The 278345-nt window shown below is 42.8% G+C and overlaps 7 protein-coding genes, 3 non-coding genes and 4 pseudogenes across 24 annotated transcripts; 7 read left to right on the top strand and 7 right to left on the bottom strand.

Annotated features, from left to right (window-relative positions):
* Nucleotides 1-604: 604 nt before the first annotated feature.
* LOC114501343 lies at nucleotides 605-2060 on the bottom strand (annotated as a pseudogene).
* An 8591-nt stretch (nucleotides 2061-10651) lies between these two features.
* On the top strand, nucleotides 10652-12650 carry LOC114501345 (annotated as a pseudogene).
* Nucleotides 12651-18665: 6015 nt separating this feature from the next.
* On the top strand, nucleotides 18666-62302 carry ABHD6 (abhydrolase domain containing 6, acylglycerol lipase). 5 transcript variants are annotated; one of them, XM_036030952.1, is made up of 10 exons: nucleotides 18666-18793; nucleotides 35635-35701; nucleotides 36809-36952; nucleotides 43854-44010; nucleotides 45860-45973; nucleotides 47219-47351; nucleotides 50075-50232; nucleotides 53097-53151; nucleotides 53353-53453; nucleotides 60849-62302. In XM_036030952.1, the coding sequence occupies exons 3-10, from the start codon at nucleotides 36834-36836 to the stop codon at nucleotides 61023-61025; spliced, it is 1014 nt and encodes a 337-aa protein (XP_035886845.1). In that variant the 5' UTR covers nucleotides 18666-18793; nucleotides 35635-35701; nucleotides 36809-36833; the 3' UTR covers nucleotides 61026-62302. The 5 variants fall into 5 exon arrangements, with proteins under 5 accessions (XP_035886845.1, XP_035886846.1, XP_035886848.1 ...); XM_036030953.1 differs by having other exon boundaries at nucleotides 18667-18793; nucleotides 35635-35697; nucleotides 36801-36952; XM_036030956.1 differs by lacking the exon at nucleotides 60849-62302 and adding an exon at nucleotides 57996-58224 and having other exon boundaries at nucleotides 18674-18793; nucleotides 35633-35701.
* Nucleotides 40703-42959, bottom strand: LOC118501653 (annotated as a pseudogene).
* Nucleotides 54135-54967, top strand: LOC114501780 (annotated as a pseudogene).
* On the bottom strand, nucleotides 56392-56499 carry LOC114502247. The gene has a single exon (XR_003685077.1). It is a non-coding gene; the product is annotated as a U6 spliceosomal RNA (small nuclear RNA).
* Nucleotides 62303-74137: 11835 nt separating the features above from the next.
* RPP14 (ribonuclease P/MRP subunit p14) lies at nucleotides 74138-84567 on the top strand. Of its 6 annotated transcripts, XM_036030957.1 has the most exons (7): nucleotides 74139-74583; nucleotides 75216-75223; nucleotides 78780-78879; nucleotides 78982-79066; nucleotides 82114-82190; nucleotides 82625-82703; nucleotides 83179-84302. In XM_036030957.1, exons 3-7 carry the CDS (start codon nucleotides 78803-78805, stop codon nucleotides 83233-83235), a joined length of 375 nt encoding a protein of 124 aa, XP_035886850.1. In that variant the 5' UTR covers nucleotides 74139-74583; nucleotides 75216-75223; nucleotides 78780-78802; the 3' UTR covers nucleotides 83236-84302. The 6 variants fall into 6 exon arrangements, with proteins under 6 accessions (XP_028374597.1, XP_035886851.1, XP_035886852.1 ...); XM_028518796.2 differs by lacking the exon at nucleotides 75216-75223 and having other exon boundaries at nucleotides 74138-74336; nucleotides 78782-78879; nucleotides 83179-84567; XM_036030958.1 differs by lacking the exon at nucleotides 75216-75223 and having other exon boundaries at nucleotides 74138-74589; nucleotides 78756-78879.
* On the top strand, nucleotides 83325-84567 carry HTD2 (hydroxyacyl-thioester dehydratase type 2). The gene is given in 2 exon segments (XM_028518795.2): nucleotides 83325-83575; nucleotides 83578-84567. Coding segments are annotated over 2 exon segments (504 nt in total). The 5' UTR covers nucleotides 83325-83355; the 3' UTR covers nucleotides 83862-84567.
* Nucleotides 84568-91352: 6785 nt separating this feature from the next.
* PXK (PX domain containing serine/threonine kinase like) lies at nucleotides 91353-164950 on the top strand. The gene is given in 19 exon segments (XM_028517960.2): nucleotides 91353-91558; nucleotides 117371-117421; nucleotides 119837-119884; nucleotides 128139-128325; nucleotides 134388-134465; nucleotides 135003-135076; nucleotides 135718-135792; nucleotides 138770-138874; nucleotides 139427-139528; nucleotides 140857-141018; nucleotides 141441-141558; nucleotides 142755-142833; nucleotides 145371-145419; nucleotides 150483-150560; nucleotides 151090-151153; nucleotides 151156-151175; nucleotides 151624-151693; nucleotides 154334-154393; nucleotides 163712-164950. Coding segments are annotated over 19 exon segments (1728 nt in total). The 5' UTR covers nucleotides 91353-91456; the 3' UTR covers nucleotides 163918-164950.
* LOC114502191 lies at nucleotides 136803-136933 on the bottom strand. Its single transcript, XR_003685042.1, has one exon. It is a non-coding gene; the product is annotated as a small nucleolar RNA SNORA51 (small nucleolar RNA).
* Nucleotides 164951-165420: 470 nt separating the features above from the next.
* Nucleotides 165421-174996, bottom strand: PDHB (pyruvate dehydrogenase E1 subunit beta). Its single transcript, XM_028517961.2, has 10 exons — nucleotides 174873-174996; nucleotides 174731-174784; nucleotides 173300-173407; nucleotides 173145-173207; nucleotides 173009-173044; nucleotides 172588-172873; nucleotides 171710-171820; nucleotides 167192-167283; nucleotides 166270-166411; nucleotides 165421-165931 (listed from the first exon to the last, which is right to left on the bottom strand). Exons 1-10 carry the CDS (start codon nucleotides 174912-174914, stop codon nucleotides 165786-165788), a joined length of 1080 nt encoding a protein of 359 aa, XP_028373762.1. The 5' UTR covers nucleotides 174915-174996; the 3' UTR covers nucleotides 165421-165785.
* A 35321-nt stretch (nucleotides 174997-210317) lies between these two features.
* On the top strand, nucleotides 210318-220065 carry KCTD6 (potassium channel tetramerization domain containing 6). 4 transcript variants are annotated; one of them, XM_028518259.2, is made up of 3 exons: nucleotides 210318-210531; nucleotides 217089-217157; nucleotides 218685-220065. In XM_028518259.2, exons 2-3 carry the CDS (start codon nucleotides 217131-217133, stop codon nucleotides 219369-219371), a joined length of 714 nt encoding a protein of 237 aa, XP_028374060.1. In that variant the 5' UTR covers nucleotides 210318-210531; nucleotides 217089-217130; the 3' UTR covers nucleotides 219372-220065. The 4 variants fall into 4 exon arrangements, with proteins under 4 accessions (XP_028374060.1, XP_035886859.1, XP_028374059.1 ...); XM_036030966.1 differs by lacking the exon at nucleotides 210318-210531 and adding an exon at nucleotides 210688-214522; XM_028518258.2 differs by lacking the exon at nucleotides 210318-210531 and adding an exon at nucleotides 214958-215880.
* LOC114502167 lies at nucleotides 212891-213001 on the bottom strand. Its single transcript, XR_003685020.1, has one exon. It is a non-coding gene; the product is annotated as a U6 spliceosomal RNA (small nuclear RNA).
* Nucleotides 220066-221669: 1604 nt separating the features above from the next.
* ACOX2 (acyl-CoA oxidase 2) lies at nucleotides 221670-255323 on the bottom strand. 3 transcript variants are annotated; one of them, XM_036030962.1, is made up of 15 exons: nucleotides 255236-255323; nucleotides 252213-252472; nucleotides 251683-251845; nucleotides 251321-251472; nucleotides 250832-250939; nucleotides 248564-248683; nucleotides 248115-248230; nucleotides 247263-247435; nucleotides 245085-245247; nucleotides 243778-243968; nucleotides 239949-240128; nucleotides 236213-236318; nucleotides 231781-231998; nucleotides 225163-225295; nucleotides 221670-221976 (listed from the first exon to the last, which is right to left on the bottom strand). In XM_036030962.1, the coding sequence occupies exons 2-15, from the start codon at nucleotides 252382-252384 to the stop codon at nucleotides 221914-221916; spliced, it is 2058 nt and encodes a 685-aa protein (XP_035886855.1). In that variant the 5' UTR covers nucleotides 252385-252472; nucleotides 255236-255323; the 3' UTR covers nucleotides 221670-221913. The 3 variants fall into 3 exon arrangements, with proteins under 3 accessions (XP_035886855.1, XP_028374264.1, XP_035886857.1); XM_028518463.2 differs by having other exon boundaries at nucleotides 252213-252395; nucleotides 255236-255322; XM_036030964.1 differs by lacking the exon at nucleotides 255236-255323 and adding an exon at nucleotides 254198-254318 and having other exon boundaries at nucleotides 252213-252395.
* Nucleotides 255324-278345: the final 23022 nt, after the last annotated feature.

The raw sequence follows: 278345 nt of genomic DNA on the forward strand, positions 1-278345 counted from the left end.
GCCCTTTCCCCCTGGCCCAGCATTGCACTCGGGCCATTGCCTTTCTGCCCTTTCCACTGTGAAAACATGCCCAAGGACTTGTCCTTGACTCTTTGGCAGATTCTAAAGCTTCCCATTAATATTAAGTAGGCCTTTTCAGGCTGACCATGAGAGGGCAGTGAGGAAACAGGACCAAGATGGGGAGGGCTTCTCACAGCTGCTGACCAGAGGGCCTGAGCAGGGAGCTGGTGGTGCCTCACTGCACAGTGTTTTATTTTTCTTTTAAAGCTCTGGTAGTTTCTCAGCTTCATTTTATTTATGCTTTATTTTCTGTTTTGCAATGATTTCAAATGCTCATAAAAGTTGCTAATATAGCCCCAAACTCTTGTCTACTCTTTACCCAGATTCATCAAAGAATATTTAGCCACATTGGCTTTCAGATTAGTTTTCTCTATATAAGGATTTATTTTCTGAAATGTTAAAGAGTTAGTCAAAGACATTCTGATCCTTTGTCCCTAAAGACTTAAGGGTGTTTTCTCAAGGACAAGTACATTTTCTTATGTAATGACAGGACTGTATCAAACGCAGAAGGTTTATACCAATCATAAGATATTTTTTTGGAGGAGGTACAATTTTTTTAATTGCAAAACAAATATACAACTTGTAATGGATTTGAGGCAAATTGTGCCATAAGCAGATTTTCTTTAAGTGGCTAAACAAAGTTTAAAAAGCAAGTAACAATAAAAGAAAATATTTCTGGTACAGGACCAGCAGTACAAAAAAATAGTGTATGAGTACCTGAATAATACACCTGTTTTGCAATACTGCAACTTTTAAGTGCATGTTGTTGACTGTCTTACACGCAGAGTTACAGCCCCACAATTCAGCAACAACATGCTAACAGTTCCTAAAGAAAACTGCTTTAAAAAGGCATGACCCAGATGCTCCCTCATTGGACCAACTCCACCTAAGTTCACATGTGCAGGAGGGCTTAGATATATCCAGAGTAAGCCACATGCAACATGTTACTTGATTTTCTAAAATAAGGTTTCAGGACAATGACAATAAGGGAAGAAAATATGGAGGAATGAAGGCCTAATTACTGTATATATGCATATTTTTTTGACAGCAGGGGAAACATTTTACAGATAAGTTACAAAGCAAAGGCAGATAAACAGTTTTGTACAAGAAATGTAACACACTCTGCACAATGTTATCTCTTTGCTGTCTTCATTTGCACAAACTCTTTGTAGTTTCCTTGACCACCACCATGAACATTTGCTTCCCGGATCATTTCATCAAGCTCTTCATCTGTTAACTTTTCTCTGAGGTCTGTCATCACATGGAGAACTCTGCCGCCCTGATGTGGCCATTGCCATCCTCACCAAACACACGAAGTGTTTCTCTAGTTTCTTCTGCACTGCCTGTGTCTTTCATTGTTCTTGCCATCAGTGTCAGAAATTCCAGGAAGTCAATTGCCCCATTACCATCAGCGTCTACTTCATTAATCATGTCCTGTAACTATGCTTCTGTGGGATTCTGCCCAAGAGACCTCACTACAGCTCCCAATTCCTTTGTTGTAATAGTCCTATCACTGTCCTTGTTAAACAGTGAAAATACTCCTTTGAATGCTGCAGTCTGCTGTTCAGTCAGCTGGTTGACCCTGCTGCAAGTGCTACCTGTCTCCGAGACTTGACTGCACAGCCACTCAGCTCTTGCTCCACTTGAACTCCTAATCATGAGATAATATTACCTAATTTACAGAACTTATAAATCTTACCAATTACACTAACAAAGTCCTTTACAGAAATTTTTTTTTCTTTCTGGTCCAGGGTCCAATCCAAGACAATGCACTGCACTCAGCAATCCTGTCTTCTTGTGTCCTCTAACCTGGGCAGTTCCTCAGCTTTTCTTTATTCTCCATGTCGTCGACATGTTTGACCTGTACAGGCCAGTTACTTTGTTGCCTCTCCCTCAGTCTGGGTTTGACTGAGCTTTCCTCATAATTAGATTCAGGTGATATATTTTGGGCAGGAATACCATTTATCTGTCTCACAAATTCACAGATTTTTTAAAAAAATTATTTATTTATGTTTCTACCCTCACCCATGAACATTTTAATTGCTTTTAGAGAGAGGGGTAGGGTGAGAGAGAGAAGCATCGATCAGTTGCCACCTGTAGGTGCCCAGACTGGGGATCGAACCCGCAACCTGGGTATGTACCGTGACCAGAAATCAAACCCACAACCCTTTGGTTCTGCAAGGATGCTCCAACCAACTGAGCCACACCAGCCAGGCCTCATGGAATTTCTTAAATAAGCTTCTCCCTGGTGTTCTCTGAGCTGGTGACTCTGAGACCCAGGAAGCAGAGTATGATTTAAAAGCTCTTCAACATAGCAACTAATATTTCATTAAGTGCTTGCTTTTTGAGACTGCATTTGTTAATTTGGTGTGGGAGGCCAGTCTGTGTGGCGTGGGCCCAGCTCCCACTGGGAGATGCACAGGACCCACACCTACGGATAGGTTTTCCTGTGGGGAATCAGGCCTGAAATGTACCTAGGCTGCTCTGAGTCTTGCTTTTTGCTAAAACTCCCTCATCCTGAATTGAGGACATTTAATGAAAAGCAACTTCCTTAAAACCATGCTAAACCTTCCAAGGATGAGTGTAACCGGTTCAACTACTTTTGTCTTATCATTTGCAAATATCCCTCTTCTATAATGTGATTACCAGCATCCTCTCCTTTGTTTTCTGTATAAGGTAACCACCTAAAGCAAGCCTGTGCATAGTTGATGAGGATCTTCTTGTAATGTGCCCAGTAAGACAATAAAAGCTCATTGGAGCAAGGGCCAAGGCTTTTGCTCCCCTCGAGAGAAAAGCCATGCTGTCCCTTTTCCTCCACAGGACCCAGTAGTCTGTGTGAATTTGTTTCGTATTTCATCTATAATGATGTGGACCCCACAAGCTGGGGTCCGCATCAATTTGGAGAGTATTCTCCCCTTGCAACATGTGTGAGGTGTTAATGTTGGGTCAGACAATAATAAAACAATAACAGTGACTACAGTCAATATAATAGTGACTACTGCAATACAATAGTGAATTGTATTGGGTTCCATATCGCACATGTAGTAGGCTCTTCTTTTCATGTAGTAGGCTTTTTTTTAAGATTTTATTTATTTATTTTTAGAGAGGGGAAGGGAGGGAGAAAGAGAGAGTGTGGTTGCCTCTCACGTGTCCCCTACTGGGGACTTGGCCCACAATCCAGGCATGTGCCCCAAATAGGAATTGACCCAGTGACCCTTTGGTTCCCCGGCTGGTACTCAGTCCACTGAGCCACACCAGCCAGTGCCCATGTACTAGGTCTTGAAATCTTACTACCACCTGAGTACGACTATTATCCTCATCTTATAGAAAAGGAAAAGTTCAGTCACTTGCCCCAGGTCTCACAGCTAGGAAGTGGCACAGCCAGGACACCAGAGTACAAGCACCTGGTCAGTCTTCTACACCAGGACTTCTCTGGCACTTACTAGTGACAAGGACCCACCATCCATCCCAGAACACCGAGATAATCCATGTCCCTATCCCCTTCCAGACTCCCAGAAATGGGAATGTTTTCTCCCCATATCCTGTGAAAGTCCCTGCTTACCCAACAGTTAAGGGGCATGAGAGCTTGGGAGACACCCCAGGCTGTGAGTAGACTTCAGCAGGTTGTATGATGTTCTTTAGGAGTAAACTATTGAGTCATCACACATTGGGCAAGTATTTACAAATCCATTAAAAACTATTTACGTCAATCCCAAAGACAGGGCGAGAAGAGCAACTACGAGCAGAAGATTTAATCCTTAACCAGTGATTCACGAATGAGTCTCAAGACAGGAACTCCACTCCAAACTCATTTTGGAACCAGACTCAGATGCAGGCCTGTGACATTTATAACACATGAACTTAAGAAATCAGTGCTGGAGACTTGACAAAGAGCTCCGTGCCTGGGACTGGGACTGGGGATCACTTGATACCGTGGTTGTTTTAGGGGATTTTAACATTCATTTGTTTAACAATTCACCTTACTGAGTGCAGAGGGGAGCATGAAGATAAGCACCAGCTCCTGCCTTGGGAACTCAACAGTAAATAGTTAATAGGACTTACCATTGGGTTTGTGAGTTTCTGTGTTCCTGAGCTGTCATTTCACATCCACTGGCCACAGAACTGTCATGATTTGGAATTACCAATATAAATCTTAAGCTCAAAACTTCTGGAGCCCCACTGGCTGCCATTTTATCTGGACTATTTTGACTTCTCTGTCTGCAGAGTCAGGGAGAGTGACCAACCATCTTATTTGCCCAAGACTGAGGGGGGTGCTTTCAGTGTAAAGACAAAGTCCTGAGCGAATCCGAATGAGTGTCTATCAATAGCACCGGGAACAGCAGTGCAACAGGGGAATAGGTAGGCGGGAGAGGACTACTAACAGCCAACACTTTTTTTGTTGTCGTTTACAAATTTAGTAGTACTTAGAACAAGTCTATGCAATCAGTACTATAGTATCTGTTTTATAGAGGTGTAAAAAGGGACCCGGAGAGAGTAAGCAACTTGTCACAGTGTACCTTTGGTACACGGCAGTCAGCCTCCCAGAATGCAAACCCTGTGTTCCCAACCACAACTCTGTGCTGCCTCAGAGATCACATGTGTACCTGTGGTGAGATGAAGTCTTCAAACTGTCTTTGAGATTAATTCTCAGAGACTGGAAGCAGATTCCTCTGGAAGCAGAAGTCAGTGGTAGTTATGTTTCCATGGAGACCAATCATATCAAACTAGGCTGTATTCACATGCAGCCACAAAGGAGAGGAGCTACCTTCACTAAAAAGAAGTGCATTTCTTCAGGAAAAAAACCATAGTAACAGTTTCCTGGACATCCCCCGATGCCCACTCCATTATGTGAGACTTTGGTAGAGTCTCCATAGCAGTCCGCAAAATGTCAGTCTTACATCAGCCCTAAAGGTGCTCTTAAAGCACCTTGGGGTACAGAGGTTAAGAGCACGGATTCAGGAGACAAATCTCGACTGCACCAGTTGCTCGCTGACCTGGGGCAAGTTACCTAGCCTCTAAGCCTAGCTTCCTCATCTGTTAAACTGTGAAAGTAATAAACACCCACATGCAGTGGGTGTTGTGAAGGTGAAAACAAATGGAATAATGCATGGAAAGAACAATGCCCAGTACAGAATAAGCAATGAAGAAATGTACACTAGCTACTAATTGCCATCTGCCTGTCCCATCTGTCCCTGCTCTGTCCCAGTGTCCATCCTGCTTCTGACCCTTTGGACTGTTCATGACCAAACTTGGTTCCCCCTGCTCCTGGCCCCACTGGGTAGCCCTACTCCCAGCTCCCAGAACCCCAACCTGGGCACCAGGACCATTGCCTGAAGGGAGACCAGCCTGTGACCCATCCATATCCATGTGTGCCCTGCCTCCCTGAAGGACCAAAGCAGGTCAGAGAAGAGACAGACTGGGAACAATGAGGATGCTTTATCCTTCTGATAAATTAGATCAGGGAGCATCATAATTTAGATGGCATAATGTGATGCACATCTTTGAAAGATTCATTATAATGTTCATGTTTAAGTGACTATGTATGGTGGGGTGCTTAAAGGCCCCAGGAGAGACACTAGGGACAGCTAAGAGGGAGAGGTCTTGGTACAGTGACATAGGTGATGTGGATGCTGATATGAAGTCTGTGAAGCATCCAACAAGAAGCCTTGGAGAAACGTGTTTTCTTAGTAAGAAGAATTCTGTCCTACGTTCACACACACACACATACACACACACACACCCCTGCTGGTAACCTTCACCCATTGGTTCTCAGCCTACATTTGGGATCTCCCTAATCTATTTTTCACAGCTGATGTTTGACTATTTGGAGTTTTCAGGCCCCTTTAAGGACCACTCGAGCCCAATAAATGCTTGGTGGATGAAGAGCAATGATGCTGGTAGCTAATATTCTGCATACTTCCTCTGTGCCAGATGCAGTGCTAACCTTGAAACGTGTTGTTCAGTTTGATGTTCTCTGGAGTTCTTTGAAGTTGGTACCATCATCAGTTCTTCATCTGTAACTCCTGTTCACACATGAAGAAACTCAATTTTAGATAGACAGATAGCTACTAAGTAGTAGAGCTGGACTTTATGAAACAGTCTTCACCTGAGACATGTTCAAGTAGTTCAGACACTTGGAGCTTGTGTTTCCTCATCTGTGCTGCCCTCTGTGGGTTTCTGCCAACCCAGCTGCCATTAGTCCCAGGCTGGTACCTGCATCCCAGTTTCCTTGGGGTGCTGTATCTCCCCTAATCTCAGTCCATGTGCTTCAGGTGAGGTAGGAAAGGATTTCATAAACATGACACAAAAAGCACTAAACATAAAGGATAATTTAACTAAATTAAAGTTAATGCTTGTTTATCCAAAAACTCTAAATACAGTGAAGAACCACAAACTGGGAGAAGGTATCTGCAACACATGTAACTGTAAACCATTAAGGCATGAACGATTAGAAAAATGGGGAAATGACATGAACAGGCATTTCACAGATGTGGACATATGAATGACAAATAAATAGATAAAAAATTACTCAAGCCCATTAGTCATCAACATGAAGATTAAGATTACAAAGAGATACCATTTCACACCCACAAGGTTAGAAAAAGTCGGATTGTGCCAACTATTGGCAAGATCCTGAAGATATTTTTCTACATTGTCTTCTAAGAGGTTAAAGTTTTTACTTAGAGGTTAAAGACTTTTATATTAAAGTTTTTAATATATCTTGAATGAATGGGGGGAGGGAGCAGTGAGAAACTTGTTCAATTCCCTATTTTTCTACATGAATAATAAATTGTCCTAGCACTTTTTACTGATTGTCTCTCCTTTCCCCACTGATCTGAAATGTCACTTGTACATACTTTACAACAGATCAAGTTTCCCTATGTGCATGGGTCCATTTCTGTGCTTCTATTCTGTATCATCAGTGTTTTTTCTTAAAGATTTTATTTATTTATTTTATAGAGAGAGGAAGAGAAGGACAAAAAGAGGGAGAGAAACATTAATGTGTGGTTGCCCCTCACCCACCCCCTATTGGGGACCTGGCCTGCAACCCAGGCATGCACCCTGACTGGGAATCGAACTGGTGACCCTTTGGTTCACAGTCCAGTGCTCAATCCACTAAGCCACACCAGTCAGGGACTCATCAGTGTTTTTATCTATCTGTACATGAATACATTGTCTGAATAACTATACTTTTATAATAAGTCTTGAGATCTACTTTTTCTTCTTCATTGGGAGTATTAGGTTTTTCTTGGAACTTTGCTTTTCCATATGAAGCTTCGAATCAGCTCATCTTTTTGAAAAACTATGTTGAGATTTTTATTAAAATTGTGTCTGATTTTTAAGGAAGCATTTCTAAACTTCATTATTTATGGTGAAATTTACTATAGATTTTGGGGGGATACTTTGTAACTGATTAAGGAAGTTCTTTTCTTAGTTTTCTATGAGTTATTACCATGAGGGACTGTCAAATGTTATTTTAAAATTCTGCAACTATTGACATGATCTTATAGTTCTCCTTTAATATGTTGATGTGGTAACTACAGGAATATAGAGGGTCCAGCAGAAGCAATGCCTGCTTGAGTGTGGTTGGTGTAATAATATGGGTGTAATAACTTAGAGTTTTAATTTGAACATTTCACCTAAAATGTCATATGGTGTGTTTGAATGTGATATTGTTACGTTACAGAATTGCATGCTTATGATTTTGTAGTAAAAAAGGGGCATTATTTTGTCAGACCCTATATTCCTTACTGTTAAAATATTATGGCATTCATGGCATAAACCTAACTTAATTATAATATATCATCTTTTTATATATTGCTGACTTTAATGTACTAATATTTCATTTAGGATTTTTTACTTCAATGTTCTTGAGGGATTTATGAGTAATGTTGGTCTGATCTTGTTTGATATGGAATTTAGAATGGCATCTCAGAGTGAGCTGGGTTGTGTTCTCTCTTTTCCTATTTTCTAGAAGACCTTATAATAGAATAGAATGATCTGTTCTTTGAAAGTTTAGAGTTGCTTCTAGGACCATCTGGGCTTAATGTTTTCCTTCAACTAAAGAGTTTATTAATTTTTTTAACAATTATAAGATTCATGTTTTTGGCCCTGGCCAGGTAGCTCAGTTGGTTACAGCATCATTCCAATACACCAAGGTTGTGGGTTCCATATCTGGTCAGGGCATGCTCAAGAATCAACCAATGAATGCATCAATAAATGAAACTAGTGATTCATGTTTCATTCTTTCTCCCTTCCTCTCTCTCTCCAAAATCAATTAAAAAAATAAGACTCATGTTTTCTATAGTTTAGAACTGACATTTTGCCTGTGAATTAAACTTTTTACCATTGTGTGGTAATCCTTTCCATCCTTAAAGCATGTTTTTGCCAGTCTATGTTATCTAACTCAGCATAGCTACCCTAATTTTCTTTTGGCCAGTGTTTGTCAGGTGTATCATTTTTCACACTTCTGTTTTCAACCTTCCCAAGTTTCTATGTTTTAGGAGTGCTTCTTGAAAAACTGCCTCTTATATTTTTAAACATCCAATTTCACAATTTCTGACTTTTAAGTGATGAGTTTAGTTGATTTACATTTGCTGAATTGTTATATCTGGACTTATTTTTATTATCTTTCTTGTAGGGGAGGGATCTCACTTTTTAAATACTTCTTTTGGGGTAATTGGTTTTGTTTGTTTTTTTATTGGTTTATGTAATTCCCTACCCCCTGACACTGGTTTGAAAGTTACAGTATATGTCTTATTTGTGTTATATTAGTGAATACCATTGACATTTTACCACACATATTTAACAAAGGCTAAAGTTAATATCTTAATTACCTTGCCACACAAATGCAAAGATACTAGAACACTTTAACTACAATTACCTCTTTCATAATTTATTTTTGTCCAGTATTTTAGTTCTGACTTGTTTAAATGTATAATTTTACATTATTATTGTTGTCATTATTATTGTTTTCTACTGAAAATTTTGTTTAGATCCACTGTATGTACCAATTTCTTCATTCATTATTCCTCCTTTCATTTCAATTCTAAATTGGATCACTTTTCTTCTTTCTGAAGTACATCTCAGAAGTTCATTTAGTCAAGTATTCCAGTTGTAAATTCATTTTGTTTTTATCAGTATTTTATTGCAATGCTGACTATCCAATTTTGAGTCTCTGAAGATATTTTCTACTATCTTTTAGCTTCCCATGTTGCCATTGAGTAACCTGCTCCCAATCTAATTCCTTCTTTTGAGAGTAATGTCTTTTTAAAAAAAAATCTCTAGCTACTTTAAGATCTTTGATTTTAGTGTTCTGCAGTCTCACTACAGTGTTTCTTGGTATTATTTATCCTGCTTTAGATATGTTATGCCTCCTATATCTGTGGATTCATGTCTTTTTTTTCTGCCCTATAAATTCTTAGGCACTACTACCTCAGATATGCTCTCTCTCTCTCTCTTTTTAATGCTGATTAAATGGATTATAATCTTAGTCTATCCTTCATATTCCATAACCTTTAAAAATATTTTTCATGTTGTACCACTTTGTAATCTTTTCAGCCATGTTTTCCAAATCTCCATGATTAATCATATCTATGAAAATCCTGGGTGCTTTCCTACAGAAAATATCCTTGTTTTGTTTATGCTTGGAGTAACTTGAAAGAATGCTACCCACCTGAGACCACTGTAGCTCATTAGAGGGTCCTAATAATTATGGGACTCTAGGTTCAACTACTCCAACTTACAGGTGACTAAGCTCTCCCAGTAATGTTTATGGGTTTAATATACACATTTGGTCTTGGGACAACCCTGCATTTCACATTTATTTGCTATTTAGTGTTTCCTGCTCTTATTTTGACACACATTCAATCCAGCAACACATGACAAAGTCTACTGTATCCATGATAGAGGTGTTTTGAGAAGAAGGGTGTTTTAGAATATCTGGTATATCATATGTTGAGATGCAATTTGAATTTTGAAAGGCAAAAAGCAGGACTGTTAAGTTTCACCATGTTTTTGGCATATTCCAAATTATTGAAACAATTTTGAACCCTAATTTTCTTCCCAGCTTTCTCTGATTTAAAATTTGATGGAAAGACTGAATTTTTGTTTATCTAAATTCTTTTCTTTAATGTTATGGACAGAGAATTAGAGTATCAGGAAACTACTTCCACATAGACACATAGTACAGACTGACATCGTCAGAGGGGATGGAGGTTGGTGGGGGTAGCAGGCTGGGTGAAAAAAGGTAAAAGGATTTATATGCATATACATATACCAGGGGTGTCAAACTCATTTTCACCGGGGGCCACATCAGCCTTCTGGTTGCCTTCAAAGGGCCAAAATAATTTTAGGACTGTATAAATGTAACTACTCCTTAACTGTTAAGGAGTTGAAATTACATTTAGCCTTTTGAAGGCAACCTCGAGGCTGATGTGGCCCCTGGTGAAAATGAGTTTGACACCCCTGACAATATACAGACAACAGTATGGCAAAAGCCAGAGGGAAAGAGGGTGGGGAGAGACAGAAGTGGGGAAAGAGGGGAGAAACAGGTATGGGAAGAGACTTGATTTTGGGTGGTGAGTGCACTATGCAGTAAGCAGATGATGTTTTATTGAGTTGTACACTTGAAACCTGTATGGTTTTATTAACCAATGTTGTCCCCGATAAATTCAATAAAAAAGAAAATTGCTTCCAGTCTAATACTGTCAGATTAAAGAAAGTTGAACCACTGTTTGACCTTCTCTGAATCTACCGGGCTGTGTGATGTTACATAGTCTAGATTGTTTCATTTTGCCCATAAAGAGATAATAAAATTTTTTTTTCCAAAGCCTACTGTAGTCAAGGTTTTATATGCAATTAGTACAACAGTTTCCAAATCTACTTAGGCTAGTAACTGAAAAATCGTTTCTTTGGTGTCATTATGCACAGTGAACCTATACAAGCTGTTGGTATATCCTTTGTTCTGGATTAACAATCATGTTCAGAACTTTACTAGAAATAGCACCATACAGCTTGGTCTCTAGATTTCTATATCAATCTTTTTTCCTTTTTAAAATGGGACCCTCACTCTAATTAGAGACTTCTGAAATGATTTCCTGAAGATTACTAAATGCGTTTCTGAGATCATTTCTAAATACCCTTGTGGTGCCCTCTTGATCTGATAAACTGAACTAATTTACACTGTTGGATGTTCTTTCCCTACCTTTACTTCCAGCACTGGACTTGGTTTCTCTCTTTGATTTTCTAACCTGACCAAATGGAAGTTCTTTCTTCATGATGAAGATGAAGTAAAATAGGAAACTAGTAGTTTTTATTTCCCTCTGCCATCTGTTATCATTACATATGCACATTTTATAAATACATCTTCTTGATTCAAATATAAATTTAATAAATTAACTCTTCTTGCCTTTAGCTTTTCACCCTCAACCATTCTGAGTATTAGTTTCCCTTTTGCCTCTTGTTGAAGGTCTAGGTTAATCTTTTGGAAATTTTCTATCACTTTCCAACTTATATACAGGTCCTTGGAAAATCTGGCCCACAGTGCTACTTATGCAGTCAGACTTGTCTCCCTAAGTCTTCCCTTTCCTTCCCATTCTCTCTGGCCCAGTGCTTTGCTCAGTCAGCATTTTCAATAAATTAATCACTATGGTAAGTACTGTAGTTTTAGAGCTTCCTTGTTACTGAATCCTTCTTTCACGATCATAGGCTGCATTTTGACACATGCTGACTTTTTTAATGATATACTTTTATTACTTACTTCTTGCATTGATTTTATTTTTAAAGATGTATACAGCTTATCCTGTAATTTAGCATATACTCCTTGAAGGAAGGATGTACCTTATGTATCTTCCATAGCTTGGATTCTATGCATAAGTGGATGCTTGATAAACATTTAGTTCAAAAATAAATAACTCTCTTTCTCTTTGGGGTGATAGTGAAGATCCTGGTGTTGCCTTGGGCATGCTACCCCAACCCAGTGTTATGGGTATTGTAAGAAAAAGCTGTACCCAAAGTCTCACTCTTGCCAAGATGTCCCTGATGCTAAGATCTGCATCTTTGACCTCGGGCAGAAGGCAAAAGTGGGCAGGTTCCCACTCTGTGGCCCCATGGTGTCAGATGAATATGAGCAGCTCTCCCCAGAAGCCCTGGAGGCTGCCCATATTTGTGCCAACAAGTGTACAATGAAAAGCTGTGGCAAAGATGGCTTTCACATCCAAGTGTGACTCCACTCCTTCCATGTCATCTACATCAAGATGTTGTCCTGTGCTGGGGATGACTGGGTACAGACAAGTATTTGGCATTCTTTTGGAAAGCTTTAGGACACAGTGGCCAGGGTCCATATTGGCCAAGTCATCATGTCCATCAACACCAAACTGCAGAACAAGCAGCATGTTATTGAGGCCCTATGTAGAGCCAAGTTCAAGTTCCCTAGCCACCAGAAGTTCCACATGTCTAAGAAGTGGGGCTTTACTAAATGTAATGTGGACAAGTTTGAAGACATGGTGGCTGAAAAGCAGCTCATCCTAGATGGCTTTGGAGTCAAACAAATCCCTATTTGTGGTCCCCAGGACAAAGGGCGGGCCTAGTACTAGTGAGAGTTTAGGGGCTACCCCTCCTCACACTTACCAATAAATCCTACTTCCTGTCCAAAGAAAGAAAGAAATGAAAAAGCAATATTTTAAGTTGCTTAGAAAATAGAGGCTTTTTCTGCCAAAAAATGTTAATATTTCATAGATTTCCAGATACAGGCTCTTTCAAGGTCATACTCTGCCATGTCTTTCATATTTAACTCCATTACTGGTTATAGCAGCAGGCATTTTAATGTTAGAACATAAAATTTGTGTTCAGACTATACAACTTGGTTTGGATTCTGACAGTATCACTTACTAGTCGTGTGACCTTGGGTAGGTTATTTAACCTCTCTGGGTTTCAATTTCCTCATCTATAAAATGGGGATAATAATAATACCCACCTCATAGAGTCATTGGAAGGATTCAATGAGATAATGCATGTAAAGCATTGAACACAAGGTGAGGCACACAGGAAAATATCAACACAATAATTACATTTGCTTGCTCTGTGCCACTTGTCATGCTGGTCCCTAAAGATGTGGAGGTGGAAAAGGAATTCACAACTAAGTGGGGTCAAGAGCCACCAAAACGAATGAATAAGTTATCACATACAAGGTGCTACAGAGTATGGACGATGGAACAATGACTTTTTCACAGGTAATCAGGAAGGTTGTGGCAAGGTGGTGCAGAGTGCACATTGGCCAAAGGGCTCAGTGGCTGGCTCACAGTTGCCATGCAGTGAATGCTTGGAGAATGAATCACGCAAGTGGCTCATAGGCTCCAGGACACTGCCAGCTGACATCTGAATACACATGGTAACTTGTGTTATTCATTTTTATCCTACACACATTTCCATGTGCTGACATGCCTTTGTAATTGTTACTCATGATTCTGTCATAACTTGTGTATGATCCCTGATGGAATAGTTTCTAGTATTTTCTTATTAATAGGCTAAAGTTTTAAAGATAATAAGTGTGTCTTTGTTCACCCAAAGAGTACCTGGCATATAGTGAGTTCTCAGAGATGTCAAATGAATGAATAAACTCCTTAGACGGCTAGCCCTACCCATGCACTGGCTATGGGATCTTAATTAAGTCAGTTAACTGAGCCACTTAACCTCTCTGTGCCTCAGTGCTCCCACCTGTAAAGTAGGTGAGCACATCTCACAGGGTGGGGGGTAGACTATGAGAACTAAGTGAGATGATGCATAGTGTCCACCAGGTAATAAGTGTACCTTAAACAGCAGTGGCCATTGGTACCACTCAGCTCTGACTGGTATGCTGCTGTCCTGGAGATGTTCACAGATGTGGCAGGGTGAAGGCTGGGGTGCTCTGCTGTACCTACTGGCATAGGAGAGGTTCCAGAACACCTTTCCAATGCTGGGATGGGACCTGTCAGATAATAAGGAGTCTATTTGGGATGACTGAAGGTGCCATTAGGAATGCGGATGGCCCCTGGGACTGCTCCCTGGCTGCCCACCTGTTGGGGTCTGCCCTGCCTGGTGTCAGGAAGTTGTAACTGCCCGTGGCTAAGGCTGAGTAAGAGGCCTCCAAACCAGGAGACACTAAGGAGACAAAACTTATTTCCCTGGCATGAACGCTGCCTGTTCTGTGCCGGCCCCCAATGCTTGATCAGTTAGCCAATGACGGGTAAGATTTCCCACAGGGGGAATCACCTAAGACAGGCATGATCACATGGAGGCCTCAGGGAAGGACTTGGGGGGCTGTGGAAATGAAGGGGTGACATGGACCCCTGCCCCCTCAGCTTTGTCAAAGCATGAGTCCTTGTTCTTAGTTATGAGAAACCAAGTCTCCTGGCTGCCTTTGTCTCCTCTGCCTGACTCAGGCCTTTGGAAATAACAGGGGCAGTACAGTCCAGAAGAGTTGGCGGACCCCAGGGTAATCAGGCCTGGGACATAGAATATGAAAGATCCTGTGAGATCTGCTTGCTGGAGGATGCTCTTTAATTAGAATATGAAGGCACAGGCAGGACACGAAACTAAGCTTTTAGGTCCTGTAGTCTTTTTAAATGATAAAACCCCCAAATCTCAGAATCCCAGTGGGAGATTTGCCACTCCCTTTCAAAGTTAACTACTTGTTTTATCTTCCCTATCAGACAGTAATTCACAAACTGATCAGTATGTTTAATAAAAGCCTGTTGGGTGGGAGAACAAGGTGTGCTCCACTAGAGAGAGTGGCCGAGGTGCTGTCCACTAGAGAGAGTGGCAGTTTCATACCTATTTCTCCACAGGAGTCGGTTGTCCATGTATATGTTTTGCTTGTGTTTCGACAAGCTTGTGCAGTGATGGATACTGCTGGCCAATATCTGTCTCATCCACCCACCCTGATTCTTTAGTGACATAGCTCAGGGCATTGCTAATTCAAGGAGGTACTGCAGATGAGTCCCCTCATTTCCTCCTGCCTCCTTGGCTTCACTGTGAAATGGGGGCTAATTAAGGCTTCTTTCCTGTCAGGCACCAGGTGAAAAAGAGTCACAGAGAATGTGACTCCCACCTGGGCTCAACTCAGTGCACCTATATATAACACTAACACTAGGGGAAAACGCTTTAGATTTTGGAACTCCAGTACCTTGGAGGACCCCAAGGCCACAGGCTTTTAGTTTTTAAAAAAATACAAAGAATTGCACATTTTTAAGGTCTTAAAGAGGAAAAGTTTTTTTAATTTAAAAATTGTTTTTAAGTTTCAGAAGGGGGGTTGGGGGGCTGGATGAAAGGTGAAGGGATTAAGCAAAAAACCATATATATCATACATAGATGCAGACAACAGTGTGGTGATAGCCAGAGAAAAGGGGAGCTTGGGGAGAGGTAGAGGTGGGCAAAAGCAGGGGTGGGGTGAAATGGGGATGGAAAGAGACTTTGCTTGGGGCAATGAGTACACCATGCAGTGTGCAGATGATGTTTTGTAGAGTTGTATGTACACTTGAGACCTATATAAATTCAATAAAAAATAAAATAAAATAAAAATTGTTTTCAAGTTTCTAATACACCAGGTAAAGTTTATTGATGGCTTCTGGGTAGACCTCCTGGGAAGTCATTCATGCATTTCATTCACTTATTTATTTACCCACTTAGCACCGGTTGGTTCAGTTCAGTGAGTGCCCTGAGCCTATGATTGTTAATGAGTGGACTATGGGGATTAGAGGCTGGTCAGTCCTGTTCCTGTGGCCTCTCTGGGCCTGCTCTGGGGGTGTTGGAAGATGACTGGCTTGGAAAGATTCAAGTTTGGCAGTGAGGGGAAATAAGGCCTGAGAGGTGGTGGAAGTGAGCAACATGCCTTTACATTTATTTTTCTATCCTCACCCGAGGACATTTTTTTTATTGCTTTTAGAGAGAGAGGAATGGAAAGAGGGAGAGAGAGAGAAACATGGATGCCAGAGAGAAGCATGTTATCAGTTGCCTCCTACACATGCCGGGACTGGGGACCAAACCCACAACTTTTTGGTTACAGGATGATGCTCAAACCAACTGAGCCACACCAGCCAGGTCTGAGCAACATGCCTTTTAATGAGTAAATTTAAATTCACTGAAACGCTGAGAACAATTCCATGAAGTGAGTCAAATGTAGCTCTTGAAGTCTGAGTGATGAGGTGGCCAACGTCTTAGAAGAAGATGCTCCAGCCCGAGCCAGGGAGGCTATTCCAAACTCTGGCTGGATTCTAGCAGCCCTGACAAAGGCATATTTTAGAGGGTGGTCATCAGTGGTCTCAGAGATGCCCCTTTGCCATATCACTGGGGCTTGTCCATGCCCAATTCTTAAAACCTAGAACCTGTCCAAGAGACCAGGCTCTGCCATCCTGGAGGACTTGTGAGTACAGGCAGGGAAGCTGCCCTTGTATTGGATTTAAATGGCCAAGAGTCCTCCACTCTAAGAAGACAAGCAACCCAACTAAAAAATGGGCAAAGGACTTGAACAGACACTTCTCCAAGGAGGACATAAAGAGGATTCAGAGACACATAGAGAGATGCAAATTAAAACCATAATGAGATACTGCTTCACACCGGTCAGAATGGCCATCATACACAAAGCAACAAACAACAAGTGTTGGAGAGGTTGTGGAGAAAAGGGAACCCTAGTGCACTCTTGGTGGGAATGCAGACTGGTGCAGCCACTGTGGAAAACAGTATGGAACTTCTTCAGAAAACTAAAAATGGATCTGCCTTTTGACCCAGCAATTCCACTGTTAGGATTATATCCTAAGAACCCTGAAACACCAATCCAAAAGAACCTATGCACCCCAATGTTCATAGCAGCACAACTTACAATAGCCAAGTACTGGAAGCCACCTAGGTGCCCATCAGCAAATGAATGGATCAAAAAACTATGGTATATTTACATAATGAAATTCTTTGCAGCAGAAAGAAAGAAGGAGCTCCTACCCTTTGCAACAGCATGGATGGAACTGGAAAGCATTATGCTAAGCAAAATAAGCCAAGCAGTGAAAGACAAATACCATATGATCTCACCTTTAACAGGAACCTAAACAACAAAACAAACAAACAAGCAAAATATAGCCAAAGACACTGAAATAGAGAACAGGCTGACAGTGACCAGAGGGGAGAGGAGAGATGAGAAGGAATTTCAGGGGAAAAGGGGAAGGGTCTACAGGAACAAGTATAAAGGACACATGGACAAAAACTAGGGAGTGGGATGGAAATGGGAGGGAAGTGGAGAGGGCTGGGGGTGTTGGGCTGGGATGGAAGTAAAAGACAGAAAACTGTACTTGAACAACAATAAAAATAAAAAATAAAACAAAACAAATAAACAGCCAAGAGTCCTGCTGGGCACTAGTCCCATCAAGGTTTGGAATGAGAGGTAGACAACAGCCACAGACTCAGCTCTCAGCACAGCAGGAAGATCCCCCTCACACACAGAACACAGTAAGTGCTCAGTAAATATGTATTAAATGAATGCATAAACACTTTGATGGAAGAAGTTCCCACTGCAGTATGGGCCCACAGGGGATTTAAGAAAACCTTTCTGGAGGAAGTGGCATTTAAATTAAGCATAGAAAAGAGGAAGGAGTAGCCAGGCCTAGCAGGAGAGGAAGAGAGTTCTTGGCAGAAGGAACAGCCCAGGCAAAAGCCCAAATGGTCTAGTTCAGCCTGGGTGCCCTTGGAATACTAGGAGAGGATGCTGAAATGGTAAACTGAGGTCAGATGCTCACAAACCCTGCTTTGAGGCAGATGAAGTAGTCAGAAAACACCACTGAATTTAATGGGTGATACATTTTATGCTCCCCTCCCTACTTTTTTTTTTTTTTTTTTTTTTTTTTGTGCCTAGTGGGGTTTAATTGGCCTAAAAAGGAAGAAGTGAGTTTAGCGGGGATTTAACTAGTGGTGGGTGAAAGGTCTTTCAAGATGGCCATTTTGCCCCTAGAGCTTTGGAATCAGAGGATCCCGGTTGGAATTCCCAGTTCTGTCCTTTTCAGGCTGAAGCACTGAAGCAAGGCTTCCTCGCCTTCTGAGAAAGTCAACCACAATGCCCACCTCTTGGATTAAATGAGACATATAAGGTAGCATTGCTTTGATTGCCTGTGGAACTACCTGTCCCTCGCCCTTTTTCTCTGAGACCTTACAGGGCAGTGTCACTGTGCAGCAGTGAGGCCGATAGTGCCCAACAGCACTAATCACACAGTAGGTGCTCAGTAAATGGAACAATGCCTCCACAAATTCTGGCGTCGCATCGTGGAACTGTGACGCCCCACGTGAGCTCTTTAGGGGCAGGGTCGGGTGACGGGGTTCTGCCCTCTGCAACTGGAGTCGCGCGAGGGAGCACAGTAAGGGCCGGTGCTCGGGCCTTGGCTTTTGGACACGGGTTGCTGAGTTTGGGGCGGGCGATACTTCCCCTTCGAATTTAACGCTCTGAGCCAGGGGCGTGGAAGAGCTGGAGGTTCTCGACCCAGAACCCCAACGGGAAGCGCGGAAGACTGGGAGCGGTGCTGGGGGCGGGCTTGGGCGGAGCCGGCGTCTCTGTCGGAGGACGCAGGACAGCGTGCCGCGCCTTTAAATTCCGGAGAACCGGGCGCCCGGAGCGACTAGTCACACCGGCGCGAGCGCCGCAGCCGAACCGAGCCGCCGACTGTGCAGAGGGTCAGCGTGGGATCGTAGGGCAGGAACCAGGCTACTGAGGTCCCGTTAGGTGAGCGCGGGTGGAGCGGGGCGAGGGGTGCGCGCTTGGGACGTGGGGGTGTCCGGGAGCTCCCCTAGCGATCCAGTGACCTACCCTGCACTTCCCGATTCCGGGCTTCCCGGCCTCCCCTCAGGCGGCACGCGGGGTGAAGACGGGTCGGGGACCTGCACCTCCTTTTCTACTCTGTTCCCCTACTCTGGCATCAGCCCCTGCGTGCTCCCTTCCGGTACGGGGTAGGTCTGACATTCACGAATCCTGGTCCCCGCACTTCCCGGGTCCAGGCTGCTTGTCTCCCGCAAAGCCCTGGGACAAGGGTGAGTACGGGTTGCGGACCTGCACCCTCTTTCTACCTCGCCTACCCCCTCGCGGAGCCGGCACCAGCTTCCATATGTTCCTCCCAGTGCCTGGATGGTTTGGAGGCTCCTGCACAGCCCACCCCCGTTCTTCCCACTTCCTGGGGAAGAGCTGCAGCTCGCCTTCCCAGATGAACTCACCTCCCGTCCTGTCCCAGACATCGGCAACCATCAAGACCTTTCTCTCCCAGCCAATACCTACCCCCCAGCAGCCTTTCATCTTCTCTTTTCTCAACCTGAACCTGTTCCCTCGCCCTTGCGCCCCCTCCTCCCTGCAGACCGCGAGTGTGGTTGCGGTTTCTACCACCCTGAGAGCTGGATGCTCACTCTGCTACCCCAGCATCCCTCGCCTACACTATGCCTACGCGGGCTTCCTGCCAGTCTTGGAAATGCGGATTGTGTAACATGGCTGCAAGTGGAGCACTTGGAGCATTCGCACCCCTAAACCCGCAGAAGAGTGGGGGAGGCCAAGTTGACAGTTAGGTAGAAATGGAGGAAGAAGATGCGGGGGGGGGGGGGGGGGGTGCCCGGCTGGAGAGTGTGCATCCACAGATATGTAGGGTGAGCGATTTTTGTGCCCCAAGAGCTAGATGATTAGGAAGAGGTGCCATCTCAGACCTGAGGCCAGCATTTGCCTGGCCTCTCATCTGCTCAGAAGTCCATCATGACTGACTCCACCTGGCTGGGAGTTTAAAAATAATGCATTGTTAATAATAGCTGACAGAATAAGCAAGTATGGCTCCAGGCCCTGTTCTAAGCACCCTTAATCTGTAACCTGCCTTACTCCTCCCATCAGCCCCATGAGGTAGGTACCACTGCTGTGCCCATTTCTCAGAGAAGGAATGTGAGACTTCCGGAGACGGTCCTTTCTCAGGACTCAACACCCCCATTCAGAATCACTAGACTTATTTTTATCCAATTTTAATTCATAAATTCTTATGAACATTGTTTTTATAGTATGAGAAGTTAGAAGTAAGAGAAATTAATAACTGGTGTTGCTAGAACCACTTTATTTTTCTAAATTAGGCTCTCAGATCAGCAAGGGGTCCTTGGTGCTTCACTCAAGGAGACTGATACCCAGAGAGGACAAGGGACTTGCTCGAGGTCACCCAGGTAGAAAGTACCAGGAATGGGACTTCCAGCCAAGATGAAGGTGTAGGTAGACACACTGTGCCTCCTCCCACAACCAAAATAAGGACAACAAGAATTTAAAAACAAAAAACAGCGAGTACTGACAGAAAATTGAACTGCATGGAAGTCTAACAACCAAGGAGTTAAAGAAGACACATTCATCCAGACTAGTAGGAGAGGTGGAGAGGGGTCACAGCACAGCATTGTCTGGCAGTCCACTGGCGGATCCAGCAAGGTGGCGGATTGTGGAGGGGTGTCGCACACAAGGCGGCTTACGGACCAGGTGGTCCCACATTCACAAGGAGATAAACCATGCAAAACTGGGGAGCGAGGCAGACCAGACAACCCAGGGTCCCAGCTTGGGGAAATAAAGCCTCAAAACACCAATTGAAAACACCTGTGAGAATTGAGGCCCAGGGAGAGACTCCCAGCCTCACAGGGCAGTTCATTAGAGAGACCCACAGTGTCCCAGAACATACACAAACCCACCCACATGGGAATCAGCACCGGAAGGGCCCAATTTGTTTGTGAGAAGCAGGGGAAGTGACTGAAATCCGGCAGAGAGGAGAGCAAGCGCCATTGTTCCCTCTCGGACCACTACCCCACATACAGTGTCACAACCCAGCCACTGGGTTGCCCTGCCCTAGTGAACACCTAAGGCTCCACCCCCCATTACATAACAGGCGTGTCAGACAAAAAAAAAAATGGTGCAAATAAAAGAACAGATCAAAGCTCCAGAACAAATACAACTAAGTGATGAAGAGATAGCCAACCTATCAGATGCACAGTTCAAAACACTGGTAATCAGGATGCCCACAGAATTGGTTGAATTTGGTTGCAAATTTGATGAAAAAATGAAGGCTACGCTAAGTGAAATAAAGGAAAATGTACAGGGAACCAAGAATGATGGGAAGGAAACTGGGACTCAAATCAGTGGAGTGGATCAGAAGGAAGAAAAAAACACCCAATCAGAAAAGAATGAAGACACAAGAATTCAAAAAAATGAGGAGAGGCTTAGGAACCTCCAGGACATCTTTAAACGTTCCAACATCCGAATCATAGGGGTACCAGAAGGAGAAGAGGAAGAGCAACAAGCGGAAAAGTTATTTGAACAAATAATAAAAGAGAACTTCCCTAATCTGGCAAAGGAAACAGACTTCCAGAAAGTCCAGGAAGCTCAGGGAGTCCCAAAGAAGTTGGGCCCAAAGAGGAACACACCAACGCACCTCATAATTACATTAGCCAAGATTAAAGATAAGGAGAGAATCCTAGAATCAGCAAGAGAAAAGGAGGCAGTTACCTACAAAGGAGTTCCCATCAGACTGTCAGCTGATGTCTCAAAAGAGACCTTACAGGCAAGAAGGGGCTGGAAAGAAGTATTCCACATCATGAAAGGCAAGGACCTACATTCAAGATTACTCTATCCAGCAAAGCTTTCATTTAGAATGGAAGGGCAGATAAAGTGCTTCTCAGATAAGGTCAAGTTAAAGGGGTTCATCAGCACCAAGCCCTTATTATATGAAACATTAAAGGGATTTATCTAAGAAAAAGAAAATAAAAAACATGTACAGTAAAATGACAGCAAATTCACAATTATTAACAACCACACCTAGAACAAAAACAAAAACAAACTAAGCAAACAGCTAGAACAGGAACAGAACCACAGAAATGGAGATCATATGGAGGGAAAGCAACTGGGGAACGGGAGGAGAAGAGAGGGGAAAAAGACAGGGGGAGGGTAAGAATAGTATGGGAAATGTAGAAGCCAAAGAACTTATTTGTATGACACATGGACATGAACTAAAGGTGGGGAATGTGGGGGGGTAGGGAGTGTGCAGGGCAAAGGGCGTGAAGGGTGGGGGGAATGGGACAGCTGTAATAGCATAATCAATTAAACATATTTAAAAAGAAAGTACCAGGAGTCAGATGTACAACAGGTCTTGGGATAGTTAATGGGTACCTTCTGGGTTCTGTGTGCTGCCCCAGCTCATTAGCCTAGGACCCTGGAGTCCCTGCCTCCCACACTCCCTGCTTTTTTTGCTCTAACACTGGCAAGTGAACACTGGCAAGTGAACACACATTCTTCCTTCTGCTGCTTTTGCTTAGTCTATTCCCAACTCTGCGAATGCCCTGTCTGGAATCTCTCATGTCTAAATCTTACCTATCTGTCCCCTCCACAAATATTCTCCTGATTTCTCCCCTGCCCCCAACTGAAATCTGTTCCTTTCTTCCTTGGGATCCCATAGCTGGGGTCCCTGACTACCTTCCACCCACATGATAGCATTTGGAAAATTCTACTGCATTTGTGTGCCTTGTCCTCCTAGGTGCAGTTGTGCTAGCAGGATCAGAAGTGCTCCCCAAGACCTCTCTTTTCACCTGCTGGGTGAAGCCTCAGGACAGAGAGTGGTCCATAGGGAGGGGAATAGTTTCTGAAGTAAAGATAGGCTCAGGATTTCTGAATCCTGCAACACCAAACACCCAGCACTGAGCTGCAGTCACATCACAGGGAGAATGGCTCAGCGTGGTACCTAACATTATAATTACATGTTTATCTTTGTTCTAAATCCAAAGGATTCCCACCAGAAAATCAGAGAGTTGAGTTCAAATCTCACCTCCACCACTTGCTAGCAGTGTGGCCATGCGCCAGTTACCTAGCCTCAGCTTCTGGCAATAGTACTTGCTTCAGAAGGCAGTGGTGCCTTGGCTGGGCTGCTCAGTGGTTGGAGCATCATCCCATAACTGAAAGGTGTCAGGTTCAATTCCTGGTCAGGTCCCATACCTAGGTTGCAAGTTTGATCCCTGGTTTGGGCATGTATTGGAGGCAGCCAATCGATGCTTCTCTCTTGCATCCATGTTTCTCTCTCCTTTCCTCTCTCTAAAAGCAATGAAAATGTGTCCTTGGGTAAGGATTAAAAAACAAAACAAAACAAAACAAGAAGTGAGAAGATTTGATAAAATAAGGCATAGGGAGCATGTGGTAAGCATTAATAAATACCAGCTATTATAAAGAGTGACTCACACTTTGAATACATGGAAAATTAGAAAATTATTACTAAAATGCTCATACTGACTCTGTTTAGAGGTGAACCCAGGGAGTTTGGGCCAAGAAGAGGTAAGCATTTTTTTGTGCTCAGAAAGGCCTATGAGGCTTTCTTCAACTCTAAACCATCCATTGCCTTGACAATAAAAACTAGAATTGCCTTTCTATTTTTTAAGGTTTAAAAATTGATAAGCTTTGAGTTCTGTGAGGATCCACACACTTAACAGTGAATACATGAATACAGTTTGTGCAATTGTGAGTAACTATGAAATTTAATGATATGAGAAAAAATTCTTGTTCTTAGAGGCAACGTTGGTTTGCAGTGTGTGTTGTTGTTTCAGGCCTAAATTCAGGAGGCAAGAGGTTTGAATCAAAGGTAATCTGTGAATTTAAAGGGAAGGAATGCAGGCATGAGTGTTATCTCCTGATAGGCTAGTACACAGCTTAGAAATCAGCTTCCTTGTCAAGGTATTTAGAATATGCTGGGAAACTAATTTGGCAGGTTGATAAAAAATTTATTTTAGAATTTCACTTAAATTGATTCTTTATTAGAATATGTTAGAATCCCACTTGACAATTTAAACACTGTTGAGTTCAGATATTTTAAGACATATATGCTGTAAATTTCACAGTTCTATGGCATTTAGCAGGCTGTGAGACTTTTCCTTATCTCTGTGACCCTGTAGGGACATGACACGTATTGTCCAATATGGTAGCCAGTAGCCACCATGTGGCTACTTAAATTAAAATTAATTTAAATAAAATTCAAAATTCTGTTCTTCAGTCACACTAGCCACACTTAAGGGCTCTGATAGCCACTTGGCCAGCGGCTACTGTATTAGGCAGAACAGATAGAGAACATTTCTACTTTCACATAAAGTTCTATGGGACTAGACTGTTTAGATCAATAAGGCCATGGGAAGCTGCTTGATTATGGGGTTAAGTTCTGTTCTTTCTGGCAATTCATCTGCAGGCCAAGAAATAGAGTGTACACAGGATGTGTCATCAAGAATGGAGATATCAATAAGTCCCCATAGCCTCATTTGGGCTCTCTGGCTCAGCACTTCAACGCTGCCAGGTTCAAAGGATGGGGGAGAGGGTAGAATCAGAGGAAATGTCTGGGAGCAGTACTTCTCCACCCCTGCTGCATGTTGAAATTGCCAAGTTAACTTTTTTCCCTGTTTAATATCTTTTTTATTTTTAATTATTTTATTGTTGTTCAGTTACAATTGTCTGCATTTTCCCCCCACCATTCCCCTCTACCCCAGCCAAACCCACGTCCCTCCCTTGCTTCCACCCTCCCCCTTGGTTTTGTCCATGTGTCCTTTATAGTAGTTCCTGAAAGCCCTTTCCCCCATTGTTCCCTCCCCCCTCCCCTCTGGCTATTGTTAGATTGATCTTAATTTCAGTGTCTCTAGTTATATTTTGCTTGCTTTTTTCTTTTGTTGATTATGTTCCAGTTAAAGGTGAGATCATATGGTATTTGTCCCTCACCACCTGGCTTATTTCACTTAGCATAATGCTCTCCAGTTCCATTCATGCTGTTGCAAAGGGTAGGAGCTCCTTCTTTCTCCCTGCTGCATAGTATTCCATTGTGTAAATGTACCAGTTTTTTGATCTAATCATTTACTGATGTGCACTTAGGTTGCTTCCAGAACTTGGCTATTGTAAGTTGTGCTGCTATGAACACTGGGGTGGACAGGTTCTTTTGGTTTGGTGTTTCAGGGCTCTTAGGATATAATCCCTGCAGTGGAATTGCCAGGTCAAAAGGCAGATCCATTTTTAGTTTTCTGAGGAAGTTCCATACTGTTTTCCACAGTGGCTGCACCAGTCTGCATTCCCACCAAGAGTGCACTAGGGTTCCCTTTTCTCCACAACCTCTCCAGCACTTGTTTGTTGATTTGTTTATGAAGGCCATTCTGACTGGTATGAAGTTGTATCTCACTGTGGTTTTAATTTGCATCTCTCTGATGGCTAGTGATGCTGAGCATCTTTTCATATGTCTCTGGGCCCTCTGTATGTCCTCCTTGGAGAATTGTCTGTTCAAATCTTTTGCCCATTTTTAAAAATATATTTTGTTGATTAAGCTATTACAGTTGTCCCATTCCCCCCACCCTTCACACCCTTTGCCCTGCACACTCCCTACCCCCCCACATTCCCCACCTTTAGTTCATGTCCATGTGTCATACAAATAAGTTCTTTGGCTTCTACATTTCCCATACTATTCTTACCCTCCCCCTGTCTCTTTTCCCCCTCTCTTCTCCTCCCGTTCCCCAGTTGCTTTCCCTCCATATGATCTCCATTTCTGTGGTTCTGTTCCTGTTCTAGCTGTTTGCTTAGTTTGTTTTTGTTTTTGTTCTAGGTGTGGTTGTTAATAATTGTGAATTTGCTGTCATTTTACTGTACATGTTTTTTATTTTCTTTTTCTTAGATAAATCCCTTTAATGTTTCATATAATAAGGGCTTGGTGCTGATGAACCCCTTTAACTTGACCTTATCTGAGAAGCACTTTATCTGCCCTTCCATTCTAAATGAAAGCTTTGCTGGATAGAGTAATCTTGAATGTAGGTCCTTGCCTTTCATGATGTGGAATACTTCTTTCCAGCCCCTTCTTGCCTGTAAGGTCTCTTTTGAGACATCAGCTGACAGTCTGATGGGAACTCCTTTGTAGGTAACTGCCTCCTTTTCTCTTGCTGATTCTAGGATTCTCTCCTTATCTTTAATCTTGGCTAATGTAATTATGAGGTGCGTTGGTGTGTTCCTCTTTGGGCCCAACTTCTTTGGGACTCCCTGAGCTTCCTGGACTTTCTGGAAGTCTGTTTCCTTTGCCAGATTAGGGAAGTTCTCTTTTATTATTTGTTCAAATAACTTTTCCGCTTGTTGCTCTTCCTCTTCTCCTTCTGGTACCCCTATGATTCGGATGTTGGAACGTTTAAGATGTCCTGGAGGTTCCTAAGCCTCTCCTCATTTTTTTGAATTCTTGTGTCTTCATTCTTTTCTGATTGGGTGTTTTTTTCTTCCTTCTGATCCACTCCACTGATTTGAGTCCCAGTTTCCTTCCCATCATTCTTGGTTCCCTGTACATTTTCCTTTATTTCACTTAGCGTAGCCTTCATTTTTTCATCAAATTTGCAACCAAATTCAACCAATTCTGTGGGCATCCTGATTACCAGTGTTTTGAACTGTGCATCTGATAGGTTGGCTATCTCTTCATCACTTAGTTGTATTTGTTCTGGAGCTTTGATCTGTTCTTTTATTTGCACCATTTTTTTTTTGTCTGACACGCCTGTTATGTAATGAGGGGTGGAGCCTTAGGTGTTCACTAGGGCAGGGCAACCCAGTGGCTGGGTTGTGACACTGTATGTGGGGTAGTGGTCCGAGAGGGAACAATGGCGCTTGCTCTCCTCTCTGCCGGATTTCAGTCACTTCCCCTGCTTCTCACAAACAAATTGGGCCCTTCCGGTGCTGATTCCCATGTGGGTGGGTTTGTGTATGTTCTGGGACACTGTGGGTCTCTCTAATGAACTGCCCTGTGAGGCTGGGAGTCTCTCCCTGGGCCTCAATTCTCACAGGTGTTTTCAATTGGTGTTTTGAGGCTTTATTTCCCCAAGCTGGGACCCTGGGTTGTCTGGTCTGCCTCGCTCCCCAGTTTTGCATGGTTTATCTCCTTGTGAATGTGGGACCACCTGGTCCGTAAGCCGCCTTGTGTGCGACACCCCTCCACAATCCGCCACCTTGCTGGATCCGCCAGTGGACTGCCAGACAACGCTGTGCTGTGACCCCTCTCCACCCCTCCTACTAGTCTGGATGAATGTGTCTTCTTTAACTCCTTGGTTGTTAGACTTCCATGCAGTTCAATTTTCTGTCAGTACTCGCTGTTTTTTGTTTTTAAATTCTTGTTGTCCTTATTTTGGTTGTGGGAGGAGGCACAGTGTGTCTACCTACACCTCCATTTGGCCGGAAGTCCCAACTTAACTTTTTAAAAGACTGCTCCTGCCTGGCCTTTGCCCCAGGCCAACTAGTCTGAATCTCCAGGTGGGGCCCAGGAATTTCTGTTTTTAAAAAGCTTCCTGGGGACCCTGGGCTGGTTGCTCAGTCAGTTAGTATGGTCCCTATGCTCCAGGGGTTTTGGTTTGATCCCCAGTCAGAGCATACATGAGAGTCAACCAATGAATATATTAATACGAACAACAAATTGATGTTTCTCTTTTTTCTCTCCTTTCCTCTGTCTTTCTAAAATAAATAAATAAATAAATTTTTTTAAAAAAGTAAATACTCCCTGGCAGGTTCTAATGTGTAGCCAGGGTTTAAAACAACTGCCTTTAAAACTGAACTTAAAAAAAAAAGCCCTGAGGATTGGAAGACAGCATTTGAAGGCAGATACAGGGAGTGGCTAAATAAGTGCCTTGTCAGTTTACTGCAGTAATAAATCTAGGGCTGCAATTGAGTAGACTCATTTCTGCCAGAAGGGCCCTCAGCTGAGGGTGACTTTGCCTCCCAGAGACATTTGGCAGCATCTGGAGACATTTTTGCTTGTCACAACTTGGGGATGGCATCCAGTGGGGAGGCCCCAGATGCTATTAAATATCCTACAATGAATAGGACAGCCCCCACAACAAAGAACTATTTTGCCCAAAATGTCAATTATGCCATGGTTGAGAAATTCTAATCTAGACATAATTTTTGCAAACCAAAGACCTCTCTGACCTTGGATGCTATTGTCTCTTCAAAGAAAGTGAAGGTATTCTCCTAAACCAGATCCTCAAAAACCCTTTCGATCATTTTCCAGGCTTCCTGATCCCAGAAGTCATGTAGGGTGTTGCTGCCTGTGGTTGAATACATTTGGGGCTACACCAGAAAACTGCTGATTTAGGGGAACCAGGCAGCCTTTGGAAGACGTGGGCAGAGGTTCTTACACTGCCACAGGTTGGGACCCTCTTCTTGTTAGATAATTACCTGAAGTAACAAGCTGTTACCCAAAATTAATTTTAGACTATAATAAAGAATAAAAGCCATTTATTTGAGCAAAAGGAGCTGCAGTTTGGGAGACACAGATTCAGATAGCAACCTAAGTTATGTTCCACCAAGAGAAAGGTGTTAGGTTGGAGTCGCTCAAGAAACCAGACGGACACTGAGCTAATGAGCAGGGTTTGTTAGCGGGGAATAAGAGGGAAATGTGGAGCAACCAAGGGAGGCTGGGGAGCCAACCAAGGGAGGTTAAGACTCTCTGGGTTGTTAGGTCAGGGTTTTTAAGTGCAAACACCTGTGAAGGGTAACTGGCTCGGGTGTCAGAGTCTGATGGGCTAGAGCTGGTTGCTGGGTGCCCTTTCTGCTGACCATGGTTCTTGATACATCTTGTCAGGCTCAAGTTAAAGCTGCATCCTGTCTTGCCAGATAGGCCAGCCCCAGACCCCAATCTTAGCCAGGCTCCTGTTTGTCCTGGGTAGGGGCGGCAGTTTCCCAGGCAGGCATTTTCCCAGGCTATGGTTTCCCACAGTACAGTTTTCCCGCCTGGTGATTTTCCATTCCTCCTAGGCCTACCTAGGTCTGTCAAAAGGGGGGGCTGACTTTTAGTGAGAAAGTTCTTGCCCAAGTTCCCAATTTTATTCAAATAAGGTTTCCAAATTGTGTGGCTTCTGATAGTACAGGGCAGGTCTCAGTCCTTTGGTAGAAGGAAGAAACCAGGGTTTTCCTATAGTTATTGACTCAGACGATGTAAATAACTGGGGTATAGAGCAGGAAGTCAGGAGTTCAGTGAGTTTCTTCCTGGTGTAAAGAGTAGGACAAGGAGCCCTTGGAGGCAAATGCTCTCTAGAATCCTGTTGTTTATAGAATTTGGACCCTTTGTTGACCATGGGGAGACCTTCTCAGTAGATAAATTCCTTCTTGGAGTTCACATCAAATGACTCTCTTCTCTAGGTCCACAGCTCTTCAGCAGTTTTCCAGAAGCTGTGGCTATTTGGCTGTTGGCATTGGGTATTTGCCTTGTTTATACCCAGAATAGGATTTAAGCTTTATACATGATGAAGTTTGGGAACTGAGCTATGGGCTAGACACTGGAAATATAAAGATAGCCACATGGACTCAAGTATCTGAATAGACCCAGGCACGTGGCACTGCAGGGTGGCAGAGGCACGGCAGGACTGCCTAATGCCCTCTGGGAGGAAGGCAAGACGAGCACTTGGTATCTGCCAATCACTGCTTTGAGCAGTCTCCACACATCATCTCATTTTGTCCGCACACTGAGGCTCTAAGAAGTTGGGTGACTTGCCAAGGTCACATAGCTGGTCAGTGGCAGAGCAGAGATTTGAAACCAGGTATGGAACTGCAAAACTGAACCCTCAGAATGAGACAGCACAGGAACCTGGGACACCAGATAGGAGAAACTGTGGAGCTGGAACCACCCTACTGCCTTTTGCCTGATTGAAACACTGATAAGCCAACCACAAGAATGTCACCACCCCTCCATTCCACGCTCAAAAAAATGCAAAGTTTTATCTCCCGTCTAACAGCTTGCTTCTCCACCCCCACTTTGTCCCCAGCTTATAAAAGCAGTCAAGCATAGTCAGCCTGAGACAGTTCAGAGGACCTTCCTTCCCTCTGTGTTGCCTCCCTTATTAAGCTTGCACAAGCATAAGCTTAATAAAATCTGTGTGGAAATTTCCATGGGGTTTCCTCCTGATTTCTCCAAGAACCCCAACATTAGTAAGAGGAGGAACACTTACTTACATACATGGGTAATGCTGTTGTTAACCTAAAAATAAATGACCAAAGTAAGAGGCAACAGCCTTTATTTGAGATCCAAAAGAATAGCTATTCAGGAAGCAATGGTCCAGGCAGAAACCCAGATAGTTCTGACTAGGAGGTGAAGACCAGGGGTGTTAGTGAGAGAAGGGGAACAAAGTCCAATTTTCAGTCCTGTAGTCATAAGAAACTGTTTGGAATGCAATGCTGTTTTAGTCCCAGCCCAAAGGTTATCTTTCCCTGTTTAACGTTCCAAAGTTCTGAGGAGTAACAAGCAAGGCAGCTCCTCTGGGGTTGCGGCTCCAATGCCTCTGTAATGTGGCTTCCTTTATATTATTCTTCACAGTTTCATGCCCAGGACTTGCGGGATGAGCTGGAGCTTACCACGCAAGAGAGAGAAAAACCTTGAACATCTCATGGATAATAGTCATTCAGGGAAAGGAGTGGAGGTGGGGTGTGATAGAGGAGAGTGAGACTTGAGAGACAGGCAGGCACCAAATCCTTTCTGGCCTTCCACATCATGCAGAGGGCCCTTGTGATCCCCTGGTGGAATCAGTGGGTTGGGCACAGAGGAAGAGAAGAGCTATGTGACACTGGACAGCTTGCTTAACCTCTCTGGGTCCCAGCTTTCCATTTGGACTGAAGGCTCCAAAGCTACACATCTCAGATGGGGAATGTTCATTTTGTTGGTGGCCATAATGAACAGAGTGAAGGAATGGCCTGCAGTGGTGCAGGCCAGGCAGCAGCCCTATTGATTCACAACATTCCAGTTTATCGTTTGGCCTTTACCAAGGGCCCACCCTGCATGGTGTGTGCTCAAGTGTTGTGGCCAATGCAGAGATATTTTAAGACTTGTCTTCCAGAAGCTTGCAGCCAAGGGGAGTACAGCCAGCATTCTCACAAGAACTATGACAAAGGGTACAAATCCTAAATGCCAAGAGAGAGAAAGAAGTGCTTCTACAAAATGCTGCAGGGCAGTGATTTTCAACCTTTTCAATCTCATGGCATGCGTAAGCTGCTAAAATCCTGCGGCACACCCAAGAACATATATTTTTGCCAATCTGACAAAAAAAGTTAGGTATAATTTTGAGTTACTCATACTGGATGGCTGTTGTGTTGGCTGTTGTTATTTTTGCATTTGACAATCTAAGTGAAAAGTGCCCCTAACTAAATAGTCAAGTAACACGTGTTGTAAAAATTTTTGCAGCACACTGGTTGGAAGTTGCTGTCCTAGAGCATGGAGGATGAGGTGGTGGTAACTAATTACTGGAGGGGAGGGGGTAAGGTTAATTGGAGGAGATACCTCCTAGCTCTTCTAGAAAGATTTGTAAAGGAGAAGATGGGGGTCGGTGGGGAGTATCTTCCAGGTAGACAGAGTGGGGGTAGATAGAGAAAATTAAAAGCCCATTCAGGTACAGTCACCAGAGGATCAGATTATCAGTGTATCATGTCTGATTCCCTGGAGTTTCCAGGTTGTAGAAGGGAAGCAGAAGTCATCATAACAGGAAAATATTTATTAATGGACTTGCCACTCCATCATCCTTCTCTTTTCAACCCTCTTGTCCAGCCAGGCTCCAGAAGCATCCACATCTTGGTCCTCTGTCACTTCCAGGTTGTAAGCCATACAACACAAACAGTGGAAGTGAAATTGTAGCTCTTGTGAGAGAGGAGGAACTTCATGAAATTAAAGCAAGGATGTTGGAAGAACTGTTTGAATGACATATCAAGGCAATGATAGATGAGGATCTGTTCATTGTTAAAGAGAAGAGGAAAGAGACTTGAAAATCAAAGAATTGAAAAACCTTTGAGAAATCAATAAGGTTTTTTTTAAGAAAAGATTTTATTTATTTACTTTTAGAGAGAGGGAAAGGGAGGAAGCAAGAGAGGGAGAAACATCAATGTGTGAGAATGCACTCCCCCAGTTGGCAACCCAGGGATGTACCTTGACTGGGGACTGAACTAGCAAAAAGACCTTTAGGCTCGCTGGTTGGCACTCAGCCCACCAAGCCACACCAGCCAGGGCATCAATAAGATATTTTTGCAAAAATGTCCTCTTTGTGATAGCACTATGATAACCAAATGTTAACAGGAAGGATTTAGCTTACTATAAGATAATCTACCTGTGATTTATTCTTTGTTCTCAAAATTAGCACAGGATTGCAGTTATAACCTAAAATTTTGTTCATATTTACTATTGCTTTAAAATAGACATTTTGCCCTGGCTGGTGTGGCTCAGTGGATTGAGTGCAGGCTGCGAACCAAAGGGTCTCCAATCCGATTACCAGTCAGAGCATATGCCTGGGTTGTGGGCCAGGTCCCCAGGGGATGCCACATGAGAGGCAACTGCACATTGATGTTTCTCTCCTTCTCTTTCTCCCTCCCTTCCCCTCTCTCTAAAAATAAATACAATCTTTAATGAAATAGACATTTTGATTTTTTGTTTATTAGGTAAAGTCCTAAACTAAACTGTGTTTTACTCTTAGCTATGATAGTTTGCATGTGGCTTGTTCTGATGCTAATTTTCCTGGGTTAGAGATGTCCTGAAAGGAGGTTCTTTCCCAAAAGAAGGTGGGGGCCAGCTCACCAAGGGCTCTAAAGAAATCTTGTCCTGAGAGAAACCTGCTGGTGGTTTATAACAGGGCTCCTTTCTGCCTAACACCAACTTTGTTCCTGCAATTAGAAACTACTGCAGGCCTACTTCACCTCCTTTAGAAATGACAAAACCCTTTTGATCCTTTACTTAGGAGTGCAGATTCGGGCATGGGGAGAAGCTTTTGGATGCCAAGCTTCTATTTTAGGCCCACTGCTGGTGCACACTCACATAGAGGACTATTTTAACTCCTTTCAGATGTGTGGAAAATTCTCACTCATGTGATGCTCTTTCTGGCACTTTACCTTTGAGGGGTGACCTCGGCTGATGAAGCACATGCATTTATTCACACTGATTCATATACTAAAAGCTTGTTCTAGGCTCCCCAGAAGCCTGAAGATGTTGGGGTCCCTGGAGGTAAAAGGTCAGGTGGCTTTTGGCTCCTTTTTTCTCCAGCAACAGACAGGCTGGTATTTCTGTAGGGTTTTCTTGGTTTTAAATGTAACTTTAAACAGGTGGTTATTTCAGATGACCACCACAGCCCACATCTTGAACCCAGAGACTGTTGTTTTGAAGGTGCTGGATTAGGTCAGGGCAGGGCCAGTGTTGCCAGTATGATTCTTTAAAAAAAATTATTGACTTTTTAGAGAGAGAGAAAGGGAAGAAAGGCTGGAGCTAGGGAAGGATAGAAAGAGGGAGAGAGATAGAAACATCAATTTGTTGTTCCACTTATTTATGCATTCATTGATTGATTCTTTTTTTAACATATTATTTATTTATTTTTAGAGAGAGGGGAAGGGAAGGAGAAAGCCAGGGAAAGAAACGTCAGTGTGTAGTTGCCTCTCATGCGCCCCCTACTGGGGACCTGGCCTGCAACCCAGGCATGTGCCATGACTGGGAATCGAACCAGCAGGCCCGCGTTCAATCCACTGAGCTACACCAGCCACAGCCCATTGGTTGATTCTTGTATGTGCCCTGACTGGGAACCAAACCTATAATCTTGGTGTATGGGGACAATGCTCTTACCAACTGAGCTACCAGGCCAGGGCCTTGGCCAGTATGATTCTTTTAGAAGATACATGGCAGGATAGTGAGCCACCTGCCTCCTGGCTGAGCACCTAATTGATCTTCCTGCCTTTCCAGAGGATTGAGTGGCAGGATTTCCTACAGGATTTGCCCACAGGACCTGCCTGGTTAGGCTATTGCCTTGCCCACAGTGCTGCCTCAGGTGGCGGCAGCAGGGGCAGGGGTTGTGGGCTTGGCTGGTTCTTGAGCAGGAATCCCCTGGGGAACCAGTTGCTGGCACTTTGGGACAAAGCAGATCAGAGTGAATCTGCTGATTAGCACCTCTCCCACCAGCAAGAAGATAAGAATTTCTGGTTTGTGGACTGATATTTTTATCTTCAATCTTGTGCTGGACTTTGACCCTTAAGTAGTAAACATCCTAAGAAGCTGACTTAATCTTTGGACAATTATACAGGCAGGAAGACAATGTACCTTGGAGGTTATGAACCATAGAGACAAGTAGAACTCTGTCATTATTTTAATAGCTTACATTTAACTTTTTTGTATTTAATGGTTATACATTATACTTTTTAATAAGTTATACTGTCATTTACTTAGCAAGTTCCCTATAGGTGGGCTCATGAGTTTATTTCCAATCTCTTGCTGTAATAAATGATACTGTAGCAAATAACCTTGCAAAAACATATTTTCACGTTTGTTCAGTTAGTTATAAACATAAATTCCTAGGAGTGGGGTTGTTAGGTCAAGGGTATGGGTACATCGCAGATGTACTGCAGACTTTGCCAAATTGCTATGTGTGGAGTTTGTTGATGGGAACGTAAATGCTACATTATACGTAGCCTCATTTTCCCATGGCCTCAACAGCACAGTCTGTTACTAAACTTTTTCTTTGTCAGCATGATAAATGAACTTTGCTATTTCCTTATAGATTTAATTTGCATATCTCTTATTATAAATGAAATTGAGCATCTTTTTTATATTTTTAAGAGTCATTGGTATTTACTTTCTGGTAAGTTATCCTGATCATTTGCTCATTTTTCTATTGGATTTTATTGATGTTTATATTGATTTGTAAGAACACTTTGTGCATTCAGGAAATTAGTCTGTTACCTCAGATATGTATTGATAAATTTTAGCCTTGTTTCTAGTTTCTTTTCCTCATGGACATTTGAAAACATTTTTATGCTGTCAACTTACTAATTATTTTTTGTTATGGCCTCTGGTTTTATATCTTACTTAGAAAGGCTTTGCCCATGAAGATATTTTAAGTTCTCATGTTTTCTTCTAGAACTTTAATAGTTTCATTTTTTTATGTTTAACTCTTTGATCCTCTGAAGTAATTCGGGGTTCATGCATTGACCCCCCCCCCTCGCCTGTCTCCACGTTCTCCTGCTGTGGGGCCCTGCCGACTTCTCCTCTCTGTCCTGCCCTCTGTTGGAGCTGTGTGGCCTCTCCCCACAGTCGTTCCAGGAGCAATGCTGTTCTCATTTGCACATTGGTTGACACCTTCGTCTCATTTCTTTCTGAGTACAACTCCTAGGTAGACCCTAATCCCAGATGGAGAAGGAGAGTTTCAGCCTATGTTTGAGAGTCTCAGTTAAGTCCATAGCCCCCAGAGACCACCCCTCCCACCCCAGCACCCCTGCTGTAAGGTTGCCCTTCTTACCTACACAGCCCTGGATTGTCTCAGTCCCAGGCTTTGTCCTCATACCACAGGTCTCTTCTTTGACCTCCTTCTTATCTCGTTATTACCTAGCAAGCTCTAACCTTTATGTAGGTTGCTCAACTTGCAGGGGTGGTGACTTGAACCAGAGGTGATTGTGCCACAGGATATTGTATTTTGCATGCACCATAAAGGAGAGCTCTGCACCTCCAGCAAAGCCAGCAATTTTCTGGCTGTTAACATTTAATTCATATTTCCAATTATGATTTAATGCTTTGTCATTTCTTTTTTGTGATTTCAGAGTCTCATTTTCATCTTCTGCCAGAGCCAGTAGCAGTTGAAAAAGAAGGCTGTGCTTTTTGAACAGTGAGTATGGATTTTTAAAACCATAGATTACAAAATGATGAAGCAGTTTGTAATGAGCCTGGGCTCTTCTGTGAGCTCCCTCGAAACCGCCATCTGTGGTGGGTGATTTCTCTGTTTCAGTAAGCCTGGTGAGAGGGGTTTGGGCCCTGAAGGTTTTCAAAGCTCAGATATGCACCCAAAAGCCCTCGATAAGCAGATCTCAATGACTTTGCCAGGAGCAGTGCTCTGACTTTGAAGGGAGTCAAGAAGACCTGGGCCTGTGGGACCAGGATGCTTTCCTGGGGAGTGTGACACTCAGATCAGCCACGGAGGCAGAGTGGACATGAGTGTGCTCCACAGGAAGGCACAGCATGAGGAAAGACAGAATGTGCATCTGTGTGAGGTTCCTCTAGGGGCAGGAGTTGGTTATGTGGGGTGCATGCAGAGGTGTGGTAGTTCGGAGGTTGAGTTGGGTTCCTGAGGGGTGGTCAGAGTTCCCCAGCGCAGCCCCCTGGAGGGAACTGTGAAGATTCCTCTGGCTGCTGGTGGTGAAGAACTGTGCCACAAAAGAGCAACCTTTACACTAAGGGGAGCAGGAAGTGAGCACCTGGACTTAGTGTGATGGCTGAAGGACCTGTGCCGTCCCTCTCCTTTCTCTCTCCTTTCCCCCACCAACACACACACACACGCACACACACACACACTATTTTTTTCTCTCCTCAACTTTTAAAAGTGAATAGTAAATGTCACTATACTTCACCCCTTAGTATTTCACCAGGCATCTCCTAAGAACAGGGACATTTTCCTATGTGCAAAGGTAACCACACTTTTGTTATCAGTCAAGAATTGTATCACCATTATAATAATATTATCTAATACACAGTCCTTACTAAGATTTTCCCAATTGTTCTAACAGTTTCCCTTATAGCTAAAAATAAAACGCGGGATCCTCTCTGGGATTCTTCATTACATGTAGTTGTTGTGCTTGTTCAGTATTTTTAAAACAATTGCCTACTTTTGTTCTTCCTTATCTTTGTACATCCTGGGTCCTTCACTTTTGTTTTTCCCTTTACTTCTTCACCTTTTCTCTGGAGACGGAGTTTCAATGCTGTCACTCTCTTCAGGCCTGCAGGTGCCAGCCAGCCTCGAAGAGCAGGATGGACCTTGACGTGGTGAACATGTTGGTGATCGCGGGTGGGACTCTGGCCGTCCCAATCCTGGCATTTGTAGCCTTGTTTCTCCTGTGGCCTTCAGCGCTGATAAAAATCTATTACTGGTAAGTTAACTTTATAATTGAAGTGTTCAAGGGTATTGTAATGTCATATTCTCTGCTTGTCCTTTTGGGCTTGTTTAGCATTTCATCATGAAACATCTTAAATATACCGAAAAGTTGAAAGACATCCTTTTTTGAATTTTGGGAGTGTTCCTTAAGAATTGGTGGTAGCTGCTCACCAGGTAACTTCTTTCAGGTTTCTGGCCTCCTTTGCCCAGGAGGCCACCCTCATTGCCAAAGCCACTGATTCTTTTAAGCAAGGATTGTGCGCATCTGTGGGAATTCCTTTGGTAGTTTCATGATCCTTGGGTTCTGCTCCGGTGGTGGTCTGACAGGTGCAGTGATGTGTGCTGATAAATGAATTAGAAAAAGCGGGCCCTGGAGAAGGCATATGGGTGGGACAGAATGGTTTCAGATTTATTCTGAAAGTGTTCACTAGTAAAGTGGCAGAAAGGAAAAGACGTTTTCAAACCACCTGTCATTCTTGTACCGCCTTTGTAATCCTTGCCCTATCTGCATACCACCTCTACTTTTACATTATCTCTAGAATAAGTCACTTTTTGCAGCTTAAATCAATTTATTTTAAGAGCAATATAAATATCATTACCTTAGTGAAAAGTTGGCCATAGTTGCCATAAATAGTAAATTAATGTAAGAAAGTAAAAATAAGCAGAATGCCAGTAAATAGTGTTCTTAAATTCTAGCTTAGATATTGCTACCTGCCAGAGACTCTGTCTCCTTTCTCTTTGGTACAAAGTCTAAGAGGGGTGTGAAAGATGTAGCAGCCCCAACAGAGCCTTTCTCCTTGAGGGAGCTTCTTTCTCCTTAATCAGAAGCTTAACAGTTGAAAAGGAAGGAGCTTTCTCCTGACATGCTTCTGGGACTTCTCATGCCACAGTGCACTCACCAAATAAAACCACCCTTCCTGCCCCCATTGTGTGCGTAACCCTGATGAAGGAAATACCAGAACAGACCTGGTTCGTCCTTGTGCCACAGGGAAGCACACTGAGGTTTCACCCAGACTTCTGGGAGTGAGAACTGCCTCCTGTGCACAGGGAGAAGAATGCAGGGAGTTTGGCATGTGCCCTCTATTTGCCCTCCTTTCTGGCTCCCTTTTGTTTCATTCGAGTGTGGAATTTTCCACCTGCCAGCCAGGCTCTGATCCTTGAAAAGAAGCTAATTGATCAGAAGGGAGCTTTTCACTACCTCACTCTCTCTTGGGAGGTGGTGACCCCTTCAAAGGCTCACTCAGGACCCACTTCTGCACAAACAAAGCTGAGACACAGCTGTGTTTAAATGCCATTGTCCTTGCTGCCCTAGCAGCAGGAGGCAGCTTTGGGGCCAGGGCTCCCCATGTAGCCTGACATGGAGAGGCCAGAGTTGTGTGCCCCACATGTCCCCACAGAGGCTCTGTGGAGCTCCACATGCAAATGCCATTTTTCTTAAATCAAACTGGAATGGAGAATGCAGTTAGGTGGTGTGGCCTTTTGTTGGAGATATGGCTGCATGTGCAGGTGTGATTACACAGAGCCTAATTCCATGCACCAGTACCAGAAGCAGCCTCTGAGCTACATAGTCCCCAGCCCACAGGTTCCTTAGACATCAGGAGAAGGCTTCCAGAATCAAAGCCGCCCCTCTGTGCAGTGACCAAGGCACCTCTGGTTGTGGCTCTGTTGAGTTACGGCAAAGCGTTTGGTACCATTTACAGGAGCAGAGTCCATGTCCCTGTGGAAGTGGGATGGCCATGCTCCAGGGACACTTGCAATGTGTGCATTTTCCTGTAATATGACTTATATTTCAATTTAATGTTTCTCTGAAAAAATAATGAAAGATGTGGAGAAATTGGACCCCTCATATATTCTTAGGAAGAATACAAAATGGTGCAGCCACTTTGGAAAAGTCTTGCAGTTCCTTAAAATATTTAAAAGAAAAAAGCTACTAAATGACCCAGAAGTTCCTCTCCTAGGTATTTACCCAAGAGAATTGAAAACACATGTGTATTTCCATGCAAAAACTCGTACATGGATTTTCACAGTGACATCATGCATAGTAGCCAAAAAGTAGAAACGATTGATGAATGGATAAGTATGGCATATCCACATAATGGAATATTATCTCACCTTAAAAAGGAATAAAGTACTGATGCATTCTATAATACACATCACTTGAAAACTTCCTGCTAGGTGACATAAGCCAGACACAAAATGACAAATGCTGTGTGATTCTACTTACATGAGGTACCAAGACTGGCTGAACTCAGAAACAGAAATTAGAATAGAGATTACCAAGAGACAGGAAGGAATGTGGAGTTTTTGTTTAATGGATACAGAATTTCTATTTGGGATGATGAAAAGTTCTGTAAATGGATAGTTGTGATGACTGATGTACAGTACTGTGGGTGTATTTAATGCCACTGAATTGTACCCTAAAATGGTTAAAATGGTAAATTTCACATTATCTATATTTTACTGGAGTAGCAACAGCAACAAAAAGAAGGGTGGAAGTACTTTTCTCTTGGGGTCTCCATAAACTGGAGAAGGCAACACTTGTGAAATAAAGGCTCTGGGTGCTGGGAGCCTTTCTCAAAGAGGAGCCCCGTGGAGGCTGCTTTTGGGGGGCTTCGGTGCTGTCTGTCCCTGAAACAGGAAAAGCTTGGCTTTTGTACCAAGATTGTTCATCTGTGAAAGATCTTGTTCCTGAGACATTCGTTTATCCCAGTTTAATTTTTCTCTTTGTTTCTGTTCTGTACACTCACAGCTATTTCTAATCTCTGCCTTTGTGATGTTTATGATTTAGAGGTAATTTATTCTCCATTATCTTTAAACCAAAGAAGTTGGGTTTGTTTGTTTGTTTGTTTTCCATCGGAGCCATTGATCTTTCATAATTTTTAACTGACCTTGTAGCTTAAGGAGTCTTCTTCCCACTCTTTCATTGAGAGGATCGGCTGAAAGTACTGAAAATATTGGTTCTTCAACTTCTGTTTCCAAAGCTTAGATAAAGTTTTCCAGTAGATGTACCAATGAAATGAAATACATGGATCAGTACCCCAGAGCCCCACCTGGTGATGAAGAAGGCCTCAGTTCCTGAGCCTAGCTCTCGGCTGCCTTTCCAACCCCTTCTCCCTTCACTCTTGGGTCAAGTCATACTTCCTTATTCCCACGCCCTTGCCTCCGCCTTCTGCGTTGTCTCCCACTGTTAGGTGTTGAGTATCCAGGTGCTTATGCAACATCACCGTCCCTCCAGGGTCCTTCCAGCTCTTCCTTGGTCTCATACTGCTCTTTGTGTTACAGTTGTAGAGAATTTGAAGATTATAAAAAGGTAGCACAGAGAAAATATAAATGATCTGTAATCCTCAAAGTCATTTTCTTCAATTCCTCTTTTGTTCTCACCACCTTTTCCCCGCCTCATCTATACATAGTTAAAGTTTTTTTAACAGAATTGGAATCAATAATATAAAAGATTGGGTCCTATGTTTTCATTTGATGTCATGCAATAAACATTGTCCTGTTACTAGATATTCTTTGAAGACCTTATTTTTTTAAAAAATCCTCACCCAAGGGTGTTTTTTTATTGATCTGAGAGAGAGAGGAAGGGGGAGAGGGGGAGAGAGAGAGAGAGAGAGGCATCAGTGTGAGAGAGAAACATCAATTTGTTGCCTCCTGTTCACACCTCAGCCAGGGATCAACCTGCAGCCTAGGTGTGTGCCCTGATGAGGGATCGAGCCCATGACCTTTTGGTATATGGGATGATGCTCCAACCAGCTGAGCCACCAGCCAGGGCTGAAGACCTCATTTTTAACAGCAAAATATTACATTGTCTAGATACATTGTAATTTCTGTAAGAAATTTTCTATTTATGGACATTAAGGTTAGTGCAGATTTTTTTCCTAATTTAAATAACACTGTCGGACATGTTTAGAAATACTCTTTCAAGATTTCTGCTTATGTTCTTGGAACAGATTATTCCTGGAGGTATAATTACTGGGTTAAAAGGCATGCAGCTTTTAAAGACCCCTGATGCTTAATTCCAAACTGCTTTCTAGAAAGGTTGAACATTATAATTGTTTTTTAAAAGACATTATTCTAATTTAGAAGCCCATTAAAATGCATTTCTTGTTGTAATATTCATTTATCTAATTGGTGTTGAACTTGAACATGTTTCCTATGTTTGTCAGTAATTCTCTTCTACTCTGAGTAACCTTTTCATTTATTTTGCTCTTTACTTGTGTTGAATTGGGGGTCTCAGCATGGTTCTTACCATTTTGTAAGCTTTTTATATATTAAGGATATCAATCTGTGACTGTCATATTTGTTGCATTTTTTCCCTTGAATTTTGGCAAGTGGTTTATTTACAAGGATAGAGTCTTCTTTATATAATACTAGTAACTACCATTTATCAAATACTTACATGTCCTGAGCACTGAACAAAACTTGTAAGTGGCTTGTCTCATTCAGTCTTTGCCATATCCCCAGTAAAGTGCAACGTTTCCCCTTATTATAGATTAGATTCAAGATCATATAGTCGATATATGAATGGTCTGGCATATGAGTGAATGGTCTGGCAATACAAATTTGTATTAAGTGCACAATTTAGAATTTCGAAATAAGCGTTCCTTGTCATAAGAAGAGCTTTAAGCTAGTCAATTTCATTATATTTTTAATGTTTCAAATAGGCAACACTTTCATTGCAAAAGTGATAAAAGTCTTCTTCCCGGCTCTGTTGCCTCTCCATCTACTTTTCACTGTTTTCCTTACCTCCATTCCAGATACTCATCTTAATAGTGCCCTGTATGTGCTCCCATGCTTTTTGTATGCAGATCCAAATAGATGTGAATTTACATTCTTATCTCCCCTCAGCTTGTTTTGCATAGAGGGTTAAAACCAGTCAGTTTAGGCTGTTTGCTTTTGCAAGACCTGGCTACCTCTTTGGTACAAAGTATACCAAAGAGTGAATCCTGGATTGAATTAATTGTCTTTCATCTTGGAGAGATTCTTCATGCAGAGAGTTCAATTTGCTTAGATGGGAATTTTGTATTGAGATCAATTTCAGGCCAGCCTCCAGCACTGCAAAGTCTTATGTAACCAACAGAAGCTGAGCCTTCAACCAGCTTCCATATGCTGTAGTGAATGAAATCAGAGGTCCACTGCAGATAGTTCTTTAAAAGACAAGTTCTCACTCTCAAAATCTCTAGGAAAAAAATACTTATTTTCTAGGGACAGATAGAATTTTGAACTTTATTGAGCTTTTCTACTGGAGTGAAAATAATGTCTGCACAAAACCATGTTTGTTACTATTAACTTCTGCACCACAATTAAAATCAAAAGAATTTTTTAAAAACTGTCAATTCCATCAAAATTCACTACTTCAGAATCCATATCTTCTTTAAAGCAATAGTAGCACTTCAATATGATTAAGACTCAAATGATGAAATTTGGTTGGTTGGAAACTTAATTAAACCTCCAGCTTTTTCTTCTCTTTTATTTTTAGTATAAAATTTTTATATCTAGAATTAGCCAGCTGGACTCAGTTTAGATGATCCTAATTTTGTTGGCAATGTCCAAAGCATCACAGTCTGGAGCCAGTCAAACATATGCCTTCTTCTCTCCATCAGGCCTCATCAGGGTGTTGACCTTGGCCATGTCAGTGGTGTAGAGCTTCTTCACAGCCTGTTTGATCTGGTGCTTGTTGGCCTTGACATCCACGATGAACACAGGTGTATTGTTGTCTTCTGTCTTCTTCATGGCTGACTCAGTAGTGAGGGGGAACTTGATGATGGCATAGTGGTCAAGCTTGTCTCTCCTAGGGGGCGCTCTTCTGAGGATATTGAAGCTGCCTTCAGGGCCAAGGGGTCTTAGGTCTCCAGAAGGTGGGTGACCTTTGGATCTTCTTTTCTTTGTGGCTGTGGATGTCTTTTAGCACTGCTTTCTTTGCCTTCAAAGCCTTTGCCTTTGGCTCTGAGAGGTACAGGGGCTTCCTTCTTCACTTTGGGCGCCATCTTCTTGAAAAGGCCCTCCACCTTTTTCGAGTAGATTTACAAACAAGAAAAGTTGTGTTTTTTAGCAGAGATCAGTCCACTGTAATCGCCAACACTGGACAGCTGTTTAGAGTATTAAGAATCTAGAGATCATAAGAAATGCAGGCTCCTTTAGACTATCTTCTGGTGTTCTTTCTTCCCAGAGATTTGTGGGTGTGTGGAGTGATATGAGCTACTGCAACCTTGGCGAGAGTCCAGTTCTTCATCGCCACCAGTAGAAAATTGCAAGCGACACTGCCATTAAGTCTTTTGATGCTTTTTCTGCCAATTAAAGTGTCTCTGCAGGGAAGTCTCACTCCAGGATGCCTGTGCTGTGCACAGCTGCAGTCCTGCAGCCCGCATGTCCCTGGCTGATCGCCCTAGGTTTCAGGTGTGGATGAAGATGGTCCACCAGACCGCAAACCAGCTCTCTGCGAGGGAAAACCATCTTTGTCTTGGCCTTCCTGGGGTCCTCCCCAGCCTTACTGACAGCCTTTCGATTCTGCAGAAGCTCAACCAATCCAAGCAGATAAGGGCTAGTCAGACACCCAGTGAGATCCCACCACTGACTCCTCCTTAGCACTGCCATCCTACTGCTAGAAATAAGTATTAACAAGAGGTATTATATGTCATGCTTCTTAAGAAAACACCCCTGTCCCCTTCCTAGTTTAGAGAGATTGTGTAGTGACATGTATACCACAGGATCCATGTGGCATGAATATTGGCATTCTTTACTTAGTGCTCCTTGAGGGTGAAGCTCTGGGGGCCTCCAGAGTCAAACATGGAGGACGAAAGCCAGGTCTCACCTTGAAGTGAATCTGTAGAGAGGATCTGTGCCCCCACTTCTCTAGAGCTTGCTGATTTGGTTTAGCATATATTTTTCCTTCCCAGGTACTGGCGGCGGACGTTGGGCATGCAGGTCCGCTATGTTCAACATGAAGACTACCAGTTCTGTTATTCCTTCCGCGGCAGGCCTGGGCACAAACCTTCCATCCTCATGCTCCATGGGTTCTCTGCACACAAGGACATGTGGCTCAGCTTGGTCAAGGTGCTGTAGAGAAAAGTGTTTCCACTTGGACATACAGTCATCAGCAATGGTAGAAAGCAAAGGAAAACCAGAACTGTGGCTCAGGTTATCTTAAAACTAATGTAATATTTATTTATTTTTATCAGACAGAATTTATTGAGTTGAATGTTATTTGTAAAATCTGTCCCTTAGAAGTCATTTCACCTTATAAGTATTTCTTAGGAAAGGTTTCTGACACTCAGCTTCATCTCAGAACTGTCATTATCAGGGTCAAGCTTTAAAAAAATCATTTGTTCTTTTATGCTCCAAGTTTCTCCTCTTCCTTCCCCTACTTCTCCCTTTTGCCACATCCTTATTTTTTATTTTTAGATTTTATTTATTTATTTTCAGAGAGAGGGGGAGAGAGGGAGAAATAGAGGGAAAGAAACATCAATGTGTGGTTGCCTCTCACATGCGCCCCACTGGGGGTCTGGCCTACCATCCAGGCATGTGACTGGGACCTTTTGGTGACCCTTTGGTTCGAGGACCAGTGCTCAGTCTACTGAGACATGCCAGCCAGGGCTCTTTTGGCTCCTTCTTCTCCTCTCCCTCATCCTCACTTCCGTGTTCTGTTTTTGTTTTGTTTTGTTTTTTTCTTCATTAGCCATTTAGAGAAGTGATCTTGGTTTGGCAGCTTTCTGGGATAGCTTTCTAAATCACTCACTTTCTGTCCTGGTTTACTGGGGTGTGGCAACTTCCTTTACTTGAGAAGAGTGACCAGATGGTGATGGTGGGAGCTGGGAGAGGCCTTGCAAGGGAAGCATCCGAGGCTCCCACCTCAAGCAGGACCATACCTGAATGATCTCAGGGATGATCTACACCAGAAGAAAAAAGCCCACACATCCTCTAGTTACTTGTGTTCTTATTTCCAAATTCCACTATGAGGATAGCCATCCTCGTGCCTTAATGAACCTTTTACTTCCTGTCCCCACTTCAGATAAGCAACTTTAAAAAAAATGTTTTATTGTAGTTCAATTACAGTTGTCCTGGTTTTTAAAATCTTTTTTAAAAAGATTTTATTTATTTCATTTTAGAGAGCGGGAAAGAGAGGGAGAAAGAAAAGGAAAGAAACAATGATCAGTTGCCTCTTCTTGTCCCCCAGCTGGGAACCTGGCCTGCAGCCCAGGCACGTGCCCTGACTAGGAATTGAACCGACAACCTTTCAGTTTGCAGGCTGGTGCTTAATTCACTGAGCTACACCAGCCAGGGCCAGATAAGCATCTTTCATATTAATTGGGTATTTATTTATTGATAACTGATGTTTCTGAGTTTCCTGGTTAAAAGTGGCACACATTTAAACCAAAGAAGGTGTTTTAGGATAATAATCGCCCCAGGAATTACACCTTAATGCAAAAAAAGTTGAAACCAGAATCAGGGTGATCAGACGTGGTTCTTAAAGAAAGACTTGCTCCTGTGGGCTCTGGAATGGCCAGGCCTCGAGGAGAACAGAACCAGCCCTTCTAGTTCCCAGTCCATGGCTGAATGGCTGGATAGGTGTGAAAGGGATGGGGCTAGTACCCACCAGCGGGTGTCAAAAGTGAGAGTCGTATACCTGCTGCCCAGACCTTTGTCCCCCTTTTTCAGTCATCCTCCTGGTCCCCTTCCATCTATGTATTTATTAATCTTTGGGAGCCTCTGCTTCCTATGAGGCTACTGGCAATGATCACTCCCATCAGAAGTTACTTAGGGTAAAATTCTGGGTGGCCCAGGACTATATATCCCCAGGGTTGGCTATCCAAGATACTTGGTAAGTAGGTGCAGCCTTCCCAGGAAAGTGGGCAGACATTGTCTGCACACCACATACTGACTCTCTGGGCCTGTGCGTTCTCAGTTTCTTCCGAAGAACCTACACTTGGTCTGCGTGGACATGCCAGGACATGAGGGTACCACCCGCTCTTCCCTGGATGACCTGTCCATAGATGGGCAAGTCAAGAGGATACACCAGGTAAGCAAGGCTCCACCAAAAATTGCCCAGATTGTGGGTGTTGTTTGCCATTGCATGCCCAAGCCTGGCGAGCAGGTAGAAGAGTTTCATACTGACTCATAATGAGTCTTCAATGCATTCTGTCAAATAATTGCAAAGTGGGACCCTAATGGTATCCTTGGTCCACTCTGGAGGGCCAGGGCTTACTGCAGCCTGTTCTCCTATACACCTGTTGCAGTTGTTTGCGACGATCTGAGCATTTTCTCAGCTCTTTGAAAATGGAGTTTAGTATCTCCCAAGACCATTTGCCTAGAGTCTGTTTTTCTGCTTACCAATTATATGGTGACAGCAATAGCTCTTCTACCTAGTTGTGGAAGATGGAGAAGGTGAACTTTATTTTGTTCTATTTCAGTATCAATCTTTAGCCCCTCTCTGGCTGGGCTTTCATGGTCATGGGGCTCATGGACCATTTCAGAATTTAGTAGTCCACAAGCTTCAAACTGACATTAGATGTTTTCCCCAGACAAGGATATGTTTAATGTGTCTCCCCTCTACCCCACTAAACTGTGTGTTTTAATGAGGTCAGGAAACTTGTCTCTTTGACTCTTTGTTGTATCTTCTGTGATTGACTGTAATTCCTTATACATAACAGGTATCCAGTTAATATTTTTTAGATAACTGATGTTTATCTGAAATGTCAGTGGATAGTTGGTTGGATGGATGATTGGATGGACAGATGGATGGGTAGATAGTTATATGAATAGATGGTTGGATGGATGAGAAGGACTTTAAATTAGGGCAGGAATCAGCAAACCATGGCCCGTGAGCTGTATCAGGTCTGCTGCCTATTTTTGTAAGTGAAGATTCATTGGAACATAGTCACACTCATTCCTTTATGTATTGTCTTTAGCTGCTTTTGTGCTACAGCAGCAGAGTTGGGTAATTGCAACTCATCATACAGCCCATGGAACAGAAAATACTTATACTCAGGGCATTTATAGAAAGCTTTGCTGACTCACAAATTAGGAGAATCTTTGTTGGGTTTGTGCTCATAAATTGACCCCTCAATCACTTGTGCCAGATAAAGATACGTGCACACCTGTCTTGGGTTCTTCTGGGTAATGGACCTAGTAGAGTGCCAGACCTCCTTTCATCAGTAGCCCTATTCACTGGTCTCCACAGGCAATAGAGGCTTTTTGCTCTGTAATCACTGTTGTCACTGTCTACGGCTCAATAACCAAGCCCCCTTCTCATTTTCCTTTCCAGTTTGTGGAATGCCTCAAGCTGAACAGAAAACCATTTCACCTGGTAGGTTCCTCCATGGGCGGCAGTGTGGCTGGGGTGTACGCTGCTTACTACCCATCAGATGTCTGCAGCCTGTCTCTCGTGTGCCCTGCTGGTGAGTTACCAGGCTACAATGTCCCCATGAGTGACTTGAGCACAACAGTCTGAATCTCTGAAGGAACAGGTGGCAGTGTCTGCTCTGACTGGTTCTTAGCATCATCTTTTGTTGTGACCTTTGGAGATAGGCAATGCTTTTGTGATAACTAACCAACCAACAGTTATCTGGCCATAATCACAACACACTAACTTTTAAACTATAGAGCCAGTCTTGTTCCACAAAGAATTTGGTGGTTAATTAAAATGGGTATAATGCTTTGTAGCAAAAAATGCTTTGAAATATAGTGGTAATATTAATATCTAACATTTATTGAGCTCTTCTGAGCTAAGCTCTTTATATAGAGGTAATTCTCACCATAGTCATACCTTATGAGGTAAAGGGACTATTATTATGCCTCTCCTCTTTTTGGCTGAAAAGTCAGAGGCCTTTATTCATTACAAGGTCTTTTTTAAAAAATCAGCAAACTTTAGTTTCTCTGTTTTCATTTGTATACATCTCAACTTGAACTATAACATGTCCCCAGAAATCATGATCTGAAGTTGGATTTTTAAAATTTATTTTTTCTTACGTAAGTCTTTAAACTTGGATGTATAATATATCAGAGAGAAAAATCTTAATTTTTTCTTTTTCCTTCTCTTGCTTTCTTTCTCTCTGGTACCTCATTGGAGTTTGACTTATGTAAATTTTAAATGTATAATCTCAGTGACTTTTTACATATGTAATTATATCCAGATCAACATATTATTAGTAGGGACATTGAGGTACAAAGAAATTACTTTAGTGCCTGAGCCAGGATAGGCACCGATCCTAGGCTGTCTGGCTCTAGAACCCAGGCTGTGACTTTTCTGGAAGTCCTTCTGTGTTTTCTACCTCCTTTGTAGGATTCATGTCCACTATCTGCTTTACCTACTAGAACCCAGCTTTAAGTTGAACATGTATACCTTCTACTAAAACCTCGCTAAACTGGTCTTTAAAGTCTTTTGGTTACTCTGAAAGTAAATAGTTTTCAGGTCTGTTAAGGACATTGAAATTGAAATCAAGCTCCCAGTGGATTTTCTCCTCTCTTCCCAAGCACCATGTCTAAAATCATTTGGTCTTTTATTAATAAAGTTTGAAAATTGGAGAAACATCCCCTATGGAAGGTTATTAGATTTTAAATCACTTATGAAGGTCAGACCTAACTGGCTTTTTTGAGTATATGCTCATTTGCTCAAAGAGTTTTACACCTGAGTTCCAGTTGGAAATTTTAAATTCTTTGTATGTGAAAATGGAAAGGTAAACTTTTTTTACTTTGAAATAATTTTACATTTGCAGAAATGTTACAAAGATAGTACAGAGCTCCACCTGCCCTTCATCCAGGTTCCCCCATTGTTAACAGCTCACATGACCACAGTAAACTTGTCACAACTAAGAAACCAACACTGGTACATCTCTATGAACTAAACTCCAGGCTTTCTCTGGATTTCATTAGCTATTCCACTAATGTCCTTTTTCTGTTCCAGGGTCCAGTGCAGGATACCACATGACATGTAATCGAGGATTATTTTTAAAATAGAAGGAAATAAATCATGTATCTGCCCATGTGGCATTGTGAAAGCCACATTATATGCTCATGTTAGATTTAAAGCAGTTACTGAATACAGGAGGTATATAATGCATGGATTTCTGCAGCCTAGAATTGAGACCATTGCCTTTCTAAAATCTAGTTCTTCAGCTAAGTTATACACCTAGAAATTTGCTCATTGTTGGAAGTGGAAATTAGTTTTGCCCTCCTGTATACACCAGCTTGTGTAAACTCTGGCACATCACACTCTAGGGTGCAGGAAATAATGGTCCATGTCAAAGCTTTTCAGTGTCAGCGATCGCCTGATGCTCTCCTGGAGGAAGGAACACTGTGCAGAGGGCAGCCACTGTCCCACTGCAGGGGGTGGCTCAGGATCGGGCTTGCTCTCACCATGTTTTGTATATTGACCTCAAATAAGAGATTACTGCCCTAATCAGTGTGGCTCAGTTGGTTGGGCTTCATTCTCTAAAGCAAAGGGTCGCCACTTCAATTCCAGGTCAAGGCATATGCCTGGGTCACAGGTTTGAGCCCCAGTCAGGCATGTACGAGATCAATGTTTCTCACATTGATATTTCTCTCCTTCTCTTTTTCCCTCCCTTCCGCTCTTTCTAAAAATAAATAAAATATTTGAAAAGAGAGAGAGGGAGAGATTACTAAGTAGGCCCTGGCCAAGGGGAGGAGTAGTCAGTCCCTTAAGTTCTATGTTTTCTACCATCATACATTTTGTGAGATCTGCCCTCAACAACACAGATGTGAGAGGGGCTCAGGCAAGTCATCTTCTATACTGATGCTTCTTAAACTTCCATACAGATAAGTCTCCTGACAGCTGTTAGAGTGCAGGGTCTGACTCAGGAGCTTAGGGGTGGGCCGAGAGTCTGTGTTTCCTATAGGCTCCCAGTGCTGCTGGTCCACGGACCACAGCTTGAGTCACCAGTCCCTAAAATAGCTTGAAGGATTTTTCTGTGTTTTACTTCAGGGTGTGGTTTTGAACTTTGAGCAAGGATGGCATTACCAATTAAAAGGGAATCTGGTATAAAAAAAACCCAAACACCTGAAATATATTAGCTCTTGGCTGATACTAGAAGTTCCCTCTACAAAATGGGGGTTGTTAAGAGGATGGATGAATTGCCAAACTGCGTATGTTTGAACCCCACAGGCCTGAAGTACTCGAGTGATAATCAGTTCACACAAGGGCTCAAAGAAATTCAGGACTTGGCCTCCGCAGAGAAGATTCCCCTGATCCCAACCACCCCGGAAGAGATGAGTGAATTGCTCCAGCTCTGCTCCTACGTCCGCTTCAAGGTGCCCCATCAGGTAATGTGATCTCAGCAGCAAAATGCCTGCTTTCTGCTGGAGGCTCAGGTGGCCAGCACCAGCTTCCTTCATGCACCCCTCGCCCTGTGCTCATCTCTTTATTCATTCACTCGTATCTATGCGGTGTCTGCGACACATCGGGTGCTGTGCGCCGAAGTGGTGAATAAATAACACAGAAGTGTTCCTGGGTGGACACGGGCTAGTGGGAGGCAGATAGTTAACAGGTAAACAAATGATTACAAATTATAATACATTTTCTAGGGGAAATGAAGCTGGTGCAGTGGATAAAAATGGGGAGGCAGAGGAAGAATTAATAATCCTCTTTGAGGGAATAGCATGTTCAGAAGTGAAAAAAACATAGGCAAGTTCAGACACCAGAAGGATCTCAGGGCAATTAGAGCCTAGAGTACGAAGGAGAGAATGGGATAGATGACGTTGAAAGGGAGGTATGGGCTAAATCAAAGAGTCTCATTTTTTTTTAATCTCAGGACTACTTTATACTCTCAAAAATTATTGAAAACCCCAAAGAGCTTTTGTTTGTGACAGTTATAACTATGGATACATTTATCATATTAGAAATTAAAACTTAGAAAAACTTAAAAGAGTCACATTATCCCTTGTTCTATAGGCTCTGAAAAACAATATGCTTCTGAGCAAATGAAAGCAAAAAAGGCCAGTAACATTTAGTATTATGAAAATAGTTTGACCTCACACTCCCAAGATCCACTTGGAGAACCTCTGGGCAAGATCATGGATAGCCTTACAGGTATGGGAAGGAGTCGGGGGTTTTCTAAGTACAATAGGAGAACCCCTGAAGGATTGTAGGGGCATACAGACAGAAACAGGGAAACCATTAGGGTGTCCATGGGGCTTAAAGACGATGGCTGCATGTGAAGATGATGGTCATAGGGTGGTAGAGTGGAGACAGGAGATCTGAAATGCTTTGGGAGGAAGAACGGAGAGGATTTACTGGCAAATTAGAAGTGGAGGATGAGGGAAGGTGAGGAATCACCAGTGACTTCTGGTATTTGGGTTGGATAAACATAGCATTTTCTGAATAGGAGAAGGAGAGGGAGTGTGAATTTGGGAGACAAGCTAAAGTCTTCATTTTGGGTGAGTTAAGGTCAAGTTGCCTGTGAGGCCTCCCAGTGCAGGTGTCATATACAAGTGTTGCCGAGGGAAGTCTGGTTCAGAGCTAGACATTTTGAGCCACCAGCCAATGTTTATATTAAAGGACCTGGGTCTGCATGAGGTCATCTTGGGAAAGAGTGGAAAACCAAGAGAGGATAATCCATGGCCAAGGCTTCTTAACAGCAAATCATCTCTCTCTGTTGTGGGAGCTGGACCCTGCCTCAGGGTGGGGTAGGTCCTGCTAGGAGGCAAAAGAATGGGCTCTATTCAGAGGTTGTGAACACAGCTCAGTTAATAGGTGTATCCTGTCTCTGAGAAGCTCCCAGAATATGATTCTGTGGTATGTTTTATCCTTGAAATCCTTTTTAGTTGTGAAGCTGCACTGATTCCCTCCCAGCACTGATTCTTCCCAGAATAGAGTGGACAATGTTTTTAAAAATTCCAAGTTTTGAGTTGTCAGGGATATGAAAATACCAGGAGAAAATAAATGGCAGCTCCAAAGTCTTTCCCTCCTAGAAGAGAAGGTGCACCCAAACACCCAGCCCACTGTATCACGTTGTATTATGATTGTCTGTCTGTCTGTCTGTCTGTTTATATCTTCCACTCTGAGCTCTGTAAGATAAGGGACTTTGTCTTAATTGCCTGTTCTATCCCCAGCCTTTGGCATAGTACTTGCATGAAGTAGGTGTTAGGTATGGATTGGATGGATCAATGGATGCGAGGATTCCTGGATAATGCAGGGATGGGGAATAGATGTGGGTACGTGCAGGATAGGTAGATGCATGAATTGATGTATTTGCATGCATAGGTGATTTAGGACACATGATAGATGATTGGCTGAATGCTTGGTGGCTGGATAGGAAGAAGCTGGAGAATGCAGGGATGGAGATTAAATGGATTGGTAGATGCAGGTAGATGGATACATGGGTAGACATATGCATATATGATTCAGAGATGTGGGAAGGATGGGTGGATAGGTGGGTGGAGCAGCAGTGATGGAAGGATGGATGGATTCAAGATGTATATGATACATGGGTACGGAATAGATAGAACAAAGAAAATGTCTGATGCTGAGCACAGTGCGTTGGGCAGCTTGCCATTGATCTCACCTCTGGATTTCCACTTCTAATACTGGTTAGATTCTCATCCTGTTCCAGAGGGTTGGTTTAGTCCAAATCAGTTCTAGCTGATTTTCCCATTTCAACCCATGCACTGGACTTCCGAGTACCTTCAAGAGGTTCCAACCATTCCCAGGCAGGTGAGAGCAGTGCTGGCTGATAATGTGAACCCAGGACCCTACCTCAAGAGCCCTGAAGCAGGAGGAAGCTGTGTTCCTTCTGCCATAGCATGCTGTGGGTCAGGGTCTGGGTTCAAGAAATCTAGCCTGTCCATTGCTGCAGCCTTCATAGACCTCAGCAGGGACTGGAAAGACAGTGTCAAATAATGAGCAAGGGACTTTGGAATCTTCCCAGATGTTCCCAATAATTTTTTTTAAGAAGCTCATCATCCCCAACAGTTTAATTTTTTTAATAGACCTTATTCTGCATTTGGATATTATTGAGCAATTACTTAATGTTATACTATATCATGGGAATTCATAGACAAGGCCTTGAAAATTTTGACAATACCATGAATATCTAGAGTTTTTATTTCCTTCATTGTCCCAGAGCCTCAAGAAGCCTGAAGAAATGCAATCTTCTCTTGCCTTCTAACTTCGGATTTTTTCTCCTTAGATCCTGCAAGGCCTTGTTGATGTCCGCATTCCTCATAACAGCTTCTACCGAAAGTGTGAGTAGCCCTTAAGCTTTGAGCTGTGACGAGTGAGGCTTTGTGGGTGACTGGATTTTATTTCTAACATTCTGAGCCTGCTTTCTCAAGCCCCTGAAGGGAGGAAGTGGTGGCTTGAACTCGATGACTGTCCTATACCGTGCATGGGTGCACACGGGCACAGCCCAGCATTTGCTTACTTTGTTTTCTTTTTCTAAAAAGTGTTTTTGGAAATCGTCAGTGAGAAGTCGAGATACTCCCTCTATGAGAACATGGACAAGATCAAGGTCCCAACGCAGGTCATCTGGGGGAAACAAGACCAGGTATGTAGTGTGTCCCTGGGGCCCCTGTGCCAGTAATTCCAGCATCTGAGGAAAAGCAGGTGGCTGTGTGTATAGTCAGCCTGGCTGGCTGGTTTCTGATACCAGGAAGAGGTGGGATACACCCAGGTCAGGTGCCAGTGTTATATGGCAGCATTGTTCTGTGAGGTGAGAGCAACAACATTGGTCTTTTAGAATGAAAAGCAATTGTAAATCATTTTTACAAATTATTTTTATGAAAGCCATATAGTCACATGATATAAAGAACTTCAGAGACTACAAATAGGTTTAAAATGAAAACCCACATCCCAATTTCCATTTCCTTGAGGCAATACTTACTATTTCGGGTATACAAGTTTTTAAAATTTTCTAAGGCAGGGGTTGGCAAACATTTTCTGTGAAGGGCCAGATAGTAAAATTTTTGACTGTGCAGGCCACGTGGTCCATCATAACTACTCAACTCTGCTGCAGCGGTGCCGGCACAGCCATAGGTAGATAACATGCAAACCACTGGCATGGTGGAGTTCCAGTGAACCTTTTTTAACAAAACCCGCAGCTCTCTGTGTTTGCTTGTAGACCAGAAGCCAGCACTTTAGTTCTTTTTCCCATCTTGCAAGATGGTGGGTGAAAAAAACGGAGAAGCTAGATACTAAGGAGAAATCTGAAGCCAAGAAGGCCGATGCTGGTGGCAAGGTTAAGAAGTGTAACCTCAAGGCCAAGACTCCTAAGAAGGGGAAGCCCCACTGTAGCCGAAACCCTGTCCTCTTCAGAGGAATTGGCAGGCATTCCCGGTCAACTATGTATTCCCCGAAAGGCCACATACAAGAGGAAGTATTCCACAGCTAAATCCAGATTGAAAAGAAAAAGAAGGAGAAAGTTATGGCTGCTGTCACTAAACCAGTTTGTGGTGACAAGAATGGTCGAACCCTAGTTGTTAAACTTTGCAAAATGCCTAGATGCTATCCTACTGAAGATGTGCCTCAAAAGCTGTTGAGCCAGGGCAGGAAGCCCTTCAGTCAGCATGTGAGAAAACTGCAGGCCAGCATCACTCCCAGGACCATTCTGATCGTCCTCACTGGGGATGCAGAAGCAAGAGGGTGGCTTTCCTGAAGCAGCCGAGCAGTGGCCTGCTACTTGTGCTCTCGCCCTTAATTGAGTTCCTCGTTGTAGAACACGCCAGAAATCTGTCATTGCCGCCTCCGCTAAAATTGATATCAGTGGTGTGAAAATCTCCAAGAATCTCACCGATGCGTACTTCAAGAAGCAGCAGCTGTGCAAACCTAGACACCGGGAGGGGGAGATCTTCAACACTGAGAAGGAGAAACACAAGATTATAGAGCAACACAAAGTTGATCGGAAAGCCGTGGACTCACAAATTCTGCCAAAAACCAAAGCCATTCCCCAGCTCCAGGGCTGCCTCTGCTCTGTGTATGCTCTCACAAATGGGCTTTATCCTCACAAAATGAAGTTCTAAATTTCTTTTGAAAAACCTAATTAAATAACTGACCTGTTAAAAACAAAAAAACAAAAAACCCTGCAGCCAGCATCTACCTATTCCTGTTCTCAGCATGCACACATATGCATAAAGAAGTTTTTTTTATCTGTAAGTTTTTCAAACATGCTTTATATACTGTTTTGTCCCTTCATATTTGTAAGAAATATATATCTTGGAAATCATTTCATATCAGCCCATACAGATCCACTCATTCTATTTTTCTAAATATTTTGAAATAATTTCTAATTTACAGAAAAATTGTAAGAATAGTACAGAGTACCCCTACTTATGGTTAACCTAAATCCTCCCGCTTTTAACTGCTTTATGAGGTAGGATGACACAAATGTCGCCTAGTGTGTGCCCTACCAGAACCCAGTTGTAGGGTACTCTGTCACTCCCAAAAGTCCCCCCACTGTCGTTTGCAGTCATCTCTGCTCTCACCCCAGACCTTGCAACCACTCAACAAAGTTTCAATAGTTTTGCCTTTTTTTTTAGAATATTCATATAAATAGTGTTATGTAACATGTAGCCTTTTGCATCTGGTTCATTTTACTCAAGCATGTTTTTGAGGTTCACCTGTGTTGCAATAGTTCATTTTTATGGCTGAATGTCATTTCATGGAATCTGTTACCCCACTTTATTGATTACTAGCATTAATATTTGCCACATTGGTTTTGTCATTCTCATTTATCTAAAAGTATGTATTTTTGGACCATTTGGAATAGGTTGCTTACATTATGTCCCTTTATCCCCAATACTTCAGGGTATAATTACTAAGAACAAGAATATTCTCCCACATAACCACAATACATTATCACAGTCAGGAAATTTAACATTGATGAGGTACTTTTCTCTAATCTGTGATCCATATTCCAAATTCATCAGTCATTTCAGTAATATCCTACACAGAACCCTCCTCCTCCTGGCCCCTGAAGCAGGATTAATCCAGGGTCACATGCCACAGGTCATGTCTCTTTGGTCTCCTTTGATATGAAATGATCCCTTAGTCTGCCTGTGTCATTCATGATGCTGAAGTATTTAGAATTAAAGGCCAGTTATTTTATGAAGTGTTTCTCAGTTTGAGTTTGTTTGCTCCTACCTCATGATTAAGTTCAGGTTATACTATATTCCCTGGCTAAAATATCTTGTGAGTTACAAATGTTAGATCCTCTGACACACAGCAGGGTGTTGCCTGATTTCTTCATTGTAGGTTTACTGTTTCTCCCCTTGCAGCCAGTCAGCAGGCCGTGGGAAGACACTTTGAGACCGTGCAGAGAGACTGCTCCTCAATGAACATTCCCTCTAGATTCTTGCCTGAAACAATGTTTTACATCCTTCTTTTTGAGAGCTGTATGGTATTCCATTGTGTGGGTCTGCCATCATGTTTTAATTAGTGCCCTTCTGACAATCATTCAGGTCATTTCCAGCCTTTTGCTTTTTTTAAAAAAAAATATGGAAGACTTCATGAATTTGTGTGTCATCCTTGTGCAGGGGCCTTGCTAATCTTCTCTGTATTGTTCCAGTTTATAGTATATGTGCTGCTGAAGCGAGCAGGGCTTTCTGCTATTAAACGGGAGCTCAGTGAGCACCGTTTCACATGTGCTTGTGGAATGTGAAAGCATACCCGAAGGGCAAATTCCTAGATGTATCACTGGGTCAAAGAGCTTGTATGTGCCTTTTTAAATTTTAGTAGGTTTTGTCAGATGGCTTTATGTTCCTTTGGGAGGGCTGTGTAACAAAGTATCACAAACTGGGTGGCTTAACAACAGAAATTGATTGTCTCTCAGTCCTGGGGCTAGAAGTCTGAAGTGAAGGTGTCAGTAGGTTGGTCCTTCTTGGAGTTGGGAAGGGGAGTCTGTTCCATGTCTCACCCTAGCTCCTGATAGTTTGCTGGCAATCTTTGTTCTCCCTTGGCTAACAGGTGCCATGCCTTCATCTTCACATGGCATTCCCCTATTCCTCTGTGACTCTGTGTTTAAATGTCCCCTTTTTGTGAGGAGGCCAGTTTTATTGGATTAGGGGTCCACCCTGTTACAGTATGACCTCATCTTAACTAATTACATCTTCAATGATCCTGCTTCCAAACAAAGTCACATTTTGAAGTACCAGTATTTAGACCTGCAACATATGAATTTGGGAAAGACACAATCAATCCATAATAAACCCTCCAAAGAAATACACATTTATATCCAAAAGCTCCTTTTTCCTTTATTTAAAAAAATTTACTGATTGATTTTAGAGAGAGGGAAACATCAATTTGTTGTTCTTTTTACTTACGTAGTTATTGGTTGTTCCTTGAATGTGCCCTAACCAGAGACTAAACCTGCAACCTTGGTGTATCAGGATGATGCTCTAATCAAATGAGCCACCCAGCCAGGGCTAAAAACTCCTTTTTTTGGTTTGTTTATAAAGTTATTCTAAAGTTTAATGCAAGAGGAGGCAGTGAGAAATGGCCCACAGGCAGACAGAATTACAGTGTATGTTAGAGGAGGTCCTGGAGTCATTGCTGTTGAATATTATGAGGAAAGGATATTATAGAAAAGCTGTCCCCATTGAGACAGTTTCTCTAAGGACCCCAAGGTGAAAGCCACCATTGTGAGCCCTGCCAGGGCAGCATCACATACCAACTGTGTCTGCTGGTGAAAGCATAGGCAGGATGTCAGGCTATAGCCACCAAGGCTCGAAACTGTAGCGGATGGCTCAGGAGAGGAGCCGGGAGGAGCAGCCAGGCCCTCACCCACCACCCACTGTGTGTGTGGGAGCAGGAGCTGGAGCAGGAGCAGGAGTGGTGATGGCATCCACAGAGTGCAGCTGCCCCGAACAGGCCAGGTGTGGCCCCGGCTGCACAGTGCAGAATGAGGGTGTGGGAAGGAAGGGGTGCTCACGTGCTCCTTGATGCAGCAGCCAAGATGCTCAAAAGAAGCTTTGTGTGCCCCTGAGAAGTGGGACTCAGGCTAGGCCAGCGGGAGTCATTCAATCAGAAATCAGGGGCAGAACAATGAAGGCCTTTCTTCATTCTAAAAATCCCAAAGATAATTTCCGTTTCTCAGGCACCAGCAAGGAGGGAGAGCTGAGAACCCATCACCCTGCAGAGACACTGCAGAAACTAGATCATTGGCCTTGGAGTCTGGAAGTCTGGAGTGCAGCCCTGCCTTTGCCCTTTATCAGCCTATGGCCTTGAGCAAGTCACTCGGCTGCTCTAAATCATAGGTTTCTCTTCTACTACTGGGGTGACTGTGAGGCTGAAGTGAGACAACATACAGGGTGGAGCAAAAGTAGGTTTACAGTTGCTCATATGGAAAATAATACAATAATTAAAATGCAAGAATAAACTGTTTCATGTATTCACAACTATAAACCTAGTTTTGCCTTACCTTGTATATGCAGGTGATCTTTCTCCAGTTATCAAACAATAAAAATGAGTTACTTATTATTTACAGCCTTTGCCTCTGATAGCTAGCTGGCTTCTGCCCAAGGTCCAGAATTGCCTCCAGGACTCTGGGAAAAGAGCCTAACATTCCATGGGCTTGCTGTAAATATGATCAGATCCTTACGTGTTCTATGGACCATCCTGAGGGCAGAGGCTTCAGGGTCCTTTATTTCATGGCCTTTTGATACCCAAGCTGGCTTTTTCCTACTCTGTCATCAACATTTGGTGTCACAGGCCCATCTCCAGCCAGGCGGAATTCAGGCTCCCTTTTCTTTGGACCCCTGTAGGCCGGCCGGGGCACTGCACACCTACAGGGCATCTGTGAGCACTCTCGTTTTTGAGAAGGACGCCCCCTGGCTTCGGCGGTACAACTGAACCTGGCAGACCTTCCTGGGAGGATTTCTGCACATGTGTTCAAATATTTCTCCTTTATGTTCAGTGCACCAGAGGGGGATAACCTTGGGGAGATAAACAAGGTGTATTTCTCTTTATGTCCCCTCTCCCTGCCAGCACAGTGCCTGCTACAAGATCCCCAGAGTACACATAGAACTAGTGGGCAAGAAAGTGAATGAACAAACCAGCGAGGACGAACCCGCCAGCTGACTGTCTATACATTTAAGTCAACTAACATATTTACTGAGCACCTAGTATGTGCCCGACATTGTATTTGACCCTGGGGATGCAGTAGGGACCAGGACAGGCAGGATCTGCCTCCAGCATCCTACAGTGCACCTGCCACTATAACACATGGCAGGGCTGGAACATGGGGGAGGTGTGTCATGTAATGCAGGCTCAATATTTTACTATGGATCTTTTTGTACTAACATTTATTTATTTTTTTTTGACATATGGCATCAAAATAGTATTTATCTTGGTGACTGAGTTTTTTGGCACCTGCTTAAATTTTGTGCCAGAGGCAAGTGCCTCACTTCCCTCACCTTTGTGAGGATGAAGGAAAATTCACCATTTGAATGTCCTGCCAATAAATAGCTGATACGGTACCCACAGATGTGCATACATAGCTCATAAGGACCCATCCAGCTGTTTCATGTGGGTGACCATGGGAATGCTGGGTTTGACAGCATAACAGTGTCAAAGCTAGATGCTCAGGTGGGTGTTTCTGCTTGTGAGTTACAGTTTCTGATCTCTATAGAATAGACATTCCATTGGGAGTTTCTACTTTTTCATGCTTTGACCTATTGATTCCACCTGCATCTTCTCTGTGTCTGTTTCCATAGTAACTGGGCTTGACTTCTGCTCAGACAGTTGCCACAGCAGCCTTATCTGTGAATGAGTGACAGTAAGAGGGGTTCGATTTCTCTATGAGGTGCTCTCCTCTCACCAAGTTCCCTGTTAGCTGTTTCTTTTTGGGCCCAGGGGTGCTCTGCATTCTACTTACCCCTTTTCCAAATGGGTGGGAAATCTTGATTTTAACGATGTAGGATGATGAGAAAGAAGATCAAAAAGAGATGGTACTCAATTTTGTTGGGGCTTTGCTTTTGCTGTTAAGAATGAGAGAAGGGGCCTTGTCTGGGATGAGTTGAAGGTGAAGGTGATTAAGAGAAGGGGTGTGAATGCAAGTCTAACGCCAAGCAAGGGTGCTGGGGAGAAAAAGTGAGTTGGGCTGGCGTAACAATGAGGCAGCCCACATGAAAATGAAAGGAAATGAGTTGTTTGTAAAGTGTCCACCCTTAAAATGGTGGCTTTCACATCAGAAAAGCATTCCTCGTTATGCACAAAACTAAGGGCCTGGGGTCACACAGCTCTAGAGACCCCAGAGAACTCCTTAGAAGAGAAGTTTCTAGCATGTGGTCATTAGTAATTAGTGTTCACCTCTTGTATCTTCCCTGTGTCCTTCCCACAATTGGCCCACCCCAATCCAGCCATCGGGTGCATCCTCCGGGCCCAGCCTGATCATGTCACTGTCCTTCACACAGCCCCATGGCTCCCCTCTGTCCTCAGATAAAGGCCCAACACCCAACATGGTTGGAGGAGTGGGCCCCCTCCTCCCCTCCCATCTCCCCCACCCCCATGTCTTCCCCGCTCCCTCTGTGCTGTGTCTCAGACCCTAGATACTTGCTATCCCTTATACTTGCCATGGACTCCCACCTTCTTCCATGAATTCTGCTCCTCTCTGCTCCCTCAGCTTCCCAGACCCTTCCCCATCAGAACCCTTATGACATCACACTGCATTTGTCTGCTGACCTCTCTGTCTTCCCTACCAGACCAGAACCTCCTCACAGGCAGGGCCTGTAGTTTTCCACTTCAGTAATGCTGGCAGCATCACAACTCCTCTCCTGGCACTGAGTTGCAGTATAAAACATGAGACATGCCATCACTTCTCTCAGAGAGCCATAAGCCCTAACACTTGAGTGACTTGGTCCTAAAAACCAGATCTCAGTAGGAGTTCTGTCCACTGAGTGCGCCCAGGTATCTGAATCTTTTCCATGTGGTTTCCTTTCTTGTCCTGCAGGTGGTCAATGTGTCCGGGGCAGACGTGTTGGCCAAGTCGATCGCCAACTGCCAGGTAGAACTTCTGGAAAACTGTGGGCACTCAGTTGTGATGGAGAAACCCAGGAAGACAGCCAAGCTCATCGTCGACTTTTTAACTTCTGTGCACAATCTAGAAAACAACAAGAAGCTAGACTGAGGCCTGGACTGCAGCCTGCAATCCGCACTCTACATCTGCTCCCACCTCCCAAATCTAATGCAGCTACCACTTCTCAGGGATCCTGCCCCAAAAGTGTTCGGAGCACCAGCATCCCTGAGGAAGCCAGTCCCCCTGTCTCCAGTCAGATCCACAGAGCTTTGGGGGTCACAGAAAAATCTCCAAGATGTTTTTCACAAAATAGGAACTCATATTGGACAAAATAAGAAAAGCTAGCCTTCAGATCTACCAAGAAGTCCTCAAGTTTATGTCGCAAAGCAGCCACCTTAAACCACAATCACCCAGGACATTGTTTTCTTTAAAACATTTCTTACAGACTGAGACGTGAGGTACTTCTGTTGCTTCAGATGTTCTTCCCTGCATGGTCAGTGGCTGTTGTAGGAACATTAGTCCCTATTTGCTGAGCCTGTCTTGTTTGTATCTTAAGTTTTACATAGAGACCATGTCCGTCCGCTGAAAGACCAGGTTGGAAAATGGCAAGCTGCAGAAAACATTTACACACCCATATATTGTCCCACCTTAGCCAGCCCTGGGGGCAGCAGAGGACATACCGACACGTGGGGGCTTTGATCAGTGCCCCCAGGTCAGGTGTGCCGTGAGGGAACTCAGACACTCCCCGAGTGAAGAACACCCGGTAGGGTGGGTTTCCTGGGAATAGTGTGTTTTTATAGTAGGACTAATGAAGCAATAATGTTCTAGGTATCTAAGTAACCAGACTTGAGTTCTAAGTAATCAGATGCACAAGCACCTCGTGGGCCTCTTTTCCATGTTGCTGTGCTACTGACAACCCGGGGATGTAACATACTGGTTGTTAATGAAGTCTGTGAATTCTGTGAACAGTAATGTGATTGAAAATAAGTCTAAGCAGCTGACATGAAACAAGTGTCCTAAGCCTAGATCAACAACATGTAGACAGTTGCTATTTCTAAGCTCTTAATTTTGTGTAACATGGGCAGATTTTCTATGAACTGTGTTATATGTGTTTTAAAGTGAGGCTTACTCTGTAGGCAGTGGAAGGCCTTGCTTGGATGATTTACTAGGTTCATTTTAAGAAACCATGTTTAAAATTTTTATGTAATTGAAATGGTACATCAAAAACAAGACAAGAGTCATCAAAATTTTCCTTTTGACCCTCTTCTGTTGCATTTAGGAATCCAAAAATCCTCAGGAGATTGACTCTTTCAAATCATTTTACAGAGAATCTCTCCAGCCAAGTAATTCTGGAAATAAAGCAAGATAAACTTAAGTTTAAATTGGAATTCATGACTTGGTCTGAATATTTTAATTTATCAGAAAAGAGTAAGGCCCTGGCTGGGTAGCTTAGTGGGTTAGAGTGTCATCCTGATACGTCAAGGTTGTGGATTCAGCTCCCTGTCAGGGCACATATTTATACAAAAATCACCCAATGAATGTATAAATAAATGGACCGACAAATCTGTTTCTCTCTCTCTCTTTCTCTCTCTCTCTTTCCCTCTCTCTCTCTCTCTCCTCTTTCTCTCTCTCTCCTCCCTTCCTCTATCTAAAAATAATTTTTAAAAAGTGAAATATCTTACAAACAAGATATGAAAATATGATGTATCAGACTTGTGGGATGCAGCTAATGCAGTGTGCAGAGGGAGTTTTACAGGCCTCTATCTATATATTAGAAAAGAAGAAAGGCTGAAAAATCAGTAATTCAAGCTTCCATTTTAAGAAGTTAGAAAAGAAATAGTAAATCAAAACCTAGAAAAATTAGAAGAAAATAGTATAGATGAGAGAGAAAATCAGTGAACTAGAAAAGAAAGTAGATAGACATGCTACTTATTCCAATCTCCCACCTTCACCAAAAGTTCTGAGCAGAGGTAGGTTCCGGGAGAGGGGGTTCATCTTGATGGGTCTAGGTGGTGAGAGATGGTTTCCTCAGGGTCATCAAAGAGGCCCAGACCTGGATCAGAACCTCAGGTCAGAAGCCCTGCAAGGTGGGAATAGTCAAGGGCTGAAATAGATAGAAGACAGACTTACACACAAGGGCAGCCCCATCAAACTGCTGTGTCTCCTGCATCAGTTGTTCCCAGTGTTACCTCTGCCCTGGACAAGAAGCCCAGACTAATGGCAAATTGAGTGCCAACCACTGCCTGCCCCTCTGCCTCTTCAACTGCCCAGAGGATCCATCCTTAGCACCTATAGGCTGATTCCAGGCACTTGGGCTAGGAGCCCACTTGTGATTCCTGGGGCTTTCCACTGTTATTTCTGAAGCTTCTGGTGATGAATGACCCCTCTATCCTTTCCAAGACTGTCATGAAAGGCATACACCACAGGGCCCAGCATGGTGTGGCTTGGGGGCAGCCAGTTGGCTGTACCAGCAGGCTCTTCATAATCACAAAAAGGGAGAGTGGGGCACAATGAGGAGCTGTGCTTTCCTGCTTTGGGTTCTTCCTAGAACTGTGGGGCCAGAATTGCGAGGGCCAAGAGAGAACCTTAAAAACCCACTTCATGGGTTTGTCACAAATGACTCTTACATGGTCTGCTCTGACTTCCAGGCAATGCTTTCTGGTGACAGAAGAGGAGGCAGGGGCCATGTCCTGCTGCAGACCTGGTCCTTGTCCTTCCCTGCGGCTCATTTTCCAGTGATCCTGAGCTGCGATTCACCCCAGGAAACCTTTTTGGTTTGTCCAAAGGAGACTCCCAGAAAGTACTGGGAGATTGTAATGTACGTCAGGCCAGGATTGGAGGCACTAGTCTAAGTGTTTTCCTTGTAGCACCTTATCGAGCTTTCTCACAGACCTAAGAGGTTCATAAGACCTATGCCAAGGAAGCCAAGGCATGGAGAGGTGAAGTGTCTTGCCCAAGGTCACACAGGTAACAAGTAGAGTAAAGCCTCTTGGTTTAGGATCGAAGGTGACTTGCAAAAACAGTGTTTTCACTGGTTTACCCAAGTGCTCTCTGGCCCAATTCCCAGTGGGGTCTGGGTCCCTTTGGCTCCCCTGGATGAGGCCAGTGTGTGGCAGCTTCAGCCACAGGTCACTGAGGCCACGCCTTAGGCCCTTGCTAAGGATGGTAGCTCAGTTGTTCATTCAGCAAATAGCTAAGGCCTCCCATTGCCCAGCCTCCTGTTGGCAGAAAACAAGCTCAGCTGGATTCCAGCATCATCTTTCTAAGGGTGCTACAAGGAACAGCCTGCCCTCCTCAGTCCAGCCTCTATAACAACCAGGATGGGTGTCATGCCCTCCCTGGAAGGGCTCATTCACTAGCCAGGACCCTCATCCTTCCCCCATTCTCTGGAAATGATAATCAATGTTTGTCTGGTTTTCTGGAGAGAAGTCTCTGCAGTTCTGGTTGCCCTGGATGTCAGAATTAAAAAGCAGTCAGGAGATGCGGCCCTGCTCATAGCTGCCTGGGACCAATGCAGGCGCCTTTGAAGTGGGAGGTCAAGGCACTGCACTTCTTACCAACCAGGGGCTTTCCCACTGCCTTCAAACAAACTTTAGATTTTAATTAAACATAAATGCTGAATTTAGGCTCCCTCATGTACTTGCTAAGGCCTGGGTATTGATCTCAGGACAGTCGCAGGTTGGTTAGTTAATTAACATCACTCTAAAATGATAGGTGCACTTCTAGTCAAAATGGAGGCATAGGTAAACACGGCTCACCTCCTCCCACAATTACAGCAAAAATTACAACTAAACTGCAAAACAACTGTCACCCAGAATCGTCAGAAAATCAAGCTGTAGAAAGTCCAACAACTAAGGAATTAAAGAGGAAATATTCATCTAGACAGGTAGGAGGGGCAGAGACATGGAGACACAGAACCAGCAGTCCCACACCCACATGTGGTAGATAAAAAGCAGGAGGGATACCTTGGGAGCAAAGGGTCTCAGCCCCACACCACAACTCCCAGACTAGGGTTCTAGTGCCAGGAAGATAAGTCCCCATAACTTCTGGCTATAAAAACCAACTAGGGTCAGGGCAGCAGAAGAAACTATGGGATTCTTGGGAGCCTCCTCTTAAGGAGTTCACAACAGACTTACACAGACTCACTTTCTCTGGGCTGTAGCACCAGGGCAGCAGCTAGAAGGGCACAGTGGCATGTAAGGAGAAACTAAAGGGTCTGGCGTCAGAGTGAGTTCTGGGGTTCGGCTTCCTCCCAGACAAAACTCCCAAGGCCAGGCAGTGGCATTGTCCCCTTCCTGAGCCCTCCCCATACAGAGCCACAGAGTGGTGACCATATTGAAAACTCCATCAACCTGGTCCACACAGGTTGTCCCACCCTGGTGACTACCTAAGGCTCCTCCCCATCCAAGTTACCCATGTACTTTTCTTCAATAGGCCATGCTACTATGACAGGGAGTCAAAGCAGCTGTACCTGGTACATAGAAACAAACACAGGGAGGCTGCCAAAAAAAGGAGACAAAGAAATATGGCCCAAATGAAAGAACAGAACAAAACTCCAAAAAAAAAAAAAAAAAAAAGAACTAAACAAAATGGAGATAAGCAATCTATCAGATACAGAGTTCAAAACACTGGTTATCAGGATGTTCAAGGAACTCACTGGGTACTCCAGTATAAAAAGGACCCAGGCACAAATGAAGATTACATTAAGTGAAATAAAGAAAAATGTACAGGGGGTCAACAGTGGAGTCAATGTAGCTGAGAATCAAATCAACGATTTAGAGCATAAGGAAGTGAAAACATTCAATCAGAACAGCAAGAAAAAGAAAGAATCCAAAAAGCAAGACTAGGCTAAGAAGCCTCTGGGACAACTTCAAATGTACAAACATCCAAATCATACAGGTGGCAGAAGGAGAGGAGAAAGAGCAAGAAAATGAAAACTTATTTGAAATAGTAGTGGAAGAAAACTTCCCTAATCTGGTGAAGGAAATAGACATTCAAATCTAGAAAGATTGGAGATTCCCAAACAAGATGGACACAAATAGGACTGCACCAAGACAGATCATAATTAAAATGCCAAAGGTTAAAGGTTAAGAGTGAACATTAAAAACAGGAAGAGAAAAGCAACAGAAAAACATTTAGTTACCTACAAAGGATTTCCCATAAGACTGTCAGCTGATTTCTCAAAAGAAACTTTGTAGGCTAGAAGGGACTGGCAAGAAGTATTCAAAGTGATGAAAAGCAAGGACCTACAACCTAAATTACTCTATCCAGCAAAATTATAATTGAAAATTAAAAAGCAGATAAAGTGCTTCCCAGATAAGATCAAGTTAAAGGAGTTCATCATCACCAAGCTATTGTTATGTAAAATGTTAAAGGGGCTTAAGAAAAAGAAGGAAATCAAAACTATCAACATTAAAATGGCAATAAATTCACAACTATCAACAACTGAATCTAAAAAAACCCTAAGCGCCCTGGCTGGTGTGGCTCAGTGGTTGAGCACCAGCCTGCAAGTCAAAGGGCTGCTGGTTCGATTCCCAGTCTAGGGCACATGCCTGGGTTTCAGACCAGGTCCCCAGTAGGGGAGCGCACAAGAGGCAACCACGCATTGATGTTTCTCTCCTTTCTCCCTCCCTTCCCCTCTCTAAAAAATAAATAAAATCTTTTTTAAAAAATTAAAAAATAAAAAACAGAGCAAACAAACAGAACAGAAACAGAATCATAGATATGGAGATCATTTGGAGGGTTATCAGTTGGGAGGGGGAAGAGGGAGAATGAGGGAAAAAGTGCAGGGATTTAGAAGCACAAATTGGTAGGTACAGAATAGACAAGGGAATGTTAAGAACAGTATAGGAAATGGAGAAGCCAAAGAACTTACATGCATGACCCATGGACATGAACTAAGGGGGGGATTGCCAGAAGAAATGAGGGGTGGAACGGTGAGGTGGAGGGGGACAAAAGGGGTGGAATTGAGACAACTGTAATAGCATAATCAATAAAATATATTTAAAAATATAAAATAAAAAACAAAGAATATGATGGATGCAGATTTTAACATCCACAGGTACAATGCTTTGGGGGATTTTCTATACTAGTTAGAAAAGTTTTTTTTTATTAAAAGTAGCAATTCACTGGGTCTGTTTCAGAAATGTTTGCTGAAATACTGTCTGGCCAGGTTTGGGTGCATTTCTTTTTAACTCTTAGTCTGTCTCCATGTGTCTCTGTCTCTCGCCTCTCTCCCACCTTTCCCCCCTCTCTGCTTCATCACTCGTATTTGTCTGTCTCTGTCATTGATGCACACATGCACACACAGACACACTGTCCCCTAACAGTGGGAAGTCTGACTCTTCTGATCTTTTATCTTTGAAATTTTCCAACATCACTCCTTTAACCCTACAGCCTGGTTTTTCTCACCATCCACTTCTCTCTCCCCCTCCCACTTCCCCGCAAGTTGGTTGATGTTCACATGACCCCTCCATTCCCTGAAAGGAGGAAAAGAGTAGAAGCATTTAGGAGGAGTGGGAGTGATCGTGTGTGGGGCTGTGGAGATGTCTTCAAACTGCTGGCCATGGTCAGAGCCAAGGGGAGCGACTACTGGGGCTGCTGTCCAGGTACCCCCAGTGCCGTGGGGCCTAGGGATGCTGCTCTCTGGGCTGGAAATGACCAGATGTAGGCCTGGGGTTGCCTGTGCCTGTGACGGGGTGAGGATCTTACGTGACCATGGAGGGAGATGACATCGGTGGCTCCTTTCAGCAACAGGACAGACCCTGTCCCTTGGCCCCTAGAGGAATCTTTCCTTCATTAGTTTCTGGATCTTTGGTCCCTAAACCCACAAAGCAATGACTAGGAACTTTAAGGCACATCTAAGAGTTTGCCAAGCTCTGAAGGAGACAGGAGAAGGAAGGGTTCTTGGGGGCAGGAAGTGGTACTAAGGTGACAATCCCAATGCCCAAGGTCAAAGCTGGCTGTGGGGGTGGGTAACTGGCAGAAGGACAACTGCTAATGGGAGTACAGGTCTACAACCTCTTACCATATCTCACAGAGCCAGATGTGACTCCCAGTTCAGAAATTTTCTGACTTGAGAAAGGCATTATGGTATGTACATCCTATATTAACATAAGACTGCCAGTAGGGTCTGGGACCACCTTACATGATCAAATGTATTGTTAAAGAACAAAAATTCAACTGAGTAAATGTGAGGATCTAATCGGCTTTATTAAGCAACTTGTGAACTGGGCAGCACCCAATCTAGGAACTAGAAAGGTGCTGTGACATTCTGAGTTGTACAGAATGGAAAGTTTTTATGGGCAGAAAGAGGGTGGGGCTAAGAAGGTAAAAGAGTGGATTATTTCAATCAAGGATACCTTTCCTTAGGGAAATGTGCAGGGTTGGGGGGAAGGTTATCAAGCAGATTACTTCAATAGTATTGATCAGGAAATTATAGACTGATTTGTTTAAAATCCCACTCCTGGGAGAGAAGCTGAAACTGCAATTTGGTTATTTATTGAGTTTTGGTTTGGGGACCTGGCTTAGCAAAAGTGACTCCATTTTGTCCTGTTATTTCTTTCTTTTTTTTAAAACAGTATTCATATTTCCTCTGTGAACTGTGTGAACATCTGCAGTAAATGGGACAAAAGCTATGAAAAGCTTTTCCTCAGTGCAGATTAAGCACTGGCACCAAATGAAGAAAAATTTGGTTCCCAGATTTTTCTTGGATTTCAGGTGTGCAAATAAAGGAAGGGAAGCTTGTTCTCCCTGCTCCCTCTCTTCTGCCTTGGAGGTGCTGATGTAAGAAGCACCCAAATCTGTAGAGAATTTTTATAAGTTTATCTGAGCTAAACCTGATGACAATTGCTGGGAAGCAAGATGTCAAATGCTCCCCAGAATGGCAGTTTGCAGTTTATTTTATGCATTTGGAATTAAGGAGGGAACATAAGAAAATAACATGAAGCTGGGAGAAAGCAAGCGTCGGGGGGATCCAATTACAGGACAGTTAATAAGATTATGTGCTCGCTTGAGGGTGGTTATGTCTTTGAGGAGTATTACTTCTGGAATTTCAAAGATGTGTTAACCTAGATGCATACCCTTTCACCAAAGAAGTGATAGGCTTGGGGCATGACTCCCCAGCATGACCCACCCAGTTAGAAATTTGTGATCAGATCACTCTGTGAGATTACTTTCCCCTTCTCATCCACTGAGGGGGCATCCTGAGGTAGAGTGTGGTCTCCCAATGTAGGAGAGGTGTGCAGATGGGTATGGTAAACAGCTCCCTCTTGTGACCATAAGGGACAAGTCCTGCTTTTTATTTAACCATGATAAAAATGAGACCCTGCCACTTTAAAATAAATTAAAATGAATGCTGAAAAATGTGAGCATCTCCTCTCCACTCCAAACAACCCCACCCTTCCCCCAGTGGTCCATGGGGACACCTTCTAGCAAACACATACACACATGCACACTAATAAATGGTTGGTTTGGGGGGTTGTTTTTTAACATAAATTGGATCATACTGGGTCTTACTGTTTCCCAGTCCACTTCTTGCTTACCCTTTTCCCTACCCCTATACTTGGAAGCTCTTATAGGCCAAAACCCACAGATTCCCCAGATTCCTGTAATGGGGATGCAGAGTCCTCCAAAGAAAGTGGGGATGTTGGAGTGTGGACCACCAATTCCCTAGGCAAGGATCTCTGAATTTTAAGAAAAGATCTTGGGCCCTCCAGAAACAGGCTGCCTACAGTGGTTATCCCCTCACCAAATTCTCTGTTCTGGGGCCTTTTTAAGAGAGAGGTTTCTAAGGAAAGGCTCCTCCGTCATTTCAATACATTTCAGAAATGCTGGGAAGGTAAATACCCTGGCTCCAGCTCCAGCACGAGCTGGTGGGGAATGACTCTGCAGGAGTGAAAGTGTCCCTCATGGAGTTGGCCAGGGGCCACGGTGTCCTGCTGCTCTCTTGACTGAGGGGCATGGTTTGAACTTAACTTCTAGTTGTTTTGTTTGTTTGTTTGTTTGTTTGTTTACCATTAGCTGGTGAGCTGCCCTCAGAGTCCCTGTCCACAGTGGGAGCTGCTGTTCTTCCTAGGCCCCCTTTATTGGCTGCTGTACCCACCCACTCCCCCCGACCTGCTGAGTGTTGGCTGCAGAAAGCTCAGAGATGCCCCCTGTCCCCAGAGAACCACCCTTAGATGACTGGAGATGCCTGAGATGTTATGCCTCATTCTCTTCCTCTTACCTTCTAGGGTTACCAGACAAAATACCAGATGCTCAGCTAAATTTAATTTCAGGGAAACAAATGCTTTTTTAGTATAAGGATATCCTATTCATTGCTTATCTGAAACTCAAATGTAATTGGGCAACCTGTGTTTATTTTTTCTTGCTAAATCTGGCAGCCCTACAGCTGGCAGTCAATGACTGACTAGGTGAGTATGAAGACTTGGCCCCTTAACCTTGGAGGCTGAAAGCTTTCTCCTATCACTTATGCTCCAGGGCTCCCATGGGGTCAGGCTAAGCTAGACTTCAGCTGAACCCACATCTTGCTTAGCTTCTTCCTCTGCCCCATACTGCTTCCCTTCTCCCTTATGTGTTTCACTTGAGAGCTTTCTGTCCCTGTCCACCCCTAACTGCCAAAAATAACATCCACAAAGAACCCTGTCTCAGGCTTGGCTTCTAGGAACTCCAAAGCACTGCCTGTTTTTCAAAGCTTCCTGTTTGGTAACAATGTTCAAGATTGTCTCGAAGTGTTACCAGATCAAAATTCTTTGCCTCATGCTTTGAAAGGCCAAAACTCAAAATGTCAGGGTTTGGAGTAAGGAAAGTCTTGTTGATCAAGAAGATACCAACCGAGAAGAGGGGGACCTAATAGTGCCTCAGATCCATCTTGCTCACTGGGTTAAGTTAAGGTTTTTAAGGGGTTGGGGGGAATAGGTATGCTGAAGCACTGGTGGGGCAAGTTTTAACTGAAGAAACTTGGAACTTGGCCATTTATTGTAAAGGAACATGAACACTGGATTTTGCTGGACAATGGACCCTTGGCTTCTGAAAGGGTTCCAGTGTAAATTCTGGTTATGTCCAGGTCTTTTGGTTCTGTGCACATCAGTAGGGGTGGGGGGATTCTTTGATTCCAGGTATAGAGGGAAGTCAAATTCCTGTCTTCTGTGCATGCCCCATCTGCATGGCTTAGGGTCTTGGTCTATTGTCTCTGAAAAGCAACTTAGTGTCTCATTAAACAGGAGGTCCCAGCCTCTCATTCACATGGGAGGGATGGAATGCCCCATTTTAGGCTCTGGTGCCTCTCACCACCTTCAACAAATGACATCCTCATCGAGCTACTTTTTCCCTATCTGTGGAAGACAATAGTGACATTGCAGGGTAGATAGTGTGTTGGCCAAAATGTCTGTTTAGTTTTTTCCATAAAATAAAAGACATATTTTTCATTTTCATCAAAATTTTATTGATTTGGATATTTTGACTACATTGGCTATCTCCCATGTGGTATAGCATTGATTGTTCTCAATGTCTTGATTTGATCGCTCTCAATTTCAACTAGTTTACCTGACCATGGAACATAATCGTCCATTGAGAAATCTCCAGCACAAAACTTTGAAAATCACTTTTGGCACTTGGGATCAGTCACAGCACCTGCTCCATACACTGCACGAATCTTTTTTTGCATTTCAGTGGTGTTTTATTTTTCTTGAAATAATAAAGTATTATATGCTGAAAATGTGTATTTTCTTCCATCTTCAATATAAAAATGGCTACACAAAAATTCACCAATTTTGGTAAGTTTTTTTTAAATGCATACTGATATGACGGCTGTCATAATACAATCTCACAAAATCATTTTGAATGAAGTTAAAGAAAACTATGCAGTACTAGAGCCATCTTACAGGAAAAATAAATGATCTTTTTGGCCAACCCAATAGGAAAATAACATGAGTAAACTATCTAGCATTTGGTGGGTCTCCCTAAATGGGAACAACAGCTACAGAAGTTTTAACTTCTGATCATTTTCATTTCCTTTGTCCTGTTTTCACAATCCACTGACATAAAGGAATATGATTTCCATGGAGAATTGTGGCTGTGGATGTTAAGGGACTGCCGTTCTCCTTGGGCCTCTGTCTTGCCTTTTTTCCCCCTCAAAGTTATGAATTCTCCTCAGCTTTAGTAAAATCCATTTGCATTTGCCAGGCAGCTGGTTTAGGGAACTCTCTCCCATTCCAGAGTGTTTCCTGGGTGCCAGGTACTTTGCTGCTTTTTCCTCACTCTGAGGGAGATGCTACTATTCTCTGTGTGACAGATGAAGAAGCTGAGTAAGTGGCAAAGGATGGACCTGGAGCAAATTTTGGCAGCTTCTAAATCCCAAGAAGCTGCCAAAAGGAAGCTGCCTTTCTTTTGAGAAAGAAAATGCGTCTCTGGGTCTTTGCCAATTTCCTCTACCTCTCCTTAGATCTGGAACAAGTCCTGTTTCCTCTGAGGGATGAGGGAAGGGAAGCCGAAGCTGTAGGACTGGAGGACATGGCCACAGCCAAGGACTGAAGCTTCCGTAAACAGCAGACAGTGGGATTTTGAGAAAAGAAATAGACAGAAGGTGACAGCAGGCTCAGGCTCAGCTGTGCAAGGCAACCCTTTGTCCCCAACCCAGGCAAAATTAGTACAACCATTTATGAACTGTTTATGAACTACTGCTTTCAGTAAATATGTGTTGGGTGCCAAGCACGGGAATGCAGTGGTAAGCCAACACAGAAAAGGCTCCATCCTCATGGGGCTTACACTCAAGATTTGGCAGCCCCAGCCTCTTCCTATGTACACTGTCATACTGTTACCAGGGAGACTCGAGTTAGGGGGCTCCCTCTCCTTGGCTCTTGTGTTGCTTGCAAGAGAATTCAGGCAAGAGAGACAACACGTATAGTGGAAATCAGATAGTAAATTTGTTTATGAAATACACTTCAGGATGAAGCTGCAAGTGGGTACCCAGCTAATCTGAGTGCTCCGACTACTGGGATTTTTAGGGGTTTTATGCTTGTAGCCAGCTTCTAGGTTCACCCTCCACCTCCCCTCTCTAGATCTTGGGATTGATATACAGCTTCAAAGGCTTTCTTTCCCAGATAGTGGAAATGATACATACAGAATTTCACTGCCCCACCTCACCCCTATGCTATCATGGTTTTTCTTGTGATTTTTGAACACCTTGGCAATCTTCACTCACCAGACTCAGGACTGCTGAATTAATAAATGGGACATGTCTCCCTCCCTCTCTCTGCCTTGGTTTGCTATCTATCCTGCCTAGCAATACCACAGAATTGGTGGTAATAAGATAGTGTGGAGGGCAGCATCTAGTCAGATGGCCCACTCCACCACTTATAACTATGTAATTTCTGGGCAAGTAACTTAGCTTTTTGGGCCTCAGTTTCAACCTCTGTAAAATGGGGATGATCATAACTACCTTAGGATTGTGTCGGAGTTCCATGAGATAACACATGTAAAGTTTTTTGCGTCGTGCCTTAATTGACTCAACCCACACTTGATAAATATTAGCTGTTACTTTTATTTTTTTATTTACTTATTTTAGAGAGAAGGAAAGGGAGGGAGAAAGAGGGAGAGAAACACCCATGTGGCAAAGATACAGCCATTAGTTGCCTCTCACATGCTCCCAACTGGGGACCTGGCCCCACAACCCAGGCATGTACCCTGACTAGGAATCGAACCTGCAGCCTATTGGTTTGCAGGTCGGTACTCAATCCACTGAGCCGCACCAGCCAAGGCGTCTTAGCTGTTACTTTTAAATACAAGTACTGTGTTTCATGAGAACAGAAGCTGCATCTTCTTGGGTTTCAATGAGTTGCCCGTACCTAGCACATAACAGTATCTAATAAATAAATGCATAGACAAAACTTGGCTTACATTTGGAAATGGAACCATCTGGGTCTTTTTATGTCAACCCAAATTGAATATCTACTGTGTTGAGAGCCACAGAGGCACCTAGAGCGAGTCCTCCTGTCCAGAGGACTTGACATTAAGATGTACTCAGCAGAAAAGATGCTAGACATAAACTTGCTGACTGAATGCATGCATGAATAAATGAATGGCTGTGAAGACCTAATAAACATGCCCTGACTCCCGTACCCCATGCAGGTATTTGCACACACTGCTTCCTCCGAATAGGGCACCAGATTGCACCGAGGTCTGCGGGCCTCAGCTCCACACCACACCAGAATTCCCGCCCCAGCCCTGCGACGCGGCGCGTGACGTCATATCCGCGACTAACTGTCGCTCATCCGGGAGGCGGAGCAGGCGGAAGCCAAAAATACACATCCCCGGAGTTTCTAGGGCCGTGCTCAGGCCTCTATAGGGGAAACTCCAGGCCTTGGCGGATTCTTGCCGTGAACAGGATTCAGGGAGGCGTCAGCATAGTCCGGCGGAGAGCTGGTAGGCGGAAGACCACAGCGAAGCGACAGTTTTCCTTGTGCGGGCTCAATCCAGGTCGCAAGCGCAAGGCGGGTGCTGCTTGCGGCGCCGAGTGAGCCGGAGTACCTCCCCGTCCCGGCCGAGGTCGAAGCAAGCGAAGGTTTGGCCCAGCCGCGAAGCTGCTTGGGCCTCTGTACGACGCGGTCGCGGAAGCGGAGGGTCGCGGTTGCGAGGGCTGAGTGGGGCCACGAGTGCAGAGCGCATGCGTCATGCGGGAGCTAAATTCGTAGGTGACAATTGTCGGACAAAGTTACGCATGACCTTAGTGCTTAAAAAAATAGTTCAGTTCAAACATTATATATGTGTGTGTGTATATATATAGTGAATAAGACTGATCCTTGTTTCTTGAGAAGTGTACATTCTGTGGGAATGGAGAAGGGAACACATAATAAGAATTACATAGTTCTGCCGGGTGGGGGGGGGAGTGCGGTAAGAAGAGAGTAGAGCAGGTGCATGGAGTGGGGGGAGTTGCCGTATTTGATAGCCACTGGGCCAAATCGAGGGTGAGATTTGAGCGAAGCCATGAAGGGGGCTAGGGAGTGAGCCATGTGGCCACCTGGAGGAAGAGTATTCCCAGCATGTGGAAACGCCAGGAGCGAGGCTCAGAGGTGGGAGGGAAACTGGTGTGTGAAGAAGTAGGAGACCTGTGTGGTGGAAGGGATTGAGTAGGGGAAAATGGCAGGACATGAGGGACTTTAGCTTACTCGAAGTGAATCAGGAACAATTGCAAGATTTTGAGCAAATGAATATCCATGAAAAAGGCTAACTTCAAAGATGTTTATGTCAGTGACTATAGAAGAGCATACATTTTTGTGGTGAGCCTGGTGAATTTGGGCTGCCCCGGCGTCAACCTTTTTAGTATCAGGACGGCCTGTAGAGGGCAGTGTTGTCCTTGACCCTGAAGCTCAGGCCTGTGTAGGAGGTGACAGTTTAGCACTTGCTCTTCAAGTCTTTTTTTAAAAATATACCTGATTGATTATGCTATTACAGTTGTCCCATTTTTTCCTCCTCTTTATTCCCCTTAACCCTTCACCACACCCTTCCAACAGCATTGCCCCACCTTAGTTCATGTCCATGGGTCGTGCATTTAAGTTCTTTGGCTTCTCCATTTCCTATACTATTCTTGATCTCCCCGTCTATTTTGTATCTAATGTTTATGCTTCTTATTCCCTGTACCTTTTCCCCAATTCTCACCCCTCCCACTCCCACTGATAACCCTCCATATGGTCTCCATTTCTGGGATTCTGTTCCTGTTCTAGTTGTTTGCTTAGTTTATTTCTGTTTTTGTTTTTTAGGTTTAGTTGTTGATCGTTGTGAGTTTGTTGTCATTTTACTGTTCATAGTTTTGATCTTTTTCTTAGATAAGTTCCTTTAACATTTCATATAATAAGGGCTTCATGATGATGAACTCCTTTAATCTGACCTTATGTGGGAAGCACTTTATCTGCCCTTCCATTTTAAATGATAGCTTTGCTGTATAGAGTAATCTTGGATGTAGGTCCTTGCTTTTCATCACTTTGAATACTTCTTTCCAGCCCCTTCTTGTGTGAAAGGTTTCTTTTGAGAAATCAGCTGATAGTCTTACGGGAACTCCTTTGTAGGTAACTGTCTCCTTTTCTCTTGCTGCTTTTAAGATTCTCTCCTTATCTTTAACCTTGGGTAATGTAATTATGATGTGCCTTGGTGTGTGCTTCCTTAGATCCAACTTCTTTGGGACTCTCTGAGCTTCCTGGAAGTCTATTTGTTTTGCCAGATTGGGGAGGTTCCCCTTCATTATTTTTTCAAGTAAGTTCAATTTCTTGCTCCTCTTCTTCCTCTTCTGGCACATGAATCAGATGTTGGAATGTTTAAAGTTGCCCTGGAGGTTCCTAAGCCTCGCCTCATTTTTTTGAATTCTTGTTTCTTCATTCTGTTCTCATTGAATGTTTCTTACTTCTGGTCCAAATTGTTTATTTGAGTACCAGTTTCCTTCCCTTCACTGTTGGTTCCTTGTATATTTTGCTTTATTTCACTTTGCATAGCCTTCACTTCTTCCTGTGTTTTGTGACCATACTCAACCATTTCTGTGAGCATCCTGATTCCCAGTGTTTTGAACTCTGCATCTGATAAGGTGACTATCTCTTCCTCCGGTGGTTCTATTTTGGGGGCTTTGATCTGTTCTTTCACTGGGGCAACATTTTTTTTTTTTTTTGTCTCAGTGCATCTATTATGTAGTAAGGGGCAGAGCCTTAGGTATTCACCAGGGTGGGGCAGCCCACTTGGCTGTTCTATACCTGCGTTGTGGTGCTGAATGTGGGGGAGGGGTCAGAAAATGCCTGCTCAGCTCTGGACTGGCTTTCATTCACTTCCCCTGCTACCCACATGCAAATTGGGCCCTTCTGGTGTTGATTCCCGGGTGGGTGGTTTTAGGTACATTCCAGGACCGTGGATCTCTCCAGCAAACTCCCCTGTGAGGCTGGGAGTTTCTGCAACTGCCACAACCCCCACAAGTTTTTACAACAGAAGTTTTGAGGCTTTATTTCCCCATGCCATAACTCTGGGTTGTGCAGTCTGTCTCTCTCCCCAGTTCCTCCCAGTTTATCCACATGGTGGGACTGCTTGTCTGCCAGCCGCCACCTCTCCTGCCCAGTCCTCCCGCTGCTGCCTTGCTGTACCTCCTCTCTGCCTCGGCTGCCTCTCTCTGCCCCTCCTACCAGTCTAAATGTTTCTTCAACTCCTTGGTTGTCAGACGTTCAGGCAGTTCAATTTTGTGGCAATTCCAGTTATTTTTTGTTTTTAAATTTGTTGTCCTTCTTTTGGTTGTGTGAGGAGGCATAGTGTATCTACCTATGTCTCCATCTTGGCTGGAAGTCCTCTTTTTTATTTTTAATGTACCATTCATTGGCATTAAGTACACTCACATCGTTGTGCAACTATCACCATTATCTAATTCTAGAATATTCCATTAGTCTTCACTGTTATTGGCACCCTAAGCCACAAGCCCAATCTCATTCCCCCTAACTCAAGCAGCTAATACCATCAAGGCAGTCAGTAATACCTAAAAAATACCCATCATGCTCCAGGCAGTGAGTTAAATAATTGAGGGTTTTGTTCTCCCTGTCCTTCTATTTAGGGGAGACTAGTGACTGGGAAAGAAGCACTGGGTAACCATTATTGTGGTCCTGAAACCAAAGATACTCTTAAACATGTAGGCCTAACACTTCTGTCATTCATTCAATCATGTATTCAGTAAGTGTTGAATATCTACTCTGTTGTAGACACAGTAAATATTCATGTTTGCCCACTGGATAGGTAGGTATAGCTCCTTGAGCCTGATTTTCTCCGGTGGCCATCATGGAGTGGTTGGAACTGGGCCTGATCCACAGAGGTTTTTGCAAATGCTGGTCTACAGCTTTGTGGCTTTTGATAAGTCCCTTTCCTTGGCTGGGCCTCAATTTCCTGGTTCCTTTAGTACGGGACCCAGATATTAAACAAATGGACAGTGTTAAGAGATTATATAACAAGGGAACCTAACTTAGAATAGGGTGTCAAAGAAGGCCTCCCTGAAGAGGTAAACCTCCTGGAAGAGGTGAACTATAAGCTAAAATGTGAAGGCTGAATAGGATCAGTCCAGAGGGAAAGTGAGGTAGGGACTGGAGCCATGGACAGGGGTTCTCTCCAGGGAGATCAGCATGTTCTGGGTTCTTCAGAGTTTCAGATCTGTGAGAAATGTCATTGAGTGCCCATTCCAGGAATTTCTCCCCTCAAACCCCTTGCTGTTCAAGCTCCATCTTTCCTAGGGATGCCAGACCTGTGCTGACCTAGCCCCCAGACCAAGAAAATTTGCAGATTCAGCATGGGTGGGGACAGCAGAACTACCTACCACCTCTTAGTCTCCTGTTCGTGTTCTGTGTTGACTGACAGTAAACAAGAAGAGGACCTTCAGATCCAGATTTTACTCTTTTTGCGTTTACCTTTTTTAATTAAGAGGCATACCAGAGTGATCTTGATGGCACGCAGAAGTGGTTGGAATTTCTGTATGCCCTTGGGTAGTTGTTACCTGTTTTTGCCAAGCCTCGTTATCCTCTTCTCAAAAACAGGAATAACAAAAGCTTTTACCTCATATGATCGTTTTGAAGACATGACTTAAAGCATATGAAGCATTTAGCACAGACCTGGGTACTTGGTAAGGGAAAATATTTGGTGGGATTATAGTATTAGAATTTAAATAAAAATGTAGCAGGTTGACATATAAAATATAGAAACTTCCTTTGTGTCTGCATGAGTAACTTTAGTTTGACCAAAATTGGATGTTACTGTGCTTAGGAGCTCTTTAAAAAATCACATAGGTAAAATTCTCATTTAAAAAGTGAAAAACAGCATGTACCTTGCTAATTAATTTCTAGCCCCCTTGACTCTTAATGTAGGTGTAATCAGCATCAGAAAAGATGCCAGCCCCAGCTGCCACATACGAAAGAGTAGTTTACAAAAATCCCTCTGAGCACCACTACATGAAAGTCTGCCTGTAAGTTCAGTCTCCTCATTTCTTTTGTTTATTATTATTTTTATGAATCTAAATGGCATAAAATTTAATGCAATGTATTTTTGTTTTTAATGTTTTTTACAGAGAATTTCAAGATCATGCAATTGGATTGAATGCTGCACAGTTCAAGCAGCTCCTTCTTTCAGCCCTGAAGGACCTGTTTGGGGAGGTACAGAATCACTTAGTAGATTGAACACTCCTAAGATCTTTGTAATAAATACTGAAAAAACACTTTTCTAAACATTTTAAAACTTTAAAACCACATTTGAAATTTTAGAAGCCGACTTTCAGAAATGGCAAAATGTTGGTAGGTATGTTCAATACACTTTCTTTTTAACAAGGAATTCGTTGGACAAATATTTATTTTAGTGCAGTGCTACTCAAAGCGGGGTTCAGGCCGATAGCCTGCAGACTGTCTTTTTGCCCATTTTGAAGATCTGTGGCTCACAGCAGAAGGTAAATCAGCACATCACTTCTTTTACTGAGAAAGTCTCTGTATGAACAAAACTGAGCTGAACCAAACAGTACATTTACTGATATTGTTGACTTACATTCTGATGCAGCCTCTTATCTTATCACACACCAGCATTATGAGTGGTCTTATTCTAGCATTCACTTGAAAACAGAGTTTTGAGAGAGAACTAAGGTGATTTTCTGGAAATACTTCTTTTTTTTTTTCTTTTTGAAAATTTATTTTTTTACTTATTTTTAGAGAAAGGAGAAGGGCAAGAGAAACATCAGTGAGTCTCCTACTGGGGACCTGGCCTGCAACCCAGGTATGTGCCCTGACTGGGAATCTAACTGGAGACCTTTTGGTTCTCAGACCAGCACTCAATCCACTGAGCCACACCAGCCAGGGGTATTTCTTGATTCATATATTCTATTAAATCAAAATCTGCTAAGCATCTCATCAAAATTAAAAACTTTTATTCCACAAAGATTCAGTTAAGAGGATGAAAAGACAAATTATAGACTTAAGGAAGATATTTGTAAGCCACATATCTGACAAAGGACTAATATCTAGAATGTATAAAGAAATCTCAAAACTCAAACTGTACAGTTAAGAAAAGACCAAATGATACAATTAAGAGACATGAGTAAGGCCCTGGCTGATGTAGCTCAGTGGATTGAGCGCGGGCTGCAAACCAAAGTGTTGCAGGTTTGATTCCCAGCCAGGGCACATACCTGGGTTGTAGGCCACGGCTCCCAGTGACCCCACATTGATGTTTCTCTCTATCTCCCTCCCTTCCCTCTCTAAAAATAAATAAATAAAATCTTTTAAAAAAAGATATGAATAAGACATTTTACTCAAAAGGATGTACAGTTGGCAAAGATGTACATGAGTGAAAATCTGTTCAACATCATTAGCCATTAGGGAAATGCACATTAAAAACAGTAAGATATCACTACACACCTAACAGAATGGCTAAAATAAAAAATTGTGATAATACTAAATGCTGGTGAGGATATGGAGAAACTGAATTACTCATACATTGGTGTTGGCGATGTAAAACAGTATAGCCTCTTTGGAACACAGTTTGGCAGATTCCTAAACAGACTATGTACCTACCATACAACCCAGCAACTGCATACCTGAGCATTTATCTTTGAGAAACGAAAACTTAACATTCACACAAAAATATGTATATGCATGTTCATAGAAGCTTTATTAGCAAGAGTCCAACAGTAGAAATAAGTGAGATGTCCTTCAGTGGGTGAATAAACTATAGTACATTCATACCATGGAATATACTCAATAATAAAAATGAGCACACTATTGATAAATGCAACAACTTGACTAAATTCCCAGAGAATTATGCTAAGTGAAGAAGCCAATCCCAAACAGTAATATACTGGGTGATTTTATTTATATAATTTCTTGAAATAACATAATTACATAATCTTGAGAAAGATTAGTGGTTGCCTGGGGTCAAGATGTCAGGAGTAGGTATGGCTGTGAAGGGGTAGAAGGAGAGAGCTGGTGGTGGTATAGTTCTTTATCGTGACTATGGTGGTTACATGAAACCACCTATGTGGTAAAATTGCATAGCAATGGTATAATCTGAATTAACTCTGGTTTATCAATTTCAGTTTCCTGGTGTTGATATCATACTATAGTTATACATGATGTTAACTTTGAGGGAAGCTGGGTAAAGGGTTCAGGGACCTTCCTGTGTATTTCTTTGTAATCTCCTGTGACTCTAATTTTTGAAAATCATGCCCTGGCTGCTATGGCTCAGTGGATTGAGTGCCTGCCTGTGAACCAAAGGGTCACTGCTTTCATTCCCAGTCAGGGCACATGCCCGGGTTGCGGGATAGGTCCCCAGTAGGAGGTGCATGAGAGGCAACCACACATTTGATGTTTCTCTCCTTTCTCCCTCCCTTAACCTTCTGTCTAAAAATAAATACATAAATAAATAAATCTTTAAAAAGAAAAAAATCAGAAGTTTAAGAAAAAGCTTGGGGTGGTTAACACACAATATTCAGAGAATGTATTGTAGAATTGTACACCTGAAACCTATATAATTTTATTAACAGTGTCACCCAATAAATTCAATAAAATAAATAATTAGAAATAAGTTTAAGAAAAATGTGCATCCTCTCTGTTTCATGTATAAAACCTGTTTTCTCTAAGCAAACAGACATGGCCTCTGTCTCATGAGTTAATAGTCTTGGTTAGGTTTAGTAGGCAACCTTGTTGAACAGTTAATAGCAAGAATGATGAGTACTATGGAAAAGTAATTATGTGCGTCCTGTATGTGAGAGACAATAGCAAGTGATTGAGCTTAATCTTGGGGATCTGGGAAGGAACAATTTAAATGAAGATTTAGAGGGTGAAGAGGCATTAGCAGACCTGGCCACATCGTTCACTTGGTTAGAGCATCATCCTGATGTGCCAGAATTACAGGTTCAATCCCTGGTTGGGATACATGCAAGAATCAGCCAGTGAATGCATAAATAAGTGGAACAACACTTGATGTTTCTCTCTAAATAAGTAAATAAATAAAATGTTTTTTGGTTTTTTTTTTTTAAAGAAGCATTAGCAACATGAAGAGTTACAGGAAGAACATTCTGGCAGGAGGGAGTTATAAATAAGCATGCCCAGTACTCCAGCACTATTAAATAAAATACTGCTTTTGGAGGAGAAAAGCAATGAACAGGAGTAGTTATTAGAGTTCAAGATTGATGGTGATAATACCATTATTCTATACTTAGGTTGACGCTGCCTTACCCTTGGATATCATAACTTACGAGGAGAAGACCTTGTCAGCCATCCTGAGAATATGTAGCAGGTATGACAGACACTAAAGCATTTCTAGTATAACACAGATGAGAGACAGATGGGAAGTAGAGCAAAAATTCTCTCTTCTGTGACTAAGAAGAGTTTTGTCATTGTGAACTCTGAGCAGCTTTTGGAAGTTTAAACTGGGGAGAATGTGAACATTCATTTAGCAGGAGCTTAGACCCTAGAGAGCAAAACCCTAGAGAGCAAAACCTAAAGTTATAAGTGACTTACTTATAACTTTAGTATTTCCCAAATGATGGTTGTAAACCAGAAATATTAGAAATATTCCTAATTGGGAATCATTTAATTCTCTGCCTGTGATACACTATGCTTAAATTTTTTTCTCATGTAAATTAGGTTTTCTGGACCATTGCAAAGAAAAGTACTAGGGAGATGTTGCAGGGACAAGTCTTCCTTAATGCTTTCTTGGTTTTTCCTCAGTGGTCTTGTCAAATTGTGGAGCTCTTTGACCCTTTTAGGATCCTATAAAGGCAAGAAATGTGCTTTCAAAGTGATTCAGGTAAAGACTATTCCTTCACATATTCCAAACAAGGCTGAGTAGTTAATCAAACTGCTTTTTAATGTGTGTTCCATTTTTGTGCTTGTATAAATATAGTTTGGTTAACATCACCCAGCTAAGGGGGGCAGGGAGAGGAATCCAGAATTTCATTGCTTCTGGCAACCTTAGACAAGCCCTTCAGGTTATGTGGGAGTAGTTTTGGTATAAAACTTGGAATGCTTGTAGAAAAATCTTAACTTTTCCTTTATTGCATAATGACTAGTGTCTTATGTATTGGAATGCTCTTTCTGAGCTTATCATGACCACTTGTTTATGTAAGGCTACCTCTCAGGATGCTCGTTAAGATACTACTGCATCAGCTTGGCTTATCCTTTAAAACTGGGCATGTTTCTAAAACAGGGCATGAAACACATTACCCTGTGTTTCAGTGCAATTTTCTCCTGATACTGTGTTAACATTTTTCTTTGTCTTACAGGTTTCTCCCTTTCTCCTTGCATTATCTGGTAATAGTAGGGAACTAGTATTGGATTGAATAGTTCTCAATTTCAGAAACATTCGTCTACTCTCAAAAGTACCTTTTGGTGCCAGTATAATGTTTGAACACTGAAGCAGGCCAAGAGCTCCTGTTGATGGAATTTTGAGGGTGCTGAAGATGTTGCCAGTGATCTCCATCCATCGTCTTTGTTGGGTTAGGCTTCAGAGAAGAATCTGCCTGAACCAGCCAGTGGGAAGCAGGCAGCACTCTCAGCATATGCACATCAGAGTTGGAGACCGGGCTGAACTCAGCAGGGCCTTCACACAGAGGGATGTGGTTGCCTTCTCAGAATTAACGGGGGATGTCAATCCTTTGCATTTAAGTGAAGATTTTGCAAATGCACCAAGTTTGGAAAGACAATTGTACATGGAGTTTTGATTAATGGACTTATCTCAGCTCTCCTGGGTACTAAAATGCCAGGGCCAGGCTGTGTGTTTCTTTCCCAGGAAATTAACTTTCCAGCCCCTTTATACATTGGAGAAGTTGTTTTAGCTTCAGCAGAAGTGAAAAGGCTGAAACAGTTCATGGCTGTTATTGCTGTGTCGTGTGTTGTAAAAGAAAGTGAAAAGACTGTTATGGAAGGCTGGGTTAAAGTTATGGTTCCAGAAGCTCCCAAATCCTGAAATATGTGTTTAAAGATGCAAGTTCAGGCATCGATGTTACTGTTTCTGAAGAGCCTCTGAGGAAGATGGGTTGCTGTTCTTCGACAAGGAATGGCCAGCAGATCCAGCATTGCATATAGGGGAGGGGAGCAGGCAGCAAGGTGTTCACATGCCCACTTTGTAATTTGGCCTTTTGATTTCCACAAACTTAAGTGTATTTATCATGTCTAGGTTAGTAAAATTGAAAAAATATTGGGAATGTTATCATTTAGCTAAAGGTTCTACTTTTAGGATTTCAAATCTACTTTTAGATTTTCATTTGGATGACACAAACCTAATATATCTCTATAGAATAAATTTCTCACTGAATTTATAACTAGCTAGTATTTTTATTGAAGGTAACAATAGATGTTGGGTCGTCTTTGAACACCTATCTTTTACCAATAAATATTCTTGAATACTGTTCTTCAGCAGTTTCTGGGTCAGAGTTTTTTGTAATTTGTTACTGTTTATACCAAGATGGCATCTTGCTTAACCTTTAAGTAGTTCTTGCCTTTCAGATGGTTTTCCTGCTCTCAGAGGTTTATGTGCAGATTTGTAAACTCTTGGTCTAATCTGTAAAATGGGGGTAATAACACCACACAGGATTGTTGAAGATGATAGACACAAAGAGCAAAGCACAAGGCTAGCCTGTGGACAGTAGCTACTACTGTTGTTCATGCTCTCCTGTGAAGGTTAGAGACTTTCCTGACATTATAGCTGACTGGCCCAAAGATAAACAGCCCAATATTTTGGATGTCAACCAGCCTCTTGGCATTCTAAACCTGGAATAGATCTTGAGTGCAAAGTTTCTATTGTAGTAATCCAGATTACTTTCTCCCTTCCTTGAGAGTATTGTGGGTTGCCTCTTATGTAATAATATATGTTTATTATAAAAATAAAATTTAAAAAGTATAAGGAACACTGTGAGGTCCCTTTTTTTAGAGAAGTTTTATTATTATTTTTCTTTTTTTAAAGATTTTACTTATTTATTTTTAGAGAGAGAAGGAAGGGAGGGAGAGAGAGAGAGAGAGAAACACCAATGTGCGGTTGCTGGGGGTTATGGCCTGCAACCCAGGAATGTGCCCTGGCTGGGAATCAAACCTGGGACACTTTGGTTCCCAGCCCGCGCTCAATCCACTGAGCTATGCCAGCCAGGGCGAGGTCCCGTTTTTAAGAGCTGAGGGGCATTGCAGAGAAAATGTGCCTAATATGTTAGTATTCAATAGTCATCCCCACCACAGCTAACCCTTTTTTTAAGACAAAAATCTGTAGTGGAACATACATGTGGTCCACCTGAGCTCTGTGGATTTAGGTGGTGGCTCTGACCACAGCTAGATGCTTTGATCAGGAAGGTACGACCAAGTGTAATGAGCTGGATCAACCCACATTTCCTATAAAAAGTTCTTTCCTCCTGCTGGTAGATCAGTAACTACATTTTTAATTATATTTGTTCATATTAAGGGAACAATTAAATAGACTACTTAAAAGAATGATTCTAGTCACTAGAGGGCAGTGGTGTGTATAAAGTGAGTATTTTAAACCTGTTTAATATTGTACCATACTCGAGTCTGTGACCAAGATGAAAGTAACCAAAATGTACTTGAGAAGCAAGGATACCATTTTCACAAGTTTCAGAACGGGCAGCATTCACAGGCTCAGATCCACCTGAAGGTTTGCTAATATGTAAAACACTACACATGTTGAACATTTGATATAACACTGAAAAAATGGGAACTTACACAAAATAGAGACTTGAAGCCATTTTCAAATTCTACAGAACGCATTCTCTGTGATATAGAAGCAGTCTTGAAGTATGGATTCATAAATGGAGTGTGCAATGGTCATTAGCAATAGCTACCATCTTTTCAATACCTAATGAGCTGATTTTCTACATTAATTCTTTGAAAAACTTCGCAAAGTTAATTTATGTTGCTCCACTTTATAGGTGAGGAAACAGACTAATGCCGTGTGGCTGGCCAAGGTTGTACAGTTGGTATGCAGTAGAGCTGCCATTCAGATGGGCCTACCGGGCTCCAAAGCGTTTCTTTTTGTCCATCGTCCTGTGTGTCTCATAATGTTCTCGTCACTAGGGCACAATCAGCTTTCGTAAAAGTATCTCATGTGGCATTACGTATTTGGAAACATCATTCTATAGAATTTTTTTGTCTTCAAAATGTTATAGATCTTATTCCCTGCTACAATAGTAGCATTTTCCTATATATTATTACTTTATGGTTTCCAGCCATACCTATTCCTACCCTTTCTCTAAGTTGACACTCAGTGATTATTTGTCTTTAGAGCAGAATTACTGAACAGGTTATTCTAAAGATGAAAAATGTGTAGGCTAAGTATGGTAGGGTCAGGTGGGGTGTCAGAACTGGCTTTTAGCTGATTTATACTGTGAAATTCAAATAGCTTCCCAAGATAATTTCCATTTTTTAAAAGGATTTTATTTATTTATTTTTAGAGAGGTAAGAGAGGGAGAAAGAGAGAGAGAGAAACATCAATGTGCGGTTGCTGGGTGTCATGGCCTGCAACCCAGGCATGTGCCCTGACTGGGAATCGAACCTGCGACACTTTGGTTCGCAGCCCGTGCTCAATCCACTGAGCTATGCCAGCCAGGGCCAATTTCCATTTTTTTTAATGCTCCCTAGGTGTCATGGTCTTTGACCTCTGTAAATTAGTAAAAAGTTGGAAGAGACAAGTAGGCAAGAAGTTAGGGATGCTTTCCTGTAAATGACATTTTACTAAGAGCCAAGATTCTCAAACCAGCTCTATTAACAGTGGCTATAAGGAGAACTGGTGGGTTGCCTTTTCCATTTTAACTCTGTACCTATGAGCTGCCAGAAAGAATGGCTTCTAATGAAAACATGGGTGACCCTCAAATTAGGAAATCCTCTCCTGGGTAACAGGTGGCCCAGACTGTATGAGGTCACATCTGTACTCATGTGGAAGGGAGTACAAACGACTGACTAAATAGCAGTCCAAACTGTACTAGCAATTTCCACATAGGGGCATTGTAAGACTGCAATTTATGCAATGTTTGGTTATCACAGGAAGATACACTCATCTTAAGCAATTTTAGCCTAATGTACTGGAAAATTGCTTAACAGATTTTTATATTCTATTAGAAACATTTTTAGATTGGTAAAATACCGCTTGTTTTTCCTAGCAGCAGATGTTCAGTAACAACAGGGAGAAAGCCCCACCACAGCCAGCATTCATCTTGTGGACTTACGTATTCGTCTAGAGAAATGGAGTGCTAAGTGCACGCAGGTACCTCTTAGGTAACCACAGGTTTTCATTTTGCGCTAAATTATTAGTCATTTTCTTTTATGTTCTTAGAGTATGATTCAGAGACCAATTACTCCCAAAGAAAATTGCTATTAAATTACATTTATTAAGTTTTTATATTAAAACATACTCTACCAAGGGTTGACTGTCACTCTGAGCAGCTGTGCTGCTCGGCCTGCCTCATATGTTGGCATAATTTATTAACTGGCTCTATCTGAGCAGAATGGGAGCACTGTGGAATTACTTTTGGGCTGCAAATGAGTATCTCCAGGATTCCAGATGTTTTACTTCCTTTGTTCTTGGCCTGTCTTCATTTGAATTGCAAACAACAGAGACAAGAATTGCCATCTTCAGTGAAATTTCAGGTTGGAGCAAAACCAACTAGAAAAAAAACTTTTAAGTTCAAGATCACAAGAAAACCCAAGACTAATATCGACACTACATAAATAGAACCGGATAATAGGAAGTCCATAGTCAATTTCTAGGTGATACGTAGCGATAACACAATTCATACAACTATAAACCCTGGGAACATTCCTCTGAGATGTGATGGACAATATCCACACATAAGGGAAATAAAAATGATCAAATTGAGTGATTTTTTTCATTTTTCTATCCAGATCATAAGTATTTAAAGAAACAAAGTCATTTTGAGTTGAGAGGTAATTCTGCTCAGGAAGCACTGAGTTTCCACAAGTTTCTACGATTTGATTTGTGGAGCAGTTGCCAGTTCTAGCAGCTTTATCACTAAAACTCATCTTCAGCCACTTGGGCCAACTTCAAGTTGCTGCATAACCTGAGGGCCATCTAACCTTTGGCAACATATAAGAATGTAAATCTTTTTTCCCTGATAACCCTTAGTAGTAGTGTATGTGGTGAAACTAAGGTGTTGCACGCCTCATTGGTTTTGCCCATGCTGAGAGACTGAAGCAAAGCTGATTTGATTCAGCTCAGCTCTACATGGGGAGGGTTTCTGCAGATGCTGTGGGCGCAAGTTTGAAAGTCAAACAGATGTTGAGGCACTCAGGGTTTGGAGCCTGGTCTCCAATGAATCTAGGGATCCAGTTAAGTCCAATGTCCTCAAAGGATTAATGACAAGGCACTGCTTTGGGAAATGAAATGAAATTACAAGGTTCACTACTGTATTTATTCTGAGGAGTATACTTCAGACATGAATTTCCAGGGAAAGTCTAGATTGAGAGTTTTTAGTTTCTGGCTTCATTCCATCAAGTACCTGGTTTCTCACTTTCAGTTTCCTTTTCCTAGTAAGGAAGACTAGACAAAGGTTATTTTATTACCTTTGCAATTCATATATTTCCCCCCTAGTCATACAAGTAAAATATCTTCATTATAGATATTTTAGAAAAACACAGAAGAGCATAAAAATGGCAAGCATCATGATCCCACTTCCTAGAAACCCTAAGTTAATATTTTGGTGTATTTTCTTTGTTGTTTTTCCTATAAATGTATTTTTTAAATGTGGGATCATTCAATGCATGTACAGTTGACTCTTGAACAACATGGGTTAGGGACACTGACTCTCACGGAGTTGAAAATCCACATACAACTCTTGACTCCCTAACACTTAGCTATAGTCAACCCTTGGAATCCAAAGGGGATTGGTTCAGGACCCCCCATGGATACCCCAATTTGCAGATGCTCAAGTCCCTATATAAAATGGTGTGGAACAGTGCATACAGTCGGCCCCCTGTATCTGCAGATTCCCAACCATGGGTTAAAAATACTGTTTTTTGGCCCTGGCTTGTGTGGTTCAGTGGATTGAGTGCCAGCCTGTGAACCAAAGGATCAAGGGTTAGATTCCCAGTTAGGGCACATGCCTGGGTTGTAAGCCAGGTCCCCAGTAGGGGGTACTCGAGAGGCAACCACACATTGATGTTTCTCTCTCTCCTTCCCTCTCTGTCTAAAAATAAAATGTTAAAAAAAAATACTGTTTTTGGTCCATGGTTGGTTCAGTCTGAAGGTAAAGCTGGGTATGATACTGAAGGCTGGCTATATATTTATTGAAAAAAAAAATCCATGGATAGTGGAACTTGGCAGTTCAAATCTGTGTTGTTCAAAAGTAAAATGTATTGTCTTTTTTATTTACTATTATATCAAGATCATTTCTCAACATCATTAAATATTCCTTGATAACCTGACTATTTTGATAATCTGATTTTTAATCATTGCAAAATATTCTAATTATGATTAACCACAATTTGTCCAGTTCCCTAGTGTTAGATACTTACCTTCACATGTTCTATATTTCCACTAATCTCTGATTATTCCTTAGGATAATTTCTTAGAGGCAGAATTACTGGGTGAGAACATTTTCAAAGCCCTTAATATATATTGTCAAATCCCAGTACCAGGCCTATTATATGCATGTACTCAGTAAATAATTATTGAATGAATAAATGCCTTTCAGAAAGGTTGGACAATTTATACTTCCACCAGCAGCATGCAAGAAAAGCCTTGTCCTGGTCAGTCCACATGAAAGTAGAAATAATTAAAGCAGAATTTGGCTATTTGTGATTCTGGCAATGAAATAATCCATTTGCCTTAAAGAAATGAAATTTCTTTAAGTGAATCCTCTCTAAATGATAATTGATTTTGTTTTAATAGACTGATGCTTTTAAGCACACTGGGACAAAAACAGAATGCAGGAAGAACTCTGATTATTTTAGGACTGAATCAAGAAACTCCATGTTTTCCTCTTCACTTCTTTATTCACTGGGTCTTAGCCCCTACATCACTCTGTCAAGGCTCCGTAGCCGCTTGGGGTTGTCCAACAATCCCATTAAGTTTGAGATCTGGAAAGGGTACCCTTTAGATACTGTCTAGGCATTTGCTGCAATGTCAAATTTTGGGGGGAGAGGGTGGTATTACCAAGAAACTCTGTTCTCTTGTTGTCTATAATGTAGAAATTTAGGGGATACAAATTTAAGAGTTAGAATCCCTCCATTATGTGAAGTGAAGGGAAGGAAGAAAGTAATATCACTTGAATTTTATTATGTGTCAAGCCCCTTCCCATCCTACTGTATTCTTCGTACCAAACTTTCCATGTGAGTATATTTATTTTACAGATGGGGAGCTAGGCTCAGAGAGGTTGAGTAACTCATTCAATGTCTCTCAGCTGGTAAATGCCGGAGCCCTGGAGATCCTGGTTGTCTAATTCCAAGTCTAACTCATCCTGGGATGCTGCCCTGGGGGAGAGCAGTGTGTGTGGGATCTCTGTGTGTGGGGGGGAGTAGAGTTGGGGTTGTACAGAGTGCCAGGATTGTGGTCTTGGGTTCAGGCTGACTGTGGAGAAATTTGGAGCCAAGAAGTTGGGTGCAAAGTTCTCTGACTCTGGGTTTAAGGTTCTTGGAACTGGTACAATGAGACTGAGGACCTCAAGTCTGAGGGATCTTGTTTGAGGGTTCTCAGGGTTGAAGGCCTTGTGGACTGATATGAGAGATGGGGTCAAGGGTAGAGGCTGGAAGTCCTTGGACCAGTGCCTATTTTTTAGGGTTCCCAGTTAAGTCAGAGCTTGGGGCAGAGGGTTCTGGGGTCCAAGGGATCCAGCTGTGAAGTCTAATTCTGAAGGCCCAGCTCTTAGGTTCTTGGGTTTGAAGAGTGAGGTGCAAAAGTTCAAGTAAAACCTGAATTTGAAGGACTTGTTTTAGAAAGTTTCTGGATCTGCAGGGTGCAGGCTGAGGGTCCCATCCTCAAGGGCTCCCCCCCACCCCGACCCTCGGATTTTAGGATCTTTGGATCTGAAAGGATTGGGTGGGAAAGGTCCAACTGTAAAGGTTTCAAGTCTGACAGTTGCAGCTTCTAAGTGCCTAACGTGAAAAGCCCAACCCTGGGGATCTTTGGGACTGTGGGTACTGGGTCACAGGGCTGAGGACACTGTGTCTTCAGATATGAGGATCTCTGGACGTGATGACTTAGGGTGAAGTGTCCTCGGGTTAGATGGCCAGTGCTAAGGGTACCCGATGTGAGTTGCTGCTGAGAGGACCTCGAGAACCTCCGAGGGGCGAGTCCAGGACAGCGCGGACTGCAGAAGGATGGCGCTAGGACCCTGCGGGAGGCAGCAGCGTGAAGGGCGGCCGGTGATGACAGCGACGCCGGTGGGAACTTCGGCGTTAGGACCCAGCGGGTCCCGAGAGTGGCGGCGGCGCGTGGGGCGGCGCGTGTTGACAGCGGCGGCGGCGGTGGTGCCGGGCGGGCGGCGGGAGTCGGCGCCTGTGGTTCCTGCCCCTAGTCCCGAGGCGGTGGTGGACTGGCGTCCCGGGATGGCCTTCATGGAGAAACCACCGGCGGGCAAGGTGCTCCTGGACGACACAGTGCCGCTGACAGCAGCAATCGAGGCGAGCCAGAGCCTGCAGTCCCACACGGTGCGCGGCCCGCCGGTCGGGCGGACGGCGCGGGGCGGCCCGGGGCCGCGAGAGGCTGCGGGCGGCCGGGCTGGGAAGCCCGGGCGGGGACCGGGGCAGGGGTCGGCGGCCCAGACTAGGAGGGTTTTTGGGTGGCGGTAGCTCTAGGTCTGGGCCCCCGGGACCCAGGCTCTCGTCATCCGGGAGGCTAGACCGTGGGGATCGCAGCCCCCGGGCCAAAGAGCGGGAGGGGCTCGGTGGTGTGCAGGAGGGCACTGCGAGTCGCGGGTGGTGTTGGGCTCTTGGGCCCACCTAGGGCCGGCCGATTAAACTGACCATTTAGGACCCTCTCATCCCCTTCTGCCCGCCGCCAGCCTTCTCCTCTTTGGGGCCGCTGAGTTTGCCTCCTTTCCCTTGGGGATCTAAGTGGTGGGGATGAGGGTGTGCCGGGCCAAATTGAAATGGGACTTCAGAGCCTACTTGTTTTGTGAGCTGAAGGAAAGAGTCTGGGGTCTGCAGACCCATTTCCAGGTCAAGTGTTTGGCCGAAGCACGGGGAAGCCTTTGGGGGAAGCAGTCTGGAGTCCTGCTGAGGCAGGTGTATGAATGTGCTCCTTCCCGACTCTAACCTGCTATTTAGTGGGCAGTGGTAGCATTCATTTGAGTTTAAAATCCACTGGAGTAGTATAAAGGAGTAATAGGTCCTCATAGTAAACACAGGCAGAGTTCATTTATGTTACATATACTGTCTTTTATGTGGCTTTAGAACCATGGTTGTTTTCATTTGCCCATACCTTTTTGGGAAAAGCACACCATAATTATAATTTGCAAGTAATAAACCCAGGAACCAGGAAAGAAAACAGGAGCTGCCAGCAGTGGGACTCTGGGAAGTAATGAATGGAAAGAGAGAGATTCCTTGAATTGTAATGTTTTGTTAGGTCACCGAATAGATCCCTGCTCAGAGGCTTATTTGTTTACCATTGCAGTGTGTTTGGGGTCATCATCTGGAGGCTAAGTCCCCACAGTAGCCTTCTGTTTCTCTTTTTGTTCAAGTTGTTCTGGTGACTTCAAAGAGACCTTTTATTCTGTTGTCTTGAAGTGGGGCTTTTTGAACCTCAGTTTCCTCTTCTGACAGCCATGCTTTGTAGGGCTTGGATTGTTCAGTGTTCATTTCCAGTTAGGAAAATGATTGTATTTTTTAAAAGTACACTTTATTTCATTGTGTACATCTTTAATCCTGTTCTATGGACTTGTGAGAAGGCAGGATATAGGACAGAATGTTAAACCCTCTGTAATGTGTGCTAAGGGACTATGAGTTAAGGGTTGACATTTGAGGCAGGGAGTCAAGAATAAATTTTGCTATTAAATTAGATTTTTGACTTGACTGTTGGCAAGTAAATCTAATAACCTTTTAACTAGTGGGGTTGGGTCTTTTAGGTTTTTTGGGTTGTTTTTTTTTTGTAATGAGAACAAAGAGAGAGATGCATATAAATGCTCACAGATCACTTCCTGCAGGAATCATCCCTGATGGCCACTGCCCCAAGCCATGTGCTCACCTCCACCTTAACATTGACCAGTTTATTCTGTAATTACTTCTGTAGTTTTCCTCCCCACCAGGCTGTGAGAGGAGGGATACTTCTTGCTCATTTTTTAGTCCTTGTCCCTAGCATCTGATAGGATTTCGTGTGTGTTTGTTGAATGAATAAATAAATTGCAACCTTTGCCTCTCTGTGTAAAATGGTAGTGATGAAAATTGGGACAACATGGTATCTGAGGCACTAAAGTAAGGGATCAGTGCTTCAGCAAGGAGGAGAAAGAGATAATAGAATTCCTTTTCAATTGCAGAGCTTTTCTTTAAAGAAAAAAGTAAAATACTTGAGGGTAGAGAGAATGGCAGTTCTTATAACGATGACTGAACACAAAAGACAATGACTCACAGGAGAGCCATAGAGGCAGATGTGTTGGAGTAAAAAAAAAAAGGTAGCCTTGTCTTGCATAATTTTTGACTCTTCTGTGCTCTTGTCATTTTAACTGTAAAATCTGAGACAGAAATGTTGCATCAGCCCTGAACTTTATTGAGAGAATCGTATGCTGATGCCAAGTTTTTAGATTATTAGTGCCTTCTGAGTAAGTCCCTTTAAAACAGGAACTGTTGGAAATTATTCTGGAAAGAAGTAGTTTTGGGGGTGGTATATAGAAGAAAAAGACATTGTTTTCTGTAGGAAGGTTGAAGATGGCTTTCTGGCTTGTTAGCCAAAGGGAGATGGTGTCCCAGAAGTCAGAGGGGCATGATCGCTTTGTAATGCTGAATGTCTAGGAAGTTTCTCCTTGGCTGTAGGAAAGAGACATACAGAGAGTATATAGTAGACAGCCTTTGGGTTGGAAAATGCAAGACTTTAATAGGTAAGGGTTTTGGCTGACACTTGCTGGTCATCTGACATTGGTTGTAGGAGTCACTTAACCTTTTTGATGTTAAGTTTTGTCATATGTGAATGGATTAATAAATGCCTGCCTTGCCTGCCTTTCAAGGTTGTTTTGATGCACAAATGAAATAATATTTATTTATTTATTTATTTGTAGAGAGAAGGGAGGGAGGGAGAAAGAGGGAATGAAACATCAACTGGTTGCCTCTTGCACACCCCCAAATGTGGACCTGGCTCTCACCTGAACGTGCCCTGACTGGGAATCAACCGGCAAGACCTTTAGGCTAGCAGGCCAGCACGCTCAATCCACTGAGCCACACTAGCCAGGGCATGCAATAATCTTTATGGAGTATTTGTAAAGTGCCTTCATTCCTTCTTCTTGCTATTCACTTCCTGGCAACATATACGTAAAAGGTTGAGCACATTAAAATATTAGTATTGCAAGTAAGCTAATTTCACCCCATAATTTCTTTCATTTATCAAGGTTTTTTAGCCTTGGGAAACAGAATTAATAGCAGAAAATTTTAGGTTACATGTGATTTGGATTTACGGACTGGAGAGGAAAATTTTTTTCAATTGGAAAACAGAGATGCCAGAAGGGTGAAAGGAACAAGAAGGTCACCACCAGAAAGGCATGTTGGGATGAACAATTGGCAGAAAGGGTACAGGTTGGCTGGTGATTTTGTGCCTGACTGGTTTGAATGATTTTATTTTCACTTTTATGGAGCACAGTGCCTTTAGCTTTAGGATATAGACCAGGCCTCTGCTACATGGAAACAAAGCTTCTATAAAATCAGAAAGGACAGTATTTAGGAAGAGGATACTACTAGTTAGCATTTAGGGATGGGGCGAAACAGAAGAATTTTCCAAATAAAAGGAATTCTGGTAAAAAGCCACACAGGTAGGTTGAGGGAAAGTTTAGGAGGACTAAGAGAAGGCCAGAGAAATCTCTAAGTTCTTGGCTAAATGAAAAGGAAAACTTTTAAATTCAGTAGACTGAAAAAAATGCTTACTTAGCTGAAATAGAAACCAGAGGATGCCGACAGTTCGGAGAGCATTGTTATCAAATAAGTACATCCGATTTTTGCTGCTCAGTGTGCTGTGGTGTGATGGCTCTTAATATCAGTTTCCTCCTTTTAAAATATTCTTCTCTGACGTTCAACTGAATCAAGGCCCATTTTCTCTGCATTTGGTTGCATTTCATTCTTGATTAACAAAAGATCATTTTAGTGACATTTAAGGCATAACAGAAAGATTTTAAATCTGTACAAAAGTAAAATTACATGTTAAGATCTTTACTGAAAATGGATCTCACCTTGAACCTTTGACTTTTAGAAACTGTATTCCTACAGTTTGTTTATTCAACAACACTCATTCATTTAACAAAAGGGTATTGAGTGCTTACTTACTAGGTGCCTGGCATGTGCTGGAGCCATGGCTGTGAACTAGACAGCTCCTGCTTTCAGGGAGTTTTTGTCCTATCAGACTCTGAGGTCTTCCATATACAGAGCGTATTTGAGTCAACGAGAATATTTACCCGTAATAACACGGCTGGTTTTGAAGTTCCTCTTATGGCTTGGTATGTTGAGCTTCAGCTTCTTAATCTGTGACCTTTTAAAAATAGTCTTTAAAACTTTATCCATATATTATCAGAGTACCTATTCAAATGTGCTGCCAAATTAGAAGACATCATTGTCTTCAGATCTTCACATTTTTAAGGTGACCCAGTGCTTAATAACAGAATCTATCTGGTCTTTTTGAGGGGATGCTATTTGGAAGTTTTTAGAATTCCAAGGTATACTGAATATGTAAAGCTTTGCAGTTTTTTAAAAAGATGTTTCCATAGACAAATGCAGAGATTATGATAATTTGTAGCATTTCCACATATTATAATAAAATACTAGTGGTTATTTTCTGGCAATATAATCAATCACCTCCTACTTCATTATGTATTTTTCCTTACTTGTCCTTGAAGCCTGTGATGGGTGCAGTCAGAAAACTGAGTTGGAAGCTTTTAGAGACTGGTAATTTAGAGATTGTAAGTAATCTTTTCCTATCGAAGAAGATAATTTTTGGCAACTTGATTCTTAATCATCATAATATCATCTCTTTTGAGGGGATTATCACACTATAAAGGTTTCTCGTGATAGGAATATAAGTAAGAAGATGTCTCTGGTTACTAGGAGGAAATGTAGGATCTGGGCTGAAGTTTATTTTATCGAAAAGATAGTTATATGCTTCACTCCCTAGGGGAATTGTGGAAACAGCCACCTCGTGTACAGTTTCCACAGTTGAGATTGCTCAAAATATAGAGTTTAATTGAGGGCCTAAATCGATTCATTTGGGGCAAGTAATACAAACCCATTGCAGGCAGGTAGTGGTTCCTTTTCAAGCTGCTGGAGGATTCTGGTGGCTGCATATGAAATGAAGTTCCTTCATGTTCCAGTTTTGGACATCCTGAAAATGGGAGACCTGACCCAAACATTGTTTTGGAACTCAGACGTGCTTAAATGTTTGGGGGTGTTGTGGCAGGGAGAGTAATAGACTTTTTATTCTTTTTTCCCCCTTAAACTGGAAGACTTGCTTGTCAGTGACTTCTTCATAATGAACATGAGTATGGTAAGGGGAAATGAAGGTGTGACTCCTTTTCAGAGGAGATGATGGGGCCCATCGTTTTCACTTTGAAACTTTTAACTAAGGACTAGGGGACAAACACTTATCTTGCATAAGTCCTTGGACTTCAGGAAGGGAAGAGTGTGCGCAGATTGGCCATTTACTCTCCAGCTGATCTTGCTGACTAGCAAATTTGTGTTAAGTCTGGCTGCTTCTGCTTGAAGATCAGGATATCTTGTTGCGTCCTGCTTACTGAAAGAGTCAAGTTGAAAGGGAATTCCATTGCCATTGTTGTCTTCAGATAATCAAGTAGTTATATTTTGATGACCAAGAGGGTAAGTACTCTTCTATTTATTAACATGTGAGTTTGGGGAATTCATTGCAGAGTAACAGGAGTCTTCCTGGAAAGTTCTTTTTAATAGCTTTGTAAAATGTACATATCATTCATTTTACTCATTTAAGGTATACAACTCAATGGCTTTTAGTATATTTACAGAGTTGTTTGTTTGTCTATTACCACAATCAATTTTATAGCATTTTCATTACCCTAAAAAGAAATCTCTTAGCCTTTACCCTGGAAAGTTTTATAACATTGCAGGATGCTAAACTCAGGGTATATTCTAAGCATAAGTTGTTTAGCTCTTCAGATCCAACTCCTTTAGGGATCTCATCAGAGGAACAAATTTTCCATAAACATTCATACACATGTTTGTATAAGCTCCCAGAACCTTGCTGACCTAAAACCTGCTCTTAGGCTGTGGATCACTGTTGGAAAAGATACTAAGAACTGTAAATTTGGAGAATTACTCATTTTAGTTGATGTGTATCTGAAAAATGCAGCACACAACCAAAGATACACTACAAAAATCCTATACTTAGAACGATAGATGAATTATGTTCTGTTGGTGTAAAAAAAATTGCCGTAAGTTGCAGCTTGCCTAGTGCATTTAGTGTGCATGCTCAGCAGACTTATTAGACAGTGCCGGAAAGCAGGGTGACTGAGCCCTAGCCAGGGTTCCGCCTGCTTATCACAGCGTCTCTGTTTATGAGGTCTAAACAAGGCTGCCCACATTTCTTTGACATGGCTCATCAAAAACAGGTCATTTCTCTCCTCATTAATTCAGTTGAGGCTTTTTTACAGTAGTGGGAAAGAAGGGATGAATGGAGTGTTGGTATGGCAGAATCCTGGATGCAAAAATATCTAAGAACCACCTGTAGAGGTGAAAAGGGAAAGCAGTGTTCATCTAGGGCCCTCCTTTGAGCTGTACCCTTCGCCCAGGTAACAAGTGATTCCTGGGCAGGGACTCATTGCACTCTAGCCCCACACCCACACACATTCACACACATTTTCCTGGTTGCAGAAGCAGAGGGAAATGAAGCCTGATTTGGGCCTGTTCACACTGGACCTTTGGTGTCAGGCCAGGGGGCTGCCCAGCTTGGAGCACCCACTGACCCACCAGAGCACAGGGGATGGCTGAATGGCACATTGCTATGCTCTAGGCATCTCTGCGTTTCTCCATGTCGATCTCCACGTCCACTCCAGCATTGTGCTCATTTATTCCGTGAGGACTTCTTGAGCCCCGGCTCTCTGATGGGCACTGTGGTCGGCTCTAGGGTGCAGTGGTGAGCAGCAGGGCTGCTGAAGGTGGAGAGGTGGATCTGTGCAAGGCGAGCACGCCTCTGCCCCTTCCCAGTCCGAGGTGGTTAGGGGCCATGTGTGCAGCTTGCTCGCACCTATCAATGTCTTTCTCTCTGAGATTTTTTTTTTTTACTCTAAACCCGGCCTTTCATGTCTATGTATTGATTGCTTTCTTGATTCAATTTCAAATTAGAATAGTCCTTGGCACATAGTTAGCTTTCAGTAAATATTTGTTGAATAAGTGAATTTGTTGGATAAATGCAGTTATTTGAGGCACTTCTTATGGACTGCTACTCGCTGTCTTACCTACAAGCTGGATATGGTTTTCCTTCCTCTAAAGATCCCATTCAGCTTTGGCTGAAAGTTGCAAGCATTTTACACACCTGTTTTTTTCTTACTACCCTGTTTTCTATTTATGCCCTCCCCTCTAGCACAGGTGGAACTGTAAATAACTTGAGGAGAGGGACAATGCCTTAATGACCTTGGACAAGTTGCTTAATCTCTCCAGCCTCAGTTTCTTCATCTGTGAAATGGGGATAGTATGGGCTGCCATGAGGATTAACTGAATTTACATGCATGGAGCATTCTGAATAAAGCTCAGCACATAAGTATCAGCTGTTTTGTTTTGATCACCTTTGTATTCACCAGATCTCAAGTAGCTTTTTAGTCATTCAAGTATGTTGAATGGAAAAAGGGAAATTATTTATTTAAAAGTTTGCCTCACCACCAACTATGAGTACTTTTGCTAACAAACAGAAAAAAAGAAGTCAGTGACATCTCAAAGAGCAACCCCTCCCCAACCCTCTTCTTTCTTTTACTCTGAGGACACTTTTGAACAGCCAGGCTGGAGAGAGGCAGCACAGGGCGTCCTCCGCAGCCTGCCTGGCTTCAGAGCTGGCTGTTGGTGTCAAAGGCTGAGTGAGGAGAGGCAGTGGAAGAGGCAGGTGGGCCCCTGTAGGCTCCACCACTGACCTGGCAGATGAGCTCCGGGAGGCCAGGCCTGAAGGGAAGAGGCTCCTGGCAAGTGCCCATTTCAGCTCTTCACTTCCCAGCTTTTGGTCATTGAGGAGGAACCCCAGCATCAGGGCATACACATTCGACCTCTGGCTGCAGAGTGAAAAATAAAATAGAAAGCCCGCTGCTTTGTTCTTTCCCTGCCTTTTCCCCTGCCAAGTGACCATGCTGACACTTGTGAAGGGATGGGGAGTGGCTGACATCTTCAGAATGCTGCTTCCTGAGAAAGGCGCTGTGTTCTCTGTAGCCCAGCTGACTTCCTTTCCCCTAAGGGGACGTGTACCCTGGGGTTGGACACAGTTTTCTCTGTGTCTATGCCAGAAAGCCGCTAAGGTGCTGGGAACGTTAGCAAGCGCTTATGAGGAGTCCCCTGTGTGCCCAGCACTGTGCCGTGTATTAAGGTAGACAAATGAAACAGGGAGCTTATATCCTCGTAGAGGTGGCAGATGTCTAATCCAAAGATGAAGGAGTGCCAGCCCATGCTGGGGAGCAGTGAGGTTGCTGTGGGAGTGGCTCTATCAGGAAAGGCTTAATGGAGACTTGCAAGGGACGTATTCTAAACCCCATTCCCCAGGTTTCTCTTTACCTTACAAACTCCTCCCCTAGTAATATTGAATTGTAAAAAACCCCTCTGGAAATGATTTTAAACTTAAAAAGTACTTTATCCTGGTCAGTAAATTACTAAAAATTATATTAATGTGAGGGATCTGAATTATACTGGTTTTTGCAATATTAGAGATGGTAAGAATTGTGATAAGATGACTACAACTTAAGGCACTGATAAAGAGCATCTTTAAACAATTTGCAGAATTACCATATTTTTAGTCCTTGCCCAAGGATATATTTATTGATTTTAGAGAGAAAGGAAAGAAGAGAGAAACATCTCCTGCTTGCCTCCTGTGTGCACCCCGACTGGAGATTCAACCTGCAACCCAAGTATGTGCTCTGACTGGGAATCAAACTGCAACCTTTTTGTGCACAGAACAATGCTCCGACCAGCTGAGCCACCTGGCCAGGGCTAGAGTTACCATTTTTATGATGATCCTACTTGTATTTCTAACTTCTTGCTAACTCTTATTTTGCCATTGGCATTCCTTGCGCCTGCTTTTAGTCATGGTCCATTATGGGTATAAATGAAATCATATACGACAAAGAGTAAAATCAATTAAAGATCTGTGTAACGGTCAAACCTTGAAAAACCAACTAAATCATGAATACACTCATCTCATCTCTGTGACCTGCCCCCACCCCACACCAAGTTCCTGAGCGCACACTTGGAGTCTCCTTAGTCTATACTAAGTTAAAGGGAGAAAATATTTAAATAACTATTTTATTGACAGATTTTTGTTAAAAAGTAGAAACAAAACAGAAACCTTATAGCTTTTAACACATTAATCCTGAAACACCTTCCAGATCCCCTTGTTGTTTGTCTTGTTCTAAACTGTTACTAACTGATCAGACACTGATTTGGGTGACCGTTTTCTCAGTCCTCCCATCCTGGCTGTGTAGGAGTGGGGTTAATTTATTACATACAGTGGAGGGCTTAGGGAAACGCTGTCCAGTGGAAGTGCCTTCTGTAATGCAAACCACATATATAACTTTAAGTTTTCTAGTAGCCACATTAAAAAAGTAAAAAGAAACAGGTGAAATTAATTTCAATAATATCTACTGATCCTTCCTTCCGGCAAGATGGAGGAATAATAGGTGGACGCACCGTGCCTCCTCGCAGAACCAAGATTAGAAAACCAATAATTTACAACAATAATTTACTATCAGAACAACACCTAGATCCAGCAGAGGATTTATCTGAATGGAAGTCGGGCAGCCAAGGAGTTGAAGTAGACGCGTTCATCCGGACTGGTAGGAGAAGACCAGCCGGGGGGCGGGCGCAGGGCTGGCTTGGGTCGGGGGCATGCGGAGGTCGGGGGAAGGTTTGGCGCGAAATCGGCACAAAAGCCATCCGGCGCACAAGAAGGCAGCGGTGATCCCTGAGTACGCAAGCTGCGGCTGGCAGACCCAGAGGGGTGGAGATTGTGGACCAGGGCAGAACTCACGGCCCAGAAGCCCAGACAAGGGTCTGAGTCCAGGGGAACGGAACTACCACCATTGTTTTCTCCCGCCCCGCTCCTGCGCCCGCCCCGCCCCCACATATAACGTCACAATCTAGCGACTGGGGTGCCCAGCCCTGGTGAGCACCTAAGGCTCCGCCCCCCACCGTAACAAGAGCAACCAGACCGAAAAAAAAAAAAGGAGAGACAGGGGGAAAAAAAAAACCAAAAACAAAAACTATGTTTTCAACAGAGCAGATCAATCCCCCAGGACTCATCCTTTTGAGCAACCAAGAACTAGCCAATCTATCAGATGCGCAGTTCAAAACACTGGTGATCAGAAAGCTCACGGAACTGGTTGATTTTGGACGAAATTTAGATGAAAGAATGCAGATTACCATAAAACAGATGCAGGAGGACACGCAGAGGAGAGCCAATAGTGAAAGGAAGGAATATGAGTCTCAAAACAATACAGTGGACCAGAAGGAAGATAGGATCAACCAAGCAGGAAAGCATGATGAAATAAGAATTCAAAAAATTGAGGAAAAGATTAAGAGCATCCAAGACACCTTTAAACGTTCCAATATCCGAATTATAGGGGTACCAGAATCGGAAGGGGAAAAGCAACAGATTGAGCACGTATTTGAACAAATAATAAAGGAGAACTTCCCCAATCTGGCAAAGGGAACAGTCTTCCAAGAAATCCAGGAAGCTCAGAGAGCCCCAAAGAAGTTGGACCCAAGAAGAAACACACCAAGACACATCATAATTACATTAGCCAAGGTAAAAACGAAGGAGAGAATCCTAGAAGCAGCAAGAGGTAAGGGGACAGTCACCTACAAAGGAGTTCCCATCAGACTGTCAGCTGATTTCTCCAAAGAGACTTTACAGGCAAGAAGGGGCTGGAAAGAAATATTCCAAGTCATGAAAGACAAGGACCTACATCCCAGGTTGCTCTATCCAGCAAAGCTCTCATTTAGAATGGAAGGGCAGATAAAGTGCTTCTCAGATAAGGTCAAGTTAAAGGAGTTCATCATCACCAAGCCCTTATTTTATGAAATGCTAAAGGGACTTATCTAAGAAAAGAAGATAAAGAAAAGACATGTATAGTAAAAGGACAGCAAACTCACAAATATCAACAACCACACCTAAAGCAAAACCAAAAGAAACTAAGTAAACAATTAGAACAGGAACAGAACCACAGAAATGGAGGGCACATGGAGGCTGAGCAGCAGGGGGGTGGGAGGAGGAGAGAGGGGGAAAAGGTATAGAGAATAAGTAGCATAGAATGTAGGTTGAAAATAGATAGAGGGAGGGCAAGAATAGTACGGGAAATGTAGAAACTAAAGAACTCATAAGTATGACACATGGACATGAACTAAAGGGGGAAATGTGGGTGGGAGGGGGGTACAGGGTGGAGGGGAGAGAAGGGGGGAAATGGGACAACTGTAATAGCATAATCAGCAAAATATATTAAAAAAAAGAGATATCCTTCCTAAAAAATAATAATAATAATAATAATATCTACTTAACCTATATCCAAAATATCATCCATAGGTAGTTAATCTAAAAATTATTAATAATATTTTATGTTAGTCATGCAAAATTTTGGAAATCATATATATTCTACAATTCCAACATATCTCAATTTGGACTAGAGCTCAATAGCTTGTGGCTACTGTATTGGACAGCACAGATATAGACATTAGAAATAATACCCAGATATATGGTTACTAATGTGGAAAGAAATTCATGTTATATTAGGTAGAAAAAAAGCAAATCACAACATTGTGTTTAATATGCTTACATTTTTATAAATATCTATGTATCTCTACTAAGTCTATAAATGAGTACTGTACAGTACTGTAGCCACTAGACTACTTTATCTTAATAAAATTTAAAATTCACCCTCTTAGTGGCACTAGCCACATGTGCATACTGGCTGCCATATTGGACGTCACAGCCTTAGGTCGTTGCTTTCTTCAACCCACTGAGCTGATTGAGAAAGGCTGAGCTAGAGTGAGGACCTGCTAGCCCTGCAACCAGTGGGACTCAGAGTCCCTTGAAACCCAGAGTCTCCATAGTTTTTAACAGTAAGACACAGGAAAGAGGTTCATTCATTGTGCCGCTATTGTGAGATTTTAACAGGAGCATAGCGTGGAAACAAAACCACCTACTCAAAGACCTTGTTCCATTTTGGTACAACTGAAATTAACTACCATTCAAATTGCTGAGTACTCCATAAAACTGATGTCTGCTTTAGGCATGCTCATGTGAAAATGCTCCTTTCTGCTTCTTCAGAACCTGCCTAATGTTCATCGTGGGGCTTATTTAACATGGTGAAGAGAAAATTGTTCTCTGACCCGTACGCAGCTTCTATTGCAGTGCCCAGGTTACATTCAACCCAGATGTGTGGACAACAGTTTGTGTGTGTGTAGTGGGAGGTGGGTTACAAAGTGCAAGGATGTTAAAATCAGGAGACTGTGGGCCGGGCGGTGTTCTGAGAACTCTGCAGCTGTACACAGGGTCCGGTAGCAGTAACGCCTGTTTGAGTGTGGTTGGTAGATATGTGAATGTCTCACATGAGATGGATAGTAACTTGGACATTTCACCTAAAATGTCATATGGTGTGATTGAATATGATATTAAGTTACAGAATTACATACTTATGATTTTGTAATAAAAAAGAGGTGTTATTTGTGCTGGACCCTGTACATTAAGTCACATTATCCCCTGCCTGGGTTCTTGTCTGCACTCTGCCCCTCACTCTCTCCAGCTTCTTCCTGACTTGATAGACTGGTTCTGCCGGTTCAGCCGACCTCAGTTCATCAAAATGAGAGGGTATGTGACGTGAAGACATTATGCCCAACACGGTAGAACATAGGAACTTTTGTGCCCTGGGTCATGCAGGCCTGTAGTGAAGTCCATTCTTATCACTTAACCGAGTACACTTGTGTGTGTGTGTGTGTGTGTTTTGTTAATCCTCGCCCAAGGATATGTTTATTGATTTTAGAGAGAGGAGGGGAACAGGAGAAAGAGAAACATTGATGTGAGAGAGAAACATCGATCAGTTGCCACCGAGATGTGCCTCAACTGAGGATCAAACCTGAAACCTGGGCATGTGCCCTGACAGGAAATCAGATGGAAACATTTTGGTGTACAGGACTGACGCTCCAACTAGCTGAGCCACCCAGCCACGGCGGTGGAGTGTACTTGTATGAGGCAATTATGCCCTTTGAGCCTTGGGTTCTTATAACCCAAGAGGCAGTGACACCTCCAAGTGTCCTTGGGAGATGCAATAAGCTGAGGAACAGAAGGCATAGAGTAAGTGTTCCATAAACCTAACAGTTCCCGCCTTGGGCTCTGAGGAGATATACACAACAGCTTGGCATGTACAGTCACCAGTTGGCTATGAATTGGAACTAGTATCTCAGGAGAGCACAGCAACATTTCTAGCCTACGTAGAATCGATTTATGTGTAGTCACCCCTTCATTATCCCTAGTGGTAGTGATTGGTTCTACTATAAATAATTGAAACCAGTAGGAATTTCCTAGCTTGAAACTATGAGTTGAAGTCAAGCAAGGGAAACTTCTTTGGTGGTGTCACCACCCTTGCATCAAGGTAGAGCACCCTTGCAACACCAAATGTTGTACTGTCCCTGAAGCAAGTGGAAGGGTTAATTTATTTGACTTTCATTTTCTGGTTTCCCAGACTCCCCAGCACAGTAAAAGTGCTGATAAGTCGTAAAATGACCAAAAGATTCTTTGTCAGAGGAAAAAAGATGATAGTTTACATTTACCATTGATAATGTACTGTGCTCTTATCCAAGCTCAGATAGTCGCAGTGCTTATCTTATCACTCAGGATTCCTTATGTTAAAGTAGCATGTTTTAAATTACGTGTGCAGCAAACCAAGGAACTTTTTAAAAAATTGTTTTTCCTGATTAGAAAAGTAACTGTGCTCTTAACAATAAAAATAAAGAAAAACCTCTACTCATTCTATAATGAATAGATATGACTTCAGAAGTAATAAAACCTATTACTTTAAAAGAAAAAAAAGTAATATATGTCCATTGAGGATATCCTAAAAAATATAGAAAAAATAACAGAGAATTTAAACCACACATATTTTACCTCTGAGACAATTGCTATTACCATTTGGTGTAGTACCTTCTTCCTATCAAAGTTATCACAGAATTTTTTATCCTTTTTTTTTTTCAAATTTAACATTATAGCATATACCTTTACCCATGTAATAGAAATTACTTTAATAATATATCCTTTCATTTATTTTTTTAAAGATTGTATTTATTTTTAGAGAGAAGAGAAGGGAGAAAAAGGAGAGAAAGATTGATTAGTTGCCTCTTGCATGCCCCTAACTGGGGACCAGGCCCACCCAGGCATGTGCCCTGACCAGAAATTGAATCTGTGACCTTTCGGTTTGCAGGACAACGTCCAACCCACTGAGCCACACCAGTCAGGGCTAATACATCCTTTTAAAGTCTTGCATATTCTTCCACTAAATGGATAAACCATAAATAACTTATCCTTTCTCTTATTGTTGATGTCCTGGTTATTTTAGGGACAGGCTTTTTAATTAGCCTCCTTTGAAAGTGAGTGTAGAAGCTGGGACAATAGGTGCTGGAGTAATGGTACTCTCTGTTAGAAAGCAGAGATTGATAACATTGTTTCCCATGTTCAAAGAGAATGGCTGCTTTTTGTTATTTCTTTGGTGTTCTTCATAGTGCTGCTGCTGTCTCCTGTGCTTGCCAATTAAAACCACAATATAGTCTCCAGCAGACACCTTGTATTTGCTATTTTCTTAGCAGAAAAGTTATAAAGCTGGACTTTGTGTCAGATACTCCAAATATATGATTTAATGTAATATTCACCACAACCCTGTTGGAAAGGTATGATTTTGCAGGTGAATAAACAGGCTCAGAGATGTTTGGTCACAAAAACTAGTAAGTGGCAGTTGGACTTAAAATCCGGTCTCTATTTTTTTTTTTAAAGATTTTATTTATTTATTTTTAGAGAGGGAACGGGAGAGAGAGAGAGAGAGAGAGAGAGAGAGAGAGAGAGAGAGAAAGAGAAACATCAATGTGTGGTTGCTGGGGGTTCTGGCTTGCAACCCAGGAATGTACCTGGCTGGGAATCGAACCTGGGACACTTTGGTTCCCAGCCCATGCTCAATCCACTGAGCTACGCCAGCCAGGTCTATTTTTTTTTAAGATTTTATTTATTTAATTTTAGGGAGAGGGGAAGGGAAGGAGAAAGAGAGGGTTAGGAACATCAATGTGTGGTTGCCTCTCGCATGCCCCCAACTGGGGACCTAGCCCACAACCGGGGCCAGTGCCCTGACTGGGAATCGAACTGGTGACCCTTTCTTTGGCAGGCCAGCACTCAATCCAAAAATTAGGTATCTTTAAATGGAAAGTTGGTGCCCTTTCCTCCTCAGGACTTGTGCAGGTGGTATGGGAGAGGGGTGCATGTTGTGAGTGATCCTCACATAGTGACCAGCCCCTCCTTCAGGCCCCAGAAGGACTCCTGGTAGCCTGTCGTCTTTGGGGCAGTGGCAAGTGGGGGTAGGTAGAGAAATGCCTTCCTAAGAAGGAGCACTTCAGTTCTACTGGGTACTAGGGTTGGTGCCAGCCTCATGAGGGTACGAGGGGTGTTGCGTTGGCCACCTTCGCTTCCAGAACCCACATAAACATTATTATTTCCAACCAGGTTGCTGTTTGTGTGTTTAACTGTCTTTCCTAGCCAGTTGAATAAGTGGTGAGCGGGTCTCTGAGATTATGTTCACTGCGTCTGTTTCTACACTACTAGGGTGTTGACCCAAGGGATGTGAGGATTAATAAATGAAGGTTATATTTCATTTTTAATTACTATTTAATTAAGCCTCAAGATTTTTGAGCGTATTTTTTATTGCTTTCATGTAAGACAGAATACTGGGTTCCCATCTTAACAAATTATATAATTTGCTTTGGCACTATTTAAGGGTCATTGTACTGTAGAGTGCTACAGGAACTGCTCTTTAAAACAGCGGTCCCCAAACCAGCTACAGACTGGCTGGTCCCTGGCCTGTTAGGAACCAGGCCTCACAGCGGGAGGTGAGGGAAGCTTCGCATTTCCGCCTGAGCTCCGCCTCCAGTCTCCTCCCCCTTCCCCCCACCCCATCCAGTCAGTGGAAAAACTGTCTTCCACGAAACGGGTCCCTGGTGCCAAAAAGGTTGGGGACTGCTGCTTTAAAATGCTGTAACCAGCCCTGGTGGGTGTGGCTTAGTTGGTTGAGCATCCTCCTGAAACTGAGGGGTTGCGATTTGATTCCTTGTCAGGGCACTTGCCTGGGTTGTGGGTTCATCCCCTGCCCCCACGCTGGCGAGTGTCCCCGGTTGGGGCACATACGGATGCTTCTCTCTTGCATTGATGTTTCTCTGTCTCCCCTCCTCTCTCCCTTCCTTTCTCTCTAAAGGCAATGAGAACATGTCCTCAGGTGAGGAAAATAAATAAGTAAATAAATGTAAAATAAAATGCTGTATCTCTTCTGTAATCATGTCTGAGGTCAGAAGAATTTTTGAGCGCTGCTTTGCAGTATTTCTCCTGGCTGGAAGATTGGCTGTTTTTGAAGTCCGTGTGGAGACTAGCCCCCCTGGCAGGGCAGGAGCCTGTCCCACAGAGAAGAGGGTTGACTGCAAAAGGCGCAGAGAAGGGAGAAGCCTGAGCGATAGGGGATAGGGCCCTGCGCAGCCCTGCAGAGATCAAAGCCTGCTCGTGCTGTGTTCCTTGTTCCTTCTGTGAACACAACAGAAACTGAAGAATTTGTTTTGCATAAAGTTAAAGCACACGGTTCTATGACTCCATCAGTTAGACTTTAAATGAAAAAAATTTATTTCAGTTGTAAAGGAGATACACTTGGCTTCCCTCACTGGCCACAATGTAGGTCAAAATAATAGTGATTCTTTAGGTGCTTTTAAAACCCTTAATGTTTTCATTGGTTTGGGGGGAGGTTTTACACATTATTGGATTGCACAGCAATTAAAATAAAACAAAGGTACATTTCAACACTGAAAATCTGTAGATGAGACAATGATAAATAATGAATATTTAGCAGAGCAAGGAGTAATTATTAATTCTACATGAGATACTAAGGACCATAAGCCGCCAGGCAGGTGGCCAGTGAGCTGAGCACATGTCCTGTGACACTGAGAATTTTGCTGTTCTTCAGGATGATGCTGCCCACTGCCTGTGAGCTCAGCTTTTGTGCTGCGTGATACTGTGGGTATGGGTACTGACTTTAGTTTGAGGCCTTGGGAGGTCACGTGGAGATTTTCTTGAGAGTGTATTTGACTTACCTGGATAGAGGTGCACATGGAAGAGAGCAGTATGCTTCCTCTTTGCCAAAGGTGCAAGCCATCAATCAACAAATAGTCATCAATGAATGTTTGTCATGCTTCTGCTCTTGGCCTGGCCATGTGCTGGTTACTATTTGGAATACAAAGAAATGTGTGATTCCAGCCCATGAAGAACTTAATCAAGTTGGAGAGATCCTCCAACAGAGACAGACATGTGGCAGAAATAGCAGTAACATGATTGAAAGGCTAAACTAGGTTTTTAATAGGTAGAACAGCCAAGCAAGGGGAGTAAGAGGTGGTTAAATACAAAAAGTAAGAGGAAGGCTTGAGCAGAAAAAGAGGGTTAGGACAGTTTGGTCAGGTGGTAGAAGAACATGGATGCTAGGCAAAGGAGTTTGGGTTTTATCCTTGGCCAGTGGGATCTCTGGAAGGTTCCTGAGCCAGAAAATAGCATATGTTGGATGTCCAACGAGGTCACCTGTGCTCAGTGTTCTTTGTGAGGCTTCTTTTGGAGGAGGAAGCAGGTTTGGGAACGAACTCAGAGGAGTGGTGCAGTTCGTTAGTGGGTGGACGGCCTGCCTTTGTCGCCCAGGTCCACCACTCTCTAGTCAAGGCATCTGTTCTCTCACATACTCATTTCCCCAGCTGTGAATGAGGGTAAAGGCTCTTCCGTGCTCACCTCAAAGGGCCATTGGCAGATCCTGTGAGTGGTGTCTGTGGAAGCCACGGCTACAGGCCCAGTGCAGGGGATCCCCTGAGGGCTTGGGATAGACACCTAGTGTGCCCAAGAAAACAGGAGAGCAGAGTCCTCAGAAAGAGGCAGGGAGGCATGGGGGTAGAAGAGACTGAGGTTTGGTGGCTGCTTGGCTAATTTGTTTTCTTGCTCTCATGAGAAGGTTTTTATTTTTGTAGTGTGAAGCTGCTTCCTACTTAAGAGGTTTTAGAATTGTGGTTCTTACCCCCGGCAGCACCGTTAGAATCACCTGGGAAGTTCTAACTCCTACTAATGCCTGTACCTCAGCCCAGACAAGTTAAATCAGAATCTCAGGACAGTAGGGTTTAAGTAGGTATCTTTGCAAAAAAAGTTCTCTAGGTGATTCTCGGATGTAGCGGAGTTGGGACCCTCTGCTTTAGAGGTGGAGATGTGGGAGCACTGAAGGTTACCTGTAAACTGCCTCTGAAGAGCTGGCCTGTCTTTCTGTACTTTGAGTCTCAGAGTAAACCTGATCTCCATGCCAAGAGGGCAGAGAGGTACACGGGGTAGGCTGGTTTAAAGGTTTGCTTAAGTTTTGGCTTTAGTTCTTTTAACACATTCCTTTCAAAGTGGTCTGTGTTTGTAGCCTTACTAAAGTAATTTGGAGCCAGAGAGATTCAAAATAAATTCCTATTTTTCTTAAAATCTCACCAATCTGAGGCATCTTTGAATACCAGCCTACTGCGCAGTGAGATCTTAAATATCTTTTGGGAAACCCAGGAGACACAAAATGCCAGTGACAATGCGTACTGGAAAATGGCCTGTGTTGGGAGCATTCATCGGTGGGGTGGCAGTGACAGCCCTAGCTGCACAACCCAGGGGAAGAACCCATAGGTTAGGGGTGAACCACCCAAGTTCCACAGACTAGTGAGGACCCCCACTTCTCATGGCTGCAGAGGGGCTCCCCCAGGGCACTGGGGGTTGTTAGCCGTGAGTGGTAGGCTGGAAGGTCTTAGAGTCAGTGACTTGGGTTCCATTCCTTGCTAGCTGTGTGACCTTGGAGAGCTCACTTCATCTCGCTGAGCTGAGATTGCCTGCCCTCTAGGCAGCTGTGAGAATTGAATGAGAAATATTGAGTAAATAGCTTAGCAAAATTCCTGGCACAAAACCAGAGCTCATTTTCCATTAATTCTTCCACTTATGTAAGAAATCACATGGTCTTGGCAGCTTTCCAGTTTGAAGAACTTCAGCACCAGACCACACTGACTTGCCAAAATGCCCACATGCTAGGGCTTGTCAAGCAGCAACCCTGCCCCTCCAAGATGTGTGGTGTCCTGAGGAGGAGTGGGAAGAAGGGCCTTTGGGGAAGTGGCCACAGATGACACAGTTTGGGAGCAGGCATAGACCTGTGTGACTTAGGGTTGCCCTTCAGGGCTCTCAGCCCATAGGCCTCGTCGTTTATACACATGCAGGTCCTGTGCCACGTCAGAGAGGGTGGCAAAGTTGGGAGTGAGTCCCTGGAGGATTCCGGGCTGCTGACTCCAGCTCAGGAGGTGGAGCTGACTGCCAGTGTGGGGTTTCTGCTGTGTGTTAACAAGAGCTACAGCCCGGTTTTCAGCAGTAGACAGCCATACCATGTTGTTTAGTTTGCAGCATTGGAGATTTCAGGTGGAAGTACTTTTTTTTTTTGGTCAGGCTGGATGGTGGTGTCAAGCAAACTAAAATAATTCAAATGTTTTATATTTAGGGAACAACTTGCTCCATTGGAGTTGAATAAAAATGTTTCTGAACATCATCTTATCTTATTTCCCATTGTCTTTCTGTGTTTGTAACCACATAGTGGATGGCACAGAGTGGGGGCTGTGGGGCTGCATGGGAGCCTCATTCTTAAAGTGTCTTTGAAGGTGAAACACAATGGGTAATGCTTTGAGGCTGCTGGTAACTGAGTGTGCCTTCTAAGTCAGGGGCCTCAAACTCATTTTCACGGGGGCCACATCAGCCTCACAGTGGCCTTGAAAGGGCTGAAATAATTTTAGGACTGTATAAATGTAACTGCTCTTTAACTGTTAAGGAGTTGAAATTACATTCAGCTCTTTGAAGACAACCCTGAGGCTGATGTGGTCCCTGGTGAAAATGAGTCTGACATCCCTGTTCTAAGTGGATATGCATATGTTACAAATGCTTTCGTGTGTGGAGTACCAGCAGGTTGTGACCAAGGGTAGATTATGACACAGGAGTAACCTCCACCAGCACTTTGCATTCTAAGCCTCCATGGACTGGGTTGACCTGTGTACTCAATGCACCTGAACCTGGTTTTCTCAGCCTCTGCACTATTGACATTTGTGGCCAGATGGTTCTTTGCTGTGGGGGCTGTCCTGTGCTTTGTAGGTATTAGAAGCATATTGGTCTCTGTCTATTAGATGCCAGTAGCACCCCGCCCCCCCTTTGCTGTGACGGTTGGAGAAGCCTCCAGACACTGCCAGTTGTCCTCTGGGGGAAGGATCACCCTTTTTAGTGGACACTGGCCTAACATAGAGTGTCTTGGCAGAAGCATTAGTTAATGTGTCATTTTGGGATATTACAGTCTTACATCAGCACCCAGCCCTATCTTGTAGTTACATCTTCCCTTTTGCCAAAGGCTTGTCCAAAACATTATCGTGTGCCGGTTTATGTAGCCAGGTTAAAAAGAATAATCTGAACTAGGAGCCTCCACAGGGAAGGAATGGAGTCAGTTGTACTGTTCTTATGCAGAGTTAATCCTCAGCATGAACAAAGCACAGGGATTGGAACATAATAGGTGCTTAGTAGATGTTTGCAACTGGCAGTAACATCTTTGTGAAACACGTGTCCAAACTTTAAACTCTAAAAAGTATATAAAGCAAGTCAGCAGGTGTTTACTTAGCATCTATCAAGTGTCTAACATTGAACTAGAATTTTAAAAATTAATATTATTATAGTGAAGAAATGGATACTCCAAGTGATTTTTGAGAATTAACATTTCCCCCAACTTCAAAAAACTTGTCTATGTGTGGTTGCTTGGAATTACTCAATTCTGTGTGCTAATTTCAGCTCTACTATTAGAATACAAAAGCCCAAAAAATTTGCCAGTAATACAATTCTGAGAAAATTTCAAAGCTAAAGGACTGATCCAAAAATATAAGAATGTCAGATGTTATTAGCATTTGGCTTTACTACTCAGAAATAATTACATTAGCATATTGCTTAAGAGATTTGCCCCATTACACAAATCAGTTTTGAAATACTTTATGACCCCACATGAAACCAGCTAAGCATGGTGCCAGGCTTATTCACTCCACTCATAATTGAGTGGATATTGTTGAATATTCCAGAAGAGGCAGAAATTCTTGCTTATATGAACTGTATCAGCCTATGCTAAATCAACAGAATGAAATGACTGTGTAATAAAGTCTATTTTTAAATCCAATTACCAGGTTAACAATGCTTGCTTGGCTCTATTTTCTAAATAACCTATTTAAATTAGAATTAATTCAGTTGAAAGGATTCGTTGAGTACTGTGTTGATAAGCATTTATTGAATAGTGACCATGAATAGTGGCTAAATCATACCATCTAATGATATTAAAACAGTTCTGAGCATTTGAGGGGAAAATGTTAATATACTTTATATGACTTAATTCATGCCTTTGTTGGCAGTGGAACAACACCAGCTGTTAGACCAGTGGTGTCAGACAGGACCTCGGTTCAGCAGCCTCGGTACTTGAGTTCTAGCTAAGAAAGAATTCAGAGACAAGATTCAAACTATAAGAGAGTTAGTTACTTAGAAAGTCAGAGGTAGAAGAAATGGGCTCAGGATACAACTTACAGAGGCAAAAGAAGGATCCTTGTTGCTTAGAGTCCTTGTCTTCAGGGTATTTATCTGGAGGTCTCAGCAGGGATCCCAACAGAATATTCATCAGCTTTCCAGGTGTGTCCTTTCAGGGTAGTGGTCTCAACTGGTTGGTCAGCACCAGGGCAGGGGTCATTAATTAGTCAGTGCAGCTGGCCCTGATGTCAGCCATGGCGTTGCTTATCTGGGTTTGCTGCTTTTCTGGGCCTAGAGCTAAAACACAACTGAGGCCCAGATGTATTTGATGTGGGTCGGAACCTCATTGTCCAGGGACTTAATGCTTACAGGCTGTTCTCTGGCCCCCTGGTTCGGTCCTACTCTAACAGGGTCTAACCTGCATGACTAGCAACATGTGGGGAGGGGTGGGGGAAGGTCGCAGGAGGGTTGGGACCACAGGACCAGCAATATGAAAGGCCAGGGGGCCTAAACCAGCGATATGGTAGGAAAGGAAAGGTTACCCTGGGGACGAGGTCCTTATTTCTAAGTTTTGCCCATTGCTAGGCACCTGGGGCTTTTTGCCCTGGGACCTGTACCTGGCCCATCATCCTTGCTCTGCTCATGTCTGTCTAACTGCCTACCACACCTTCATCGTAAACTGCTTACTTAATTAAGAATTACCTAGGGAGCCCTGGCCAGGTGGCTCAATTGGTTGAAGCATCATTCTGTGCACCAGAAGGTTGCCAGTTCAATTCCCAGTCAGGGCACATACCTGGGTTGCTCGTTCAATCCCCGGGTGGGGCATGCATGGGAGGCAGCTGATCCATGTTTCTCACATAGATTCTCTCTCCCCTCCTTTCTCTCTAAAATCAATAAAAAACATCCATAGGTGAGGATTTTTTAAAAAGAAGAAGAATTAGCTGGGGAGGCTATTAAAACTTATAACTCCTAGGTTTTTGTCCTAGAGATTCTGATGATGCAGGGCCTGGAAATGTGTATTTTTAACACCTCTCTGCAGGGAGCAGGGAGATTTTAATGATCAGGCAGATTCGGGGGTTTACAAGATAGTTTTTCTTACAGAACGCCATCACTGCATATCTTTTCTACCTTTTTACTTGTTTTCTTTATCATGGCCTTTTCTAGATGACTATGCATATAAAATGCAAAATTTGAATGCTAACAATCACAGATCTTTTAGTCTTCTGACTGCTGCCACATATATCTATTGCCCAATTTCTTTCAATGGTAAGCAATATCTTATAAAACTATAGTACAGTATCACAACCAGGTTGTTCAGATACAGAACATTTCCATTGTCAGGGAAGAAAAATTTTCCTGTACCCTTTAAGGTACTTTTGGCTAGCCAAGTGATCAGATTGACGTGAGACAGATTAACAAGAGAAAGCAAATTTAAGTTTATTAGCACGCATACTTCCTGGGATACCAGGAAGGCTGAGCAACTCACCGAAATGGCAGAAGCCATCACCGTAAATATCACCTTCAGCTAAAGACAGAAGATGTGGAAGATGAGAGTAAATTGTGGGAGGTTACAGGGAAAGCTCAGTAAACAAGGGTAAGGTTGTTATGCAGACTGAAGCCTTTGCCTTCCCCACTGGTAGTGAATGCAGGCTGTATATGAGGGCAACACTCTTACAATGTGAATATGCTTTACAAAGGGTAACTTCTCCTTATTCAGAGTTTCTCCCTTGTCTGCGGTTTCTTAAAATAAACCAGCTTAAAATAATTGATATCCCCAAAGAGGCATATCTTAGGGTGGCAAACTCTGCTCCCCTTCACCATCAATCCAAGGACCCCTCATGGCTAAGTCCCATCAGTCTGCCATAACAATACCGCAAACTGGGTGGCTTATACACAACAGAAATTTATTTCTTACAGTCTGGGTGCTGGAAGTCCAAGATCAAGGTTCCAGCACAATCAACTTCTACTGAGGGTCCCTTTTCTGGTTTATAGCTGGCACCTTCTCAGAGTGTCCTCACAGGGTGGAAGGGGCAGGGGACCCCTTGGAGCCCCTTTAATGTGGTACAAATCTCATTATGAGGATTTCACTCTCATTACCTAAGTACCTCCCCAAGGTCCCACCTCCTAATACTATCATATTTGGCTGTTGGTATTTCAACATATAAATTTTGGAGGACATAAATATTCAAACCATAGAACCTCATTTTGCCATTCTGTTACTGGACTGAAGGGGTCCATTTGCCTGTGTACATTAGAGCCCAATAAGATACAAGCAGGAGTTTGCAGCAAAGAAAGCAAGGGTTTATTTTTAGGAAGTGGCCCACGCCCAGAGTCACAGGTGAGCTAATGCTCAAAGACCTGGCTCCCCAGTGGCTTCCAGGGGATGGGTTATATAGGGGAAAAATCATTAGTCATGGTGACCAAGGGAGTTAGGGTCATGGTCAGGGTCATGGTCTCTACTGATTGGTGGGTGCTAGGGTAGTGGTCAGGGCATCATTGGTCAGTGCATCCGGCCCTCCATCTGGGCCTGGAAGTGAAACAATTGAGGCCGAGATGTTATATCTAGTTTGACTGACACTCTGTCTCTGGGGTCAACAGACACGTGATTTTGTTCCTAAGATTATTTGATGCTGACCGGAACCTCATTGTCCTGAGGGCTTAATGATTAAGGGAGTGGACACGCATGGGAAAAGGAGGCAGGTAAGTCAGGGTGCTGGATGAGCCCAGCCTAAATCAAGAGGAAAGCAAGGAGAAAATGTCATATTAAAGAAAAGTTTCTTTGTGGTTATACTTCTATAGCCACACTCATTTCCTTCCCACCTGTACTCTAATATCCCACAGCCTTAACTCTTGGCAACCACCAATCTGTTCTTATCTATAATTTTGTCATTTCATGAATGCTAGGTAAATGGAATCCTACACAGATGCTTCTCAACTTATAATGGGGTTACATCCTGATAAACTCATCCTAAGTTGAAAATATCCTAAATCGAAAATGCATCTAATACACCTAACCTACCAAACATCACAGCTTAGCCTAGTCTTCCTTAAAGGTGCTCAGAACACAATATCCAAAACCTCTGGCAACACAGTACACTGTGGAGTATCTGTTACTTATCCTGGTGATCCTGGGGCTGACTGGGTGGGTGCTCCCTTCCGCAGCTGACCAGCATCATGATAGAGTATCATTAGCTTGGGGAAAGATACAAATTTAGTTTGAAGTAGGGTTTCTACTGAATGTTTATCACTTTCACACCATTGTAAAGTTGAAAGAAAAATAATAAATTGGAGACGTGTGTAGTTTATAATCTTTTGTCATTGGCTTTTTCACTCAGCATAATTCTCTGGAGATTTGTCAAGATGTTGCATGTATTAATAATTTATTCCTTTTTGTTGCTGATTAGTATTCCATGCTATGAATGTAGCAAAGTTTAACTATTTAGCTGCTAAAGAACATCTGCTGGTTTGTTTCGACTTTGGGGCTCTTACAATAAAGCTGCTATGAGCATTCATGTACAAGTTTTTGTATGAACACAAGTTTTCACTTCTCTGGGATATATGCCTGGGGGTGCAGTTGCTGAGTTGTATGATAGTTGCATGTTTGATTTTTTAGGGAACTGCCAAACTGTGTTTCAGAATGGTGGCACTATTTTACATTTCTACAGACAGTGTGTGAATGATCCAGTTTCTCTGTGTCCTAGCCAGCATTTGATGTTACCATTATTTTTGTTTCAGGCATTCTGATAGATGTATAGTGATATCTTATTCTGGTCTTAACTTGCCTTTGCTTGATGACTAGTAATATTTAACATCTTTTCATATGCTTCTTTGCCATCCGTATATCCTCTTGAAAAGAATGTGTATTCTGTCATTGGATGGAGTGTTCTAAAATGCTCTGTAAATCCATCAATTGACGGTATTGTTGAGTTCCTCTATATTTTTACTATTTTGTTTTGTTTTGTTTTTCTGTTAATTGCTGAGCGATGGGTGTTGAAGTTTCCAACTGTCATTGTGGAGTTCGGTCAATTTCTTCTTTCAGTTATATCAGTTTTCATTCACATGCTGTGCACCTCTGGTGTTTGGTGGGTACACATTAACAATTGCTATGTTTTGCTAGTAGATTATCCTTTTATCTTTATGTAATGTCCTTCTCTCTACTACTTTTCTTTGTTCTGAAGTCTCTCTGATTTTTTAATTTATTCTTGATCTCCTGATTTGGGTGTTTTATAATTAAGGCTCTCTAACCCCTCTTTTTTCTTTTTTAGGAATATATCATTCGGGTGCAAAGAGGAATTTCTGTAGAAAACAGTTGGCAGGTAAGCATTTTTTTGTCATTAGAAAAGTGTTTTAAATTTTTAAACAAAATTCTGACTTGTGGCATCTAAAAATCTGGAAAAATGCAAACATGCATAAGTATAAATTGTGTTTCTTTTAGATACGAATTTTTAGCTTTAACATGTATATTATAAGAGATTTTCTATTCCCAGTTTGCTACCGGGGGACTATCTAGGACTTTGTTCTCTAGCTATACCCAGAGTAAGTAGGATAGGCAAATTACTTACTTTGTTCCTAGTAATTCAAACCTCCCCTGCAAACATGGTTTGGGTGGGCGAAGTTAGAGTTTAGTCTACCAGGTAGAAAGGTGAGACAGTGCCCTGGACATTATACAGCTTGGACACTGCATTTATGGACTTGAGTTTCATTCCTGGGCAATTTCTAGTGCTGGTTTCCTCATAGACTTAGATGGGGCTCTGCTTTCCTCAGTGGTGGCCTCAGAGAGAAAAAACTTCCTGCATGGATCTAGAGGTCCTTTCCGTGGACTTGCAGAGGAATTCTGTATAGGGGCCATTTCTGTTCGGTTTTAGTAATTATAATTACCTTCCTCCTCTCTCATATTACCTTGTCCTTCACAGCCTAGCTTGAGCCTTACTTTTGGTAAAGAACACAATTCAACTGAGTAAATTTCAAGACCTAATTGGCTTTATGAAGCTATTCATGAATCAGAAGCACCCCATCTAGCAGCTAGAGAGGTGCTCCATTGAGTTGCACAAAAAGGAAGGTTTTTATAGGCAGAAAGAGGGTAGGACTAAGAAGTTAAAAGAATGGATTATTTCAGGCAAGGACAGCTTTCCTTAGGAGAAGGCTGGGTTTTATCAGGCAGATTACCACACTATTGTTGATCAGGCAGTTCTAGACTGATTGGTTTAAAATTCCATTCATGGGAGAGGCTAAAATTGCAATTAGGATTTTGGTTTGGTGACCTGTCTTAGCAGAAGTGACTCCGTTTTGGCCTATTTCTTTCCTTCTCTCTCTCTCTTTTTTAAGATATTTATTTGTTTATTTTTAGAGAGAGGGGAAGGGAGGGAGAAAGAGAGGAAGAGAAACATCAATCAATTGCCTCTGGCGTGCCCCCAGATGGGGACCTGGCAACTCAGGCATGTGTCCTGACTGGACATAAAACTGGTGACCTTTTGGTTCTCAGGCTGGCACTCAAACCACTGAGCCACACCAGCCAGGGCTTTTTCTTTTCTTAAGCAGTCTTTGACTGCAGTGGCCTGTATTTGGTTTTTCCTTTGCCTGAAATTTTGACCTACATTCTGTTTGAATAATTGTAATATTTAACATCTATTGAGCATTTATTGCTGGACACTGGTTCAAGCACATTAATTTATTTACCCCTTAAAGAACACTTCTATGTGGTAGCATTAGCCCCATTTAACATTCAAGAGGTAAGTAACTGATTCAAGTCACACAAATCAGCAACAGAACAGGGTTGGAATCCACGTATTCTCCATGATTAACTGCTGTGCCGTATTTGCTCCCTAGCACTTACCAGGGTTAGCCCTATATTTAACTTTGGGTATATATTTGACAAGCAGGGATAACAGCAGAATCCTTCCAGAAAAATCAACCCAATACAGTTTTCTAGATTCATTAGCAGCCCAGGAGATAAGTAACAGAAATGTAGACTGTTGGGCCTTACCCTAGAGCTACTGAGTTAGATTCTCTATGGTGGGATCCTGGGTGATCTCCAGGTAATTCTTCTGCATGTTAACATTTGAGAATCATCAATAATGGTTGAAGTCAAACTATTCAAAAGCAAAGTAATTTCCTTGCCCAGAGACTGAAGAGATGGTGGTAGAATTTGGCAATGGCCTAGTCAATGGCATCAATATAACTAAGGGAGAATGTGTAGACAACAGGAGGTGGACTGTCTGCCAAAAGAGGAACCGGGAATCAGGGAGAAGGGTCGGCTCTCTGCCTACAGGTGTGAATCGGTCTCCAGAGTGGTGGGGTCTCACTCATCTGGGGAAAGTTTTATCCAGTCAAGGATGAAATGGCCTCAAAACTCTCCACCTCTTTTTTCTTTGATTTCATGTTCAGTAAATCATGTTTGGTAAGTCATTAAGTCATTTTTCCAGGTGCCTGGTTAATAAGAGAGATATTTAAATGACGACTTACATGGAAAAGAAATACATTATCATTCTCTTACCTGTTGGCATCTTGTGAGTTTGGCTGGCATTAGCCAGTTTCCTATGTCCCGGCCAGCTCCAGCACACTGCTAGGTCTGTTCTCTGAGCCTGTCAAGCTAAGCAAGTTAAGGACTAAATGTAAGACTTACTGTCCTTAGCGCAAGGGCCTCAGCTCCAGAATGCCAATAAATATTAAATAAGGAAATGAAAAGAGATGGTCTTTACTGAATTAAAATACCACTGTCTTATCTCTTATAGGTTGTTAGGAGATACAGCGACTTTGATTTGCTGAACAACAACTTGCAGGTAAATATTTTAAAACACTAATGGCACATTGCTTGCTTGGGGTGTCTTAGAAACCAGTTGGCAATGGCAATAATGAGAACAAGAAATTAACAAATTTTCCTGGCAAAGGGGACAGATGATGTGTGGCTCTAAAAATAAACCTTTGGGAACAAATGTGTTTTGTGATAGTGACCCTGAAACTGTGTGCCTTTGTGCCATGCTGCGCCTTTACCACATCATGAGATGTGTGTTCTCTTTTCTCAGATTAGCGATGATTGAGTGGAGTGCTGGGCTGGTTCATGAGATGGAGCTGGAACTGTCTCAGACTCTTTCCACTGAACTAGGCTGCATAGTCAGCGTTGCAGATCAGTGTTTGGCACTAACTAGAGACTTCTTTGGTGTAACTTTTCCTCTTAAATACATATTTCTAAATCCATTTGATTTAAGTGTTCCTAATTGATGGCCATAATAGAAAGAAGGCTGAGCTGCAAAGTCTCTATGGAAACACAGCCAGTGCTGGTAGTGACTGAAGGGTCCTGGAGAGGTTCTAGTGCTCTAGGAAGTACTGGCAGTGCCACCCATGTCTTGGTCGGGTGCCATGGATTACTGAACACCCCTGGGCTGTGTCACAGCTCAGATTTGATGGGTTACACAAAACCCTTAATACCTGAGCCAGAGCACTTGGCTTCTTATCAGCTCAGCAAGGAGGTGAAGGACGTCTCCCTTCACTGGTGAGCTAGCCATCGTCACTTAGTCTGAGTGACCTCTGATCCTGTCCAAAAAGGACAGGAAGACTGTTGGCTAGGAAGGATTCCTTTTCATCAAGACGCCATATTTTATCGATCAGCCTTTGGAAAAGAACATTTGTAGAGTCCACACTTTAAATTATTTATAGCACTGCTAAAAGCAGGATTGTCTAATTTTATTTACAATAGAGTTGTCCTGAGTATCTGCAAACCGTCATGTAATTGTCATAGGACCATGCACTTGACACATGTTGTCTTTTAAAATTTTAATTTTAATAAGATCGGTTTAAGTCTCTAGATAGAATATTGAGACTGAATTCTAGAGACTGAATTCTCATAGGTGAGTTTAGTTAGTTTCATATATGGGTTTTCATAACATGTTCTTTAAGACAAAAGCTGGGCCTGTGATGACCTTGTAGATAAGGTACAAATGTGCACTTCATTCCAGCCATGGAATGGCTGGATATCCCCACAAATCCCTCCAGACATTCCACAGGACATTTCACAGTGGAGCAAGCATTTGAGAGTTAACATTGAACTTACTATGAGTTTTCACCCTTATGCATAAGTGAACCTTTGCCCAGTTTTAAAGAAGATGGAGTCATCTTTGTACAATGTTATTCAGCCAGGGCTGGGTAAGAATTGTGAGAGAAAAATTCCCAAAATTAAATTGCCTGTGCTTAGCCCCTAAGAATGACTGTGGGGAGGAGGGTTTTATCTCCTGTTTGTTCTTGCTTTGGGGATATAAGTTTGGATCTCTGTTACTATTTAATTATGGCCTTTTTAATATAATAGAATTTTATTTTTTGCTTCAGTTTAATTTTCCCTTTTAAAATGGGTACTCTCAATGTGCATCTTATTTCAAATGCAAATATTCATGTGTATTGATGTTGGCTTGTGTTGGGCAGGATATGGCCAGACATCATTTCAAGTGGGCGGTTTTTCTGGATCCAAGTAAACAAACAGAAGAAAGTACATACAGCTTTTTGGCTACAAAATATTGCAAAATATCTTCTACAAAACAAACCAAAAATATTCCAAAACCACGGAATAAAACTGTGATGATGATTTTCAGTGTCTGATTACCCTTCTTGACTGATAATGAATTCCTGATGAAGAAAGAGAAATATAATACATATATTCAGAGTTGTCTTGAGTTCAATAGGAAAAATGCCTGAGTGAAAAAAAAAGTAGGATGTAAAATTATACTTGCAATATAATATAATTACATGAAATGTTTAGAAAAAAATATTGGGAGACATATGCCAAAATGTTAATAGTGGTGAACCCAGGTAGTAGGATTACGAGTTATGTGTTTTTCTCATTCTTTTTTTTTTAAGATTTTATATATTTTATTTTTTAGAGAGGGGAAGGGAGGGAGAAAGAGACGGGGAGAAACATCAGTGTGTGGTTGCCTCTTGAGCACCCCCTACTGGGGACCTGGCCTGCAACCCAGGCATGTGCCCTGACTGGGAATCCAACTGGTGGTCCTTTGGTTTGCAGGCCAGCTGCTCAGTCCACTGAACCACACAAGCCAGGGTATTTTTCTGATTCTTTATACTGTTCTGTACTTTCCAAGTTCTCTGCAAATAAGCACATGTTAAGCTGTATGAAAAGAAAAATAGAAAAAAGCTACACTTTACCCATTCTTTATAGTGAACATTATTTTGTAGTAATAGTGAAGAAAAATCCCACCTTATTTTAAAGGCACCATCAAAGTAGTGACCATCTAGGGCAGCAATTTTCAACTGGTGTGCCACAAGAATTTTTTAAACATGCAATACCAGACTATTTAGTCAGTGGCACTGACCTCTTTTCCCTTAGATTGTCAGATTTGAAAAAAATGACAACAGCCAACAATAATAGCTGACCAGTGTGATTGAATCTAAATCATACTTACTTTTTTGTCAGATTGGCAAAAAGTACATATTTTTGGTGTGCTACAGAATTTTAGTGATTGGTTTATGTGTTCCACGAGATGAAAAAGGTTGGAAATTGCTGATCTAGGGAGACAGCATACGACAAGGAACAAGGAGGAAGCTGGAGGTGAAATGAGAGGAACTGGGTGGGAGCCCTCAGACTTGGGAAGGAGCCCAGGCTCTGCCCCTCACCACCTTGTCTTAGTTATTTCCTCTCTCAGGCCCCACTTTCCCCATCTGAACCAGAGGGTTATACCAGATGACTTCTCAGGTTTGTTGTAGCACAAAAGTTTTGTTACTTGAATTTTACTGCCCATTGTTGACGTAGGAGAGACTGTACTATACACTGAAGGGAAATTGGGACAAATTAAGGCTCTGTTGAGAGTGTAGACCTCCCTAGAATAATCACTGGAATATGGCTGAAGGCAGTGTGTAGACTATTAAGATCTGATACTGAAGTGAGAGATTAACAGATTCAGAGTCTGTAGGTTTTTTTCCTCCAGACAAAAGCTAGTTTTCTTGAAACTGTGATATAATTTGTCATGTAATGTAGAGGCTTCTACTAGCCTAGCATAGGACAGATTACCGGCTTTCGGCCCCGTTTTGGTGATCATCTCCCATTTGCATTGTCACTCTGCAGGTGTTATGAGTGGAACTCTGGGGGACTGTGTCCTTTATACAAGGAACTCAAGAAGGGAGTCCATAGGGCATGCTAAAGAAGAAAGCTATGGAAAAGGGGACGATGAGGTGTCATGGCTCCCAGCCATCAACGTGGAGGCTTCTAGGGAATCAGTGGCTTAGTGACCGTGTCACTCCGTGTGCTAGTGTTCTCTTGCCCTCCCTTCTGACTGGGCAGTGACTTGCTAAATTTTATATTCTGAGATTGGTAAGCATTTTAGAAATTCTAGAAGAAAACTGAAAGAGAAAATGAGTGTATCTTGGATGCTAATCTTCTTTTAAAAGACAAGATTTTAAAATAAAACACACATTGCCTAGTTGTAGTACTTTTAGGAATATTTATTGTGAGATACTGAACTAGGGCAGGAAAACACCTCCACTGTGTCCAGCAGACTGATGTAGCAGGGACGCGGCGAGGACTGCAGCTGTTGGCAAAGAATTCTGTCTTTCACCTGATGATTGGAAAAGCTGATGGTATGTCTGGGCAGATCAGTACATTTTCCTCAAGTGAAATGAAGCTTGAAAACATTGGTTGAAGTTTGGAGGCCACAAAGTTTGAAACAGATACTTTATCAAATTAATTTTCACATCCTCACCACGAATGAAAAATATCCCTGCTGAGGTTTGAATCCAGTGATGTCAAATGTGACTGTCCATTCTGTGCGATGTAGTGGGGTCAGCTGGCGGGCAGGTGGTGTAGGCAGATGTGCCGATGTTGGTCAGTGGCATTTTAAAAATCTTTGCTAAGTAGACAATCAATGTGATAATCAAAAAGGTTTTTTTCCTTTTCCTTTTTAATTGAAAAAAGTAGTAATTGAGTAATGAGAAAATATTTTATAGTATGGAAAAAAAATTAACTGATCAACTCACTCCCAGAGGTAGCCATTCTCAAGCAGATGGTGTGAGCCCTTTTAGACATTGGGCATATATAACCCTATCGTGAGGTGTGCACATACATGCACAGGCATGCACATGAGGAAAACAGCCTGAAATTTGTGTCTTATCTGGCAGTACCATGGTACCAAATTCACTCTAATGGTGCTCTGACATTCTTTCATAGTTGGAGAATAGGCAATTCAGAATTGTCAGCCAAACTCTTCATCTTATCTAGTCAAGTCAAGGTTTTCACTGAATTGTCAGCCAAACTCTTCATCTTATCTAGTCAAGTTCAAGGTTTTCACTGTTTGTGTGTGTGTGTGTGTCTGTGTGTGTGTGTGTTTTTAAATAGAGCGGAGCAGGTTAACTTAGGCTTGCCCACAAGGGTGGGCAACCGCCCACAAGGGTGGTTTCGATTACAGCCTTGTCTGAACTCAAGATGGCCTTCCCTTTCGACTCTGCTCTCAGCCAGTACACACGCCACTTGGACTGCCCTAATCTAAGCATGAGTGAAGAACAGCGCTGCTCTGTGAAAGTGACTTTACTCATTAAATTAAGATACTACTCTGATGCCTTGTTTTTAAGTTTGAAAAATAGACTGCAAAGTTTTACGTGATCTGGAAAATGATAGTACCTTGAGCATCTGCATTTATTTTTCCTCCCTCTGGAAGCCACTCTTAAACAGTGAATCGATCTTATGTGTGAGTGTATACACACACACACTCAAGGACAAATAGGACAGGAGTAAACCACAACGTAACATTCGAAGCTGAAAATCGATACTAATTAAGCAGATATAGGAAGGCAGAATTCTGGCATGGGGGGTGGATAACCCCACGGGGTCCAGTTTATACCACAGAACTTCCAGAAGTTTTGGTGATTGACATCATAGGTGCTGCCTCCGGAGAGGGGCCAGGTCAAGCTAAAATCAGGAGTTGAGCCCTGACTGGTGTGGCTCAGTTGGTGGGGTGTTGTCCTGCAAAGTGAAAGGTCATGGGTTCAATCCCTGGTCAGGGCACATGCCCTAGTTGTGGGTTTGGTCCCTAGTCAGGACACGTATGAGAGGCAACCAATCGATATTTCTCTCTCACATCAGTGTTTCTCTCTCTTTCTCCTTCCCTCCCCCCCATAAATAAATACATAAGTAAATATCTGTAAAAATAAAATAAAATCAGGAGTTGAAAGTACGTTTAAGAAGCAGTGAGGTCCCCAAATCTTGCCAATCCAAGCAAGTTATGCCTGCCCTTCTCCCTCCAGCAGAAAACTGGAAGTTTATTCCCTGAAGAGGTAAGGACAGTCTATGGACTAGAGAATGCAGGCACAGTAGAAAATATTATATAATAAATAGGAGCATGGGCCTCAGCCACCAACCTCTCCTCTGCCCTCTTCTCAGCTCCTGGAACACTGGCAGTTAGGCCTAGACCTTCTGGGCAGGAGACCAGAAGATGTAGGGGGGATACCTGCCCAGACTAAGATGAAAGAGTTAAAGACTCTCAGACTGAAGACTAAGGTCACAGGCCCTCCTGATGAAGCCCTGAGGGAGGTCATGGGCTACAATAAAGCCCACAACAGACAAGCCACAGGCACTTACCTAGAGCTTCTCATCAGCTTTTGGTGCTCCACTCTTAAACATGAACAGACAACCCAGAATCACCAGATTTCTGAGAACATTTTAATATGAATGATAACAACTAAAATAAACAGGAAAGAAAAAACCTTCAAGAAGCATAATATGTGCAGTAAGAAGAACATTTCAGGTACTTCAGAAAAATTCTTCTATATTCTCAGAGAGATAAGAAATTGTATTACATTCAGGTTGCTATTAAGGGGGGAAAAAGAAAAGAGTCAGCACTCTAATAGTAGAAAACTAAAGGAGTTCATCACTACTGAACTATTATTATATGAAATGTTAAAGGGACTTATTTAAGAAAAAGAAGATCAAAACTATGAACAGTAAAATGGCAATAAATACATATCTATCAACAATTAAGTAAAAAAACCAAACTCAGCAAACAAGAAGAACAGAAACAGAATCATGAGTATGGAGAGTGTTTTCATCGTTGCCAGATGGGAAGGGTGTGGGGGAATGGGTGAAGGGGTGATGGGATTAAGAAGTACGAACAGGTAGTTACAGAATAGCCATGGGGATGTAAAGTACAGTGTAGGAAAAGGAGTAGCCAAAGAACTTATACACATGACCCATGGACATGAACAATGGTGGGGGAATTGCTTGAAGGTGTGTGTGTGAGGGTGTTGGGTAGAGGGGACAAAGGGGGAAAAATTAGGACAGCCAAAATAGCATAATCAATAAAATATAATTTTAAAAAGATAATAGTAGAAATTAAAACTTTAGAAGGGCTGAAAGATAAAGGAAATATCCCAGAAAACCTTCTCGGTAGAAAAAAAGGTTTAACAAAGGTGGAAAATAGGAGAGAAAAGATAAATCAGTCCAGAGGGTCTCATATTGGATAATAGGAGTTCCAGAAAAAGAAAGCAAAGGGCATAGCAAGGAAGAAGTAGTGACCTAGTACAAGAAAATACCAAAGAATGTAAGCATATTACTAGTTTCTAGATCGGAAGGGCCCCATACTCAGCACAGAGAATGAAGGTAGACCCACGTAAAGGCACGTGGAATTCACAAACTGGGGTCAAAGAGACAATCCTAAAAGTCTGTGTTTGTTGGGGGGAAGAATCAAGAATCTTGAACCTTTAACAACAGCACTGGAAACTAGAAGACAATAAAGTAGTTCTTAAAAATTATGAAGAAAAAATATTTTCAACTTCGAATTCCACATCAAGACTTGCTTTCAATCAAGTGTGAGGGTAGAATAAAGACAGATTTACAAATGCAGGCTTTCCAGAACTTGCCCCTCTTTTAGGAAGCTGACAAGAGGATATCTCCACCAAAAATAGGGGGAATATCTAAGAAAAAGGATCGACATAGAAATGAGGATCAGCAGGAGAAAGACAAAAGCACCTCCAGCGAGACAGTAAAGGGAGGTCCCAGGATGCCAGCTTTGCAACAGGTGTAGGGACAATCAGTCCTGCTTAAAGCAGGCTGGTGGGTTCTGGAAGATATTCCTCAAGAAGGTAAAATTAGTGCATCTCTGTATGTGAATGTGTTGAGAAAAGGCTTAGCCAGAGAGTTTGGAGTCCAATAGAAAACTAAAAAAAGTAAACCACCAGTTGATAGAAAGTAACCATGTTAAGTACAGTAAGCATGGCTTTTGGGCTGTAAATGTTGTTTGCCTAAAATAAGCATGAGTACTACATTAAATAAGATTATAGCGCCCTGATTGATGTGGCTCAGTGGATTGAGCGCAGCCTGCGAACTGGCATGTTGCCAGTTCAATTCCCAGTCAGGGCATATGCCTGGCTTGTGGACCAGCTCCCCAAAATGAGGACAAGCAAGAGGCAATCATTGTATCTCTCATACATTGATGTTCCTATCTCTCTCTTTCTCCCTCACTTCCCCTCTCTCTAAAAGTAAATACATTTTAAAAAATGGTAACAACTATATTGGAAGGATTAGGAATAGGGTATATGTGGGGTAAGGTCAGGATAGCGAAAGAAAACTTAAACCTCATCTTCCATGATAGAAGATTTATAGATAATTCCTAAAAATGAAAAATCAAGACATAACAACGTCAACATCCCTCAGTGCCATAAGATTGGCTGAAAGAACTGAACGTGGCTGTCTCTGAGGGGTGGGGGGAAATAGGTATGTCCGGAGTGGATATGTTGTCTGGCAGCACAGGGGAGGGATGTCATGGGACTGTGAATAATAAAAAACTGACTCCTGAAATTATGTTCATGTATAAGTTTGATAAAAAAAACACTTAAAAAATTAAGTTTTATAGTTGTTATGCTTAATACAGTATTTTTATGAATTCTAAGATGCACGTTTTTTTTTCACATTTTCACATCACTGAAATTAGGATGCATGTTAAAATCTGTGCTGTCTCAGACTTAATGAAATATGATGGCTCAGGAGTCTGATATTGTATCTTATTGAGGAATGACATGAGTGTAATATAATACTTTTTTTTCTTAAAGATTGCAGGCCTATGTCTACCTCTTCCTCCTAAAAAATTGATTGGTAACATGGATCGTGAATTCATAGCCGAGAGACAGAAAGGTCTTCAGAACTATCTCAACATTATCACCACAAATCATATCTTGTCTAATTGTGAGCTGGTTAAGAAGTTTTTAGATCCAAACAACTATTCTGCAAACTACACTGGTAAGCAGAGGGACCTGTGAGCGGTGGTCGCAGGGCTCATGAGGCTCTGTGTTGTGGGAGGTGAAATATGTGGGAGAAACTATTCCAGTGGGACGATGTGTATATTTGTTATAGGGTATTATTCATTCACTAATTCTTACCTGATTGTAAGTTACTGTTGGTGTATAAAAGAAAATAATTAGTTCTAACGTGTTTATAATGCCTGCCCAGAAAAATCTGGAAGAGAATTTATTGTGTCTGTGTACTTATAATCTTGTCTTTAGTAACTTCCCTGACAGAATCGATAGTAAATAATTCGTGATAACCTATACAGTAATTGCAATTGATTTGTATTTGGCTCCTTTTTGTATGTACAGTTATACAGTGTGTCTGGCTTTTTTCAGAATTACTTTACTACAGCAGTGATTCAGAAGGGTCCTCTCTGTGTTCCTGGTGGTTCACTGAGACCCACTCAGTGCAAAACATAGGAAGGAGGTAGCTGTCTTTCAAACCTTCCATGGAACAGGGTGACGGCCAAGGGACTGAGATGGAAAGGATACCAGTTCCACACAAAGCTGGCATTGCTTACCTAAACCTAGTGTCAGCAGAATGGGTGATTAAATATTGAATGCATTCTGGTGTGGCCTTGAAGACACTAATGGAAACCATTGTAGGACTGAACTAATTACTAGAATTCATATGGTTTGTTAAAGCTAAACTGTGCTTAGATTCTTTCTAAATGGAATTCTGGGTATTATTAATGAGCTGATTTCCTCACTAAAAGAATAGATTGTTTACATGCTAATTTTTGGGTCCTCAAAAACATTGCTTTGGGTCTAGGCCAGTGAGGCTTAGGTGGTTGGGTGTCATCCTGCAAACCAAAAGGTTGTGGGTTCAGTCCCTGGTCAAGGCACATGCCTAGGTTGTGGGTTCGGTTCCAGGTTGGGGTGTATACGGAGGGCAATTGATCAATGTTTCTCTGTCACATCGATGTTTTTCCTCCGGTGTTTCCTTTTTCTCCTTCCCTTCCCCTCTCTGTAAAATCAATAAGCATGTCCTCTGGTGAGGGTTTTAAAAAAACCTGCTTTTAAAGCAATTGGAGGAAATTTCATTCCTCTTTTAGAGAGAGGGAAGTAGAGGCCTGCTTGTCAGGCACCAAACTTTTCTGCATAATCGAATCCCCTGGGGAGCTTTATAAAATCCTGGTGCCCAGGCTGCACTCATGTCAGTTAAATAAGAATTTCTGCAGGTATGGCTCATGGTCTGTCCTTCCTTCCTTCTTTCCTTCCTCCCTTCCTTCCTTCTTTCCTTCCTTCTGCCCTTCCTCCCTTCCTTCCATTTCTTCATTTCATTTGTTTGTTTTTAATTGATTTGAGAGAGAGAGAGTATGGGAGGGAGTGGGGTGAGAGAGAGGCAATGATTTGTTGTTCCACTCATTTATGCATTCATTGGTTGCTTCTTGTATGTGTCCTAACCAGGGATAGAACCACCCACAACCTTGGGGTATCAGGCCTATGCTCTGACCAACTGAAATACTGGGCTTGGACAGGCTGGTGGCTTCTAAAGCTCCCCAAGAGATTCCTATATGCAGCTAAGTTTGAAAACCACAGTCCTTGGAGCTCACTATTCATAGTAGGGCCTGCTGACCAGCAGTACTACATTTTTGGGAGCTTGTCAAAAATGCAGAATTCAGGCTCCATCTCAGACCTACTAATCAGGATCTAATTTTAGCAAGGTCCCAGGTGATTTGCATGCTCATTAAAGTTTAAGAAGCCTCACTCTTACAAGGGTGTCCAACCTGCAGCCCGCAGGTCGCATGTGGCTCAAGATGGCTATGAATGTGGCCCAACACAAAATTGTAAATTTGGTTAACACATTATGAGATTTTTTGTGATTACGTGTCACAGAGTATTTAATGTATGGCCCAAGGCAACTCTTCTTCCAGTGTGGCCCAGAGATGCCAAAAGGTTGGACAGCCCTGCAGGGACCTGCTGTCCTCTAATAGAAGTAGGAGTAAGAAAAATGCCTTTCCAGAGTGCAGTGGAATGAAGGAAAGCTTATTTCAAATTCACATTAACTACAGGTTACAAGTTGAACACTGCGTTGTTAACAAGGCTTCCATTCATCCCCCACTTGTTTTTGGTTCACCTGAGAGGGAAAGCATCACAGGGCTGGGGCCCCCAGCACAGCTTGCATTCTTTCACAGCAGCATTGCTCATTTCATTTCTCCGTGCTGCACCGCAGTTGTTCCCAAAATTGTCAGGGTGGGCCGTCTGGATTGACTTACAGTCGTCTAACGGAATAGTAGCGAGTGGTTGCTGTTTCAAAGAGATGCTGACTTATTTCCCCCTTTGAATGAAATGTCAGGACTTGTCTTGGCCCTAGGCTGACTCACCAGCAGTCAGGAAAGGGAAGCCTGGGCCCCCTCCTCTGCGTCAGCTTGATTGAGCCATTCCCCAGAAAGCCAGGCAGACTTGCCCAGGCTTTGTAAAACGCAGTGTGGCTCATCATCCTCTGTGCAGGAATTGTGAGGTGTTCACTTGAATTAGAAAGTCTAATTGAGAACCAGCTATTGTACAGGGAAAACAGATGTCTCCCAGTCATGAGGGCTTGGTATTGGGACACACACACACACACACACACACACACACGCCGCCGCCGCCACCGCCTGATTCACTTTGTTAGCAAGGTACTTCTATCGTGTAAAAGCCTCACTGCTCTGTAGCCATCTTCCCAGTCCAAACCTCACACCCCCTCAGAGTAAGGGGAGTTTTAATGTCTACACAGAAGTCACTTGGCCCAGAGATCAGTAGGCCTGGATCCTAGTCCCAGCTTTGTCATCAGCAGCATTTGTCCTCCATGGGCTTCAGGGTCCAGGTCTATAAAGCAGGAGTTTTGGGGGGGGCGGGGGGCGGTGGACTGGGGAGTGTTGAAGTTCCCTTTGGTCTTAAAGCCCCATGAATCCCATAAATAGGTTGATAATAGTGAGCTCCAGGATAAAAGTATCACAGGAGAGATTGGGGGATGGGGATGGTGTTCAGAGCAAGAGTGAGATGCTTTGGAGAAGGTGGAGGCCCATGTCCAGCTGTTTTCTGTGTAGGCCTCTGCTACGCCACTTCCTGTAGTAGATTAGGGGCCTGGAGCTTAGCTGCAGGGCTGAAAGGGCCGGTGTTTGTGCCCTGTAGCCATCCCAGGGGGCTGGGACCTAGGAGCTCAAAGGCTGCATGCACTAATGGGGGCAGCTGGCATCTTCTGAGCTCAGATGTCTGAATTCTGTGGGAAGTGCAGAATGGACTTGAAGGCTTCGCTCTACATTTCCAGTCTAAGGCTTGTTTATCTGCATTTATGAGCCTGCATTCCCCCCCCCCCCACCATGTGTCTGTTAGTGATAAAGAAAATGAGGGCAGATGCCATCCTTTTTATGGTTTTCATGTTCTAACAGGAGAGAACATCCCTACCCACTGAACGTCTATTGAACCCTTAGTTCTAGCTGTATGAAATGTTTATTGAACACCTACTATGTGCCAGATGCTAGCAATACAGCAACACAGAAGGAATAGTCTCCCCGACCCCTACCCTGGGCACTTCTGCAGGGAGAAGACTGTGACTGGGTAAACATGGGGCAGCACCTTGGGTGGGGGGGGTGCAGTTTATAGGGTTGCAGATGATTTAGATCTGAAGATGGAAGGCTTCCCAGAAGAGGTGCTACATACATGGAGATCTGAGGGGTGAGTAGAAGTTAGTGAGGCTGAGAGGCAGGGGCAGTGCTCCAGGGGAGAGAGGTATTTCCAGCCAGATTGTCTCGTCTAGAGGAAGAGAGTAGCCCTGATACAGGACAGTCTGTGAGTGAATCCCAAAGGAGGGACAGATACAGCACTGAGAGGACACCAGTGGGGAGGGAAGCAGTAAATTTGGGCTAAGCCTCAAAGGACAGATGGGCAAGAATGGACAATGCTGAGGGGTGGGGACAGGCCAGTCTTCAGGGAATGAGGGAGGCAAATCTCAGAGTGAACGGAGAGTGAGGCACAACTGTTGTAGGAGACAAAGCCAGAATTAGGTTGAACATTAGGTTTAGAAGCTTGGTCTTGACTTGGTAAGGAAATGGGACACCAATAAAAGCTTCTAAGCAGAGGAATAGATGCTTAGCATTTAAGTGTGTTGCCTGGGGAAGGGGGATTAATATTGGGACCGTAGTAGTCATGTGATTTACTTGACAATAAATCATAGTTTAGTGGAAGGAAAATGTCCTTTCCATAATTTCCTGCCCCCCGAGGAATAAAAACTTTCTTCTAGTCCTCAATTTACCTTCCATTTTGTTCACATTCCATTTGTTCCATGTGTTCACAGCTACTTCCCTGTTCCTGAAACAACGTACAGCACATGGTAGCATATGGTCAATACTGTTGAATAATGATTTTGTGGGGAATTATGAGTCACTATTATTTTTGAACAAATTGTCCTTCACAGTCTCTTAGAATGATATCATACTACATTTAGAAAGTTATTTTTCATGATCCTTCTCAAAGTTGATGTGAATGATTTTCATTTAAAAGAATTTCCTTTTGCCCTGGCTGGATAGGTCAGGTCAGCTGGTTGGGGTGCCATCCCGGTACCCCAAGGTTACAGGTTCGCTCCCTGTCGGGCACCTACAAGAAGCAACCATTGAATGCATAAATAAGTGGAACAACAAATTGATCTCTCTCTCTCAAAATCAAAACAACAACAACAAAAAATAATTTCCTTTAAATTTGTTTACATTCAAGTTATTTTGTAAATACTGAAAACATTTTATATGGTCATTCACATTAGAGTAGTTAGAACAAATGTGAGTGGAGTAAGTTTTGTATTTGGTTCTCACACCTTTTCTTCTTTGTGGATGGACTGACACTTTACATATTGAATCAGTAAACAAATAGCTAGTGGGTTCTCTTCCCCAAATCTCTTAACTCATAATGTACTGTAAAGTACATCAGAATGATACTACCATGCCCAGCTCTTTGCATGGTAATTCCAGACTCGGTACTTTTGACATATGGAGAGCATTTCTGCCCAATCCCTTATGTCTCTGCAGCCTGCCTGAAAGGTAATTAATGCTGCGCAGCAGTGGAATTCCACAGCGAATCTGCAGGATTTCTGTTTGCTTTCAGGAGTCAGGGGTGGCTTCATTTACTCACCACATTGAGAAATAGCAAGTTACAGATGTTGCTTTTTGTAGGAAATGCAAAAACACAGTTATTTTGATATTTTTTAATACAATGAACTTTAAAGAACTTCCTCTTCTCATTGTCTTCTTAAAAGGAGAAAACATTGTCGTGATAAACGAACACAAAAGGAAGCATGGACTTTTCCCAGTAAACAGGCCCACCATCACCTCCCACAGTAGAACCATGTTGTTGCTGTACATAGATGTTTTTCTAAAACACTGGCGTTTATTTTCAGTATATATTTAAGGCTAATCGCTTCTTTGTTGGTGAAAGCTATAATTCCTTGAGGAATGAAGATGGGATAAATATCACTTGGAGAAACACTGAATGCTGTTCCAAGCTGACCTTAGAAAACATTTTGAGTTTTGTGGTTGGGTTATGGCCTAGTGCATATATTGAATTCTTGGCTTACACCATCTGAATATTTTAGATCTTCCAGTACATGAACATATATATACCCACAACATTAGTAATTAATTACTTTTTTATTTAATAAACTTTTTACTTTGAAATAAGTATAGGTTTACAGAAAAATGACAGTTATAGTACAGAGAGTTTCCATATACCCCTCACCCAATTTCCCCTGATGTTAACATCTTATGTAACCATGGTACTTTTACCAAAACTAAGAAATTAACGTTGGTGCAATACTGTTGACTGCAGATTTTATTTAGATTTCACTAATTTTTCACTAATGTCTTTTTTCTGTTCCAAGATTCAATCTAGAATCCCACATTGCATTTAGTCTGTGTGTTTGTTTTTGTAATTAAGTTTTTTAAGGTCATAGACTGTAAGAATGTCATTTGTAAGAAAAATATCTTAAGCATATGGTACTTTCCTGATATGCTTGACTAATGAGTTTCTAAAATGTCTTTGCAGAGATCGCCTTACAGCAGGTCTCCATGTTCTTCCGATCAGAACCAAAGTGGGAGGTGGTGGAACCACTGAAAGACATAGGTGAGGAACTGGCAAGCCCATTCTGTTAAAAAAAGACAGATTCCAGATCTGGATTCTTTGTCATGCTTCCCTTTATGTATCCCAAGAAAGCTCTTAAATGCTGGTGATTTATTTTCCTTTTTGCCTTCTTACTACTTGAGGATGTGGTCCTTAACTTTTAATACTTAGTGAATCTTGGTTGAAGTCCCCTCTGAGGATCTCAGTGGTAGTAACATATTTTCAACCTGGTTTCATCATTCATTCTTCATCTTTCTATTCACTAAATCTAAACCGAAGTGCTGTTTTCCTATTATTTCTGTGACTGGAGTAATTTTTTTTTGTCTTTTTTTATTTTTAAGTTCAATCTTTACCATGTCAACATTACCAAATGCTTGTTTTACTTGCGCCTATACAGCTATGGAAATATTGCCAAAGTTAATTTTTATTTATCAATGAAACATCAATGAAACATCAGTCAGTCAATGAAACAGTAGTCAATGAAACATCAAATGGCATAAAAATTATGTAGCTATCAACATATTTCTGCTTTTATGGTAGGTTGGAGGATAAGGAAGAAATATTTCTTGATGAAGATTAAAAATCAGCCAAAGGAACGGCTTGTGTTAAGCTGGGTAAGCTGGTTTTTTGTTTCAGTCTCATTTCGGGGACTTCAGATGGGTTTAGGAGAGCAGAAATTCACAAGAGAATTAAGAAATTATATTGTGCTCCTGAGTGATGTTATAAAGTTCTGCTCAGTACCACATCAAAAGACTGTCATTTTAATTCACTTTGCTTGCATATTTGGTCATTTCAACATGATTATATTTGATCAACTAATAAACATTTGGAAAGAAATAGGAACAGCTTAAAATAGTTCTCTAGAACCTCTTTAGGGTTGGCAGTATGTTGCCATTTGTTTTAAAGAAAGTACTTGGGCATTACTTTGTTATCTCTCATTTTGGGAGTTCTAGTGATACACGTGGTTAATGGAATCCAATAAGATTACAGTTAAGTCCTGCTTTTTATATGTTTATATTCTCTTTCTCCAGAAAGACCTTGAAAGAGCAGGGAGCAAGACATAGGTGGTTTTCATCTTTGGTTTACATTCATATATTTGGGAAAATAAAAAAAGAGAAAGACATAGGGATATTTTAAATTATATTTATTGAGGTAATATTGGTTAATGAAATGATATAGGTTTTGGGTGTACAGTTCTATGTCTTTTTTTTAATGACTAAAGGCAGCACCTTGATATTTCCATCCATGTTTTTAGGCTGACCTTGGCCCTGACAAGTATCTGTCAGATAAAGATTTTCAGTGTCTGATCAAACTTCTGCCTTCCTGTTTGGTGAGTACAGCTCCTGCTATGTTTGGTGTTGATGACAGATTCACAATGTTTTCTGTGGACATACTCAAAAGCATGGAGAGGTAATTCAGTTCAGATTGAAGTTGTTCCAAAGAACAGCTATAACTAGTCCCATAGATTGGAGGCTAATTAAATAGCATTTATAATACACAACCCATGAAATGTGGTACTTTAAACATAGCAGAATAGGAACTAGCCACTTTGTTGTTGGTGAAGATATTTATCAATGGAATTAAAAGGTCTGTTCTAGCCTGAGAAAACAGAACGAATAAGGGTTTAGGTAAGCTGAATGAGGGAAAGGCAAAATAACCCTTTTCCTGTCTGAGTTACTATTCCTATGGGCTAGCCAAGTGGTCTTTAGGAAAACCTGGCATTATTTATGCTAAAACACAGTTCTAATCTGAGGCCTTTGTTGGAAAGAACTACATGAATATATTTCCAAATAGACACAGAATGTCTTCAGAAAAAGACTGATCTGTCCAGAAAATTGAATTAGTGCTGATGTTCTTTATCTGTGGTCTGCATGAGGGTGTAGGACCCTACAGTGAGTCACTCATGGACTCAGCACAGTTACGCTGACCTGTCCAGTTGGTTGGCAAGTTTGTTTTTGAAGAAAGCGTGCCTTGTCAAATAGTAAAACCAAACTTTTAATGAGGTGTGGTGTGTAGCCAAGAAAAATGCTGTGGTCTTTGAGTTTGATTAATTGTGTGACACAGGCTGTCAGCACTCAACTCTAAATTTCTTTTAATGGGTAGGCTTTTTAAAAAGAAGGTGGTGTGGACAAGTGGTACATATTAATTGCGGAAGAGTCAGAAAACAAAGATAAGCAAAAGGAAAAAAAGGAAAAGAAAACTCACCTGTAGATTCAGCTAATTAGAATTAACAGTATTCAGCTGTTACTGTTCTAGAATTGTATATGATTTGAAAATATATGTATTATTTTAAAACCTGACTTTTTTGTTAGTAGTATACTGTGAACATCTTCCCCCCCCCCATGTTCCTCCATTTACAATACAGACCAGGCAAAGAGCCTGGGCTGAGGTGTGTATGGGGTGGGTTTATGCTGCCTCCTCTTTCAGTATAGTCAGAGTAAGAGCACAGCCAATGGTCAGCGCGGGTGGCCCAGCCCCTCCCCACACTGTTCTCCCCACAGGAGCCAGTCCTCATTCCAGGATTCAGAATTAGCTAAACCACAGGCCACGGACCCCACTCTCAAGGGTTACTCCTGCACTTTACCTGACACGCATGGAGAAGGTGTTGATGTCCTTATCCAGCTGGCCCAGAAGGCTTACCATGAGCCTCTTTTATTATCAACAACATCATTATTACTGGCTGCATAGAATTATCGTTGGCTATACCTTAGTTAACTAATCTGGATATTTGGATCACCTCCAGTTTTTGTCTCTTAAAAAAAAAGCCATAGCCATGGCTGATATGGCTCGGTTGGAGCATTATCCTGTGAGCCAAAGGGTCATGGGTTTGATTCCCAGTCAGGGCACATGCCTGGGTTGTATGTTCAGTCCCCAGTCAAGGCATGTGTAGGAGGTGACCAATCAATGTTTCTCACATGGATTTTGCTCTTCCTCTCTCTTTCCCTCCCTTCCCCTCTCTCTAAAATCAATGGGCATGTCTTCAGGTAAAGATTTTTAAAAAGCCATAGTGAACAATTTTAGCTAAATGTTTGTATTCATCCTTAATTATTTTCTAGGAAAGAACTAGAATTAATCAGTAAGTAATTATAGGGAGATATCTTGAGACTATATAAACATCCCTTTCTTTATCAAACCCACTAGCTTTAGCATTCATTGAGTTTTTCTAATCCCATCATTTCTCTTATGTTTATTAGTTGGCATTCTACTGTAAGGAATAGCTTTCTATCCTTCCTTCTTTATATCTGTAGAACTCAAGGATTTTTATTTTATTCCTTGGGTTTATTTGGGGGTGATGAAATGCTCGAAAATTTGTATGATAGTTGCACAACTTTGAATATACTGAAAATCATGGAATTGTACACTTTAAATAAGCAAATCATAATGCTATGTGAGTTATATTTCAGTAATTAAGTTATTAAAATGTCACCAGCAATCATTTTGATGTGATGGTCAAGAGAAACTTCATGATCAATTACTGCACTTCCCTGGGCACACCCTTTCACCCCTCATCTCACTCAACCCCTGGCCCCCAAATCTTTGCGTAGCTCAACACTCTTGTGTTTCAATTTTCATGGTACTTCTTTCAGCTAATGGACATTGCAATACCTGTACAGAGCCAGTTGGTTGATGTAACCAAAATTTCAGGTCATATGAATGCTTTCCTTTCAGTCCTTAATAATTTGTCTTACTCCCCAAACCACAGTTGACGTCAGTTCCCATCTTAGGAGGATGCTGTCTGTGAATCATCACATTGCATACTCCAGGAGAAGGGCAGGAAGAGTCATGCTAGATGCTTTGGAAAAGGGCCACCATCTCCCCAAATGCTACTTTTGCTTGTTTTCTGGCTGTCATGCTCCTTGGCTTGGCACAGTGCAACAGTGTGGAATGTTAGGCAAAGCTGTGAATGAAGATACATTTTTCCTGGTCCCTACTTGGCTGTTCTAGGATTCAGATTAGTCTTCATTGATTTACATAGGCAGAATATTAAATCACTATTCCAGAAATTCAGACTTTCCCTTTCTTCCATTACAGTTTTGCCTGAACTATGAGAAACATGCATACCAAAATAGATGCCTTCCATGTAAAGCTGACCACATCAGTTTCCCACTTCCTTTTGTCAGTATTGTTTATGTTCCTTCTCTCATCTAAAGAACGATGTAGGAGTTGCTCATCTAATAACTTGAAAAGGTTATGTGTCCAGAGAATATGCTCACATTTGTATACAGCTAAACTACTGAGATGGTACTTGACTCTGCATATCCAGATTTGGATGCAAATAAATGTGAATTTCTTTTTTGTTTTGCCAGCACCCTTATATTTATCGAGTTACCTTCGCCACAGCTAATGAATCCTCAGCATTGCTTATTAGGATGTTTAATGAAAAAGGAACTTTGAAGGACCTGATCTACAAGGTACTTTTGGTACAAGTTAATGGCCATAAAGAAATCCACAAGTCCCTTTAAAACCTATTATGGACACTTGATCCCTGAGGTTCCAGAAGCTAGGCCCTAAGGATGCTGTTTTAATTTTATTTAGAATTTATTTTGATTTTAGTAATAAAAACTACGCAGTGTAGTTAAAAAGCATTGCCTTCCCCACATGAGGGAAGGTTGAACATTTAATGATTATGTCCATTGCATTGTGGTTTGTGGTGAGTTTAACAAAGCTACACTAAACTATTTCAAAGTTGGGGGGAAAGTTTTTTTAAATAATGAAAAATTCTAACAGTATATAAGACTTTGGGATTGGCTAAGGCCAAGACCAGGCACATCTTCACTGGACTAGACATGAGGCAAAACCCAGGTTGCCTCTTTCCATCAGCTGCACAGTCTTGTACTTTAAACACCCACGCCTGCAGTCTGGTGCCCCAGTGTCCACAGAGTCCTGCCTGTTAGGGAGCCCGTGTACGGATGTCGACCCTTCCGCTTCTCTCTTACATGCGTGCTCTTTGTTCTTTTCCAAAGTCAAAACCAAAAGACCCATTCTTAAAGAAGTACTGCAACCCTAAGAAGATCCAGGGCCTTGAACTTCAGCAAATAAAAACATATGGGCGGCAAATATTAGAGGTAAGAGTTATTTAATTTTTAAATTGGAATTTCACCCAGCATTCCAGTATTCTTTTGGGAAAGTTATTAAGCAATATCCCCAATAATTTAAGTCATTTGATTGTTTATAAACTGATGGCATTGTTATATTTGACCCCAAAAAGTAAATGTTTGAGATTAAGACTAATTTAGAAATACAAAATTCCAAAAAGCTTAGCTACTGGACTTTAGTGTCTGATTGTTAAAACTTAACTATGGGGTATCAACTTTTGTGTTATTTTTGGTCAGTCTTTATCTTTGTGACAAAATTCTTGATTTTATTATATATATAACCATAGGGCTCCCTTACTGAAGTATAATTAGCATGAAAAGCTTTTACCACATCACTCGCTAGAACAGTATTCTCCGATCTTCTTGGGTTGCGCATCCCTGTCAGTGAAGACCATTTCAGGAGAACCCTCCTCTAATGATGTATATATGTAACTATTGCATACATGTACTACTACTAACATATTTTGTACATTGTAAGTTCAGAATGATATTAAAAACAAAACAAATAAAGCCCTGACTGGTGTAGCTTAGTGGGTTGGGCATCGTCCTGTAAACCGAAAGGTCGCCAGTTTAATTCCCTGTCAGGGCACATGCCTGGGTTGTGGGCCAGGTCCTCAGTTGGGGGTGTACAAGAGGCATCTGATCGATGTTTCTCTCACACATCAGTGTTTCTCTCCCTCTCTTTCTCCCTCCCTTACTCTCCCTCTAAGAATAAATAAATAAAATCTTAAAAAACAAAACAAAAATAAAAAGAGAAGTTGAAACATTTTTTTCCAGTCCTCAATGGAATGTCCTGGCCACCTCTATTACTGGCTGAGCCACTTTTATTAAATGTTTGCTTCTCCTTTGGGAGCCTGTCATATGTTTCTATTACTAAACAGCTAAGTATATTCTAAGGTGATGTTTTCAACTCGGCCCCTATCAAGCACTGACATGATAGCTTTACTCCTCTGTGCTGGGGGATTGGACTTTGCCATGAAGAGGGCTTGGCCTGTTGAGGTGAGGAAGTGATTAAAGTAGAGGCTTTTGGCATAAAGCTATTAACCCCAAGCAGATGCACGCTGTTTCTCTATTCTGTGGAAATGAGGGATCTGGTATTGAGTTGCATCTCACAGCTGGGAAGCATTCAGCATCACATCTTTTTCCAGAAAAATGGATGGAGGTGGCAATTTTCTTTAGGAATCTCCCCAGTGAACTGTTCGATTTTTGAAAATACATTGACTCAAAAAACCAAAGTTTAACCTGTCTTATATCTGAATAAGTTGGGGGAAATGTAACCTATGCATATTTTTAAATAGGTACTGAAATTTCTACATGACAAGGGATTCCCTTATGGGCATCTTCATGCCTCCAACGTGATGATGGATGGGGACACTTGCCGGCTACTAGACCTTGAGAATTCTTTATTGGGCCTTCCTTCCTTCTACCGATCTTATTTCTCACAGTTCAGGAAAATCAATGTAAGTTGCTGACAGTAATGAAACAGCAGGTTCATCTTGAGGTATAAATTATCCCTATGGCCAGACTCTTGTAAGAAATATGCACGAATCAGTGAATGGTACGGTTGAGGTAGGCCATGCCCTTTGGCCGGTTTCTCCTACAGAGAGCATTGCTGAATCTCCAAGAGGCTTAGCTGAAATGGTAGATGGGAAAAAGAAGGGCATAGAGTCACTTATTGGAAGACCGTGGAGGGCAGGACCAAGACCTTTGGTCAGAGCAATGCCTTGTGAACTTTTACAAAAGGCTTTGGAGTTGCGTTTTCACTACCAGTGAGTGGGGTCACCCCAGCCTTGTTTCTCAGTGGAAGCTGAAGACAGGGGCATTGGGATTCACAAAGCCACACTGAAAGAGGAATGTGCCACTGCTCTCTCTTCTTCTACAGACATTGGAAAGTGTGGACATCCACTGCTTTGGCCACTTATTGTATGAAATGACCTACGGACGACCTCCAGACTCGGTGCCTGTAGACTCTTTCCCTCCTGCCCCGTCTATGGCTGTGGGTCAGTATGGGGTTTGGAGGGGTCTTCTGGGCCCTACTCACCCCCTTTCTAGAATCCAGGAAAGACCCAGAGGAAGTTGTCATGCTCTACAGCCAGAAATTCTTATCCAATTTAAAAGCTAAGCAGATCTGAGTAATTTATTTAAATGCACTTCATTGAAAATTCAGATGGCGTGTCCACCTGTCAGGTTGTCTGAAACAGGGGAACTTTTGTAACAGACATTAGAATTTTAGAAGCAGGAACATATAAAGAGCAGTATGGCCAGACTGAATTGGATCTAGAAAGAGAAGCCAGGATCAGACAATTTGAAGCCAAACTTGAGGGCTCTCGCAGGTGTCAGGAGTCAGACCAAGGCAAGGTACAAGGGAGCCATGGGCAGATTCCTGGGAGCTAGGAGCCTAGCAGGCCTAGAGCTGGGGAAGGCAGGCAGGAAGGCAGACACCGGCAAATCAGGTCCAGGAGCTTTTCCAGCAGTACCTGAGGGGCTGAGGAGAGCTGGGGGACTGGTGGGAGGCATTGTGAGGAAGGAGAGATGGAGGAACTTGTGCAGACTCATCCCCTCACAGCCAGCTCAGAACTCACTGCTAGAGCACAGAGAGGGGAGGGTAGGGTGGCTTTCGGACCACTGTGCCCTGAAGGTATGCAGCCTTCCACCAAGCTTAAGTGAGTTGGTTCAAGAGAACAGGCCCTGAGTCTGCTTTGTGTTGAGTTTGAACAGCTGAAACTGAACAGTGACCTGTGGGTAGGAAAGTCTGGGTGCTTGTGTTTATATCGGCCAAGGTGCTGGATGATGAGGTATCAACAATCGACATTTTGCATGCTGGTTTTGATTAAAAGCAGGCAAACAGCAAAATGTCTTTTGAGTTCAAAATTTTTACTTCTGTTTAGTGTTTACATCTTTTTTCAAGAGCAAACACTTTTATGAATGATATCTCGAACACTTCCACCATTTATCTTTGAAGTATACTTAGCTGTCTGTCAGCGTGTGGTTTCTAACCCGCTTAGTTTGAGTCCTCGGTAACATCGGTGTTGCTAGCATTCCCCGTTCCCACGTTCACCATCTGTCTGCGCGTGGAGTTTTGACACTGTCCTGATCAGCCTACAGACAGTTGTTGCAAAGCGCTGTCAAACTCTTTATCACCAAGTGGATGCCAGCATGTTCTGTGGAACTAAACTGTGTATCTGTTCATTTCAAGTGGCCGTGTTGGAGTCTACGCTGTCTTGTGAAGCCTGTAAAAATGGCATGCCTACCGTCTCCCGGCTCTTACAGATGCCGTAAGTCAATCATACACCTTGGTTGTTATCTTCGTAACTTGCAGAGTCCAAGAGACCACTTTGCTGACAGTCACTTGCAGCATGATATCACACCCTTTCCTTGTGACCTCTCTGCTACCTTAGTCTGATTGCTCTTCTTTGACCTCAGCCTCGTTTTTACATGTGTCTCTTCCTGTTGAAATGAGCATTGTGTATGTGTCCATGTGGCGGCCCCCCGCTTAGGAAGTACCGAAGGAGGGCCCTCTCAAGCAGCTGTCCTTCATAACCCTGTTTTGGGCACCTCCAGGCCACAGCTGTGGCTAGTTCACAAGCCACTTGCCTTGAAGGGTCTGCCCTCTGCGAGGTAGGCAGTATGTTTCTGGCCTCCGCTGCACTTGTTTGTTCGTTTACACACTGGGTAATGTTTATCAAACGTCTGACATGTACTGGCACTGCGCGAGAGGCTTGCAGCTCAGGAGACATTCTCTCATAAACAGGATTATGAATAGGTAGTTAAGGTGGTTGAAATAGTGCTTTGGGGCCTTTCCTTCAGGTGCATTTTATGCCCCTTCCTGGAAAGGCAGCAGGGTGGTTAAGCAGGGTGTGTCTGAGGTTAGATGGACCTGGGGGTGGATCCAGCTTCACCACTTCTTCTTTTTTTTTATTGTCGACACTATTGCAGATGTCCCCATTTTCTTCCCCTTTGCCTCCCTCCCAGCCCCCACTTCCCAGCTTCACCACTCCTACTTGGGTGACGTTGGGCAAGTTTTCTAACCTCTGGGAGCTGAGTTTTCTCATTTGTAAAATGGGATAGTAATAGGCCTCATCTCAGAGGGTTCTTGGGAGGGTTTAAAGAGATGATTCCTAGTACAGTGCCTAGCACTTAAGTGCTTATTAAATATTAGTTATGATTAATATGATTCAGCTTTTATTTTGTGAACATTCCATTCCATGTGACACACCCAGTGCTGTGTCTCTACTGGCTTGTTGTAAACAGATCGGGTGTACTGAGGGAACAATAACGGGGGAAGTGGGAGGGAACAGCTTGAAGTACATATGGCTAGAATGCAGAGCAGATAGCAGGAAGTTCAGGTTTGTTGTAGAGGGTCTGCCATAGCCGTGAGGAACTGAGCAGCCCAAGACTCTGCCTATGGATGTGACATTCTCCTGTGTGACTGCCACCGTTAATAACAGTGTGAACATGGGAAAATAGGCCCAGTTAGGGAAACAACACAATTTTCACAGACTTCTGGAACAGAATTCATTTGTAGTTAGGGAACAGCCTATACCCACATTGATTTACTTGGGTTTATATTTCTGCCTCAAGTCCTCACATTTTCTCCCAATCTTCCAGTTCTAAAGTGAATCCAACTATCATTTCCTTACTTAAGTCTTTCTACCCTGTGGGCTTCAGCCTTGAGAAGAGCACTTGGAGAGGTGTAAACCACGTCCAATTCAGATGTGTTGTCTGGAAGTAAACACACCTGTGGCCTTGGAAGGCAGAATTATGTCTCCACCTCGAGAACTGCCCAAAGAGCTCGGTGGGAAAAGGTTAACCCTGTCATTCCTCCTTGTCACATAGTTCCTGAATTTTAAAAAGCAGGACTGTTCAAGGAAAGACTCATAGACATTTGATCACCATCCAAATGGCCATTTAAATTCTCTGTCTAGCCCCAGTCGGTGTGACTCAGTTGGTTGGGCATTGTTCTATGAACCAAAAGTTCACTGGTTCAATTTCACCACGAGTTTGAATCCTGGTCAAGGCACACGCCTGGGTTGCAGGCTCTGTTCCCTGGGGCGCGTTTGAAATGCAACCATTGTTTCTCTCTCCCATCAGTGTTTCTCACCCTCTCTTTCTCCCTCCCTTCCCCTCTCTCTAAAATCAAAAATAAAATATTATAAATAAATAAACTCTCCAAACTGTTTTAGCCAAAACAGTTCAGAATTCCTCATGCTATTTTCAATAACAGTTTTGAAGAGAGAGCAGATATACTCTAAGAGCTGCTATTTCTTTTTAAGAGAGCATGAGAAACACTATTTTTCTTAGAAGAAAATCACTTTCTCATTAAATTCTAATCAAAACAATTCCTTTCCACCACATGTTTTTATTTTATTGAGCTCCAGAATAAATTTTATCCTCCTCTGGGACTCCCCCAAAAAAGGAAAACTAGTTATTCTGTTCAGGAATATCTACTATATATATAATTTGCAACAAATGGAAATAATAATATAATAACAGTTTGCAAAAATAATTTTTAAGTATAAATTAATTTACTACATAGCGTGAAAGAACTTTGACCCTTCAGTGGGAAAATAACCCCCAGTCCACAGCTGACCCAGTACTCCTGGTAACTGGAGTGGGGGTCTTCCCAAGGTCACACTGGGTGCCCCAGAAACTTTCTTGAGTATGTCAATAAACGAGAAATGGTGGGTTGGGTCTGTCCTGGGGGATGTGGGAGTTTCCTGGGCTCAAGATATCTCGTTCTGTTTTGATCATCCTCTGAGGGTGCACCTGTTTTAAGAAAGACTTTTTTTTGCTCTTTTCCTTCTCTTTACAGATTATTCAGTGATGTTTCACTAACCACTTCTGAAAAGCCACAGTTTAAGGTAAAGTTAACCATGTCATATTTTGGTTTGTGACATAAATAAGTTGACTTTGAAAGTTAATGCTTTTTTAGTTAAAAAAGAGAAGGTCCAGTGCTTATAATAAGAAAAAAATTAAAACAATCTAAATATCCTACAATTAGGGAATAATTTAAGAATTCATAGTATATCTGGTTGATAAAATGTTTTTATCTAATACAAGTAAAATTTATCAAGATATTGCAGTCATGTGAAAAATGATTATCATTTGGGCTAATGGATAGAAAAAGCAGGATATAAATACAGTATATAAAAAAATACCTGTGTCTCACAGAAAAACTGGAAGAAAGTGTCCTGGGAAGTAGCAGCGTTGTGTGGTACGGAAAGAGCAGGGGCTTTGAAACCCCCAAACACCAGGCTGATGCCTTACTTTGCTTTTTCAATACCAGCTGTTTACTTAAGTAGGGTTTCTCAGCCACAGCATTTAACATTCCGGCCAGATAGTTCTTTGTGTTGTGGGACTGTCCTGTGTATTGTAGGATGTTAAGCAGCATCCCTGGCTTGTACCCACTGGATGTGAATAGTACTCCCTCTACACCCCCACACATTGTGACTATCAAAAATGCCTCCAACACAGCCAGATGTCCCCTAGAAAGGGGAGGGAACAAAATCACCCCCATTTGAGAGCTAACGATCTGTGGGCAAGTACCCAATCTTTGGGTCAGTGTACTCAGTGTGTGGAGCTGATGAGCAACATCTGTCTACTGTCACAGTCATTGGATAATGGAGATAATCTGTTGGGAACCACCCTGCCTGGTTTCAGAAGCCGTAACCCCGCCATGGCTAAGGCTGAGTGAGCGACCTTCTGACCATAAGCCACTAAGGAGACAAAGTTTATCTCCCTGGCAGGGGTGCTGCCTCTGCTCCTTTTACTTCACCCTGCCTGGCCCCCAATGCGTGATGGGGGTTAGCCAATGATGGGTGAGATTCCCCAAGGGAGGGACAACCTAAGACAGGTACAATCACAGGGCCCTCGGGGAAGGACTTGGGGCTACAGAAAAAGGGGGTGATGGACCCCCGCCCCGGGCTTTGACATAACCTGAGTCCTCATCCTGTCTGCAAGAAGTCTCCTAATGTCTCAGCTGCCTTACCTCCCCTGCCTGACTTAAGCTTGAAACAATGCCTTAAGCCTGAAACAATGCTGGTGGTAGGTGCAGCACCTTGCTGGGAAGGGCGGGTTCCCTAGGGTGATCAGGCCTAAGATAGAATACATAAAATCCTGTGAAGCCTACTTTGCTAATACCTTCAATTTAAATAATAAGGGACCAAGCAGGAAGTGAGTTTATTCCCCAAAGTTTTATGGCCCTTTAACTATCTGACCCTGACTCAGAATAAGCCCTCAGATTTTTTGGAATGTTATCTATTGTTTAATCATTCCTGCCTGACAATGATTGATGAGCTTTATTCCTGTGCAAACTGAACCCAATAAAAGCTTGTCAAGGCAAGGGTCAGGATTCTCTCTTCTTGAGAGAGTGTCCATGCTGTCTCTTTTCCTCCACAGGAATTGGTAGTCCATGTGAATGTATCTTGTCTCATCCATGACACCGTGGACACCGCAGGCCAGTGTCCACATCAATAATCTACATGAACACCTCGTCTGGGGCCTGGTTCTCCTTAGTGCTCACTGTTAGTGTTGTTTTAGGTGGTAGAATGAAGGGTAATTCTCTTTCTCCTCTTTATATTCCCAAAGAACATGGAATGTTCTTATGATGATATTAAATTTAGAGGGAAAAAAACAAAACAACTTGGGGTCAGAAGATTATATAGGTGACGGGTGCTTTCCTCTGTCCGTTTCACCAGTTAGAGGAGTTCTGACAATAATAGCTTATTTGGATCTGAAATAGGAAATAAAAACATTTAAACTCATCTCTTTACTGAATCTCCTCAGAAAATATATTCAGCCTTATAAATAACTATGTTCTCCCCAAACCCTGATCATCCAGCCCAAGGATTATTATCAGACCTTACTCTTGCCCTAAGCCAAGTGAGTCTGTGCAGCCAAGACATGTGATTTTAGAAGCTAGCGTTAATTCCTTGTATATACAAGGAATCTTTCTGGAAAGATGCACAAGAAACTGCTGGAAAGATGCACAAGAAACTGCTGACACTGGTTACGTCCACAAAGGGGAGCTATGTGGGAGACTTTTTACTGTGTATGTACCCTTTTACACCTTTTGACTTTGACTATATTACATACTCAAAACTTAAGTTTATATTTTTAAAAGAATACTAGAGATCAAAAGTTCCACATGATCTGGGTGTCTTTTTTCCAGGCCTGAGCTTTCAGCATCATTTAAAAAACTAATAAATTAGGAAATGAAAGCTCAGAAGCATACCAGAGTATTAAGAGTGTCTTTCAGCAGGAAAAATGCTTAATCTTGTGAAATTCAGAAACTAAGTCTTTGACAGAGAAAAATCCCTCTGGAGTTACAAAATATTATAATTAATTGAATTTGTGTGTGTTCCAGTAAGCTTTATATATTTTTAATTTTTTCTTATTTTTGGTGGTGGTGGTGGTGGGGTATTATTTTTTAAGATTGATTTTATTTATTTATTTATTTATTTATTTATTTATTTATTTATTTGAGAGGGGAAGGGAGGGAGAAAGAGAGAGAGAATAACATCAATGTATGGTTGCTTCTCATGTGGCCCCCACTGGGGACCTGGCCCGCAACCCAGGAATGTGCTCTGACTGGGGATCGAACCTGTGATGCTTTGGTTCGCAGCCCATGCTCAATCCGCTGAGCTATGCCAGCCAGGGCTCTAAATTTTTAATCTTGATAAAAAACAATGTAAAATTTATTCTCTTAACCATTTTTTCTCTTAACTGTTTTAAATGTACAGTTCAGTAGTGTTGAGTATATTCACATTGTTGTATGGAACAAGATCTCTAGAGCTTTTTCATCTTGCAAACTCAACCTCTAGACCAGTTGACCAACCACTGCCCATTTCCCAACCCCCAGCCTTGACAGACACAGTTCTACTGTCTGCTTCTTGCTTTTGACAACTCTAGATATTTTATAAAGTTGTATCATATAGTATTTGCCCTTTTGTAACTGGCTTATTTCACTCAGCATAAATGTTCTTAAGTTTTATCCACGTTATAGCATGTGACAGGATTTTCTTTTTCAAGGCTAAGTGATACTCCCTTGTGTATATATGCCACATTTTGTTAATCCATTTATTTGTTGATGGATGTTTCACCTCTTGGCTATTGTGAATAATGCTGCAGTGAATGCAGGGTGTGTTTCAATCCTGCTTTCAGTCCTTTTGGATATATACCTAGAAGTTGCTAGATCATATACTAATTCAGTTTTTAGAGGAAATTGCATACTATTTTTTTTCTTTTCTTTTTTTAAGATTTTATCTATTTATTTTAGGGAAAGGAGGGAGATAGAGATAGAGAGATAGAGAGAGAGAGAAACATCAATGTGCGGTTGCTGGGGGTTATGGCCTGCAACCCAGGAATGTACCCTGGCTGGGAATCGAACCTGGAACACTTTGGTTCCCAGCCCGTGCTCAATCCACTGAGCTACGCCAGCTAGGGTGGAACTTGCATACTATTTTCCATAGTAGCTGTACCATTTTATATTTCAACCATTATTGTACCAGTGTTCCAGTTTTTCTACATTCTCATCAAAACTTGTTATTTTCTGTTTTTCAATAGTGCCCATTTTAATGTGTATGGGGTGATATTTCATTGTGGTTTTGACTTGCATTTCTCTAATGATTAGAGATGTTGATCATCTTTTCATATGCCTGTTGGCTACGTGTATGTCTTCTTTGGAGATATATTTATTCAGTCCTTTGCCCATTTTTTTCTTTGATTTTCTGGGGTTTTTTTTCCAGCTTTATAGTGGTATAATCCATTTTTTGGTGACAAGTCCATTTAAAAATTTGGTTACTTATCTTTTTGTTGTTGAGTTGTATGAATTCTTTATGTATCTGGATATTAACGTCTTATCAGATATATGATTTCCAATCATTTTCTCCTCTTCCGTAGGTTGCCTTTTCACTCTGTCCATTGCTTCCTTTGATGTGCAGGAGTTTAAGTGGGTGATATGGTCCCATTTGTCTGCTCTGAGGGGCCCAGAGTAGCTTTTGTTGTTGTGCTTTCAGTGTCCGATCTAAGAAATCACTGCCAAATCCAATATCATAAAGCTTTTCCTTTATGCATTCTTCTAGTTTTATAGTTTTAGGTCTTAGGTTTAAGTCTTCAATCCAGCTTTGAGTTTATTTCATGTAAGGTTGATTCTTTCCCATGTAAATATACAATTTTCCCAGCATCATTTATTGAAGAAACTGTCCTTCCCCTGTTGTGTGCTTTTGGCACCCTTGTCAAAGATCATTTGAACATATACATGAGGGTTTGTTCCTAGGCTCTCTATTCTGTTCCATTGGTCTATATGTATTTTATTTATTTATTTTTAGAGAGAGGAGAAGGGAGGGAGAAAAAGAGGGAGAGAAACATTGATGTGAGAGAAACATTCATTGGCTGGCTCTCATATGTCCCCCGTCCAGGAATCAAACCTCTAACCCAGGCATGTACCCTGACTGGGAATCAAACCAATGACGTTTTGCTTTGCAGGATGATGCCCACCCAACTGAGCCACATCGGTCAGGGCCCTATATGTCTTTCTTTATGCCAGTATTACACTGTTTTGATTACTGTAGCTTTGTAATAAGTTGTAAAATCAGGAAGCATGAGGCCTTGAATTTTTATCTTTTTTCAAGATTGTTTTGGTAATTTGTAGTCCCTTGAGAATTAGTTGAAATACTTGAAACATACATCACATCTATTTTGTATTTATTTTACATACTTATTGATAAGAAATGCTAATGAGCTGCATGTAGTAGGGATACCAAAAGTGTCCAGTGCAGGATTCAGGTGGACAGCTTGTAACCGATTTCATTCCAGGTGCCCTCCTTCTTGATAACCAATTGCTCCTTCATTAAAACCAGGTTTGGGATTTGGGAGAAGCTTCAGCCATTTTTCTCAATAGATTATGTACTTTCTCCTCTTTCAGATCCCCACAAAGTTAAAAGAAGCATTGAAAATTGCCAAAGAATGTATAGAAAAGAGACTAATTGAAGAGCAGAAACAGGTAAATTGCCTGTAGTTCCTCATTGCCCTTTGATCTTTTAGTGTTGCTGTCCTCTGCCTGGAATTCATGGTGATTTACTTTTAACTGATTGTTCATTCCACAAACATTTTTTGCATACTTGTTCTGAACCAGGCTCCAGGCTCAATGCCATGAAGCTGCTGAATCCTTCCCTGTCTTTCCCTTAAGGAGCTCAGCCTGTTGGGGAAAAAACCAGGTCTATAAAGGGTGGTGATCCTTTATGACCAGGGGAGGCTGGGTCATGGTGGGCACACGAGGTTTGTGCTCCAAAGGTGCTGGGGACCACACTCACCTTCGGTAAGAGAAAGAGGCAGGAAGGAACTGGGGGAGGCAAGAAGGGTCTTCACCCTTGGGCATAGTCTTCTCCCAGACATCCAAACCTTGACCTTGAAGACACACAGGCTGAGCAGGGAAATATTTTACATCCAAACAATTTGATTTGGCAAAACATGTTAGATTTTCATTAGTGTAGGCTATGCTCACATTTGTGATGAATTGTGTTCTCTTACAGATTCACCAGCATCGAAGACTGACAAGAGCTCAGTCTCACCATGGATCTGAAGAAGAAAGAAAAAAGAGAAGATTTTAGCTCGAAAGGTAAGACTGCTGTCTGTCTGAATTCTCAGTGTGTAAAAAAGTTCTAGATTCCACATAGAGAGTTCTCGGTGCACATTTCATTGATGACAGATTTTGTGCTATGTCTCCTTGAAAGCCGAAACTATTTGCAGATGACTGGTTTGCAGCTTCTAAAAGGGAGCTACATAATACCAGGAAACAAATGGACCATATAGTTTCCTGGCTTGCTGGGCTGATTATGGCCTGATGTAACTGGGGGAGTGATTGGCCCGGGATAATAGTCGACATGGTTGGTTTTATTTTCCCTTTGGTTTTGGCTTGTGACTTCTTCACTGTATTAAGTTATAAGGCCAGATTCGACCTTGTGTGTGGATAGCTTAATCTTACGCCTAGAAAATATTTTTATTCTAACTCTCAGCATCACTGTATTTACTCCTTTCTTTTCCCCTCTCTCTTTTTATTTTTAAAGAAGTCAAAACGATCTGCTATTGAAAATAATGAAGAACACCCAGCAAAATATAGCAACTCCAATAATTCAGGTAACTGGTTATAGACCGCAGTGGAGTAACTGGCCCCAGCATCCAAATTCTAGGACCAGGAGGCTGTAGTTGGTCAAGAGGTCTTGGATTCTGGTAGCCAGAGTTGTAGAGTGTGGTAACCAATGTGGAAAACAAAGAATTCTGTCCCTAATGAAGGATTACAATAGCATTCATGGCTCACAGGACACAGGAGCTGGAAGGGACCTTAGAGGTTATTGGGTGAGCCAGCCTCTTCACTAATGGTAGGACTCAATCAACCAAAGATGAGCATTATCTATGCAACAAAAACCAACCCAGCTTAAAATTCAAGGCATCCTGTTTTTCAGTGGAGCCTACATGAACAGAAGTGGCCCTAAATCTTGTCCTCTGCTCCAGTCACCACATGATGGGAGAATGTGCCCTTCCATGTAAAGGAAAGGACTCAATAGTGTGTAGGGATGGCAAAAAAGCATCATTTCAGAAGGTCCAAGATGGCACAGAGAGCACTGTCCCAAGTTGGCAGTCATCACTGCCATTCCTGGCTGTCCCTCACCCAGCTGGCTTCGGGCCTTAATGTTCCCATCTTTGGAAATCAGGGCCAGATTGAATGACCTCTTGAGACCTTCTAGTTCTTATTCTGTATGAGTCTGTGAAGGAGAGTTCCACGTGGAGGAGGGGAGGGTTCATTCCAACCAGGCAGCTTTGGTTTAGCCCTGGATAGCAAGGGATGGGGAGAGTTTTTTTAGGTTCAGGAATAGCTGCATATGCCTTTAGGCATGGAAAGGACCTTGCAGGGAGGAAGAAGCTGAAGATGCAAAAGAGGGAGTGATGGGTTGAGGGGCCCAAAGAGAAGGCCAAGGGCTCAGCATCAACAGCCCAGCTGTCAGTCTCAGTCTTGGAGGAAGCTCATCTATCTTTCCCTGGAGGCAGGAGCCCAGAGGGCAGGTGAAGAGTTGGAGGTATTTAAAAGCTTAAGGAAGGGAGGATATTGAGGGCGCTCACAGTTCCTGCCTTCCTAGGGTCTTCTCGGTGAAGTCAGGGAGGAGGACCTCTGCTGGGGGTACTAGGAAAAACAGGGAGTGGTGCACAAGGTGGACTAGTCAAAGCATGCAGATGGTGTGGGCGAAGCTGGGAGCCAGAAGGGTTGGGAGAAGAGTGTAGGCTCCACAAAGCCTGTGAGAGTCATGCTAACACTGCTGCCTGCAGAGTCTAGGCCAGAGAAGGGCTCAGGGGGAGCTAGAAGGGAAGAGAAGGAGGGGAGGCCAGGCCATGGAGGTCCCAGTGAGGACCCAGGCAGGCTCCATGGATGTGGAGGCTGAGAGAGGAGAGCTGGAGGATGCTGGAGGCCTCTTTTCTCTGTGGTTGATGAGATAGACAAGGGCCAGTCATTGTTGTCATTAGGCTGAGACTCATGTCTCTAACCAGCATGTCTGACTAGCAGTCATTCTGTCCAGCCGCTGATTCTTTACAAAGCAGAGAAAGCCTGCCTCTGTGTTTCCCACCTTCCTGAGGCAACTGCCTGCCTACAAGGCTCTGTGCCAGATGCAGCCAGATGGCACCCATGAGGGGTGCCCTCATGGAGTTTAGGAAAACAAAGTAGCAGTTGATCATCTCCAGATTCCACTGGAATCACAAGTTTAGTCTTCTCCCCATTAAAATCTATGTTAGCACTGCCAAGCAGTATAAAAACAGGATGGGGTTGAGTTTTACCTCCATTACCAGTAAAATGCCTCATATAGGGAGGTGAAAGGATATTACAAACAGTGGAAAGGTATTCATTCAATTGGAGGGTGGGATGGTTGAATTAGGCATTTCTCTTCGTGCCATGTCCATGTCCACATGTCCTGTGGGCAGTGGGTGAGGAAGTGGTTGGAGGCTTCCCCAGAACAGACAGTGGTTTCTCAGGGGCACAATCACAGCCATCCCCGGGGCTGTGATTAACACCTCGATAGGACCTCTGTGTGGGGCAGGGGGCTTATTGTAGGAACTTCTGCCTACCCATTGGGCAACTTCCATGTTAGGCCAGCAGGATATATTCTGGGGATTTCTGAGCACTGGGGAGATGCTGAGAACTTGGAAATATTTGAAATATAACCAGGTGACTAGGTCCAGAAAATGCATGTCAACATATGGGAATATGTACATTCTTTTAATGTAAATAAGGGTATGTATTGAATTTTAGGTAAGAAAAGGCCTAGGAAATCCACAAACTGAATAGGCTGGCCCTATCTTATTGAATGTACCTGCTGATAAAATGGAACTTCTACATAGAGCACCGCTAGGTAGATGGTGTGGGGAACTCTCACTTCCTTTGGACTGCTCGGCTCCTCTCTGTCCCCTGTACAGCTGTGACACTGTCATTTGTCATTCATCACCCAGGGACAGTGGTTGTGTCAGGGAGAGGTACTGTAGCCAATTGCATAAGCCATACATTTCTCAAAGCCAGTATCAGATAAACTGTAGGGAGCAGCCAAACCTTAACCCCTTACCCTGTCCTGGAGTGGAAGCCTGTGGTCATTGGTCCAGTCCCTAAATTCTTTGTTCCTCGTCAACTTTTACCACAAGGTCTACATACCAAGCCAATGGTGGGGCCCAGCTCGGGACAAATTCCAGATGTCTTCTTTTGGTCCCCATGAGTGTTTCTGTGTTTTCTCTTAGCAGGATCTGGAGCCAGCTCACCTCTCACATCCCCGTCATCGCCAACTCCACCCTCTACAGCAGGTGAGTGATGGAGGCAAGTAGCCTGCCTCCTCCTGCTGTCTACCAATGGGAGGAGGAGCAGGGCTTTCTCTTCTCACCTTGGCTTAGGATTTATAAACTTGGGTTTCACAGAAATGGAATTGTTGGTTTCAGGGTCACTAACTACCCTCTACCCCTGGCTCATTCTCTCTGCCAAAGAGCCTCATGCAGGGCTCCTCAGATCAGAGCTTGTCTGGGTACATGCTCCGGTGAACACAACAATCACACTGCTGCCCAGGGCCTGTCCTGCCTGAGCTCTCTCCTCAGGGAACCCAGTTGTCATGTCCGTTTTGTCACAGAGCAAAACTGGTGAGATGCCTATGTGTGGGAGTGAACTAGCCCCCCAGTCTCTGATTTCCCAATAGCTCTTTGTGTTCTGTTCTGCTCTGCAGTGCATTTAATCATCTGAATATTCTTCTGTGACTAGCCTTTGTTTTACCTTTGTGAATTAAATCAGATGCTATGAGTTCTGTTTGAAAAATGTAGAAAATATTTATCTCAGGGAATACTTATAAAATAATCTCTGATTCTGTGGTGTGACCTCATAATTCTATCTTTCCTTCTTTTGTTTTGAACTCATATCTCCTACCATTTTGTAAGTCCCATAAAAGCAATGGAGTACCAGTATTTCCTGTGCTCTTAAATGAACCAGATGTTCTGCCACTCAACTTGTCGCTGTGCTTGGAAGTTGTTGCAGCTGTCTGAAGGAGAGTCACTGGCTGGGGCTGATGTATGAGCTGACAGTATCATAAGCATTAAGGTTTAAGATGGCACCCAGGATCCATCAAGTGCATCATTGCCCGACATCTCTCAAATGCTTCTAACTGACCTTCCAAAAAAAAAAAGTCACACACACAAAAAACTGACAAGCAAATATAAAGGAGACTAGTTTGAACAACTTATTTCTGGCTGGTGGGTGTCTCCTTGCTAGCTGAGGATGGCTCCTCCTGGTGGCATGCTGCAGAGCATGCTGGAGCCAGCACTATTTTGAGTAGCAGAGTACCCAGCTCATGGGGATGATGTCCTTTTCCCTGTCTGACTTTGTCAGCAGATTTTTACAAGAAAGTCCGCAAATATTGATCAAGACAGAAAATAGACTTCTTTGTCTTTTGTAGAGGTCACCTATATGGGCTGATCAGAAATTTCTGGGGATCTACTGCCCAGGTCATATTGACCAATTTTCTAGGAGACAGGTTATTAATTTCTCACCACTTAGACATGTTAAGGAAATTAGAGGGAATTAATAGTGAGACTTCATAACCCCCTTTAACAAGTGAGCTGTCTGCCTAGTAGTATAGAGCACTCATCACATGCATTATATGTGGTCCTGGGAAGTTAATGCTAGTTCTTATTTTTAAATGCCTTGAGGAATTCACAATCTATGTGGATTGTTGTTGTTGTTAATCTTCTAATTACCTGTGATTTGAATGGGAGCTATCTCATAAATATCAGTTTTAGATGAGGTAACTTTTAGAATGAGAGGAGAAGGAAAAGAGGAATCTTGTCATTAGAGTCATGTTGGGAAGACCTCCTGGAGTGGGGACAGTGGGAGGCATGACTGTGAACATGATACTGTCTCTTAAAGGAGAGTCATAAGAATTCAGAGGGAAAACATATGTGAGGCCTCAAGCACAAAACCTGGCAGAGATGAGATGTTCCCAGCAAATATTGGCTCCTTCTTTCCTTTGTCTCCTTTAATGTTTTCTTGATGAAGTTATCAATTCAGCCCCCAAAGAATCTGCTCTGACCTCTGCTGGGCATTTATTGTAATGCATGTCATAAAAATGATAAGTAGCGCTTGCCTGTAAACTTACCATATGAGGCCCTATATGGGGCACCCACAGTGAATTTATTCATTCAGTTACTCAAGATGCATTTATTGAGAGCCTGCAGGGGGCCAGGCACTGTGCTTAGCCCTGTGTGACAGAGATGAACAGGCAGACAAGGCCTCTGCTGGCATGGAGTCACATTCCCGGAGCCCATTGGGAGCACCAAAATGATAGACACAATTTAAGCACATGCTTTTTTCAGGGTCTAGCCAGAGGAAATTTTTTGCCCAATAGTTCCCCTTCTTAAATAGAGAGTCAACCTGAAAAACTACTCCACCAACAAGTAACATCTCGAGCTTCTGTTCTATGCAAGGCATCAGGTGGTCACCCTCTTGCTACTATACCATGGCAGGTGTTCAGTGCATCCTGTGGGAGGATTTGCTTGCACTTGTTCTGTCTTCAAGGCCTCTGCTGGGCGAGAGCAGACTCAGCCCAGGGGTGGCAACTTCTGGCCCATCAGCCCTTGCTTAGATGGGTCTTTCCTCCCAGGACTAGAGGCCAGACTTCTCATTGGGCTCATCTTTCTTGCTGCCTCTGTGCGCTGCCCATCTTGCTGTTGGAATCACATTTACTCCAATTATGTCTTAACTTCTAGGCCAACTTTATGGTCTATCTGGAAACTAAATCAAGAGAGTGTCTTTCAGTTTTATGATGAAATGTAATTTTCAAAAGAAATGAAGAAAAATTCTTCATTTTCAAGGCCTAGTATTAAAAAAGAATTCCTGATAAAGGTGACGTCCCAAACACATCTCAATCTGGGTGCTCTTGGGAATTACACCTTGGGCCTGGGAACTTAAACTCGAGAGCTACCACTTGCTAATTCTGGGACCTTGGACAAGACAGTAAACCTCCCTGTGTTTCAGGTTTCCTATTTGTAAATGAGGATAATAATAGTGCTTGCCTAATTAGGTTATTAAGAGGATCCAGTGAGTATGAGGTTAGAACAATGCATGCCCACAGTAAGGCCTTGCACATCAAGTTACAGGGAGACCTTGAATGAGTCACACTATCCATGTCTGGGTCTTACTTACCTCCTCTGTAAAAGTGGGGAGGGTGGGAGTTAGAGGAGGCTGTCTCACAGTTCCTTCTAATCAAGCATACTCTGTGGTCCCCGCCTTTGGCAGTCTGCTCAGCAATAGATTGATGTGGGCAGGTTCATTTCTATAGCATTGCCTTTCTTCCTGAAAGAATCAATTTTGAGCACATTCATGGTAGTTGACGGTGGTCTTAAGCTCAGTTACTTTTAGGATGGGGCAAATGCTGCAGATGTTTGTAAGTGAAGTGGTCTTATCTCATGAGCCCTTCCCAGCATTTGTATAAGTCCTGGGGCCACTCTTGTTTTATTGTACCTCCCTGCCCTGGGACCTCTTCTTGAGGTCCTTACCAATTTGAAGGGAGAAATATCATTTCTCTAAGTCTGCTGACGTTCCCGTCAGGTAGGGTGGGATTCTCTTAAACTCTTTTTCAGTGAGGACATTCCTAGCACTTTGTTTTCTGCTAAAGGTTATGTTTCCTGCCTCTGGAAGGTCACTCTTTCAAGAACTTTAAAGTTCTTTATACTAACTTTTTCATGGTAAATGTCACCAACTAGTGTTTACACTTTGAATTCACAGAGGTGAGTCGTTTAGAAGCTGTCCATTTACCCACACACAATATTCCCGCCCACCCTTCCTGTGGGAGCAGGCAGCCCTTGCTATTGTGTTTTGTTTTGTTTTTTGAAACAGGTTTTGCAAAAAGAGTATTTAGGGAAAGCTTAAGTAAGCAGGATGTCTTAGATTCTTGTTTTTAGTGATCATATTTAACACATTTTGAACACTTATTTTAAACACTAAGTGAGGTATTATCATTGTTTCATTTGACCCTCATGAATACCTCCCTATGCGAGGAGGATGGATTCTACCCGAGCTTCACGTTACAGACAGAGAAACTGAGGCTCTGGTGGGACTAAGCGACTTTGGCCAAGGTCACACAAGTGGGGGATGCTAGAGCCAGGATTAAACCAAACCTGTCTTTGCTCATTTACCCCACCACTGCTTCTTGAGTGCCGGCTCTCTGGAGCGCACTGCCGCACCTGTGCTGGTAAATGCTGTGTTTGCTTAGCAGGAAAAGAACCCTGAAAGCAGAGTCAGAAACCTCGGGCCTGGTTTGTAGTTCCACCACTTTCCGGCTGTGACCTTGGACAAGTAGTTCTTTAAAGCTGTCTTGTAAAAGATCCTGGTCTTCACTGGGTAGATAATGCACATGACAAGGCTTTATAAGCACTAAAGTACTGTCAAGTATAAGCTAATAATACCCTGCAAGAGAATTCTAGCCTTCTTGCTTGCAGTTTATAATTTTAAGCAATAATTTTGGAGAGAGAGAGCTGACATTTTGTAGACAACCCAGTCTGTAAGAATGACTGGAGAGGGAAGTTTCATAGCCTGGCAGGAACTGGAGGAGGGAGAACAGAGCCTTATAGGCACAGAGTGACTAAAAATGTGAGTAAGAGGGCAGAGGTTTCAGAATAAAAAATGTGCAAAATAACAGATGACATTTTTTTTTAATGTTGGTGTTTCCAGAATTTGTGTGCCAAATCAAAGTCTGAAACCCACTTTAGGCTCAAAACCTATATGTCTGTAGACATAAGAATTTTTATCAAAACCTACACAGACACAAAGCAGTCGCCATCTTTGGGATGAATGGGTAGGTGTGCCCTGTGCTGCCTCTCTGAACAGTGAGCTCTTTCTGCCCCCCTTCCCTCACATGGCCTTCCCCACCCCTTCCAAGCCCAAATATCTGGGCTACTTCCCCGAGCCCTCAGCTTGTGTGGGTGGGGGGTGGGGCTTGGCAGTGTCCCCAGCATCCTCCCAGCTACGCCCTGTGACCTGCCCCACGTGGGCCTCACTTCCTCTGGGCAGTGGGCGGACTGACTGGTTCAGTAGGGACTGAATTCACTGTCAGGGAAAGTGTTATACTTCACATTGCACCTGGAATATCTAGACAGGAAAAGTGTTTGCCTTTGTTTTTTTTATTATGGTTTTATAGCCTTAAATAAGGTGATGCCATTCACTGCCCAGGTCAGCAGCAGCCCCAGCAGCCTCCAGGGGAGGGGCTGGCACACGCTCCTGCCCAGGAGCTCCACCTTAGACCTGCCTGTGCTCTCGCTCCTCCTAACTTTGGAAAGACCTGCCGCTGTTTTAGACTATAGAAGACTTGCTGGGGAAAAAGTGATGAGTTCTAATTTTTCTCCTCTCTTGATAAACTGTTCTATTTAGTGGTAGAACTAAGAATACTCCTGTACCCACTCTACGTTTCAGGGGAGGTAAAACCCTCATGGGTCTTCGAAGTGAATGTTGTGCTTGTAAATAAGTAAAAATGACACCTAACTGCCTCAGGAAAAGAAAAGCAAGTAACTTGAGGAAGAAAGTGACTTGGTGCCACATTAGTGTTTAGTATGTGTGCCATGTTCTAAAAGTGTCATAGCTGTGTTTATAAACCAGTGCATTTCGTGCTTAAGTATCTTCCAGTGTGGCTGTGAGAATGATCAGCATGTGATTCAGACTTATATTTGACTATCTCTTACTATTTGATTAAATGACACTAAAATTCGAATAATGACTTATTTCCTCTCTCCCTCTCTCTCTCCCTCTCTCTCTCTCTTTCCTGTTTTCAGTAGAGCATGCACCATTTTGAACGTGAATTTTCGGTAAAGTAAGCTATACTGATTTCTCTCACTTTAAAGATGCTCTGTTTCTGAATGTGAAATGGGACCTAGCACATCTAGTCACTGAAGTGAACAACAAATAGGAAAGCAGATTTGACACGATTTCCTTATCCGAACTTTTAAATGAAATACAGCATCTTTAAAAAGCACCCAAGTGACTTCATTTACATTCATTTCATTTTCATCATGACTTTCAAATTTTCACTCTGATTTTAGTTTTGAAATACAACTCTAAAACCTAAGGATCAACTGTATAGAATTTTGGTATATTTTAAATTTGGAAACTAAGCAAGCTTTTAGAGTCCTGTTGCTGCAGAAATGTTGGTTCTTCAACTCACTGGCTTTTATTACTGATGACAGGGAAAAACATCATTACTAATGATGCTTTTTTAAGCATCATTAGTAATTCTTGAACTGGGACATGAGTGCAGTCTCCTCATCTGTCTGAGGCAAAAGATGAAGGCAGTGCCTGCTGTTGGTCTGGTGGCCCTGTGGCCTCCCCACCTCTCTGTGTGGACCACAAAGGAACTCAGATGTACACTCCTGTAGATTGCTAAGTTGGCCCAGGAGAGGGGACCCTGAGATGTCCTTTCCATAAGGCTGGTGAGGATGTTTCTGGCAAGGTGTTCCTCCCTGGATCTAACCTGTGTGCTTGGTGCAGCAGTTGGTGGCCTGTTCCAGGGCCCCAGCTAGACCACAGGTTTCCATTTGGTTTGGTGGATGGTATTTTGGGAAGGGTAAAAAAATAGTTGGCTCTTGGGGGTTTTGTTGAAGAGAAAATGAGATTAGAGACATTAGGACTGACCAGGTTATAATTGCAGACAAACTGTTTTGGAGCATCTCTCATCCTGAATTGTTGCAGAACACTATTTTTCAAAGCTGTGTGAATCTGGGTAGTAATCACTCTGACATGGAAACTGACCAGTTTTGTCTGTGGCCTGGGGATAATGGCATGCAGAAGCCTCTTGTTGGGGAGGAACAGATTCACATGTGAGGAACTGGGGAAATTGAACACCCAGTGTTTGTTCTCAGGTTTGTCCCAGGCCAAGGGGCCAACTCTGAGTTTGGCCCTTGTTACCATTCCTCCCCTTCCCACATTACCAGTCTGTTGTAGCTGAAGCCCCAGTGACCTTTAAAGAAAGCTTGTGGACCATAGAAAAGACAAAACAAAACAAAACAAAGGCAGAACAAAATTGGATAGACCTGTCACCAGAGACTGTGAGTCTTGGAGTCTGTGCTCTTGCCTCCTCCACTGCTGACCTTCTGGCTCCTGGTCCTCCCCTGCCTCCCCCCATCACTCCCCCCTGCACTCCCCCCCCTGCACCCCCGCCCAAGTTCTCTGAGCCAGCGAGCTGAGTTCCCATGTCCTAAGCATATGCAACAAGATCTGCCCTTGTTATCGCAGGCCCAGTGAGGAAAGTGGACATCATGGGACATCAGGTCCTTTGGGATTGGTCTGGCCCTCTATGAATGGACATCAGGGTGACCTTGTGACCTTGCTCTATACCCCTGGATGATAGCCTCTCCTTTCTCACAGCCCTCAGCATCCTATGTGCTTTACAGACACAGGTTACCCTGTGGCACTTGGGACAGTCCATTTATTTATACTACCTGTGTATTCAAAGAGTTTCATTGAAAGTGGTAACAATCTAGCCTTTACTTGGAAAATGAAGATCCATTTACTGAACACCACTCCCAATTCCCAAATGCTGTGATAGTAAATTTGCAATTCTAATTTTGAGCTCCTGGTAATGAGTCAAGGCTTGGTTCCTTGTGAAGGCCAAGCAGTTTTGTTCCAGATGGCAGCCTGTACTCAAATCCAGCCCCCGAGGCTCATTTCTAGCCTCCCAGAATCCTGGGCCAGAGGGGTGCCTGTCTCTGGATGGCCAGCTCCTTGTCTTGAGGACACAAGTGCTGTTGCAGCCCAGAGCCTGTCTTCTCATCTGCGACTCACAGGGACTCTTCTGCCTGGCTCAAAGCACAAAGATGGAAGGCAGAAACGCCGATGCTCCTCTGTACATGTGGGGCCCTGAATGTCAAGTCCAGATTCTGCTGCCCTTTTTTGGTCATTGGATGGGGAGTGGGGGGGCATTGGTGCCTGCTCACTCCTTCAGGCTCTCTGTGCTGCAGTTGAGCTTCAAGAGCCTTCAGAGGCAGCCTCCCTCCCCTGGTATTTCACTGGTCACTCTGAAAACCCTCTTCAGAGGAATGCTGTGTCACACACCCTGCTCTTCTCACTTCAACACTCATTCGGGTTTTAAAGTCTTTTTATCTTTGTAACCCTGTGCCATAAAGCCAGGGACATTTTTCCACCCTCCACCTCGGCATAGAACATAATCAAACTTCATTCATTAGCTGTTGTTGTATAGAACCAATAGAAATTGCATTTTGTTCATTTGTGTCTTTCATGTTTGTTTGTATTGATATATCATCATTTGAGAATTCCAAGATTGTAGAGCATGAGCATGTGTATCTGTCATTCTTTAATTTCAGCTGCCTTAGGTTTGGGTAAAGATATAAAGAAAGGTAAGTGGTTTTCTGTGAAACGTGATTTTAACAATTGCCTGTCATGCACTTAACTAAGTATTTTATTGAAGATCCTGAATTGCTCATCCAAATAAACACAAGGGCAACTGGCATGTTTACTTGTTAACACCACAGCCTAGTAGCAGTTTGTCTAGCAGAGTATCTCCATTGTGTAGCCCTAGGAAGGGGTAGAGGGTAAGGCTAGACACAGGTCGGGGGAGTCACTGAGAGCTGCAAGGTTCCTGAGAAATGGGGCAACTAACTGACAGTCAGGTTCCTTAAGGTAGGGCTTTTTCTGTACTCAGTGTTTATTTTCATTCGTTCATTCAGAACTACAGAGTTCAAGTGCCAAATGTTTGTGTGCCTGGAAGCTAAGGGAAGCTATAGGCACCTGTCCAGTTCCCTTCTCCTTGCCCACTAAGGTAGAGCTCAGAATTGCAGTCTTTCCTGATGCTTCAGCAAAGATGTAGGGTTACTGCAATTACATTCTGTTCCTGGATTGGGCCACGGTGGAAAGAAGGGTGCTTGAGGAAAACTCCTCCATGAGAATACTATTGCTGGGGAGAGAAAGCCCTTTGCCCCCTACTTTACAATGGAAGAGTTATTAGCTTTTTATATTTTTTTAATGTATCCTAATAGAAGATGCTTTTTTGAGACAGATGCCCCTGGCGAACTCATAACCTGGCAGGCCAAGGTTCCTTGCCAAGAATACTGATTTCTCATTTTATATTAAATCACATCCTCCAAATATGTGTGTGTGTGTGTTGCAGCAGCTAAGAACTGTTCATCCTTTATTATTAATTGATATTCGGGTAGCCCAACTCTGCATCCAGATGTCTATCTTTAATTGCTAGCTCAGGAATAGGTGGAGCTATCCAGGACCTGGCTGAAGTAGCTGATGGAACTTTCCTTTGGGTACCATTACTAAAATTTGGAAATGGTCTTAAAGCCTCATTCAATTATGTTGAGAGAATGTATATGTATAGTTTCATGTAATCTGTGATATTTGTTAAGTCTTGCCTCACGTGACTGTTTTTTGGGAGAAATGGCAAACTTGAAATTCCCCTTTGATGCTTCCAGCTTTCTTGTTCAGTATTTTAAAAAGCATACAGTACTGAACATCTTGGTTGTTCCGAGGGAAACCACTTGCAGCCTCCCCAGTCTGTCCTGCCCAGGACTGAGCGGTAGCATGCATACTGGATGTTGGGAAGTGATGCTGACTGTCCACTTTCTCCTCTACAGGGATTTCCACATTACCTCCACCTCCTCCACCTCCGCCACCAGCAGCTCCCTTGCCTCCTTTGAGCACAGAGGTGCCCACACAGCTCCAGCCCCAGGCTGTGAATGGCGTGAGCCGAGGGGCCTTACTCAGCTCCATCCAGAATTTCCAAAAAGGAACTTTGAGGAAAGCTGAAACCTGTGATCACAGTGCTCCTAAGATTGGCTAAAGCTTCATGTTTACACTTGGAGGGAAGTTTTTTTGGTTTTTGTTTTTTCCCTGCACACCTCCAACCACTGAAGGACTCTCCTGGATGAGTTAATTGCTGAGCCAATAGAGATACACACTATTTTGCAGATGCTGATGTACGGAGCTTTTGAAGAGGGAAATAGTCTTCAAGTAGATTAAAATCAGGAGCAAAGGAATAGTTTGCTCCTTTATTACTATTTTAAAGGAGTTGTTCATCTTCTAATGGGCATCTTTTGGGGGAAGCAGCATATCAGAATCAATATTGCTACCAATTGAAAGAAATGGACAAAAACAATGACAACATAGTCACAGCAGCAGATGGCCTGTGTTGTAATCCTTCCTATCCCATCAGTCAAGCTTCTAGAAACATTCCTCTCATAGTTTATTTCTCTAAAGCATTTTCTGGCTGTCTCTTAGATTCTAACTTCCTTAATTGCTACCTTAATTTCACTTAGACATTAACACTGTAGCCCAAAGCATAGTTGTATCACTGAGTCAGAGAAGCAACCCAGTTCTTCATTTTCTTCTCAAACAGAATACTGTTGTGGTTATAGAACTCAGGGCTGCTAAAGCAACTACAATGGACTCATCTAGCTCCTTACAGTTACAATGTATCGAACAAAAAAATGGTAACATCAGAAAATGCTCTTGCTAATTACAAGATCTTATTACTCCTCAGCAATTAAGTTTGTGGTTTGTGGGGAATTATTGTTACAACACAAACAAGTTTGGCATTTATAGAATTATGATTTTTGAAGGATTTTTGATGATTTATTCAAATACATCATCTTTAAATGTTACTCATTTATTAGAAAGATCCTTTATCCTATGACTTGCTTAAATCCTTAAATAAATTGCACTTTAAAGGATTACAAGTAATCCATTTAAAAGTTCAAATACACACATCAGTGTTGGTTACTATGCAGAGAAAATGTCATTGTCTCTAGTTTCATGTAATCTGTGATAAATATGTTCACCTGTATTTTTTATTAAAATAAACCATGTCAAGAAAATAGGTTGTCTGTAGCTTGGCTGTGATTTCAAATGGGAATTTTTTGTAGTAACATGTGTAAACAAAGACCAGATCCACACAGTATTTCTACAGTTTTCTTCCCATCTATCTGATCTTTCTTACATGTCATATTTTCCCTCTTAATAAGAGCTGACATTCCTGCCTTGCACCACTTGTATGCTTCCGTAACCAATTTAAACCTGTCTTTTCCATTTCAGCTTCTGCAGAGGGCAGTGTATGACAGGAGGCGTGTTTTTTGGCAATGGGAAAACACCTGACATGAATTTTGCTTTGATTTTGAAGGAAACCCTATTTAGAATGAGGTATTAAAGAGTCTGTGGACAAGTTCCTGTTGTCAGTGTGATGTAGTCTAGGATCATTAACAATCAGTTCCTGATGACACAAATTTCTTCATACAATTTTAAGACTTCCACCCCACAGTTATTTTCAAGAACATAAAAATATAATTAATCATAGTTAGGGATCCCTTTATTCCTTATCAAAACAATCTAACAGGAAATGTAGATCATATGCTTTTATTTTTAGATACAAGTTGCCTGTTTTTGGATAAATCTTTCATCAGGACTCTGCCACTTTCAAACCTTGTCCTTCCAGTGAGAGGGTACAATTTTACATTGGTCTTATTCAAAGAAACGGCAATTGTAACAGACAAAAAAACAGGCATGGAATTGCAGGCAGTAAGGATGAAGTTTTTCCAGATACAATCACATTTAAACTTTTTCCCAGTACAAAAACATTTATGAATCATAAAGTCAATCCAGGTAGTGTCAGCAAGTACTTTAAATAATCCCAATTATTTGATATTCAAGTCAAAACTAGACATTCAATGTTTTCTTTATTGCGAATATGATGTCTTTAACCTGAGGTACAGAGTTGTCTTCTAGAATCTTTGCATAAGGCATCGGGACGTCAGCACCAGTGACGCGAACTGCAGGAGCGTCCAGGAAGTTGAATGCAGGGCCTAGGAGGGAAGGAAGCTTAACTGAGAGAGAGGCCAGAAAAGCTAACTGCACACCAACACTTTGACACAGTGTAGCTGTCCAAATACAAGAATCTAAAGAAATACTAATTACTGGGGATTGTTTCTGGTTTGCTTTTTATTTATTTTATATTTATTTTTTTTTTACTATTTTTGGTTTTGCTTTTTAAAAATTTATGCGCCCCTGCCCCCCCATGCCAAGCCGACAAATTTAAAGTTCAAGCCATTTGGCCTCTCCCAGCTTTTAATCTCTTTATCCGGTATCCAGGTACAGTGTTTAATACAGCTTGACTATTCCAAAACCAGTTTCTCAGAAATACCTTCCATGATCCTGGCACAAATTTCAGCTCCTACTCCAAACTGTGGCCAGCCCCCTTCCACAGTTATGAGATGATTGGTCTTCATGACACTGGCTTCTATTGTTTCAATATCCATTGGTCTGATGGTCCGCATATTTATTACCTGAACAGATGATGTAGTCGACAAGTTTTACAGAGCCACTGCATCATAAATACAGTCTTATTCCCATAACACCACTTTTTTTTGTTTCCTATCAGTCTTTGTGTCTAGGAAAATCTAATATGCCAATTTATACACAAGATATAAGAGAGAAATTTAATTAAAACAAACATCTTATCTCTACTATATCTTACTTATCTCTACATTAAGTAGCTCTTGTTAAATTACAGAATTCACTTACCTCCCTTGGCTTTAACTTCCTTCTCATCAAAATAACAACTCACGTTTGACTGTTTTACTGTGTACCAGGCACTACATTAAGTGTAATTTCTTACAACCACCCTGATGGGACAGAAAACATACTGTCCCTACCTCTCTGATCTCTGTAGCCAGCTGTCCCTCTGCTGTTCTGTCAAACCTCCTCTCTGTCACTCCATGTCTTTTGAGACTTACTGTACATAACTTGCCCAAGCATAACTAACAAGTGGCAGGTCCCAGATAAGAAAGGGCTAGGTTCATTGACTTTCAAGTTTCCCCTTCCCCAACCTCCAGCTCCGAGGCTGGATTTTTAACTTGAGAAAGGGGTATTATTTTAAAAGATCTAAAACGTACGTGGTAAAAAACTATGTACTGAGAAAACAAGCAGATTCCCAGCTTTAAGCAGGGGCAGAACTGAGTGACAAAGGCAAGATTTACATCTTGTTATAGAACTCAAACTATGTCTGGGTCTTAAATTTAAAAGAAACATTTCTGATTTTTTTTTAGAACAGAATGTCCACTCACCTCACATTCAATTCCCTCTTTAGACAGCACTGTTGCAGCTTCTAAGCAGTGGCCCACAGGTCTCGAATGGGCAACTACAGTTATATGTGTCCCTGAAACAAAGTGGTCACAGATCAGAGGTCAGATTGAAACTAAGTTCATTTGTACAATCTTCAACTCGGCTTCACTGCAGTGATATGAAGAATGTGGCAACCTTCTTAGAAATGAAATACAGACTTCCGGCTAAGATGGAGGCATAGGCAGATACACTTTGTCTCCTCACACAACCAAAAGGACAACAAATTAAAAAATAACCAACTGCCAGGAAATTAATCTGTATCAAAGTCTCACAACCCAAGAATTAAAGAAGAACATTCATCCAGACCACTACGAGGGGTGGAGACAGGCAGCCAGGGCAGAGAGGACTTGAATGAGGCAGCAGCTGGTAGATGGACAGTCCCACATTTGCGTTCGGATAAACCAGGAGGAAGAACTGGGGAGCGATACAGACCACGCAACTCAGGGTTCCAGTGCGGGGAAATAAAGCCTCAAAACCTCTGACTGAAAAAATCCGTGGGGGTTGCAGCAGTGGGAGAAACTCCCAGCCTCACAGGAGAGTTTGTTGGAGAGACCCACAGGGTCCTAGAACAAAAACCACCCACCTGGGAAGCAGCACCAGAAGGGCCTAATTTGCTTGTGGCTAGTAGAGGAAGTAGCTAAAAGCCAGCAGAGAACTGAGCAAGCAGCACTGTTCCCTCTATGACCCCTCCCTCACATATAGCACCACAACACAGGGACGTGGGTTGCCCCACTCTGGTGAACACCTAAGGCTCCGCCCCTTACTATTTAATAGGCATGCCAAAACCAAAAAATAGAGATAGTCAACCTATCAGATACAGAGTTCAAAACACTGGTAATCAGGATCCTCACAGAAATGGTTGTGAATGGTTGCAAAATAGAGGAAAAGTGAAGGCTATGAAAGTGAAATAAAGAAAAATGTACAGGGAACCAACAGTGAAAGGAAACTGGGATTCAAATCAACAATTTGGACCAGAAGGAAGAAATAAACATTCAACTAGAAAAGAATGAAGAAACAAGAATTCAAAAAAATGAGGAGACGCTTAGGAACTTCTGGACAATTTTAAACATTCCAACATTTGAATCATAGGGTACCAGGAGGAGAAGAGGGAGAGGAAAAAATGGAAAACTTATTTGAAAAAATAATGAAGGAGAACTTCCCCAATCTGGCAAAGGAAATAGACTTCAAGGAAGGAAGTCCATGAAGCTCAGAGAGTCCTAAGGAAGTTGGACCTAAGGACGTGACACCAAGGCACATCATCATTAAGTTACCCAAGATTAAGGAGAAGGAGAATATCTTAAAAGCAGCAAGAGAAAAGGAGAGAGTTATCTACAAAGAAGTTCCCATAAGGCTATCAGGTGCTTTCTAAAAAGAAACCTTGTAGCAGGAAAGGGTTGCAAAGAAATATTTAATTCATGAAAGGCAAGGACCTACATCCAAGATTACTCTATCCCACCATGAAGTTATCATTTAGAATGGAAGAGCAATAAAGTGCTTCCCAGACAAGTTCAAGTTAAAGGAGTTTATCATCACCAAGGCCTTATATGAAATGTTAAAGGACTTATCTAAGAGAAAGATCAAAACTATGAACAGTAAAATGACAACAAAACTCACAGCTATCAACAACTGAAACCTAAAATAAAACAAACAAAAAAACAAGCTAAGCAAACAACTTTTTTTTTTAAATATATTTTATTGATTATGCTATTACAGTTGTCCCATTTCCCCCCTTCTCTCCCCTCCCCCCCTGTACCCCCTCCCACCCACATTTCCCCCTTTAGTTCATGTCCATGTGTCATACTTATGAGTTCTTTAGTTTCTACATTTCCCATACTATTCTTGCCCTCCCCCTATTTTCAACCTACATTCTATGCTACTTATTCTCTATACCTTTTCCCCCTCTCTCCTCCTCCCACCCCCCTGCTGCTAACCCTCCATGTGCCCTCCATTTCTGTGGTTCTGTTCCTGTTCTAATTGTTTACTTAGTTTCTTTTGGTTTTGCTTTAGGTGTGGTTGTTGATATTGTGAGTTTGCTGTCCTTTTACTATACATGTCTTTTCTTTATCTTCTTTTCTTAGATAAGTCCCTTTAGCATTTCATAAAATAAGGGCTTGGTGATGATGAACTCCTTTAACTTGACCTTATCTGAGAAGCACTTTATCTGCCCTTCCATTCTAAATGAGAGCTTTGCTGGATAGAGCAACCTGGGATGTAGGTCCTTGTCTTTCATGACTTGGAATATTTCTTTCCAGCCCCTTCTTGCCTGTAAAGTCTCTTTGGAGAAATCAGCTGACAGTCTGATGGGAACTCCTTTTAGGTGACTGTCCCCTTACCTCTTGCTGCTTCTAGGATTCTCTCCTTCGTTTTTACCTTGGCTAATGTAATTATGATGTGTCTTGGTGTGTTTCTTCTTGGGTCCAACTTCTTGGGGCTCTCTGAGCTTCTTGGATTTCTTGGAAGACTGTTCCTTTGCCAGATTGGGGAAGTTCTCCTTTATTATTTGTTCAAATACGTGCTCAATCTGTTGCTTTTCCCCTTCCGATTCTGGTACCCCTATAATTCGGATATTGGAACGTTTAAAGGTGTCTTGGATGCTCTTAATCTTTTCCTCAATTTTTGAATTCTTATTTCATCATGCTTTCCTGCTTGGTTGATTCTACTCTTCCTTCTGGTCCACTGTATTGTTTTGAGACTCAGATTCCTTCCTTTCACTATTGGCTCTCCTCCGCGTGTCTTCCTGCATCTGTTTTATGGTAATCTGCATTCTTTCATCTAGATTCGTCCAAAATCCACCAGTTCCGTGAGCTTTCTGATCACCAGTGTTTTGAACTGCGCATCTGATAGATTGGCTAATTCTGGTCGCTCAAAAGGATGAGTCCTGGGGGACTGATCTGCTCTGTTGAAAACATGGTTTTGTTTTTTTTTTCCCTGTCCTCTTTTTTTTTTTTTCGGTCTGGTTGCTCTTGTTATGGTGGGGGCGGAAGCCTTAGGTGCTCACAGGGCTGGGCACCCCCGGTTTGCTAGATTGTGACATATATGTGGGGGCGGGGGCGGAGGAAAACAATGGTGGTAGTTCCGTTCCCCTGGACTCAGACCCTTGTCTGGGCTTCCGGACCGCGAGTTCTGCCCTGGTCCACAATCGCTGGCCCCTCTGGGTCTGCCAGCCAACAGCTTGCGTTACTCAGGGATCACCGCTTCCTTCTTATGCGCCCAATGGCTTTTGCGCCGATTTCGCGCCAAACCTTCCCCCGACCTCCGCGCGCCGCGACCGAGCCAGCCCCGCGCCCGCCGGCTCGTCTTCTCCTACCAGTCCGGATGAACGCGTCTACTTCAACTTCTTGGCTGCCTGACTTCCATTCAGATAAATCCTCTGCCGGATCTGGGTGTTATTCTGATAGTAAATTATTGTTGTAAATTATTGGTTTTCTAATCTTGGTTGTACGAGGAGGTACGGTGCGTCCACCTATCCTCCATCTTGCCCGGAAGTTGAGCTCATTCCTAAGCAAACAACTTGAACAGGAACGAATCACAGAAATAGAGACTACATGGAGAGTTATCAGTGGGGGAGCAGGTAGGAGGAGGATGGGGGAAAAGTACAGAGAATAAGAAGCATAAATGGTAGGAACAAAATAGACAGGGGGAGGTTAAGAATAGTATGGGAAATGGAGAAGCCAGGCCCTGGCCGCATAGATCACTTGGCTGGAGCATTGCCCCAATATGCCAAGGTTGTAGGTTTGCTCCCTGGTCAGGGCACATACAAGAATCAACCAATGAATCCATCAATAAGTGGAACAACAAATCAATGTCTGTCTGTCTCTCTCTCAAGTCAATAAATAAAATTTTTTTTAAAAAAAGAGAAGCCAAAGAACGTAACTGTACAACCCATGGACATGAACTAAGGTGGCGGAATGATGGTGGGCAGAGGGATACAGGGTGGAGGGGAATAAAAGGGAGAAAAGAATGGGACAACTGTAATAGTATAGTCAATAAAGTAGATTTTAAAAAACCTAGAATTTTAATCCAGAAAAGGGGCAAACAAGTCATAGAATAAAAGGCAATTCTTTAATAAATTTTCTCTTATGAAAATTTAAAAAAATGGCAGAAGCCCTAAAAGGCATCAAAATCGACAAGTTCAAGAACTGTTTTGAGCAGTGGAAAAACATCTCAATAGGTGTATTGCATCAAATGGAGAGTACTTTGAAGGAGACTGAAGTTTAAACATGTAAAATAAATATACAATTAAAAAAAGAAATACAAATCTACTGGATTAGGATTTAGAAAAGTACAAGTGTATGAGCACTGTATAAGCCATTAAGGCATGACCCATTCTTAACTGGAACTCATTCTATAATTCCCTTCTCAAAGTAAAGGGAAATACAGTTTAGGATGAATATGAATAATAACACAAATAGAGGAGCTGGATTACAAATAATGTTTAAATGTATACTAAGTTCTCTCACCTGGCCTTTCTATTTTGGCTTTTCCAATAGGAATCAGAAAGTCTTTTGACTGAGCTTCTGGAGGAAGTTCAAAAGGAACTCCATACATCAATTCATTTTCTAGCATCACCACTGCAAAATACAAATATTTAAATGCAAGTCACACATGACTAAAAATGTACACAGAAGACTATCGTTCCTTCTTTTTTTTTTTTGATAACACATTTATTAAAGCTAGGGACAGTGAAACAAGGAAGGGCTTAGAATAGAAGAAGCAACAGGAGAGCCTAGGCTGGGCTGCTCTGGCTCTCCAGAAATGTTATAGGAAAGAAATGAACTTAGGTGGGGCTTTTTTGGCTCACTGGTAAATCAGAGAAAAGGGGCCTTGGAGACAGGGTCAGGGGGTTAGCCCTGGTTGACCCCCCTGTCACTGCCCATTGCTCCCTAGTTGCAAGTCTTGTGAGGACGGACCTTTAGCGTTTAGAAGATGCATGCCTTGGAAAAAAGGTGTGGGCATGCTCCCAGGAAAGAGAGCATTACTATCATTTATTTTGTGAAAAGTTTCACTGTGCTGATCAGGAAGCCCTTTGTCTATTGTGTCTAGTACCCTTGAGGATGGTTTAGGTACTGACATTTGTAGTCTGGTCAAATCCTAATTTTATCTATGGAGGTTAAATCAGTGTTCTAGGTATGCAGTAAAGTCTCCTTTACCTAACTGGCCCCCATATAGTCAGAAATAAGAAAAACAACATCTTTTCCTATCTTTACTGTATCTGTAAATTATTAGCATTTTATAGGATACATCTAAGCATAACGGGAAGCCTTTATTGGTGCCTTCCATTCAAGTTTCACTTTAGTTTTTCAATGTTCACAAGAGACCCAAGTGTTAATCTGCTGACCTGGATTGTTATCCCGAATGGCTGATTTAATAAGTCCTTTTGCATCCTCTGAATTCCAGGGGCTGACTACCTTTAAGCCTGGGCAGTGCCCATACCAGGCAGCAAAGCACTGTGAGTGCTGGGCAGCTACACCTGCTGAGGCACCATTGGGCCCCCTGAAGACTATGGGCACAGGCTGAAAGCCTGCTGACATGTAGTAGGTCTTGGCAGCTGAGTTTATAACCTGGTCGATAGCTTGCATAGAGAAATTGAAGGTCATAAATTCACAAATGGGCCGCAACCCAGCCTGTCAAATCAAAAACACAGATGTTAAAAAGACTTAAAAACAACAATGAAGAGGGGCAACCACTTACAACATTCAAATAATGTTTTCAAAGGTCATGTTAAAAATCTCTTTGGAGAGATTCATAAAGATTCATACCATAGCTGCACCTACTGCAATTCCAGCAAAGCCCATCTATAAAATAAATATAAACATGAAAACCCATAAAAATTAGAACTGTGTACATTTTAACAGATGTGCCCCTCAAAGGTCTGCTTTCTGGTGGAAGGCTTACCTCAGATATGGGTGTGTCTATGATCCTCTTATCTCCATATTTCTTCCATAGGCCTCGACTAACCTAAAATTAAGCATTGGCCCCCTTACTTTTAAGTATGTATGGGAGCAGATAGTCACCTCAATTTTGTAGAGTTTTCATATTATCTTGGTTACCTTGTATGCCCCATCATACTGGGCAACTTCTTCCCCAAGCAGAAATACCTTCTCATCTCTTTCCAGCTCCTCATCCATGCCTTGATTTAGAGCCTCACGAACTGTCACCTGTCACAGGTATAGGGAAACATTCAGTAAGCTACTCGATTATTTAGGTAATGATTGAGATTCTCCCCCTATATAATTATCTAGGAAGCCCACAGCATATAATATGAAAACTATCTCTGGAACAGGCTTCTCTTGAAAAGGTCAAAGAATTCTAAAAGTAACACTTTTATCACACATAGCTAATCTTTATTGGACATGTTGATAAGAAGCTTACTTAACACTTTGCTTGATGCATACCTAGACTTAAGGGATCTGTTTGTTGGCCAGACCAGTTTATAGGTGAAACTTCATATGCAGAAAGTATACTGGGTTGTTTTACTTCCATACTTAAAGAACTGTTAAGGAAGCCTAAATAATTTTACATATTGAGCACTCACTAGGTGCCAGGCACTAACAAATACTTTGCCTTCAGGATCTAGGAGTTATTTTACCATATAGGTTGGTAGAATGTTCTAGTAAAAAAAGGGGGTGTCTTCAAAAAAAAGGGGGTGTCTTCAAAAAGTTCAACATAGAATTACCATATAATCCAACTATTCCCCTTAATATATGTACAAAAGAACTGAAAGCAGAGGCTCAGATTCTTGCACACCCATGTTCATTGTAGCATTACTTACAAATCTAAAAGGTGGAAACTATCCAAATGTCCATCAACTGATGAACATATAAACAAAATGTGATATATACATGCAATGGAATATTATTCAGCCATTAAAACAATGAAATTCGTAACATGCTGCAACACGAATGAACCTTGAAAACGTTATGCTAAGTGAAAAATAAGCCAGATATAAAAGGACAAATATTGCATGATTCCACCCACAGGGTATACCTAGAAGAGGTACAGAAAGTGCAATAGAGTAGTTACCGGGGCTAAGGGGAGACACTGAGTTTGTGTTTACTCGGTACTACACAGTTTCTGTTAGAGATGAAGTTCTGGCGATGGCTGGTGGTGATGGCTACACAACATAGTGAAATGGAACTTAGTGCCACTTAATAGTCACTTGAAAATGGTTAATTTGTTATGTATATTCCACCACAATAAAAATGAAAACGGGGGTGATCTGGGGGAAAAGTCAAGTCTAGTTTCCTCATGTCGCACAACAGATTCTAAGAGGATCCAGGGGATAACATGCTGGTGTTTGTTGCCGGGGCCGCAGAAAAGGCAGGAGGAGTCCCAGGCAGGATGCGGGGGTCCATGGACTCCAAGGCCAGTGCAGCCTCTCCCAACAGTGCTCACCCACCACTGCGCAGGCGCGACCCCAGCCTCTACCCACAGAGGAGGGGACCCCCCTCCCTGCCAGGGCCGGCGTCCGGACCAATTACCTGCAGCGCCGCCGGCGCCGTCTGGTGAAAGCGCCTCCTAAGCAGCCCGGAAACCTGGCGGAGAGAGAAAAAAGGAGCTTAAAGGGCATGCGGAGTGGGCAGGGATCGCGCAGGGTCATAGGGTCCGCGCACCGCTGCCTACCTGCTGAAGGGGTCTCCGTACTAGCCCAGACACCCCCGCCATCTTACCGTGTCCTCTAAGCCGCCGCCGAATGACAGCACAGCCGTGCTGCTACGTCAAGGGTCCCGCCTCTCTGCTGGCGCTGACCAATGGCAGAGCGCGGCGCCTGCGTGCCGCGTCCCTTCCCTCTCGCTGAGATGGCTTGTCACTCTACCTAGGGTGGACTCCCATGAACTTAATTTCTGTTGGTCGGAGGTTTCTCGTCCCCGGGGTGCTGGCTGAGGACACATTCTTGGGTGGTGTTGCTTGAAGCGCTGGCACCAGAAGTCAGGCTCTAAGGGCAAACTCGAAGCTGGAGGGACTTAAGACCTAAGCGAGATTTCTGCGGTCACAAAAAATCCTTTGGCCACCAAGTAGCGCTTTCGCTCAGGAAATGTGTATACGCTCTAGTGACAGAGATTCAGCATCTTACGAGTGAGTCCAGTTTTGGATAGCTCTGTCTGTTGGTTCCTCAGAATGCAAGGGCTTTCACTGAACATTAAGCGCCTACTGTGTGCTGTGGTAAGTGCTTTAGAGCTCATTTCATTCTCCCAGGAACTTTCTCAGGTAATTAGTGTTATCTCCTTTTCACAGATAGGTAGACTGAAGCAGAGATGGTTTAATTGAGCCGGACTGGCTTTTTTCACTGCTTTTCTAAAGTAGAAGTCTGGGTCCTGGCCATAAGGAGATTTACAACAACCTGCCTTTAGAGAGGGCCTTTCCTTTAGGGCCAAACATGTGACTAGGGCAGCCTCTGGAAGCTTCCTCTCATTTGTCTCACTTTGACGCTTGGGAGTCAAGTGGTAGGTGAGGCCATAGGGGACACCATTAGTCCCCAGTCCTCCCCTAGATATTCCAAACGAAACTCTTCTGTGGGCTGTAGTCTGGCGGTGCATCCTCCAAGTCTGGGTTTAATCTAGGCCTGTGGGAAACCCGTGCAGCAGGGACTGACTAGATCACAGGAGTGTCTGGTTGCTGAGTAAGAATGGAGTGTGAGAGGGCAGAAGCAGCAGAGAGAGAGCTGGACTAGGGACAGTTTTGAGGATAAGTACAGGGGGACAGATTTGAGATCTATTTGCAACAGGGGGAAATAGGATTGCCGTGAGGAAAGGGGAAGAGTTGAAGATTTGGGTGTGTGTGTTTGGATAGATGCTGTGTTGGGGAGCCTGGAAGCAGGTAGAAAGAGTCCATTTTGAACCAGCTAAATTTAGATGACTGGGTCATACCCTAGTTGGATATAGGAGCCTAGAACTAGAGGCTAGGCAGGGCTAGAGATACAAATTTGAGGACAGCTGCATAGAGATGGCCTTTAATCTTTGGGGCTCTCTGCTTCATCATCTGTAAAATGGAGAGATGTTCTCTAAGGTATGGAGTCAAGACCTTCCAAGACTCTCCAGTTCTTGGCAGGAAGCCCCAGCACTTCACAGACAGCCACAGCATCCCTGAGAAATCCCTGAATTTGAGATGTTAGCCCCTCGGGGATTCCTGGGTTCTGGTTTACAATGAAAATGGGGTCAGCTGTCACATCATCAGCACTGAAAGATTTCAGAACTAGAATTACAAAGCAAGGGAGATTTCAGATGAAGGAAGAATGACACAAAGAGAAGCCAGAATCTGGACTCTGGTCTAGACAAATGATTGTAATCTTGAGCCATATTATGTAGAGATCTGAAAAGCCAGGAACACTGAGTCTCCAGCTAGTCCTGGCCAGCTGAGTCAGGAAAGCAGTGCAACTCCTCAGGACTCAGTTGAACCTCAGCTGAGAATTTCCCTTTGAGATAATGACTGTGGACATTTTAGACACTAGGGATATTCGTCAGTATATGTGCTTTCCTTTCACACTCTATAAATGGCCAGTTTGGAAATGCTAGGCACAATTTTCTGCTTAAAAGGCACAAAAGATAAAGTCTGAATTTTAAATCCATAGTCTTTACCAAGCCAGTCTACGTTCATATTCTGCTAAATTTTACAAAAGGGATTGGAAGTGTTAATTGGCTAACTAGGCCACTTGTCTCTCGGAATTAAATCTTTCCCAAAGTCATAGGACATTTGTCCTCTAGTCACTTTAGATAGTCCAAAGTCCTTTACCCGAAGTTTTCAGTCTCTATGAGCTTGACCAACTTTGTGTGTATATGCATTGCAAGCAAGGTTTATTAATGAGGGGCTTTTTTCCCCCCACCCCCCAACTTTTTAGATGTAACTTAACCTGAGTAAAATGCACATTTCTACCACCCCAGAAAGTTCCCTCATGTTTCCTCCCAGTCATTTCCCACATATTGCCACACAAGCAACCACAGATCTGATTTCCCTTATCATATTTTAGTTTGCCTGTTTTAGAACTTAAAATAAAGGGAACTATGAGATGTATCTTATTTTTGTCTTCTTTAGCTCAGGAAATGTTTTTGAGATTCGTTGTGTTTTTAATTGTATAGTGGTGTACTCTTTTTTTGTCTTATAATTCTTTCGAAAGATGTAAGACTCACAAAAAGTTACAAAAATAGTACAGAGTTCACCCAGCTTTGCCCAGTGATAGTATATAATCATAGTACATTATCAAAACTCCCAAATTTTGTACAATATTATTAACTGAAGTAGAGATAGACTTTATTCAGCTTTCACCAATTTTATACTCATTCTTTTGTGTGTATATAGTACCATAGAATTTTATCACATGTACAGATTCACATCACCACCACCCACAGTCAGAATACAGCGTTTCCATCACCACAAAGAAGCTCTGTCGCGTTACCTCATAATCACACCACCCACCACCATTCCCCTAACTTCTGGGCAACCACTGATCTCTTCTCAAGCAGTATAGTTTGTTATTTCAAGAATGTTTTATACATGGGTTCATATCTATGTAACTCTTTAACCCTAGTGGTCATTCAGTCTAATGCCCTTGAGATCCATTCAAGTCATGTGTATCAACATTTCATTTCTTTTTTTTGTAAGATTTTATTTATTTATTTTTAGACAGGGAAGGGAGGGAGACAGAGTAGAGGATAGAGAGAGAGAGAACATCAATGTGCGGTTGCTGGGGGTCATTGCCTGCAACCCAAGCATGTACCCTGACTGGGAATCCAACCTGCGCACTTTGGTTCACAGCCTGCGCTCAATCCCTGAGCTACGCCAGCCAGGGCCATTTCTTTTAGTTGATGAATTTTTGTAGGATAGTTACAGTCAGTTTATCTAGTCATCCATTGAAGGATATTGGGGTTGTATCAAGTTTTAGCTATTACCAATAAAGCTGCTATGAACATTGGTTAACAGGTTTATGCTTGAAATACAAGTTTTCATTTCTTCATGTAAGTACCCAGAGCTTCAGTCGTACAGTAAGTGTATGTTTAACTTTTAAGAAATTGCTAGACTGTTTTTCACAGAATGACCATACTACAGGGACCAGCACAAATAATGCCCCTTTTTTATTACAAAATTATTAGCACGTAACTCTGTAACATAACAATATCACACTCAAGCACACCATATGACATTTTAGGTGAAATGTTCAAATTAAAACTATAAATTATTACACCCATGTTATTACCCTACCAACCACAGCCAAGTAGGCATTACTTCTGCCAGACCCCATATTTTTAATACCTCCAGCAATGTATAAAATCCACTTGCTCTGGATCCTTGCCAGCACTTGATATTAATTTTAAATTTTGGCCATTCTAATAAATGTGTAGCAGTATTCCTCATGGCTTTAACTTGCATTTCTATAATAGTTAATGATATTTACTTACTTGCCATCCATCTTTGGTGAAGTGGTCTGTTCAAATCTTTTGCTAACAGTCTGACTAGATTGTTTTTTTATTGTGGTGAACACACATAATGTAAAATTTTACCATTGTTTAAGCCACTTTTAAGTATAACGGTTCAGTATTATTAAATACATTCACAGTAGTGGTCAACCACCACCACCATCCATCTTCAAAACTTACTTCCCAAAAGGAAACTCTATATCCCACTTATAAGCAAAATATCTCATAATTTTGCATATTTTATTTCCAATATATTCATATGCACCTATGTTTTTATTTTATTTTTAATTAAAAATGTTTTTGAATAGTAAATTTATCTTATTTGTAGAGAAAGTCGCTCTTCCAGTCCCTGAGCCTCAGTTGCCCTCTTCCTCCCCCCTGCCATGTCAGGCCACTATGACTACTTTTGTGTATTTACAGAGAAGGGGCTTTGTATTAAGCAATATATGTCTGTATTTTCCCTTCTTTACAAGAATGTTAGCCCTTGTTAAGCTTTTTTAAAAAATAGTATACAGGCCCTGGCTGGTGTGGCTCAATTGGCTAGAGCATCTCCTGCAAACCAAGGGGTCACAGTTCGATTCTTGTCAGGGGCACATATCTAGGTTGGGGGATCACTCCCTAGTTGGAGTATATGGAGGCAACCAATTGATGTTTCTCTATCTCACATCAGTCTGTCTCTGTCTCTCCCTCTCCCTCTTTCTCTAAAAGCAATGAAAAAAAAAAGTGTCCTTCAGGTGAGGATAAAAATGTTAAGAATAATAAAAAATAAATGAGCATACGAAAAAATTTTGAGCTGCTTTGAGTTTTGAAGATGGTATCCATTTGGGTAATGATAACCATAGTCAGGATGCACCATGGTCCTATGACCACCAGTACTCCTCCTGTTGTCCGTGTGAAGCAATCCCTCCACACCCTGACAACCACTAATTTGTGTCTCTGTTGCTAGACAGTTGCTTTTTCCAGATGTTAAATAAGTAAAAATCAAACAGAATGTAACTTTTAAGGCGAGCTTAATTTCACTCACTGTCTTGCCTTTGAGATTCATTCAAGTTATCGATGTTTTCAATAGTTCATTTTTTTTTTTATTGCTGAGTAGTATTCTGTTGTATGCATGTAAAACAGTTTATCCATTTACCTGTTGAAAGACATTTGTGTTGGATTCTACTTTTGGTGATGATGAATTGAGCTAGTATAAAAAAATTTGGAAAGAGTACTCTATAAACACAAGTTTTCCATTTCTCTATGGTGTGGGATTGGGATTGGCTGTGTCATAAGGCTGGTGTATATTTAACTTTTAGGAAACTGCCAAACTGTTTTCTGGAATGGCCATACCAATTTGTGTTCTCACCAACAATATTTGAGAGTTCCAGTGACTCCACATTCTCACCAACACTTGGTGTTATCATTTTTTGGTTTGTTTGGTTTTTTTTTTTGCCTTGCTAATGGGTGTATAGTATCTCAATCATGGTTTTGATTTTCATTTCCTTAATGGCCATGATGTTGAGCGTCTCTTGCATGGGCTACTCGGCCATTCATATATCATTTTTGGTGAAATGTCTGTTTAAACCTTTTACCCATTTTGAGGGAGTTGTTTATTTTTTTTAATTGAGTAGTGTCCAGGATGGGGCAGGAGTAGGTTTACATTTGTGAGTACATGAAACAGAGTTTATTCTTGTTTTTTTATCCTCACTCAAGTGCATGACCATTGATTTTGGAGAGAGGGTAAGGGAAAGAGGGAGATAAACATCAACGTGAGAAACATCCATCAGTTGTCTCTTGCATGCACCCTGACTGGGGACAAAACCCACAACTGAGGCATGCGCCCTGATAGGGAATGGAATCTGTGACCTTTCAGTTTACTGGATCATACTCCAATCAACTGAGCCATGCTAGTCAGGGCCAGTGTTTTTTCTTTCTTTCTTTCTTTCTTTCTTTTTCTTTCTTTCTTTCTTTCTTTCTTTCTTTCTTTCTTTTTTTAAGATTTTATTTATTTTTTTTAGAGAGGGGGAGGGATGGAGAAAGAGAGGGAGTGAAACATCAATGTGTGGTTGCCTCTTGAGCGCTCCCCACTGGGGACCTGGCCTGCAACCCAGGCATGTGCCCTGACTGGGAATCAAACCAGTGACCCTTTGGTTTGCAGGCCGGTGCTCAATCCACTGAGACATACCAGTCAGGGCTATTCTTGTATTATTATTTATTATTGTATTATTTTCCATATGAACAACTATAAACACTTTTGCCACACCTGGTATGTATTCTGGATGCAAGTCCTATGTTGAATATATGATTTGCAAATATTCTCTCAAGTCTGTGGTATATCTTTCAATTAAGAATATCTTTTGCAGAGTAAAAGGTATGAATTTTGATGAAATTCGAGTTATTAGATTTTTCTTTTAAGGATCATGTTTTGGTGTCATGACTAAGAACTCTTTGGCTAGTCCCACATTGCAAAATTTTTCTTTTATGTTTTCTTCCAAAGTTATAGTTTTAGTCCTGGCCAGTGTGGCTCAAGTGGTTGGAGCATTGTCTGGTAACCAAAAAGTTGTGGGTTCAATTCCCAGTCAGGGCACATGCTGAGATTTCAGGTTCAATCTCCAGTCCAGGTGCATGCAACCCCTGGTGTGTGGGGCAACTGATCAATATTTCTCTTTCATGTCAATGTTTCTCTCCCCACTTCCTTTCTCTCTAAAAGGAATGAAAAAATGCCCTTGAGTGAGAATTTTAAGAAATCTTTAAAGTTGTATAGTTTTACATTTAGATCTATGGTCAATTTTTAGTTAATTTTGTATAATTAATACAAATTTTTAGTTAATTTTGTATAATTACAATTTTTAGTTATCTTTGTATAATTTTGTATAAGGTATGGGGTTTAGGTGTAGGGTTATCTTGCATATGGATGTCCAGTTGTGTCAACATCATTTGGTGAAAAGACCATCTTTCCTCCATTAATTGCCTTTGTACCTTTGTGCAAAAATCAATTGATTGTTTTGAATGGGTTTGTTTTTGGACTCTCTATTCTGTTCCATTGATTTGTGTGTTTATTCCTTCTTCAATATTACACTGTCTTAATTATTGTAGCTGTATAGTAATTTTTAAAACCAAGTATGTGAATCCTCCAACATTACTCTTTTTCAAAATTGTTTTACAATCAGCTTATCTGCCTCTACAGAAAAAAATCTTTTTCTGTTGTTTTTTTCCATTACCATTTATTCACTTTATACCCCCTTCCCCCCATAATCACCACACTGTTGTCCATGTCCATGAGTCCTTTTTCTTTTCCACCCCCTAACCTGACCTATAGCTATCAGCCTGCTCTCTACCATGAGTCTGTCTCTATTTTGCTTGTTAGTTCAGTTCATTAGATTCCACATATGAGTGAAATCATAAGATATTTGTCTTTCTCTGACTGGCTTATTTCACTTAGTATAATTTTCCCCAGGTCCATCCATGCTGTCACAAAAGGTACAATTTTCTTCTTTTTTTATGGCTGAGTAGTATTCTAGAAAAGATTTTGATAAAAGTTTCAATTGGAATAGTGTTGAATATGTAAAACCTTTTGGGAAGAACTGATATCCTAACCATACTGAGTCTGCCAATCCATAAGCCTGCATGTCTCTCCGTTTACTTTAGTCTTTGATTTTTTTATTGGTCTTTTACAGTTTTCAACGCACAGATCTTGCACATTTTTATTAGATTTATGCTTAAGTGTTTATGTCCTTTTTAAGGTATTGGAAATGGTACTTTTTAAAAAAGATTTCATTTATTTGATTTTAGAGCGAGGGGAAGAGAGGGAGAGAAACACCGATGTGTGAGGGATGCATTGGTCTGCTGCCTCCCGAGCACCCCAACCCGGGATCTGGCCTGCAACCCAGGCATGTGCCCTGACTGGGAATGCGAAGCAACAACCTTCTGCTGTGCTGTGAGATGCCCAACCCACTGCACCATGTGGTCAGAGTTATAAATGATATTTTTTGAAATGTCAGTTTTTAATTTGTTACTGCTAGTATATAGAAATACAATTGATTTTCAAGTGTTGACACTATGTCCTGAAATCTTGTGAACTCACTTATTATTCTTGGAGTTTTTTTATAGATTCCATGGGATTGTCTACATAGATAATTAAGTTGATTGTGGAAAAGATCATTTTATTTCTTCTTTTTTTATATATATATATCTATATATATATATCTTTCATTTATTTTCTTGCCATATTACTGGCCTTCTAGTACCAATGTTAAATAGAAGTGGTAAAAATGCACATATTTGCCTCATTCATCCTCTTAGAGAGAAAGCATTCAAATTTTCACCAGTAAGTGTGATGTGTCTTTTAATTTTTTCATGTAGATATTTTAATTCAGGCTAAGGAAGTTTCCTCTGTTCCTAGTTTTCTGTGTTCTTTTATCATGAATGGCAACCGATTTCTTTTCAAATGTTTTTTCTACATCAATTTGTATGATCATTTGATTTTTCTTCCTTAGTTTCTTAACAGTGTGTATTACATAAATTGATTTTCCCATATTGAAATCCCGTTGCATTCCTAGTATACACCCGAGTTGGTCATAGTGACATATATATGACTGGTTTTGATTTGCTAATGTTCTGTATTTTGTTAAGGAGATTTATGTTAATGAAAGATAATTGATCTATTTCTTGTTTTCTTGTATTGTCTTGTCTGGTTTTAGTATCACAGTAATGTTGGTCTCAAATGATTCAGTAAGCATTTCTTCCTCTTCTATTTTCTGAAAAAGATTGTTTAGAATTGGTTTTATTTCCTCTTTAAATATCTGCTAGAATTTATAACTGAAATCATCTGGAGATTTATTTTTTAGGGAGCTTTTAACTCCAAGTTCTATTTATTTAATAAACATAGAATTATTAGGTTTTCTTGAGAGAATGGTGGTTTTTGTATTTTCCAAGGAATAGGTCCATGTCACCCAAGTTGCCAAATTTATGTGTTGACTTGTTCATAAGATTCAAATTTAAAGCCCGTGGGTTCTGTAGTGATATACCATTTTTCATTCCTGAAATTAGTAATCTGTGTCTTTTCTTTCTATTTCTTTGTCAGTCTGTCTAGAGAATGTGATATCTAAAATTTTCACAAGTAATCTAGAAGGTTAGGTTCAGGTTGCAAGTTTCAACCTGCCAGCTTTGTTGTGGGCTGTGGTTCCAAAGTCAGCTCAGTTTTGCAAGTGTTTGCAGTGCTATTCAGATCAGTCCCACATGTGCTCCACCCAGTGATCAGCCAGGGACCTGCGTGATATGTCCTTTGTAGCTCAGTTGGCAAAGCCTTTGGTACAGTGCCTAGGATCTGATCTGCACATGTAATCTCTAGGGTGAGTTTATACACAGCTTTCTGGGATGTCTTGATCACCCTCATTTCTGTGATCTCCCCAATACTTTCTGATGTGCTAGAGCCTCCTTTTCCAGTCCTCCAGCTAGAAGGATAGATGTATTTGTTTGCTTGGGCTGCCATAACAAAATACCACAGACTGGGTGGGTTAAATAACAGAAATTAACTTTTTCACATTTCTGGAGGCTGGAAATCCAGGACCAAGGTGCCTGCAGTGTTGGTTTCTCCTGAACCCTCTCTCCTTGCCTTCTTGTTCTATCACTACATGGTCTCTTCTGTGTGCAGGTACATGTCTGTGTCTTAATCCCGTCTTCTTTTTTTTAAAAAAGATTTTATTCATTTATCTTTAGAGAAGGAAGGGAGGGAGACAGAGATAGAGAGAAACATCAATGTGCGGTTGCTGGGGGTCATGGCCTGCAGTCCAGGCATGTACCCTGCCTGGGAATCGAACCTGTGACACTGTGGTTCGCAGCCCGCGCTCAATCCACTGAGCTATGCCAGCCAGGGTCCTGATCCCTTCTTTTTAGAGGACACCAGTCCTATTGGATTAGTGCCTTCCCTAATTACTGCATTTACCTTAATTACAAATTACAAGACCCTACCTCCTATCACATTCTGAGGCACCAAGGGTTAGGACTTCAACTTACAAATTTGAGGGGGAGGGGTCTTTAGTTTCCCTGCTCTACTATGCACTTCCCACCACTGAGTATTTGGGATCAAGGACAGACAAGAAGAGAAACAAAGCAATGGGATTCTTCCAGGCTCTTAGAACGATAGCTCCTCTAAAGTTTTAAGCATCTGCCCACACACTGCCGCCACCACCCAAGGTATGGCCTGCAGGCTGGGGCAGGAGAGAACAGAAAAAAGAAAAAAAAATGGAGTAGTCCCCCAACCCCCAACACACACACCACACACACCACACACACACCCCACACACACCCCCCCATCAGATCAGAAAGAGACTGCTTCTCTTGGAGCTCTTTCCATCTGTACCTGATGAGCCCTTCTGGGTTTTGAGCAGCTGCCTTTGGGTCCAGGCTGGGCAATATTAAAGTAAAAAATTGTGAATTCCCCTCCAGCTTGGTGCACCTTTGGATTCTGGTTTCTTTCCCTAATTCAGCATTCTTAGATAGCTGTTCAATGCATTGTGAAAGGATTTACAATTGCAGTCATCATGGTAGATAGGGTGGACTATGTTTACTATATCTTCCCTAAATTGGAATCTGGTACTTTGGCTTAAATGTTAGCTTTTAAAACACACAGTGACCTATGCTTTGTTTTATCATTAGGAACATCTTGTAGGACTTTGCATATCAGTGCAAGTAGGTTCTCCTCATTCATCATCACAGCTATATATTTCAGTGTGACTATATCATAATTTGTTTAACTGATGCCCTGTTACATTATCACCTAGTCTTCTAGTCTTTATTATTACAACCATGGTGCAATGGAATGCCTCATCCATATGTCTTCACATACTCATGTAAATGCAGCTGAATAATTTCCAGAGGAAGAATTTCAAGAATTTCAAAGTAATTGTGCCTTTTAAATTGTGTTCAATATTGCCATATTGATTTCCCACAAGCAATATCTAAAAGTGCCTGTTTCCTCATACACTTGCCAATATAGTTCATGTACACATGTTTCTACTTTGAGATCTGTATTACAGGTGGCACCTACAAGTATATCTCAGCTCATCTGTTAAATGGGTGTCTTAGTCTGAACTGCTAGAACAAAATACCATACATTGGGTAGCTTATAAACAACAGAAACTTACTTTTCAAAGTTGTAGAGTTTGAGGAGTATAAGATCAAGGTACCAAAAGATTCAGTGTCTAGTGAGAGCCTGCTTCCTTGCTCATAGATAGTTTTCTTGATGTCCTCACATGATGGAACAGGTGAGCTCTCTGAGGGCTCTTCCATACAGACTCTAATCACATTCATGAGGGTTCTGCCCTCATGACCTACTTACCTCCCATAGGCCCCACCTCTAAATACCATCACATTGGAGATTAGGTTTTAACACATGGATGAGGGGGGCAAAACATTTAGTCTCTTTCAATCAGGATAATAGTAGCACCTACCTCGTAGGACTGTTCTGAGGGTTAAATGAGTTAATGTTTGTAAAGCAGCTTGAAACGTGTCTGCCATTTAGTGGTATATAAATGTTAACTAATTTTTAAAAAATAGATTAAGGTCTTCTAAGAGGAATTTACTGGAAGGGTAGGGATTAAGATGATAGAATTTAATGTATTAATATATTCAAGTATTTTGCACAGCAAATGCTCAATAAATGCCAACCATTATTGTTGCTGGGGTTTCCCTGGTTTTCTTTGTGGCTGAGAATTGGCACTCAGAACTAAGGTATCTAGGTCCAGCGCAGCCCTGTAGAAGGGCCTATTCTCCTCCAGGAGAAGGGTTAGACCCTGAGGAGCAGCCTCCCAGCAGTGGAGAAGCGCATTCGGCTTTAAGGGACCTGCTCTCACTGATGTCCAGCAACTGAGAACAGCTGAAAAACAGGGCCCTGGGGTGGCAGATGAGTTTTCCCATTCTATCCCTACAATGACTGAAGTAAGTCTCTGGATTCATGGGCAGTTGGCAGGAAGGCCTGAGGGCCCAGAGAGACATTAGTTGTAGTTAACAGAGTAGGCAGTAAGTTATCTGGCTTACCTAAAAAAATAAGAGATGGGATGCCTGGCTCTTCGCTAGGAAAAGGGTTGGTCTAGCCAAATATAATTCAGTATGTGGGAAAAAACAAGTAGTTAAGTTACCTAGGTTTCTAAATTTATTTTAAAAATCTTTATCATACCATATATGTACATAATATAATATGCATATGTAATATATATATATAACATGTAATATATGCATTGTATATGTTGTATATACCTTTGTATGTATAGAAAGAGACCTAGTTAGCATAAAATTCTAACTACTTGATTTTACTACATACTGAAATATATTTTATGTTTGTTATTAGTAACATATATTAAATATTAATATCTGTACATATTATACTAATAGGCTGTATATGTATATCACATACATATATTATGATTTAGATATATAATATATACAGAGACATAATTGGTATCTCCATTTGGTGTTTAACACATACTAAATTATATATTATATTTTATTATATCAGAAAATAGTGAAACTTATTACAAGATAGTCTGTGGGAAAAGGTGGATATTTGTAGACATGATGCAGTTTTCTCAGAGCAGCCGGAAGGGTTAAGTACCATGGCTGCCCTAGGCCTCTTCCCTGCTCATTGGCCTGCTTCTAACAGGGTTGTCTAAAGGGTGTGATTATTCCCTCTGCTCTGGGCCTGCTGGGAGCCTTTGAGAAGTTGAGAGAGGCGTGGAAAAGTAGAAAGAAGGCTGGAAAGGGAAAGGCCCAGACCCAGGCCTGTGTGTGGGCCTCTTGTCACCTGGTTGACTCTGATCTGAGTCACTGAATTTTTCGGAGCCCTGTCTACAGCTCCAAAAACAGCACCCTCTTGCCTGGGCTGCCTACCTGAGGGTGAAACCAAGGCAATGAGTTCACTGTGGGACCTAAGAACAAACGATGGGAAACCTGAGAAAGACGTTAGTTAGCATTTATGGAGCAGGTACTCTGTGCTGCGCATTGTGCCAGCTACTTTACGTCTCATTTGATTTAGTTCCACAGTTCCTTTCAAAGGTGATTATTATTATTTAAATTTATTTGGATACATGATATATACACAACACAAAATTTAAAAAGTATAAAGTTTTTACCATGCATGTGGGCCTCTAATCAAATAATCAGGCAAATTAATATAAAACAAATATGGCAAATGACAACATTTTTGTAATCTCAGTGGTGAGTAGGTGAGAATTAATTGCAGCGTTTTTCAAGTTTTCTGTATGTTTTAAAGATTTTCATAACATAAAAACTTTGGGAGAGGGAGGTGAGACTCTCTCCTATCCCCACCTCCCTAGGACATTCTCCTCCCAACTTCACTAGTTCCCTGCCTCTCCTTACAGAGATCCTCGAATTTTATGGGTGTGTATGTCTGCATGCACTCAAATGCACGAACAGCGGATCTATTAGGTTATTTTTGGTTCCGCATTGATAGAATTTAGTTTTTGGAAGCTTTAGAAGCATAGTTGTTCAGGAAAGGCCATCTAGGTTAGTCCCCACAGTTCCTTTCCCAGGTGTCCTGACAATTTTGCTTCCGTAGCTCACCCCTAGAGAGCGCTTGCTCCACTTGACTGGCTTCAGCAAATTGCAGGAGGCACAGAAACCAGCCTCAGGGCAGTCACCATGTGACTCTGGGGAAGGGTGGGTGGAAACCAGGCCTCCAAAGTATAAGTACTAATGTTCTTTGGCCTTAGCCATGTTTTTCGTGGGTTGCAAAACGCAGACTCAGAGCCCACATTTTGGCTTCGCAGCAGCAAAGGCTAGAAGAGAAAAGGTTGTCCAGAAATCTTCACCCACGTGCTGTACAGTGAACTTTTACTTTTAGAGGTTGAATAAAATGCCCCAGTTCCAGGCATAACATTTCATATTATCCCAAATATTTTGATGCTGATTGCCTGATTTAACTTTTTTTTTAACTGAAGGAAAATCCATGTTTTATGTTGTTAGAACCCATTTATAATACGGGGGTTGGAGACATTTCAGAATTAATAACACCAAGCTTATTCTACATGTGTAGCTATATTTAGGGAGACAAGATTTTACCACATTATCTCTGGATCTGTATAAAAACTGTATTATAATAATGAGTGTGTAACTTTAAAAAGTGTAATCAACACCAATAGATATGACTAGTTTAAATTAATCAAATAGAAAATCTGTTTAATTAATGTTGTATGTACACTCTAAGTAAACTGAAACTTTTTTGGTGTAAAGACTGTGCATATAAAAAATAAAGGAATATTATATAAATATCTATTTCCAGAAATGAGGCTGTTTGAAAGAAATTTTCTATATTGCTTGATATACACCATAAATATAGAATATAACATAGTTCTTAAACAGTTTTGCCACTTGAAGTAATTTTTACTTCAAACATAGTCTGAAAAATGATGGGTAAAACAAGATGATTCATGGTAACTATAATAAGATTTATAATAATTTTTCACAATAGAAAAAATGGAAATAACCTAAATTTTCATGGGTAAGGGTCTGGACTAAAAAATGCATATGGTACAGCCGTGAAAGGGAATATTAAGAGGCTATAAAAGGAATAAAGAAGCTTTCTGTATATGAGAGGCATATCCATCTTTCCATCTTATTAGAATTTCTGCAGCATGGTTATGAAGGGAAATTTGAGAAATCAGGTGATGCCTTCAAGAACAATTTTTTCTAATGTTTTTTTTGAAATAATTATATATTCACAGGAAGTTGCAAAGATAGTACAGAGAGGTCCCTTGTATCCTTCATCCAGTTTTCCCCAATAGTCACAGCTCAGGGAACTCCAGTACAATACCCAAACCAGGACATGGACATTGGTCCAGTGCCTGTGTGTGCTGTTTGATCACCTCTGTAGAGCTGAGTAACCACTGCAATCAAGATACAGAACAGTTCATCACCAAAGATTTGGGTGCTTCCCTGTTACATAGTCACATCTACCCTTCCTCCCACCATCCCTACCCCTGGCAACCACCGGTCAGTTCTCCATCTCTATAATTTTGTCATTTTGAGAATATTATATATATGGAATCATACAGCATGAAATTGTTTTTTTCCACTTAGCATAATGCCCTTGAGATCCATCCAAATTGTTGCCTGTACCAATAGTTTGTTCTTTGTTACTGTTGGACAGCGTTCCATGGTATGCAAAATCACGGTTCCTTTCATCATTCACCTGCTGTAGGACTGACTCTTTGGCTGTTTCTCATTTGGGGCTATTACAAATAAGGCTAATATGAACAACCATGTACAGGTTTTTGTATGAACACAATTTTCATTTCTCTGGGATAAATGCCCAGCACTGTGGTTGCTGGGTTGTAGGATAAGTGTACGCTTAGTTTTTAAAGAAACTGCCAAATTGTTTTTCAGAGTGCTGTAGCATTTTACATTCCCAACCAGTTTTCTCTTTATATAAAATGTCAACTACTGTTAGCACAATGGCACTAGGCCAAAGGCAAATGAGAATCTGAGATACTTTTGATTTCTAGAGAAGATAAATTAAATATACATTAGATAAAGGAAAAAAGGGAGGTCAAGACTAATCTGTTTGCTGGTCCACAAATTCCCATGTGTATGTCTCAGGTTTTCAGAAATACTTTTTCCTCACCACAAAGCTAATCTTTTGTTGGAACGCTACAACAAATCGCACAGGCCGCTTGGGTGTACCCCTGGTTGTATTCTGTCCCAAGTCTTTCTATGAATGTTGGGTTTATTTCTCTAACATTCTACCCTCAATATTAGTCATTTAGAGAACTGAGAGAGTCATTTCAGAGCCATCCCCTCCCAGGGACCTCTGTTCCTACACACCCATCCCCAGGATCCCAGCAGTAAACATCATTAAAACTGTCTTGAATATGTGTCCATTCCACGCCCCTCTACCCAGTTCAGTTATTAGAGTACAGGGCGAGGTCATCCTCCCCTGTATTAGGAGTGCAGGCTCCAAGCTCATGGACATGCTGCCCTACCTGATGTCCTTGGACAAGTAACAACTCCTGAGCCTGAATTTCCTCACTTGTGCATTTGAGGTGATAGATAATAACAGTACCAGCTAACAGGGCCACTCAGCTATTCCGCAGGTAACTTTATAGAGGGTGTTCTGTGGGCCAGCTGAGGATATAACAGTGAGCAAAGGAGGCCCTGCACTTGGGAGCGCAATTAAAAGAGAAAACCTAAGTATGGTGTTCAGCCCAGCCTTTGGCATGTTGGCCTTCAAGAACCATTATTTGTTTTACTATTATAGTCAAATTCTACACTTGTTTATGGATTTGAATGGAATATGAACCCAGTACTACACATTTGGTCTAGTATATTCTAATTCATTGTCATCAGATATTAATTAGCATTGATTGTCAACTGTGCTGATCTCATCCCATTGTTAAATTCCAGTCAATTGCTGACCAAGGGCACTATATGTTGTGCTTAAAACTTTCAAATTAAGTATCTCTTGCTGTAAATATGCAACTTTAAAGAAAGGTATTTCTTTTTTCTGCAAAAAGGTTTGTTTCCATTTGGTCCGAGGCATGGAAGAGGGCCCCAGGGTGGTTAAAAGGATGCCTGGTGGTTACAGGAAGAGGCTCAGACAGAAGCCAGACACCAGAGGGAGGCAGAGAGGCCCCTCAAAGGCCTCCAGGCTCCAAAGGCTCCTAATCCTGCTAGAGAATGAACCTTTAGAAGAGATACTCACCCACTGAGGGGTCTGCCAGCCTCCAGAGGCTAATCAGGTGGTTGCTGATCTTGATGAGTTTAACCTCCTTAACCAGGACTGGTTCTCAGAGGAAGTCACAGAGATGAGTGTGTGGGTAGAATCCAGGTTACACAGATCCACAAGGGCTTATTCGAAGTTCTCCATGACCACAACTGCTTCCATGGCGGCCTAAGAGTTACCCCATACACCTTAGGAAGGCCTCAGTAGGTCCTGGAAGAGGTGTGGCTACCTGGATGGTTTTGCATCTTTAAGAGCCGCTTGATGCCTCAAGTTCCTCCTCCTCAGCCAACTCCAGGAAGAAGTGGCCCATGCTCTCCAGAGCCACATCGTTGCAGTGGAAATAGAAACCCAGACAGAGGTAGGTGTAGGAGGCCTGTAGTTGTGGCTTGACCAGGCAGTTGACAGTGACCTCAATCTCGGTGGAATAATTCTAATTGGAGAGTTAATGCCCCCTCAGCAATAAGGGGTTAAGCTAAAAAATGGTGTTTGCTAGTCTCAGATGGCTGATGTAGTTCCGAAGGAGGCAACTGGAAAAGAGGTTGGCGGGTGTCTGGAAAAAGGGGTGTCCCTGGTCTGTTCCCTCCAAACACTGTTGATGCAAGAGACAGTAGGTCGCCGAAGGCACTGCCTGAAGAAAGGATCTTTATACAAACTTGCAAAGTCCCTAACAGTGTTCAAAGTTCACATATTATTAAAAGATGCCCACCACAGAAAAGCAATTTCATTGTTTGTAAAAAGTGACACATTTCATAAATACCTAATCAAAAATACAGAATTTAGCATGGGAAAAAAACCCTTAGAAGAAATTAATTTTTTCTAGAGAGAACAAAGTTTTTGTTCACTCTTTAAGAAAGGAGAGGGGCATGGTATAGAGAGATCGGAAATTAATTTTTTAAATCTGTAAAAATGCCAAAGAGGTGGTCAAAAAAAAATGGCAGTCAAATAAATGCAAAAATACTCAAGTGAAGCCTGAATTTTAGACAAACTGTTCATTATGCAAATTGGTTATTGAGTGACCTGGTCACCAGGTTAACTTATCATTAGGACAAGTGGCTCTGGTCAGAGTAGTCTGTTACTAGGGCAAAACCAGCATCGTGGCCATGAGCAGGTTGGATGTTACAGTAGGGCTGGATGAGAACGTCCTATTGGCTTAGCTCTAGGTTACATCTCTTCTTTCAGGAAGTAGGGAGAGGGATTTGAGGCCTCTCTTACTTCATTAGGGGAAGTTGGGGCCCTGTTCCCCACTATTGATATAGGTTAGTAAGCCAGGACTAATGGAATAAGGAAACTGAAACAGATAGTTAAATGGCCAAGCAATGTACAGCCATCTAGAAAATTGCAAAATCCTATCTTCCCTGAGCAAGGACAATTAAGAGTAAATGGTTTATACTTCTCCTTCCTCCCAACCAGAGAGTAATAGCTCAGATCACCCCAGTCAGAGAAAGTAGGTAACAAATTTAGTTAGTGCCATTTGTGCCAACCACACCCAAGGACTGATAAGGTCAGGGAATAAATTTCACTTTGGTATATCAGCATAAAACTGATAAATATTCCATTAAGATGCTCCCCTAGACCTCCCCTACAATTCCTGGCCTTTAGAAAACAGATTAGAACCCTCAAGATGAAGACCCAGTCTTGGCTAGTATGGCTCAGTCAGTTGGAATTGTTGCCAGTAACTGAAAATTTTCATGTTTGATTCCTGTCAGGGGTCAATCGGAAAAGTCAATGTTTGTGCTGCCTGTCAGTACAAGAGCCGATAAAGAGACAAGGTTGAATCTTATGCACATTTTATTCAGCTGCCCAGTGATCTGATGTTTGGAACTGCTCTGCCTGGTATCAGAAGCTGTAACCCCCCACCAAGGCTACGGCTGAGGGAGTGGCCTTGGACCATAAGTCAGCAAGGAGACAAAAGCTTATCTCCCTGGCAGGGGGCGCTGCTTCTTTGCTCTGCTTCATCTATAACTGAATGACCCCAAAAGCTTGGTCGGTTAGCCAATGATGGGTAACATTCCCCAAGGGGGGGAACGACCTAAGACAGGCATGATCACGTGGGAGGCCCCCAAGAAGGACTTTGGGGCTACAGCAAAAGGGGGTGATGGACCCTTGCTCCTCGGCTTTGACATAGCCTGAGTCCTCATCCTCTGGGATAAAATCTCCTTATCTCTTGGTTGCCTTAGTCCCTTGCCTCCACCTAAGCCTGAAACAATGACAGGGGGGTGGCAGCTCTGTGCTGAAAAGAGTGGTTCCCGGGTGAGCAGGCCTAAGAAAGAATATGTAAATCCTGTGAAACCTGCTTTGTTTAAAATGCTCTCAGTGAATGATAAGGGTCCAAGGAGGAAGTTAGTTTTTCCTTAACTTTTACAGCTATTTGACCCTGACTCAAAATAGGCCCTCAGACTTCCATGTTATGCTTTGTTGATCCTTACTTCCTAGCAATGAGTAATGAGCTTTTAACTGAATTCTTATTCAAATGAAATGAATAAAAGCCTTTCCAGAGGAGATGAGGCACTCTCCCCACCAGGGAGGGTGGCCAAGCGGTGCACTCCCCACGTGAGAGAGTGGCCCTGCTGTTCCTATTCCCCCACAGGACCTGGTTGTCTCTGTGTATGTTTTTCTCATGTGTTTACGAACATCCGCAGCCGAGATGGATACTGCTGGCCAGTATCCTCCACAATCTGAGAAGACAGTGGGTTATGTACCCTCAGAAAAACCGTTTTAAACATCTCATCTCAAGCTGAACTTTTATAAGGAGAAGAAAATGTAGGTAAGGTGTTTGAGAAAAAAGTTAATCAGGTAAGAATTGCAATCCAGGGACATTTTCCTAGTATTTCTGTTATTTGTTGATCAACGACTCAGATACCATCTCTTTGCAGACCCCCTAGGGCACAAAGGTTGAGATTGCTCCTCCATCTCTGCAGTCAGTAAGGTCAGGCATTCCAGTTCCTGGGAAAACAGCTTTCCACCTGCATTACCAGCTGAAGCCTATCAACTAAGGCCAAAATCTTAACTCTTGAGTTCCCCTATCATGAGCACATACCTAGGTTTCAGTTTGATCCCCACTCCCTGGCTATGGTTCTTTCAGAAGCATTAATGTTTCTCTCCTTTCCTCTGCTTCCCTTTCTTCTCTCTAAAAGCATGAAAAAATAATGTCCTATGGTGAGGATAAAAAAAAAAAAATGAAAAAAGACCCAGCTTTCTCTGGAGCACACCCACACCATCCTTCCCTCTCAGGTGTGCATCTTTACTTTTCTCTCCTGAACTCGGAGGATCCCTATGAGACTTGCAACCATGGGAGCAACAGGAAGCTTGTCCCTCAGCCTGTCTCCATAGCCTCCTTTTCTCTGACTTTCAGTGAGCTAACAGCAGCCTCCATGGCTCACTCCTTTCCTGTGATGTTCCTATAGAACCAAAGCAGAGCACTGCTAGGCTCTCTCCTGTTGCTTCTTCTGTCCTAAGTCCTTCCTTTCTTTCACTGCCCTCAGCTTTAATAAACATACTTTCAACATCACCCTGGACTTGTGAAATCTTTGCTGTACAAAGTCAAGACCCACACCCTACTGACTGGCCCAAGGCAGATCTGCTCCGGTCCCTGTCCTTTCTGTTGACACTATGGCCTGCACAACCACAGAGGTCTCTGAATAGTAACCAACAGATGTTCATTATAGTGAATGAACAGTCAGGACATATGGATTCCAGTCACCGTTCATCAACCATCTAGCAATGTGATTTTGCAAGATTCTCCTATTTTCCTTAGCCTGAGTTTATTCATGCATAAATGACAGAGTGATTTAGATGGTGGCTACAGCCCCTCTCAGCTCGAAGATTTCCTGAGATTTCAGTGCTACCAGAGCTTCTCCATGTTTTGACCTTTCTAATAGACGCCAGGCTAGATGGAAATGAGAGTACCATTTTTTTTTTTTTTGATAGGCCCTTAAAGACAGCTCAGACTTTGCTGTAGCAAGGTTAATGTTGTGTGTCTCAAAGATCCATTTCCCCAGGCTCTCAGAATGTAAATGTTAAGGTGATGAAAATAGTAAAATCTAAGCTCTGGTTTCACTGGAATCAGAGGCAGCTCACTTTTCACTGAGCAGAAGCAGAGGGCCTCCTCTTTGGCCGGAAGCTTCCAAAACTTGGGGTTAGGCTGTCAGCACTGATTTAAAGAGATTTAGTAGTTCAATTTGCTTCTCAGAAAGAACTGAAATTCACAGCAGGCTTGGGGGCTAATAGTGAACCTGAGCTGGCTTCTCACCCCCTGGAGGGGCAAGATTCAGATGTTTGCACAGAAGGCTGCGGTGTCAAATCTACAAATTCACAAGCCTTATGCCTAATCACTTCAAACCAGAAAGGTGTGTGCAACATAACAGTTTCAGTTGCTAACCCTAGTCACATACACAAATTTCTGGATTTACCAAGAATTGGGTAGGAAAGGCTTCTGCCAGGTTTGTTAAATCTGTGTCTCAACTCCCCTCATTTGCTTCCTCATTTGTGCCTAAGCCCAGACCAAGGCCTCCTGGACAATTGCCACCAGCATGCTCTCCTCCCCATTGTGGGCCTGGACTGATGACTACAGGTTTACCTCTTTTCTATTCTTGCTGGAATATGTGAACCTTGTATCCATCCAATCTCCTAGGGACAGCAACTTTGAATTCTTGACATAGCTGCTATGAATCTCAGTTCATAAGTTCAGGTGAACATGAAATAAAGCTTTTCTTTCCTAGAACTTCACTCTGAGCACAGGCCTCTGCCTGCTAAATGGTTGAGTTGGTTAAATCCTCTAACTGTATTTTTTTCCTGCACACACTGTGCTCTTTAGCAGCGCACACACACTGAGTATCAACACAGGTCTGAGGAGTTAAGCAAAGCCAAAGTGAGGGAGTGGATGATTCTGGCTCTGGGTCATCAGTCACATGGTTGGTCAAGGGGATCTATTGGCCCTGCCCATGTGGCCCCCTTGTCTCCAGGGTCCTCTGCTGTTTTTCTGCCATTGTGGGGCGCTGGGAATCTTTCTGAGGTTGTCCCAGTGGCTGAACGCACCACCTTTCACAGATGTCTAGACTCCAGGCAGTATTCCCAATCAGCTCCAACTTCTTGATTGGAAAAAGGAAGAAAGGAAAATACTGGGAGAACCAACAGTGTGGATTAACACCAGTATAATCCATACCAGCAGCCAGCTCTCCCTTTTACTCCAACTCTGTTTCTGTGTGTGAGATTATAGGCATCTACTTTTCAAAAGGAATAATAAAATGATAATGGAAGTAATATCTCTAGTATCTATTGAGTACAATCTGAACCTGGAATTAATCTAATTTAACTACCACAACTCCCCTTTGAATTAGGTAGTATTATTATTATTTCCACTTTACAGATCAGAAAAGCTGAGGCTCAGTGAGATAAGAAACTTGCTCAAGGTCACAAAGCAAAGAATGGGAAGCCTGGATTTGAATCTCAGTCTTCCTGACAGTAGTCTAAATTTGTATTTAGCAGCAGTGTTCAACTGCATTTTAGATGCTTAAAAAAAAGAAAAGAAAAGAAAAAAGCCAGACCTGTAAGCCCTAGAGTGGCATTTAAAACTTCTCTTTTATGGTCTCTTCATGCTCCTCTTTGTGCGATGGTCTGGCCTTTCTCTCAGTGGGACTATAAGATAGCACCCAGTGGTTACTCTTGCTGCTGGGCCCATGTTATGAATTCAATAAATATTTGTAGAACTGATTGATTATACATCTCACAAACGATTTTGCATTTTCCATACTTTCATGTCTGGCTCAGAGATGGCAAAAAAATGTAAGAGTGTGGTGGAATCGACTTCTCTAAACAAAATAAGAAAAAGCCTTCTAGTTCTGCTTTTTCAAAACGACCTACTGAGACTTCTTCAACTCTTCCTTTTTCTTTGGCTTCCCAGCTCCCAGCCAGAGCCATTCAGGATGGGATGTCCTGCAGGATTTTGGCAAGATAGTCACACCTGGCTTTTATATCTGTTCTGACACTCTGCCGTTTGTATGCTGTGGGCGGGACACATATCTCTCTGAGTCTCCACAAAATATTATGAAATGAGAGGATATATTGTATATAGTAGACACTAAATGTCTATTTCTGTTCTCTTAATTAAATCAATCTCATCCGCATATTCTATCAGTTTGAACTTTAAGCTTAAGGTCTTTTGAAAACTCTTTAAGTAAGGAATGCCATCCATTTGGATGGATTTAAGAATTCATGTTTACCAGTAGCTTGTATCCAGTAGAATGTTTTCAGTTGCAAGGAAGAAGAAATGCTGGCCCAATTGGCATAAATAAGAAAATACACTGTCCAGAGGTGCAAGTGGTGATTCACTGTTGGTGGTAAGGACCTAGGTTTTACAGCTCTTTCTCAGACTTCTCTTGAGGGGTCTGTATCTACTCGCAATTACAGGTTAATTAGGGCAGCAGGTAAGGGCATCACGTCTAGACACAGCATTTTATTACAGTGTCCCCTTCTTAGGAGCGAAGAACCCTTCCCAGAAGCCTCCCGTCAGATATATTCTCACATACCAACTGGTGGGACTGGGTTGTATCTCTGACCCTAGGTCACATGGGGGAGGAGGGCTCCTTGAATGAATCCAGGTTCCACTAGCCAAGGAAAATGAGGAGGGTTGTTTTGATCACCTCCTCTTCACCCTGTTAGTGAGGAATGGAATCCCACCCTAGGGTAATGGGGATGACCAAACACAAGACATCTGACACTAGACAGAGGAGATCGACAGTTATAGTTTATTAGTCACCTATTTCACAGTTTGGAAGAGAAATACACCATGAACCACACAGAACAACATGGGAGTTATACTTGGGAAGAGTGTTCATAGCATTAAGAGGGTGAGATGCCCTTGAGATCCTGCAGGAGGATGTGATTGGCTTGTTGGAATAATTCTGTGGGCTGGCAGGAACTAGTCCACTTTTCAGGGATAAGTGGGAACTATGGCTGGTCCTGGTCCCTGTGACAAGAAGGATTGTTTGGCTAGGGGATCTTATTCACAGGAAGAGAATGGGATGGGGACTTGTGGTCACACTATTTGAAAATCTCCAATTTTATCTGATGTCAAGGCAGCACATAACCCTGAACTTTAATTTTAGGTCTTACACTACAGAGATGGATGTGGGATATATACATACAGCAGGTGAACATCCAGTTGACCAACCATCCCTTCCTGCCTTCCATCATCCATCCACCCATTCTCTATACCTTCTACAAAGGAGTGGTGCAGCCTAAACATTCTGACTACATTTCTGGTGCTTAAACACTATGACTACATTTCTGGTGCTTAAATGTCCAGCTCACAGTTGTTTGTGAGTGGTGGTTAACACTCAGATCAGCCCTTCTAGTCCCGTCACCAGCTTTTTATCCTTCTCAACTCTGTGCTAGTCAGTAGGGGTCAACGCACTTACCCTGAAACATGCTATTTTCTGTTCTTCTGTTGTTGCTCAACCCACCTCACTGCTTCTCTGCCTGTCTAAATTTCACCCTCCCGTGAGTATCATCCAATACCTTTTCTCTCCTTCCCTGGATTCTGGTTCTTCTTGTCAGCCCAGACTTCTGTGGTAACTGCTGCCTATGAGCACATAAAAAAACACATAATCCTGTGTGCCACTGTGTCTACATCGTCAAATGCCTTTAAATGGAATTCCTTTCTGTATTTATGAAGTAAATACAAAAAGCTGTTTGACTAGAATCTCTCAATGAACATTTATATAGCATCTAGACATAGAAGGTACTCCATAAAAGTGTTGAAATGGTCAATAAAATACCTGAATGGCCTTAAAATTCTGAACATTATTTTTAAAATTCTGAATATTATTGAGATACAGAGAATTTCAGGGCTCACAGAAATAACTTTTCTTAATTTATATAACTTATTAATTTTAGAGAGGAAAGGAGAAAGAGAGAGGGGGAGGGAGAGACAGAGAGAAACATGAAACTGTTGCTCCACTTATTTATTCATTCATTGGTTGTCCCTTGTATGTGCTCTGACCGGGATCAAACACAGAACTTTGGCATATTGGGACAATGCTCTAACCAACTGAGCTATCTAGCCAGGGCTAATTTCTCTTTGTTAATCAGAGCACTATTTCACTGGCTTTTATCATTTTCATTCACCTTTACAATTTTTGGGTTCTCTGTGCACTGTGTGTATTTACTAACATGTTTTGTAAATTCATTAGTTTTTAAGCCTATTCTAGATCTAAGCAAGAAGATCTGTGACATCAGGGACTTAATATGCTAGTTATTTTCATGTATCTGAGAGCGAATATAAAATTAAGATATCAAAAAGAGACTGTAAGCCACCTAAAGCTATTTTATGTGTCATACTTGGGAAACTCTAATCTGCATATGCATATCTACATATGATACAAACCAGTCATAACATAAGAGACTACTATTGTATTTTCACTCTTGTATGCTTTTTTTACATGAACTTTTTAGTAAAAACAAAACTCTAGAGAAAGAAAGCAGATCATTAGTTGGCTAAGTCTAGAAGTGGAAGTGGAGATTGACCTTGAACAGCACTAGGGTACTTCTTGGAGTAATGGAAACATCTGAAATTGTATGGTAGTGATGGTTGCCTAACTGTATGAATTTAGAGAAATTCACCAAACTGTACACTTAAAATGGACACATTCTATGGTTTGTAAATTATATCTCAAAGAAGAAGGAAGAGGAAGAGGAGAAGAAAAGGAAAGAGAAACATCATCCAGGAGGGTGGGACACGAGGGGGCTTCTGGAGTCGTAGTGATGTTGTTTGTTTTATCTGGTGCTGGTTGTGAGGGCATGTTCTATTTGTGAAAATTCATCAAGCTGTTTGTTTATGCTTTGTGCACAATTCTATATGAACGTTATATGCCAGCAACAGAATTTACAGAAAGAAAACACAGCCATTGGGCACACCATTTCTTCCCAAGTAATAAAAATTATTACTTTATTGTTTATTATTTTGTATAATTGTATCACCCTCCTGACTTAATTTCATTATGTAGGGGTTTAGGTTTTGTGTGTCAATCCAGAAAGGGTTATAAGCAGATATATTTAGCTAATCACACAAGTGCTGTAAGAATGTCAGTGACACCATTGTTCCTTAGTTATTCATAGCAATTATCAATGTGGACAATATTCACCTTGCAACCAAAATAAATGGCTGTCTTAAGAAGCCTTGGGGGAACAACCGAATCATCAGCCTCGAAAAGTCCCTCTCTCTCAGCCTGGCCCTCCTGCTGTCTGCCAGTTTCAATTCTATATTTATCTTTCAAATCAGCGGTAGAGCAATTAGTTATTATACTAAGAGCCACCAATTTATTGTGCGCCAACTTCCTGCCGGACACTGCATTATCAGTTTTTCATGACCTCATTTCATTGTCACAACAGCCCTACCAAGGAGTTGTTTTATTCCATTTTACAGTTGAGAAAACTGAGTCAGGGGACAGTCGAGTGGGTCCAAGCCCCCACTGGTGGTGAGTGACAGAGCCAGAGGGTGAGCTGGAGTCTGACCCCATGTATTTTGCTGTGTCTTGGGACCTGGAAATAAGTGACATGTGTAACAGAATTCTGAATCCTGAATCATGGCTCTTCACGAGGTTACTATAGTTACTTCTCTACATGGTGCTCTCCTTTTTTTTTTTTTCCAGGATAACAATGGATCCACTGTTAGCCAGAGGTGTTGAACCCCCACCATCATCACAAAACCCAAGGGACATTATAATAGGTTTAAAATAACATTCCTACCTTTTCATCATACCTTTTATTTCAGAAGCTCCTGAACATTAACAGATCCCATACTAGGGCAGCTTTACACATATTGTTATTTGCACCTGTGTAAAACATAGGAGCTCACTAAATTAATACAACCATATTTCAGAGTTTTACAAACTCCTTGACAAAAGTGTCCCAGCTGGTGTGACTTAGTTGGTTAGAGTGTTGTCCTAACCAAAAGGTTGCAGGTTTGATTCTGGTCAAGGTACACACCTAGGCTGTGGATTCATTCCCCGGTCTGGGTGAGTACGAACCTCTGTAAAGGGGAAATAGGGGACAACCAATTGATGCTTTTCTCTGATATGGATGTTTTCTCTCTCTCCCTTCCTCTGTCTCTAAAAAAAGCAATGAAAAAGGTGAGGATAAAAAAACAGTGATGCATTCTGGTGGTGGGGTGGTACATGGGTGCTCCCTCACTAGGTGCGGGGGGGGGGGGGGCGTGCATCCTGCAGGAAGATGTGTGGAAAGTGCAGCCTTGGACCTAGAGAGGCTCAGCCTAGGAGGGACGGGACAGGAGAGCAGGAGTTGTGTTGTCTTTATAGGTGAATTTGGCTCTGGCTAAACTAGCAAACACATGCAGATGAAGTAGTTTGGATTAGGAATAGGACAGGACAACCAACACTAAAATGTTATTTCCAAGCTTTTAGAGCACTGAGCTGCCAGGGAGAATGAGAACTCAGAATCTGGTGCTGTCTTGCTTCCTGCATGCCAGTTGGCCATGCTATGGCCAGGCAGCTTTATTCCCTCTTGACATATAAGGATTCTCAAGGCCTGTGACTTCCCAGATGTGGCACCCGGAGACACTCATGGAACCAAAGACAGAAGCCAGAGCTGCTGATTCATGGTCTAATGTCAGATCCATTCTCTCTAATTACAGAGTCATAATGGTGAAGGGGATGATGACATCCAAGGACAACCACAGGGCCTCCCTCTCAACACTGGTGAGAACCAGATTCCTCCCACTAGTTCTATAGCTTCCAGCAGAGTCTGGAAGCTGATTAAAGAGAAGACCAGAAATAATAGGCAATTAAAAAACCTTATAAAAAAAAGAAAAATGCTCTCGTCAAACCTACCAAAGCGTCTCCATGGCTGGACGTGGGGGAGGCACTGGAGACTGCCGGCTGCAAGGGCCACTTGTGCCAGAGGCTGGGGTAAGTGTGCAGAGGGGTTGGGGCCAGTCCCCAGGGGAGAAAGTGGGGAGACGGGTTAGCAATGTATTTCACAGGCAGTACAGCCAGTGACTAAAAGGCTACAGAACGCCTTTTGTCAGATTTAAGAGACCTTCTCCTTGGTGGACCAGTGGTGTAAGGGCCAAAGGGGGCTGAGGGGAAGAAAGGGAAAAACACACACAGAAGAGACAGAACCCACCACCAAGTGAGGCAGAAGGAGTGGGTCTCTCCACTGGCCAGTTCCTTGGCTATTCAGAATACTCCAGGAGGGGTAGTTGGAAGGAGCTCAGCAAAGTCTTGGGGCCAGATAATGCATGCAGTTAGCTGCTTTAGGGTCCCTTACTTTTGGGGGTACCCTAGGCACCACCCCCACTTGAGATTGTTGGAAGTAATTGGATGGCTGCAGGTAGGCTGAGTGTAGGTTCAGCCCCCAGGTGCTTAAACTCTGATAGTTCACTGAGTCGTGAGGCTGCGCCCCCAAAACCTTGGGGCACCTCCCTACCCAGGGGACTGTCACAGCCTCCAGTCCATAGCTGAGGCTTCTGTTCCCACCCTGCTCCCCACAGGGCCTCTCCTTTGAATGCTCAAGAGGCTGTTTTGGAAAAACCCCTAAACGGACATAGACTGCTTCCTTTTGCGTTCCTGTTCCACACCAATCCTAAGACTCCCTGAAGCTGCGGTGGTGGTGGTGGTGGAGTGGGGGTTGTATGGGGCACTAAGTGACAGAAATGAGGCAAGCGGTGGAGGTAGGGAGGGTTGGGATGGGAAGGGGAGCTCACCACTGTGGGTAATCATCCAAGAGATTCATCTTATTTCCGGGCTGAGTTTCATTTGCTAGTTCCTTTCCCTATCTTGTTTACTTTTTTCTCTTTTGTGCTCTTTCACTTCTCTACTCAGTAAACCTATTGACCATTTCCTATGGCCAGGGTTGTCCCAGGTGAAAAGAGACACTCTGGATGAAGACTGAGACACAGTGTCTTCAGTCAAGGAAGTCACATTCTAGTTGGTAATAAACAATTTCAAAACACAGTGAATGTTCATGCTGAATAGGAGCAGGCAGGGGGTGGTTTGGGAGCCTAGGCATGGGGCTGAGCAGAGCTAAGGGGGTTGGAGGGGGAAGCCAGGGAGATGTCTTAGAGGAGGGCTGAACTGGTGCTGGTTCCTTGATAGGGATGCCAAAAAACAAGAAAAACAAAAAAACCAAGGGTGCTTGTATTTAATGCAATGTTTATAACATACATTAAAAATATTATTTGTTGTTTATCTGAAGTTCAGTATTAACTAAGTGCCCTGTATTTTATTTGCTAAATCTGGTAAACCTAGTTCCTGATGAATATATAAGAATTAGCTGAGTAAATAGTGAGATGGGAGGGAAAGGTATTTCTGCAGAAGAAACAGCATGTGGAAAGACCTGGAGGGGGCAGAGCACATGCCTCATTTATAGAACTGAACATTGTCCAATGGCTGGAGTATGGAGTGCAAGAGGGAACGGAGGGACTAGAGAGAATGAACCCAACTGTCATATCATTATTGAGTGTGTGCCAAGTGTCAGGATCATTGTGAAGTTCCAGGGTGCTTTTGTCGGCCAGGCAGACACAGCTTCTGCTCTCAGGGAGCTCACAGTTCAGCTGAGGAACAGTGAGATGAGGACAGAGAAGGACATGCACTATGGAAGTTGTAGCTGGGGACATCAGCCTGGTTGGGAGGTCAGGAAAGGCCTCTCTGAGTAGGTGACAATATGCTGAAGGACAGGGAGATAGGCATGCTAAGAGCTTGGGGAGGTGTGTTCCAGGCTAAGGGAAGTGCCACGCCCTCTTCCAACCATGTTTTTTGACAAGGTCTGAACATGGAAAGAGGGCATTCAAGGAATCCATCTTCCTGGAAGAGAGCGTGGCATACCAAGGGGGGTAGTAATTTTTCTGGGGATTGCTTTAAATAATTTCCTTGCTAATATTAATCATGGTCTTACTTTGTACCCTGATTCCCATAAGAACAGAACATGAGAAGAAAGAGGCTCGAAAAGAGTCAATGATTGATTTTGAGGGAAATTCTGAAGGGACAACTAGTTCTCCCTAGACTATTGAATCATGCCCAGATTGTTTTAAATATAGTGTTTATAAACCTGAGTAAGAAATTATCCCCGATTGTTCCCATAAAAGAATTCATAAATCAGTTACAATAGGTTGAATTATTGGCGGACTTTCCCATGCCTGTTCCTTACCCATAGATACAAAGAGTCTTTCTAGAAAACAAGAAAAAAACTATATAGACCCTTACCCACAGCCCAGGGATACCCCTGGGTAGCATATTAGATTATTGGCAAATTATGGTATCCCCCAAAAGGAGCTAATGGTCTCCAGAGGGTTCCAGATCTCCCATTGCCTTATACAGGAGCATATAATGAAGGTGACATTAGAATGGTCAATTAGGATGAAGTTCAAGTGTTTTATAATAGTCTAAATTTCATGGAAAGGCTAGCTCGAGGCAGACCTCCCTGGTGTTTATTAACTAAGAAATAAAAGAGTTTATTGTAGCTGAATTTCCTGTTTATCTCTCCTTACCTGTTTTGTTTTGGAGATTAAAAGGTGGTGGGATTGTTAAATATCTGTATCTCAGGTTTATTGATTTGCATAATTCCAATGAAGTTATATAAAATAATTTCCTGACCAGAGAATAAAATCCCCTCTAATGAAATAGCCCCTGAGTGTCTAAAAGTTGTTGGAGTAACAGCCCCGCCTTTACCTTGAATAGGAATATATATCAAATAGAATTAGACAGGCAAAGAAATAAGAAAAGCTGGTTAACTATTATAAATTAAGCATGTAGAAACAGTTACCAGGGAGTTAAAGTCCATGGTACATAAAGAAATATTTTAGACAGAAAAGATAAATAGGTAAGTTAAACATCACAAAGGCCTTATAATAAATTTCCTATAACCTCTGTTCAATTTACCGTGTCCTTTTGCCCCATGACAAATTCTGAGAATTTTAATAAACAATAAGACATTCAAACTCTGTACGTACAGCTATTTCTAATTGTCTGATTTATGGCTCTCATGGTTATAATAATCTTTGTTTAATATAACTGAATCTATGGGAATTTTTGTATTTTTCCTGGTTACCTTTGTATTAATTTTTTTCTGCTTTACCTAATCGCAAATGTCAATCACTGCTAAAAATGAAAGTATAAAAACCTGCTTGTACTTGCAATAAACGGAACAGAGCATCACTGTCCTCTGAGGCCTGTTGTCGTCTGTCTCCCATCGCCGACGCCTTACCCACCTTTCAGGAAACCCTGGACCTAGCTGCGGTTGGACCGTGGCAGGGAAGAGCATAGCAGAGGCCCTGGAGTGAAAAAAATTTGCATTGGGTCCCAGATACCAAAATGTGGCCAAAGGGGCTGGGACCCCCAGAGAGACAAAAAGGGCAGAGAAGGGGCAGGAGCCAGATCACACTGGAGGGAATTTGGGCTGGATCCTGAAGGCAGTAGGAGCCATGGAAGGAGTTTAAAGCAGGCAGGGTGGCTTACTAGTTTTGTGTTTTAAAAGGTGACTCATACCGGAGAGAGGAGGGCAGATGGACAGTGTGGGGGCAGATAATGAGGGAAGCCAGGGAGGTGCTACTACAGATGTCCAGTATGGACAAGTGGGTGGCTTGGCCCAGTGTGATGGTGGTAGAGATGGAGGGAGAAGGAGCAGTGGACCCAGGATGCACTGAGGAGGAAGACTTGGCAGGGCTGGGGTATCTGGCACTGGGAGTAGAGGGGTGGGAGGAACAGCCATGACTCAAAGCTTCTGGGCTGGACAGATGGGAGGATGGTAGTACCATTTGCTAAGCTGAGCTGGGAACTTGGAAGGTTTGGGGGTGGTGAGGTGAAAGGTTTAGGTTTGTACATGTTGAAGGTGAGGAGGCTGGTGGTGGAGCATTGGAGGATGGACTGTAAAGGCAAAGAAAATGCAGGGAGTTGGGCAGAGCTGTGATCAAAGCTCTCCTCTCACACTTGGCTATGTGGCCTTGAGCAATGACTTCACTTCTCTTTGCCTTAGTTTTCTGATCTGTACCTGGGATATGTGGGTAGTCTGCACTCCAAGTTGTTATGAGGTTGTGGTGGGAAACCTCCGAGATAACCCCAGTGATCCTCGCCTCCTGGTATGGTAAGGTTCTTGTGTGGTGACTCTCAAGTTGTAATAGGGCTGGTCTCTGAGACCACAAGGCTATGGATATGTCACTTTCAAGGTTAGAAAAACCTTGTGGCTTGTTGTTCTCAGTTAAATCTCACTTTGGGGAATGCCAGCTGTCATGTTGTCAGGAGAGGCGCATATGAAGAGGACCTACTGTGTCCTACTAGAAACTACATGAATGAGCTTAGACGCGAATCTTCCAGCCCAGCCAAGCCTACAGCTGACTGCAGACTGCATCTAGATTGCAAGATCTGCTACCTACCTAGTCCACTTGCAAATTCTTGACTCCCAGAAACTGAGATAAATGCTTGCTGTTTTAAGCCCTTATGTTTTAGGTAATTTATTATGTGGCAGTAGAGGACTAACCCAGAGGGTAAAAGTGCATAGTACAGTCCCTGGCACATAGTTGGGGCTGTAGGATGTGCAGCATCTGTAGGTCTGGAATCAAAGAGAGAGGCCCCGGGCTGAAGGTATGAATTTGGGAACCTTTTGGCTTAGAGACAATGATGGACTCTGCAGAGGTGCCTGAGCCAGCCGACAGAGAGGAGGAGTCAGAACAGAGACAATGGTCTGGGCCAGAAGCCTGGGCCTGAGGGGTGGGTAAAGCCTGAGGAGGAGTGTCTCCATGAGTGAGAGGAGGCACTGCAGAGGAAGGAGGAAAACCAGAATAGGCTGGAAAAATCCGAAGGGGCTGTCTGTCAGAGGGTGTGGTCAATATATCACCCAGGGAGGCCTGATGGGGAAATCTGAGGAGGTTCTTTTGGATTCAGCAACAAGATTCCTGGTGGCCCTACAAAAGCTGCTTAGGTGGAAAGGCGGGCCCTGAGGCCGGACTGAATTTTGTGGGTTGAGGTGTCTGTATAAATGCTTTTCACTCCCAAGCTCTAAACCAAGATGGTTTACAGGAGAAACCTATAAGGAAATCCAAACTCCAAGTCTTACAGAAGTTGCTCTAGTAAAGAGATACCATTTCTTAATTCATTTTTTATGAGGCTTATGTAACTTTGACAGTAAAACCACACATGGAGAAAATAAGAGAAGAAAATAGTAAACATCTTGCATTCATGAGTATGGACATAAAAAACCCTAATGAAAATATTAGCAAACAGCATGCAGAACTATATTGAAAAAATAATACATCATCAAGGTAAGTTTATTCTAGGAATTCATTGATGTTTTAATGTAATAAAATCCACAATTGCAATTCATTACATTAGGGTGAAAAATCCCACATTTGATACATCTTAACATCCATTCTTAACACAGCACAATAGTGCTTCCTTCTATAAAGTACCTTGATAATAGTACTTCAATAATGGGTATCTATCAAAAATCTACAACAAACACCATATTCAATGGTGGCATGCTAGAAACAGTCAAGAACAGGATAGAAATGTTCACTATCATTACTATAATTCAACATTGTACTGTAGATTTTAGTCAGTACAGTAAAATAAGGAAAAGGAAATAAAGACCCTGAATATTTACACAGAAAATTCAAGAGAGCCTATACACTTAGAACTAAAAAAGAGCTCAAGTCTGCAAAATACAAGATTATTATATAAAAACCAACTGCATTTCAACAACCACCAATTAATACATTATAAAATATAAATTTGAAAATATAATTTATAATAGCAGTAAAAACTTTCAGACATGTAAGAATAGTTTTGTGAAAACCACTGACATCCTGGCTGGTGTGGCTCACTGGATTGAGCGCCAGCTTGCAAACCAAAGGGTCTTGAGTTCAATTCCAAGGTAGGGCACATGCTCCAATTGCAGGACAGGTCCTCAGTGGGGAGTGCGCGAGAGGCAACCACACACTGATGTTTCTCTCCCTCTCTTTCTCCCTCCCTTCCCCTCTCTCTAAAATCTTTTTAAAAAAAAGAAAGGAAAAAAATCACTGACAAAGTTAATTTCACTCAGTTGTTTTTTTTAAAGATTTTATTTTTTAAGATTGTATTTATTTACTTTTAGAGAGAGGGGAAGCAAGGGAGAAAGAGAGGAAGAGATGCCCCCAACTGGGGACCCAGGCATATGCCCAGACCCTGGGGTCAGGGTTGAATGCGCAACCTTTCAGTTTAAAGGCAGGCACTCAATCCACTGAGCCACACCAGCTGCGCTCCATTCAGTTTTTAGTTGGGGAAACAAACTCTGAGAGGGGAAATGACTCTTTGAAGGACACCAGTAAGCCAGTAGCAGATCTGGATTTTTCAGTGGCACCAAATCCTGGGGATCCCAGTGTTGGATAATTCTGATATTGCCTGCCTGCCTGCCTTCCTTCCTTCCTTGTTTATTTATTTATTTTTAGAGAGAGGGAAGGGAAGGAGAAAGAGGGAAACATCAATGTATGGTTGCCTCTCCATGCCCCCTCGGGGAGACCTGGCCTGCAACCCAGGTGTGTGCCCTGACACGGAATCCAACTGCGACCTGTCATTTTGCAGGCCCATGCTCAGTCCACTGAGCCACAACAGCCAGCGCTGATATTGTCTTTCTTGTAGGAAAAATAAACACCTTTGATTTTTTATAGTTTTCTGATTATAAATTCAATATTGATTCTAGAAAATATAGAAAATCCAAAAAGAAGATTAAGAAGTGATAAGTCACTACATTCCCATCCTACTACCTAGAGAACTATGATCAATGATTTGCTGTATTTTCTTTAAAATATTTGTTTATGTATATTTATGTTGTTATAAATAAAATTAGGATTATATCATGTATACCATTTTGTGTTCTGCTTATTTTCTCACACATTTCCCTGTAAGCTCACCTAGTCTTTTAAATTTGATAATGTAACACTTATGCTGATGAAGCATATGTCACTTATTTAACCCATTAATTTGAGTTTTCAAGACAAACCAAGTATCAGATATGATTGTGATCATATGATAAAAGTTCAACCTCAGCCAGCTCATGCACATGCAGACATGAAACACAGGTAAGTTTCTAAAGGCCAGTGGTTATCCTGGTGAAGGGAAAATGGCAAAATATATGTCAAGTACCACCACCAGGAAGGGGAGAGACAGATCTGGTTAGCAGGAGCAAATGGGATTTTGAAGGAGTGTTTTCTTGGAGACCAATTAGTTCCAAGGCTTCTACGTAATTCCCTACCTTCTGCAGTCCTGGCTCACTTCCTGGTGAAATGAGGACAATACGGGTGCCCAGACTCAAGTAGGGCCAGTGCCTTTTGGCCTCAGAGCCTTCGTACTGGTCGGGTTTTTTTTTTTTTCCTGCTAAAGTCAGCTCTGTCCTTCTCCCCATCTGGCTACCCATGTTGGCCCTTCAGGCCTGGCTGCCCTTCCCTATCTTGTACACCAAGCCTGATAGGTGACCTTACTAGGGTCGACTCCCCTACCAACAGCCACTCCAGGGGTACTCTGCTACAAGCCCAGTGTCCAGGTCTTTCTTGGATTTGCATCTAAAGCAGAGGTCCCGTCTCATTATTCCCATTTAATTCCTTTAATCAGACATCTCCCAATATATGATAAACGTGTCACGATTTTGTTTCCTTGGGTCTTGTCTGTTTTCTCCGCTACTTAGGACCCCTTCCATCTTGATGGCAGTTGTACGCCTTAGGCTTACCACGTGGTCCGGACAGCACACAGGTTCGTGAGAAAACAAGAATAGGTCTGAGGACGCTCACAGTTAAAACTGCGGGAGGACTGGGCTGATCCCAAATTGCAGGCGGAGGCACGACGTAGAGGCGAGGTTTAGGCGGGGCCTCGAGTTTGGGGGCGGAGTCTCGGGGGCGGGTCTCTGACGGTTCTGCCTGACTGAGCCCTGCGGAGTTCCTCCAGCCCAAGGCCCTCTGGCCTCTGGCACGCGCCGTCATTAGGGGGCGCGCGCGCTCGTGGCGCCGCGGCTGTGCTGGGAGGTGCCTCCCGCTCCCGGCGGCTGGAGCCGCAACTCCGGGAGCGGGATCAGTCGTCCCCTCTGCCGCCGCCGCCGCCGCCCCTGGGCGCGGGCTCGCTTGTCCTTGCGCTCACGCTCTCCGGCCGCCGGTGTCTCCCGGCCCGGCCGCTGCCGCCTTGCAGTGAGTGGGGGCGGGCCGGGGGATTAGGGTTCCCGGGGCTCGGGAGGGCCGGGCTGGAGGAGAAGCCCGTGAGGAGCGGCAGGGAGAGCGCGGTTGAGGTGAATCGGGCGGTGGCGGGGCTGCGCTGAGGGACTGAGAGGAGCCCGGGCGGCGCGCTCCGGGGCTGGTACGGGCCCGCAGCGGGCTTCCCGCAGCGGAGCGGCGGGGCTTGGGCGGGGGTTCCGAGGCCAGCGGGGATGGGACATGTGTTGTCTGAGGACCCAGGTTCGGGCTTCGGTGCGCGCCCCCTGCCCGGGCCCGAAGCATCTCCTGTCCGACGCCGGGGCCGGATCAAGGTGGGGGCACTTTGTCTGCGGGGCAGTAGCGAGGCATCGCCCGGCCAGGGACTCCACGAGGTGTGCTCGAAAATTATTGTTTTGGGGGGTGGTGCTTATTAGCCACTATTTGCGGCAATTTGAAGCTTACGGTAGGGCTTCTGGTCCCTGCCTCAGGGGATTTTCTGCCCCAGAGAGACGCTCTGACAGCAGCTGAGTTTTTTATGTTCAGATTTGTGTGTGTCATGGCATTTTTAATGCTTGATGTCAGAAGTGATAAATGGCCGCGGTTCTGGGGAGCCTCTGAAGCACCTGCTGGGCCGACGGTGCTGGAGGCTGTCTGAGGCTAGGACGGGAGAAATGAACCAGATCCTGTTTGGATATTCTGCTGAAGTTATCAAGTTTCTGTTCAACTATACCAGTTCCAGAACAAATCGAAAAATTCAATTTTAGGACTTAGTGATAGATGATGAGGTTTGGGTGCAGCGAGACCCTGGGTGATCTGGTTTGACTAAGAATGTTTGGGGTAGCCTAAATGCCTTACCATTTCCCGTTGGCATGTTCATCTTCTTGCTGTCACCAGTGCCAGAGTACATGAATGATTCCAGGAGAGGAAAGAGCTAGGGGAGGCACAGGCCTGATGTTTTCAAATGAACAAGTGTGTATCTAGGAAAAGGAAAATCTCTTTATCTACAGGGTTGGTAGGATGAGAAAACTTGCTCTTTGGTTGAGAACCATCCATCCACACTAATACTTAATTGTGTAATGTCATGGATATTAAGGACTGAGTGGTCAGGACGGTTATAGATGCCGTTCTTAAGGTTTGTGTGATTTGAATTTTCATAAATAGTATTGAAACTAAAGCATTATTACATAAAGGAGTCCTAGGGTGAATCTTTCTATGAATCCTTCAAGGGGTTTTAGATTTTTATATGCGGATTCTATTCTATTTAAGATGGAATACACATGTCTATTTGGATTCATCTTTACGGTGGAGATAATCCTGAGTCATGCTTTCGAGAAGTTCCTTCTGTGGTCAAGAGCTCCGATGTCTGGCCATCTCTATAAAAGCTGGATGGTTCCCTGTACCTGTAGTTCTCCCTTCTGGAGCTCTGGGGAAAGGGAGACCTGGGGAGACTGGAAGCAAATGAAGAGGTCTTTTCTTTGATATTTGTCCTGCCTTCATGCCAGTGTTCTAAATTACTTGTGTTCACACTCTCAAGTTTCTCAATTTACCACAGAAATTTTGTTTATACTGCCACTTGTATTTTCATATTTGTTTAATTCTGGCCAGTTTACAAATGTTTTTCTATTCATGATCTTGCTTATTTTCTCCTTTTCTGCAGAGAAGCAGCTGGGCATAAAGAGTGATTTAACCAGGGTCTCATAAGTAGAATTGGAGCAGAATTGAGATATAGATCTTCACCCATTCTCTTTCCTCTGTGCTGGCCTGCATGGGACTGCAGAGCCTTAGTTCTGACCTGTTACCCTCTAGGTCACTTGTTGTCTTGCTATTGTGCCTAAGTGGTATTACTGCTTTTGGGAAGGTGGCATTCTCTTGTTTTATCCTGTAGAAACTGAGTGGGTGTAAGAGGAATTTAATAATTTTGTGACTATTTGTGATAGCTTTTTAGTATTAAAGTCAATTTTCAACTTAGCCTTTCTTCTAGAACATGGGAGAGAAGAGAGAGAAAAAAGAATGTTTTAGGAAAAAGACAATCCATTCCTTTAGAGGTATAGTTAAGGATAACCTAACATCACAGTCACATTCTCCTGTGTGCCTGGCTACTTGCGCCAGCCTGTATGTGAATGTTAGCCCAAAACACTCCTTTAGATGTTGCTGAACTAGTTACTATAAAAAGTATTTCACTTTCAAACTCCCACATTTCAAGAACAGAGAAATTCGGTACAAAGGTAATTCAAAAGTATGTATAGATGAAGTTTATTGAATCTCCTTTCCGGAATGCCCGGCACAAAGAATACAGTAGAAAGGTGTTTTATTTCCTTCTTTCCTTTCTTTTTCTTTTCTTTCTTTCTTTGCTTTTTATAATGCGGAACACTTCAGGAACCTGTGTGTCATCCTGGAGCAGGGGCCATGTAATCTTCTCTATATTGCTCCAATTTGAAGCGAGCCCTAGAAAGCCATTTTAAAAGAGTTGCCTGGAAACTTTGGAAAGGCAGTAGCTATAGGTTTTTATTATTTAGTCAAGTTTGGAGGTGTGTGTATTGCAATGTATAGATTGTTATGTAGGAGTAGAACTTTTGCCCCAGAGAATTCTTAGTCTGTACCTGAAATAATAAACCCAGAATATTTGTGTTCAATTAGTTCATCATAACCGTGAAGCCTGTAATTGCTATTCTGCAGTAGTGAGGAAAATGGCTTTCAGGGGTTCTTTGGTTTTTCTTTAAGGTATTGACTTGTTTATTGTGCATTTTTCCAGATTTGCTACTTTGGAAAATTCTTAGGAAGTTTTCTTAAGGCTTTTATAAATTTTTTTAGCATTTTTCTTAACTTAATTATCTGCTAACAGAATTTATACATTAACCCTGGAAGCTTAAGTGGGGGTGAAAATAGTGTTTTTCAGTACTGTTATATTTTTGGATTTGTCACCCAGTTGCCACAAGACTTTTATTTGGGCCAAAGGTCATATTTTTTTCCAGGTGAACTGATTTTACAAGGTCTGGAGCCTTTTTTGAACTGTATAATTATGCTTGGCTTTTTCATTGTTACCCTCATAATCTCCATTCCTGGCAAATTTTCTGAAATACTAGGTTTTCTTTGTCTTCATCAGTAAAACAAGCCCATTTGATGCCCATTTCAAGATTTCCTCCTTGTCTTGTGGTCATTTAACTTCTCATTAAGCCCCCACTGGAGACTGTGCCAGAAGGGAGAAAGGATGAAAAGCAAATAAATCATTTTCTAATTGTTAGCAGCTCTGGAAAATGATTTAGAAGAGATTGAAGCTATTCCGGAAATTCTTTTGGATTATATTCTATTTCATTCATCTGCACTGTCTCTGAGATGTTCCTAATAGTTATCAATTCAGAGGCTGATTGGAAGACCAGAATGTTCCTGCTTTTTTTTGGTTTGTTTCTTGCTGTATCTAAGCATTTCCATAGAGGATATTTAATAGAAGTAAGGAGTAGAGATAAAATTTAAACTAATCAATATTATTTTTTCCCTTAGAGCTTTTTAGTGAACAATTTGATTTTTGGGGGGTAGTTTAGTCATTGGTATTGAATGTGAATAATAGTAATTTCATTTTATTTTGATGTATCTTGTATACAAGTGTAAGGAGATTTGGGTTGCTTTTTAAGAAACACGGGTTTATGTAGATTACCATAATTGCTTTCTTGAATTATTAAGCTTGAGGTTTCATTACATCTCTGTACCAGAATAGAACCTTGGCTTTTACTGTGGAACGGATTCAGGGGCATCATATGATTTTCTTTTTATGATTGCTCAAGAAGTTATCTTGTTTTGATTTAGCAGTGAAAAAGAAACAAGAAAGGATTACTAGTGGACACACCTTGCATAACAGTTATAATGTTGATGATGTCTGGTTTTTTTTTTTTCCTTGTCTTTCTTTGGTCCCCCATTTTTCATTCAGCCATTTGGATATTCGTATATTGGATTTCCTCACTTATAAACAGGACAGCAGCCTTCAATCACACTAGTGAGTAGGTTCTTGCTATTTTTGCCTCTGGAATTTTTACAAACCCATCATGACTGCTCACTTAGACTGAGTTACTGTTAAATTTGTAAATAAAACCCTACTAGGTGGTTAGGGTTAATAGATAGCTGTATGGGGTCCAAAATTAATCCTTTCAGTGTCTTGTTTTTGGGGTTCTGTTTCTTTCAGTTTCCGTAGAAAGAGGGGATTTATGGAACGATCTAAACTAGGAGTCAGCAAACCCAAGTTCTTAATCCATTCCTTTCCATCTGTGGGGCCTAGAGCAAGTCACTTATCCATTACTTCTCTAAAACGGTAACAGTAATTCATGCTCTGCTGGCTGTATCAGGGATGTGTTGTGTGTGTGTGTGTGTGTGTGTGTGTGAGAGAGAGAGAGAGAGAGAGAGAGAGAGAGAGAGAGAGAGAGAGAGAGAGAGAAAGGGAAAGGCCCCCTCCTCTTTTACCTAAAATGTTTCTTCATTCTAGAATCCCTCTCAGGTTGTCCAGATATCCCTGCTGAGGTCTACTGAGCAAGATCTTCCCAGAAGTCCTCCGTTTTTCCACGTGGAACTGTTCTTGCTCTTTCTTCCAGAAAGCCTCTGCTAGTCTATCTGTATAGAAGTGCTATATAAACAGCACTTTCGAATTGTGTTCTGTACTTCAAGCATTGCATGTTGCCTTTCTTCATAGATTGAAAGCTCCATGAGGGCAGGAATTTGTACCTTTCCTGTTTCTGTGTATCCACATAGCACATAATGTTTATTGGCCTAGAGTAAATGTTAGTTGACTGAATTATTTTTGAGGCTGTCAGGAATGAATACTTGGGGAGATAAGAAGATGCCAAAGATGAGCATCTTACCAGAACCTTTGGATGACTGGCCCTTTAAATTGTTACTTGTCTGTTTTATCAGTTATTGAATAAAAATTGTTAAAGCTGTTTTTGGTTCTCTTTACTTCAGATACTGTTTGTGAGGAATGATAGCTTGTCACAACAGTCCTGAATTTGACATTGGTTCTACTTCTCACCCTCTAGCATGTGGAGGCCTATCTATATCTATACCCAGCTGCTGAGTGTGGAGAATAAAAACTAACTTCATGTTGTCTGGTCCACATTCTAGCTTGTTTGCTTTGAAGAATTTTCTAGGTGAAGAAATAGATGCTTCAGGGTCTGATTTCAGCGCATGCTGTGCTATGCAAATGTTCTCTACATGCCTGAGTGACCTTTTGAGAAAGAGCCTTTGTGATCTTCTGTAGCCAGGGCCTGTTCTGGGAATAGTGTGCCAGATTCCTCTGAAATGGGAAAAGTGAATCTGTTTAAAGATCACGTTAAAAAAGCCAATGCTTTTCCTGGGTAAATACTGGTAAGTCCATGTTTCTTACTGTCTCTTGTCAGAGCTTTTGAAATTTGCTTTCCCTGTTAATTTGGGGAATGATGTGTGTGAGAGGGTACTGACTAAAGCTATTCAATACCTGGGAATCTGTTGAAGTAATTTGGCAACTTTCAAACAGATTTGTAAGGTTCTTTTTTGCCCCAAATTGTGCTCTAATGGTTTGACTTTTAAATTATTTTCTATTTGTTTTGATTATTGTATAACATGACATGTATTAGTATTAAAAGTATAATTAGTTTTATGTTATGAAATAAATATCATTCTGGTGTATTTCTCTTGCAAAGCAGTACTGGTGTCTTGGAGGCTTATAGTTTTTAATGCATTTACTGAGATGTTTAGTTTGTATAGCTGAAATGCTGATGAAGAAGAGGGTTTTTTCTTCCTTTCTTGTATACGGCCTTTTTGATAAGGATCATGATAAGTATAAGGATAAAGTTGTAGAGTTAATCATAATGTTCTACTATAGAAATTCTAAAAATTGAATTTTCAGAGAAGATAGGTAGGATTTGAATGACTAGCTTACTGCTGGGCTCTTCCTCCTCTAAGTATAGGATAATTCTTTCTCTGTAGAGTTTGGTGGAAACCCCCAAAATATATTCTATTTTTTTGCCAGTCTTCCAAAAAAGGTATAATTTTGATTTATTTATACTGGATGGCTATTGTTGTATTGGCTGTTGTCATTTTTTTGACAGTCTGAGGAAAAAGAGGTCAGTGCCCCTGACTAAATAGTCAGGTACTGCATGTTTTAAAAACTTGTGTTGCACATCATTTGAAAATTGCTGCCCTAGAGAAATGCTTTCTTCTTCAGATCTTTGCCCTTAGCAGTTTTTTAAAATAAAGATTTTATTTATTTATTTTTAGAGAGAGGGAAAGGGAAGGAGAAAAAGAGGGAGAGAAACACCAGTGTGAGAGATGTCAGTGGGCTGCCTCTTGTACCCCCAACTGGGAACCCGGCCTGCAAACCAGGAACATGCCCTGACTGGGAATCGAACCCATGACTTTTTGGTTAGCAGGCCACCGATCAGTCCACTGAGCCACACCAGCCAGGGCTGCCCTGTGGCAATTTTTAATTGAGCAAAAATGAATAGTTTCCTGGTGTTTTGCCTACCCTGTAGGGTGTAAAAACCTTCTCTGTTTCATAGTTACATGCGCTGTCATGTCTTTTTCTTCTCCCCAAGTTTCCCTGGAACCTGGGCTCCCCAGACGCCGCGCTGGAGCAGATGGATAATGGAGACTGGGGCTATATGGTGAGAGGCCTCTGCAGATGCATTTTGAAGGCTGTCAAATTATTTTTTTATGTCTTTACCCCTTCTGATGTATTCTTAGGTACAATACTATACATCTTGTAAAAGTGAAAATGATTGGTGCAACCCCCCCTTAATTAGTTTAGACTGTATTTGGGGGGTGTTTTTGTTTGGTTTGGTGTTTTTATGTAAGCATACTTAGTTTCGACTCTCAAAGTAACTTTATAATTAATCACTTATTTGAGAGAGATCATGATTTTTTAGTCTTTAAAATTGCTCTTAACACTCTTTCTTCATAGGGTAGCCTACAAAAGGGTCTGGTAGGTAATGGTACAAAGGGCATTTCCTTGTGGTTAAGGAGGTTAACCATTGAGAAGGTGCCACTTCTCCCACTTTTACTTTCTTTACATATGTATGGTATATGTCTTCCTATTATTCTTTGCCTTTGGTAAGAAATATTTTACTTGCCTAGTACTTTGTTCATCTGTCTATATATGTTTTCTTTAAGTATGGTTTCTAAAACTGAAGGTATATATTATTTAGAGAAGCTTGCTTTTCAAAACTAAAGGCCAGATTGCAACATTAATGTTACAAAAGTGAATACACTGTCAGATTTTGAAATTGAAAGTTGCTGGTATATGAGATTGTGTGATCAAACTGTGTATTTTAATTTGGTATTTGCCACTGTTATTGCCATGAAAAAGTTATGAAGATTAGGTCTGCACAAATTTTTATCTTTAAAATAAATTTCATGATTCCCCCCATTTTTGATGAAGAAACAAAAGAAATATCAAAAGTAGATTCTTTTCATTATCAAATCATTTTTTTGTCTACTTTATGTCAAATTGAGTTAAGAAAAATGAAAGTCTCTTTTAAATGGAAACACTTAAATTAGTTTATTTTAGTTTGGCTTTTGTCTTGACATAATATACTATATTTTGCCGTGTATAATGTACACTGTTTCGCCCAAATTTTGGGGCATGTATCCTGCGTGGGTAGTACCTGAAATGAAATGCCTTGTGTCTGTTGTGTTTTGTAGTTATTTGTTACATAAAAGTTCTTGTACTCTGATATGTTAAAAAAAATGCTGAAATTCCTTTATAATACCAAAAGCAAGTATCTAAATATAAATAAATAATTGAATTAAAAAAATAAAGTGAAAGGTTTTTTTTCCCCTGAAAGTTTGGGCCAAAAGCACAGGTATGCATTATGCATGGCAGAATATGGTACTCTACTTCCCTTTAGATTCTGGGCTTGAAATTAAATGGTTTTGGAAGTCATGCTCTTGTTTCTTAGTATGTCTTTAAAGAATTAGATTTATCCCTTTTTTCCCTATTGAATGCATATGTTTGATCTCTGCATCTAGGTGGGTTTAATCACTGAAAGCAAAGCTGTTTTGCATAGTAGGATTGCTAAATAACTTACAGCCTGAAGGAATCTTTTGCTTTGCTTGCTGTCATTTTTCTTAATTTGTCAAATTTAGAATTTTAAAACTTTCAGGTGACTAATCATTTTCTTAAAAAATTTCAGATGACTGACCCAGTCACGTTAAATGTAGGTGGACACTTGTACACAACGTCCCTCACTACATTGACGCGATACCCAGATTCCATGCTCGGAGCTATGTTTGGGGGGGACTTCCCCACAGCTCGAGACCCTCAAGGCAATTACTTCATTGATCGAGATGGACCTCTTTTCAGATATGTCCTCAACTTCTTAAGAACTTCAGAGTTGACCTTACCCCTGGATTTTAAGGAATTTGATCTGCTTCGGAAGGAAGCAGATTTTTATCAAATTGAGCCCTTGATCCAGTGTCTCAATGACCCTAAGCCTTTGTATCCTATGGATACTTTTGAAGAAGTTGTGGAGCTATCTAGTACCCGGAAGCTTTCTAAGTATTCCAATCCAGTAGCTGTCATCATAACTCAATTAACCATCACCACCAAGGTCCATTCCTTACTTGAAGGTATCTCAAACTATTTTACCAAGTGGAATAAGCACATGATGGACACCAGAGACTGCCAGGTTTCCTTCACTTTTGGACCCTGTGATTACCACCAGGAAGTTTCTCTGCGGGTCCACCTGATGGAATATATCACAAAACAAGGCTTCACGATCCGCAACACCCGAGTGCATCACATGAGTGAGCGGGCCAATGAGAACACAGTGGAGCACAACTGGACTTTCTGTAGGTTGGCCCGGAAGACGGATGATTGATCTCTAACCCTGGGAAAAGTTTCTGGAAACTGACTCTCCAATAGATGGAAAAGACTGATTTTTTTTTAATCACAGTGTGGGATTTTTTAAAAAAAATTTTTGTATTTATTTGCAGGCATTGAAGACCAGAAGGAAGTTTTGTGCTTTAGCAGAATCCTCTATGTTTTGTTCACTTTGCCCTGAGTATGCATGTGCCTGTTCAGAGCCTCCAGATACCTTTTTATAAAAGAAGTCTGAAATTATTATGGTATATAATCTACCCTTAACAGAGCTTTTTTTTTTATTATTATTACAGTGCTAAAATGATTTCTGATTAAATAGTCCCTAGCTCAACTCGAAGACTAAGAAATGCAGAGCTGAAAGAATAAACAGAGTATGCATGATGCTTTTGACAAAAATCAAACATCATGCAGGGTGACCTAGTTTCCAGACCAATAAGTTGTATCATAATATTAAAGGAAAACTGTTCTAATCATTTAAAAGTACTTGTTAAGTACTGCTTTTTACAGTTATGACAACTGTTTCTTTCTATGCATATAAATCAAGCAACCAAATATCTGTAGCCATGGAAATGTCTGACTAGAAATATTTATATTGGATTCTGAATACAAAATGTCCCTGTGGTAGAAATCTTAACTTCTTGAGCCTGGTGCAGTACTAATTCCCAAGTGTACTGTCTACCAGGAAAAAAAAAGAACTAATAAAAAGCGAAATAGAAAAACTGGGTTTGTATTTGTGACTATTGTTACTTCTGGGGGAAAATCATTCCTTGTCTAAAGTACACATTGTTTGTTTTAAGTACCAGTATACACTACCAAGGCACACTGGTATTTGATTCAAGAAGTCTCGGTGGAACCTTAGGATGTAGTTTATAGAACTCTGCTGTGTTTTTAAAGCAGGAATAGATGAGATTACTAATTTTGTCTAAAAGAGTACAACAATGAACATACAGTTTGACAAATTTTGTCAAATAGGATTTATGTTGAGGATTAAAGGTTTTTCTTCAACAAGCTGCCATTTGTCATAGTTCTGAACATGACCCTTATCCTAGCTTTGTGTTGAGTATGGGGACAAACTGACTTTTCAGCTACCTTATTCTCTTATATTATGGTGACCCAGAGTGTATTTTATTATTAAAGTTATTTCTGAGGAGAAGAAGTAAACTGTAGTGAATGAAGGATCTGGAATAGTTGGAGATAGGTGTTCGTTTATTTGTTTCACTATAGTCTTACTTTGTGTGGTTCATTTGATTCTATTTCTTGGAAGTTACTCACAGGGAAGGTTATGTTAACTATAGTGAGACTTGCTAGTTTGCTAGAACACCTTCTAAAAGGAAGTCTGGCAGTATCTTCCTCTTTCTATGGGAAGAAAGTTCTAAGGCTATGTGCCCCTAAGGTAGATCACTCCTTATTTCCTCTGAGATTCTTCCTCTGAAGGGAGGATAAAAACACCATCCATTTTTGCCATTCTCTAGAAAATTTATTTTAAGACTTGACAAATGACTACCATTCAGAAACCTATGATTACCCCTTTTTCAAACTAAAATTCCTTAATGTTATTGGCAGGTTATTATAATTTCAGTAAATGTACTAGTATGAGGTTATATTTTTAGAAAATTGCCTCCTACTTTAAACTGATTAATGGCTACCTTAAAAAAAAAAAACACCCGAGTCTCTTATGTGTTGTTAAGGTAGCTGAGGTGAACATGAGATAAAATTATTTGGTTTGAAAACTAGTATGGAAATGAGAATATTTGCCCTTCCAAGGTTTTAAAAGTTAAACCTTATGAGGTCTCTTCCTTGTCCGGTTTACTGGAGATAAGTTTGCTTTTGGTAATTTTTCCCAGATTTATTAATTATTAACAACTGAATGATTATTTATATGAGGGTAATTAGGAAAAGTAGCCAGCTAAGATATTTTGCAATTTAATTCGTCTGGTGGCATTTAATTTTGAGTGTTTTATATGCTGAGGCAACTGAAAATGACATGAAAAATGTTGCTTGAGTATATTTGGGTAATTTGACACAATTCTCATATGCATTTTAATTTTCTGTGGAAGAGTTGATTTTAAAATAATTGATATTTAGTTGCAGTCTTAGGGCTATACAGTATATTTGGATTACACCAAGTATAGGCACTTTTGGAGAAGGATAGTGTTGTGCATGTGTGTGTCCTTTTAAACTCTTGAATAAGTGTGTGCTATAGATACAAATAATAACTAATGAGTCCCTGGCATTTAACAAACTATATGCTACAATTGAATAGTGCTAGTATGTTTTATTGCGGGAAATTTCAAACATATTTAGAAGAGGATAGTTTAAACACTCACGCACCTGTTGACTAACATCAAGAACTATTCACTCACCCCTTTTCTTCCCATGGATTATTTTGAAGTAAATCATAGGTATTTCATTCACTTCAGACTCTCTCTAGAAGGTAATGACTCTAAAAAGTACACATATATGTACTTTAAAATTTTAATGATATATATGCCATACTACTATTATCACTTAATGGTGCTTCTTGAATGCCGTTGATTATTTCACAGCTTGGATCTCCAACTTTGTAGTAGTGGTCTTAGATATTTCTCATAGGCAGGGTTCCCCTGTTTGTAGAAAGAAGAGCATTATTAAGACAGAATATTTGTGCCAGAATTAATAACTTAATTTCAAATTGTTTTGAGTTTCAAAATTAATATTACATAAGATCCTTAACTTTAAAAATTCATTTTATGTGAACATATGGAGAATATTTTTTTGAAAGGGCATCCTTCATTTTCTTAAGCAGATTTTAAATCGTGGGTGCAGGTGGCCAATTGAAAAACAGTTATCATTTGCTTTTGGAATTTAATACAAATAAAGAGCTCAACTCTTTGAGGCTCTTTGAAATTGAACATTAGCCATATAAACCAAGGAATGAGAAGGTGGAATCAAGTAAGTAAGATTCTGTATCAGAATAGGTTCTCCCTATTTTCTCTCTTTTTAAAAAAAGATGTTATTTATTTGTTTTTTTAGAGAGGTTGGGAGTGGGCGAAAGAGAGGGAGAGGAACTTCTATGTGAGAAACATCATTGGTAGCCTCTTGGCATGTGTCCCAACTGGGGACTGAACCCACAACCCAGGCATGTGTCCTGAATGGAAATCTAACTGGCAAGCTTTTGGATTGCAGGACAGCACCCAACCCACTGAGCTACTCCAGTCAGGGCTCCCCATTACTTTCTAATATAATATCTTGTTTTGTTCCTTCACAGCCCTGTTCTCATCTTTTGTAATACTTACTTGTTTATTTTTTGCCTCTCATGGCTGAAACTCCTTGAAAACAGTGTCTATAACTCTTGTTCTCCACTGTATCCTTAGAACCTAGGTTTCTGGCACATAGTATTTGCTCAATAAATATGTTGAATGAGTGAATGAATCAGTAACTGTGTCTATTAATGCATCTAGCAACTACCTGGACAAACTTGTACAATAGAATAATTTTTGGGAAATAGGAATCTTGTTTTGAGATCATGCCAGTGTTTCCTCCACTGCTTGCATCTGTAGGAAATCAATTAGATATGAGTTCATGTGGGGAGGGTAACAGCTTTTTGCTGTTCACTTTGGAAAAACTGGCTTGAAATAGCATCCAGACAGGGAAAAAGCCAATAAACCAGATACCATGGCTCAATTAAACCATGGAAGAGTGCATCATTCAGTCTTGGGAGAAAGCTCGTCACTTACCTTCCCAGACAGAAGAGCAACTGACTTAGGATTCTGAGACATTTAATTTAGCGTGGTACCTTTTCTTTTGGTGGAAAAATGTTAGTGAAATAGACCCCCATTTGCACATTTGTGTCAACAAGGCATGTTTTAACATAGCTATTTTAATTTATTTGAAATACGCATAGTGTACCTTTTTCAACTAGTGCAAATGAAAAATGCCTTTCACTGCAGTTTCAAAATTATCTACAGTGGATTAAAAAAATACACGTTAAAGGTGTTATTTTGCTGGTCTCTAGAGGAGCCAGAAATGTAAGACCATGTGCCTATATAGCAGTCAACTGAGTATCATTTTAACTAATTGGAGACAGTTCTCCAAGGTCATTTATAATCTCAATTCTTAAACTGCTTTCATGAAAGAGCCACATTACTGTGCCTGTCACCTTTTTAGCAAGTTAATGGAAGCTACGATGGGGAGGTCTGCAGCATCGTGTATGTACCAGATTCCTTTATCTTACTGTGTAGGTCTTAAAACCATGTTAACTCCATAAATGCAAAGCCTACTCTCTGTGATAGATCCTGGAGTTAGGAAGATGAAGACTCCATCCTTGCTCACAGTGAGGTGGCAGGCAAGAAAGAAAAGGGAAAAGTGAGTGGGATGAAGTGCATCAACATTTTACCAAATTTGTTGATGCTGTGGGTCAGTCATGCCTGTCATTTAGATAAGCCTGCCCTCATACAGTGTCCAGATTAAATTCTTTTAAAATAAGTATTAGAAACAGTAAAAGAACAAGAAAGTCCCCTGTGTGCTTTAGTGAACATGCAGAGTCAGAAGAACTGGCATGTTTCCTTGTGCAGTGCTAGTAAAACAGGTTTGAGCCAGGTCATGTCTGCATTTCCTGACGGGTCACAGCAAGGGAGGTTTTTCTCTGGAGCATCAAAGGGCATGCATTTATCTTCAGACCACAGGAGCTATTCTTGGGTGGGAGGACTGCTGTAGTTTCATGCCAGGATTTAAATATTAGAAAGTAAAGAGATCTAAGCATTAGAAAAAGTAAAACAACTAGTGTTAGCTTAACTGTACTAAGCAGTAAATGTATCATGCCTTCTTTAGTGAGTTGTTTGTATTTCCTTGTAGTCAAAAGGATGCCTTCCTGGAGTCAGAGAATGACCGAAATGGATTGGTCTTCTGTAAGAGAATGGGTGAGGATGGATTGGCCAACCATCTTCGGCATAACCTGTCATGTTACAACTTTAGATGATCCTGTTAAATTAAACTCTGAGGTATGACAGAATGCAAAATGTTAAGAGCAAGTCTAACACTTTGGTAGGTGTGAAGCCTGAGAGTTACCAATTTGATGAGGTGTTAAGGCACCTTTTCTGAAATTTGACCTAAGAGGTAAAAGAGTAAGTTTCACTATCTGAGTAACATATTTTCATGATAGAACTTAAAATAATCTGTTGTGTTCCTAGAATATTGATCCCTCAAATTCTAAATACCTGGTTTATTTCTTAACTCCTGTTAATGTACTGGACTGTAATGTAATGTACTGGGCTTTGCTGGGCTACTGATGGCAATGCAGCAGCTTTCTGTGTTCCTGGGATTGTGTTCCTTAAAGGGAAGAGGAAGGAGGCATCTCAGCAGGCAGTCAGGTCTGAGAGACTCTCCAGTCCATCCAAGCTTCCTATCGCCCGTGAATACCCACTTTTTTCAACATAAAACATAGTTAAGAGCCTAAAAATGAGATGAGGTATGATTTATCTTATTTTTGTTACTTAAAAGCCAGTTTGCCATTATGTGCGTAGGTCCTTGGGTGTGTCAAGCCATGATTTGAAGCTTGGATCTTCCTCCTAATTCCCTTTATCAAATTCTGAGCAGTGCACTTTGCTGATTCCAGTCCAGACTCAGAGTTCCTGCCAGGCCACACCCCCTCCTGATTTCTTTTATGTATTCTCAAAATATTTTAAACAGATATAATATGCCAAGCGATTTCTAACCTAGTGGGAATCAATTAAAATGGGAAGACACAGGGAGGTGCAGTCACTGCTTGTTCTCTGCTCCCTTGCATAATTTATAACATTCTACTCAACTACCTGAGTATTGGTTGGTGCCGTCTGAGCCCAATGGAACAGACGTTCATAGACATTTCCGTCGTAACAGCCAAGTGCCGAGTTTAAACAGTGATCCGTGAAGTCGAAAGCATCAGTTAACGAGATGGCATCCTTCCTGAGGGGGAAAAAAAAAGAGTTTGTGAGTATTTTAGACTGCTCTTATGAATCTGATTAATCTGGGATGGTGAATAATAACACCTAATTAGAGGTTACATCATTATTTAATTTTGAACAAGTCAGTTTTTTTTTCAAGTTTTTAGTTTTGATCAGTTATAGTGCAGCGTAAAGAATCAAGTAGTTCTTTAAGGCTTGTTATTTAAAATCACCATGTCCTTGTCTCACCCCCATCTCTGAACGCCCCATCTCCACCCAGAGGCAATCAGTTTCAGTCTTTTAACTGATATTTTTGGTTTTTACCTGAATGTCTCTAAATACCTTGTTTGTATTTCTGTTTCTTGTTTGTTCACTTTTAGATATTATATGTTGACTCGCCATTACCAAAGATGAGGATTTGTTTTTAGCACCCTTCTTCTCACCCCTACCTGTCCTCCCCCCACCCCAACCTGTGCTTCCTTCTCTTCACTTTCCTGCCTCCCAATTTTGGCCACACTAATATTCAGTGCTTAAATTAGGACCGCACATATCCTATATATTTTTACGATTCTGTGTGTCCTGCTCACAGCCGGGCCAGGTCCCCGCCACATGTCTCCCATTACAGTGACTCACCTTTGGGCCCCTGCTCTCCAGCTCTGCTGTCACTAATTGGAGATTTCACTGTCTGTGCGGGCATACCTCTAACGCCCAGCTTCTCAGTCCCTCAAATCTGCTGCTCCATTGACCTTGTTCTACAGCTTCTGTCACTCTGCCAAGATCACACACCAGGACTCATAACCAACGTTTGCAACTTCTCAAAAAACCTCAAACACACTCCTTTCTCTGACTCCTGTCTCTTTAGCTTACCCTCTCTAGTGTTCTGACTTCTGTATTCATTTTTCCCTTTCAAGCAACAAGATGTGTTTTCTTTTAACCTGTTGAATGAAGTATTTTAAAAAACGTTCACTTGCTTGCCTTCCTTTTGTAGCATAGGACGTAAAATATAATAATGTGATTATTTGTTTACACTCTTCCCTAACTCTTGTTTCACAAAGCATTTGAAATGACTGGGATACTGTGCCTATTTTAATCTTTCTGTATGACCCTGTATCGTCATCATGAGGTGATTTCATATAGAGCTGTATATAATTCTTTGACCCTTCTGGCACCCACCACCTATATAAATGTCCTTCAACCCCTTGTGGTCTCACTTTCCTTCTTATCCAGCTGAAATTTCATGGTTTGTATGTTCATTCCCTCAAAAATATATTCAGTAATTTTCTTGCTTTGTCGTACTTGTTTGGCAAAACCCCATCCCTCATTATCTTTGATTTTCTGCTGACTTTGTGGTGCCACCTTTGTGGCTGTGGCTGGGAGAACCAACACTGACCGGGGTAAACGGTGCTCAAGCAGGCCCGTATTGTCGCCCAGCAGTCCTATTACAGTGCTCTAGTTCATTTACTTCTTTATTCTTAGATGATTATTTCACACTTCCTCAACCTACACTCGTCACCTCTCTAACTCTTACCTAAATGTCTTTGCTTCCTATTCCACTGATAAGACAGAAGTGGTAGGAGCATTTCTGTAAGTTCCCACCCATTCATTTATACATACAGTGCTATTTCTCTTAGTACAAGTCAACTGCCCAGGCTTCCACCTCAGGCCAGTCCTTTCTTGTTTACTAGAGAACAATGTTCCAGAAATTCTGCCTTCCCCTACAACACAGGTGGCAAACACAAGGCCCGTGGGCTGATTCTGGCCCTCCACCTTGTTTTATCCTGCTATGTACCTTGTCTCTACCTGGCGGCAGCACCAAGCTCCTTGCCCCTATTTAAGGAGTAGTACATTCATACGGTCCTAAAATTACATTCTGCCCTTTGAAGGCAACCATGAGGCTGATGTGGCCCCCGGTGAAAATGAGTTGACACCCCTGCCCTACAATATCAACATTTCCATTAGGGTACAAACTGGATCATTTCCATCAGGATACAAACATATCATTTCTCCCATCTTAAAAATAAGCTTTGACTCTGTCTCCATCATCTATCCCATATCTCAACCCCCCCCCCCCTTATGACACTCCTTGAAAGTGTCATTTATGCTTGCTGTTTCCACTTCTTTTTGCCTGTTCTCTTGAACTAGATCTGTTCAGGTTTTCACTCCCACCACTCCACTGAATATCTCTCATTAGGGTCACCCTATTATGATCTTTGGAGGGGCCCAAGACTCAGTACTTGGGCTGCTTCTCTTCATACACTCACTCCTTGTGAGATCTTCTCATGGCTTTAAATACCAGCCATATGCCAGTAACTTCCAAACTTGTCTCCCTGGTCTCACTTACCTGCTTACTAACATCTTACATGATTTCTAACAGGCCCTTTAAACTTCATGTTTCAAAACCAAACTCCTGATCTTCTAGACCTTCCCCTGTCCAACAGGCCCAAACTTGGCCCTCCTATAGTCTTCCCCATTTATAGTTAATGGCAACTCTGTCCTGGCCAAAAACCTGAACTCCTCTCTGTCTGTTACATCCCATATCCAATCTGTCAGCAAATTCTCTTTTATCTTCAAAATATTTCCCAGCTTTAACTTCTTCTCACCACCTCCAATACTATCACCCTGGAACAGTCTCCTGTCATCTTTCTCCTGGATTATTGTAGCAGCCTTCTAATTGGTCTCCCTGCTTTTTCCTCTTGTCTCTTCTCCCCAGTCAATTCTTAATGTGGCAGCTGGAATGAGCCTTTAGAAATATATGTCAGATTACTTCAGACTGTGTCTGTCCTATGCACAAACCCTCGTGTTCTCACATAAAGTAAAAGTCAAAATCTTAAGTCTTTGCAATGATCCACACCCTTTCCCCTGCCCCTCTCAGTATGCCCTTAACTTTGTGACCTCTTCTCTCATTCTCCATCTTAGTCACTCCCTTCCAGCCTCTATGACCTCTTCTCTGTTCTCTGGATCGAGGTGCCAAGCATACTGTGGCCTCTGACGTTTGTACTTACTCTCTGCTTGGAATGCCCTTTCCCCAGCCAGCCATGTGCATGGTTCATCTCACCTCCCCCCTTCAGATCATTTCTCAGATGTTACCTTCCCTCGGTGGCCTTCTTCGACCTATTTAAATTACAGTCACCTCCCATCTCACCCCCAGCATTCCTGACTCCTTTTCCTGCTACCCGCTTCTTCAACATCATTGATCACTATTGGGTACATCGTGTATTTGACTTACACTTTACACCTGTGTTTGTCTCCTCTCCTAGGCTGTAAGCATTTGTGCCCTTTTCAACCTGAAACTCATATCCCTCATTTGAGGAGTGTTTTCTTGAATTATTTTATTAATGATCTGCTCCCTCCTGTTTTCTCTGGCTTCTGTCTCTAGACCTGTTTTCCAAACAATGGACAGTTTGGATCAGTCCTCTCACTATTTTTATTTTTATTTTTTCTCTCCTATTTTTGTCATTTTGCCTTCTTTTGAGATTTCTTCAATTTTATCTTTCAGTCTTTTGGTTGAGATTTTCATTGCCACTCTCATTTTTTAATTTCATAGAACTTTTCTTTTTCACCATTACTTTTTCATAGGAAATGAAATTCTTATTTTATGGTTACAATGTCTCTTCCTAACTCTTTGAAGATATTATTGATCTTTTTAAAAAAGTTTTTTCTTGCTGAAGATTCTGCTGTGCCTTTAGTTACCTCACCCTTGCTTTGGTCTGTCACTCAGGGACTTTCCTCCAGGGTCAAACATAGCTAAAAGTGGGGTGTCAACTAGCTGCTTAGAAGTCTGGGTGTGCTTGTCAATGTGGGGTGACTGTGGGATGAGTTGGGTAGACATTTGGGGACCGTGGCATCAGACTTTAGATCTCTCTTCTTTGAACTGGTCAGATTCTACAGAGAATGATCATGTTACCATCTTCCTGCACGGAAGTAGCCCAGCAGCCAGTTTTCTGGGAACCATGGGAAAAGAGGTCTGGGGGAGGGGGACATTGGCATTGGGCCTATAAACATTTACTGAAGCCTCTGTTTTCTGTAGGATAGCCTCATTCTCAGCTGTGCCTGATGCTCTGTAGTTCACAGACCCTCGGTTTACCTGTCTGCCAGGATAGGGTCAAGGAAGTCTTAAAACTACTCACAGAGGGGAGCTGGGCTCTCTCTGAAGTGGACTTTGAACCCATCCTCTCAGTTACCTTTACCCCCATTGCCAGAAGGACACAGTTCTGCTAGTTCTCAGGCTCCTTTGGTGTGACTTGCTGTTCCCACTTCTGGGGAATGATTCATTTTTCTCAGGTCTGATAAGTTGCTGTTCATCTACTTCCAACTTTCACGTTTCTTTTCCTGTTCTCTTTGTGGGTTTATGCATTTGTAAAAATCTTAACTCTTTGCCAGTGTTTTAGTGAGGTTTCAGGAGGGCACCAAGTAAATGCATATGTTCAGTCTGCAGCCTTTACCTGGAAGTCCCCCAACTGAGGTTTTACGATCACTTAAACAACTAAAAACTATTTGGGTCAGTTCATTTCCATTGCATAGAGAGCTGGTTCTTAGTGGCACTTAGAATAGTGTGCCATCCTTCATTTGTCACTGCAGAAACCTGAGGGTGACGCTGAATAATCAAGGCAGGGAATTGTGACATGGAACTGAGAAAAGCATGAGGTTTGTTACATACCTAATTAATTATCTGATAGGAGTAGGAAGGTTGCTTAGGAACCAAAATGTGAGTAAATCAATTTGTGTGTTTGATGCCTGCATAAATCGTCTGCATCAGTGCTGTCTGCCTTGTCTTGAACTGTAAGTTTCTGGAGCCCAGTCAAGCACTTAGAAGTGTTGTTGCAGATAAAAATCCTGCTTCCGAGGTGTTAAGGTGACCTTTCCTTTGTGTTTCATCACCAGTGCCATTGTGGTCTTCATGTGCTTTTAAATGCCAAGCTTCTTGAAAGTTGGATGCACTTGGCCTTAAATGGTGCAATACTCAATTATACTATTAATGGTTTCTACCACTGGATTCTTAGTTATATTAGGAAAAGTTTAATACCTGGGGCATAATTGTATCAAATATATTTTTTGATGGTTTAATTGAACATTTACTAACCACCAACTCTCTGTGAGGTGCTTATATGGAGTCATAAATGGTATGCAACATGTTGCATCCTGTTAGAAATAAAATAATTTGGTCGGTTTTTTCTTAAAAAAAAGATTTTATTTATTTATTTTTAGAGAGAGGGGGAGAGAGAGAGGGACAGAAACATCAATGTGTGGTTGTCTCTCATGTGGCTCTCACTGGGGACCTGGCCTGCAACCCAGGCATGTGCCCTGACTGGGAATCGAACCGGCAAACCTTTGGTTCACAGCCCCAGCTCAATCCACTGAGCTACACCAGCCATGGCTAGTTTTTTCTTTTAACTTCTATCATGAGTATATTATTATTTTTTAAATTTCAAAATCTTTTAAAAAATTCTCTTAGTTTTACTAATAATGTGAACTCTTGGAAGTTCTGGGGGGGAAGACACACATGTGAGTCACCCCTCCTCCGCCCAGTACAAGCATCGTATTTCCTCAGAAAAGGTTGTGTTCTCAAGTTACCCATCTTTAATGTTAATGGACAATGGTGACCAATTTCTATTGCTTTAATTTCTGTTTTTTCTACTACCCTGGTGAGGTTGGGGCTTTGGTTTTGATATGTTTTTAAATCATTGCATTAGTATGTTATGACCCTAAACTGCACTACATTAATGTTGCATTTAAAAGCTATTTGTGTTATTGTTCTATGAATCAGTATATGAATTACAAGGTTGTAAAAAAAATTTTATCTTGAAGCTAAGGTAGGATTAAAGTAAGTTTAGTCAACTTAGTAAGGGTTTGCTTAAGCACATTGAACAAAGACAAGGATATATTTGGAATAAACAGTAGCCCAACCTTAACTTTAACATATGGCTTAAGAGTGCATGCTCTGGGGTCAGACAGGCCCCAATTGTACCTGGCTCCTCCTCTGGCTAATTATGTGACCTTGGGCAAAGTATTTAACTCTGCTAAGCCTGGATTTCCTCCTCAGTAAAATGGGAAGATTAATAGTATCCACTTCAAAAGGCGCAATGAGGTGATGTATGTGAAAGCTTTTGGCATAGTGCCTGGCATACATAAGTGCTCCTTAAATATTAGCTGTCATTAGGACTCATTATTATTAACACATATTATTCCTATGTAGTGGTCTTCATTTTATTCATATTCCTTAGATATTATTCCTATTTCTTGACAGTATTGAAGAACATTCAGTTGAGGTAGCTAGATAATTTATCCTTGGGCATTTTTATTTCTATTTTTTTTTCTAATTTAAAAATTAATCCATAATGCTTTATGTTGATATAATAATGCTCAGGTATAAACCTCTCTAGGTCTGTTGTTGCCTTTGCCAGACCTCATTTAGCAAGGTTTTGGAGCTGAAAGTTTTTGAGTTTGAAGTGAACAAAGGGTCTAGGGTTATTTTCTGAAGGCTACCACGTTTGAGGGCCAGCCACTCACCGGATGAGGAGGAGCGCGTCCAGGTAGGCTGTTCTCATCACATCTACTTGGGCCCCAGACAGGAAGCCGTCATGGAGAAAGTCGCCTGTGTTAGACAGGATGCCATGCAAAGCAAAGAGATCACAGAGGCGTTTGAGTGCCTGCTGAATGGCTGGCTCATTGTCTAGTTTCTCCAGAGCTTCTGTAAAACTCTTCACAGTGACATAGTAGCAGTGTGCCTACAAAGACACAAAGATGCATTAGCCTCTCAAGTTCTGGTTTCTGACTCCAGAAGTCATCCTGGAACTTGGCATGACTGCTGGAATGAGCCTGCTGTGGCCATGTGTTTCCCAGCAGGCTGACAAGCAACTGCCTTTGCTCCTAGCTCACTATGCCCTTTTGATAGTGTGTGTGGCGCACATGTGCATGTTGGGGGCTGATGGGCTCTGGAACTTGGCCTTTAGTTTTCTCATTTTGCTGTGGGCAGTTTCAAGTAGGTTTGAAAGTAGAAAGAATACACCAGAATTGGAGGCTGGCCTGGGGATAGTGGAGGACAGCACCACTTTTCTCAGGAAGGCAGCTGTTAATTGTCTGCCGTGGATCAATGCAGTGGGTGGGTGGGGGTGTGTGTGTGCATGTACACTCGTGCATGTGCACACATGTGTGTTCCTTTGGGTGAAAAACCAGGGGTTCTAGATGTACATGAAAATTATCCCAGCTAGAGAGTAAACTCCTTGAGATAGTGTGGTTATTTAGCCCATATGCAACAGTCTAGCTTCATTAGTAATTAAAATAACCAGTTGGTAAGTGACCACTGACCTCAACCAGGTGAGAGCCCCTCTGCCAGCCAGGCTTCTTCCCTGGGACCCCCTCCTCTCCACAGCCCAACAACTAAAGCATTAGTGCCTGACCCAGAGGAGGCTCTCCAGACTTTGCTTCCCTTAGGTCTGAAACGCTTTCTGATAGGTTGGTGTCTCTTCCCTTCTCTGCCAAGACAAATGGTAGGATGTGTGAGTTCCATGAGGTAAGAGCAGTAAGGAGAGCATGTAAAACTGGTCTCAAATATTTATGTGCCTATGGATTACCTGGGGATCTTGTAAAAATGCAAATTCTAGGATACATAATGCATACATTCTAACAAGCTCATGCTGCTAGTAGTGACTTTTAGTAGCAGGTTTAGAGTGTCATGAGGGTTTGAAGGGGACAAGGGGAGAAGGAATGGGTCATACCAGGATGAGGGAACTGCATGTGCAAAGGGCAGTCCTTTCAGGAGCCTGCAAGCAATTTAACCAAACTGAAGCACTGGGGTGTAATATGATGAGAGGCACCCAGGTAATGAAGGGCTGTGAATGACAGGTCGGGTTTTATTCTGTGGGGGTTGGCAGCCACCAATCTTTTACAGGCCAGAGATATGGTCAGGTTTTTCACTTGGAAAGAATCTGCCTTTTCCAGAGAGGCTTCACATGGGTGCTAATGACACCAGTTTGCCACCTCGGCCTGTGTTCACAGCCATGCTGGGTTTGCAATGTTTGACTATTTGAAGAGGAGCAGATGTGTTCTCCTGACCCTGCTGGGCCCAACAGCCTTTGGTATTCCAACTGGATAGTTTGGCAAAACTGGAGACTCTCAATTTTTTCACCTAGGCTCTGTTTTCCTGATCTAACCTGAGTGCTATATGCCTCAAGTCTCAGAGCCTCAGGCTGAGGAATGGAGGGATGAAGAGCCACAGGAGGGCCCAGGCTTCTCCCTTGGAAACAGGATGTGGGCCAGAGAGAGGAGGTGGCCTCTACACCTCAGAGAAAGGCTGAGTTAAACCTTGAACACAATGAACTTTGTTTACTGTGGTGTGTTGATTTAAATCTTACCTCCTGCCTAATTTGGGGGCAGGGTGGATGTATAGTATTTGTATACTAGGTACCTCTCTAAATTTTTATATGCATTAACTCATTTAATCTTCATAATAATCTTACAAGGTAGGTACTATTATTAGTTCTGTTGTGCAAATGAGGAGACTGAGGTATGGAGAGAGATGTTCCTTGCCCAGGGTCCCATGGCTGGTAAGTGGTAGCAGCATGATCCAAACTAGGGCAGTCACCTCCTGGTTAAGAGTCTCTACTATCTTATTTAAAAAGTTAATTTATTTTCCAATTATAGTTGACATACAATATTGTATTAGTTTCAGGTATTACAACATAGTGATTAGACATGTACATACCTTATGAAATGATCACCCCAATAAGTCTGGTTCCCACTGGACACCACACATTGTTATTACGATATTACTGACTGCATATCCTATGCTGTACTTTACATCTCTGTGTGGTCTCTACTCTTACCTGTTGCCCTGTGTTGCCAAAGCCACCAGAGACAGGCTGGATTATACTGAGTGCCACATTTGCTCCAGAGCTCCTAGGGACTAACATCTCTCCTAGGCAGGGGCTGAGATTACAGGATCACAGCCCATCAGGGCCTAAAACGGCTCTTCCATGTCCCCTTGCTATACAGACAGGAAAGTGAAAGCCCAGAGAGGGAAGGACTCTCTGAGGTCACACAGCTCTAGACCTTAGGCCTGGGCTCGCTCTGCTTGTTCTTGTCTACCCCCTCTGCCACTGTTCCCTGCTCCTCTTGTGTTGCTGTCCCTCTCTACCTGTACATTTATGGTTTGCAGATGGAACCCTCCTGGGTGCTTGAGGCTTCTGTAGAGTAGATGGCCTCCTGAAGTACCAAGTCCAGAAGGTGCAGATTTCTCTGTCCATTATGACTTTGGAGACTCTGGGCATCACCTGCCCAGGAAGCCCAGGGACTTGCCCTTTGTCTGCCAGAGTGGGGCTCCCCTCCCTCACTAATGCACAGTGGCTCCCTGAGGGCATGGCTTGCATCCCTGGGGCAAAAGGAAAGGAAAGCATCTTAGCCATTTCCTACCTCTTGGACTATAACTTTCCTGAATTCTATGTCCTCATCCTTAAAACAGATTATGCTACCGTGTCTCCTAGGGTTGTGTGTATTCAGTGAAGTACCTGGCAAACAGTGTCTGGTCCATTTGAAGGCAGGACATAGGTTTGGACTATGGATGAGTAATGTGCGGCTGTGGTTCCTTTCTTGGTAATCTGGTGACAGCACAGCCTTGGCTCACCCTCCTTTTGTGCTGATAGGACATTTAGCACAGCAGGGAGTGCCCCTTGGGTGGACTGAGCAGAACCTAGGTTGGCAGAGTTAATACCTGCACCTGCCAATGTGATGGACGTGGCAGGGCACCAGGTGGTGCTCATGTCCAGCCTGCCAACCAGCCCTGCCTCATGATGGCCAAGGCAAACTTCAGAGCTCTCCATTTTTAAGGCTGCCATTTTTGGGGCCCAATGCCTGATGATTGAAATGATCCCCTTGGTTTTCCAGCTGCTTAAGCTGGAGCTCAGGAATCATTTTTATTTTCTTTTACCCCCTTAATATCTCTGCATCTACCCACTTCTCTCCATGCCCTTTGACAAGTTCATGGTCAGGCCCACTCTCAGCCCTCACCCATACTGCTACTACCCTCTTGTAACTGGCCTCTAGCCTTCAGTCCATTCCTCCCCTGCAACCTGAATGATCCTTCTAGAAAGAAACTGATCAGTTCAGTCTCTTCCCCCATACAAGCTCCACAAAGGCTTCCCATCAGCATTTAAAACCCAAACTTCTCACAATTGGTGCAGAAGGTCCCAGGCCTTACCTGTCTTTCCTCATCCTTCCTTCCTCTCTCCCCATTTCAGTCTTCTTCCTTTAGCTTCTCCTGGGAAGAATTTGCCTTGCACCTGAGCACCACACCTTTTCTTGCCTCCTCCTTTTGCACCTACTGTGCCCTTTGCTCAGAAACCTTCCTCTCCAAAGCCACAGCCTGCACCCGTTGCCTGGCTGATTTCAGCTCATCCTTGAAGACTTGGCTGATATGTCTCTTCTGGGAAGACCTTCTGACTCTGCAGGATAGGTAGACGCACCTGCCCTGGGTCTTGTGTCAGCCTGCATTTCCCCGGCACAGCACTTCCTTGATTGTTGCTGCCATTGGGCACTGTGAGCCCCCAGGACCCAGCCTGATATCCAGTGTTTAGTGTATGCTCAAATATTTGCTGGCTGACTGTGAATTATGCACACATACAAAACATAGTGAGAATTGAATCAGACTTCCAAGGATTGCCTGTGGGACTAACAAGGAGACTTGACCTGCTTTTCTATCTGGGAGGAAATATTTGAACAACCTGAAGCAAATCCAATAACACTGCCTCATTATGTTTTTCCCTAAGAGCTGCCAGCAAGATTGCTTTGGAGTTAAATCCTTTAATTAAAATACCTTGGACTAAAGTCTTGGAAGTGAAATGAGGGCTGGCTGAGCAGGGCTGGAGATTAGAGGCAGAGCTCAGATTTTCTAGCTTGCTGGGGAAAAAAACTGGTCCCTTTCAGCTTGGGCTGGCGGGCAGCTCACCTTAGCAGCCTGGACTTGTATGACTGCAGTCCTGTTCCATGCCTCGTGCTTGTCAGCACCGGATTGCAGCAGAGCCTGTAAATGGTGCACTGAGTCCTTTATGAGCCTGAAGGCCAAAGAAAAAAAGTTCAACTTCTTGACTGAGTGGGAAAGAGACTGCTGGTGTTTGGTCCCTCAGAAGTAGAAATAATTCCCATTTATTAACCACTTGTACAAAGCTAAACTCTTGATATATATGATCTCTTTAACTCTTTTCAGGGCAGGCACTCCCAGTTACAGTGGGGAAAACTGCACCCCAGGAGAGGTTAATTCCCTGGGCCAGGGTCTCACAGCTACTAAGAAAACTAAGAAATGCAGTTCATAACCTCGGAGCTATAGAGCCTCAGGGCTCCAGGTTAGGCACTGCTGTCTCTTCCTGAAGCAGACTCCGTGCTGTTTTCAGGCCATTCTGCTGACTGACTTCCTGGGGCTGAGCAACGAGAATGGTTTTTCTCTAAAGACTAATGAGGCCTGCCAGTCACCTTGCGGCCTCCCCGTTCTACCTAAGGGACCCCCAAATAAAAGAAAACTAATCCCTGTCTTCCAAACTACTAAAGTGGTCCTTTGCCATTTACTTAACCTTTACTCTTTTATTTTCTGTTTCCTGCCCATCTACTCATGATCCTTGGAATTTGTAGGCAAAGCAAACTGGCTATTTTTTAATTTTTTGATTTTTATTTAAATATATTTAATTGACTGTGCTATTACAGCTGTCGCATTCCCCCCCCTTTATTTTCCGGCACCCTACACACACCCCATTCCACTTTCATCCCCTCCCCCCTTAGTTCTGTCCATGGGTTGTACATAGAAGTCCTTTGGCTTCTCCATTTCCCATACTATTCTTAACCTCCCCCTGTCTTATTTTGTACCTACCATTTATGCTTCTTATTCCCTGTACCTTTTCCCCTATTCCCCCTCCCCCCTCCCTGCTGATAACCCTCCATGTGATCTCCATTTCTGTGGTTCTGTTCCTGTTCTAGTTGTTTGCTTAGTTTGCTTCTGGTTTTTTGGGTTTTTTTTTTAGGTTCAGTTGTTGATAGTTGTGATTTTGTAGTCATTTTACTGTTCATATTTTTTATTTTCTTCTTTTGCTTAGATAAGTCACTTTAACATTTCATATAATAAGAGCTTGGTGATGATGAATTTCTTTAACTTGACCTTATCTGGGAAGCACTTTATCTGCCCTTCCATTCTAAATGATAGCTTTGCTGGATAGAGTAATCTTGAATGTAGGTCCTTGCCTTTCATGATGTGGAATACTTCTTGCCTGCAAGGTTTCTTTTGAGAAATCAGCTGACAATCTTATGGGAACGCCTCCTTGTAGGTAACTGTCTCCTTTTCTATTGCTGCTCTTCAGATTCTCTCCTTATCTTTAATGTTGGGTAATATAATGATGTGCCTTGGTGTGTGCTTCTTTGGGTCCAACTTCTTTGGGACTCTCTGAACTTCCTGGACTTCCTGGAAGTGTATTTCCTTTTCCAGATTAGGGAAATTCTTCATTACTTTTTCAAGTAAGTTTTCCATTTCTTGCTCTTACTTTTCTCCTTCTGGTACCCCTATGATTTGGATGTTGGAATGTTTAAAGTTGTCCTGGAGGTTCCTAAGCCTCTCCTCATTTTTTAAAATTCTTGTTTCTTCATTCTGTTCTGGTTGCATGTTTATTTCTTCTTCCTGCTGCAAATCGTTAATTTGAGTCCTGGTTTCCTTCCTGTCACTTTTAACTCCCTGTACATTTTCCTTTATTTCACTTTGCATAGCCCTCACTTTTTCCTCTATTTTCCACCCATACTCAACCATTTCTGTAAGCATCCTGATCACCAGTGTTTTGAACTGTGCATATGATAGGTTGGTTATCTCTTCATTGCGTAGTTGTATTTTTTCTGGAACTTTGATCTGTTCTTTCATTTGGGCCATATTTTTTTGTCTCACGTGCCTGTTACATAGTAAGGGGCTGGAGCCTTAGGTATTCACCAGGGCAGGGCTACCCATGTTGCTGCATTGTGGTGCTATATGTGGGGGAGGGGTCCGAGATGGAACAGTGTCACTTGCTCAGCTCTTTGCTAGCTTTCAGTCACTTTCCCCTACTACCCACAAGTAAATTGGGCCCTTCTGCTGCTGATTCCCAGGTGGGTGGGTTTGTATATGTCCTAGGACCATGTGGGTCTCTCTAATGAACTCTCTTGTGATGTTGGGAGTTTCTCCCACCACCCCAACCCCCATAGGGTTTTTCAGTCAGAGGTTTTGAGGCTTTATTTCCCCATGCTGGAACCCTGCGTTATTTGGTCTGTCCCACTCCCCAGTTGTTTCTCCTGGTTTATCTGCCTGCAAATGTGGGACCGCCTGGTTTGCCAGCTGCTGCCTTGCCCACCCAGGTCCTGCAGTGACAGCCTTGCCTCGAGTTCTCTCCATCCCTCCTACTGGTCTGGATGAATGTTTCTTCTTTAACTCCTTGGTTGTCAGACTTCCATATAGTTCGATTTTCTGTCAGTTCACATTTTTTGTTTTTAAATTTGTGGTTTTTCTTTTGGTTGTGTGAGGAGGAACAGTATATCTACCTATACCTCCATCTTGGCCAGAAGTCACAAACTGTCTATTAACACATTGTTTGCGGGTAGTTTTTATCGTGCGCTCTACTACCAGTCAATGTAAAACATATAAATACATTTCCCACATACAATGTGTTAAGCAATATTTATTTTACTTTTTCAGGGAAGAGGTAAGTAGATGTCACATTGAGATCCAAGCAAGAAGCAACATAAGGGCATTTAAGTAACTTAATTACCCTCTTATTTTGCTCTCCCCACTTCCCCCAACTAAAACCTTGGCTCTATGAAGCATGGGATTTTTATCAGACTGGCCTATCGATCAGTCCTTAGTGTCAAGAACAAAGACCTGTAATATAAATATTGCAGTGCCTTGCATATTGTAGTCACTTAATAAATATTTGTGGAATAAATAGTGTCGCAAGTTGCTTGTGACCTTGAGAAAACTACCATTCTGGGACCACAGGTTGGGACAGAATACCTCTTATTATATAGTGGAAATATATTTCCAGGTAGTTTTTGGTGTTTTAGGTGAGGATGGTTTACAAGTTTTTCGTTATAGGTAGTGAAATCTCCATATTTTCCTGATGGTGTCTGTGCTGGGCCAGGACCTCTCTTAGTTCCCAGCCCCTGGCATGTTTCACCACCTCTGACATGTGCCTGACAGTGTTTGTTGAGTGACACAATGGATGCGTTCTTGGTCTTATCCTTGTTCCTTGGAGCCTGCTAGATGCTGGAAGTAAACAAATTCTATCCTTTGATATAGTCATCTTTTTAAAAATGATTTTTTAGATTGGGGGATATTCCAAACATAGGAGTATGGCTTTATTTACTGGGGGTATTTACATATGGGTGTATTTTTTGTATTGCAAATCAGTAAGAATCTAAAGATTTAAAAAATTTTTTGCATTGGCCAGATAGGTAATAGCCTTCTACCAGCTTGACTAGGATGGAGAAGGGGTGGTGGTCCATGGCTCAAGGGGATGACCTCCCCTTCTCTCTGCCCATGGTGGCAGGAGCTGAGAGGACTGAGGAGGCTGGGGAAGGGGGTGTTTTTTTGAAGAGTATCCAGGAATACCCACGCAATCCCAAAGACCCTAATGTGGGAAGGAGCCTGCCCTGAGGTGGGATGGCTCATTTCTCAGATGACTTACCTGACTGCCACATGTGCCCACGCGCTGGTGTACACCTCTGGGTGAAGGAAGTCAGCTGCTCCCCGGGCTGGGCATCTGGCCAGGTCAGGTGCTGTCAGGTATGCAATAGACTGAGGGAGAGGCCTCTTCGGTGTGGAGCCTGGGGCTGCCTGAGCATGCAGGTAGCTCTTCACCAAAAACCTAGCAGTAGGAGCAGAGGCAGGTAAGGGTAGGCAGCACTTTTGGACAGCCCAGCACCCCTCTCTCCCAGACACATGCACTCTTATCCCCTGTGGCAGACCCAGGGCCACAGAGGTTCTTGTCCAGTGCCTCTTGATGCTTACCTTTCACTTCAAAAAAGGTCTCCTGGCCCCCACCACACCCCAGCCAGCCTGCTATGAGGCTTTCAGGGAGGTTTGCCCCAAGGCTGGAGGCTGGAGATTCACAAGGAAGTGGGTGGAGCTGGAGCCATGGAGCTGGGCAGACACGCAGATCCTGAACATAAACCCTTTCCATATCTGAGCCAACAGAATCCTTTCTGTTGGTTAGGATCTTGCAGTTTGGGGATTTGTGATGAACTGTAGAGTGACTGTGGAAATTATTTTTTTTTAAATATATTTTATTGATTATGCTATTACAGCTGTCCCATTTTCCCCCCTTCACTCCCCTCCACCCTGTAGTCCCCTCCCACCCACATTCTCCCCCTTCAGTTCATATCTATGTGTTGTACATAAAAGTTCTTTGGCTTCTACATTTCCCATACTATTCTTACCCTCCCCCTGTCTATTTTCTACCTACCATCTATGCTACTTATTCTCTGTACCTTCTCCCCCTCTCTCCTCCTCCCACTCCCCTATTGATAACCCTCCATGTGATCTCCATTTCTGTGGTTCTCTTCTTGTTCTAGTTGTTTGCTTAGTTTGTTTTTGTTTTTGTTTTAGGTGTGGTTGTTAATAACTGTGAGTTTGCTGTCATTTTAGTGTTCATATTTTTTATCTTCTTTTTCTTAGATAAGTCCCTTTAACATTTCATGTGATAAGGGCTTGGTGATGATGAACTTACTTAACTTGACCTTATCTGAGAAGCACTTTATCTGTCCTTCCATTCTAAATGAAAGCTTTGCTGGATAGAGCAATCTTGGATGTAGATCCTTGCCTTTCATGACTTGGAATATTTCTTTCCAACCCCTTTTTGCCTGCAAGGTCTCTTTTGAGAAATCAGCTGACAGTTTGATGGGAACTCCTTTGTAGGTAAGCATCTCCTTTTCTTTCGCTGATTCTAGGATTCTCTCCTTCTCTTTAATCTTGGCTAATGTAATTATGATGTGCCTTGGTGTGTTCCTCCTTGGGTCCAACTTCTTTGGGACTCTCTGAGCTTCCTGGACTTCCTGGAAGTCTGTTTCCTTTGCAAGATTGGGGAAGTTCTTCTTTATTATTTGTTCAAATAACTTTTCCACTTGTTGCTCTTCCTCTTGTCCTTCTGGTACCCCTATAGTTTGGATGTTGGAACATTTAAAGATGTCCTGGAGGTTCCTAAGCCTCTTCTCATTTTTTTTGAATTCTTGTTTCATCATTCTTTTCTGGTTGGATGTTTCTTCCTTCTGGTCCACACTGTTGATTTGAGTCCCAGTTTCCTTCCCATCACTATTGGTTCCCTGTACATTTTCCTTTATTTCACTTAGTGTGGCCTTCACTTTTCCCTCTATTTTGCACCCATACTCAACTATTTCTGTGAGCATCCTGGTTACCAGTGTTTTGAACAGCGCATCTGATAGGTTGGCTATCTCTTCATTGCTTAGTTGTATTTGTACTGGAGCTTTGATCTGTTCTTTTGTTTGGGCGATTTTTTTTTTTTTTTTTGGTCTGGATGCACTTGTTACGTAGTGAGGGGCAGAGCCTTAGGTATTCACCTGGGTGGGGCAACCCACATTGCTGTGTTGTGAAGCTGTGTGTGGGGAAGGGGTCTGAGAGGGAACAATGGCACTTGCTCTGCTTTCTGCCAATTTCAGTCACTTCCCCCACTTCCCAGAGGTAAATTGTGCCCTTCTGGTGCTGACTCCCGTGTGGGTGGGTTTGTGTATGTTCTAGGACCCTGTGGGTCTCTCCAACAAACTCTCCTGTGAGGCTGGGAGTTTCTCCTGCTGCTTTAACCCCCACAGGTGTTTTCAGTCAGTGGTTTGAAGCTTTATTTTCCCCATGTTGGGGCCCTGGGTTGCGTGGTCCATCACATTCTCCAGGTGTTTCTCCCGGTTTATCTGCGTGGGAATGTGGGACTGCCCAGTCCGCAATCCTCCACCTCACCGGGTCCGCCCACTGCTGCCTTGCTGGCCAGTTGCAGCCTTGCATACCCCGCTCCAAAATCCGCTGCCTCACTGGGTTTGCCAGCTGCCTTGCTTCGAGTCCTCTCTGCCTGGCTGCCTGTCTTTACTTCTTCTGCTGGCCTGGATGAATGTGTCTTCTTTAACTCGTTGGTTGTCGGCCTTTCATACAGTTCGGTTTTCTGTCAGTTCAGGTTGCTTTTTGTCTTTAAATTGTTGTTGTCCTTCTTTTGGTTGTGTGTCTACCTACCCCTCCATCTTGTCTACCTACCCTCCATCTCCAATTAAATTTTTCTTAGATGAATGAAGGATAGATGTGAGAATGCTAAAATGAGTGGGAGGATTACAGGTGACTCTCAGCTTCTTCTGGTTGATAATCCAATGGTTACAGGCTCTGGGCTCAGACAGCCAAGATTCCTTGGCAGCTCCAGTGAGACCTCAGTGTGTCCATCTCTAGATGGGGATGATAATGCTCACCTGAAAGTGCCTGGCACAGCATGGAGCATGGAGTGTCTTAATATGTGGTATTGTACTCTTTTTGTATTTGGGGAAAAAAACAATAAATATTACATGTTAAAAAAGATTCCAAGAAGTGTTATATAGCTTATTTGCCAGTGAACCCTTTTTTCCTGCACGGAGAAGTACTTGCTGTGTTTAGTCACCTGAGAACAGGTGAACCTGAAGTGGCTTTGTCAGCCAGGAGACCAGAGACCCCTAGACAGAGAGAGATGGAAGAAGCTGCCTGTTGGGAGGAGGCCTACTGGCCTTTCTTGCCTGCCTGTGCGGTCAGAGCCTCCTGTGTGCAGGCCCTGCGTTGAGCCTGGAGAAGAGCTGCCAGTCACAAACAGAGGCACTTTCAGATTGTGATAACTGTCCCAAGGAAACACGACAGTGTTGACTGGGAGGGTGAGGGTGGTGCTTGAGATGCAGTGGTTAGGGAGGACTCTGAGGGAGGTATCATTTTAGCTGACACCTGGAGGATGAGAAAGAGCCAGTAAAGTGGGGTCAGAGAGTTTTAGGGAGGGGGAAGCAGTGTGAAGGCCCTATGGTGGGAAGCAGAAATGTGTGGTTGGCAAAGTGAGCAGAGACAGGAGGCTGCAAGACTAGGATGGAGAGGGAGGCAGGGGCCAGGTTGTAGGACATTAGAGGCCACAGTGTGGAGTGTGGCATTTTCCTATGAACAGTGGGAGCCCATTGAAGCATTTTAAGCAAGGGAAAGATGTGATATGCTCTAAGCTTCAAAATGATCCCCCTGGCTGCCTATAGAGAAAGGACTGAAGTGGGTGGAATCATCAGCGAGCAGACTGATGCTGTTGTCCAGGGGACAGGGCTCAGGGCCTGGCTGGGAGCTACAGTCGGGAGTTGTAGATGAAATGGAGAGAGAAGTAGATGGTTTGGAGACATATTGTGGGAGTTGGACAGTCCCAAAACGGCACTCCCCAGAGTCTGCTTCCTCTGTGGACACCAGATCCCAAACCCAAACCCAGCCCTTCAGGGCCAGGCAGAAGAGGCCTGGGCCAGCCTCAGCCTTACCTGGCTGCCTGCAAGTAGAGCACGGTATTCTCACCCTCATAGGTACAGGAGGCTGTCACTCTGGTGACCAGTGAAGGCAGGCCGCTCAGCTGTGAGTAGCCGTGTCCACCGCAGGCCCTCCGACACAGCTCAGCCCCCTGGGTGCAGAAGTCTGATATCATGGCCTTTATACCCGAGCTCAGTGCATGAAGCTGCAAGAACCGGAAGAGGGTCAAGTGGTGTAAAGGGGTCCTCCATTTAACACCCATGCTTCCCACTCATTGAAGCCTACTGTATGCTGAGGTACAAATTGTTTCCTCAGCTCATACTTTGTGAATGAGAAGGCTAAGATTCAGAAAAGTTATGTGACTCACCCAAGGTCACACAATGAGGCCATGTAGCTGTAAGATCAATAAGAACAAAGGAAAACCCCTTAGGCCAGTGTCTCCAGGATTCTGGAATGCAGGCTTCCCAGGTGGGACTTGCCATTGCCCAGGAATTATGGACTTGGATGGCAGGCAGAGATTTTGGAGGGCTGGCATGTGAGGATGGAAGTCCACCATCAACCCACTGTCCTGGGGTGTAGGAGGGGCTGCCAGGCAGCTGACCTGCTTGAGTTTCGGGTTTTTAAAAGCTCCTATCTTCAGACTTTCAAAGTCCTTGGGAGGAAGTTTGTGTCCCTTAACCTCCCTGTGCTTCACTTTCCTCATCTGTAAACCCAGCACGAACCATGCCTGCAGACCAGTTAAGGATTAATGAAGCAATGCTTACAAAGCACAGGGCCTACACAGACCGAACCTTAGTGGACATGCAAGGCCACAGTCCTTTATCAGAAACCTTGGGGACAGATGTGTTTTAGAATCAATAATTTTTTGAATTTTAGAAAGTAAAGTAGAACACTTAAGGTTAACTGTATATGATAACCCTAAGAGGAGTCTGGGGAGCCTTAGTGATCAGACACATTAATATTTTTACTGCAAAGTGTATTCACACTTGGTGAAATAAATCAGGTCAGTTCAGGTCAAACTGTGCCACCAAATGAGTTCTAAGCAACTCTTGGTTTTCAGAGCTTTTTGGGTTTCCAACATGCATCAGGGCTTGTGCATTTGTGTTCTATATGCTATGTGTGATTATTTCCTCTAACACTTTTGGATCTTTCTGGGGGCCAGATGGGGGTGGATTTCTATGCTGGGGTATAGTTCCCCTTGGGTGCCCCGGGATGTTGGAAGGCTGGGAAAGGAGACAGTAAAAGCAGCCCATGGGAGTAGGACCAAGCAGAATGGTCTCAGCTACCCGCTGGCTCCTGCCCACCAGCAGACAGCAGGTACCTCAGGCAGGTGGCTGAAGTCTCTGTCCAGAATGGCACTGTAGGACCTTTGGAAGAAATCCAAAAGGCTGCTTGCCACAAAGTGGAAAGCATAGGCTGTGGCCAGCTGAGGAAAGAGTTTCTGCTGCTGAGTCTGATAGTCCAGGACTTTTGCTTCTGGGTCACTGAGGGCAAGAAAAGTGGAAGCTCGAGAAGATTGCATGTGCCATATTCACCTTCATAAAGCCTTCAAAATGGACCATTTCTATATCTCACTATAAAACTTGACTTGAAATGACATGAGGCTAGTAATAATCTTTTAAAATCCCATCTGACATGACTATCCACTCATTTTACTGCAGAAACATTTGACATTTGCTTATGGGTGCTGCCCCTTGTGGGTAAGGTTTACAACATTATAGCACATGCATCGTCTCATCCTGCTAAAACCTGGAAAGTTCTGAATTCTAATACATCTGGTCCTAAGGATTTGGGGTGATGGGTTGTGGTGTTATATTCCTGATGACTTGAACCTCAACCTTTCACTACCCAGGTGCACTTACTGGGTTCTGGGAAATATGTTGTACCTAGTCACTAACTGAGGATATAAACTCAGGTCCGATAGAGTCCCAAGGTAGGGACTGCGTCTGTCTTGTCCATTGTTGCGTCCTCAGGGCCTGAGACTGTCCAGCATGTAGGGCATGCGATAACTATTTGTGGGCTGAAAGAAGGCCTGACTGTGAGAGGCCTCCCATGGCTGGTGGGGAGAAACCTGGAATCTCTTCTATAGGCCAGCAGTCCCTCGCCTGGACATGTACTATGATAACCATCATTGGGACATTTCTGTAACCCAGGAAACTGGGCTCTGGACAGGACATAATCTGCAGCCCCTTCTTCCCAGCATCCCTGTTCTCCAGAGCAGACACCTTCAGCCCAGCATTTTGAGGCCTAGGATGGCAAGGGTGCTTGGGTTTGCCAGGTGAAAGGACCCTGGGCTACGTAGCAGGCATACTTTATTGCATATCGCCCTCAGCACCACCCTGAAGGACTGTGCCTGTCATTCCCTCTTCTGTAGAAGAGGAAGCTGAGAAACAAAGGTGGGATGGCTAGCCTAAGCTCCCACACTAGAAGGTGGCTGACCTGCATGTGGCCCCCAGGGGTGCCTGGCATCTGACTCTCAGCCCATTTTTGCATCAGACTCCTGGATCCTTGAGCCCATGGCGTGAAACATCACCAGACTCGAGTTGGATGCTTTCAAGTTTCAAGGCACTGGTTAGCCTCTGGGTGCATCTTGCCTGGGCTGGAGCTGAGCTCCTGGTGATGTCACTTTTCACTCTGTAAGTGGGGAAACTGAGACCCAGAGAGGGCAAAGGACTTGCCGAGGGTCACTTAGCAGAGCTGGGATAGGAACTGCCAAGTTGAAGCCTGTCCTTCAGCACCATGAGTTCAGTCAGTTTGCTGTACCCAGCTCATCTCTCTCTCTCCTCCACCTGCAGCACCATATGCCCAGGCTGCATTTTGCTGTATTCTGGGTGTGTCCATCTGGAACATATTTATTCTAAAAAATGATGTGTTATTTACCTGAAATCCAGATTTAACTGGTAGTCCTGTATTTTTATTTGCTGAATCTGGCCAACTATGTGTGTGTGTGTGAAAACAGAAAACACATTCTTAGTTACTTGGTGCCATGGAGTGGAGGCAGTGTCAGTACACAGCCATCCGAGTACGACAAAATGGACCCAGACTTGGACATACCACAGTCAGTGTTGACATTCCCAGCCAGATAGAACCAACTTCAGTCTGTGGAGTCTGATGAGATAGTTGAGCTTTGCCAGACACTACAACTCACACCCTGTGACAGAACAAATTTAGGAGCCGCAGTCACCTGCAGTTTGGTAACCGGCTGATGCAGACACAGCTGTAAAGGACCTAGCTGGGTTCAGACTGAGTCAGGTCTGGTGGTGCAGGGCCAGGGACACACAATCACAGAGTCTGATGGGGCTGGATGTGACAGACACAGGCCAGGCTAGCTGATCAGCCAGCCAGAGCTAGGGGCCAGGTCTGGGTAGATGTGTACGTGTTGAGGGGTAATGTCTTCTCCCAGCACCCTGCCCTGGTGGAGGGGACCTTGTCAGGGCCAGGCACCATGGGACAGAGATGTAACCCTGTCTGCACTGGTCAGCCTCTGGGTGCACCTTGCCTGGGCCGGAGCTGAGATTGGCGGCGGATGACTGAATAGCGAATGGCGATGACGCAAGCCTTCTTCAGCAGGGGTATGATCTCGCTCAACAGCATCTCCACCCGAGATACCACCATGGTAAGGTAGTTGCTCTGTGCTGTCCCGAGCTTGACGTAGGTGCCATCTGGCAAGACCTGGTAGACCAAGGACAGGTGCTGGGTCTGAGCCAAGGCTCCGCCACCTGCCTCACACCCTGAATGGGGGCCCCCATGCCCTACAGGAACCACAGTCCTCAAACTAACTGTTTACCCAGAGCAGACACAGCCAGCTGTCACCAAAATGTGCACTTATGGCCACACTGATTGTTAAAAGTGAGACATCTGTGCATTTGCTAAAAAGCCACTGGCTCAAGTGTCCTGATTCATGGCTCCTGTCCTGGGATACCCAGGACCTTTCAAAAGTCCACAGCTGAAGGTAATACCTGGCAAAATGTGGACCTCTAGAACTCTCTCTAGCACCTGGCTGATGACTGTTCAAGTGACTGGTTGTGTCCAGGCCTCACTAGGTAAATGTGCACATCATCCTCAGCCCCATCTCTCATCTTTTCAGACTGCCTTGCCACCCATCCCAGGGTTGCCTTGCCTCCTGAGAAGGCGAGCATTTACCCATGAGAACTCTGAGGGCCAAGAGACTTGCCCAAGATCACACAGCTCCTAAGCTGGGGTTTTACAGGTCTGTGGGACACCAGAGCCTCTGGGGGAGAAATGCCCCAACTCAGTTCTATGGAGGAGGATCCAGAGCCAGCAGCAGCCTGCAGTGGGCCATTGTCCCCTCTCCGGGCAGTGCAGGCCTACAGACTCCCCAGATCCCTACCTTTGCAAAGCGATTCAGCATGTTTTCCCTGGGGATCCGCACGTGGTCTAGTCTCAAGAAGCCATTGTCCGAGTGTTCAAAGTTCATCTTGGGCCCAATGTCTCCAACAGTGATTCCTAGAAGGAGATGGAGTTGGTCAGTCGAGTGCTTGCTGTGTGCTGGGCAACACACACACACACACACACACACACACACACTACAGCTCCTGAGCCTCACAGCAGCCTGTGACACTGAGGTGTTACTGTGACACTCATCAGGCTGAGGACAGACATGCAGAATCTTGTTCAAGATCACCCATCTAGTTAGGACCAGGTAGTCCAACTAGACCCCTCCCTGCCCAAGGTTGATATGTCCCAGCTTCTTCCATGGACATCTGAAGCGCCTGGACAGGGAGAGCTAGTAGGGGATCTCCTTCTGCCTGGGGTCGTGGAGGGGGCATTAGGCCTTACCTGGCAGTGGAGTGTGGTCCTGGAGGCTCCGGATGGGCACAATAAAGGCATGCATGCCCCGCCGGGTTCCAGAGCAGATCAGCTGGGCCTGGACCAGGGCGTGGGTGGCTGACCGTGCCACTGAAGGCAGAGGTAAGAGGCTGAGTGTTATCTCTGGTCTGTGAGGCCCTGGTGCACAGAGCAGACAGGCTAACCCTCTCCATCAGAAGCCTGGATGTGAGCCAGTCTAATGGGTTAGGAGTACCAGTGTGGTGGCATGGGGAAGGGCAGAGTGTTTTATGAGGCCCAATGGGGGGTAGTTTCATTTGCCTCAGAGATTGTGGGTCAGGGGAGGATCACAAGGAGCTCTGAGGGTAAGGGGTGTTTCCTAAGGGTGTCACATGGGGAAGTGTGTGAAAGCAGAGGGAACAACATTATCAGAAGTTTGAGGACTGGATGGGCTTGTTGGGGCTGGCCCATGGATGAGGTAGCATCCAGGGTACAAAGGGATGCTCATTCAGGGTTTCCCTCAATTCACATGGCCTTGACTTATTCTTAGAAATGTCTGAAACCACCAAAGAGCTTTAATGTGTGTCTGATTGTAGAATACACTGGGTTGGAGGGATTTATGGAGAGCCATATGGTGGCAGGTGGTATAGGGGCTTGTGTCTATGTCAGGTTTGTGTAGCAAGGCACCCTACAATTACATAGGCAGGGCCCCCATGGGGCAGGAAGCTCGAGGAGGCTGATGGGGACATTGAGGGGATCAAAGCTTTCCGCACCCTTTGGATGCTCCTTCCTTTGAAGTGAAAGCCTGACAAAGACTATGGGCCCAAATGCAACAGTCTGGGAAAGCTTGTCATCTATTAAAGTTTGGCTGTACGACAGTCTTCTGACTGAAGTGTGTGCCCTTGAGTCATTTTCCTTGGCATCAAGGAGACAGGACCTTGATGTCAGAGCTGCTGGGGTATGTATGTGAGGGTGCATGGCATGAACAGGGGTCCTGTGTCACAGGGAGATGTGCTCGCCACTGCCCCCACCCCACTGAGAGGAAGAACTACGCCCCAGAAGCCAAATAAATCTAGCAGTAACTTGCTAAAGCACTGTGAAATGAGCAAGCTTTTTGTTTTCTCTGTCCTCAAAAACCTATTAATAAGTGACTCTACCATCAACCTGATTGTAATCAATACAGATAATTACCATTTATTAAACTCCAGGTGGTGCCAGACCCCATGCTGGTGCTTTCCAGTTCTTACAGGACAGGGTAGGGTGGTGAGTCCCAATTTCCAGATAAGGAAACTGAGGCCCATAGAGCTGAGTGACCACTCAAGTTTATTGGCCTGGGGAAGGCAGAGCTGGGATTTAAACTCTGCCTGATTTCAAAGGCTAGTTACTTTTCTCTGCAATTTTGATAGCACTCATTCTCATTCTTTTTCATTCTCATTCTGTCTTTCATCCCTTTCCTTTTCTATCCTCTCTCTCCCTCTCCCTGTCTGTCCCCTCTCATTGCTCTCTCATGTTTCTCCTCTCTGCCTCTTTTTTCCCTCTGTTAGTCTCTCACCTCTCCATCTCTCTCTCTGCTTTTCATTTGGACTCCTCAATTCATTGTATATATTTTTTCCATATAAGTGTTCGTCAATGGGTCCCCAAGTGCCACAGATGTGTCCTCGCAGGTGTATTGTCAAATTGGAGGAAGAGCCCCTCTGTGAGCCTGCTTCCTTGGGACTTGGCTCATCACTGAGCCTCAGGGAAGCACAGCACAGCATGGCGCAGACGCCACCTGGTGGCCACGGGAGGTGCAGTGCTGTTAGCCTGATTGGCACGGATGGTGGGGCAGGAGCCAGGGCAGGAGCCAGGGCTGGTAGGGATGTTTTTCCCACTCTAATCCTAGTGCTGTGTTTTCTGTCTGGTGGCAAGCTTTCGGAGATGAGAGGAACTTGGATTGTGGGGAGTGCCAGGGGCTAAGCCATGTCTGTGTGGGGGGCAGTGTGTGTGACAGAGGCTTTGGCCCTCATCCCTCAAAGGTTGGGTCAATTTCCCCAGCTACTTCAAAGTTCCCTTGGGGCCTCTCAGCCACCCACTGATAAAATCCTTCATAGCCCACCTATTTAACAGAGTAAGAACCTGTGGCTCAGAGAGGTGAATTGACTTGCCCAAGGTCACTAACCTAGAGCAAGGAATCAATCTGAGGTCTGTTGAACATCAAAAACATCAAAGTCAGTGATGTTCTGCCATCCAGCTTGGTTCTCCTTGGGGATGGATGGGACTGGGTGATAGATGGATACTCACAGTCACCTGGCCACCATTTGGTGGCAGTTATCGTGGGGCTATGCAGCACAAACTCCTGGGTGTCTGCACTGTAGGTGGCTTCAGTCTCCAGTCCCTGAAGATACGTCCCTTGGAATCAAGGAGGGCAGTTAGACATCAGGCCAGGGTGGGAATCTCACCTGAGGAGCAGTGTCCAGGTGGGTTTGGAACTCTCAGGCTGCAGCCCAGTATCACTGGGGGTACCTCACAGCTGTACTTAGAGGGACCGCTCTCTTTTTACCCATGGGCTGTGTGGGGGACAAGGAATGTTTCCTGACTTCCAGAAGGAGAGACTTGCCCCACTGTGAGCTCATACATTGTTTATATGAATTAGAAAAAGACACCACCCCTTCCTCCAGACCCTTGTCTGCCATCTACACTAACGTTTCCACATTCAACATACAAATCTGTGACTCCTGAGACCTGAATGGGCCCTGGCACTGTGCACTGCATGCAGCAGCTCTGGCTCACCATGTCCCAGTTCTGTCTGGGCGTATGTTGCGATGATCTGGAAGTTGTCACAGAGTGGGGCCCATTTGGCTACCTGCTCCTCTGAGCCCAGGCTTCTGATGGCTTTCAGGAAGATGTAGTGTAAACCTAAGCCCATGTCTCCAGAAACAGCTCTGTGGGGGAAAGATGCTGTGGTTGAGCAGCCCATTAGAGCCAGGGTCTCAGGTACCCTCACCTGAGCAGGGTGCAGGAGGGGAGGGGCACCTCACATCTTGCTTTCCCAATAAGCATTGCCTTTGTTGGGGAAGATAGCTCATGGGGCTGGGGCTCTGGGTGATCCCAGGTGAATTCCTCTCTGGTGGGGCTGCCCTTGGAGTGAGCACCTGAAAGCATAAGCCAATTCACGACTCTCTTCCAACCAGCCCAGGTGCTGTGCTATCATCTGGATGTGGAATTTCTTCTTAACAGCAGCTTCGTAACGCTCATAATGGTTCATGAAATAATTATCCTTCAGGCTAAACACTGGGTCATTGTCGATGATGTTCTCTGCCAGGAATAGACAACAGTATGCTTAGGAGCCTGAGTGAGGTTCTTGGCACCTTCAAATTTTCCCACCCACTTGCCTCATGGATGTGGAAAGGAAGTCACACTACTGTCATTTGATAGATGAGATGACTGAGGCCCAGAGCTGGGAAAGTGACTTGTTCAAGGTTACTGAGCTAGGCAGTGGCAGAACAAAAACCAGCATCCTGGTCATCTGCTGCCCAGGACTCTTCTATCCCTCAGATTGGCTCATAATGGCATGTTAAAGATGCCTTAGAGTTCAGAGAAATGAATCTGTAACAGCTGAATTTTGAGAATAAACTTTGCTATTTGAAGGAGGCAGATGCCCCTTTCCCCATCTTCCTCTTACCGACTTTCCTCCTGAGTTCAGTGTTCTGGGCACCTCCGTCAAGGATGTTGGTGAGTCTTTCCACGTCGAAGGACTGCTGGTGCCTCTCACTCTCTATGTCGGGGTGCACTTTCCTGCTCCAGGGATCCCCCATCGATACTCGGTGCACTGGGCTGCCCATTCTGGCCTGCATCTGCCTGGTGTCTGAGAAGAGATAAGTGGCTTTCCCTAATCTGAGGTTTTGCTTTTGATAGTTTCGATTATCCGAGGTCAAGCATGATCTAAAAGTATTAAATGGAAAATTGCAGTAATAAACAATTTATAAGCTTTAAATTGTGGAACATTCTGCAGAGCATGATGAAATCTCTCGAGTTCAGCTCTGTTCTACCCAAGATGCAAACCCTCCCTTTGTGCACATCACCGACCCGTTAGTCACGTGGTAGCGGTCTCGGTTACCAGATCAACTGTCAGCATCACAGAGCTTGTGGTCAAGTCACCCTTGTTTTACTTAATAATGGCCCCAAAGCTCAAGAGCAGTAATGCTGGCAATTTGGACATGCTGAAGAGAAGCTGTAAAGTGCTTCCTTTATGTGAAAAGGTGAGTACAGTATAATAAGATTTTGAGAGACCACATTCAGGTAACTTTTATTATGGTATATTGTTATAATTGTATTTTATTATTCATTATTGCTGTTAATCTTTTATTGTGCCTAATTTATCAATTAAAGTTGATTACAGGTATGCACAAGAAAAATCGTAGTGTCTATAGAGTTCAGTACCATTGACGGTTTTGGGCATCCACAGGGGTCACGGAACAGACACCCCGAGGATAAGCAGGACTGCCATACTTCTGGCCCCACTACTCTGAGCCAGGGTGGTGCCCAGAGCCTGTGTGCAGGAGGAACTGCCCAGGGCTGAGTGTCAGCCAGAGGCTGCTTGGTGGAGGAAAGTAACTCCTCTTAGATACTCAGTGCTGCTCCACCCCCACGTTCCTCCCCGTGGGCACACAGCAGTGTACCTGACCTTGTTTTGTGTCGTGTGCAAAATTGCTCAATAAATGGTAGTTCAGTACACATCAGCCAAGATTTGGATAGGAACAAACCACAGAACTCATGCTCTCCCCACTGTAGCTTGTGTTGCAAGCACTGTCTGGGGAGATCCTCATGAAAAGTCAAAGAAGGTCACATATGAAGAAAATTAATCTTAGGGAGATTAATTGCGTAGCCTCTAGCTGCCCATCTGGAGGTGGCCAGGCATTGGATGAAGTCGGTCACAAAGTACACGCTTTGTCTATGCTATAGCTCTGCTTTGGGGGCTCAGTGGGGGAACCTGTGGTCCCAGCCCCCTGGTCCCCTAAGTCCTAGGCTTATTTGCCCATTTCTGTGAGCCTGGAGGGGTACTGTGGAGCTAAGGGGAGACAGTTTCCTCCTTGCCTCTGAAGTGTTCTCCTGGGAGCCCTGTGTGTCCCTCATAGCCAAGGTGGACCCTGCATCCTTCACAGAGAACCCCTGGCCTTTCCCACAGCAAGGCAGCTACTGGGCACAGTCTGTTCTACTTCTCAGCCTCTCAAATCCATCTGCTCCCTCCATCCCTGAGGCTACCACCCAGGCCACTGTCGTCTTTCACCTGGTCTCAATGTCTCTCTCGTCTGTTCTTCCAGCTGCCCAATGGATTTTTAAACTACAATCACATTGTTTTCCTCTCTTGCTTGGAACTTGCTCCTCGAATCCCCTCTCCCCTCCCTCCCCCTTTGTGGCATGGAGCTCATGATCTTCCTTTCCTCCTGCACTTGCCCTCTGCTTTGTCCCTTCCTGTTCCTACTCAGCCCCAGCCTCCAGGGACCCTACCTCTAAGACACCTTCCTGGCTGTGGCACCATTCACGGCTCCCACCCAGTGTTATGAGTGGACAACAAGGAACAATTTCTTATTGACTCAAATGTCCCTCCCCCAAGGCCACAAGTGCCTGAGGGACTGGCTCTGCTTTTTCTTGGGTCCCAAGAGTTACCTCACAGGAGGCACTCTAAATCTTTTCAGCAGGTGGCCACTACTTTGATTCCCATTCTTTTTCACCACCGCCCTGCAGATACACCACTGTTATCATGACTGGTTTATGGAGAGGACAGGAAGGGAGGAGACTTATAAGGCAGGGTGTCAAACTCATTTTCATTGGGGGCCACATCAGCCCCATGGTTGCCTTCAAAGGGAGGCAACCTTGTAGAGCTCCTTGCCCTTAGTTAAGGAGTAGTTTATACAGTCCTAAAATTATATTCAGCCCTTCAAAGGCAACTGCAAGGCTGATGTGGCCCCTAGTGAGGTGAAAATGAGTTCGACACTGCTGTTGTAAGTTCTCATGGCCAGCGAGACAAATTGGATTCATAAGCAGCCTTCCAAACCCATGCCCCTAAGTGGGGGGCTGGGCCGTGGGGGTGCTTACAAGGGGCCTGGCACGTCCAGGGGCCCCCTGGATTCCTGCAAGGCCACGCAGCTCGTCTCCTCTCTTCCTGCCCCACCTCCTTTCTGCCTCCTGCTCCCTCCTCTCCAACTGCTGCTGCCTCCTGCAGTGAACACTCAGGGATTCAGCCTTCACCTGCAGCCTCTGCCAGGGCTGTCCTGTCCCTGGAAACTCTCAGCCTAAAACACTGTTTCCCGGAGATATCCTTGGCTTCTTAATTACCTCTTTCAGACCTTCTCAGGGAGGCTGCCCCCACCCTCACCACCCCTGACATTCCCAAATACCCTTGCTCTTCTCTACTTTTTCCTTTTTGCCTTGTCCTACCATACAAGATAATTTAGTCAGTTATTATGTTTTTGTTTATTGCTGTCTCTCCCTACTAAAAGGTGAGCTCCATAGGGCAGGGGTCTTTGTCACCTTCATGCTGTGGCTCTAACACTTCGCACAGGGCCTGGCCTAAAGGTGGTATCTAGTAGATAAGTGTCCAGTGAAAGAAAGCAGGCTCAGAGTCACTGGGAGCCACGGGGAAGGTCACTTCCTAGGTGATCTGGTTAGTCGCCCCCATCCCTTAGCCCGGATTCCTTGACTCACCTCTGTCCTGTGTCTGCACTGCAGGCCTGGTCTGGTCTGGCCTGGCCTCCCAGTTGCAGGCCGAGGCTTCCAGTGGATGGCCCAGCCCCTTTCTCCTCCCCTAGAGTGGAGGCACTGCCAAGAAGTCTCTCTGCTCTCAGCAGTTCCCAGCTGAGCTCACTGCTTGTTCTTTCCTGTCCCCTTGTCTCCCTCCAGTGGGTGTGACTGCAACAGTGCCCAGCTCTGGGGCTGCCCTGGGGGGACTGCTGAGAGGAATCTGGCTAGATGGCTTAGCATGAAGCTGTCCAGGCAGCTCTGTGAGTGCCAGCTGCTCCACTACGCTCTTTCACTGCTTCTCCTTACCTCTTTGGCCCTGCCTCCCAGAGCCTGGTCCCTGCAGAATGCACACACTTGCACTCTGCATGAAGAAACCCCTCAGCACCCACCCAGAGTCCAGAGACCTGGGTTCAAATCCTGAAGGTGTGACTAGGTTACTGCCCCTCTCTCCAAGCTTCCCTTCCCTTATCTATAACTCATAGGTTATGAAGGAAAGCTCTTGGTAAACTGTAAAGCCCCAAGCATTTGTAATTTGAAACTATTACAGCTTTCTTGGTTCCCCATAAGAGAATTCTTAATTCCCAGGAGTGATGTTTAATGGTGGCATTTCTGTTTCTGGGGCAGTCTGCTGGTAAGATATTTATGGGCTGGGGTGTGAGTCCTTAGGTGGTATAGGATGCATCGATTTGTTTACGTATCAATATATTTTGAGTCCATAATGACCTACGCACAGGGGTATGTACAGCAGGAAGCAAAACTAAACTGAACTAAACTAAACTAGACCGTTCCCTTGGGAAGCTTCTGGGTTGGGATCGGGGGTGGCTGGGGAGACAAATAATCACAGTGGGAATGAGCAGGAAAACCTAGACAGGATACTCACAACCACTTCTAATGAATTCATAACTTTTTGAGCTGAAAACCTTCTTGCCCTAAACCTACAGGGTTGCATTAACCCCAAGTGTTAGTGTTAGAATTGAATCAAATTGAATTGAGTTGTTTGACACCCAGATGGTGTCAGAGAATTGGTGTGGAAAACCACAAACTTGGTGTCGAAAGTGGTCCTAGAAAGAGACACCATGACCTTGGTACACCCCCTACATCGGTGGCTACTTTATGACTATTGGTTTTGTCTCAATCACAAATGAAATCAAGGACTGTGTTGCTCTTGGTCACCAATGCAGCCACAGTCCCAGTCCCAGTCCTGGGCCTGGCCCAAAGAAGGTGCACAGCAAATCCTTGGTGGATGAATGAATAAACAATTGGTAGGAGCCAGCAGGATTCTCCAGAGGGCAGCTCTGGAGTTTTGGCACTTTTTAAAGGTAGGTTTGTGTGCGTGTGTGCCCACCCTATTTGTTCAAGTTTTCATACCCCAACATCAGACCAGCCCTCCAGTCTCAAAGTTGGATTGCTTTGGAACTACTTGTACCAAAAAGTTGTGTCCCCACCTGTGTTTCCACAGTAATCCTGTTCTTTCTGCTGCCTTCCTGATCTTTCCTGATGATTTGTGCCACCCTCAGCCCATCAGGAATTCAAGCCAATGCCCCAGGAGTGTAAAAGGCTTCTTTTAGTTGGTTCTTCTGTGAAAGGATTGCTCTATTAGGTGAATGGGTATCCTTTCTCCCCATGTTTCTGCTCTAAAATTTGGCTTATCTCATACTTAGCATTACTATTCATATGGCCTTACCCACCATTCTCTAGACAAATATTTTAGGAGTGTCTGCAAGTTCATCAAGCACTGCTTGGGGTGGGACCCAGAGGGGAGCCGGATTTCAGGGAGTGGGGTGAGATGTTTATAGGTTCCTCACTGCCACTGCATAACAACACTGGAAAGTAGGGCATATCTTCTGGTTTTGCATCAGAGGGAACAAACTTGGAGAGGCATGTTACTTGCCTGGGTTTACACAGTAGATAGATTACAGAGCTGCAATCTGAGCCAGGCCTCCTGACGATAAAGACTGACATTTCGTTCATTTGTGCAAGGTTGAGAAAGAAGTCAGGGGGCCTGGAGCTGCTGTCCTGGCTGGACTTATAAGATGCGGTGACTTGGGCAGGTGCCCTCCTCTCCTGGGTCTTGGCCTCACCATCTGTGGTTTGGAGTGTTCGCTCAGTACGAGGCCTGACAGCTCCCCACAGTGTTCCCAAGGTAGTGTCTAGCTTGTGTTTTCAGGAAGAAGCAGGACTCAAGTTTCAAGACATCACTCAGTAGGCCCTGTTGGGACTGGGGACCTGGATCCCCTATTACTGTTGGCAGTGGCTGTATACAAGGTGGTGAATGGTGTTCAGGGAAGGTGGCCTTGACCCCTTGACCCTCCTGTTTGGAGCGAGGAAGTTCTGGGTTCCAACCTGGCCTCTGCCAAGGACTTGAGCTATCACTGCCCATGGGCAATTGCTTGATTTCTTTCTGCCATAGTTTTCACATCTGGATTGTTTTGAGATTAAGATCTTGATGGCCTTTCACCCACACCAAGACACATTATAATTAAAATGGCAAAGGGTAAAGACAAAGAGAACATCTTAAAAGCAGCAAGAGAAAAGCAGTTAGGTACCTACAAGGGAGCTCCCGTAAGACCAGTGTCTCAACAGAAGCTTATCAGGCCAGAAGGAATTGGCATGAAATATTCAAAGTGATGAAAAGCAAGGACCTGCAATCAAGATTATTCTACCCAGCAAAGTTATCATTTAGAATCAGAGGACAGATGAAGAGCTTCCCACATGAGAAGTTCATTACACCAAACCAGTATTACAGGAAATGTTAAAGGGTTTTCATTAAGAAGAAAGGAGAAAAAAAATATGAATAATAAAATGGCATATAACTAAATAAGTAAATACATATCTATCAACAGTTAATTTAAATGCAGATGATTAAATGTTCCAATCAAAAGACATAAGGTGGCTGAATGAATAACAAAAGAGGACCCTTATATATGCTGTCTGTAAGAGGCTGACTTCAGTTCAAAAGACACACACAGACTGAAAACAAAGGGATAGAGAAAGATATTTCATAGAAATGGAAATGAAACAAAACAACAAAGCTGAGGTAGCAACACATATCAGGCAAAACAGACTTTAAAACAATTGCAACTTCTGGCCAAGATGGAGGCATAGGTAAACACACTGTGCTTCCTTGCACAATCAAAAAAGGACAACAAAAATTTAGAAACAAAAAAACAACCGGTACTGATAGAAAATTAAACTGTATGCAAGTCCGACAACCAAGAAGTTAAAACAGACATATTCATCCAGACCAGTAGGAGGGGTGGAGTCAGGCAGATAGGGATCATGGCAAAAAAAGCGGTGGCTGGTGGCCCCCAGGCGTGCAAGGCAGCAGCAGGCAGACCCAGCGAGGCAGCGGATTGTGGAGGGGTGCAGCACACAAGATAGCTGGCTGACTGGGCTGTACCACATTCCTGCACAGATAAACCAGGTGAAACTGGGGAGTGAGACAGACTGAGCAACCCAAGGTTCCAGCGCCAGGAAATAAAGCCTCAAAACACCGATTGGAGGACTTCTGGCCAAGATGGGGGCATAGGTGGATGCACTGTACCTCTACGCACAACCAAGATTGGAACAACAACAATTTAGAGGCAGAATAACACCCTGACAGAAAATTTAGCTGAATGGAAGTCGGACAGCCAAGAAGTTGAAATAGACCTGTTCATCCAGACCAGTAGGAGGGGTGGAGATGAGCAGCCAGGCTCGGGTAGCGGCGTGGAGAACAGGGAGAATTGGGCACATAAGGCAACTGGGGGAGCATAAGGCAACTGAGAGTGCATAAGGCATCTGGGGCATGCAAGATCGCAGTGGGTGGACTCTGAGTACGCATGCAGCAGCTGGCAGACCCAGTGAGGCAGTGATTGTGGAGCAGGGCAGACCGCGCAACCAAGGATCCCAGGGAAGGGACTGAGGTGCCATGGAGAATGGAGCTACTGCCATTGTCCCTTTCGACCCTGCCCTCACATACAACATCACAATCTAGTGACTGGGGTGCCTAGCCCTGGTGAACACCTAAGGCTCCACCCCTCACCGAAACGGGAGTGACCAGACCAAAAGAGAGAGAGAGAGAGAAAGAGAGATGGCTCAAACAGAAGAACAAATCAGTGCCCCAGAACTCATCCTTTTGAGCAACCAAGAGATAGCTAACCTATCAGATGCACAGTTCAAAACACTGGTGATCAGGAAGCTCACAGAATTGGTTTATGGTCTCAAATTAGATGAACAAATGCAGGTTACCATAAAAGAAATGAAGAAAAATGCACAGGGAACCAATCGTGATGGGAAGGAAACTGGGACTCAAAACAATAGAGTGGACCAGAAGGAAGACAAACAACCAAACAGGAAAGAATGGAGAAATAAGAATTAAAAAAAAAATGAGGAGAGACTTAGGAACCTCCAGGACATCTTTGAACATTCCAACAACTGAATTATAGGGGTACCAGAAGGGAAAGAGGTAGAGCAACAGATTGAAAACATATTTGAACAAATAATAAAGGAGAATGTCCCCAATCTGGCAAAGGAAATAGACTTCTAGGAAGTCCAGGAAGCTCAGAGTCCCAAAGAAGTTGGACCCAAGGAGGAACACACCAAGGAACATCATAATTACATTAGCCAAGGTAAAAATGAAGGAGGGAATCCTAGAAGCAGCAAGAGATAAGGGGACAGTAACCTACAAAGGAGTTCCCATCAGACTGTCAGCTGATTTCTCAAAAGAGACCTTACAGGCAAGAAGGGGCTGGAAAGAAGTATTCCAAGTCATGAAAGACAAGGACCTACATCCCAGATTGCTCTATCCAGCAAAGCTATCATTTAGAATGGAAGGGCAGATAAAGTGCTTCTCAGATAAGATCAAGTTAAAGGAGTTTACCATCACCAAGCCCTTATTTTATGAAATGTTAAAGGGACTTATCTAAGAAAAGAAGATTAAAAAAACATGTATAGTAAAAGGACAGCAAATTCACAATTATTAACAGCCACGCCTAAAGCAAAACCAAAAGAAACTAAGCAAACAACTAGAACAGGAACAGAACCACGGAAATGGAGATCACATGGAGGGTTAGCAACAGGGGGGTGGGAGGAGGAGAGAGGGGGAAAAGGTACAGAGAATAAGTAGCATAGATGGTAGGTAGAAAATAGACAGGGGGAGGGTAAGAATAGTATGAGAAATGTAGAAGCTAAAGAACTTATAAGTATGACACACGGACATGAACTAAAGGGGTGGAGTGGGTGGGAGAGGGTATACAGGGTGGAGGGGAGTGAAAGGGGGAAATGGGACAACTGTAATAGCATAATCAATACAATATATTAAAAAACAAAACAAAGCAAAAAAACACCGATTGAAAAAAACCTGTGGAGGTTGAGGTGCTGGGAGAGACTCTCAGACTCACAGGAGAGTTTGTTGGGGAGACCCACTGGGTCCTAGAACATACACAAGCCCACCCACCCAGGAATCAGCACCAGAAAGGCCCAGTTTGCTTGGGGGAAGTGGTGGAAGGGACTGAAATCAGCAGAGAGCACAGCAAGCACCATTGTTCCCTCTCTGACCCCAGCCCCACATACAACGTAACAACTCAGCGATTGGGTTGCCCCGCCCTGATGAACACCTAAGGCTCCACCCCTCATTACATAAGAGGCACATCAAGACAAAAAAAAAATGGCCCAAATGAAAGAACAGATCAAAGCTCCAGAACAAATACAACTAAGCGATGAAGAGATAGCCAACCTATCAGATGCACAGTTCAAAACACTGGTAATCAGAATGCTCACAGAATTGGTTGAATTTGGTCGCAAATTAGATGAAAAAAAATGAAGGCTATGCTAAGTGAAATAAAGGAAAATGTACAGAGAACCAATAGTGATTGGAAGGAAACTGGGACTCAAATCAATGGAGTGGGCCAGAAGGAAGAAAGAAACAACCAAACAGGAAAGAATGGAGAAATAAGAATTCAAAAAAATGAGAGACTTAGGAACCTCCAAGGACATCTTTAAATGTTCCAACATCCGAATTATATGGGTACCAGAAGGGGAAGAGGTAGAGCAACAGATTGAAAAGTTATTTGAACAAATAATAAAGAAGAACTTCCCCAATCTGGCAAAGGAAAAAGACTTCCAGGAAGTCCAGGAAGCTCAGAGAGTCCCAAAGAAGTTGGACCCAAGGAGGAACACACCAAGGCACATCATAATTACATTAGCCAAGATTAAAGAGAAGGAGAGAATCCTAGAATCAGCGAGAGAAAAGGAGACACTTACCTACAAAGGAGTTCCCATCAAACTGTCAGCTGATTTCTCAAAAGAGACCTTACAGGCAAGAAGGGGCTGAAAAGTGTTTCACATCATGAAAGGCAAGGACCTACATCCAAGATTGCTCTATCCAGCAAAGCTATTATTTGGAATGCAAGGGCAGATAAATTCCTTCTCAGACAAGGTCAAGTTAAAGGAGTTTATCATCACCAAGCCCTTATTTTATGAAATGTTAAAGGGACTTAGAAAAAGAAGATAAAAAACATGTATAGTAAAATGACAGCAAACTCACAATGATTAACAGCCACACCTAAAACAAAACCAAAAGAAACTAAGCAAACAGCTAGAATAGGAACAGAACCACAGAAATGGAGATCACATGGAGGGTTAGCAACAGGGGAGTAGGAGGAGGAGAGACGGGGAAAAGGTACAGAGAATAAGTAGCATCGATGGTAGGTGGAAAATAGACAAGGGGAGGGTAAGAATAGTATGGGAAATGTAGAAGTCAAGAACTTATAAGTATGACACATGGGCATGAACTAAAGGGGGGCAATGTGGGTGGGAGAGGGTATGCAGGGTGGAGGGGAGTGACGGGGAGATAATAGGACAACTGTAATAGCATAATCAATAAAATATATTTAAGAAAATCAATGGCTACAATAAGGGAAAAGAAGGACCCAGCAATTCCACTTTTGAGTATTCATTTAAAGAAGCCCCAAACACTAAATTGAAAAGATATACACAGCCATATGTTCATTGTAGCATTATTTACAATAGCCAAAGTGTGGAAGCAACCTTAGTGTCTATAAACAGGTGACTGTATAAAGAAGCAGTGCATATATACAATGGAATATGACTCAGCCTTAAAACAGAATAAAATCTTGCCATCTGCAACAACATGGATGGACACAGAGGGTACTGTGCTGGGTGAAATGAGTCAGACAGAGAAAGACAAATGCCAGATGATTTCACTTACATGTTAAATCTAAAGAACAAAACAAACAAACAAGCAGAATAGAAATAGACTCTTAGATATGGAGAACATATTGATGCCAGATTGTAGTGGAGTCTGGGAGATAGGTGAAAAAAGTCAAGGGGTTAAGGAGCACACTGGTAGTTATAGACCTGTCATGGGGTGTCAAGTGCACACAGGGAATCCAGTCAGTGGTGCTCTGATAACTCTGTATGGTGTCAGAGGGGCACTGGTTTCACTGGGGTGAACACTTTGTAAGTTCTATAAATGTCTAATCACTGGATCATACACCTGAAACTAATGTAATATTGTATGTCCACTCTAATTAAAAAATAAAAAGTTATTTTGAAAAATATTGATAGTCTTTTAATACTTGGTAAATTTTGTGTTTAAACAGTTTCTTCATCAGCTTTTGAGCTGACCCTGATTTTTATGTTTTGAATGTGATCAATTTCAATTTGTTGCACCAGCCTATTGAATTCTCTAGTTAAAAAAATTTTTAATGAGGAGAAAGATGGCGGCATGGTAGGAGGGAGCAGATTCCACTCCCCCCTACGCATGGGAGAAAAACTAATCAATCTACAGAGGAACAGAGCAAAAAGCCAACAATATCACAACATTTATGAAAATAAGACATCAAAAATTATAGTGGACATTGAAAAACCAGACGGTAAGGAGACTACTTCAGGATAATAAGGGCCCAGGGATCAGCTCGGGGACCAGGGAGGTTGCAGCCCCCAGGCCTGGTGCTCCCTGGTCTGCCTCAGGGTACTTGGGAGAGAGCAGGGTCAACCACTCCCTCCCCGGCCAAACAAGGATTGAGCAGCTCGGGGGAGGCCTCAGGCCTCATTGCTTGAAGGCACAGAGATGGGGGTGAGGACTGAGAGACAATCACACAGGGGCTACAAGCACCCACACATAGCCCTGGGAAGAGTGTGTGCCCCAGCCTGTGCAACCTGGTTTGGCCATGCGCCTGCGCCCCCAACCTGGAGTGTGGTTTTGTGGAAGACCCAGACCCCACAGCATTGAACATGGAAAAGGCACGGGCATTCCACGGGATCCCCCATGCCCAGGCTGTGAACTCAGGGAGAAGTGCGTGCCCCTCGGGATCCCCAGAGTTCACACCGTGAACCTGGAAAAGGTGTGGGCGCTCTGCAGGATCCCAGAGCCCATGGCGGTGAGCTCTGGAGAGCGGGCTTGGGAGCGCCCAGACTCACACCCAGGGCCCTGCGGAGAGGCACCAGACTGGCTTTGGGGAGACCATGCAGCTAGCCCTGGAGACAGTACTTGAGAGACTGACTGAGTTCTGACTGGGAAGGGAGAAAAGCGATTCCAATCGCCCCTCAGCCTGCTGAAGCCACCAAGACCAGAAAAACTGATTTGGTCAGTTAGAAACCAACAAGAGGTTTTTTTTGTTTGTTTGTTTGTTTGATTTTATCTTTTTTAAAGTAACTTTTTATTTTTTAATTCTTATTATTTTTATATCTCTCAATTCCTGATGCTTCTCTTTCTTTCATTCTAGTATTATTCCTTCCTTTCCAAATTTATCTCTTCTTCATTCCATCTTCTGCTTTTTCCTTTTTTTGAAACTGCAAGTTATTGCATATTTGTATTATCTTTTTCATTATTCTTACATTTTTTATTTTAATAGTATTTTGGTTTTCCTCTTCTTTCTGTATAGTCTTCTTTGTTTGACTGGTTATACTGTATTGTTTGATAGGTTTCCCCTGTTATTCATAGTGTATTGCTAATTTACTGTCCTTCATTTGTGTTCCATTAGTACACTACTCAAGGTTCTATACTCCCTGTTCTTGTTATCTAGATCTCATAGATTTTGCCATGTGATTGTGGCTCTAATGTTACTGTAAATAAGACCTATTCCATACAATTGTAAATACTACACAACACCCCTCCCAGATCTCAACCCACTTTGAGGTTTCCTGAACTCTATTACTGTAGTGGTTAACTATTCTTTCACACACTACACCTATTTACTATTCTTTACTGTCACCCTACTTCAAAATCTGACCTCCCACAGCCTCACTGCTTTCTAGATCCAACTCATAATCCTTTCCTCCCCAACAAGAGTCTTATCTTTTTTCCATCCTTTCTAAAAAGTGGCTAGTGGGATGGAAGATCATGGTTAACACAATACATAGCCAAAACATCTACTATCTCTTCTCTACTGGCTGCTACTGTAAATATCATAGAATACTCTCCTGCTGTCTTAAAGCATTTTGCCTTACCCCTCCAACTGATCACAAGAAAGAGTAGGGGGAAGCTGTGAACACCAAGATACCAGAAGGAGACTGCACCACTGAATCTCGCAGGTATTCTACCACAGAAGTTCACACCATAAACCCAGGGAACCAGAAGAGATCAATTTAAGAAACAGAGGCTAACAAGAAGAGTCTCACAAATAATGAGAAGACAAAGAAACAATCCCCAAATGAAGGGAAAGGAGGAAGCCGCAGAAAGAATGCTAAATGAAATAAAGGCAACTCAACTATCACATACTGAGTTCAAAGAAATGATTATCAGGAAGCTCAATGAGCTCACAAAGAGCTACCAGAAACTACAGGGAAACTACAACAAACTCACTGCAAACCATATCAACATGAAAAAGGAAACAGAAACTATCAACAAGGGCCAAGAGGAAATGGAGAATACAATATCTGAATTGAAGAACACCGTAGAAGGCATGAAAAGCAGGATTGATGAAGCAGAAGATCGGAGCAGTGAATTGGAGGACAAACTAGAAAAAAACAACCAGAAAAAGCAGGAAAAGGAAAAGAGACTCAGAAAGAATGAAGAGGGATTAAGAGAAATGGAAGATAATATGAAACGTAGTAATATCCATATAATAGGGATACCAGAAGAAGAAGAGCAAGGGATAGAAAACCTATTTGAAAAAGTAATGATGGAAAACTTCCCTATTTTGATGAGAGAAAAAGTCACACAAATCCAAGGAACACAGAGAGTCCCAATCAAGAAGAACCCAAAGAGGCCCAACTCAAGACACATTATAATTAAAATGGCAAAATTTCAAGACAAAGAGAGAATCTTAAAGGCATCAGGGGGAAACAGGAAGTAACATACAAGGGAGCCCTGATAAGGCTAGCAGCTGACTTCTCAATGGAAATGCTCCAAGCCAGAAGAGAATGACAAGAAATATTCCAAGTAATGAGAACCAGAGGTCTGCAATCAAGGCTACTTTACCCAGCAAAGCTCTTGATCAAGATAGAAGGCCAAATAAGAAGCTTCCTAGACAAAAGAAGTCTAAAAGAATACACCTCCACCAAACCAGCTCTGCAAGAGATTCTAAAGAGCCTGCTTTAAGGAAAGGAAGGAGAAGAGTGAGAGCGAAAGAGAGGAACACAGGTACAAAGGGAGTAAAATGGCAATGAATAAGTACCTATCAATAATAACCTTAAATGTAAATGGATTAAATACTCCAATCAAAAGACATAGGGTAGCTGAATGGATAAGAAAGCATGACCCTCACATATGCTGCCTGCAAGAGACCCACCTCAGGATAAAAGACCTACACAGGCTGAAAGTGAAGGGCTAGAAACAAATTTTCCAAGAAAATGGGCAGGGAAAAAAAAAAAAGCTGGGGTAGTGATACTCATATCAGACAAAATAGACTTCCAAAAAAGGGCCCTAAAGAGAGACCCAGAAGGTCAGTTCATAATACTTAAGGGAAGAATCCATCAAGAAGACATATACATTGTAAACATATATGCACCCAACATAGGAGCACCCAAATACATAAAGAAAATCTTAGAGGACTTCAAGAAAGTTATTGACAGCAACAGAATTATAGTGGGAAATTTTAACACCCCACTGTCAAAAATGGACAGATCTTCCAAACAAAATATCAACAAAGATATTGTGGCATTGAATAATGCCCTAGAGGAAATGGACTTAACTGATGTATATAGAGCCCTCCATCCCAAAGAAGCTAAATACACATTCTCTTCAAATGCACAAGGAACATTTTCAAAGATAGACCACATGAAGGGACACAAAACAAGCCTCAACAAATTCAAGAAAATTGAAATCATACCAAGCATTTTCTCGGATCACAAGGGATTAAAACTAGAAACCAACCCCAAGGGAAAAAAACCAAAACACTCAAAATCATAGAGATTAAATAGCATGTTATTAAACAATGAATGGGTCAAGAATGAAATTAGGGAAGAAATCAAAAAGTTTCTGGAAACAAATGAAAACAAACTCACAACAACCCAAAACTTATGGGACACAGCCAAAGCAGTTCTGAGAGGGAAGTTAATAGCGATACAGGCCTACCTAAAAAAGATGAAAACGTTTCAAACAAACAACCTAACCCTACATCTACAAGAACTCAAGGAACAACAACATAGACAGCCCAGAGCAAGTAGAAGGAAGGAAATGACCAAGATCAGAGCAGAATTAAATGACATAGAGACTAAAAGCACAATTCTAAGGATCAATGAATCCAGGAGCTGGTTCTTTGAGAAGATAAACAAAATCAACAAGCCTTTAAGCAGACTCATCAAGAAAAAAAGAGAGAAGACCGAAATAAACACAATCAAAAATGAAAGAGGAGAGATTACAATGGATACCACAGAAATACAAAGGATTGTAAGAAATTACTATGAAGAACTGTATGCCAAGAAATTTGAAAACCTAAGTGAAATGGACAAATTTCTGGAAAAATATAATCTTCCAAAACTCAATGAAGAAGAAGCAGAAAGCCTGAACAGACCAATAACAGCAAATGAAATTGAAGCAGTAATCAAAAAACTCCCAACACACAAAAGCCCTGGACCAGATGGTTTCACAGGAGAATTCTACAAAGGATTTAAGCAAAAGCTAGCCCCTATCCTTCACAGACTATTCCAAAATATCCAAAAAGATGGAAGACTCTCAAACTCTTTTTATGAGTCCAGCATCATCCTAATCCAAAAACCAGATAAAGATACAACAAAGAAAGAAAGAAAACTTCAGGTCAATATCACCGATCAACTTCAGGATGACGCTAAAATCCTTAACAAAATATAGGCAAACCGCATACAACAATACATTAAAAAGATCATATACCATGACCAAGTGGGATTCATCCCAGGGACGCAAGGATGGTACAATATTCGCAAATCAGTAAATGTAATACATGACATAAACAAAAGCAAAGGCAAAAACCACATGATCATATCAATAGCTGCAGAAAAAGCATTTGATAAGGTACAGAACCTATTTATGATAAAAACACTCAGCAAAGTGAGAATAGAGGGAGCATTTCTCAACATAATAAAGACCATATATGAGAGACCTACAGCCAACATCATACTCAATGAGCAAAAACTAAAATCTTTTCCACTAAGATCAGGAACAAGACAAGGCTGTCCACTTTCACCACTTCTATTCAGTATAGTACTGGAAATTTTAGCCACAATGACCAGACAAGAAAAAGAAATAAAAGGCATCCAAATTGGAAAGGAGGAAACAAAACTGTCACTGTTTGCAGATGACATGATAGTGTATATAGACAATCCTATAGACTCGGCCCAAAAACTGCTTGACCTAATAAATGAATTTGGCAAAACAGTGGGATACAAAGTTAATATCCAGAAATCAAAGACATTTCTGTACACCAACAATGAAACAACAGAAGCAGAAATCAAGAAAAAAAATCCCATTTGATATAGCAAAAAGAAAAATAAAATACCTAGGAATAAACCCAACCAAAGAGGTAAAAGACCTGTATGCAAAAAAACTACACAACACTGAGGAAAGAAATGAAGGAAGACACAAACAAATGGAAACATATACAGTGTTCAGGGGTGGGAAGAATTAACATAATCAAAATGTCCATACTACCCAAAGAAATTTACACATTCAATGCAATACCTATTAACGTACCAATGGCATATTTTATAGACATAGAACAAACACTTCAAAAATTTAGATGGAACCATAAATGACCCCGAATAGTTGCTGCAATTTTGAGAAAGAAGAGTAAAGTAGGAGGGATCACAATACCTGATACTAAACTATATTACAAGGCCACTGTAATCAAAACCAGCCTGGCACTGGCATAAAAACAGGCACATGGACCAATGGAACAGAACAGAGAGCCCAGAGATAAACCCAAGTCTCTGTGGTTAATTAATATTCAACAAAGGGGGCAGCAACATAAAATGGAGTAAAAATAGCCTCTTCAACAAATGGTGTTGGGGGAACTGGACAGCTACGTGCAAAAAAATGAAACTCGAGCACCAACTTACACCTTACACAAAAAATGAATTCAAGGTGGATGAAAGACTTAAATATAAACCATGACACCATTGAAGTCATAGAGGAGAACATAGGCAGGAAAATCTCAGATATTTCAGCAGAAACATTTTTACGGATATGTCCCCTAGAGCAAGGGACATAAAGGAAAGAATAAACAAATGAGATCTCATCAAAATAAAAAGCTTCTGCACGGCTAAAGAAAACAGTATTAAAATAAAAAGAGAACCAACTGTATGGGAAAACATTTGCCAATGATACCTCAGACAAGGGTTTGATCTCTAAAATATATTAAAAAACTCACACAACTCCACTCTAAAAAGACAAGCAACCCAATTAAAAAATGGGTAAAGGACTTGAGCAGACACTTCTCCAAGGAGGACATACAGAGGATTCGGAGCATATGAAAAGATGTTCAATATTGCTGGCTATCAGACAGATACAAATTAAAACCACAATGAGATACCACTTCACACCAGTCAGAAAGGCCATCATAAACAAAGCAACAAACAACAAGTGTTGGAGAGGTTGTGGAGAAAAGGGGACCCTAGTGCACTATTGGTGGGACTGCAGACTGGTACAACCACTATGGAAAACAGTGTGGAATGTCCTCAGAAAACTAAAAATGGATCTGCCTTTTGACCCTGCAATTCCATCACTGGGACTATATCATAAGAACCCTTAAACACCAATCCAAAAGAACCTAGGCACCCCAATGTTCATAGCAGCACAATTTACAATAGCCAAGTGCTGGAAGCAACCTAGGTGCCCATCAGTAAATGAATGGATCAAAAAACTATGGTACATTTATACAATGGAATTCTATGCAGCAGAAAGAAAGAAGGAGCTCCTACCCTTTGCAACAGCATGGATGGAACTGGAAAGCAGTATGCTAAGTGAAATAAGCCAGACAGTGAAAGACAACTACCATATTATCTCACCTTTAACAGGAACCTAAACAACAAAACAAAGAAACAAGTAAAATATAGTCCAAGACACTGAAATAGAGGACAGGCTGACTGACCAGAGGGGAGTGGGGAGGGAATTTCAGAGGAGAATGGGAAGGGTTTACAGGAACAAATATAAAGGACACATGGACGAAAACTAGGGGGGGCATGGAAACAGGAGGGAAGTGGGGAGGGATGGATGGTTGGGCTGGAATGGGAGTAAAGGACTGAAAACTGTACTTGAACAATGATTAAAATAAAATAAAAAATATTTTAATAAAAAATTTCAAACCTATACAAAAAGTGAGAGAACAATATAATCAGACCACAGGTACCTAATATGCAGCTTTCACATATATCATCTTATATTCTTTGTCTTAAGGTTTTTTTGAAATATCTTGAGACTTTCAGAAAGTTACAAAAAATAGTACAGAATTCCTGCATACCTTTCACTCAGCTCCTGCCAGTGTTAACATCTTACATAATCACAATGCAGTTATTGAAACCAAGAAATGAACACTGATACCGTCACTACTATTAACTAATCTTCACAACTTATTTGCATGTGTTGGAAGGTTCCCAAGATCAATCTCAGTTTCAATGATTTGCTAAAGGACTTGTAGAACTCAGAAAAGCTATTCTCATGGTTACAGTTTATCAGTGCAAAAGGATATAAATTAAAATCAGCAAAGGAAAAAGGTATGTAGGGTGGAGTCCAGGGGAGACCAGGTGTAAGCTTCCAGTCACACTCTCCCAGTGGAGTTGTGTGGACAGCGTTTAACGCTCCCTGTGTGACTACACCTGTGATGCACTAGTAACCAGGGAAGCTCTCTCAGGCTTGGTGTCCAGAGCTTTGAGCCATCAGTCATAGAGGCCTGGCATGCTGGTGTGACTCAGCTTAGTTAACTCATCTCCAGCCCCTGCAGAGGTCAAACTGATAGCATATTCCAAGAACTTAAACTTTACATCCCAGGAGCCGTCAAGGGCCAGTTTTTTTTTAAAGATTTTATTTATTTATTTATCTATCTATCTATTTATTTATTTATACAGAGGGGAAGCGAAGGAAAAAGAGAGGGAAACATCAACGTGTGGTTGCCTGTCACGCACCCCCTGCTGAGAACCTGGACCGCAGCTCAGGCATGTGCCCTAAGAATTGAACCAGCAAGCTTTTGGTTCACAGGCTGGTGCTCAATCAACTAAGCCACACTAATCAGGGCAAGGGCCAGTCTTTTCTTTGGAATGAGTAGGGTTCAAAGTCCTGCTGAGTTAGCCATGTACTGCACAATGGGTTTTGCCAATTTTCCTAGTAATGCCTTCTTCCCAGTCAGTGTCCCACACTGCATGTAAGTGTCCCATCTCTCCAAGTTGGCACTGTTCCTCAGTCCTTGTCTGTTATAACCTTGATACTTTGAAGAGTATTGGTCAGGTGTCTTTCTAGAATGTGCTTCAATTTGAATTTGTTTCGAGGTCAAGCTCTCAATGATGTTTAATTTGCTTTTTCATACCCGATGTACATAACATTTTTATTTTTGTTAATTCAAATGCATTCAGTTTTGCTGACAGAAGTTTAATTCATCATAGGTAGGATTAAATTCTATTCTGTGTTCTTATTTTTTTTAATACATTTTAGTGATTATGCTATTACAGTTGTCCCATTTCCCCCCTTCTCTCCCCTCCACCCTGTACCCCCTCTCCCACCAATGTTCCTCCCTTTAGTTCATGTCCATGTGTCATACTTATGAGTTCTTTAGCTTCTACATTTCCTGTACTATTCTTGCCCTCCCCGTATCTATTTTCAACCTACATTCTATGCTACTTATTCTCTATACCTTTTCCCCCTCTCTCCTCCTCCCACCCCCCTGCTGCTAGCCCTTCATGTGCCCTCCATTTCTGTGGTTCTGTTCCTGTTCTAGTTGTTTACTTAGTTTCTTTTGGTTTAGCTTTAGGTGTGGTTGTTAATAATTGTGAGTTTGCTGTCCTTTTACTATACATGTCTTTTCTTTATCTTCTTTTCTTAGATAAGTCCCTTTAGCATTTCATAAAATAAGGGCTTGGTGATGATGAACTCCTTTAATTTGACCTTATCTGAAAAGCACTTTATCTTCCCTTCCATTCTCAATGAGAGCTTTGCTAGATAGAGCAATCTGGGATGTAGGTCCTTGTCTTTCATGACTTGGAATATTTCTTTCCAGCCCCTTCTTGCCTGTAAGGTCTCTTTGGAGAAATCAGCTGACAGTCTGATGGGAACTCCTTTGTAGGTGACTGTCCCCTTATCTCTTGCTGCTTCTAGGATTCTCTCCTTTGTTTTTACCTTGGCTAATGTAATTATGATGTGCCTTGGTGTGTTTCTTCTTGGGCCCAACTTCTTTGGGGCTCTCTGAGCTTCTTGGATTTCTTGGAAGACTGTTCCCTTTGCCAGATTGGGGAAGTTCTCCTTTATTATCTTTTCAAATAACTTTTCCACTTGTTGGTCCTCCCCTTCTGGTACCCCTATAATTCGGATGTTGGAGCATTTAAAGGTGTCCTGGATACTCTTAAGCTTTTCCTCGATTTTTTGAATTCTTATTTCATCATGCTTTCCTGCTTGGTTGATTCTATCTTCCTTCTGGTCCACTGTATTGTTTTGAGACTCAGATTCCTTCCTCTCACTATTGGTTCTCCTCCGCGTATCTTCCTGCATCTCTTTTATGGTAACCTGCATTCTTTCATCTAAATTGCACCTAAAGTCAACCAATTCCGTGAGCTTTCTGATCACCAGTGTTTTGAACTGTGCATCTGATAGATTGGCTATTCTTGGTCGCTCAAAAGAATGAGTCCTGGGGGACTGATCTGTTATGTTGGAAACATGTCTTATGTCTTTCCCTGTCTCTCCTCCCCCCCCCCCCCCGGTCACTCTTGTTACGGTGGGGGGGCAGAGCCTTAGGTGTTCACCGGGGCTGGGCACCCCAGTCGCTAGATTGTGACATTATATGTGGGGGCGGGGGCGGGAGCAGGGATGGGAGGGAACAATGGCAGTAGTTCTGTTCTCCTGGGCTCAGACCCTTCTCTGGGATCCTGGGCTGCGAGCTCTGCCCTGGTCCACAATCGCTGCCTCACTGGGTCCCCCAGCCGCAGCTTGCGTACTCAGGGATCACCGCTGTGTTCTTGCACCCTGGATGGCTGTCGCGCTGATTTCGCGCCAAATTTTCCCCGACCTCCGCGCGCCGCCGACCTGCGCCAGCCCTGCGCCCGCCTGGCTCGTTGCCCCCTACCAGTCTGGGTGTACGGGTCTACTTCAACTTCTTGGCTGTCCGACTTCCATTCAGATAAATCCTCTGTCAGTTCTGAGTGTTATTCTGTCTGTAAATTATTGTTGTTCTATTCTTGGTTGTGCAAGGAGGTACGGTGCGTCCACCTATTCCTCCATCTTGCCGGAAGTCTGTGTTCTTATTTTTATAGTTTAAAAATATTTAACTTTCATTTGCAGTGTGTTCTGTATATGTAGAATGTGTGGGTCTATATTCTTTCTTTTATATTGTTATTCTCTTACAGAGACATTTATTGTTATTTTTGTAGAACAAATTCATTTGATAAGTGAATAAATAAATATTGGGAAGTATTGTGTTACTCTTAGCACCTTATATTTTAAATTCTTATGTTTGCTTGATCCTATCTTGGAAATATCACTTTTGTGTCAGTGGCTCATTATTTCTGCCTTAACTTGATATCATGTGGTGTTATAATTACCCTTTTGTTATGTTTTGAAATTTTAAAATTTGGTAGAGTTGAGCCCATCTGTGTGTGTGTGTGTAATTTTTTCAATTTTCCCCCTTTGGCATTCCCGTTTGCTTATTTTTTGAGTTGAATTTCTGTAGTGAACATATATTGCTTTGCCTGCTCAGTAACCCTTCCCTCATTTTGGTAAGAAAACACTTCTTTCCTGTGAAGAACCCATATGCTTTGGGTGGGGTTGCTTCTCCCTCCCTGGGGACATGTGGGTGGGTATATGGTCCAGTCATGATCAAGCATAGTATCTTATCTCCCTGGTCAAAAGTGATTGCTTCCAGAATGAGCACATAATCCAAGTTGGGCTGACCAGAAACCCCCCTCTCTGACCACCCTGCTCCCCCAAGTAGTTTTTAGTTGGGACACAGACACCTTGTGCAGTGCTTGCTTCATTGGAGGAGGTCAGGGGCTACTGGAGTCATCTCAGTCCCCACATGGAGGGGGAGGAAGGGAAAGAGACAGAGGGAGGGAGGGAGAAAGAGATAGAGGGAGAGACGTTACTGGTGTGGCTGGGTGGGTTGGACATCATCTAGCAAACCAAAAAGTCGCCAGTTCAATTCCCCATCAGGGCAGATGCCTGGGCCAGGTTGGGAGCATGCGAGAGGCAACCCTTCGTTTCTCTCACACATCAATCATTTCTCTCCCTCTCTCCCCCCCTTCCCTTCTCTGTAAATATAAATAAATAAAGTCTTTAAGAAAAAGAGAGAGAGTGAAAATGAGAGCTGATACCTTGAGTCCCTGGATCCAGACTTGACTTTATACTTTTGAAATATAAATATTCCTTTTCTTCCTTTTAAGTATTTTAAAACATCGTCACCCTAGGATATATTTATGATCTTAGAGAGAGAAGACATGGGTGGGGGCGGGGGAAGAGAGAAATATAGATTGGTGTCCTCCCGCATGCTCCCTGACCAGGGATCCAGCCCGCAACCTTCGGGCATGCAGGACCAGGCTCCAACTGACTGAGCCACCAGCCAGGGCTTCCTTTTCTTCTTAATTCAGCTTGAGTTGATTTCTTTTATTTGCCACCAAAAGAGTCTTGATTAATACAGTTTCACTATTTTTTTTTTTTTGCAGTGATTTTCCTAGGACTTCTTTATCTGTTGATCAACAATTCCCTCCTGAATTCCTCAGAGTCATTCCAGTTTCTGTAATACAGCTTTCCACATGCATCAATCACTTAGGCCTACCAGCTAGAGCTAAGGCTAAAATCTTTAACTCTTGAGTTCCCCCATCGGTAGTAACACCTAGCTCAGAAGGTGGCTTTAGGACTGGATGAATCTGAGTATGTGGAGCCCTTGGCCACACAGTGCTGGGGGAGGGGTGGTCTTACTCCTGCTGCATGACCACTGGGATTGGTGGGCTATCCAGGGCCTGGCAGTAAGCTGAGTTCATCAGAAATGCAGGATCTGTGGCCAAAGGGAACAGGATGTGTGGAGGTGGGGGTGGAGGTTTAACAATTAACATGGCATTGCTGGTGAACCACCAAGCCTGCTTGCACCTGGGTATGTGGGTCAGCAGCCCACACTTAAACCCCAGGAGGGTTGGGATGGACCCTTACCCCACCCTCCCAGCTGGCCTCCTCTGGGCCCAGAGGTTAAAGTCTTTAATCCTGTCCCTCCCAAGCTGACTCCACCACTGGAGCTGAGGGCAGAACTGGCTGAGAGTACAAAGGGTAGCTGGGCACACTGCGCATGTGTGAGCACCTACAACTGCATGTAGCCTGTGGGTGGCCAGTGAGACACCTGTGTCTTTAACCTCCCTCTCTGGTGGCTGCAGAAGACCCAGGGATCCTGGCAGGGGGCAGTCATGTGTGCCACCTGCCTGGGGAGTTTCCCCACCTCTTACAGTACCATACAGCATCACAATTACAGCCACTCGCCCGTGACATCCTTTGTCACCCAAAGGCTGTCACACCCAACCACCCTCTCACACTTGTATTGTCAGACATGATTGCCCCTTACTGCGGCTGGTTCCCTGATCACCCCTGGTCACTGTGCTCCTGCGCGTCCCTGTATCCTTTGTTCATCCTTCATTTGTGGCACGGAGTCCAGCGTCTATTTGTTGCCCTGACAGGACAGACTCCGGTGGGTAGGTGGGCCAGGCTCCTGGAGCTCACAGGCTAGGGGACAGATTAACCAGTTCCCCTCTCCACCCAGGGAACCGAGCCATCGGGGCTGCGGAAGGGGCAGGCAGGGCCAGCTCCGGAAGAACCCAGCTGCGGCTAGGTACCCACCCCGCTCAATACAGTTTCACTATTTGTCAAAGCCTCAGTATCTCCTGGGGACTTACAACCTAGCAAAGATGACAGTTCCCCTACATTAATATACAGACTTTATAGCATCAGTCCACCTTCCCAACTCATAGGACCACATCTGTGTCAATTTTTCCTGGCAGTGTCTTTTATTCCTATTAGTGTTTTAATAATTTTATTGGAATAAATTACATTTTGAGTTAAACTAGCACCCATGTCATTTACTTGTTTAAAACATTATTTCAAGCATCATCCTTTTCTCTAGCCATGCACACAGAGATGCGAGCGCCACAGACTTTTGTGGCTTTGGCTGGTGTCACTGTTGGCAGCGCGGGTTAGACTCTGCCGCAGGTACGGCGCAGCCCCAGACCTGGACAGCTGAGCGCAAGTTTACTCCTTTCTCATGCGCTGTCTGCCGCTGGTGTGCCCATGGTCCAGGCAGCTGTCCTCTGCGTGCGGACTTAGTGAGCAAGGCTGCTTTTGATTTTGTGGCTCCTCCATCTTATCTGAAAGCTTCTGCACTTGCTGCCGAGGGGAGGAGAGAGGCTGAGGGTCCCCCTGGGACTTCTCACTGCTTCATCACAGAAGTGACACTCTTCATACTCTGCTCTCATTTCATTGACCAAAACTCGTCACAGGGTCCTGCCGAAGGGTGAGGGGGCTGGGAAGCAGAGCCTTCCCACTTCCCGGGAGCAGAAGAAGGGCAGATGGCAGGAAGCCACGGAGATCCGGCCATGCACGTGCTCTCCGCCTCCTTGGGTTTGGAGAGATCCTTGGTGGGTTAAAGCAGAAGAGAAACTCTCAGGAATTGTTTTATTTTATTTTATTTTTAGATTTTATCCATTTATTTTTAGAGAGCATGGAAGGGAGGGAGAAAGAGAGGGAGAGAAATATCAATGTGTGGTTGCCTCTCACATGCCCCCAAGTGGGGACCTGGCCCACAACCCAGGCATGTGCCCTGATCGGGAATTGAACTGGCAACCCTTTGGTTCATAGCCCACACCCAATGCATTGAGCTACACCAACCAGGGCTCAGGTGTTGTTTTGAAGTGGCAGTAAAAGGAACAGATAATATGGGGATGGAGAAGGTATGGGGTGTGAGAATGTAGGGGGTGATATCTCCCCAAAAATAGGAATTGAGGGAAGGGCAGATGGTCTTGGGGTGACCAGCCATGAGAAAGGGATGGACACCAGACAAGCTTATGGACTAAGAGAAATAACCAAGTGGAAATAGGACTCGGCGGGCAGGTCAATGACAGATATGACAGAGTGAAAGTACTGAGAAAAAGAAAGACGATAATTAACTTTTATTGAGTGCTGGCCATGCACCTGGTACTTGCCAAACATTTTATGTTTGTTAACCCAGTCCTGTCAACAACCAGCGATGCTGGTACTATCAGAACCCTCATTTAACAAACAAGAAATGCAGAGATGTTAAGTAACTTGTCCAAGGTCACCCATCTTGTGACTGGCAGAGCTGGACCTTCCACCCCACCCCCAAACCTGACGTCTGTCTGACTTTGTAGCCGGGGCTCTTAGCAGCTGTGCTGTGCCACCTGTTAGAATGTCCTTAAAGTGGAGACAGGAACAGGGAGGAGAAACTTTCATCCCTTGACATGTGCCAGGCCCCGGGCACTCTATTTTCTTGTATTTTAGGACCTGCCAGACATAGAGGAGATGCTCGATGAACACTCCTCCCCTTCCTGCTCCTTCTGAACTTCCCGGGGAAAAGGGCAGGCATATGGACCCCGTGTCCCATTCGGCCACTGTCTGTTTTCAAAGCTGTGAGTGGGATGGGGTGGGGAGTCTTGTCCCTCGGGCCAGTCTGCCAGACTGCCTGCTGGCTGGAAGAGGAAGGAGGAAGGCTGTTTGGCCTGAGCATACTTGCAGGATGTTTCTGGGGACAGATGGGAACGCTTACGTGTGGGTGCTTTGCAAAACATCCTCCTGCAGCCTCCACCAGCAGGGCTGCCAGGATAATGTGTGGGTGCTGGGCAGGCAGACGTGGGCTCACCTCCCTCTTCTGCCACCTGCTGACTGCATGCAGGGGCTTTGCCTCTAAACTTTGGGTTCTTCACCCGGAACATGCAGGCAGTGACAGTCCTGGGGGAGTAAATGAGAGAATCCATGTATCTCACCCGGGCCCTGGTAAGACACTGAACATTCTACCAATGCAGACATCCTCCCTGTGTCAGAGATCTGGAAAGGGTGGTCCGGCACTTTCCCAGGCTTGTGACACATACTGACTGACATGGCTGGGGCTTGAATCCAGGCCTGTGCACAGAGTTAACCCTCTTCATAGGGCAAGCCTGACAGTGACCTTGCAGGGGGAACATGCATTTTAGGTCCAGTACCCGAGAGGGTAAGCTTGGGTGCCCGGTCCCATGAGGGGCCCTTCCTCAGACAGGGTAGTCCTGGCTGGCAGCTGGTGGCCAGGAGAGTTGCCAGGGCCCCTGACAGGGCCAGTTTCGGAAAACGAGCCCAGCCCTGTGTCCTCTCTGAGTGAGTGCCAGCGATCCCCAACTCAAAAAATTGCAACAGACTGAAATGAAGGCAGTTAACCACCAGGAGGATGAGGGCTCTGTTCTTGTGAAGCCCAGCAGAAGGGGCATCGTCAGGAAA

Source organism: Phyllostomus discolor, chromosome 7 (assembly GCF_004126475.2).
Source record: "Phyllostomus discolor isolate MPI-MPIP mPhyDis1 chromosome 7, mPhyDis1.pri.v3, whole genome shotgun sequence".
Taxonomy (NCBI): Eukaryota; Metazoa; Chordata; class Mammalia; order Chiroptera; family Phyllostomidae; genus Phyllostomus; species Phyllostomus discolor.

What these genes read in the sequence shown, in the direction of transcription:
- ABHD6 (XM_036030952.1), top strand. Translation starts at nt 36,834, where the DNA reads ATGGACCTTGACGTGGTGAACATGTTGGTGATCGCGGGTGGGACTCTG. An exon ending in TGTGGCTCAGCTTGGTCAAG is followed by an intron (nt 44,011 to 45,859) that starts GTGCTGTAGAGA and finishes GTGCGTTCTCAG; the next exon opens with TTTCTTCCGAAGAACCTACA. An exon ending in AAGTCAAGAGGATACACCAG is followed by an intron (nt 45,974 to 47,218) that starts GTAAGCAAGGCT and finishes TTTCCTTTCCAG; the next exon opens with TTTGTGGAATGCCTCAAGCT.
- RPP14 (XM_028518796.2), top strand. Translation starts at nt 78,803, where the DNA reads ATGCCAGCCCCAGCTGCCACATACGAAAGAGTAGTTTACAAAAATCCC. An exon ending in CACTACATGAAAGTCTGCCT is followed by an intron (nt 78,880 to 78,981) that starts GTAAGTTCAGTC and finishes TGTTTTTTACAG; the next exon opens with AGAATTTCAAGATCATGCAA. An exon ending in GTGCTTTCAAAGTGATTCAG is followed by an intron (nt 82,704 to 83,178) that starts GTAAAGACTATT and finishes TTTGTCTTACAG; the next exon opens with GTTTCTCCCTTTCTCCTTGC.
- PDHB (XM_028517961.2), bottom strand. Translation starts at nt 174,914, where the DNA reads ATGGCGGGGGTGTCTGGGCTAGTACGGAGACCCCTTCAGCAG. An exon ending in TACGGAGACCCCTTCAGCAG is followed by an intron (nt 174,785 to 174,872) that starts GTAGGCAGCGGT and finishes TCTCTCCGCCAG; the next exon opens with GTTTCCGGGCTGCTTAGGAG. An exon ending in TTGTGCCAGGATCATGGAAG is followed by an intron (nt 165,932 to 166,269) that starts GTATTTCTGAGA and finishes CTTCCCTCCTAG; the next exon opens with GCCCTGCATTCAACTTCCTG.
- KCTD6 (XM_028518259.2), top strand. Translation starts at nt 217,131, where the DNA reads ATGGATAATGGAGACTGGGGCTATATG. An exon ending in ATGGAGACTGGGGCTATATG is followed by an intron (nt 217,158 to 218,684) that starts GTGAGAGGCCTC and finishes AAAAAATTTCAG; the next exon opens with ATGACTGACCCAGTCACGTT.
- ACOX2 (XM_036030962.1), bottom strand. Translation starts at nt 252,384, where the DNA reads ATGCAGGCCAGAATGGGCAGCCCAGTGCACCGAGTATCGATGGGGGAT. An exon ending in TGAACTCAGGAGGAAAGTCG is followed by an intron (nt 251,846 to 252,212) that starts GTAAGAGGAAGA and finishes TATTCCTGGCAG; the next exon opens with AGAACATCATCGACAATGAC. An exon ending in CCAGACAGAACTGGGACATG is followed by an intron (nt 250,940 to 251,320) that starts GTGAGCCAGAGC and finishes CTTGATTCCAAG; the next exon opens with GGACGTATCTTCAGGGACTG.